Source organism: Solea solea, chromosome 18 (genome assembly GCF_958295425.1).
Source record: "Solea solea chromosome 18, fSolSol10.1, whole genome shotgun sequence".
NCBI classification, from domain to species: domain Eukaryota; kingdom Metazoa; phylum Chordata; class Actinopteri; order Pleuronectiformes; family Soleidae; genus Solea; species Solea solea.
Genome location: NC_081151.1, coordinates 18,569,235 through 18,846,113, shown reverse-complemented (window position 1 = coordinate 18,846,113; position 276,879 = coordinate 18,569,235). Strand labels below are relative to the sequence as shown.

The 276,879-nt window shown below is 42.3% G+C and overlaps 8 protein-coding genes and 3 long non-coding RNA genes across 23 annotated transcripts in view; 5 read left to right on the top strand and 6 right to left on the bottom strand.

Annotated features, from left to right (window-relative positions):
- Nucleotides 1-37,709: 37,709 nt before the first annotated feature.
- Nucleotides 37,710-79,181, bottom strand: LOC131445225 (uncharacterized). The gene is made up of 3 exons (XR_009233823.1): nt 79,103-79,181; nt 42,479-42,712; nt 37,710-37,844 (listed from the first exon to the last, which is right to left on the bottom strand). It is a non-coding gene; the product is annotated as an uncharacterized LOC131445225 (long non-coding RNA).
- On the bottom strand, nt 79,173-109,534 carry LOC131445224 (uncharacterized). The gene is made up of 5 exons (XR_009233822.1): nt 109,421-109,534; nt 105,952-106,092; nt 80,204-80,303; nt 79,951-80,019; nt 79,173-79,213 (listed from the first exon to the last, which is right to left on the bottom strand). It is a non-coding gene; the product is annotated as an uncharacterized LOC131445224 (long non-coding RNA).
- A 491-nt stretch (nt 109,535-110,025) lies between these two features.
- On the bottom strand, nt 110,026-178,074 carry kif26ab (kinesin family member 26Ab). Of its 5 annotated transcripts, none has more exons than XM_058614916.1 (16): nt 177,578-178,074; nt 175,618-175,836; nt 149,673-150,143; nt 143,257-143,465; nt 126,429-126,612; nt 123,511-123,723; nt 122,537-122,630; nt 121,652-121,914; nt 120,634-120,817; nt 119,966-120,125; nt 118,708-118,870; nt 114,610-117,862; nt 113,718-113,911; nt 112,412-112,435; nt 112,154-112,304; nt 110,026-112,073 (listed from the first exon to the last, which is right to left on the bottom strand). In XM_058614916.1, exons 1-16 carry the CDS (start codon nt 177,710-177,712, stop codon nt 111,892-111,894), a joined length of 6,099 nt encoding a protein of 2,032 aa, XP_058470899.1. In that variant the 5' UTR covers nt 177,713-178,074; the 3' UTR covers nt 110,026-111,891. The 5 variants fall into 5 exon arrangements, with proteins under 5 accessions (XP_058470899.1, XP_058470900.1, XP_058470901.1 ...); XM_058614917.1 differs by lacking the exon at nt 177,578-178,074 and adding an exon at nt 176,079-176,377; XM_058614918.1 differs by lacking the exons at nt 175,618-175,836; nt 177,578-178,074 and adding an exon at nt 162,222-162,309.
- Nucleotides 178,075-182,617: 4,543 nt separating this feature from the next.
- On the bottom strand, nt 182,618-183,283 carry LOC131445002 (uncharacterized). Its single transcript, XR_009233787.1, has 2 exons — nt 183,242-183,283; nt 182,618-183,063 (listed from the first exon to the last, which is right to left on the bottom strand). It is a non-coding gene; the product is annotated as an uncharacterized LOC131445002 (long non-coding RNA).
- Nucleotides 183,284-183,883: 600 nt separating this feature from the next.
- On the bottom strand, nt 183,884-201,298 carry aspg (asparaginase homolog (S. cerevisiae)). 5 transcript variants are annotated; one of them, XM_058614673.1, is made up of 19 exons: nt 200,760-201,298; nt 198,730-198,856; nt 198,166-198,201; nt 195,158-195,269; nt 194,923-195,048; nt 194,759-194,842; nt 194,375-194,501; nt 194,177-194,289; nt 190,965-191,150; nt 190,756-190,869; nt 190,325-190,444; nt 190,075-190,170; nt 189,441-189,604; nt 187,070-187,156; nt 186,565-186,664; nt 186,396-186,461; nt 186,238-186,285; nt 185,759-185,814; nt 183,884-184,912 (listed from the first exon to the last, which is right to left on the bottom strand). In XM_058614673.1, exons 1-19 carry the CDS (start codon nt 201,004-201,006, stop codon nt 184,900-184,902), a joined length of 2,022 nt encoding a protein of 673 aa, XP_058470656.1. In that variant the 5' UTR covers nt 201,007-201,298; the 3' UTR covers nt 183,884-184,899. The 5 variants fall into 5 exon arrangements, with proteins under 5 accessions (XP_058470656.1, XP_058470657.1, XP_058470659.1 ...); XM_058614674.1 differs by lacking the exon at nt 185,759-185,814; XM_058614676.1 differs by lacking the exon at nt 186,238-186,285.
- Nucleotides 201,299-202,303: 1,005 nt separating this feature from the next.
- Nucleotides 202,304-204,984, top strand: arf6b (ADP-ribosylation factor 6b). Its single transcript, XM_058614678.1, has 2 exons — nt 202,304-202,474; nt 202,717-204,984. The coding sequence occupies exon 2, from the start codon at nt 203,405-203,407 to the stop codon at nt 203,930-203,932; it is 528 nt and encodes a 175-aa protein (XP_058470661.1). The 5' UTR covers nt 202,304-202,474; nt 202,717-203,404; the 3' UTR covers nt 203,933-204,984.
- A 7,486-nt stretch (nt 204,985-212,470) lies between these two features.
- vcpkmt (valosin containing protein lysine (K) methyltransferase) lies at nt 212,471-213,899 on the bottom strand. Its single transcript, XM_058615639.1, has 5 exons — nt 213,617-213,899; nt 213,197-213,310; nt 213,027-213,099; nt 212,811-212,930; nt 212,471-212,727 (listed from the first exon to the last, which is right to left on the bottom strand). Exons 1-5 carry the CDS (start codon nt 213,871-213,873, stop codon nt 212,623-212,625), a joined length of 669 nt encoding a protein of 222 aa, XP_058471622.1. The 5' UTR covers nt 213,874-213,899; the 3' UTR covers nt 212,471-212,622.
- A 1,297-nt stretch (nt 213,900-215,196) lies between these two features.
- Nucleotides 215,197-222,616, top strand: msh4 (mutS homolog 4). Of its 3 annotated transcripts, none has more exons than XM_058614970.1 (20): nt 215,197-215,466; nt 215,673-215,846; nt 215,931-216,094; nt 216,186-216,296; nt 216,440-216,555; nt 216,644-216,817; nt 216,913-217,085; nt 217,193-217,260; nt 217,412-217,486; nt 217,608-217,672; nt 217,756-217,925; nt 218,207-218,343; nt 218,496-218,599; nt 219,057-219,181; nt 219,900-220,100; nt 220,182-220,300; nt 220,383-220,511; nt 221,425-221,599; nt 221,690-221,778; nt 221,931-222,616. In XM_058614970.1, exons 1-20 carry the CDS (start codon nt 215,289-215,291, stop codon nt 222,123-222,125), a joined length of 2,742 nt encoding a protein of 913 aa, XP_058470953.1. In that variant the 5' UTR covers nt 215,197-215,288; the 3' UTR covers nt 222,126-222,616. The 3 variants fall into 3 exon arrangements, with proteins under 3 accessions (XP_058470953.1, XP_058470955.1, XP_058470956.1); XM_058614973.1 differs by having other exon boundaries at nt 215,338-215,471; XM_058614972.1 differs by lacking the exon at nt 216,186-216,296.
- A 198-nt stretch (nt 222,617-222,814) lies between these two features.
- ktn1 (kinectin 1) lies at nt 222,815-240,737 on the top strand. 3 transcript variants are annotated; one of them, XM_058614967.1, is made up of 36 exons: nt 222,815-222,964; nt 227,292-227,992; nt 228,208-228,366; nt 228,472-228,588; nt 228,705-228,835; nt 228,941-229,045; nt 229,174-229,314; nt 229,447-229,553; nt 229,753-229,897; nt 230,557-230,653; nt 230,757-230,941; nt 231,164-231,253; nt 231,345-231,382; nt 231,509-231,599; nt 231,899-231,967; nt 232,059-232,096; nt 232,210-232,300; nt 232,452-232,520; nt 232,606-232,643; nt 233,612-233,702; nt 233,812-233,921; nt 234,008-234,104; nt 234,241-234,281; nt 234,369-234,459; nt 235,145-235,231; nt 236,659-236,748; nt 236,856-236,933; nt 237,020-237,109; nt 237,201-237,293; nt 237,383-237,457; nt 237,540-237,623; nt 238,043-238,126; nt 239,098-239,181; nt 239,284-239,379; nt 239,490-239,600; nt 239,714-240,737. In XM_058614967.1, exons 2-36 carry the CDS (start codon nt 227,293-227,295, stop codon nt 239,741-239,743), a joined length of 3,843 nt encoding a protein of 1,280 aa, XP_058470950.1. In that variant the 5' UTR covers nt 222,815-222,964; nt 227,292; the 3' UTR covers nt 239,744-240,737. The 3 variants fall into 3 exon arrangements, with proteins under 3 accessions (XP_058470950.1, XP_058470952.1, XP_058470951.1); XM_058614969.1 differs by lacking the exon at nt 235,145-235,231; XM_058614968.1 differs by lacking the exon at nt 238,043-238,126.
- A 3,030-nt stretch (nt 240,738-243,767) lies between these two features.
- peli2 (pellino E3 ubiquitin protein ligase family member 2) lies at nt 243,768-256,585 on the top strand. The gene is made up of 6 exons (XM_058615353.1): nt 243,768-244,086; nt 248,977-249,106; nt 251,648-251,749; nt 252,177-252,374; nt 252,481-252,669; nt 253,452-256,585. Exons 1-6 carry the CDS (start codon nt 244,010-244,012, stop codon nt 254,028-254,030), a joined length of 1,275 nt encoding a protein of 424 aa, XP_058471336.1. The 5' UTR covers nt 243,768-244,009; the 3' UTR covers nt 254,031-256,585.
- Nucleotides 256,586-263,462: 6,877 nt separating this feature from the next.
- The window catches only part of tmem260 (transmembrane protein 260), a 24,139-nt gene continuing 10,722 nt past the window's right edge, over nt 263,463-276,879 (top strand). Inside the window, exons 1-3 of the mRNA XM_058616256.1 lie at nt 263,463-264,049; nt 267,888-267,919; nt 269,360-269,511. Coding sequence (XP_058472239.1) covers nt 263,941-264,049; nt 267,888-267,919; nt 269,360-269,511 — 293 coding nt within the window. The 5' untranslated portion in view covers nt 263,463-263,940. The remainder of the gene's footprint in view (nt 264,050-267,887; nt 267,920-269,359; nt 269,512-276,879) is intronic.

The following is a 276,879-nucleotide window of genomic DNA, read 5'->3' as shown; positions in this document are numbered from 1 at the left end:
AATCAAACCTGACAGCTGACGTAAAAACACAGTGATTATGGGACACTTTTGGAAACACAGACAACAAATATTTATTCGCAAAGGAGTGCCCCTCTGTGAATGTTTGCGCTCCCTCTTCCCTTCACACTCTGCTAATCAACATTAATGTGAGGCCATTGTGAGCCTGAGGAAAGCCAGAGGAGAACAGAGGAGAAGAGGAAATGTGGCCACAGCACAGATGATCTAGAGCATGGTGAATGCTTCTTGACTTTGAGAGCAGCACTCCTCCCCTGCCCCCCCCCCCCCCCCCCCCGCTTGCTCCATTTGGACACAAGTGTAGTAGCTGGAGGAAATGAATGTGGCAACACAAAGCAAATGGGGAGAGTCAGTCTCCATTAATGTCTCTCGCACCTAGCTAAGCTAAATGGGAATTTAATGGTTGTGAGCACCAGTGAGTGGAGGAACGGAGTATTAGACTTGGGGCTGGTGGGTCAGACCCCGGGATCTGTGAGCGGCGCTCGTTTTGGGACTAACAGCGTCTAGAGCAGCCGAGGGGACTTGAGGCCACATTATCTCCTCCACCCACAGGGCGTAAGGGCACTGACAAGTCGTAGTGCACGTTTTCACTGTGGCGTCGACAGCGTTGAGTGAGCCTGATGTGATTGAGTTGGAAGGACGAAGGCTTGATTCTCAGTTTTAGGTCTTAATTGAAGAACAGTGGGCTCCATCTCCATCTCGTGGTTACGGGCCAGTCGGACTGATCAGACACGCGGCAACTGCGAGGAGTCGGGCACTGGATGTTCTCGTCTTCATGTTAACAACATCTGACAACAACCACGCGACAGCGGGAAATCCACTCGTGCAAGACCACAGTCTTGTGTTTATCATACTGCATAATGAAGCTTAATGTGATGTCTGATACGATGACATTATGACAATATGGAATACATTAACTGCACTCGACACATTTGGTTACGAGGGGGATTTTTTATGAATGTGTTTGCTGCTTTGAAGATGACATGAAGAGTCTTTCAGTTTTTTTTGTGTATGCACACAAGAAAACTCAGGGGGGTGACCCTCAAAACTTTCAATCGTTAATGGATTTTCCCCTCAATCCATCTTCTACCGCTTTATCCTCCACATGAGGGTCACGGGGGGGGGGCTGTGCCAATCTCAGCTGACAGGGCGATAGGCCATTTTCTCTTTATCATAAATGGAAATCTCTTACAAAAAGATTAATAACCTGTGAATTTACTCTCTTTTTGTCGTTTCAGCTATTTTGGAATCAACCAGTGATAAGGATGAGTGGGTGTTTTGGACTAATTTGATATGTAAAACTATATTACATCAACACAGAACACTAGTATTTAGAGGCCAATGAAGACACAGTATAAAACATATAAATGACAGTGACATTAGGCACAACAATACCTTTGTAAGTCATTGGTTTTGGTCATATTGAATTAAAGAACTAATAAACGAACACATGAATAAATAATATTCATGTAATCTTTAGCAATTTTTTTTATAATTTTATTGTATGACTTGTTCATTTATGTTGTATTTATACTTTCTACAGTATTTTATTGTTTTATTGTTTGTGGTTAGGTCTATTATGTTCATTTTTTATATTTGATTTGTCTTATTTATCTCTGATATACAGCACTTTGTTTCAGCTGTTGTTTTTTTTAAAGTGCTTTATAAATAAAGTTGGATTGGATTGATATGAAAACAATACACTTATTTCCAGGATCTTAAAGCTAACATTTATTAATGTGGTTGGTAAAACGTGTGTTTTCCTATAAGACAAATTTGCATGTTAAATGTCCTCTTTTCTTATCTAATATTATACTATAGATATATAGGATTGACTTATTGGACTTATATAGATCCTTTCCTTACACCCTCATGCACATATAGTGGCCGTCGCTTTGACAAAGATACTGACTGATGTACAATCGTCTGCAGTTTAAGAATGGAAATCTACCTTTAGTTGGAATATTGATTGCCCGTCTTGTGGAGTTGGCAGACAAGTACATCAGTATGATCAGTAAACGCTGTCCACGGACACCACTCCCAGGGAAGCCGATACACCAGACTAATGGGAATGAATGGAACCTACAACAGAATGCAAAGGAGACCAGTTATTTTCACAGATATAAATCCAACATCAGCTGGCTAATTATGCAGTAAACCCCACTTTATTAAATTAGGATTATTGTTTTATTGTGTTCTTCAATGAGAAGGTGTGAGTATATCACAACATACCAAATCTGAAAGTGAATCTCCACATATGATAATTACAATAACTTTCTGCTTTTCATTTAATCTGAAAAGCTGCATATTTATAGTTTGTGGATATTTGCATGTGCCACGTCTTGACTTATTTCTAGGATCGTGGATGATTCAGAGAAGCGTTTGTTAGAAGGATGCATTTTGCAGATTTGCAGAGGTACATTGCCTCTCTCTGTATGTCCTCGTGCAATCTCACTACACTGCGCATGGCCCTAAATCAGCATAAACTATTTATATTTCTTGCATCGTGCACATACAGCCACTCAATGGCAGTGCCCCTGTGGCCTAGAGGTGTCTGGTATGGAACATTTCACTCCGTGTGAGTGACGGCGGCGATTGTCCCTCTCTTGCATCAACGATGTGAGGAGAAATTCAAGTATTCTGCTTGGTACAAAACGCCATAGAGCTCAGCAGCTACATACATGTATACTGATGGAGAACAGCGCTCACATCTACAGACTGGACTTACTTAAGTTTGTATAGTTTATAGTTGAAGCCCATCCACGCTCCTGCTGGCGCAGCTGCAGCCTTCTCCAAGATTCAGGCTCTGTCAGTTTAATACGCTTGGACCTCACACCCGCAGCTACTGAGAGGCGGTTTATGACCTCCATGTAATCAGCAGTAAATGCTGCCACCATCTGTCTCCTTTTACTCAATTATCTGACCCACTGACTTTTACTGAACACTGTCCAAGTAAACAGAGAAATGCAAATCTCCCAGCTTATACTATGACACACCTATACATCATCCCGGACTGTTTAGGATTTCTAAACATTGGCATTCCATAGGTTGTCATTCCAGGAAAAGTAAACAATTTTTCTTCGATATATATATATATAGATATATATATATATATATATATATATATATAAAAAACACCTTACCGCCACCATAGATTCTGTACAATTACAGCTGCGGGAGTGTTTTAGTGTCATCTAATTGTGAAAGGGTCACATGCAGTATACACACTCAGCAAATGTGAAGCTCCTTGAAGTCCTTGATTTGTTAGTGACAAATAAAGTCTCTCACAGTGTGTGAAATTCAATTCATTAAGAATAGCTTATTATGGGGAAGGCCGCATGTGCAGCATCTATGGACGGTTTAGAATCTTATACTCCACTCTGGCACCCCCTAATGGACAACACGTGGACATGAACATTCTCAGACACTTGTTTCAGTAAACCAGGGCAAAATCACTACTTACACTTTCCAGTAATCACACGTGAAACAAGACTGATTAGGATGTGACACAGTTGATAGGTCGTTCAGAAAATGAACATTAGAGCATTTAGTCTGGGTTGATTGATGCTGATATATCAAATCATGTCAAATCATAACAGAGATTATCTCCATGCACTTGAAGCCTGGACCTTAATATACTCTAAGACCTTAGAAATAAGGCAGACACTCTATGCCTTTAAGAATCTCTCTGAATTAAAATCTTACTGTTAAATTACTGTAATAATATTATAGTAATAACGCAAGTCACCAGTGACAGCCAGTCAGACATAACTGCTGGTTATAGAACCGTCATCCGCTCACTACGCATTCTCCAATTCTCCGTGATCTATTAGAGATTTAAACACACTTGTTCTCTGCTCTGATCCTGCCTCTGGCTGGGTCATTTTAAATTCTTATGAGCCATAATGGCGGAGGACACTAGCAGCTGATTGCTGATTCTGAAGCGAGATATCCTAATGTATCCTCGTATCATAACACATCCTTTTATAGACGCCACTTTACACTCACAATGCACACAGGATCATTATCAACAAGCATCTTTTTTTTTTTTTTTCCATTTCTCAATAGGGAGGGGAGAAATTTAACTCACCACATTTACTCTGTCCTAATGTCTCGCTAACAATGTGCTCAGTTAAAATTCAAAATCCAAATGTCTTGACCGCACGGCATTCACCTTACATGAGGTTGCCATGCCAACTGCTATCAGTCTAGTCAAGTGGAGCAGGTTAATGTCACAAAGGAATTCAAAATGGACCACGTGTCATCTGTGAGTAAAGTGGCCTCACAGGCCGTGTTGCTGCTCATCATTTCATGCGTGACTCATGCAGGTGTGTGTGTGTGTGTGTTTGTGGGTCACTCCACCTAAACGACTGCATTTCAGACGTTCAATCCCCTTCAGGGTGACTGACTGAGAAAATAATAAGGTTGAGACGCTTCCAACACAAAAGGGCAGCAGCTATTGCTTCAGTATGAGTCAAGGACAAATGAGCAGCTTCAGACAGCAGAACCACAGCAACCTCGCCGGTTATCAGTTTTCTCCACTAGGAGTCAAAACTGAGCCACAAAAAAAACTACTACGGCTACAACTGTGTGATACCACTGAATTTGTATGATGAAAAGGATGCTTATGTTCTTAACATCACACTTTGGCTGTTTTCTCATTAGAAGTGCAAACAACATGAGAAATGTGGACGGCATCTCAAAAGAAAAATAACTCTTTTTTTTCTGTTTTATATCATTGGAAATGGACACAAACATTGCATTAACTAATACTTTAGCTCAATACTGTCAAATTATTTGCAATAAAATACACTCAATATTGCATATCACACAGAAATGAATACAAAAAGAATAACCTATAACAAAAACAGCTTCAGCACTGACACATAAAAGTGAAATGCTTTCACACCTCACTGAAACAGGCACCTGGTTTTATTCTTGTAGGTGATCCTTGTACGTGTGAGAGCTGTGGGTGTACAATTTTTCACTTGTGTGAGAGTGTGTTTCGGGGTTGAATGTGGTTTTCTGGAGCCTGCAGTTTTCAATTTTGATTTAAATTTCACATGTGTATGTGAGAGGTCATTTAAATATACCCTCAGAATTCATCGAGGCATACGAGTACAGTCTCTCACTATTGTGGAAGGATGAAATCCGTCCTCGACTAACTTGTGACAGGCCGTAACATGTGTTGACACTAACAGTCGCTGAGATTTAAAGAAACGCAGATGATACAATTACAGGCCCATGGTGTTCCCACATTCACAGACATGACCGTGACCGAGTGGTGCTGCTTCCTCAGGAGCAGCTCTGGTTAGTGTCACGGTCAATCTACGTGTGGAGGGGTGGATGACTGCAGAAGAGCAGAGCGGGCCGGTGTGTCCAGCAGGGACCGACTCCACAGAGTAAATGTTTATGTGTCGTTATTCATCCTCCAAGAGACGCTCTCCACTTTCTACCCTCGCATTCCTTTTTTATTTATTTATTTTTTTTTACCTTAGCTCATTCAAAAGTGGAATGAGAGGCTTTTAAAATTAATTGGCTGGAAAATTTGGTCGTTTTGATTTTGGCGGCTCTACTGTACGCGCTTTTCCAGTCGTTTTACATGCGAGTGGTTTGGAGAGAGTCAGGAAAATTGGCTCATCGCTCAATAGAGCTGTGAGACTTCTGCTGATGACATTTCCATTAACAACAGGCCATAATATGTTTATAGATCTGTGTTTGCTTGGCCCTTAATTTGTCCCTTTGCAACACCGTTTCTAACAGATGTGCGTGCATGAGCAGGGCAGACTTTATGGATTGTCCATAGTGGATCCATAGGGTGTAAATTGTGCTGACAAAGCATGGCAAGGTGGCGTGAAGTAGAAAACAGAACATATAGTGCTTAATTAAGACAGTAGTCTACATTATGACCGTGGTACAGTCAGGTACTGATCATTTTACATAATATACATAATATACATACAGAATTAAATTATTGCACACCGTGCACTCTTGAACCCTACATTTAATGTACTTATGACAACATTTTCAGATAATGATAATGGCATGTTGATGTCACTGTAAAAATGGATTTTCTAAATCTATGAAGGAACAAGAAAAAAAGAAAAAAAAATCACTAATGAAAGCTGTTGCAGCCAGACATCCTGCTTCTGTTACATCCCCGTTTTCCGCTGTTCTGGTGTTAACAGAGAGCAGCGGCTACACAATGTCCATTAATTGTCAGTAAATGACATTACATTCTGCACGAGCAGGTCTGCTTACTAAGCGTAACTGGATTTGTGAGGCCCTGGTGATGCGTGCTCTCGTCGCGGTAGATATTTGAATTTCTGATGTGTGCCTTGTAGCTGTTGAGTCAGGACTGTATATAAAACTGATAAATTGTGTGCGGCATCAAAGAGAAGCCTAAGCAGCATCATATTTTACCTGAGGAGAGGGAACGAGGGCGTAGATCAGATTTCAGGGAGAGGTGACAATGAAGATCCTACCCGATATCTTTAATTTAAGACAATGCAGATGAACTGTTTATGGTGTAAGGGGTTATGAGCAGTGAAATGGAAATATTACTCCTCATTCCCATGGGGGAGAAAACAACGGAGGTGGTGTTCTTAGTCCTCTCTGAAGTGTTACGATAGAAAAGGAGCAGACCTAGGCAGCCGTATCTGCACGGCGATGATTACACAACAATAATGACGTCGGTCACCAGAAGCCAACGGCTACTGAACTGTTTATTTATAAAGTCATCAACCTCTGGACTATTTCATCATGGGAAATAAACAACCAGGGTCACGTCCTTCACGAGTGAAATATGTCAACTCGTCTGTGAGGCGCCATGCTAATAAAACATTCTGGCATGGAGACATAAAACTTAAATATTAGGTGCAGACTCATACACATTTGCACATGGTTCGGATTACATTCAGCTCCAGTTAAACCATCTCTTGAAATAAACACCTGTCAAGGCACAACCTCTGGATACCTGATGAGGTACTCGTAACTTTTGGCCGGGAGCAAGAGTAATACTGAAATGAGAAGCTCGTGCTGACATCGCAGCGCACTTAATTAACAAAATCCAGCTGGGGTGGCAACTCTTGGCATAATTTGACAATAAATAGTCATGATTACATGGTGTAAAGGTAAAACATCTACCTGCTCTTTGTGCATACTGGTTTCTGTCCCCACCGTGCAGTAGCTCCACCGCCTGCTTCTCTCTGTGGTCGGTTTTGATGCATGAATCTGGAGATGGATTAAAATACATTTCACAGTGCGATCGCTCGTCACACGAAATGAATCAGAACCTTTATTCAAAAGAACGACGGGCGTGATCGACACGCTGATTTACGGCACGGCCTTTGTTTTGTGCACATAACGGAGCGGAATCTAAGTCTCACTCAGCCCCATCCGTGCAAACACACCTCTTTAAGAATGGCGTTTTAACTGTTTTCATCTCTGTGACACCCATAAAGCATGTCCACTGAGGACGCTGTGTGTGGGGGGCCCGGGAGCCCTCATGGGAAATCTAGTAGTTTGTTTGGCGGGAAACAGGAGGCGTAAACAAATGGAAGGGCGGTGGAGGATTTACAGTTTCCTAATGCATACATCTTCATGGTGGGACAATCCCACCTGCTCAACCATGGCTCATTATGACAGGCTGCAAAGGGGCAGTCAAAGAATCTAACTGCTGCGAGTACTGCTGTGACACAGTGCTGAGGTGAAATGTACTAGGACTACTACGGCATTACCTTCCCCGCAGTAAATTCAACTGAGGCGAAACATGTTACTGGCTGTAAACAGCTGGTAGTGGATTTGTATCTGCTATAAAGGTTCAAATAAATAGCCACAACTGCCCCGTAGTTGGCTTAACGTGCGTTTTAGGGACATTCCTCAGGATAAGAAGTCTTTTTCATTCGGCTGAAAATGATGCATAGCAGTAATTCGGGTTTTAATGCAGCTCAGGAACCTTAATGTCTCAATCCCCCTGTTGCTCACATCATCGCCGTCACTCTCCAGTCACATATGAATAAAGTAAACAAGAATAACGCTCGTATATACAGTATATACGTGTCACGATGCGCTGTATTATGTCCTGAAGACAATCATATGTGACAGTTTGATAAAATTTATTTATTGCTGAAATTCACGAACAAATATTAGAGTTCTTTGACTAGATTTGGGTCTAATATCAGTTACATTGGTGACTATGTAGAGCTTAATGGAAAGAAAATGTATGAAATATTCAGTCACATTGCAACACACAATTCAAAATGACAGAACTTTAAGTTTAATTTATCTGCATGTCAGTTGTTAGCATATATATGGTGTCTATTTTTTACAAAGCAAGGGATTATTTGATTCGGTGCTGTCACAGGTCATCATAAAAACTGTGAGCCCATCTAGACATGGGTTATATCTCAAATATAAAATATCAACCAACATACTGCACAGTATGCATTATGTTGCACATTGCATTAGTATGCAATCAGTGATGCATTCATTTTTTTATTGCAGGTTCCCAAGACTATAAAGCTAGGCTATTGCATTACATCTAAAACAGTAAGGCAGTGTTTTACTGTGAGCTAATAAAAAAAAAAAAAAATTCATCTGCAAACACTCGACAGTTTCCCCCTGCAGGAGAAATGCAGCGAGCACATTGTAAAAATCCATGATAATTATCTTGCAATATTGGTTTTATTATGGAGGATGTATTCTTGCCACATGCTGCTTCCTGGTGTCATTTCAGTGCTTCACTACCTTATCATGAAAGTCCAATACAGACCATATTGAAGAAGAAGAAGGTATGAACTCATTAACAATGAAACCCATTTACTTGACTTTTATAGTTATTTGAGATGATGCATAAGGTAGTCTCTACCTTCCATTCTTGCGAGGACTTCATTTCCATAAAATGCCCATAGCTTTGGAAACTCATGGTGATTGCACTTTGAGATCATTGTTGGTTTGTAGCTGGGAGATTTTGCGCCGTACAGGTCGTCAGGCCACATCAGGGAGTTCAACATTAAACTATTTAACAAATATGTTGAGGTTGAACAGTCTGTCCAACTGAATTTTGAACCAGAGCACATGCAGTTTCCTGTGGGAACAAGCTCTCAAAAGCTTCCATCAACAGATTTAGTCACACACACAATTTCTTTCTGGATTGGAACATCGCGCACAATTTGTATCAAGTGTCTCATTTCTTCTGCGTTGCTGTAGCATGAGAAGGAATTCATCTCTGAGGCAGAACAGGGTTCGCCAAAGCCAACTATTCATCTTTCAAGTCTTTGTTGCATGCCTCCTGCCTGATTAACTTTTATCGGAGAACAGACCCTAAAAGGGAAAAAAAAGAAACCGCACCAGTCCTCAGTTAAACATGATCTACACTCCTAATACCATTCTGCTGCACCGTACCTTACATGATAACACAGCTTCATGTCTTGAGTCTAAGTTTGTATAATCCTGAATGACTTCTGTCATTTACCTCTTTTTGAAGATGGTTTCAAGAAATCATGGAAGTGTCGGCTTTTATATGTGTGACAGCCCTTTAGACTTGCAATGATGTCATTGTTAAAACTCAGCCAAGAAAGGATTGGAGAAGGGAGAACCTCATGGTGTTTATATATAGCACATCCCAGCGCTCAGTCTGGCTAAAAGCAGTTTGGCAGTGCAGTTGAGGAGGGCATTAGGCCTGTCATAATAGCATCCCCTGTCTGAGGTCGCAGAGGGCCAGTCTGAATGTGTCTTACTGATGGAACCTTGCGGAGTGAGATGAACCCATTACTGCAAGTCCCAGACAAGAGTGGGGGGAAAAAAATGAAATGGCTTTTCAGAAAACTGGGCTGCTGTAACATTTTCGGCGCGCTGTATAGTGGCAGAGTAAGTGTGTCAGCTGCAGCGGGGGGAGTGGGTGAGGAAGTGGGCAACTCAACAGGCTCCAGGAAGATGGAATGATGTGAGACCAAGGTGTAATTTCCTGGGAGTTCCCCAGAGAATGGCAGCCCCAGGATGAGAACGATCTCACACACACACATTTGTGTTATGCACCTTTTTATTGGGGGGGGGGGGGGGGGGGGGGGTAATTGGCTCCAGCAGCAGCTACAGATGCTGGTAGGAAGAAATGGTGCAAACAGCAAACAAAACAAATCTAATTGCAAATAAGTTAAATAGTGTGTTCAGTTATAGATATAGTCTTTTAGAGTCTCTGAGGGAGGACAAAACAAGACAAGAGGAAAAAACACACACTGCGATACACCCACTGCTGCATCTGCTGCACCTGTTGGGTTAATTGGATTTTCTGACATTTTAGAGAACATAGTGCTGAATATTATCAGGTACATTACAGTGGCACTTCTAATTTCAAAAATTATTGTCTAGGCAGCAGAGGGCAGACGAGTCTTCTTTTGAATACGGAGGGCGAGTCCTTGAAATCTACGAGTATTCAATCGCGAACGATATATAAAGGCATTTCAGCAAAACTCAAGAAAAGGGTTTTATTTTCTCCGATATCTCATACATCATAGATGACTTCACTTCAACACGTGCAGCTCTACGCCACAACTACATAAACCTACACATACCGGCATTGTATTCAGATGTATGGGGGCTTGGCAAACACACCATCAGGTCCATTAGTTCCACCAATGTAACAGTGACAATAGCGTGATAACTGCCCAGCAGGCAACAGCAATCACACGAAATAGAAGTGTATATCTCTGTGACACGGCCCATAAAAGGCATCCATTTAAAAAGGAGTGTGTCTATGTTCAGACAAAAGCCAACACGGTGGCACATGGCCTGACAGCAGAAGAAACACCCATGCTCTTATCTTTATGATTGTGCAGCGGTGGCGCTACTACGTCCACATCCTTTTGTTTTCTGTCCGGGAGAGTTAATGTCTGCGACGGTGTTATGGACTGCACGGAAACACCAGTATGAGAATAGAGAGCTTGACTGATGACTATACAGCAACCAACATCTTTTCAAATTCTGTATTTTTTTCCCCCTTTTATTGGTTGTTTTAAGAATCAAAATGTACTTTCTAACCGTAATCTCATCTCCCACTTCCAAGTGGCGTGACCAACGGCCTATGTACACAATTGGATAGACTTACAACCAACGATCCAGACGATCTGTACAGAAATGTCGTCAACAAACACGCTTGTTGTAGTTTTCTAGGATCGATGGCTTTCTTGTCGTGGTGTCTAACGACTTTTGCTCGGGGGAGCTCAGCCGAATCGTAAGACACCTGCTCTTTGGCGGCTACCGCGTTGGACGCATGTATATACAAAAGACGTTTGACGTCGCTTCTCAGTCATCATGGTGTTAAATCCACCTCCTGTGCTCCAGGTGAAAACACCCATTTGTGATTGGCTCCGTTTTTTTGCCAAAATGGCATCCTTGAAATCAAATCTCTGGAAGATTCAAGTGGGTTCGCCCAGGATATTCCATTATCGTTCTAATTTTTTAATGGTTAAGCACTCTGAGCTGCATTTTACAAGGCACAATGCAAATGATTTATTTTTATTATGGCAATGAAATGCCTCAAATAATACATTTGGATCTATAGTGTGGTCTATAGGAGGTTGCAGTCTTCACGTTCATAATATGCAAGTGGGAGCAGTAAAGTACAGATATTTCTAATGACAGAGAGTCTAATAAGACATTTAGACATCTCCAATAGTCACAGTTGCTCTTTCATTAAGAATAAAACAGCAAAGACAGGAAATGGCCATCTGAAGAAGAACGTCCTTTAAGTGAAGAAGACAAGCTACTCAGGAAAAAGAAAATGAGGTTATTACGGAAAACAATGAGGCGCAATTTCTGGTGCCATAATAAGACAGAAATGAACAGTTTTGGTCTGTAATCACATTTATGAATTGTTAAACCCGGTGGCTTGCGTTTCATGGACGTCATTACTATGTGGTCACCTGACTCATCGCTCTAACTGCAACAGTCCATAAAATTCGAGTGGAATCATCTCCTTTAGAAACAGTAATGTTGCGATGTCTCTGAGAAATAGAGGGACGACTCACGGGAGATGATACGTCTGCGGATTCCGCAGTGAGATTGGCTCGTCTTGGACAAAATAATGGCAGGGGATGCCGCTGCATCCTCCCTTTTCGCGGTAGGAAATGAAAATGAATCAGAGCAAAAGATAAAAGCTTGACAAGCAACAAGCAATCCTTCAGTTTAACAGCCAGAGGATTCACTACTGAACAAATGAAAGTGGGCTGCACTGAGAAGAGGGGAGTTGCACTATTGTGAGAGAGAATCACACTGTGAGAGCTGAGCGGTCTGATGTGCATGTGTCTTTGTTTCACTGTTCTCACTTACAGAGAGAGAAAAGAAGCGCGTGTGTGCATTTGTATTTGTCACCTCTTTCGTACCTGGTCCTACTGAACTGGTTAAATTTAATTTGAATTGTGATCCACACTTTGCTCAGACGGGGCAGATCTGTTCAAACAAACCTCCCCGGTTCTCTCAACATCTCCAAAGAGCGAGCGTGACATTGTTCACTGAAGCTTTGTGAACATGTGGAGCTTTGCCTGACACTGATTCAGTGGCTCATATTTTGTAAGTAACTCCAGCATCAGCATTTCGCAGCAGACGTCTTGGTGTCGCTTGTGCCGCTGACCTAATCACTGGAGCTAGCAATGAGTGAACTAATCTATCAATGTGACAACAGCGATCCCCTCATGCCCACTACCTTCACCACACACCTCTATATGCACGCCGAGTCTCACTTTTAAAGGTATAGAGGGCCAGAAACTCGGATAGCTGTTAAATGAGATGAAGGTCGCTGCTTATAGGCTTTGTGCATTGTGATAGAAGCAAAAAAAAAAAGAAAAATCAGCTTCCCTGGTGTGTTGAGAGTTTCCATAGTCACAGCCCTCTAAAAGTTACACTGTCGTCCTTGCTTAATCTGATCACCACATCTCGCATGAGGTCCTGCAGGCTTAACTAATCTCATTACAATCCCCCATGTGGAGGAGGTGCACAAGAGAACCTCCGATGCCACACCTGCTCACACAACAGAGCCCTGCACACTGATCTAATCAGGTGGTCTGCCTATCATTGATTTACAGCTATAACATTTTGAATAGGACTGAAGTGGATTGAGGCGTACTGAAAAGAAAAAGAAATGGAATCGAGAGAAACCGTCCGTGTGGATGATGTGCGTGACGATGCAAGACCCACGACTCACTCTGCCCGGTGCCATCCTCATATCCACATGTCCTCCCCTCGGTCTGAATGACCTAAAAGTGAATGACAAAATCTGCGTGACAGATTGTGAGACTTGCATATTAAATTGATAAAAATCTGGATTTCTTCACAATCTTTCACCTCATGATATGATGGGGAAAAAGTGGTCATGTCTTGTTCATAGGAGGGGTTACCACACAGCAGGCCTATTGGCCTATGGGAGCATTAGTGGGGAGTCCACAGGCTGTTTGTACGAGGCTCAAACAGACAGAGGACTCAATCCCTCTCCCAAGGGATGGTTTAATGACAGACATTAAATATAATTAGGAAAGACAACACAGTCCTGCTTGAAATTGACCCTCCTTAAATCCAAGACAGCCCCCTGTAAGCAGAGGTTAAGCTATACTGTATGATTATTAGATACATTACTTCAATTATTTAAAAAAAAAAGAAAAATGCATCAATTTTCACTCTTCAAAATTCAAGGTGGATATAAGGTAATTAGATTAGGTCTGTTTGCTTTTCAAACAGGATCAAACCTTGTCTGCAATTAAGCCAATAACCCATTAATGTTAAGTTATGGATATAAAACCATAGTGCGGCTACACAAAGTTATGGAGAACTAATAATATAATTGTGGTTTAAAGAAGGAGATAGCAGTTTCACCATACATGCATAACATTAATCTTAATCCAGGATATGCATCCATATTAAATATTCAGGTCACAGAGTTAAGCAGGATTTAATTTGCTGGAACTAATTGAATGAACAATGCTTATTATTTAGCATGCTTGTTATGTTTTATGTTTTTATTCTATAAGACTAAATGGCACCCTAAACTATATTACACTAAAGTATATAATTGTCAAATCCTACACAGGAGCTCTAGCCCCCAGAGGAAAGAAATGACAGATCCGTGGGCAGGAGATCAACCAGCCCCAGTCGTGGGCGAAGCCCTACACGTTTAATATGAACCGTGAATACTAAGGGAAGGAAAGTCATTAGCCTGTTGCTGAAATGAGACTTGCCTGATATTATCACAGTTCAGGACTGCATAAAAAAAGAAAAAGTAACTTGAGAGGATGGGCTCGAATAAATTATTTGTGTGACTCTCAAAAGATGTGATTTAAGTTAAAAATGACATGTCCAGTGGACAGCAGCTTCCTTTTTCCATTAAGACACTGGATGTTAAAGTCAGAGAACTCGGTCTGGTCTTCTCTGGCGAAGACAGACACTGCCAGAAGCGCAGTGGATCCCCATTGGAGGCCTGAGTCTGAGAGAATGGGTGGAATGGAAACCAGAGATGGCTCCTTTCCTCCTGCTTGGTCCCAAAAGAAGGGATGTATTGGCAGTGGCAAGCTGCAGACCCCCTCAGATAATTAAAAGTGAGGTATAAATCAGTGTGTAAGCAGTAATCACACAAGCTCCTGCCAGCTCCCCACAACAATCATAAATCTAGAGGAAAACAAAGCTTCAGCACCAACAAAGGCTGGCCGATCCCCACTGATCTGGGGCTGGGTGTGCATTTCATAGGCACCACATTGCTGAAATAATACATCTATAATCCAGTAGACACGGTTTTATGTTTAAATCGATTTAAATGAATCTGTGTGAGAGATGACTTCATACACCACTTTTCTCTTTGAATGTTCTGCATGCAATATAAAGCTCCGTGCGCCGTGTTTAATATTCTGTGCGGAAGGAAAACCTTCACAAAAGAGAGGATGATATCGCTTCACTTGACACCTAGATGGGAAAGAGTAAAGCTGAATGCAGCCTATGTCCTACACTGGTGCGGCAGTGGGGAAGTGGTAGCGGAAGAAAACATCATGCGACGTATTGATTTTTGAAGGGGAAAAAAAGTGAAAATGAAAAGTGTGAGACCTGAAAAAAACATTATTGATCCTTACTGAAATCATGCTGATTAAAGTCTCTGTGGAGATTGAGGTCAATAGTGGTTCACCGACGAATGCATCCTGATGAGGTCAGTGTGAGGTAAGACAATGCATTCATATGCAGAAAAAGAAAAGGAAAATATAAACAACTACCTTTTGATCCCCATTTCTTTGGTGCTAGTGATTCTGTTCTTTTTTTCCATAAAGGAAAAAGAACACAGTATCTACAAGATATAAACCCCTCCCTCCCTCCCTTCCTCCAAGGCTTGATTTGCCAAACATGAAAGATGATATCGAGATCACATGAGATGAGCCCACCGTTTCTTTTTGTTCTTTAATTTTACCTTGTTGCTGAAAGAGAGTCAGGGACGAGGACCTCCAGGGTCAGGATCAAAGCTAGTCTTGTGCACAGAGCAGTCAAGTGTATTACACTCTGCCTGAGGACTTATCCCGGCTCACAGTGAAGAAATGACTCCCCTCTTCCTTCTGCCATGCAATGAAATCAAGATAAAGAGGCTTTACTCTTCAAAATGTTATGGAATGGGATTCAGGACTCAGAGGGAAAACATTTAGTAAGAGTTACTAACTGGAAAACAAGGGCCATTATGAAGCAATTGTCTCTCAACCCACTGCAAAAATACAACTATAAATTTCTCTAAAGGCCTGTTTTAAAAGGGAGTCTATTTAATTGTATCCATTACTTTATAAACCACAGAGCCCCGACCTCTAGCATTAAGAAAAGTGGGGGTTTTATCAGCGCTAAACACAGAAAAACAGAGAATGAGAAACTCCACTTCTAAGACCACTGGGCAATGGAGTGAAGACGGATTATAGCTTGTCTTCGCTATCGAAACAAACATGTTGTGCACTTATCCCTCTGTTAATCGGCAGGAATCAAAGCTTGTTACTCAGATTACCAGCTAATCAGCACAAAAGCACAAGCGGGTCCAGTGGACAATGATATTACTCCGAGTGTCTGCGTATGTGTGTTCAAACCCCCGTGTGATCAATAAGGTTGTAAGCGTGTGCTTAAATCACGCTGCCCTCTGTTCTTGAGTAAACATCTGTGTGAATGGGCAAGTCAGCTATGGTATAGACAGTGTTTTTTTTTTTCAGTCCGGCCCCCGATTTTAAACAATAATGACTTTTTAATGTGGACCTGTGATTACATTGTCATGGTGAAATATGGGCGTTCTTGATCGCATTGGAAATGAGGGCCTAAACGTGAATTACTACACCGGCATAGATTACAGCAGTGTGCCAGGTGAGGCAATCTTCATAAATTCAAATCTAATCTTAACAGAGCCAGTAGTGTCAGGCCAGTGGAGAAGGACTTTACTGAGCGGAGGCCAAAACCAGAGGAGACAATGCCTAGCACCCAGGCTACATGCGAGAACATTAAGTTAAAATAAGACGGCAAACAACCAAAACCTTAAGGAGATAGGTCTACGGTTTAATAGGTTAGATAAGAAGCTCTTGTGTGTGAGAGAGATAAGAAAATTACAATAAATGCTGCATACAGGATGAAACAGGCTGTATTAATGGGGTCAGAGTGCACAAAGTTGCACAATTATTGTTATTATTAGGATTAGTAGTAGTGGTAATGTCATCATTATGCTATGATTTTCCCTCACCTCTCCTCTGTCCCCCATTTTTCCTTTCACCCCAACCGGCCGAGGCAGATGACTGCATATCCGCTGATGCCTATAGTGCATGCTCATTGTGTGAAATGTTGGGTTTCTCCTCTCTATAATATTATATTATATATTATAATATTATATATTATATAATATGTAATATATAATATATAATAAGGTTTCTGCCTTACTATGTACAGTGCCTTGAGATAATGTACTGTATGTTGTCGTTTGGAGGGAAATGGAATATTCTACACATAGTGTGAGTATGATTAAATAGGTGTATAATCACTTTAAAATACATTTTAAAAATGTGCTTTTTTGCTACAATCTGCAGTCTCACCTTTAGATGTTACTAATACGTACACATTGAACCTCTAAAATGTTATTTTAAAGGATAAAATTCACGATCCCACGTGTCAGCAGTTCAATTGCACTGTGGGAGATTAGGGCCCTTCTCACTTTCACTCATTCTCTTGCATTTTCACCCGCTGTGTCTTTGTCCAGGACACGTGTCAATCATACTTTGTTCCCTCGCGAAATGATGGCACAATGGTGTCAGTGAGGTGACAAATCACACGAACGTGGCGAGGGGCAAAGCAGGGTATCTGTCAGCACCTGGGGGGCCGCTGCCCTGATTCATCCATCCCCTGCCTGTGACTACAAGAGATCCCAGTTTGATGGCTCGAGCCACGCTCCTCACAAGGACATTTCTTATTCAAGTCACAATGCTGTCACTGAGGTTTTAGAGCCTGTGGGGCGCTACGGAGATGATAGCACAGTTCCTATTAGCAGCAGCCATTCTGACACGTTGACAGGATTCTTATCAATATGTCGACAGCATCAGTATCTCACACCTGCAAGTACAAATCACTTCTACGCCGTGAGAATATAACACGCTTTCCTGCTCTCATCTCGAAAGCTTTTCTTTAAAATATTAGGAGAAAATGGCACAGTCGTTTTTCGTTTGTGTGAGTTTCAGCTCTGCTTGTATACAGAAATGTTCAATTTCAAAGACAATGGCAACATCTTAGGAGGGTACTGTTTAAGACGGATAGTTTAACTTTTTTTTAAATCTACCATATTGCCTAATGTTGGGTATAAAGACGGATAAGACTGGCATGTTTGTATGTATTCGTGCTATAGTTTATAGCTTTTTCCATCGCTAACACAATGATAATATATGATAATAATAATATTATATCAGATTTGTTAAACTGGTACATTATAGCCAAGTGTAAAACTGACTGTGGGAGATCTGCAGGTAAAAAGGTTCAGTTGTGTCATTTGGGCCGATCCAATTACTTTACTGAAATAGTCATATGGTCCAGAAATGAGTCAATAACTTATTTTGTTTTTAATATTTTTGAAGTATTTTCTGATCTTCTCATGTTCTCTTAATTCTTGCCAAGTGAAGTCAAAAAGCACATTTGGCACTGGTTTGCAAAAGACCTGCAAACTGGAATCCAACTTTATCTGTATGAAAAGTGTTGTATACAGTAAATAAATAAAGATGGATTGAACGTTTATGCCACAACAGTTGGAATACTCAGCGAGTGCATGCAAGGTATTTGTATAATAAATGAGCCTTTGCTCCACAAATACATCATACGTTAACCTTTGCCAACTGACAAGCCATTAAATGACCTTGTTAACTGAGATGCATCGTCAGTCAGAGGTGCATATACCAACCTTTAACTTCACCCCCTTAACAGTTTGTTTCCATGTCTTTAACCAGGGGCTGGACACACACATTTTTTGTCCTGTGTCCAGTCGCTGGTGAAAACACTGAAATAGTTTTAAAATGTGCATGGGCCCCTGCACTATGAGAGACATTTCTTATGGCGGTGACACGGTAAAAGGTCAAAGCCCCTAAGCGAATCCCAAAGCTGGCAGAGGAATTCGAAGCCTGCTAAAAACCTGCACCACCAGCTTTCATGGCTCAGCGCTCTCTTTCCATGTTTTCCCCAAGCCAACAAATGCATTTGCATTTCGATCCCAACTCTGCTGATGTGCCCTGGACAGAACAAAGGAGATTGTACAAGGGCGAGATACGGTATTATCGACTGAACAAACGTGTGTACACATGAGACGAAAGAAAATATTGAAGAGACATTACAGACAACAGGTCTGAAATAAAGTAAACCCGGAAGGTTTAATATGTCCACCGCACAAAATCGCACATAAATTGCTGCTTTTGCCTTTTTCCCCCATGTTAAGACATTCCGGACAAAAGCATTTCGAGAACAGCGAATAGGAAATAAAGAGCAGTTGATTGAAAATGCATCTCATCTGAATCCCTGAAGCCCTCGCATGCAGCCATTATCCTTCTTGTGTATGATTCTCCGATGCCTCGTGTGCTATGCTAAAGTGCTCTTCTCATTAAAAAACAATGTGATATCTCCAATTTCTAATTAAATAGGACATTATCTCAAAGACAAGCTGGAGTGGAATGAGACCCTCAAACCAGTTATGAAAAAGACTGGCTGCTCATAGCCTAATCATGCTTAAGTTGATCTCAATGGTGTCTTTGCACTCAGCTGATACTCGGGGGTAAAGCGAGGTTATTACACAACTAATCTATCCAAGAGAATGGTTGTGCTTCTTTTTTCCAAATCCATCAGTAATTTGAGAAGTGCTACTATGCACAAGATGAAACCCATGTGGTTTGAGGCGTGTGATGGAGAATGAGCGTGAACTAAATAGGGCTTTGTTTCCTTCCTGCATTTCAAACAGTTTACATCTCGACACATTATCATGACATCACGGTCTGGGTATCAACAGATGATCCGTTTGTTCTCAGTAGCGACTGTTTACTGTTAAGTAGGTTGTGTCGTCTTTGCTCAGATCCTGATGAGGTTAAATAATAAGGAGGACAAATTATCTGCAGCAAAACAGAAAAGCATCATATACACGAAATCTTGTTGAACATTCAAAATACTTTGCAAAACTAGGCTTTAGTGCAGGACCACTTCTGCATTGTTTGCTCTTCTTATCTATTATTGATTTTAAACGGTGTGAATGTGTGTGTCAGTGTATTCACAAGGGACTGTAGATGATGTCATTTTTCCAGCAACACATCCTGCTCAACTCATCAAGAGTGAGCTGCAACCGCTAGTTTCCTTTCTCCTATTGGTATTTCAAAAGATGTGAGGTGACTTTGTTGTGGAGAACTGTTTTTGGCCACTGATACTGCGGGAAAGTTACAGATGTTATAGATGGATGTTATAGAAATGACATTAAGGGCACTAAAATGTCAATTCGACTTGGCATCTACATATATATATATATATTCGCAGCCTTTGAAAAAAACCAGGAACAAGTAGGAGAGGCATTTTTAGTTATTTACAGATTCCAAAAGTGTAGTTTCTAGCTTTCCAACAATGTCTAACACATGGAAATTTAAATTTAAATGTAGGCACATCTGACAGTATAAATTATATAGAACTATATATACTGCATATTTATATATAGATATAACACAACATGCTATATAAACTAGTGTATAACCTATAGTATCATTAAACCGTGCCATCTCTTATGCATCATTGATCTGACAGTCTATAAAACCCCCAAAAAAACCATTGCGGTGGTTGCAGTGCCATAGAGCTGGGCTGGCATGGCACTTCTGGACCAGTGTTCCCAGCAATGACAAGGACATAGCCCAGATGACTTTTTCAAAGCATCAGGGCTGCCTGGACCTGATAAAGACACATAATTACTGCTCAGTGTATCTCTCAGGGTCAATCCCATCTCGACCCGATGATAGTGGGAACTCTCATGCACCGAGCCTAAGTGCAATTTCAGATAACATTGTCTCAGCCATTTCATTTGGCAGCCCTTACTGTAGATGCGTACGGCAGTGAACCTCACAGTGATGATGACTGAGGGCTTTCAGACTGGCTAACCTCCTCGAGGAAGATCAGCAATGTCATTGACCAACCAGTCACTATTCCTTTGGGGCTCATTTCTTTCTAGTATAACACCCAGTTTACGGCTGTTACTGTTGTGTTGTATCACTAAAATGGCAAATAAATCTATATAAATATGTTTTTTTTTGTACATCAAACATAAATTGTAACAAAGTGCATTGGGATTAAAGTGATGTTGTTTTTAATATTAGCCTGTGAAGCCACATTTTTACATATTGTGGAGTCCACAAATGATTAAATGGGTGTCTTAAAACATTTATTGAGCTCTGTATAATAATTATTTATCCCATGCTTATTACACAACAGTAGTGAACACACACAAGGAGCCGTGAGCAGCACTTACAGTATCTGCACCCAGGGAATGGCAATGGCGACCAGGTGCCTTGCTCAGGGGCACCGCCAGGTCAGCAAACCTCCAACAAACACTGGCTGAAAACTACAACAACAACAAAAACCAACTAATTCCACCTTAAATATTTTCTCTGTCACTATGGATTTTAATGAGAAGTGATCTCAAGCCAAGAGGGAATTATTGATAGAGCTTAAATTGTTATTGACTGAATCCAGATGAGAGAGGAAATAAGGGCGACAGACCCTCTGCACACCATCACTGTGGAGAATGAACTGTCGAATCTCCTCTCGCTTCCACAAATGTCTGCTGGCGTTTCACGGTTGGTCCTGTAAATTTCAAAGATGTCTCTAAATGTCACGGCTTGAGCTGCGAATATACAATGACGACAGAAACCCAGACACTCGGTATATTAATCAGAGGTATGATTAACGCAACATATACAGGCTGCTGCACGTTCAAACTTTGTTAAAACAAGTCCTGGACTTTTATTTCATTGTTTAATTAAGAAATGGCAATTTCTTTCCCTCTAGCAAAGGAAATCTCACCTTTAAGGTAATATACGCCACATAAAAAGCAAGACACTGACATGCTCTTCATGAAGTTTTAGAACCATGACCACGACTGTAAATTTCACCTAAGCTGTAATTTATATTCATGGACCTTTAAAAAGCCCAGTGCACCACAAGAGGTGGGTATTCAAGTCTTGTGAACTCAGAGGTTCAAGATCCCCCCCCCCCCTTACAGATTTTTATCTGGGATATTATTTTATAAATATACCCAAGTAGCAATAGCTGACTAAATGTCAGATTTTTAAAGACACACGGCTGAAAGTGACAGTTTTATGTCCGAGTAAACTTCTGATGGTGTGGCAGTCAAAGTGCCAGTCACGGGCAGGCGTGTTTGCTGAGGGAGCATTTTTCAATCCAGCAACCGTAATGTAAATTTACCACCAGGATTCAGTCCCCCCCACCCCCTGCACAAACAGGAAGCTCATCCCACACCATCAATTATGCAACAAAGTTGCCTCCAAGATGCACATCCAGAGCACAGGAGTTTACGAATGCATCTGCGTCTTTGTGAACGCGCTTATTCAGATAATATATTCCACCAAAGACTACGAAAAACGGCCTTCGTTTTCATTCAGCGGCTGCCAATGTGTGCTGTGTACAAAACACCTTTTCATTAAGTTTCACCCCCCCCCCCCACAGCACAGGCATGCGTGTAACAAGGTGCCGTCTTGCTTCGAGAGTTTTGATTTGCAGTTCCAGAAGACAATAACAAAGTGTTGAATTCAATCTTTTGTTTTAGTGGATTCATGTAACACTTTGTATAAACATGTGAAAGCACGCCAGGCGCACAAAAAAAAGACATTACTGCAGTATCACAATACTGTACATCAGCGTACTTAGAGAAGAACGCCACATTCATCCCTCACAATACTACTCTTTTGTGTCCAAACGGAACCTTAGACACACTGTTGTCTCAGCGGTTGCGGTCATTATTGCCGTGACAGCATGTCCTGGATGAATCATATTGGATTGACAGTGTTTTTTTTCCGAGATGAAATGAAATGACGGTGAGTCACAGTGATGTCGGTGATAGATTAACAGGAAGTGGAGGTAGATCGCTGCGCTTGTGTGTTCTGGAGGTTGGGGACGCTCGGGTGTTAAATGAGACAGAAATCAGACATGGACAAAGACGGTGCAGGACAAAAAGATGGATCTGCTCAGATGCATATTTAACCCTTTAACACATTCGCCAAGCGCACTTTGCGTTACTGTAATTACGAGACGTTTTGTGCTATTGGAAAAATTCTGAAAGCCGAGAAGTTGCGCATCAAAGTCAAAGTGTGGTTTTTATGGTGGCTGTATGTTTTATACTGATCAAATTTAAAAATATAACACGTACAATCTGGTGTTCATGAACAACTGCAGTGGGTTTCTTTAAATGAAGTGGTTTTCTTCATTTGAAATTGTTAATACACTATTTTAACACGCAGTAAATTGTAAATAACTTCCAGATTTTGAAAGTTATTCTTGAAAAATGTGCAAAAGCACTTACTCACAGGACATTTTCAGGCACTTTTATGTTTAAAAGTCAATTTTGAGGCTTGGGTGTTAAAGGGTTAACTGATGAAAAGGTCTCTGGTGTGCAGTGCGTCATATTCAAGTGAATATGATGAATCAGTGATTATAAATTGAAGAGCGTCATCTAATGCCCTAGATGTGAATAGTGTACGAAAAAAAACGCTGTAAAGACAAAAGATGCGATGTATGTTTCCATATTCAAGTCAATTAGATCAACTCTCTAGTCCTTGCACTGGGGGAAAAAGAGAAATGGGATTTATGTGCTTACAGTTGCTGGTAGCCAGCACCCCAGCCTAGGGAGATAAAAAGGATAAAATCATGGAAAGGAAAGTAAATGTAATCGAAAACAAAATGCAGGGGCATATACAAGTCAGCTGTCAGAGGAAAAACACATTCCCCACAAGCAACAATCACAATCCATATATCACACAGCCGTGAACCCATCATGTGTGTTCATGTGTGCGCGGTGTGTGTGTCTGTTAATATGTGTGTTGGTAGCGAAGAGGAGGAAATGCAGAGCATACTGAATTATTGAGTTGAATTTTCACGGGCTGAAGGTCAGCGAGCGAGGGGGGAAAAAACAAGGATGATTAAAAATAGATGTTCGCTTATTGTCTGCCCAGCCAAGTGCTGAAATATCAAAAATTGCAGAGATGATTATATTCCCAGAGTCAACACTATCAAAATCATCTCCCATGGCAAGAATAAGCATGGACAAATATGAGCTATACAGAAGTGGAAGAAGAAACCCAAATCATGGAAGTCCATCGGAATAATACACGCGGGCGATATCGCTCAGTAAAAATCGATGATTATTAAGGAATAATTATGATTTCAGCCTCCATTTATACACCATAATTGATCTTTAAGAGCTTCTGAGATTTATTAATCCCCAGTGCAGTGAAACTTTACTCCAATAACAAAGATTCCTCGAGCAGAAGACATCCATTGTGGACTAATTGGATTATCACAAAATGATCTCATAGAGCTTCGCCAGTAGTCCTCTTAATGAGCTCTGTCCTCATAAATGTAGCATTGGCCTTCTCTTACAGCCTAATTGATATTTCATTAGAACCTCTCTATTTATGATTTTAATGGCTTGGCCTATCACAGTACAAGGCAGGGCTGTTAACGGGACTAGCCTGAGGTTCTTCTTGGATATACTGTCAGCTTCAATGTGGTTCAGATGACATCTAATAAAAAAAGAGAGAAAAAAAAAAAGCAGGATTTATGCTTTTACCCTTTGGATACTGGTTTACAAGAGCAAGGAGTCATTAAACACATCGAGATGCCACTGTTCTTCAAACACACGCACACAGATACATCCGTGTAAATGTGGACGATGTACCCTATTTCCTGGGTACAACACAGAACTATAATTCTACAATTATTGTAGGTCTGTGTGATGCTGACTTAGTATACTATATTAGTATGTTTACAAAGGAAAGATAGTGATTAAAAAAAATCTGTACACTTCTTCTCTTTTGGGTCTTTCTCACACATAAAACTTCGCAGAGTATGAAAACTTTATAATAAGTTGTGCTTTAGTGGATTTGCTCATTTCAAAGAAGAATTTCATTCACGGCTGGAGCCGCTGCTCTGCCTCAGTTCCAGGCATTCCCTTATGGTGAATCACAATAAATCTGCTCGTGGTTAATAATCATGGCATTGACAGTGTTAGAAATTGGTGATAGAATACATTATCAAACTCTTCGCCATGTTTAAGTGGTATACCAGCACATCTCTAATCTCAAGTACTTCCTTCTTGCCTCATTAAGTCTTAATTCACTGTAATGTATCTCCACCCTCATTAGTGGGTCCGGCCAGACAAGTGATTGCTCCCTCTCCCTCTCCTCCCTCCTGCCACACACACTACACCTCCAGCTGCAGGCCCTCATCGCTTCCTCTTTTCATCTTGATGAAAGTTGATGGCGGCTGTGGAGCTTGTACGCTGGAGCACAGTCGGAGATCACGGTTGAAGTTAGTGCTCAATGAAGGGTAACCGTTAAACTGGTTGATAGATTTATTCAGCCAAAGAGGAAAGAGAGCCTCCTCCTGCACCTGTCCAGAGCTCCTGGACGGCATCACAGTTCGTCACACTCCTCCTCCGACAACTAGATGAAGCAGCACAGTCATTTGAAGAGGCTGGAGGTGGTTGATGCTGCAGGCCTCATTAAGTGTTCGTCCATGCCCAAAAAAACCCCCACAGTATGGGAACCTCACAAATGTGGAAGAATATACGCCTGCTATATTCAACTGTAATTGTTGAATTGAGACACAGAGACGCAGTTCATCACCCAGTAACAAGCTCCTCACTGAAGAAGTATCGTTACAAGTGGACGCCGGTCTTGGAATTACTCGTGCATATAGAAAAACTCTTGTTTTGCATGAACATGAAGACTTAGGAGTGGGGTTGCTTACAGAGATCGCTCACAGTTACAGTAGCATGACTAGGCACGGTGGAGCTGCTCTGATCAAAGGGACGGGACTTTGATGAATGCTGTTCATCAGGCGCAGCCAAGGGAAAGGACAAAGGGAGGGACAACAAAGGAAGAGACTGGGAGAAAGAGAGGATGAGAAAATAACCTAGAGGAGTACATCATTTGGTTTGTCCAATCATTTGCAGTTCACCGAGCGGCCACTGGGTGGAGACAGCCGTCTTGTGAGTAACGCTCTGCTCCTGCTGCTGCTTCATTCACAACCACAGGAGTCCACACATCACCCTGACCTGTAGCATTTTCAATATTAATCTAAAACAAATGGGGTAGCGCGTGTGTGTCAGCACAGGGAATTATCTGTTAATCTGAGGGAATGAATAACGAGCAGCCATTAACCAGCACAGCCACTTTGAGTCCACCTGACGGATTGTTCGATGGATGGAGGCTGACGCTCTACAAAAATGGGGATCGTCCCCCGCTCATTAATATCTACAACTGGATTACGAGGTTAAAGCCTACTTCCACCGTGTACAGCCTACAAGTGCCATTGCGTCGGCTGCTGTGGCTTAATGGGGTTCAGGGGCAGCGTGCAGGTTGGTATGCTGTACACCTACACGTATATTTAAAAATACGGTGAGAGAGAAACAATGCTGTCACAAGAACCTTTTCTCAGACACCTGAGAATCAATTCTTTGGATCCACTGCTTGGAAATGAAATGGAGAGGCAGCAGCAGCAGCAAATGGGGAATCTGTGCTTTTGACTGTTATTTTGAAATTCTCTGCTCATGAGGGGCTGCTTCTTCATATCCAATTCATATCCAGTGCAATTCAATTTCACCAGGATAACACACTCTGTATCAGTATCTCTGTCTCGGGAGCCATGGGCACATTTATGGAAACAAAGGACATAGGGTCCCACAAATTTAAAAATACTGTATATATCAGGAGCAATAACGGACTGTATACTATTCCGAGACATATGATCAAATAAGCAGGTTTAAATGTAAAAAACTAAACAAAAACAACAACAGACGACCATTTCCTTTCTTTACAGGTTTGTGACACCGCGTTTGAAAGAAGCATTTAAGACAGCATTGCAGCTGAGTGGGTTTTCATTTAGTCGTGGTTTCATTTGTGAAAACAACAAAGCAGCAGGTCGCCAAACCGCTGCTGCATGAGCACACATCGAACCGTCGTGAGCCTCCTGTTGAGAGTCGATCGAGGGTCTTCAAGAGTGAAGGGCAGCGACAGAAGGGCGCAGACGTGAAATGTTTAATATCACGCTCTCGGTGGCATGTGCACTGGTCAGGTGATATTTTACCTCGTTATGCCACAATTTCATTAGCTTGGCGCCGCCTCAGTTGATTCGAATCAGAAGAGTGTTAAGCAAACGGAATGACAGGCAATTAGTTTCCCTTGACTTCATCTAAATTACGTATCAATTATGTGATGATGAGGAATAAGACACATTCACAGAGAAATTAATCTGGACGACAAAAACAGTATGTATTTCCAAAATGCAGTAAATGATTTAAAATGAATGATGGAGCCAAATCAAGGCAGAAAAGAAATAATCCTTTAATAAGGTAATTTTCCTCACTATGGCTGTCTTTGGCCCACATGCTGATAAAAAAAATATATGCACTCTTTTTGAAATGATGCTGTTCTATTAGGCATTTTATATGGGGTATCCTGAACTAAGAGATATGTTAAAACTGGTTAGTTTCCTCTATCATTTTCTACCGCCAGCTTTTGCTTGGTGCGATGGATCCTTTATGTGACAAAAAGGGAGGATGTGAGGCAACCTTCGAAGGATAACTCCGCACCTCTTCATTACTCTTTATACGCACAATTAATGGAGACTCTTTTTTTTCCCTTCCTCCTCTCCTCTCTCCTTAAAGGGCATCTCGTGAGTGATAAACTCCCGATACAAAACGGTTTTGAAATCTGCTGAAGAGGTTTGCGAGATGAAGGAGTCGTGGGGAGGGTGGGTCATAAACTTGCAGTGAACTAAACTTCAATGTGATACAAAGACGGGTAGAGGGGAGCGCGATACGGAGAAGTCAAAGGAAGGAGAAAAGAAGGAGGGACCCTCTCCAAAGTCCTTTCAAGTCCTGTGCGTTTGATCTGAGGGATCACATCAAATGAGCTACATCACCCTGGCATAAAATATAGTCACTGTATGATTTCAATGGCAGAATTCCACTTTACATTTTGTGTGTCTTACTCAGAGGTAGATGTGAGAATAAATATCACTTTACTGGCATTCGGTACAAAGAGAGGCGAGGGAAGTGTTTAGCTTAACACAAAGGTTGACACTTCAGTCTTTTATAATGCGCGTCACATTGTCGGATGGAATTTGACACCATTCAACCTCGGGGACATGGGACATTTCAGCATTATTTTGTCAAAGGTGACATGAACTACTTTGGGACCTGACAACTGGAAACATTTGTATTAAGCGCGGTGAAAACACAAGGTTTAAACCATGCGCACATGTTGTCACACATCGTCCTGAACTAATCAGTGAAGTTGAGATTATGGCAGGCAATAATCTCAATAAGAGAGTGTGATTGGTTTGTCGGCGTTCGAAACAAATACTAATCTTGAGAAAAACAAGTTCATACATGTTTGTTAAACACCAACTTAATATATTTAAAATGTCTTCCTGCATCCTTCCTTGATCCAGACACATGCCGCTATAAATGACATAATCAAGTCATCCTGCTCTGTGAAAAGTTCAAAAAACCAAATATATAGCTGTGTTTTAAACAACCTTGAGTCAAACGTCAGTGAAAGTGAGAAAGAACGACGTGAAGCAACACTGTAAGCTGTACGAGCGTTCTTCAATTATGAAAAGACAGACCTTAGATATTCGACACACAGCAGCTTCATGTGTCATTCACACTCATTCTGAAGTGTTATTACCAGAGGCTATAGATAAATAAAAGGAACATCTGGCATGAATTATTTTGGGAACCCCTGATCTTAATTTCTGAATAATTCAGAATGTTAATATTTTATTTTTGTTTTAAAGGAAAATAAAGGTGATCGATGATAGGCCGGGTAAGTAAGTAGGTAAAAACTTCAAAGTTGCCAAAGGGAAACAAACTATATATATATACACACATATACACAATACAGAAAATATACAGGATATCACTTGCTGTTTGAGTAGGGCAGAACAGCATGACGTTTGTGCTTATTAAGAGCAACAAAAGCAGATGGAACAAAAGAAACTCCTTAACTATGGTGCTGCATATGGGGAGGTTATGTCTTAGCCCTGACCGAAGCCACTGGAACTCAGCATATAACAAGTCAGAAACAAGGGTCTGTGCCTTAGTTTCTTTGTTTGTTTGTTCTGTAGAAAAAGCCAAATGATGCAAACGTATCCATGTTTTGACTCATCAAACCTTTCACAATCAACTATTCACACATGGGAGAGATTTAGACCAGAATAAGCCAAACGTTTTATACCACGATACAGTGTATGGGTTGTATCAACTCTATCATATCAAATGACTGCAGATAAAGTAATTAAAGCCATTTAGTGCAACCAGTCAGTGGAAATTGGCATCATCTACCATTTGCTGCGAATTAACGCACAGCTAAGGATTGACCTTACCTAGTTATAGCAATGATGGTTTATTGGTTGCGTTTTTTTAGCTTCAAATCTCAGTTCCTTTGCCTGGCTGTACACGGCTCTGGAGTGAGTGAAATGTAAAACCAGATAATTTATGCTTGTCAGTATTTCTATTCAATGTGATTTTGAAAGATTGTTTTTTAAAACGGCGGCAGATCATTTCACCAGAGATTGAGACTGTGAGAACACCTGTCAGTCAGTGTTATAAATCTTAAAGGAATTCTCATTAAGTAGTTATCGTTTGAAACCTCGATTAAAGCAAAATAGACAAGCGTGAATGGCAGCGAGCAGCACAGGTCTCCATCAATACTTGATCGGCAGATATTCCATTGCAGCTCTACGGCTAAATCTCTGTTGTATAGTTCAGAGCTGAGCTGCTGGTATTGTGTCTGCACTCATTCATTGGAGCGTAATCCCATATTGAGGAGTTATCCATGGGCTGAGCAATCAAAGACAGCTCTCCTTCTTTACTCAGTCAAGCCTTACTGAGGTGACTGAAGGGATTCCGTGCTCGCAGCTGCAGGGTCAATGAGAGGTGAAACTACACCGCGCGATCACAAGGTCTGTAAACTGGTTAAAATTCACACCCATGTGCAGCACAGTGTCACATTTCAGGGACGGACATTGCATAAAGTTGCATTAAGATGCTGCAGGAATTCTGATTCGCTGCCATATGTTTGCGTGCCACACTGGTTAAGATGCTCTACAGAATGAAGGGGCACAAATTCCTATAGAAACACTTCAAAATCTTGTGGAAAGTCTTACAAGAAGTGTGGAAGCGGTTACAGCTGCACAAGGGGCCCCAGCTCCATACTAAAGTACTGTATATGCCATTACAGTCCCTGTAGGTGTTGCATGTGATGCATGCAATCGCAGACATACTTATTTCAAGGCAACACAGTCATACATAACTCTCGCACATCCCGCACGTCAGCACTGCTGTAATTTCCTGAAACACTCAGGACATGCCACAGTTGACTGGCAAACTAAATTGCAGCAGGGAGCATTACCTATGAAAGGTGCCTCCTAGGGACTTTTAGCACTCGAGAGCCTGATAATATGGAGGGGCCCCCAGGGAGCAGGCATAAGGAGAGGCTCTAATGATTCCAGTCACCACTACTCTTCATCTATTTGTGCTTCTGCTCAGCTGAGCAGGTGATTGTAAGACACCAATCAAACCAAAAATTTGCATATTCCCACCATTTTTAATATTGTTTTATATCAAATAAACATGAAAGTATGCGCACATGCTATTATTGCCCACAACAGGTGCCATCACTATCTATCACATTTTATTTAATAAATGAAATGTGAAATTTATGTGCAAATACTTTGAAAAAGAAAAATCCGGAACAAGGCAGTGACATTATGGATGCCAACTGCAGTTAAATACCACTACCAATCAACCAGCCAACCAAAAATAATCACTTTATAGCAGCAATTATCAATGGATCATATAACCATGTCTTGCAGTGGCAATTTTAGCATCTTTTATCTCATTGTTTTGGCTCAGAGCTTTACTGTGGTAATTCATTTTCATTGCTTTGTCTTGTTACCAGATGCAGCAGGTGGTGTGTTTAGCAAAACTTAACAAACAAGCAAACTCTAATGTACAACTATAGTTGGTGACTTTATTGTAAACATAGTTTACACTGAGTGACTACACTAAATGGCTTTCATATAGGGTATTTACAGTCAGTATAAAGTATTAACTTTATTAAAATCCTACCCGAAAAAAGCTTATGCATAGCTCTGTCCATCAGATCTGTTACATTACTGCTGTAAAATGTAAAATGGAATTACAAATTAGCAAAGCTGAGGTTTGAGGTTGACAAAAAACATGACCTGGATGAATATTAGTGATGATCTGCATGTGTGTCATGTGAAAATAAGCAGCTGTTTAACAGTTAGCTATGACTTCATGAGGTCATATTAATTAGTTGTGTTTGTTTGTTATTGCCCCCTAGTGGCCAAAAGGGTGAAGTTTTAAAATATCACCGTGTCAATTACAGTTTAGTGCAACAACGTCATAATGCTGGGGGAAAAAAAACAGAACATTCTTTGAAAAATGTTAATTAGTGTTTCAAAAATATTGACAGATTACAACCTGTGGCACAATATGCCGCTTGTTCCCAGGCTTAGAAGCCTTTTCACCTTGTCTGGCAGTGTCTGGTACACCTGTGCAACACGCTCTGCCTTATCACCATTAACCAGACACCAACCGGAACAAACAACCTGTTATCCTCTTAGCGCTGCGGGAAAATACTGGCACTACAGACTTGTATCACCATTGAGAGAGTGAGACAAAAACTCTTAAGCGGCTAAATGTGCTACTTATTTTGCTTGTTAACAAATTACGACTTGTTTTCTTTTAAATTTCTGTTATCGTGGAAACAACATTAATGGAAATGAGTCCGCGGTCACTGAGGGATGTTTTCAGCTGCGACGCCGTGACACAGGGAAAGGATGATGGACTTTTCAGGACCTGTTTACTCTAAATTTAAAGTTAATTTCACGGTTTGAAAAAGTATCTTCAGAGAGCTTTTTCAAAGGCTTATGGGACAGCGCTGCAGACACAACACGCACATGTTGGCATTCACGGCTCTGAGAGTGTGTGTGTGTGTTTGTGCCACTAATGACCTTGAGTGTCTCCTGCATGCTTGCCACTGTCACCAGGCTGGCACAGTCTTTGATTAGGAGTAATTAATGCTCTCACATCTGGTGGGAGCTCCTCATCCCTTCTTAAACTTGGCACCATCTCAATTTTCCCTTGTGCTCTCCCACATACACCCGTTCTTAATTTCCCTATCTGCCTCTCTTTGCAAAAACCATACAGACGATCATTGATTGTATCTGATATTGTATGTGCGCTTGTTTCGGAGTGCTTGCTTCAGTCCCTCCGTTACCTCCCTAAGCTCGGCTTTCCTGGAGGTTTGTGTGTCGGTGTTCATATGAGCGAGTCTCTGTCACTGTCACCTTAGCTGTTGCCTGGCTCTTGATCCGCTTTCCATGCCTCCCCGCGCTGCTTCACTGTGCAAGAGATGAAAAGGTTGTTTTCTGGCAACCTGCGCAGAGCTGGTCCCCCGGCAGTGATCCTTAACCAGACTGGCCTCTCCCAGGAAATGCACATCACATGCTCACAGGAAAAATAAAACGCATGAAAATAAACGTTTGCTGGAAAAACGTCTTCTTTCAATTATCAACAACAGATGTCAGTTGTAGTAGACACATGGGGGGGGGGCAAAATGGAATGAGCGCTGCATACTAAGTTCACAATTTAAGAGGATGTATGATCTGCTTCGGTTTTAACTAACTGCATCTACAAATTGAAGGCAATTGATCAGTGACTTCCCGCCAGCATTATCTACTGTTGCTGCAAAATTAAAGATTTCTATCTTCACACTGCACATAAAAATCCAGCTTCCGTGTTTCTAGCTGGCAACTGGAATCAAACACCCTGTGGTATTTAACGGTGCCTCTTAATGCACTAGGTCGGGTTACATGAGATAAAGCATGCAGGGTTCTGTCTCTACACACTGACCAGCTCAGCTGTCGGCACCAGCCCATTGACCGCTGTCCGCACACAGCAACACACCCTGCCTTTGTCCCCTGGCCCCCTTCGTATTCCTGGCTCAGGATGGAGAGCAGCTGCCTGCCAGAGAGAGGGCCATGTCCAGCCATTATCACTCCCAGCGTGAGGCCACATGCAGACAGACAGGGCGGGGGAACTCCAGGCGTGTTTATCTGCTAAAAGCAGTCTTTTCTTTCTGTACTATAGATTTCCCTGCTCCTCCTCATTCACTAAAAAGAAAACAGTTATCTTTCCAAGGGGGATTATTTATAATTACCTAAGGCTACACATTGAAAATAAATGAAAACAGTCATTCTAAGTCTTTGTGTTATTGTAGTTATTAAAAGTCTTCAGATCTGACCATGTCCCTGTCAGGAGGACTAGTGCATGTGCACCGATAGGGAGCGTGGTTGTTGTGATACTGTAAGAGCCGAGCTGGGGATTCAGCAAAGCAATAAGTCTTGGTGCAGGTTTTTGCATATATTGAAAGATCATTGAAGCTGGTGGATGCACAGAGATAAATATTCAGCTGCAGCAATGCTCACAGGTGAAATGGCGGCAATGCATGACCACATGAATAAACATCGTCCCCCATCCTCTGCTGCAGTTACAGCCTGTGAACAAGTAACTCAAGTAATTGATGCACCAAAATACTCTGATTCACTGGACCTAACTGCAAATTAGGTGCCCACCGACATGATGACTAGTGATGGGGGCTTGACCACCGGGTTTATTCCCCCTGACTCTCTTGAATGGTCTGTTCCATTTGGGCTTTCATCCATGACGGTTGGCTAAGTGTGTGTGCAGCACCATTTGTGGATCCATTGAATCTTTTGGTGTGCGATCAGAGTTTACATTTTATCACGGGGTCGTGTGCAGCTGGCAAAACTGAACTCTGCTGGGTCTCCTGGAACCAGAACTGGGACCCAACACCCTAACCTGTGGCTTGCAGAGTCAACTCTTCATCGCGTTTCTATGGATTCACCGTCAACGATAAATCCCAATCATCACCCAGAAGGCAAATTGGACTTTAATGAAGTGAGTTAGCTTAGAAATGACTGAGGGGTATTCTTGCTGTTGCAAACAGCATTAATGTTTCACACAGAAGAGAGGTGATGAACTCCATTGAGAATCCAGTCTCTCCTCTATCACCAAATGGGAGCTAATACATCAGTAGCACGATGAGTTATTAGGGGTTGGAGGCCATCTTGAGATGGATCAAGACATTAGCAGCCACAGGCAAAGGAAATGAGCTGAGTCAAAATCATTTATATAGTTCAAACAAATTGAGACTGAAAGCAATCTTCCATAGTGCGGCTCTGCATTGTTCCGAATTCACACAGTCAAATGAGTAAAGACCTGCTTTCCCATTCAGAACAGTCCACCATGGCTGAAACTTCACATTCAAATAGAATAAATAAAACTGGGAAATTTAAACCTAATCAGGCGTGATGAATTATGCAGCGAGGTGTTCTGTGAGCTTGACGTGACCAGCTATTCCAAAAAGGGAAAAAATACTTTTTTCCTCCATTCACAGTGATTTAGTTGGTCATATTAAACGTGGGGCAAAGCAGGAGTGGACATGGGCAGCTGCGGTATAACCACACATCTAAAGCCCTGATGGTCCCCTATGGAGACAAAGATAAAACCAGAGCACGCATGAGAATGCCACATTAGTTATGTGGTCTCCTGCTTGCAGGGGCATTACACAGCCACAATCCCAGGGCTTGGAAGAGCACCAATCTACAGAAACATGCTCATGTACAAAAAATCTAATTATGTCAGATTTTTGTCCCTAAATTTCTTAAATACATGTGTAATAGTCCCATGTCCTGTCTTCTACACGCAGTTATAGGATGTTTCTATGTGCATAAACATGGTTTAGAGTGTCCCCGCCCCCCAACATGAAAAGCTAATATGCAATCTCAAGTTCACAACAATGAGCTCACATTACAATTTTGTTCAATCTACTCAACCGGCATGTCCACAAAGTAGACGCTAACAACTGATCAAAAGGGAAACACAAGGACGTAGCCATGCAAAAAATACTTTGGCACATACAGCGCACAAAAGCCAATGTGTATACATCACTGAACAAAGGAAAGACGTGTCCCTGAGAGATTTCATTTCCAATTCCCAGATTACAGCCCCCACTGGTTAAACGCTGATTGAAGATTATTTAATCATCTGTAAGAGAATGTCTGTGCATATCTTAGACCAGCAAAGATTGAAATAAGATTCTGGTCAGGGACTAATTATGATGATCCTGAGAAGAAATATTGAACTAATCACTAGTCATTTACATTTTCAGGGGGAATTACAAGTAACACCCACTTGATTGAACTGGAGCACTACGCGGAACATATTAACTGCCATATAAATAAAGTATTAACATTTTCTACAGGTAATGAGAAGTATTTTAAAATACAGGCATGACAGAAACACTGTTGAGTTTCTGCAGTGAGAAAAGTTGAGAAGTTGATGATGATTACATGAGCAGGTGTTAGATGCTCTATGCTAATAGTGTTGTTTATCTTAGACAGCAGGCAGCTCGGATGTTTTTCTGGCCAAATTGTTAAAACCACTTAAGCAACCGGAGCTAAATTTCTCCATATTTTTGCATTCCGTTGGTTTGCGTCTACAGAGAATGTTCTGTTTGTTTTTCTCTTCTCCTAACTCTGAGAATCCCAGACACACAAAAATGACTTGTACATGCTACGTGCTTAAGGATACAACATGACTAGGTCAGGGCCCACAGATGGATCAGTGGGAGATATTTTTTATGGGTTGCCAAATAAATTTGCGGATTTTTTTCCATGTATAAAAAACAATTTTGATTCAATAATCAAACTAAATCTCTTGTCTGTCTGGTCTATAAAATTATATTATTTTTTAACTGGGTCAGATGGTTTGTTATCTTAAAAAATTGATCAAGGCAGTTTCTCCTCATGGTAAATGAATCTTTAAGTGCTTTTACATCCTCAACTGTCAGAAGACGATAATTAAAACAATATGTTTTACACACAATCTCTTCAGTGACTGTAACTGTGGACATTATTTTGTTCTCTCTTAAAGCTTCTAAGACTGAGAAAATTGCCCTTGTGATGCAAGAACGACCGCACTTTTAGGTTGATGTGTAAAAATCTCAATGAAAGACAAGTGCACTGCCATTAACAGACTTTTCTTCACAATAACCTAAAGTATACCTTGATCTGTAATAATATAAAAATTGTATATGGCACACCTTCAAATTATCAAGTGTATTTTCCACAAATACAGGTAACATTCTTGATCTTAGTTGTGTTTGACTATGTGAATAAAAAAACGGACAAATGTTTAAACACAAAAAGCCTCAGAATAAAGTTTCAATTTCAATAATGTGATGAAAAATGAGAAATCAGCACAAAAATGATTTTGTGATTGTGTTCACAAGTTGCATTCCTGACCACAAACAGTGAATTGGTCCTTCATAACGACACACGAGGAGTTCAGAGACAAAGTTTAATATTTGAGGTCGCTCAGGTGAGGCGAGGGGATGAGCGTGCGCAGAGATGGACACATGCTATCACAACAAAGTTACCTAAACACACATATACTCACACCTGCTGTAACACAATCACTTACACCTGCTTCAAAACCATCGCTTTGAAGCAATGAAAGTCACAGTCTAAAGGGAGAGAAAAGTAATAGGATTGCTCAATTAGGTACCAAATGGCTTTCTGGGGGCCAGTATTTCATCTCCACTGCCACCGCACGCAAAATGGAAAGCGTAGCCTGGGCTTCTGAAAGGTGAGTGCAGACATAAGCTGCATATTGGAGTGATTTTATTGCCTTTAAAACACAAGCCTTTTCTGTTCTAGGGTATTGGGCTCTCAAGGTCTATCACCCAAATTACCTGAATAACATGTATACTAATGACATCCTGAAACAAGCAGAGCATCCGCTGATGGTTTAAAAGTAAGATTCCATTTTCATGCAATGCTGCACAACATGACTTTATCTGGATAAATGGACGAAGGGAAGATACTCATGTGCAGGGACATTAAAAAAAACACAAAACACAGAAAAGTCTGTGTAGACAAAGACCACTGATAATACTTTTATCAGTCTAATGTTTATATGGTGAATAAGATCCTACTGGAGCTGTTTACCTTAACTTAGCTTAGCCCAAAGCCTCGGGATCAAGGGTACACAGCATTTGGACAGATCCAGGTTTCAATGTCAGTTTCATGCTAAGCTCAGATAAGACTGTTCAGCTACTGGTTTAAATGTAACCCCGACATGGCAGCTGTAAAATATTTCATAGTATCAACTTATTTCATACTGATGCAGGCAAATACGAAGCCTGTTCAATTCTGAAAACCAAATTTCAAGAGAAACAACAGGTCAAGAAAGGCTGGAAATCCAGTAATCCATTCCTAAATCAATAACATTCACAACATGTTTGTTAGACCCTTCACATCCTACACCCAAACCTGAATATCTGTGACTTCAGGGCTTGAAATCTTGAAATATTGGGATTTCCATCCAACAAGAGTATTATTTACCATATGACTAATTCACTGTGGCCTTGTTATCCAGGTCCTCCGCGTGACCTGCTCCTCCTGGGAAAGCACTGCCCTAATTGCATTCAGCAGATCCGTGGTATAGAATTGCTGAAATCCCTGACGGGGCAGAAATGAGAATATCAATAAAAACAGACCCTGGATGATCTTTGCTTGTGGCAAAACAGTAACGCTGCACAGGGCTGGATGGTGAGCTTTGTAATTACATTCCCCTGAATAATTGAAATCATTGTCCTGCGGCTGTAAGTTCATCTATCTGAATGTTAAATATCCCATCATTTTATACGATATACAGTATTTTATATTTCTAGGAAACGCAGTGAGGATGCCTTGACAGCAGAGTCAACAGATGATGATGATGATGATGATGATGCCAGCTTGCTCACATACAGTATGTGTAGTTGTCAGTCCGCAGACCTCTGCGCTCCCGGCTGTCAAACAACACTGTTTCAACAGGCCATCCTCATGTTCGTCGACTCCACAGTCGTCATGTGCAAGGCTGTGGTAGTTATCTGTGGAAGGGGGAGGTGTACTGGTCACTCTGCACTCATAAATTGGCACTGGAGTTTATGGCAGTGCAGTAGCAGAGCGGGTCTTGTCAGTTCATTATCACAGTAGTATAGCTTTCCCTTTTCATGATGTCTGCTAGCTCAGCAAGGATTTATCTCCAGCACTGTGGATATATACGGTATATATATATCTATACATATACCGTATATATATATCTAGTGTGTGAGTATGTGTGACATCGAGTCTTTCCTATCCAGCAGAGAGTAAGACATGCTCTAAGCAGTGACTAAGTCACAGCTCAGCTTGAGTTGCTGATGGTGGTTTGATGACTGCATTAGCGGCGGTAAAACCGTTCCATTTACCAGTGTAATGAAAATCCAGCGACCCCCGCCACAATGCCAACAACATGCTTACATCAGTCGCGTCAGCCTCCGACCTTTTCTGAAAAGAGTGACTCTTATCTTGTTTAATTAACTCACCATGTGGTAACACCTTTACAAGACTTTAAATACACTTGTTGTCCGATGGGTTTAATGCCGGGGGTTAATATTGCTCTTAATTCTCCTTAGTATGTAACAGTGGGTAAACTACACTAGTGAGAGTCAAATCTATGCAGCCCATTTTTTAGGGTGCTTTCAAACCTGTATTTCATTCCGATTCAGGGAGTAATATGTTACACTGATGCATTTAACCTTAGTTCAATTTGTTTTTACACTGAATTCTAGACTTGACATGGCCTCACCGCTACGCGCTTATAAACCGTTTTGTACAAACTACAGTATTTTGTGGGAAATTTGGACTTTGGAGGAAATCCCTCAGAGTCCCGTAATCGAAAATGGATTACCACCAGCGAGTGTTGGCAACAGCATTTATTGCCGTTCTCTGGATGGCGATATACCAGTGTTCAGTATATAAACATTTCCACATTGAGTGAGCGACTAAGCTACGCCAAGAAAACACCACCATACTGTATACAGTGTATCTGATGATGATAAGCAGACGCACTGCTGCTGCATCAGACACCTCCGAAGAAGATGCACTCGAGTCGAATTGCAACCGAGCTCAGCCCGAGTGACTGGTGCTGGAACGGTCACACAAGCCCATTAGAACCAATTCGGAACAACAACACACGTAGGAAAGTATCATTTATAGTGTTTCATTACATGTAGATTGCATACTCGGTCAAAAGCTGATTAATGACCGACTTGATTCTTAGTCCAAACCTCAGTTTGTCTATAAAAGTTGAAAATCTACATGAAAACAGCATAAAGGCATTATGAGTGGCTTATTTATCACCTGCTTATTCAAAGCAAAAAGAAATCATAGCTTCACACAATGATTGAAGCAACATCAGGCAATCAATTACAGTCATTAGGAACCAGTGGAATCACAAATTCCAACCAAAATGTGTGTATTAGCTCTAGAAGAACAAGCAGAAACCTACATGACTTAATGATTAGTAGTGTCTATTGATTAAAATCATGCAACGCAACCTTGCAAGAAGTCAGAATGCTGAAAAAATACAATGATTATGTAGGCTGTGCTTTTCAGACATTTATAAATGTCTGTCTCTCCAGCGTCTTTTGTCCTTGTTCATCCAAAAGCAATTATGGACACTGTAGCTCGTATGAAGAGCTGATCTCCAAGCCAAATTATCCAGAATAATACTCTAATTCAATTGAAAGAAACTGCTCAGAGAAGACCCACAGCTCACTTAATGACCGGACCAATGATTTAGAGTCTGAATGTGATTCTAAGCCAAAGATTAAATCACACTCAGCAATAGTGAGAGCACATCAATTTCACATGCAGACCGCGTGCATGTGCAGCGTGTGTGACCTTGGTTAATACGCTCAGTCTCACACACATATGGTCTTTCTTTTCAATCACCTGCGGGATTGATTCCACGGTGACCCAGAGTTCAAAGGAGGGGATGATTGCTGTTTTAAATATGTCTCATTATATAGAGAGGAAGGTAATGTTCGTCTGTAGCATAACTCGGAGGGGCCAACACTTTCACCCCTGCGGAGGTGATTTCGGTTTTTTTACAACCCCATCAGTCATGAGGCTGAGTGGAGCCACATATCATCACCACCAAACGGCTCTGACATCAGATTGACAAAAACAACCAATGTCTACCTCGTGGCAATGACATTGTTGCCTCAGAGTTACCTAAATGCTCACATGCTGGAGGGTTTGGACGTTGCTTACAGTCGAACGAGTGTGGGAAGCTGTGAAGTCAATCCCCTCTCGCGGTCAAACAGCCACAACGGGCACCTCGGCAGGCGGTCTGTCCCTGTGGAGCTCCTCAGATGGAGACGACACACAGACATAGGCTGCAGCAGTGCATGCAAACAAATGATGGAGAGGCATACATCTACAAGAAAACTGCTGAATGTAAATATATCTTCAGCTTCCACTTCTCTCCAGAGATGCAGCAAGAACATACAGAGACTGTTCCTCACACACTATTGCTTTCAACTGGGGAGGGGATCGCTGGTCATATCCTATAAGTAAGTTGGCACAATATATTACAAAACCAATACTCATACATATTTTAAGTCTCTCCAGGTGCTTTATAGTGGGGCACTTATTTTGCTATTCACACCAGGGGGATAAAAGGCGGCAATCTCATGCATCAAGCTGCTCCCCTCAGCTTCCCGGTTTGTTTGCTGCCTCTTGCTTTGCTGATCAGTGGATGGGCTCCAGGGCTGGTCACAAAGCCCCTCAGATAAAAGAGAGAGAAAACAGGGGAGTGGGGATAACCTCCTTCAAGTGACCTTCCTTAGACACACAGTAAAAAAAGGGAGAGGCAGTGTGTAGAAACAGACTCTTAACGGCTAAGACACATAATCCTATTTCCTCTTATGGTGAGATTGGGACTTTTCTTGCATGGATATGGATGCTGAGGACATACAATGAATACAAATCTATATCTCAACTCAAAGATACTGCAGGATTGGTTTCTGCAAGATTCAATCAGACAGGGGGGGCAGAGGGAATCTCACACTGCTAATATTACAGGGAGGATACAGCAGTTCTCGGGTATAAAAACACAAGTGTATTGATTGTTTTGTTTTTTTTGGTCTGGCATGCCATAGTTGTGAATTCCCTCACACCATACTCTCCTACCTCAGCTGCATTCCTGAACCTAACATAAATACAATTCCAAAATAAGAATACATACAGACATCTGTGAGTCAGGGTAATTAAATGACATTAATTCAGGTTTACAAAGCTGGTTTATATTTCAGACAGTAGAAGGAAGAGTATCAGTGGGAGAAACCTCACAGAGTTATTTGCATTCAGACTGAGACGCTGTCTTCATTATCTAGGCCTAGCACTCCTGGCCTCCAACTCCCAGCTCAATATGAGAGAGGATTTATTGACAAAAGTTGCTGTATAAAGATGAGGTGCGGGAAAATAGCGCTGAAATGTTGCCGCTCTAAAATGGTTAGATGCCCTATTGATGATTTGTTGTGCCAAAACAGGTCTATAGCCCAAATATCCTGCTAATGCTGCTTTTATTACCTGCTTTTGTTTTTTTTTGCTTGCTCCCAACGCGAAACAGAGAGGCAACAAAACTAAAGCAGTTCTCTACAGCACAGTGAGTCGTATGGTGTGTGTGTGTGTGTGTGTGCGGGGACTCTGCTCCATCGTTCACATACATTTGTGGAGAGGGACAGCTAATGTAACTGTGCACCGGCCGTGATCAGAGCAGGTGGGTAATCTGAGCCAGGGTTCCATCCATCCAGCCTCGACTCAGTGGAGCAAGTCTCCTAACTTTGTTCATCAGGCCCAGGAATAGCTTTATTATGAGCAGTCCTGCGGGGCTCAAGATTAAAGTCTGGTGGCACCAGCGAGGGGACTGGAATGGACTTTTAACCCGACTTAAACACATCAATCTATCACAGACGGCATTAAAGAGGTTAGGTAGCAGTTACAGGACTGACACAGAGACCAAAGACAACTCTGCCGCGTTGCCCTATAAATCTCCATGGCTGACATCAGCCCAAAGCTTTTCCCCACTGGTTTCATTTGGTATGTACACAAAGTGCCCAGTGTGGTGCCAGACACACGGTGTTACTCTTCCATATATGGTACTGTAACTCACTGAAACTGGGTAAGAGCTTTGAGGCTGAATTTCCCTCTCAGCTTATTAAACTCAACTCATACACAGCTCTTATTACAACTACTTTCTGCATCAGATTTACCTCTATATTAGTATAATAGTCACTGAAAGAGCTCTTCAATCATGTCATATTTTCTTTGCCGATTATTTCATACGACACCCTCGGGAATTCACTCCCACCAGACATCCGAAACATCCACTCTCTCCCGCTGTTTGAATTCAAACTAAAAACTCTTCTTTTCTCCCGCTTTATCATCCACAGGAGGTGCTGTGCATATCTCAGCTGACAAAGGACACAAACAACCATTCACTCTCACATTCACACCTACGGTCAATTTACAGTGACCAATTTACCTAATCCCCATATTGCATGTTTTTGGACTGTGGGAGGAAGCCGGAGAAAACCTCAAATTAGCACACTCTCTGTAATTACATTGCCCTATTTTATTATGTTCTTTTTTCTTTTTTTTTACTTTGACCTCGTGCTTCGATGGCCATCCATACCTGACAGCATGTTATTCTTCCATCCATCCCGGACAGTGAAACCACTCTCCTCCTCCTCCTCCTCCTCGCCTGGAGCCTCCAATGAGTCTTTCATTAAAGCTACTGTCAGTTGTGCAGCCCATCTTTTCTTGCAGCTTTCTCAGGCTCTGAGGGCACTGCCAAATTGTTTAAGGATGGATGAACTGTCAGGACGGTCCAGAGGAAATAGAAACATCCTTATCCATCACCAGGGGCCTACGACAAAAACATGCGTGCACACACACACACACACACACAAATGGAGACATACATTACATTCAAAGAGAACACGTACATTCAAGCGTGCATCCTGTGTACAGCCAACGTCTCTTTGCCAGCTGAGGTTCACAGGCTCTGACCACAGTGACAGAAAGCTGGGTCTGTCGCTCTGTATTGATTAGCAGCAATTCAGTCTCTACAGGGACATCCATGGTCTTTCTGTAAAGGTTCTATAGTAAAAATCCTACTGCATCTGACAGCTACAATTGCACAACAAATGTATGACAGAAGAACCTCTAACCACCACCACTTATAACTGTGTTATAATAATAAAAAACAATAAATCTCAAAGTGGGTTTGAAGGCACAACAACCTCTAAAATTACTTGAGAAATGTCTCTTTTGATATTCTTAGGTCATATACAGGTGATTGTTCAAGCCGCATATACATGATTTAAGGACTAAATGTTGATTTAATGAATCAACATTAATCAGCATGTGTGTGTCGTATACAGTAATGGTTAACTAGAGAGATCCTGAGCTTAAATCTAAAGTGTAATTGATCCTTTTTTCTAAACATCCCCCATGCAGCAGGTTTCCATCACCTACTGGGCCTCTGTTCTCTTAAACCCCCCTCAGATTTCTAAAAAGAAATCAATCAAACTAATAATATCAGTCAGTGGTGAAATGTCTGGGTTTAAAAAAATAAATAAATGTTTAAATAGACGGATAACTTAAGTTTCAAATGCAAAACTGTAACAAGTCCAAGCTCTTTGTACTGTACGTCATGTGGCAGTGAGAAATGACTGGCAGGGAGACAGGCACACCTTACGATGGTCCCCAAAGACCAATGTTATGTCTAAGGCCCAATCCTCCATGACAGCTCAGGCATGGCCTTTGGACCTACAACACATTACTGGAGCATGTGAGCACAATATCAGCAAAGGAGGGTGGAGGTTACAGGGGGAATGGTTGGGGAGAAAGGAAGTAGGGTGATGCGAGGGGACAGTCAAGGCTGAGGTGGGGGATGGCTGGAGGGGGTGGTGTCTTTGGGGGGACTCACAGAGGTCAAGCAGTACTGGTGGTTATTAAAGAAGTCCCCATAAAATGCTCTCCTGGTCCATGATTACACTGTCAAGCTGCAAGAGAGTGGATGCATGGGGGAGGAGATGCGGAGGGACGTCTCCCAGATAAAAGCCACATTTTCTCTGAACAGGTCCTCTGAATAAGTGTAGAGAGAAATTTGTGAGTCAAGTCAAGCCCATAATTCACATACCCGACAGATATTTAAGGCGCTCTTAACAGTTTCTCGGTCATTCAATATCCAATATAGTGAAGCAGTGGAAGGGGAAGGGGAAGTACAACAGCAGCAGCAGCAGCTCTGGCCTGCAGACTTTATTTACTGTACGCTTCCACTTGAAACCTGAAACAGCATTCTTCTTGTCCATGTTGACAGATGAAAGTGTGCCACATTTCCTCTTCAGCAGTCGTGGAGGACGCTGACAGGCAAACCAAACCCTGAGGAAACAGACTGCTGATGTGTTTCTCTGCGAAATAGAAATGCATGCAATCTATTCTGCCGCTGTCAAAGGCCCATGATCCGCAGTACAGGCAGTTTGACACGGTCCCTGGCAAAGGGCTTTAGGCAAACGACCACAGAGAGCGACGCCATATGGACATGAAGTTCAAGAGTGACTTTACCCTGCAACAGTATGAGACAATGAACAACACAGTGGAGGTGACATTAAAACCAGCAACGCTGACAATTCAGACAGCCGCGCGTGTTAAACCATCAGAAATGATCGGGACAGCACATTAGACAGCTTGGTTATAATGACTTAAATACAATTAAAACTTCAATTTTAACTGCAACAGCTGAAACAACATGTGGCTAAATGTCCTGGTCTCCCTAAAAACCTCGTTAATTACAAGTGAATATCATATCGTCGTAGAAGTATACAATTTAATTGGCTTATAATAAAAGTTTTTTTAATTAACTTCCTTAAAAGTTATTTGGTGGTTTTCTCTAAAAGGGATTGTCTGACATGACCTAATGGACTTATTTGATTTCTCGTCAATTAGAAGAGCGATATACCTTTCTCATATTTGCCCATTATCATTCATTATTCAAAAGTGTGCTGTGCAGACATCTTGTTAGATTTCTGATCCAAGTGTCACAGAGTTCACAAAGGAGAATGTGATATTTCTGGGGTTTGGCTGTGTGATGGCACTGTGGAATAGGCTAGTGTTTCTGCAGAAGCGAAGGGCAGTTTGAGGACAGCTAGTTTTCTGGGCGCAAACAGGTTATAAATACAAAGCGAGCCCAGACCGAGTCCACTGGGAGAGTGACTGTATATGTGAGCACTTATAGAGACACCAAGGCCAGAAATACTTCGCCGTTTTACTCTGTCCTCAGAAAATTTAACATCATATCCTGCATCCTTTTACATCCTTTATGGACTCAGGTATTTTTGCAACTCAGACACTCTTTCCACAGCACATTCCGAGCTTTATTCAAGCACAGATTTAAGGTCCAGTACAATCAATTTTACACCGGAACAGATTCAGGAACATGGTGTAGGAGTGGCCGTGGGAGACTAATGGCAACACACACACACACACGGTTTTCAAACAACACGACTAAGAAATTACAATGAAGGCCAACCGCTGGTATATTTTAATGATTATGCATTTTGAACACCCCAGGGAGAGGTGCATTTAAGGCATGTGGGCCGGCATGTAAAGGCTGGGGCACAGAGGGGCGATGAATTGACTTTTCACATCACACTCTCACAGGTAATCAGTCATTTTGACTGGCAAGCGTTTGCGTTAATGTTTGTGAACGTTTTAATGGCCTTATGGCTCTTGGATGTTCCACCTATAGACTGTATTCCACCAGCATGTTCCTTCCTGCCTGGAGATTATATTGAGAGCTCTCACTGCCGACAGCAGACAGTGCCACTCAGTGATGTGCGTCACCGTCGAAGTACAAGTTGAACTAAATCCTCTAACCTGTGCCATAGTCAACAGTGCACACAAGCAGGATTGATTGTACCGACACGCACGTCAGCAATTTCCCAAAAATCACATCCTCAGTAGCTCAAGATAAGACAGTAATAGCAGAGTGAACGGTCAGTCGTTAGGGTGGAGTGTTTCAGTCGGATGAAAACATCTCTGTAAACATTATTAAAAAGGAAGCACATGGACAAGCAGTGGAAGGTTCTCAGCTCCCTCTTGGTTTCTCAGTGGCAGGTCACTCTATCTGCAGTGCCTGAACACTCTCGCTGACTCTTATCACGGCTCACTCCTCCCCTCACACGGGATCTGTCAACAAACAATCAGGCCAGGAAGAGAGAAGGTCACCTACAGCGACATACTGATGGCTCCCTGCTCCTCTGCCCCAGTAATGATATCCTAAAGAAAGAAATGGGCACTTAAAGAAGATAAAGCCACCATATCCCAGGCTCACACCGCTATATGTATGGCGCTGTAAAAACATTATGTGGGCTCAATGCGCCTATGAGATAAATAATAAAGTGGTAAAAAAGCATGTTGGTAGTAAAACAAAGGAGAGAATCGATGGAATTATTCTAGACATTTCTTTTTTTTTTATGATTCCATCATTTAAACCACAATTTTTTATTAGTTACTAATCTAATGCACATAAATAGTGACAATATGCTAGTGGCGCTGTAAAGCTCTACTAGGGACTGCAGTACATTGAGCCCAATTCGGATGACAGCCTGTTTCCATGCTCACAATGACGATACTGCAGTTTTCACCATGTTTGCTGCGTTAATAACTGGTGCTCTTATTCTATATCTGATAAAACTGTATCATTTGTATGCAATTTGTTTGCAATCCGTCCAATAGTCTGTCGCATTGCCTCAAACAATCAATTGCCCATCAACAGCTGAGATATGCCAGTCTCAGAAATGTGTACTGTCACCTAGAAAATGCTATGGCGACAGGCCATTACAATGGAGTCACTTTATTCCGACCGTGTCACTGGCTGATCTATCTCAGGGGTTGGATTGAGGTGCATGATTGACATGGCCAGGCTCAAGGCTGATCTCCACCACTTGGAGCAGCTCCCTCTCAGTCTGTCAAGGACAATTACAGTGCTCTGCAGCTGCCATCCAGCAAAAACGCTGCTACACGGGTCCAATACAAACAAGGCCAGCGCGGAGAGATGGCAAACCTCGAGAATAGAAAGAAGAATCTCCAACAACAAGGTGTCGCACAACACTCTGCCGATCGAATTATCATTTAGAGAAAAGGCTGTTGCTGCGCTGCAGGAGTAAACATTTTTGTTTTCTACCTTAAGTGAAGGTTGTCTGTTTTAAATGCCGTTTGTGTGTTTGCCCGAGTTAATTAAAAACAACACAATGCAGCATTTCAACCTTCACATAACTCCTCTAAGATTATTTTGATAGTACATCAACTTACAAACCCTGTCAAAGCCTGAGCAGGTTTGCATCGCCTGCTGTGGCGCTGTCCATGCCACAAAAAGAACTATATTCTACTTCTTTATCCGTATTCTTCTATTTTCTTTCTTTTCCTGCGAAACACTGATTTCATTCATTGTCTATGGATTTATCCTCCATGAGGGTCATGGAGAGCTGGAGCCAATCCCAGCTGACATAGGGCGAAAGGCAGGGTTCATTCTGGACGGGTCACCAGTCCATCACAGGGCCAGTTAATAAAAATGTATTATAATTACAATGTTGAGACCATAGTAAGTATCGATTGACAAAGAATAACACTACGGATAAGCATAACAAAAGTACAATGACTTTTCTCTGCAAAATTGTGTTTATATAGTTAATTGAAAGTCCTATCTAATGTTTGAAATAGCTTCATGTGAGAGATGAGGCTGGAGAATATTAGAACCCCTGGAGATTCCTCGACTCAGTGGCCATAAACCAAAAATTGATTTTCAATTTGTAGCCTCACTGTACAGTGGCCTTACAATATATGATGTGGTTTCTGACTGCCTTTACCACTTAACTTTCACATGTGTCCTTTCTGCTTTGTTACAGAACAACCCACAAAACAATACTACCAAATCTTTGTTATCAGTGGTGTGGTGTCACGAGGTTTCAGTGATATGTGATAAAGGGTGTGCAACATTTGAGCGCAAATATGCATTCACTTTTCTTTAATTAAAATCCCTAGAAGAATTTATGCATAAAGATGAACGATATCATATTGGAGGTGTACAAACATGACTACATTACAGAAAGCTTTACTTTTCATTAACAATTAAGTTAAAACAGACAGAAAGGGAAAAAGTGTATAAGCTCCAGTATATCTGCAGTTTATATCACTTATCTTTACTCCAGACACATCCCTCATAAAAGGATTGAGTGGTTTTACAAACTCAATTTACAAACCATTTGAGAGAGAAAATTCAAAAACTATGGACTGGCGATCTGTCCAGGGTGTGACCCCGCCTTTCGCCCTATGTCGGCTGAGATTGGCACAGCCCCCCGTGACCCTCATGTGGAGGATAAAGCGGTAGAAGATGGATGGATGGATGGATACCGGAAAGCAGAGAAATAGAGTTTTGTGTCCGTATTTTACGGTAGCCCAATCACAGACAGGATTCATCAGCACCAGTCAGCTTCTCAGAACCATAATTCCTTAATGGTTGAATAACTGCCAGATATAGAAAGTGAACATTATGAACAAGTGAACGCAATAAGCAATAATTTTTAAAACATTTTGACAATTCTACAGCCATAATATCTAAATAAATATCATGATGGTCATAAGAGGGTTATTATAGCTAAATTGCTACAATGCAATTTTTTTATGAATTTCTGTTCTACTATAGATTTGCTTCTGGTACAGTGACAAGTGAGCAAGTTCATCTGCAGATGGTTCAGCAGTGTAGTTTAACCCTCCATGCCCTTGAGGAAGATATAATCCCCTTTGTAAAAAAAACAACAAAAAAAAACAACGATGCCACATAAAAATACCTGCTGGGAAACAGAAAAGTGTGATGGTTTGTTTGAAAAGCAAGCTCATGCAATAGATAATGATAGTCATGAATGATAATTACAAATGTGCCATCTTGTTAAGTTGTCACTGCCTGTGCAGCTTGTAACCTCAGGTCGTGTTCCATCACGCAGCACCTCTCCCTTCCACAGTCAGAGATGTTTGTACGTGCCCTCTATGAGAGGATCCTTTCACGGCTTGACGGTACTTCCCTCCCCAACCTGTACCCAACCCAAACCCAGATCACTCAAAGCCAGGCCCTGTAATCAAAGTCCCTGCTGCGTTTATGGCCCAGTGAATCAGGAGCATGGACAGATTTACCCATGGGCTTCGGAGGGGCCTGTTCCCAGCATCTCTCTCTGACAAGAACAGACACAACCCCCCTGCTAATGACAGCTGAGGCAAGCATCAATGATGGATGGCTTTTGCAATCAGTAGCACCTTACCTAACCTGCTGCACGGTTGCCGAATCCTCCCCTGATTTTAGCAATTATTTAGAATTGGGGTTAACTTGGTATTAACCATGGCATCTTTGGAGCAGCAGAGCAGCCCACTTCTTGCCACCCGTTATGTGAGCAGTCCCACATGGTTCATTTTGGCGAGTTGATGTTCACACTTGTCACTAGTGAGACTCTCTGCTCAGAAGTAGTGGACACTGACGCACACTTAAACTGATCGATGCTCATTCTGTGTGTCATAAGGGAGTTGGAAGCACTTTCCCTGCTCTTCGCTCTCTTTTTTTTTTTGTTGCCATCTTCTATTTTTTCCTTCCTCCTCCCTTTATCTCAGACTTTGGTCTCAATGGACCTCTTCCCATTAGCCACTCTACTGGCTTTCCACTCGGCACAAGTCTCCTTTTTAAAATCATACTGCGGGGTGAATACAGCCCGAGGGCCTTGAGGGACTGCATTCTCACCGTATCCATCGTCCACCTGGAAAACGGGAATCAAATGTCCTTGGAAGAAACTCATTACTGTAGTATTCCTGAGCGACTCTGATTGGGAGGATTGCGAATTCCTTATCAAGTTTTCAGCAGGGCAAAGTGGCATGCAGAGATGCACATCATGTCGCCTAGATTAATCTGGGATAGGTTGATCTCCACTATGCAGACCGCTGTGCCTCAGAGGAATTGATAAACACAGAGTACAACATACAGACTCTCCAACTGAGCCACAATATGGCAATGTTTACAGTTGCTCCAAGCCATTTATTGGAAATCCTGCTTGGTATAATCAGTGCTTAATTTGATTCTCTGCTGTGTGTATCACATGACAAAATTGGAATTAGCAGAACAAACAAGTTGCTGAATATTGCTGATATATTTAAATGAATTCCAAATCAATTTAATCAAAATGACACGAATGGTTATTGTTTGTCGACATAAACATTAAAAGAGGTAAAAATGGAAGCAATGGATGAATGAGTTTTGTGATATGGGAACTTTTTGTGTCTAGCTGCTGGCTATTGTGAAGTAATGCATGCAGGAACTGTACACTTGGATAGTACACCTGTATTCCTGTGGACGTATGTGTGTCCCAGAGGAACCACTAAAGAATCCCACTAAGTGCTTACATGCAAACTGTAATCATAATGTCAGTCAGTGCAGCGGCGCTGCTTGTTTTTCCTCACTCTGTAACCGATGTAGTGTCCAGCTGAGGCAACTCAGCCTCATTTTCCAGCCAGTCCACTCCACTTCTCATTTACCTGACATTATTCGGCAGTTGAGGCCATTTCCTGTTCCTGCGACCCTTGAATGTCTTCAATTCTAAGTCATCTGACAGCACGGCTAGAATTCAATTTCGAGACAACAGAGCATCCTGGCATGTGTTCACAGATCCTATGATGTCATAGTGTGTGGAATTATTATGTTGTTTGGCTGCAGCTCGTCAAACTGTAAGTGCTCAGAATGTTAAAACTGACAGATTAGAAGTCATTGTGTGTATAAAAGCATTGTTGCCGTTTTATTGTGTATGTTATGTGGCAATATTAAAAGATCGAACAAAAGAGATGCTGAAGAGACACGATAGAATGCATACGCCCTTATTTTCTTTTCGTTTCCAAAGAGGAAAATAATTGTATTGGCACCAGAGAATCAATTAGTCATTCCACTGCAAGTAATTCAAAGGAAAATTAAGAATTTGATTTGTATGCAGACAAGCATAATTCAAATAAATTTGAACTTAAAAAAAAGTATTTAAATGAAGCAGTTTCTTGTGAAAAACACTGATTAATAACAATCACAACTTTATAATAAGCCACAAATTATAATTTTCTTTCACACAAAAAAAAAAGTGTTATTTGGCTCTGGTATGAATAATTGAAAAACAAAAGTATGCCTTTCAGCTGTCACTTGGATGAAGCCACATTTGGTTTGCAGTTTGATAAAAACACACCACAGCCAAAATAGAATAGACACAGCATTTTTCCCCTCATGCAGACTGTTGAACTCTCAAGGGAAATCAGCTGGGAGAAAACAAACAGAATAATCTGTCAATAATTGAGAATAATTTACAACTAAACTGTGGATGTTTCCAAACAATAAAACAATTTGCTTCTATCCATCGCACACTATTTGTTATGTGGACGCCGTCTCCTTAATTGCAGCCGGCGTCTAATCGATGCCATTTCTGACCAACTGCCCATGAGTCATCATACAACAACAGCACTGGTGATCACAAATTTACAGTAGTGTCAATACACTTTGCTAAAATGATATATTTACTGTATTTCCATACACATCAATTTTAAATCTGTTGTTACAGTGCATTGATCGGACTAAGCCCTGTGGGATATTAAAAGCCTCTTTGGGGGTAGGTTTATGCCGTCATTTGGAAAGAAGCTCAAACGCCGTGTGACATCTGCCCGAGGAAGATACTGTGGTTTGGGATTCGGGGGGGGGGAGAAGAATCTGCCAACACATTCATCTGCATTATAACACAGAAGTGTCCTTCCCATAACAACACTGTGCACACCGTCATCCAGGATGCTCAGGTGTTGCTCCACTATCATTAGCGGTCAGTGTTTCTGGGAAGAACAACCCAGGCAGCGGCAGGAGAATGCAGAGACAGCAGTGGAGGTGAAGTGAAGGGCTGCTGTTTAGAACGCCTCATGTTTTCCACCTCTTGGGTAATAGCTATGGATCGCTATGTAATCATCGCTCTTTGTTATGTGCTGCAACTTGGCTGTTGCGCTCTGATAGGGTGGGTGGGGGTTGGAGATGACATGAGGCTGCCAGTGCAAACCAAGACCATATAAAATATAAAACGCTGTGCACGTTTTGCAACGTGGTTCTCCCCTTCATGGTCACAAAACAGTTGTCGTCCTTTGAACAACAGAAGAAAGATTTTTAATTTGAAGAAAGAAAAATAAACACTGATTAAAAATTTGAAAGCGTTGAATTCAAGTTCCTGCACTTCTGTGAAGGCGTATTGGGTTTTAATGCGATTATTTTAAGACAGATTTATTTGAGGGCATGCACGGTAATGAAACAGAGAAGCTTGATTTTTTATCATCTTGCACTATGATTTACAACTTGGCAGATATTGTTTCCAGAAGTGCATCCAACACTTTCCCTTTTTTGTTCCTTTTTTTTTGGTAACCGGCCAATTCCACAACATGATGACTGATACGCCGTCACGTCAGTGTTACAAAGGCAAAAAATGCATTCACACATTCTTCTGGATATTTAAGTAATTTCTCTGGAATGAATTTTGCCATCGCAAAATAGAGCGAGCACCCCTGCTGCTCTGCTGAGACACAGAATGTTTTTTATGTGCGGCTGCTTTTGTCTGATGCGGAGGGAAAACTGCAGACACAATGACTGATTTTAAAGTGTGAGAGAATTGTACAGTGTGTTGTCTCATAAATCCATTTATTGAACATTTTAGTGTTTAGAGCCCAAGAAAGGGGGACAATAAAATGTCTTGCACAGAATGCAGATAACTAATAACCGAGCATGAGAGACTGAGATTCTGTGACTTGGAACATTCTCAGTTAGGCCATTTATACACTGATGACAGTCAGTTAAAATGTAGACCGGGGAGAGCGGAAGACTTTTACAGCTTTCACCGAGCACCTAATGACACACACCAAGAACAATGCACGCTTTACACCGACACTGATGTCATTCTCTCATCCAGCGTGGTCACGTGTGGTGGTTAGCTGTTGCTTTATGAAGGAACTGGAGAGCAGCTGTGCTTGTTTTGACAAAAACCTGATGTAGTTTTATACTCTATGCCTATATATGCAGCCTACACACACACAGCACACAGATGGTCTTGCTTGTGCACAAAGTGAAATTATTCCCTCTCTTACTTCCTGGCAAATCCACATTTATAATAGCAATTTGCCAAAGTGCAAGTGCACGTGGCTTTTAAATGTAATGAAAGTGACTCTTGTTTACTGCATGTTGCGCCTAAAGCACACCCTCAATTGTTTCAGATTACAACCCTTTTAAACCCGTGAGCCTGGCACAGCGACTTTGTTAAACAAGCAACACTAAATCTGGACACAACCGAGTGTCCTATAAACTAGTACTGCTCCATTTAGGTGAATCAGACTCCTAACTCCTAACAAAATTGACTTTTGATAATTGTGTTGTCATCTCAGACTCCCTCACTGTGCAGTCTGTGGTGGCGCAGAGAGCAGAAGTTCAGCACAAGACGTGTCCTGTATTCAAATGAAGAGTTTCATGCCCTCTCTCTGAACCTGATATTCATGATCCCATCATGTCCTCCTCCCACCTCGGAATCGGAAGAAGTTTAATGGAAACACAAACTGCAGAACTCAACATGCTAATGGATTTTTGGGATACTACTAAGTTATGAATTATATATAAACTCGAACATATTGTGTATCAGCAGACTTAAAAGTAAAATCTGAAACACCCACATCAACAAATATTCATATTAAGAAGAAAGCGCACACGCCATAATATAGTCACTAAGGTTTTCGAGCATGTAGCACGTAGTACTATGGCACACAGTGCATAAATGTCACAAGCAAATAAAGGAGCGTCACCACTTCCCCTGTAGGATTATGGAAAAACCTTTTTCAAATATCTAAATGTCAACTGCACATAAACACTTTCCAATTACTCTCCATGCAAGCACCAGCTGGGGGACGGGGGTCACACATGCTCCGTCAAGCCTTCAATCCCCATTGGGGTTTTTATTTTTCCAAACCACACAAAGAATTAACAACTCAATCTGAATAAAAACATCTCATAATGCAACAATTAATGACAGAGTGTCGGGGTGTTTTACTTTTAGATCCCAGTTTTGCAGCAAAGGGGCTTAAAAAAATCGATTTGAAATGTGTATCTGCAGATTAGGTAGTGACCCTGAAGATAAAAGCCCCAGCAGGATCAGTTCAACTACCTTGTGCCCCCATTATCATCTCATGGTGGTGGTGGTGATGGTGATGGTGATGATGATTGCCGGCTGCCTGTCAGCACTGTTTTACTAGCACACGTCATTATGGTCACAGCAGATGACGGGTCATGTGTGCCGCACTGGTGCAACCTGCATCACCAGGCCTTATCTGACCCGTCCACTAATTACACCCCAAGGACACGAGGAAAGATCAGTCCTGTCTGCAGAATCTCTTATCGGGTTGCCAATCATTTATGCGGCTGCAGTGGCACATGACCTCACATCTCAGGGAAGGGTTGAGAAGCACTCCCGCGGCTCAGAGACACACTTCAGGCCTGGAAGAAGCTTTGGTTCCTCGGAGCACCGGGCTTCTTACGAGGTCACTGTGTTTGGGACTTAATGTCTGCTGCTGAGGTGGCCGTGCGGCTAATGAAGATTAGGTCTTTTTAGTTGTATTTCCACAGCCTAATTGCCAAGGTTATTAGCATAAATGGCAACCCTTACGCCCCAGACTGTGAGGAACAAATCCCTGCCCAATTATTACTGCCACTGCTTAGTGGCAGCATGTACTCCCTGCAGCCTGGTTAACACTAGCGCCAGCTAACAGTGTAATAGTAAGCAACAGCTGATGGTCTTGTTCTTCATGCAGACTTGTGAAACTGCAGGGTGACATCTACAAATGTCAAGCAGTCCTTGAGCCGAGAATACATCAGTGATATATGACGTGTAATATGGCTCCTTTTTAGAAAACACAAAGCACTGCGGTTGCTCGTGAATGTCTCATGTTATATTTGAGTTCAGTTTCACCCCGTGTTATTTCTGTAAAACCAAAACATTGACTTCAGCGGCTACGGAGCAACCTTTGAGGCTGGGTGATATACGAGACATCGACTTGGATTATATGATATCACGGTTTCCTAAAATCCTCTAGTTCAAATATATGATTCCAAGCACACTGTAACTAATATCTGGCTAAATGAATTGTTAATGTGTCTGCACACCGCAGTCGTGTACTGATTCAGTCTGGCTTCTTCTTACACATGACTGCATCGTGAGCTAATTTTAATCTGAGACGGAGAGTAAGATGCAGCATCATTACTAAACAGATGGATCGCTGAGCTTGTTTTCAATGAAAAATAAGCAAAGCTAAAAGACTAAGAGACGAAAGTGATGTCTCTCAAAGAATATTTACAGCATGATCTTTGCAGACAATTGCCATAATGTGTACGGTTTCCTTCAGCAATATCACAACCCCAGAAATTAGTGACAAGACAGATAATCTGATTGTCAATTCTTCCGTTCATGTTACTACCTCATTCAAAATTTAATTTTAACTACAGTTGTAAGAAGCTTGCAAGTTGCAAGACAAAGCATTTTCACTGTTGGTGGAGATGAGTCACTAATGGCGTATTCCCATCGGCTCGACTTGCCTCGGCACGACACGGCACGGTTTAAGTTGCTTCTCCACTACAAAAAAAGTACCTACTCAACGTGGCGGAGTCATCGCTGCACGGCTGCGTGAAACTGCGGTGACTTAGTTTTTTTTTATTAAAAATACTTGTTCAGTACTTCCTCCATGACCGGAGCACAGACTCCGTCTGACACAGTCACTGGACTGAAACAAAGCGACAGGGTCCGTCATGCTGTTCGCCGGTCACGATCATCAGTGCCTTCCATAAATACACCAGACTCCTGGTAGTTGTTGGAGATTAACCCACGTTTTTAGGATTGTTAAGTAGTTTTAATTGATCTACAGTTCGGCTTCATTTCTGTGTCGGACGTTTCCGGAGCACAGACTCCTACTCTACAGACTACAGTGGCAGGGTTTATGACGGACGTCTCTTCCTGTGACGGCACTCTGGCCAGTGGCAGTCTGACCAATCATCACATAGTACCTACTCAGCACGCTTTTGGAACCTCGCGAGAGCAGGGACTAAAAACAGTACCTGGTAATATGCTAGTGGGAACGCTACTTAAACCATGCCGTGGCGAGGCGAGTAGAGCCGGTGGAAATATGCCAAAAAGGGATTTCTAGTCAACTTTGGGTCTAGTCCACTTTATTTACTATCTAAAAAACACTCCTAAATTTAAAAACTTAGGAAAGAGATAAACAAGCAGTGAAAATATATGTATGCTGTCCGATTAATGTGTTTTTCACAATATTTTTAAAAGACTAAAAAATAGAAAGAACATGAATAATGTACATAACCTTTTTTAGACACATAACGCATCACTCGGTATCGTCCCCTGGTGTCAGTGCATAAACATGTTTATATGTCCACAGTTATATTAACACAATAAGACTCTCCTAAGGTAAATTAGAAAACATTATATTGACAGATAATTAGTTTTTATTCCTTCACCACAGTAAATGTTGTATTTATTCGCAGTAATACCACAGCTAAGTGCAGATGCCTGCAGCAGCAGAATGTAATTCTGGCTTTAAAGACTCTGTAGGGGAAGATATTTCTGTGGCTTGAGCAGCAGAATAAACACTTAATTCTCAGCGACTCCAGGGTTCAGTTGGCTGCAAAGAGAGGAGATGGAGGACACGACAAGAGGTACTACTGAAATAAATTAAATTGAGTAAATGAGGTTAAATGAAAAAAACAAATTGTTTGTACAGGAGAGATGAGACATCAAACCTGAGGTTAAGTCATCTGCGAGTATTTATCCCCTTCACAGTTAATATACTCTATATAGCAACAGGGTCAACCAGGGTAGCAAGCGTGGAATAGAGAGATACCTGCTGTCATTATAGAAGAGGATGATCCAGGGGAAACTCTCAGACCTCTTGAGTATCTCTTCTTCGGTTTTTTTTTTTTTTTTCTTACTCCATTTACTCTCTGTCCTGAGATTCTGGCTTGGTGCCGCGCCAGATCAGATATGTGCAAATGTTTCTCATGTTTCCCCTGAAAACATGCTCAGTGTGCAAATTACTCAGCACCCTTGTCATCTTACTAACCCTTTCCAAAAGACTTTTGTCAGAAGGATCACTGGGCTGCAGAGTATGGGTAGTAATAATAATAATAACAATAATAATAATAAGGCTTAGTACAAAGATTCTTGAGAACCGACATGGGCCAAGAACAATAGGACAGACAGAACAGAGGAATATGTGACATCTCAATCTATGCTTTTCAGCAATTGTTCAGTGTATAGCATGGGAAAAAAATCATTTAATTGTTTTTGTGAGGTTTATACGGCACAACGCAAAATGTTAAAAGGCAAAAAAGGTTATTGCCGGAGACTTTCGATAGCCGAGCTGCAGTGTGTTTGCCTAAGCAGGCATGCTACACAGATATCGTGAATGCCATCTGACCTTTTTGGATTCATTACCTGTGACCTATGAAACAGTGTTCCATGCACACTCCTCTTCGTTTGCTGCAGGGCAGGAGCTACACAAAGATGGGAGATTCAAAAGTTAAAGTTAAGCTAATTAAAATGAATTATATCAAGTTGCCTGTAGTCATCGCTGAAGTCCCATGGACAATTACGATGAAGATTAAATATAAAGATTGTTTATATTTTCGTTTTAATAAGGATCGCAACTGGTCCTCTACTGCAGTTTATTACTTCAGACACAAGTCTCCGCGTAGGGATTTATTTGATATAATTAGCTGATGTTTATAGCAGTGCGATGAATAAATCTTGAATAAATCTAATGGTTATAGTGAATTTGTTTTCTTCCCAGGCTATGACAATGTGCATTATTCTGTGATGAAACAATAAGCCTGACATGCCATCTGTTCAACTATGTTATAGCTTAACCAGACATTTTGAAATCTCTTCTTCATGCTCCGGCAACAATACAATATAGAAGAGCCAGTGTAGCAGATAAGATCACTCATTCTCTCTCCTTTAGCCAATTGGTCAGAGGACAACGTGTGTATATATATATATATATATATATATAAATATATATATATATATATATCCATGTGTCTGTCTGGAATATTGCATTTGTAGGCTTGGACCTTTGTTTCTAACACAATCTCAAGCCTACACATCTCTCCATCCTTCAGCTCTTTTTCATCTATCTGTTTCAATATCCTGTATCCTGATGAGTCTGGGAACAGGGTGCTGACCTGACGTTTAAATCCCAGGCAAGTCCATTATAGTAAGACAGCACCAAATGCCGATAGAGGTGCAAGATACAGCTCAAAGGACAAAGAACACACATGGCCACCTGGCTTTACAGTCCAGTAGGACTAGCTTTGGGATTGTGTATACTATTTGTGACAGGCTTTGTGTTTATATGCCTCTGTGTGTGTGTGTTCTAGGGACTGTGCTGTGCTGTTTGAGCCATGGGAGTCACCAGAGTATACCATAAGAAGAGTTATGGTCAGCTCCACTGTGCTGCTTCCATTTCCCAATGCAGCCAAATCTCTCCCAGTGGACCAAATTCTGCCTGATAAGAGCAGACAGCTATCGCTCCATTTCATCCACACAGACATGCCAGCTCCACAGTAGAGGAGATTAGGCCAAAAAAAAAAAAGAGGGCGACAGCCCTATCTCTATAGGCTTTGGGGATCTTTGTGGCAGTGGCTGGCTTATCACACTTGCTCTGATGTCTTTTTACCATTGTATCAACTATGACAACAGACGTCTGAAGAATCATATTTATATCCAGTGAATTTTAATTTGTCAGCAGCATCCCTTTTAGTTTCAACACAGAATCAAACAGACATCCGTTACTGTTCTTTCTAAAGAAGTTACTCACAGTGTATCTTTGTATTACATCAAATATTCTTCATTTTAAATTGTTTTTTAACCTAAGACTACGGCTTTCCATGATATTCTTTACATATAAAACATTGTATACCAATCCATCGTTATCAATTCAAATATCAGAATGTACTTTACTAACCAAGGACTGAATGAAGCGGACATGTCAGTTTTAAATAATGAATTAAAGCCTTGTATTCACCCTCATTAAATCTGGGGTTGCTGGAGCTCATAAAAGGGCATACAGAGCAGAAGCCTTTTTACTCTGTTTCGCATATTCATTAGTTTCAATTTTCAACAATAAATCTGACCTTGGAGCCGCTGACCTATGTGATAGTAAACGTGAGGCAATTTTGAACATGCTCTTAAAATGAATAGCAAATCAGTAGTAAAAGGCACATTAGGCAATGAAAAACATCTACTGAATAGTTTGCTGTGAGCAGATCTATTTTAAAACGCTGCTACAAGGATTTTGCCATATTTTACTGCCTCATACAAAGGAACAGGAAATGAATGAAAACCATCGTAGAAACACATAAATGGACAAAAACAAGAGTCAACTTATAGTGACTTTTATACACACACAATGCCTCATTATTTTATATAAGTTACAGCTGCTACTACACGTATAGTTGTCAACATATTAGCTGTACTCGAGCAATTTAATCGACTCTAATACAACAGCCCTGAAACAACATCTTTCCTTTTGTAAGATTTATAATGTTCAGCTTTTTGTTTAAACTGTGTGAGGATTTCAAGCTGTGGACAATTCTGATTGTGGTTTCTGTTGTGGTGTTGCAAACAGCTGAATTATTAAAAAAAATAGTCACTGACCATTATGGGCTAGTTGACAGTAATATTATATAGCAGGGCCCTGTCCACGCAAATCTCAGTGCAAAAAAAAAAAACATGAAAATAATTGTAATGGATTACCAGTTTTAGACGTCAGGTATTTTTGCTGTCAACAACAAAAGCCTATGGCATATCCTTTAACAACCAGGACTGATAAATAATGCACTAAAACTCCATTTCCCAGTGGTTTCCAGTCAGACAGATTGGACAGGGTTCAGAAATAGGTAGTGATTATTTCAGCTCCTGATGGTACAGATGATTGGGACATTGATTTGTTGCCTCATTGTTCTCCTGGTTGTGTAAAATGTGACAGACAGAAGGGCCCAAACTCTGTAAAGAGCTTTGCAGCTTCTTTCTTGAAAAGCCATGCTCCAATGAACACCCATAACTGCACACAAACAGACTGTTCCACACGTCAGATGAGATTATCAAAACAACCTTCCATCCTCGAGTTGCTTTTGCACTAAAGCAAAATTCTCTATCATCATGCAGCTAATTCATCAGAAACCAAAGCAGTCAGCTCCCATTTGTATGACATTTTATTTCTAAGCAATGCCTGAGATTTTATTTAAAAACACTGCTCTCCACAGCTGAGCTGGTGACTGGGTTAAATGCACACGAGTCTCAGTCATTATCTTGTTTTGCATTGTCCATATTCCATTTACAGAGATAATGACATCTCACCGCCCCAAAAGGCACTGTAAAGTGGGCTTTAGATGAAATCTCTGCATCACACAGGTATAATTACAAGCTCTAATCCAACGTTTAACCACTCCAAATGTATAATGTAATTTGTCAATTTTCATCCAGATCCATTTTTCTAAAAGAGGTGCCATTAAAGCATGGTGCTACAGAGAATATATATATAGAGAGGCTACAAAATAAAAATGATTTCTCGAGAAAAATATGTTTGCTTATCCAAAAAGTGATGAAAGATGCAAAGCAAACAAAGATGTTAATTGATACCTGTGGAATATTCTATACATATAAAGTGCAATTTGCAACTCAAAAGTAATTCAGTAAGGAATTAAAAATGCAGCAGGTATTTAGGACATTACTCAAAAGGCAAAAAGATACACATGTGGTTCACCTGTTTACAGAAATCTACTAATAATTGAATCTAATTCCTCTAAATGAACAACCCCAAAAGTCTGGATGGCATTACTAGTGCCCTTATCTGCAATAATAAAATCTCACTAGCAAAGTTATAATAAAGTTTCTTAGTTTTGTATTGCAGTGAGGGGTGTACGGATAACGTGGCAGAAAGGTTTTTTGAGGGGCAAAAACATGTTCAATTGCCAGCTATGAATGATAAATATTACAATACATGTAATGCATACTTGGTTTACAAAGACACCTGTGACAATAATCCATTAGCTGTCATTCAGTGCTATGTGCTGCAACTGCAGCATTCATTTTCATTCAATGAAGATGCAAAAAAAAAGATGCAATTTTAAGAGCACATCATTTGCACATGCACACAAAATTCTGCTCCATTCCTCTGTTGCTTTATCTGCTTTATGTGTTGGTAGAAGTGAGTGATGGGTAATTAAGTGAGGGCCTTTGTTTTATCCTGTGAAGCACATTTAGTTACGCAAAGGTAACGGAACATTTCACATTTACTCGTAAGATGCTTCACGTGAAACTTAACATGGGGGTGTGGTGAGCTGTGTTAAACCTGCACGCTGCCTTCTTGGAGGCCAAGTCATCACCTCCAGTAAAGGTCATTGGCGACCATGATGGATGGGCACTGCTGGGAATTTAATTTAAAATAAAGAGCAATAAACACAGGGTTCATGCTAGTAGCACGGGGGATGATGAAGGACCCATTAGCTAAGCAAAGGTCACAGGCTCCTCCCCTGACTGTTGCTGTCACCATGGCATCACAAACAGTGACATGGGACCAGGGGCCAAAGAGGGTCGCAGGGTGACATCAAGTCCACAGAGGCTCCCTCTCTGTCACAGCCGTCCTGTTCATGAGCCATGTCAGTGATGTTCAAGCACATACCTATAGGGCGATGATGGGGGGGGGGGTGGGGGGATGACCTCAAGGAATCTCTGAGGCTGTTATGAGTGTCAGACATTGTGGTTAAGACTGTGAAATTTTTTTGGATGTACTGAGGGTAAAACCTGTTAGCACAGTCCCTCGTCCAAGGAGTGCGACTTCAAGTACACGTTATTTCTTGTATACACACTGAATAACTCACTTGATCCATGCCAAAAGCTAGAGATATACAGTTCTCATAATTCACAATCAATGTCAAAGTAAACATTTTGAAAATACTGACGCAGAATGTGTAGGACACGTCTAATTTGTTGGCTTCAACTGCTCCTCGCTAATGGTATTTAATAGGTTCTGTGGGCCAAAATTGTGACAACATGATGTATTTGGCCAACGAAGCAAGCTAATGACTGCCATCAAATGTGATTTGAGTTTTCAGGCATGTTTATCTTAGTGGAGCCCACTTTATTTAGTGTCACCTTTTAACTACAGCATTTGGCATAGACACATGGTCAATGAAAACACGCGTGAAGGCTATCTCCCATTAGCGGGTGCTGATTGGCTAGTGTCTGAGACATCCTCAGGATTGTCTCCACTTTACAACATGAAGTCTGATGCTGCTATTTGCCAAAAGGGCGGCGATGAAACAGCAGTTCATGGTCGACAATAATAAATAATATTAGCAAGATGCACTTCACACACTGTCTGGGAATGTTTGGCGTACACACTTCACTCAAATTCAGATTTTAAATTTCATGGGATGTAACCAAAACAACTCATTGTCTTCTCTTTGTAACCATCTAAGCAGGCAGACATTATCTTACTCTTGTCACATATTTAGTTTTGCTCTTTTTCCCATTTGACTTTCACTTATCAGACGGCTGTTTAAAAAGACCCTTTCTTTCAGCACGCACCAATTCGTGATCCTTTATCAGCATACCATTCATTTACATGTATAAATATTATAGGCGCTTCAGGAGCCATTTGCGGAAAAGGCTTTATGCAAAATGTAATTAACGGTAATTAAAACCCAGGCTGACTTGAATGGAAGCCACGGTACCAGTGCATCATTTACAAAACCAAATTGAATCTAATGACTTTGGTGTGTGAAATCAGCAGGGGGGGCTGCAACGGGGCTTAAAATGTCCTGTTTGACATTAAGACCAAAGAACACAGTGGTGGAGTAGCATGGCTGCTCATTTGGACATGAGCCAAGTGTTGATGCTAATCTTTAAATGCCATAATTATTCACGCAAAACAAAGATTCAACATGTGGAGATATGAAAACTGAACGCCCTGGAGTCATGGTTTAGACTTTCCCCTGTTGGAATAAGCCCTGAAACATTGAATTGATGAGGTAAGTAAACGATCTGCATGCAGGGCCGTGTTTATCTAGTAAATCCATGTGTTCACCAGCTTCATACTAAGGCACACCCTGTTTCACAACACTTCCTTCAGGAGAACTGAAAAACAAAACTAGGGAAAAAATGTTTGAATTAATGAAAGACAATTGATGGCGGTCAAAAACATTTTTGAGCTCAGTTGCAAACTGTTACCGACACAGCTGCAGATTAAGTGTTGGGAACGACACAGACATGAGGGAGGCTATTACAGCACAGTTGCATCTCATTGTGTCAGTGGTAAAATCGTGGACCTCATTCCAACACAAATTCCACATTCAAACCACATCAGAATAGTGCGGGTAAATAAAAAAAAATCTACGAATGAAAGAATGGAGTGGACTCCAGAAGTGTCCTAACCCATTTTGTGCATTTAAATTAAATATAAACAAAAACATACAATAGTCTGGGCGAAGCAGCAACAGAATGCCCTTACAAGTCACACTATATATTGTTTTCCCACAAGGATCAAAGAAACGAAGCTAGTTAAAAAGCTAATAAACTTCAAAAATAATTCTTGATATAAACAATGTGGGTTGTCTGTCAAGCTCAATGAGGAGGACATGCTTTTAAATTAGGAACAGATTTGCTGTAGATGAATTCCCTCAGGCAAAAGCACACACTGCACATTTGCACACTAATCTTGTAACACAAGATCGCAATAAATAAATGACATGGGCGCGAATGTACACAACGTATGGACGGAGTAGGGATAACAGGATGAAGTGATGGATCTCGGAGTCGTGGTGATGAGATCCACCTGTCAGTGCCTCTAGAGTGAGCTAACTGACACTTTATTATTCATTTGTTAAACAATGTCAAACCTTTTATTAGCGCAGAGGGTTATTTGTAAGACCCCATCTTGGGCTATACTTCTGTACATAGATAAGCACCTTCTGCTCAGATTTCTTTAAGCAAAGCAACTCGTATCTTGTAAATATATTTCCCAAATGTATCCTTAAATCAAATCTTTGAAATAGTGGGGAGTAGCCTTTCCCGAACTATGACAACACGCATCGCTGCCACATTTCAAGCAAAAGCATGTGGTGAGTATTTGTCTTTTTTTTTAATTCTCTGCCCTCTTTTCTTTGCCGCGTCCTGAACCGAACTTGGCTGCAGGCGTGTAGAAAAGAGTGACACAGACGTCTCCCATTCTTTTCAACTACTTTCAATTTCTCACCTGTCGGTCAGCTAGGTATAGGCATCAGCCCTCTCTCTCCATAGACTCGACACTCACATGTATTAGAAGCACAAAAAAAAACTGTCAGACATAATTTACTCGGGACGGGAGCAGTGAAAAGCCAAGAAATAAGCTCCTTTTGCACACGTTAGTGGACAAAGAGGGAGAAAAGGGAGGCACGAGTGTGAAAAAGTAATGCCTGAGAGTAAATAAAGTGTAAAGTACCATTTGGCAAGTGCCTCTTGATGGCTGTGCTCACTGCAGGGGATGATTACATAATTAAATTCAGCTACAAGGAACAGAAGCATCTTACAAAAGAGATGATGGCTCTTCATTGATCTCGTCATTCACAGACCCGTGTCCTTTGCAATTCCTGGAGCGAAAGTATGTTCTTTGAACATTATTTTTCAACAATGTGCAAAATATACAGCACTTCCCACTTAATGACCACATCTGTGTGAAACAATAAATATATTTGGACACAGACAAGCTTTGTAGGGAAAAAAAACCCTCAAAAATCACATACTCTGTCAATTTATTCATAATCTCATCTCTTACTAACACACACAAGCAGTGGAACAAGGTGTGATGGACTGAATGATGTGGATATTGATGGCTCTATTAGGATACTACTACTACTCACGAGGCATCATCTGCTCAGTTATGTGTGTGAAATACTGACAGCTAGAATAATCATGGCTGTCACGTCAGTGGCAGCGTACTTTCCTACCCCAGAGTGCATCGCACCCGATTACCACCTTGCATAATTTCTTGAAAATGGTGGGTCAGCAGAGCTCCGCTCACCCATCCATAATGGATACAGCCTCATAATGATGCTATGCAAATGCGGAAAATTCCACATTTGCCCAAATTTTTTTTACCTGCTGTTTTGTGGAAAGCTATCCACGATGGCAGAAAATTTAAATAACTGCTGGCGCTATTTTAGTCAACCAACTCCATAATAGGTTAAATCAAATCAATTTTGTCATTGTAAATGTCATTGACATACAAATATCTACTCATTAAAACATTAAAGCCGTGTTACCATCATGGTACACAATCAGAATCACACTTCATTGGCCAGGTTTGTGCACACAAACAAGGGATTTTTTTTGTTTTTGTTTTTTTTAACAGAAAATGTTAATATAAAAAGCTATTGCGATTGTGCATGTGGGACAGTGTAGAGATGTCCATTAATTGTTAATTTGAGAGACAGCCTGGGGGAAGGAACTGTCTCTGGCAGCAGTTTGAACAGTTTATGTCCAGGGTGTGAGGTGAGTACAGTCTGGTTCGGTATAGTATGGTACTGTTTGGAACACAAGCCTGTTTCGACTGAGAACAGTACCTTTACTTGGTAGGCGGGGTGTGCGCTGTGCACGGACAACGGACAACAGACAACAACAGAGGACATCCAGCAGCTTGTTTTTATAACTGTCTCAACAAGCTATGGAAAAACGCTGGTCGCAAAGGAGTAAAGCTTTTCTGTCACCCAATCAGCTGACCGCTGTGGGTCTAGCTCCAGCCGTACTGTACCATTACTGTGGTACACCAAGGGAAGGGCTGGTTATGTTATTACTATTCCTAATGGAAATGCAAAAAAACACCGCTCCACTCGTAGTGAGGATATTGGAAATATAGATTCATGTGAAAAGCTACACAGTTACTTCATAGTAGATTAGAAAACCAAATCCTGTGACCTGAACAATATTAGCACATTCTGCAGACCAAACTGGGTGTAATACCCGATATACACATTTCAAATTCACATCGTATGCGTTTTTGATGCAACCATTGTTGAAGTTTGGATTTGCATCCGACTGATAATGTTACTTTATTGTGCCGCACAGCTGCAGGTGTCTCTCCCATCTTCACCGCACTTGCAGTTATTAAATAACTGCTGAAAATGTGCCCTCGTTCTCCAGAGCTTGAAATAGGATGAACAGACACACCTTTAGGCTTCTGGTGTATTATGTGTTACAGCAGATTGTCAGCTTATCACGGGGAGAAGGATCGGTACGAATAGGCAGATTTAAGGAGATCAATCACTGAGGCAGTGCTCTTACATGAAAGGAATTATGAAAGTCTGTAATTGTTATTCATGAAAAACACAATCTGACAAAGAAGGAATTTCCTATCCACAATAGGCTCACCAGGAGATGGAGTAAGAGAACATGTGCAGCTTTTATTGACAGCTCAGGGGAACATGATTCCCTCCAATGAATATCATTTGCCATATCCCTTTCCAATGCCTTTCGATAATTTACAGTATTGATTCAAAAACACAGTCATACACTGTGAAGTGGAGGAGTACAGTGATTTCATTTAATGCTTTAGTGATCTGTGGCCTCTGATTTGGTACACAACGACCAACAACAACGAAACATATACGCGTGTGACGTGGGTCTGCAGGGAGCAGTGACAACAGGCATCTGTCAAGGTGAAATACAGACGAGAAGAGGTAAGATGATTTTCAGTGCTGATGCTTCACATGTGACACCCTGATGCCACCGAGCAGCGCGATGAAATGCATTATGGGGCAAATAAAACTCAATATAAAAAGAAATCACTTAATCCACTTTTTTTTTTGGAAACCCTTCTTTCGAGTTATTAATGACAGTCTCCCTCTTCTTTGACATTTCCAATCAATTACAGATTGTATCCAGGTGATTTAATTCAATTTCATGTTGCAGTGGAGCGTTTTTGGGACGCACAGCATTAATCAAAGAATTATGCGGAGTGAAACACAGGGGAGGCTTGTTGTCACTATTACAGCCAAATCAATCAGACTCTGCTGAGCCTCCCGTCTGAACACACAGGCCATTTTATTCTCCTGATATGTGCGTATCTCTATGATGCACCAGCAATAAAAGCCTTCTCATGTTGTGATGCTACATTTTTAAACACGGGGGATATATCTAAAAAAAAAAAACGGTATGAATTACATTTCTACATTTTAATACAAACTGCACAAGGTATTTTAGATGTAAAATGAATGCATACATTTTGTATTATAACATCATGAGTCCTTGCACTCCACAATAAAAAGCTTACAGCATTTGTTTCCCATTATTTGGAATAACAAACCTGTTACATCCTTTTCAATAAGTCTACCGGTGAATTAAAAATCCCTGCTCTCATCTTGACGAATCTCCTTCTTCCTTTTCCAGAGCGATTGTTGCTATTGCTCGGCAGGTTAAAGTCCCATTCTACCACCCACTTTGTGTGCGTGTGGCTCTTTTTATGTGTTTCTCTCTGTGTGTGTATGTGTGTGTGTGTTTTTATGCAAGAGGCAGGGCTCTGTTTAGGCAAAATATAAAACAGTTATTCCCCAGGTTGGACCGCCATGTGTTCAAAGTTTCAGGTAATAAAATCTGAGTGTGCTCATAATTCACGTGTCTGCTTTTCCAAGATGCTTATCTAACCACAGAGCAATTATCACAGCGCTTCCAGACTTCCTCACTGTACCGGCTTATCTGATCGCTCTGCAAATACAACCTAGAAAAGTTAAGCACAGCACAACAAAAGGTCACCAATGGCCAATTTCTTGCAGACACTGCACACGATGATCCAATATAAATGCCAGACTACCACACTGCACACAGTGTCTGAAACCGCTTCATGGCAAATCACGTGCAATCCCCCCCCAAGATCAGACTCAATTCACACCTCTGAATGACACACTTCACCCAACCTGGGATGAGGAATATAAATTATTAAATCCAAGTACCGTCTCTATCCTCGCCTCTTCATGAAATGCTGCACTTGGTTCACAAGACAAACCCCTGGTGACAAGAGATGCAGTCAACGTCAAAACCATCTTTGAATAAGTATCATATTGACAGCGATAATACCCTGACAAAGAGTCGGCTAATAACATGAAGCGATCCTTTTTTAATTCAACTGAATTGTCCCTCTTTATCAGCGGCGTCGTATGTTTCTGTGTGATGCTTCTCCAAGAACGGGGGGGGTCTCAGCGGGGGTGCGGGGGGATTAGAGACGGATTCCTCTGACATCTCTGGAAAACACACTAAACAGCCAGCTGTCTCCACTGGCGGAGGCTGCAGCCCATTCAGAACCAAAGCAGGCCGCAGAACCAGCTGCACAGTAATGAGCCTATTAAAATGGAGATCTATAGGCACAGATACAGTAGAGGAGCAATGTGACAACCAACGATGTTCATATGGTATCAGGCTTTGGCAACATGAAAACAGATTTGTGAGGAAGACCTTTTCTTCTTTTCACCTGGATAGTCATATTGTCCATCCCGGTCATTGTTTAGCTATGTGCAGCATGACATGGACATGCTTTTCAGGGCAGAGTGAGGCAAAACACTGAGATTACAATGTGGTTTGTAAACAAAGACAATCTGAGGGGAAGATTCAGATGTCAACCTTAGGAATATAATGGGTTTTTTTGCATTATTCATATATAGTCAATGTTTTAGCCATCTTAAGTCAGAAAAAAATAAATAAAATAGTCTTGGCCAGTTTTTTTAAATGAACACTACATCATAGGAATATGATGTAAAACAGAAACAATAGTCACAAAAGTCACACTGTCAAGCTTCTTGCTTTGGTGGACGAACGGTTACAAAAAAGGGAGTATTCATTTTACAAAGAGATAAAAAAAGAAACCTCAAACTAGCTTAATGAAAGTTGACGGTTGCAAATAGCAATTATATTCATTATGGAATGATCCAAAAGACAAATGAGATGGCTCAATCCCTTGTATAATAAAAACTCAAGACAGATTAATCAAGCCTGTAAATCAATTAATCAATAACCTATTTGAACACTGGTTCACAGTTTATACCATCTGAAACTCTTTTACATTACAAATATAACCAGGAAGCGTACCATGAAAAAAAAGAATGATCAACCGCCAGCATGACACCATTAACTCCTGCAGAGGAGACCATCCCTCTCCGTGAGGAATTGCTGGCCGTCTGCACATCACTTACAGAGGAGACATCAGTCTCTGGTATAACAATGCTGAATCACTGGCTGTATCAACTGCCTGGATCGACAAAATTAAGCTCCTAAATTTCCCTAACAGCGTCTGATGAGTGATGAATCCCCCCCCCCCCCCCCCCACTCTCTCTGGCTCCCGGGCCATCTCATCCTTTACCAAAGACATGTCGATTGTCTTGAGACGGTTCTCCGTTAGTAGGTCAAATCGGTTTATATGTAGGAAAGAAGCGTGCGAGACTACTGAGAATTATGAAATTGAAACATTTGTCACCAAGTGTAAGACAGTACAAATGATCCATCTTTATGAACGTCTCTTTGGCAGGTGAAAAGAATGTGCAATATGGTTTCAGTGATCTGAATAAATGGAATCACTTCAACCTGCAGCTGTTCACATTTGAGGAAACTAGATTGGTAGTGCTTTTCAATTTGAAAGTGCAAATTATCACAACGCATATATTAAAGGGCCACTTCACCCAAAAAAAATGTGCTGTTTTTTTTCTTTATTAATTTCCAGAGATAAAGACAGTGGGATTGAATATCCTGAATAAAATTAACGAAAAGTCGACGGCACAGTCACTTCCTTCAAATAAAATAAACGCCCAACACGGCTCTTTACTGTCAAGATGCTGTGTAAAAGATCTGGGAATTTTTTTTAAATAATTATTTACATAATATAAATAATAAAAATTTGATTAAATTAAACAGCATCATAATAATTGTAAGTTTATCCTTCATTTGACCAGGTGGAAAAATGGGTGAAACAGCCCTTTCAGTATAGATTAAATATAGAAAGTGTGGAGGAAATTTGTGCTTCTCAACCACTTACTTCAAAAATGATTGGACTTTTCTAAAATGGCAGCACGGGGGTAGGCGAGATCGTTTTTAATGAGCATCATACCAAAACATGGTGATGACAGGAGACAAATTTGCTGAGCTTCATTTTCTTAAGCACTGATCTCCTTTTGCTTTGGCTGGAATTTGAGTGAGGCGGTAAAAGAACACTAATGATGAACATTTAACACATGACCTGCAGAGACGAGCCAGTTTCTGTTTGACTTGCGAAAACTGGATGAAAAAGTTTCATTCTAGATCACCTCAATCAATACCCTCATTAAGCCCTAATCAATTGTCCATTAACAAGCGGTTTCTCAGCAAATCTCCAGCCAAAGATCTGTGTCTCAGAGTGGTTATATGGAGCAAAGTGCACACACTGTGAAACCATTAGTCAATTTTCCTGAGATCCAAAGCAGCATAGTGCACGTTAGTATTATGATAGGGCATATTCATTTTGATTGTTAAAGGTCATCATGTCATTTTTCTGTCTCAAACAACCACGTCAATCATACCATGAATATTTAATGACCTCAAGAAGACGTCTGAAATGGACCGAAATGACACAGACGTCTCGATATTGTCTCTCTTACTTTCTCCAAATGATGTACAAAAGCAGCATGAACAAAGACTTTTCCTGAGTGCACAACATAATTATTCATCTTGCTGCCAAACCACCTCCTAATATTCATTTCAGTAGTCGGAGCTCTGCAATTATTTACATTTTCTTTTGTAGAGTTTTCCAAATGTATAAAAAATAAAGTTCTACAAACCCAGCTACCTTGAATTGGTTGTCTAAGTCAAGTTGAGAGATTACAGCAAACATTAATAACAAAGGAGGGCAATCCTTTTTTCTTTTTTTTACAAGATGAATTACATGGTTCCACCAGCCCATACAGTAACTGTGGTGTCAAAGAACAATGCAGCAACACACGTACACACATGTAAATACACACACAGCCATACGTATGCACTGGGCGCCTAATCTCCATGCAGACGACGTGCACACCAATTGAACAGAGAGAGTTTTAACCATGGACGCACTCTTTCACTCACGGTGCACGCGTGTGTGGGTGCAGAGATAAACGAGGTAAGGGGGATTAAAATGTCCCAAACATTCAGGCGGTTTAATTGAAACCTCCCCAGGGAGACCGCGCGGGGGAGAAAGGGGCGGCAATGCTGTCAGGGGAGCGACCGCTGGAGACCCTCGTAAGGTGGATCCATTCCCTCATCAGCTCTCAATAGGAGATGATGAATAGTGTGACATCGGTATCCTGGAGGGGACAGGTGTGTCCACTGGGACACTATGGGAGTGCTATGTGGCCTTCGTGTCAAAGATGGAGCATGGGGGGGTTGGGGGTCCCGTGTGGATCAACAATTGTGATACAATCAATCAAAATATTAAAAGGTTCTCTCTTTTTTTTGGACAGGCCAATCTGACAAAAAGGAAAAAAAAGAAAGCAAGAAAGTTTCCATTTCAATTAAGATATATACAATATATTACATTTCCAAATACATTGATTAATGTAAATAATAGTTGAGGCTTTATTAATCAAATGTCAGTTTAACTTAACCAAGGATAAACCACTCTCCATTATCTTTTATATCGATGGACACTTTTGGTTGGCTTTTTTTTTAGCATACATACTAGCTGTTCTTTATTTTCCTCTACTCAAAACCCACTGATGCCATACAGACTTTTATATCATTATGCAAGGGAATAAAATAAATTCAGTTGTATTATAGGAAGCTTTGGAGCTACAAAAGACTAAAGTTCAACATTGATTTTAGACCATTATTTTGGTTATTTTGCCTGCAACACCCGTTTCATTGGAATGGTTACACTTGTGTAACCACAGATCTGAGTGAACAGACTATCCCTCGACCATCATTGATCAACCAGTTATAAGAATTACCTTAAATTACTGTCCGACTGACAATGCAACCAAAACAGCAGCCAAGTAATGCATTTTGAGAAGAAAATGATCATCTTTTATTAAATGTGTTTATTGTGGTCATTTGTTGTATTGGATTTTATTATTTTCTCTTGTTTTCTGACCATGAATCATTTTTCAGTGCATGGAGTTTTGGTCTTAAATAAAAAAGGCATTAGTTTTAAATCCCACCACTAAGACCAGTTCAGGATCCGGTCCTGTGTGCATGCCATCCCTGTTATAATGGAGCACTGAACAATGTGAGTGACACTGCTGACCGATGACTTTTTGTCAAATCAATGAGATGTGAACAAGTGCTGTGATAATGTTGTTAGCCGCATCATTTTCTCCTGTTCTTGGTTGAGTTGATGATGGATAGGAGGTGGTGGCCATTTTGTCCAAGGTCAAGAAATGATATTAGCAAAAAAAAAGAGAGGAAAAAAAAGACTATTGAGCAGTTATACTGGCTGACACATCACTCTTTTACAACATCTTCAAGATCACAACAGATGTACAGTGAGTTACTTAATCTGACACTGATGCAATCAGTGGATGCATTCAATAGTAACCGGTGCAAAGCAGGGGAACAATGTGGCCAAGGGCCTTCGAAAGGAAGCCATGAATGGTTTCACGATTCTATCCAATGCTGAATATGGAACTGTGCTGAGAAAAATGCAGCTTTGATTCACAGTAGACGGCGTGTCCATCATGCTGAGCATACCGCAAATTGCAGGAGGTTCTGACGTCGAATGGCACAACGTTACCTTCATGCCCAGTGTAAAATATGGCTTCTGTTTGATGTCTTTGTGAGTTGTTTGGAAGTCTGGAAATGATTTTTAAACACTAAATTCAAAAGACTTAAGCTGAAAAATGCAGGCAGGTTCATATTGCTTTGTTTTCCACATGGCTTTGGGTGGTGTGATAATGCGGGTGCTAAACTCCTGTCAGTCTTATTTCACACTAAACTCACTAGCGTGCAATCCTGCTTGGATATTTACTTAGCTTAACTAAGAATATTAATTAGCTGAGGAAATACAATTTTCTGTTTAACAGATTAGAAATGCTTACTTGATTCTCAATTAGCTGCTTAAATAAAGCTGTATGCATTTGTCTGTGTGAAGCCCAGTTCTGCTTCAAAGCTAATACCCAGTATGCAAATTCTGTTGAATGTGGCAGCGCGGGGTAATTCAACAGGAGACCGGAAACAAAACGGCCCGGTGTTAAGTTTCTTTGATCAACAGAGAGGAAAAGCATGGTGGTCATTTTCAAAAAGAAAGTTTGACGAACCGTGACTGTAGCATGAGGAAATCTGGTTTTCCATGGGGAGATCTTAAGCCAAACTACTGTATTAATATCACTTAAATGATGGACTTCGACTCAGGTGTGATGGATCATGACAACGGCACTACACAAAATCATGTTAAGAGTTGTTACAATAAAATTATTTTCAGGGTAGCATCCATGATCAAAATAGTTGGTGCGTGTTCTGTTTGACAGGTTGTTTTTTTATGTTTGGTACAATGAGATAAAGCATGGAGTAGAGGAAAATCACTTCTGCTCTTAACCATCTGGTGGCACTCTTCCAGCTGTTAAAGACCCAGGAGTGCACTACATATACTATAGTCCCACAGTGTGGCCAAAAGCTGCTGCGCCCACCAAACAAAGGCTTTTGTAAAGGGGGATTCGATTGAGTTTATATTTATAGTAACAAAATAACAATCAGATAAAGCGTCTATGTACTGTTGCCGCAGGTCTTTCTTTGCCGAGTTTGCATTGTGGAGTTCAAATGCAAACAAATCCAAAGACGTATAATCTGTGACAGATGATCATTAATGTGATGCATCATCTAATGACTATCAGTAAGAGGAGAGCAAATTATAATTCATGAAGCATAATTGGTGAGTTGGGTCATTTGAACGACTAAGATATTACAATCACTTTCGCTCAAATAATGTCTTTTTTATGACAATCATTAGAATAAGAACACTATTATTTTTTCCTAATGTGGTAAAAGATAAACATTGAGAGTATAAAATCTTCCATTATACTAGCCACATTGATGGGGCAATATTTTTGCCCTGGCGCTAATTCAGCGCATATGGCAGCCGTCCTTTGTGTGACACGGTTATTTAACAGCAGCGCGACGTGCGCCTCACAAGCCGACGTCTTCTGCAGAATCAGAATGGCCCTTGTTGTGAAAGGACTTAAGTCAAGCCCCTCTTCTTCCACGAGTGGCAGTGGCCCCCTCGCTCCACGCCCACTGTTGACTGGGCTCAGCCCCTCCTCTACACTCCTCCTCAGTCCTAATGAGCCTTCTCCTGGGGGCACGGCTTTACCCCCGCCAGGGGTAAAGAGGCCATCATGTTGCTCATCTAAAGACGACACATAGCCATGACTTCCCCCCCTAATTGCATGCCTGTGTTGGCTCATTTGTTTTCATCATTAAAAATTCACCCCCATTTTTTCCCCTTCCCCACTGATAGACCGCCTGTAAGCAATTTGGGGGAGCAGATCGTTTCTACTGGCTTGGGAGGGCTTTGAGGCCCCTTCCTCTGATGTATAGAAACGCCCACAGACACACAAGGACTTGAAAAAGTACAATAAAAATTTTAAACACATAAACACTCATCATTATGCATGCACTCACTCAAACACACACAAAGTAAAAACCCCTTGGGATTGTTTGCATCTGTGGCAAATTTTTCAAAGTAGTAAACATCAAACTCAGACTGACTGTGACCCATAGGAGAGCAGACCTTTAGCTGGCACATTAAATATTGATGCGGTAAAGTTATGCAGATTGTTTATTGACTTGCTTCACGGAAGATATGGGGTGGAGGTAAAAAATAAATAAATAATTAAATAAATCACGCCTGGTCAAGTCAATCCTAGAGTAATTAGTTTGATTTCTGAATACAAATTTAAATGGACTTCCTCTTCGTGACAGTTGGGTTATAATTCCAGTAACAAACAAGCACTTGAGAAATAAAAATATTGTGCCTTGCTTAAATGCTCCTCTGGAGTGCACATCCCCATGACTGTAGACACAATTAGTCTGTAATATCTCAATCACACACAATTACAGCTGATTCAGTGTAAACACGGCCCCCTCCCCCCTCTGTTACTTGACTTGGCTGTGACATTTGCCAGGTGGTGTTTGCCTTCACCATGCTTACGTTATTATGAGGCTAATGCCCTAGTAGCATCCTGTTTCCCATTTAAGGTAATTAACACAGAGGCACTGTTCCCTTTCAACAGTGTCTGCCCATATAGTTTCCACAGACTGCGTGTGATCTAATTATAGCAACATTTTCAAAGTTTTCATTGTAGTTTTCCAATTTTAGAGGGAAAGTTTTCAGACCTAATCATAAAAGAGAAACGCAAGCAGCAAACAATGACTAAAGAAAAGCTTGAAAAAGATAAAAATGATATGATTTGTCCAATTGTTTTCATAAGATTGATCATTCAATCCGACAGTGGTCCTCTGAATTCAACACAAACACATGCAGCCTTAAAGTGATAATTTGTCTTTCAATTGACTCCCCATCACAATTTGGCTTATTTATTTATGTTTCATACCACTGTTGTGAGTATATAGACATGACTTATTGTGTGAGGCTCAATTTCAACTTCCTTTACTTAAGTTCTATAAAGCAATGCATGGATCGAAAACATTTAATGTTACATTTAAGAATCTGCAGCCACATGCTGTCTCCTGTTCACAGTGAGTGTTTACGCATCATTATGTCACCATCTACTAAGAGATATATAGGAATTGTGATTGCATCATTAACTTTAATCATTCAGGGCATTTACCGTTCTTTGGCAGAGTTATGTTATTTTTCCTTTTTGATTGTTAAGACTATCTCCTAATGGATTACCCATCTGTTGCAGCCCCAAGCATTAGAGGTTATACAGTGCTCCCTATAACAATACATTTACAAATAAAACAATTACATAACACCTTTATTTTTGTTTGATTTTCCTCTGACATGCATTTTGAGTACTGTGTATATGAGCATGACTGGTAATGCCAGCTTCCTGTGACGGAAATTTCAATGCCAAACAGAAGAAAATGTAAACTGATTTCAGTGTTTGATCAAGAAAATAAGGCTCTTTAGAGTCACACTACATGTTTCAGAGATGTGTGTGTGTGTGTTTGTGTAAAGTATAAACAGAACAAAAGGAGAAATGTTTTTCAGTCGCGAACTATCGTCACAAATAATCCACAAGCGTGTTTCCTTGTCAACTCATTTTGAAGTTAATATCACCTCCTTCGATATAATTTACAGTCAATTGCAATCTCACATCTGCTGCACATATTATGCACAAGATCCAATTTGCAGTAAAGGTTTACACTGTGCCGCTTCATTATAAATCACTAAAAACACCCATGTGGACCAGCTACTGGCCTGATACTGGCACCTGATATGATCTCAGTGCCTGGCACTACCTGAATTGTCAGCCCATATTACCAAGTGTTATGGCATGTCCCGACCTTCTGTTCATCCAGCCTGCCCAGCATGGTTGTATTACTGGGAAAGTGACCAAGCCACGCAGGCAGCACCGTGCGGTAAATCCCTCGATGAAACTACAGTGCCAAAGATACAATACCTACAAGGTTGGCACAGTGGAGGAGTAGACATACAGCAGCATGGGTACCAAATTCACTCCGATGTTCCTGACTCATTCCAGAGTGTTAGAGCAGTAGATAAATAACGAGATAAAGAGGAAGACAGCGAAACTGTGTTTTTGCCTAAGGTAAGACACCCGTTACTGTCTCGACATGACAGGGAAAAGAGAGATCACAGGAGACGCTCAGGAGAATGGGCTTGTGCTTTGTATGTGCGTGGCAGAGCTCGTACTGCTGATGCAGTTGTTCATAACCCCCTTTTTTTTTTCCAAGCGTCTCACACAAACGCACACAGAAATGAGTCAGACGCATGTGAGCACAGACACACACTTTTACCCCTCCAGCAAGTACACCTACACACACCGCAGAGCACCACACACCATCATACGGCTGGATGGGCAAAGGTCCTTTTCACATCTTGCATTGTATGTAAATCAATAGCAGAGAATACACTTGTTTCCCCTCCTATTCCTTTCATTGATACACCAGTGTTTGTATGCATGTCAGCTACTGCATATAAGAGAAAAACTAATTCCTGCTGTCGACACACACACACAATTCAACAGGAGAAGATAAATCAATACTGGCATCTATGCTGGAGTAAGCAGAAAATAGCATCCGTGTTAAGGTAAGACGACACAGCTGAAAAAAAAAAAGCATGATATCTGCAGTATTCAATTCAAAGAAAATTTAATTACAGCCTGTTTTCAAGCTTCATCAGTGCATGAATGGATGTTATGATGGGCATGGGAGTTCTGCTTGAAAGAAACTCTGGAGGAGAGACTACGGGAGAGCAAGCGTATGTGTGTGTGACTGCATGTATGTGGAGGGGATTAAGGCTTCCAGCCTGATTGACATGCAGGTGCAGTAACTGCCTTCTCTGGGTGCAGAAATTGCAGAACCCCTCTGACAAGCAGGTGTCACTCAATCATGCGAGCGCCATTCAAATGTGTTTCTCAAAGCACAGATGCTGCAGAACTAAATAACGATTCTGCCGCTGTTATCCTTCCAAAAATCCACATAAACACGCACCACGATGAACACAAATTCACTTAATACAGAGCTCATAGCCAGCTTGGTAAAAACAGCATGCTGCTCTGGCTGACAATGACACTAAATGGAAAGCAAATGAGTCGACATGAAATGATGTGCGTGTGAAAACCTCTTATCAGCACTTCATGCTACCTTGACAGCTTACGCTGCGTTACACTATACACCAGCTGCTGAGCTCCAACGTTGCCGTCGCATTGTGCCTTCAGGGGAGGTTTCCACGAGGTGCTTTCCATTCCCACCCTGCACTAACACACAATAGGGTGACACTGAAGGTGTTGAAGTCAGGTTCTGCTATCACGCTGCAGATAATTGTGTGGCCTAATGGAGAGCCAGCGCACGGCGGTTGAAATTCGCCCTCGGCTATATTCAGCCCACAACATTGTCAAAACCAAAATGACTGATAGGAGTGAACTCGCCAAGTTTGCTCCCTCAAGGGAACGATATAACCCTTTCTAACAGGTCTACTAAAGAAAAGGTATTTGAGGGATTTCTGAAACCACACAGGTGCTTTAACATGAAGCATAGAGCAGGGAATTTAGTGAAAATAATCTCCTGTGCTTGGACAATAAATCGTGGAGCACAGGTCTGTAATGCACTTCAGTAATGGCTGAGCGTACAGAGAATTTAACAGCGATTTTCCATTCAAGATTTTCACTTTTCATTTGAAACAGGTCACAACCAATTCCAGTGAAACATTGTATGAAAAATGTCTTTCAGCAACCTGCCGTCAGTGCTACCTGGATTGCTAACTGACACCTCTCAAGCTGATCTGACAAGACCTAACACCCTGTGATGTCCTGTAATTCAGTTTATCATTATCACCCTCCTCCTCTCTCATCGGAGCACAGACTATAAAGTGACACCTGACCCCCATGGGTCACTGAGGTTAACGCAAAGCCAAATGACTGTGGATAACTGGGCAGTATTTGTATTTTCTAGGCTTTGGATTACATTAAAATGAGTCAAAATGGTAACAATTGATAGTGTGATTAATGTAACTGCATTTACCTCAATTATGTCAATAGTGATGTACCTGCAGAAAAGCAGAAAACACTACCTGATATTTTCCCATCCCTTCTTTATTTTCAGATATTTTTTTTTGCAATTGCTTCAGCATTTCAAATAAAATCTTTTTTGATGGGAAAAAGATTTGGTGTCTTGTCATGGAGTAACTGCTTTAGTTTATAGTCCCGCCAGTGATTTGCAGTAACATGCTGAGACCATTTTATCCATTTAGTTGAAAATTAGAGGAGAGGAGCGCCTTGCAGCTTTATGATCTTATGAAGTGTGTTACAGTTGCATAAGCCAACATGAAAACATTTTCAGCTCACTTAAATTCTTGTGCATGGGTGTTTGTAAACCCTGAGTGCTTAACAAAAATATTACAACTGCAGTGTGTCATCTCTAAGCCTCTCAGCAACCTGGTTTACCTGTTCCTGCAGCATCTCCATCCCGGACTGAACGGTCTACTATGTCCACAGTCGGTCAGCAAATCAGAGGAGACCGCAGGCTGAGCACTGGTTCTGTTTTCAGTCAAAGCTCTGTGATGAGAGGCCAGTAAAGAGGACAGGACACTCAGAAGCATGTATCACAAAGTTATAAGCCACAGACTGTCTGACACTGACTAACAGGCTGAAGCCTTTTTATGTGCTGTGGTTGGAGGCATTACGAGTTCTTCATCCAATTCTTGAGAACACAATATCTCAGGAACACCTTGGACTCAAGGATGAACGGATTAGATTTTGCTGATCAAAAAAGGTCAAAGATCATTGTCTCCTCACTGAACACATTTTCGGTCATAACTCAAGAATTCATTCACTTCTTAAAAAAGAATAAGAAAAAAATACTCAAGATGGCCTTGATCAAATGCCTTCACAGCCTTCAGTACAGGTAAATATGGATTTAAAAAAAGGGTGTATAAAAAAGGGTGCTATTTGACTGGGTACTGGAAACATAAAAGACATCGTTTCATATCTTTCATGTACCATCATGTTTTCATTTACAGTGAAGGCAGAAGACAAACCATATGTGTGACTATTAATAGGTGAAAAACACTACAAAATAATCTCGATTAAAAAACATTACAAAACAGGTATTACAAATCATATTACAACAATGATAATAACAACGATAATAATAATAATAATAATAATAATAATAATAATAATAATAAATAAATTATTAAAGGGAAATGGACAAACTGGATTACTGCTGCCCTGCAATTTTGAAAGTCACCATCTTGATTTTTATATCCACAGAGTTTGTGTGCTGCACTTACGATAGTAGGAGTGCTGCCTCTGGATTTTGTTGTAAAGATGTACATCTGTGTCCCCTTGGGTACCTCCATCTATACTACCACACATATAACAGCCACCATGCAAACCAGTTTAGGGCAGATTCATTTGGAGCACAGAACAAAAAAGACTCCAAAGAATCTGAATAAATATTGCAGGGTTTCAGGGAGGAGGTGCAGTGCAAAAAGAAAAATGCTGAGACACAAAGAAACAGAGCAATTACATGTCATAACACACCATAATGAAGACTGAAGGTGTCCTGGCAGAGTGTAAATCACTGTCTGATCTCCCAGTAGGTGTCAGGTCCAGACACTGTCTCGCCTACTCCACACACCGCCTGCACACAAAACACAAACACTGCATAAAACATACAGAGGTGGAATGACAGTATTGAAATGTACCTGTGCTGACATTTAATCAAAACTTCCAGCATTACAGTATGCCAGAGAAGAGAGTGTTAAAGGGGAACTCTTCAGTTGTAAGACATCATTCAAAAAAGGTAAAAAAAATGTAACTCATTAACTCTCATGAACTCTCAAAAGAAAAATTGTTGAGAAAACGAGGATATTATTAACTCCAGGTTTGTAATAAAATCATGCAATTTAGCTGAATGATTCACAAAGGTACCCTTACATACTGTACACTGATTACTCCTGGGACCCTAACTGATTATTCCTGGTGCTAGTACATATACTGTCTGCTAACACAGATATAATAAAAAAAAAAAGGGCCACAAAACACACAGGAGCGTGTGCTCAACACAACTGTAATAATCCCTTACTGCTACAAATGACAGTTCTGCCTTGCAACAGAAATGTATGCAGCCGTTTATCCTCCATCTGTGGTGACATCTGTTTCATATTGTGCTAGCTAGTGTTTGGCATCAGTAGTTTAAATGTTTTTATCCAAACACACAATGTAAATAAGGGAGGTAATCCATTAGTGAATACAAGCTTTGCTTGGTCGTATTTGCCAATTTAAATGATATGTATCTGAATACTCTAATTAATGCGTGTCTTTCTCACATTTCATTTGTCAGTGTTCGATGGAGGCGCATATCAACATCAATTTACTAAAAAGGCAGGGCCACTTTGAACCTTGTTCCATCTTCCATCATGTGGTCAGGATCCTGTCAAGTTCAATGATCCCAGTCAAGAGTCAAGCTTAGGGTCTAAGAGGACACGGGGTGTTTTGTAATAATCTCCATCTGTGATCTCACCATAAGGGTCACAGAAGATACACTTTAGATTTTATATGATAGCAACAGTGTGGTTTACTATGTGCAACTTTCACACAACTACTTTCCAGGTACTGAGATATATATATATATATAAAATACAGTCATAAACCTGTCCAACAAGACCACACAACTGCTATGTGGGTGTTTTTTCTGTTATTATGAATACATGTTTTATATGAAATAAACACATTTGGGTTTAAGCCACCAACGGCACTATGTACTCAAATATAACACTCAAACTATCCTATTCTCTAATATAGTGGCAGCCCTACATACATTTTGCCTTCAAGCACGGTCCAGATTGAAGAGTAATGGAGCCTATGAAATCAAAAGGGGAGCAAGGCATGCTAAAAGAATAAGAAGTCGGATTCACCACACATCATTTCACACATACTGGACTCAGAGTGTCAGGAGAATGTCACAGGTGTGCACCATTTAAGAAACCTATGCATTTGTATAGGCTCAGGCCTCACTCAATATAGCGGGGGATGGTGCACTGTGCCAACCATGAAATTAACCATTTCACAAACATGTGGGCTTGAATAAAGCAGCGCCACACACCTACAAGGCAACTAATTCTACTGTTCTAGTGCAATGTAAACATGGTTCATGGCAAAAGGAAAATCTATACTGTGCAAAAGATGCAGCAAAATACAGGAACCAGTCACTAACAGTGCAATTATCTAAAAAAAATGAAGCCTTATATGATGTAGACAATCTTAATTAATGACCAAAATCTTTCCTCATCCCTTTCTTATGACCAAATTCCATGAAAATAAACAGATCATTCATCAAAATGAACAAGCAAAAAAAATAAGAACATGTGGTAAAGTTGGAAACACATACCCTAACCCCCATCTACAGGCACCACCGTTTCTTAGCTTTTTATTGCAGAGTTGCAACTGTGTCTTTGAATTCTAAACCCAGCAGGAAGTCCAGAGAGTTGAAAGCTGCAGCCATTTTAAAACCGTGTGAGATTAACACGACACATGTCTATACCCTTTGCCTAATTAGGCTTTAAAATGTCCCAAGTTTTCAAAATTGCACCATTGTCATATTTGAAATAAAGCATTTGAAACATTAAGAAAGAAATACTCATTAATGTGTCAATAATCCGTTGAGTATAAAGACGCTGCTGCAACGGTGTTATTACTTAGAAACGGCCTAATGAGCATGAGGTGACAAGTGAAACGTGTCAGAGTGAAGAATACACAGGAGAGGGGGGCGAGCTCAGAGGGTCACGTCTTGTGTGAAAGGAAATGGGGAGTGTGATTGAAATGGCAGGGAAAAAACTTGAGCTATGAGGTTGTGATTAAACTGAGAGGACAGACACCGTGGCCCTTCTGTCATTTAACACTTTGATTGCATGTCTGCCATGTCCCCGTCAGACTGACTGCTTCATCAACATCTTTGTCTGGTACATATATCCATTTGGCCCGAGTTCCGTCCCAAGAGACTAAAGAGGACACGGGCAAAAAAACAGGTCAAGTAAAAATGACAAAACATCATGTCTGCGGTGCGTTTCATAATTGAAGCCCACGTATTTCATCAATTTTAGCCACACTAGCAGGATTTGTGGATGGCAGTGTAAGTTTGTCACTGCATCTTTGGTACAGACTGAAATATGATCACTCAGGCGATCATTATATTTCTCTACTGATGTCAGAACTACCAACATGTTGGTACCTGTGGTATTATCGCAACAGTTTTCCAAAACATTAGGTGAAAATGTTCTCCCTGAAAATAATCAGTTTTTAACCAGGATGATCCAGGCTGTCATTTACAGAATCCCTAACCCGACTACTAGTTAGAGAATGCTAATAGACTAAACTATGACAGTTAACACGTTAAACATGAGCAAATTAGAGCTGCAACTAACGATTAATTTCTCAATTAATCGTTCGGTCCATAAATTATCATAAAACCTTAAAAAATGTTGATCGGTGTTCGTCAAATCTGGAAATGTCTTGTTTTGTCTACAAACCAAAATGATTGACTTTTAATGATTTCTTTGTGATCCAGAGCAAAGAAAAGAAAATATTCAAATTTAAGAAGCTTAAACAATAGGAAATCTTGGTTTAATCATGAAAAAAGCTTTAAACCTATTAATCAATTATCAAAATACTTGTCGATTAATTTAGTAATAGATTAATAATCGATTCATCATAGACATTGTGAACATTAAAATAAAACTCTGTTAGTTGGCAATTAATCGTTACTCTAGTAAAGTGCATAGCTCACTCTTCAATTCTGCGGTTTGATAAGTTTCTAAAAATGTTAAATTCTTTTGCTTTCCATTTTGGAGGCTCTATTCTCTCTCAAGGTGCAGCAGCACAAATGTTTTCCCGCCAGCATTCAAGGTTTGAACAGACCTGTGGATGCATAGAAAAGATTCCTGTAAGATGAATAAAAGCCCATTTTGAATCAAGTCAGGGAGAAAATTATGTTCAAATCACTTCTCTTACTGCTTTCAATAAAATGCCTCACAAATTGGTTAAAGGTTATGAGGTGCCACATCAAAATGACAGAATAATTATGGCTCGGGCTATTTCATTGGCAGAAGACAAAAACGGTGAATAGAAACACGCGAGAGAAATGGAGGCAGTCGGAGCAGTTCTTTATTTTTTATGCTGAATTCTCCCAAAAATAATAGAGTAGGTAGCAGCTTGTTTGAGGATTTAAAAAAAAAATTAGGGCATAATTTATTGTGGTCTTCATCTTCATTCTCTTTATCATCGTAAACCTCAGATACCACATTCTGGTCTCACACAGGAGGTCTCGCCCTTCCCAGTGACCCCAGTGTTACCCTTCAGACTAAACAATGATGCCGGGTCAACTCCTCATGGCCAAAGACAGATGGTCCGGCTCCTCTCTGTGGTCACACCATGGCCAAGGTCACCTCCCATGCTTACGGTGCACCTGCACCCCAACACTCACATCATCATAATCTTAATTCCTGCTGCAGCTCGCACAAGTCAGCGCGTAAAGCCTCCTGCCGGCTCATGTTAACGGGGTTTGCTGGTGTGTGTCACATAACACTGATGACTACATCACACCTGCACAAGAGGACACCTGTAGTTAAACACAGTGTGTCATTGCTGCCTCTAAAGGTCTCAATAAATCAAAATAACAAGATCTCATTTGATGATGCAATGTGGGATCATGGGAAATCATTTCATTAAAAGGTGACCAAAATGAAACGGCCCATTACTTTTAATATAAATATGGATTTCTAAGAGTGAATATAAGTTCACTACTACACAAAATCTACAAATTGTTGTTGTTTTAGGTATTTTAATGCAGAAATGTTGTATAATATATATTAAATTGTGCAAATTCCACTCTACTTAAGTTTAATTTCTCTTGTCGACCCATAAGGATCAGTTGGTCATTGGTGAACAGCTGTTCTGCTTTAACTAATGAAGACATGATGTAATTTGCCGAAAAGGACAACAGAATGGAAAAAGCAATGAAAAGCAGTGGAATAATATGTTAAATTACAACACGTGCCTCCCTTGTATGTCCCTGAATCAATTGGAACTTGGTGTCATTCTTCAAAATGGTCCACAGCAGAACCCTGGAGAGAGGGAGAAGTATTGACAAGAGGCTGTGATCCATGGGACAGGCTACCTGTCACCGTCACAGGAGTTCCTCCCTCAACCATTCAATACAGCAAACCATCAGATCAATGTCCACAGACACAGTCCTCCCCCCTGCAAAACTAATTATGTGAGCATTTTACACTGCCAAGTCTCCTCCACGCTTTGTTTATGCAGGCTGCAATTAGTGGAATAGTCAATAAAAGACTAGGGGAGGCACCGTGAAGGAGGCACAATGGTGGAAAAAGGCAGACGTCTCAAACTCGGCTCTGCCTTCCGACTGCTGGTGTTGGGAATTCAACAGCAGGCGGAGGGCAGAGCCGAGTGTGTGATGGTACAACTGCACACTGGACTGGAAGGGTTTGATGCCAAGATCAGAGACGAACTGTTCCTGTGACTTTCTCATAAGTCCATGAGGCGTTGATGTAGTCGGTTCTGCAGCATAAATTCCACAAAAGTGTGATGCTGGTGGGTCTTTATACCACTTCAGCATGCACAATGAAGTTGCTGTGAATATTTATGATGGGTTTAAAGAAATTGTACTCGGTCCCCCAGGTGTCACAAAGTGGCTGTAATCAGAATTCAGCGGTGCCTCATGCAGTATGTCAATAGCCTGTGCTTGTCTACAGAGAGCTGTAAAATCCAGCGCTCCATGCTGCATCTAAAGGTGTGGTTAAGTAGCATAGCAGCAACTCACCATCTCATTCTTCTAACCGTTGCTGCATTTTTCTCCACACAAGTCACACAACAAATCTGCATAAAAAATAGGATACAAAAATATCCAGTATTAATATCCAGATATTAATCCAAATGACGAGGATATTACGTTTTGCCTCCAGAGTGTGCGCGTTTTGAGTGCAAGAGGGAAACAGCAAAACGTTTTAAATTAGACCGCTTTGCCACAGCGATATGATAGATGTATGGAGTACATGTAAGGGATACAAATAATTAAATGGTTTAGCTTTAAATCCTAATCACTGTGTTCATCTGATCATTTAAAGACAGTTATTTTGCCATTGAACACAATAACGGAGGGAAACGGTGACACTAACTTTACTCTGCGGCACAGCCCATAGATTTCCATGTTAACAGTAGTGCAGTCAGTCTTTTATTTTCCTCTAGAGAGCTGCCAGGACTGGGCTACCAGCTTGTAAAACCTAAAGACCTACACACTTGTGCTTTGTGTGCAGTCTTATCTTTAATTAAATTAAAACCTTGATTTCCCTCAGCTGAGAGTCGAACTCTCTTGGTATAATTATGACGGTCTAATGTGTGCACTAGTGTGTCTGTTCAATGGCAGTTGATCCACCCAGAAAGCATTGATCCCTGACTACTGTTGCAAGGAGCAGGCATTACTCATTGGTTTACATCAGATCAAGGGATGCCAGCCTCTCCAACACACAGTCACCTAATTTACACTTACAGACATCTGCAGTACAGATATATCTATGCTCATGCATATATGAGTTGCATATTTTTTTGTAATTTATATTATTGATAGTAGTAGTTTCCAACAGTTTCATAATTGTCATGAGATTTGGGCCTTATCCATACGGAAACAGAACTTTCCCCATATAATATTTGTCATTTTCCTTCAAGTAGTTTTTTCGTAAACACAGGTTACATACTGGTCGTATACACGAAAATGGAAGGGTAATGTTTTTGAGATGCATTCACTCCGAGAGCGTTTAAGGGCTACCAAAACACTGGTTCCCTGTGGATATAAAGCAGATACAAAAATTTTGCAGATTCTCCTAAACCTGGCCTTTAGAAATTTAAAAGTTTTCATTGATGTTGGCCAGTGTCTATGGAAATGATGAAATTGACGGATTGTATAAATCGGCCAAGACTCAAATAACAGTAGACGACAAACCAAAAGCTTCAAACTCCAACATTACGTCGCAATGAAATTTGGCACGTTGAATTCAGATGCTCATGCTCCCAAAGGGTAAAAACCACTGATGTAGGTAATGACATTTTCTTTTTTGTTTACCACTATCATCGAGTCAAATGGTCCCTTTCATGCAGTTTTGGTTTGAATGCATCTGTAATACCTCCCACCATCACCACTGCCGCCATCATCTGCTTTATTTTAACCACTAAGTATCGTATACATTCCTGCTTCGTCTTCTTTGACTAAAATATTTCTTCCTAATTGAGCCTCATCATAACATGTGGTCTGGTGAATATGCAGTAAGATAACACTGGTATAGCTGTATCAAACTCAAAATCATTGCAAGTATTTTTTATCTTCTTATGTCTTTAAAAAGGAAATTACCAGCAATTTATACATGAAATACACGAGTTTCCAGAAAGTTGGTAACTATGTGATACATACATTTATGTATATAAATAAAAAAGAAAATGCTGAATGCTGATCCTACATGGAGGACCATAACAGAATAGTTTGGATATTTTACTTTATAGCTTTTTAAATAGAGAGCTTATTTGTGCTTGCTATTAAAGCAGAAAGCTGCATGCTAATATGTAATAATACATTTCAAAGCAACCTGTTAATTTTCTTGTTGTTTTTAATTGTTTTTTTTTCCCCCATAAACAGCGAGTAAACAGCACATTGCTGACAAACTTACAGTGCCCTTAAGGTAAGCAGACAATTCAAGGGAAGCCTTCATGTTTGCTATTGTTCCCTGTAGCTGTTCTGCTGAGGGTTAGAAAATGTTTAATCAGTGCCAATGAAGGATGCTCCCATGTGTGACCAAAGCCCCCCAGAGAACCTCAAATGAGTCAAGAAGAAGAGGTGTTGCTTGCTTTTACCCGTATTTTCTCAAAAATCATTTTCCCATTTCCTTCCCCCATCTTTTAGCCTTTCTGCAATTGCTCTGTGACAAGTTCTGTGTTATCTCCAGGCAGCAGCCTTGACGGCAAGAGCCAAAGTGCATAAAACAAGATCCTGTCTAAAACACAACCTTGGAATGGGCCTTATCAAATGCCAGGTATGCCTCAAAAATGTCAGAAAACTGCCTTGTGAAGTGCTTTGGACCATGTGTGAGCAACCATCTCCTCATCAATCCATCCATTTACCCCCACTTGGTAGACTTGAAATGGGTAGTAAGATCTCCACAGGGAGCCAGGCCAAGCTCTTGGAAAGGTTTTAACAGGCAGGTCCTTAAAAGGGCTTATTTTGGATTTGGATCATCAGAGGGAGTCAGGGTTATTGCCCTCAGGTTTGCATTTCAGGGCTTCAGCTTGTTGGATGGTAAGTCTCTGTTTTTCTTTATCAATAAGGCAACAGATGCTAAACGGCAGACAGAATACTCCAGATGATCTCTTGCATTACCTTGTACATGTGCTCATTGGCATTATAATCATTTGCACATTGTATATTAGCACACCTACGCTTTTGGACATGACATAGAATTCCATTCCTTGTATTTGCAACAGAAATTGAGCAAATGGGAGAAAAACAAGCTGTACAGGTCATGGGATCGGGATAGCCAACACATTTTCTTTCTCTTTCAACCATTTCCTTTTTTGTCTACAAAGTGCAGAAGTGCTCGTTTGAAATGAGGTTTCCTAGACCTAGAACATATTACAATAACAGTCTGGGTATTTTCCCTTTCATTCGCTTTGGAAGCAAAACAAAGGTTTCCCAGCTCAAAAACATTCCTGACATCCACAGTGCAACAGAAGGAAACACCTTCCTTCCCTTATCTTAGAGGAAGACATGCTTTGTTCTGAACACAGCGGTGAGAATCTTTCACAACATCAAAGAGTTGCAAAGCATTTCTCCAAGCAGAGAGGCTAATGAGAGCCGACCATCCTGTATGAATGCGATTACAGCAGCTTCATTAAGGGGGTGAACTGATATCAAGCGCGCAACTCCGGAGCTGCTGCCTCTGGGAGCTACAGAGAACTCTCTTTCACTGAGGATCCACTCTGTCAGCGATGATTGACTGGGTTAAAACACTAATCTGAAGGCTGCTTTTTATTTTGATCTTTTGGTTTAGACATTTTCAACAGTTGATGTTAAAAGCACGTTGAAAGAAAATGACACTAAGGATGTAGGCTTGCGTATGGACGGTGGGGACAACATTTGGAGAAGGCCAGATTGTCCCGACCAATATTAGAGTGTACACGCTGTGAGAGGAGAGCAAGAGTGAGGGAGTGGATTTTACGAGCATCAGTGAAGGCATCACAGCCGAGCAGGAATATATCGCTGCGAGCCACAGGAGACGAGAGAGAGCGCGCAGGTTATGGGCTGTTCTGACAACACAGAAGTGATGGTTTAGGACCATACCTAAAGCACACAGGCAACTCTTTTCGTCTTCCCTGGCCAGCACTACTTGACACACATGTAGTTTTGTGCATGCCTCCTCGTTTTCTCTTTTGTAGATATCACACCACCAAAAGAGATCCAGTGTATGCTGCTGAGCCGTTTGACTGCCATCCACACTTCAGCAGCATTCTCTCAAAGGAAGCGCAAATAAGAACAGTTTGACCCTACGTCTGACTTATTCAGTGGGGGCACCAGCAGATGTTAATTTCCACCACAGATCTCAGCAGCTACACATCACAGCATTCAGCCTCTGTATTTACACCCAGCACTGGTATTGTTATGGATTATTCTATAAAACTGGTCTTTGTAATTTATGTTGGTTTATAGTTGGAATAATTGTTTGACCTTTGTGTGTGTGTGTGTGTGTGTGTGTGTGTGTGTGAGTGATTGATATATTTATAACACACAAATCTGATCACAACAAATTACATGATAACATTGCAATACAGTTAGTTACTCATCAGATGAGTAATCCCACTTACTGACCTGCATTTCCTGGCTTTCAGATGAATTAGTGACAATAGACATGACTCCACCTTTTCACCTCTGCCCCTTGCTCTCTTTAAATGAGGTCAACGTTCAAGCCTTCCTCCAGCTCTCCACTCTCATCCCCTCCTGCAATGATTATTTGAGTTGCATTAGATCTCCCATTAATATTGACAATATTTTATGTTAATTCCTATTGGGGGGAAAAAAAAACCCTGTTGCTGAGGGAGATAATTATCTCGATTATTCAGGATCTCATACCCGAGATGCATAGGGCACAGCCTCCCATTTGCTTGGGGCCATTCTTACCCACAAGTGGAAATGACTGAAATATGGCAGATGTTTAATTATTGCCATTTTTAAGAAAAAACAAAAAAACAACAGTAATGAGTGTGTTATTCCAACACCAAGTATGTAATCACAGATCAGACAAAGGACAGTAATCATTTTCTTTGTAATTTAAACAATTAACTAGTGAAATGTTTATCATGTTCAAGATTCATCACACTGAAGAAAAAACATCAGTAATTCCATCTTTCAGCGCCACTTTTAAGTTAATGTTTTATCAAAGACTCATGTAGGACTGACTGACAAAAACACAGTGAGGAATATGTCAAATTCTAACATTAAAGCAGAGAAGAGCAGAAAATACAGAATATCACATATGATGATGTATGATATGTGCAATATCAAGGCAACATGATAGATCGAGATAGTGATAGTGGCTAGTTTTGAAAAAGAGTTTCCAGCAGGACACCAAAGGAAGCATGCCGCCCTGATATGATCTGGAATTCTCTTAATAACAAGGGTAGGCACAAGGACACTGGTCTCAAAGGACATCTATTATCTGAAGATCTCATGAATTAACAAAAGGATAATCTCACCATATATGTTTTACACCATAAACAGGAAACACACTATTATGATTAATATTCTCCTTTAACTTGCAAAAAAAATGCAATATTAGTATTTGATTGAGATGGAAATAAAGGGATACTTAAGCTTAATCTAGACAGATCCAAGGCAGCAATTTTAAACTGGAGATAAATTGCGTAATTGGTTGTAACAGCAAGGGTTAGATTAACCGCACCAGATTCCCTGAACGCAATTTCAATGAAAAGACCGAACATAACAATTAATTGATTCTACATACAAGCATGTACAAATGACCTAATTCCTCTGCTATTGGCTTCTATCTGTGTCCATATACTATTGCTGTGTCCCAATTTAGCAGGGGACATCATGAGTTCATGGTCTACAAAAGTCCCCACCTGCACAGCCTGCACAGCCACAGCTTCACATACTGCAAAAACACAGTACACAAGACCATTATTCAAATGATGATTGTTCAAACACGGCCTTGAAAGGAAAGAAGGAGCCCCTGTATCGGGACGCAACTTTCAAAACAACCAGAACCCAGCTGCGGAAAATACTAAATATGTATTGATCAACTCCCGCACATAGTTCCAGACAAAAAGTATGTCCTTCATTTTAAATAACCTTTGCAGAAAGCTACAGACTCTCTTCTGGAAATGCTTCATTCTGAAAATGTATCTCCATACTGTCAATAATTGGAAGTTTTGCCATGATGTGTCTCCAATACCAATAAAACATCTTATTTTATATAAGAACTGGCCATCCCATACTTCAGGTCACTGATGAAACACTCATCCTCATATTAATTAGCATTAAAGGCCCCCCCAAAGTTGTCCATCTGTCTATGTGCCTGTGGGGGCAGGTGTCTCTCACCCGGTGGTCAACCTCTCACCCCTGGAACCTCCCTCCTCTGGAGCAGCTCCTTTAATTAAAACATTGTCCTAGGACTGTACCAATGCGAATCACACCACCTCTCTTCATTGGAGGAGCGGGTCAAGCCCAGCATCAAGCAGACGTGGAGGCACAGTCGGGACAGAGATAAGAATGATAAGAATAGACATGAGACGAGTACTTCACAGCGGGGTGGAGCGAGGACATGGAGACATGGCTGCAGTCCAGCTGCCCTTGTATTAATGCCAAAGAAAATCAACTCAGTACATGGATAAAAAAAATATTAAAAGTAAGAATTAATATGCATGATTTTATTTAGATAATATCTAGAGATTAGTAATATATTACAAGTGATATCAGTTGTCTCAACACAAAATAATGAACACTTTGAAAGTGGTGTTTGTGTTGTCAGGCACAAACACCTTCAGTGCATAACGCTTGTTGATGTAAATGTTTTTTTAATGAGCTATCTGTGTAGTTATATTATCAGATCATTATTTTGATTAATGACTTCCATCACGGCCTAATTAGAACAATGCAAGTCAGTTCCACCAGTTCCACTCTGTATCTCAGATTGTATCGAGACAAATGAAGACGAATTTATCCCAATGAAAACAGGCAGGTTTGACTGGATAACAGAAGAAATTAGAGCTTTCAGTTAATCCTTCACTGCAGGGATTTAACAAGGACTGGAAATGCTGCCAGACAACTGATTATTATTGTAAAAAAGGTCCAACAGGTAAGAATTAGTGACATCTAAAGGTGAGATGTAGACTGTATCAAACAGAGGACTAGCTAAAGGACACATAAAAGGCTTGTTTAATATTTTAAACCAATTACACAACTATAAAGCGGTAGACAATGTACAAATAAATGAATGAAAAACTAGGTGGGATGACACCAGACCAGTATTACCATGTGGCTGATGTCTATTGGAGGCAGATGTGTTTCTTCCCCAGTTCTAAACCATTTTCAACCACAAACTGTTTGGTAGGTGAAAAGACAAGCATCTGCATACAATTGCTCAAATGCAAATAACTTGCACGTATCCGAAGGTGTAACACAGCAAGTGCATATGGGACGAGGTTTGTGCACAGGTTTTTCCCTGAAGAATGCAATTATGAACCAATTTACACCCCGTCATCTTTCTATGCTGCATTTATCTTCAGCAAAGTGCACTTTGGTTGAAATGAAGCATGGCAATGGTCTCCGTTTATGAACACTATCAAAACACAGCTGAATTGTCTGCCATATGTTCCATCATTCTCAGGTAGCCCATCAAAATGACTTAAAATTAGAGAAAATTCTTCCTATTTGATTTGGGCTTTCATGCCAAGTCCACTTAGCTTGAACAGATGACTTATTATTGATGGTTTTGTGTGCGCGTGTGTGTGTGGAAGTGAAGCATCTCATGTTTTTTGTTTGTTTAAATGTTGACGAGATGTGCTTTTGTCTCCTATATGTAACATGGTGGCCCATGGAATTGCTTTGCACCAATAATTCTAAAAGGGTAAATGTCCCCAAGTGCTAATGTGTCTACAAACACCATTTAACAATACCTAATGAATATTCAGAGTTCTCTTGCCCAGGCAGGAAATCCCCATCAGCCATTTTACAAAGTATCGCACATAATTACGCCACCTCTAAAATGGAGATCTAACGCCCAGTCTTGTCTGATGCCCCCAGCTTTTAATTAACTAAATTACTGCATACTTCTCCTCCATTGATTACTGCTATGGGGATTGATAATTTACACACACACACAAACACACACACACAGAATCACAATTGCTGCAGGTGTGAAAATTCATTTTAATGAGACGCAGGGTTCATGAAACTTTGAACGAAAGTAAAATGTAGGGTTGACCACATATGCAAATGAAACCAAATGCAGTTTTTGCTCATGGGGGTATGAATGTCCTCTTAGTGCAGACAGAGGACAGATGCCTTTAGTTCTGGATCACAGTGGGATGACACCAATCGGACCACAGCTCATCAAATTATTACCAGTTTAACCCACAACATTTCCTCTAAAGGAGGAATTACTTTGTTTCAACCTCATCATGGTCATTTACCATTTAAACAAATGTTGGTATGAGCTGCATATGACCAAAAAATATGGACATTACATGTTTTTAAGTTCAAGCAGGGATTTAATTATGCAGGGCCCATCCTCTCTGACCTACTCAGAACCACACTGAATAATAAAATAACAATGCAAAACTTGTAGGCAAACATGTACATGTACAGGCTCTCCATCTGTGAACCTTCTGACTTTGCTTTGTCTTGCATTGGAGGACAGATCAGCTGGTGACACATCTGTCCAGACTCTTTTAGACCATTATATTTTCATGCAAGGGTGCAAACGTTGCAGCTGTAGGCATATGGCAGCAACTTTAGTGACATTCAGAAGAAGAGGTGATTTGCAGTCTCTCCACCACACTGAGATTCAACTACATGGTGCCCCATGTTATAATAGGATCTCTCTTTTTCCCCTCTCTCTGCCCCCCCCTTCTTGGGCTCTAAGTGCAGGCTGTGACTTCCGCAGCCCTGCTGTCAGACTGCCATGGCAGCATCCCTCTCCCTCTCCGCCATGGGGTACAGCTGACAGCACGTGATCCTAAGAGCCTGACATCGAGCTCAAGCAAAGCAAAGAGGGCCTTCAGCTAGTGCTGACATATTCCAGGGCCTATTTCAACAGATGGAGCTTTTACAGGTACCGTTTGGGGTAAAATACATCGCTTGAGGGTACGGCATCTGGTCCATCACATATTGGATTGTGTACCCCCCTCCTACATCTTACTGCCTCACATCCTCAGTCACTATCACCTTGCCCTTCCTTTGTTGCCTTTCTCTTCCTGCATGATTTAGCAGTAAGGAACTCTGGGTTAAAAAAATATATATTACTACTACCACCATGTTGATTAATTTCAGATAAAGTTACAGTTTGTAATTCATCCCAATATGAAGCACTAAACATCTCAAGCATCGCATCAACATATACAACTCTGTTTTTCCTTCCTCTGATTCAGTAAGGTCTATGAAATGACAGTGTTAAATCTAATTTCTGCAGCAACTTGAGCCTCATGGACCACTCAGAGTCACCATCACTCAAGCGGCGCTCAATAACCTTGGACTCATATTTCTCTGCCAGTGATTTAATGACTTGCAAGATTACATTGCGGTTGGTTGAGCCTGTGTTGATGTTGATATCTCTACTCTTTACTGTCCTGTGTCCTGTCTGCCCCTGTTATTTATCATGACTTATGCCATGACACACGAGAAGTGCCCAATCGGCCATTCATCTCCTCGTTAAATAATACGTGCCAGGCTGGGTACAGATCAGGGGAGCAAGGTGAACTATGAGGTTTTGAAAACTGCATTTAGTGAATTACAGCCATCAAGGAGTTCCTCTAAAGTTGTGCCACTGAGTCCTGCTTAAGCCTGACAAGCTGTGTAAGTAAAATGTACCCATGCAAGGCAGTTACTGTGTTCAGATTAGCGAGCTACTTAATCTGGCAAGATGGAATTTATGTCCTTTATTACAGAATGCAGCAAAAATAGCATCATGCTACGTGGGATAGAATGCAACTCCTGAACCAAAGCATAAGACAGCACGGGAGCAGGACTAGACGAAGAACAGACGAATGTAGCTTTCACACACGCTTTCGAGAAAAAAAAACTATAAATTGCTAACCTCTGCATAAAAACACGAGCAGAGTCGCAGATAAAATAAATATTTGAATAGTCTGTCTGTGCATCTTAAGTAGACAATGAGGTAAAAAAAAAGCATACATATTCTACCATGTCTGAATTATTAAAATGTCCCTTATTGTAAAAAGTGAGAATGTCATGTATTCTCTGATTATAAAACATGTCTAGGTGCTACATAAATACTGTAAAAGTATCACTAAGTGCAATTCAAAGAGGAAAGCGCATGGACCATAGTCAGAAAATGTACCTAGCAATGGTCCAGGCAAAGCACATTTCCACCATAATTACCTAAACACCAATGAAGATGTGGCCATTAAACCAACTCAATCTTTAATTGCTAGCACGCCAGAGAGAAAATAGCCAAGATTCCATTAAGATAATGTATGTTTTTAGAAAGTATTTGATTAAGTTACCTTTTATACAAAAACAAAAACACTTAACACAAAAGTATTCATTTTGTATGAATACAAAATACGATTGTGCATACTATGAGTAACTGTAATGTCCACATTTAAAAATGAAGCTTTATTCTTTTTATGTCTGGGGCCAACATACCAGTTTACTGTAAAAGTAGAAGTTATTCTGAAAGCTTTTCTTACAGTTAATGTCCCCAGTGCCTATTTATTTTTTCACACTAATTGTAATTCAGTCCACACCACTCCTCCATGGTAATTACTACATACGCCCATTTCCTATTCACTGATTCAGTGAAACGGTGGTGCAGCAGTCAGAAAACATGAACATAAACATGTTACATACATTTTTATATAAATGTCGCGTATTGATTTAAATAGTGATGATAAAATAGACATCATTTAATTTTAGAGAACATTCCTAAACAGTGTTCTACCATCAGTGTGAATGAAATTTTAGAGAGCGGACACAAGGTAGAGACGGTAGGCGGAGACATTCAAGTTCCTTGGTAGAATTTGTCTGTAAAAAGAATTATTAAATACAAACAAATGTCTAATACTTAAATACTGCAGCTCAATGCTTTTATTATTCCTTGATCGAATCTGATGATGGGACAATAGAGAGCACCCACATTAACACTGGAATGACAGCAAGACAATCAAGACAGACAAATGGCCAGTAACTCAATCACTGGCCCGGGACATGTCATGTCAGACAGTCTATTGGCTCTGACAGGCTGCACGAGGTGATGGCAGACTTATATTGACCCAGGGCACACAAAGTGCTGATGCATCATTGTGTGTAAATCAGAACGAGACTAGTTTCAAAATCACGTGTAAAGACCTCTGAGCACCGGCTTATTGGAAACTGCAATTTTCTAATAACTGGTGCAACGTCTACATCCAGCTGTATTATAACTAGCATCCTTTTGACAGTGAACAGAATAAATAAATAAAATGTCTTGCAAACATAATTACAGGGGGAAAAAAAATGCACAAGGACTGACATTCTTTGGACGCCAGAAGGAAAATTTAATTTAGAAATTAACATCTTCTCTAGGTTTCCTGGGCAACCAATGTTGGAGGTCTAATTCATCCAAAACAATACCACTGCCATGGCCATTTGCAGAAGTCAAATCCCTGTGCAAAGAGTATTAAGAAGAGGCATTAGCTTACAAATATGAGGGAGCAACATCCCATATCTCCTTAGTTCCCACCATAATAACAAGTTGGACGCATGCACCGCCACACCAGATCCAGATGCCGTTCATTAAATAATTAACATCCGGCTGAGATGACTTTGATTTAATTGATCTGGGCAAGCTTGGTGGAGACAAGAAATTGATGGGCTACAATGTTTAGATTTGCATCCAAACAGCAAGAGAGTCAGCGTGTCCAGAGGATTTATTGGACACATTACAGCAGGAAGCAGAACAAACATCTCTCTCCCGAATGACAAATACCACCACAAAATAAAAACCACAGTTTGCGTTTAGGTAGTTATTTAGACGCAGCGACGGACAGAGTAAACACTGATGATTAACGCCTACGTTCACCTGCCTAGATGTGGACAGAAAACACAGCATCATTCAAGCAATTCATTTTGTCGCCATCCAAGTCCTGTTAGTAATTAAAATATGTTTTGTTCAATTTCTCATCTTTTCTGAAAAAGAGCCCAGAAGGGATGCTCATCTGACATGGGACTATGTGTGGGTATGCAGGGGTAGGGGTGGAGCTAATTCAAGATCACTTAATCCGTTTTCTTTCCTTTGTTTAAAAAGGCACTTATACAAAAGCCTTACCAGAACGACAGAATGTAAAAACAACAAAGGAAAACACAGGCAACAGACTGCACAATAAGTGTGGACACATGAGGATGGGCGGAGGTGGGTGGCGACACCTGTCCTGCGACACCTCATCCACACAGCATATTTAAAGTGTCGCCTCCCTCAAGGGTTAGGGTGTGTTCCACTCTGTGCAAGAACACATGCACTGTGCACACAAACATACGCAAACAAGTGTGCGCACAAAGAACTGGGAGGTAGAGAGGTGGATGGGGGGTGGATAAACAGGCATGGCAAGCAAAAGAAGGCAAGGCACAAAAAAAACGCTGCGGCTGCTGCTTGTGTAAATTGGCTGATGCTCCCTCCTTTGCCAGATTAACTCCACAGGGCAGGGAAGGAAAAGAGAGAGGGAGGGAAAGAGTGTGAGTGGGGGGCTGGGTTCAGTCATTTCATCAAAGGGCCTTTATTTCCCCCTTCTCTTCTATTTTGTATGAGTGAGTGCCAACTCCAGAGTGGGCAATCCATCCTGTGATTGCAAGTCACAAAGTAAAAACGATTGTCTATGTTGAAAAATCACAGTCGGCACAAACAGCAAGCTTTACCCAAAGTCTTGCAAAACACTGTGCATCAATCACACACCTTCACATTCACAGTTTTAGTCTGATTCAGTGCAGAACGTGTCTTTAAGCATGCATGCGCTTCAAGCCGAGGCAGAGCACAGGAATAATAATGAATATAATATACATCATTTCCCCGTCGTATTCTAATGTCGGCTCCTGTGTCCTGTGTTTGGGTGCGCTGCTTCCAGGCCCCGCAGCCAGCATGTATTAATCTCTTGTGCCTGGCCTGGGGCCATGAGGATGACACCCAACCCTGAGAGATAGGTCTGTTGACACTCCTCTGCGCTCAGGTGTGGGGCTGTCACATCCCTCTCTTTAAAATCCCCAGCCCACCTCTGTCTCCTCTACTCCCCTGAGTGAGTGTAATTACATTAAGGAGTCATTCCATCGTCAAACCTCCTCTAACCACAACTCCATCTTGCCGAATATGTTAGCATTAGCTTTTCCATAATCCTAACCAAGGGCAAAAATAATGATCTGAGTTCAAGAGGCCACCAGCCAGCTCCAAAACCAGTCTTTGCTCCCTTAATTGAAATAATAATCTACTCCTGAGGACTTCAGATTACTTACCTTAACACACAAAATATTTAGATTTATTAAGTCTAGAATCCGTTTCAGTTTCAGACCCAGCCATACTGTATATATCCCCTAAAGTTACAACAATACTGGTGAATGAGAATTACATGTGTCTCTGAGAGTGTCTCATGTATATTTTAATATTAAAATGTGGAAACAAATTCAAAGTCAAATGAAGGTGTGGCTGTGCTCTTTTATGGATAAATTATGTCTTCTTTAATCCAGAGGGGTTGAAGTTCACCATCATAATCTGATTTGGGAACATACACTCAGCCAGATAATTGCTTTAGCACCCAACCTGTAGTTGTAATTACATCACTTGGTTAATATCAGCGTTCAGTAATCCAATTGTGTATAAAGTGGGCGAGTATTGCTCTAAAGTTGTCATAAGTGAATTACAGGCTATCGTTTTCAGCAGATTTGCACAGATTTCCGTGGCTTTAAGCGGAGGATTTTCTGCTGGGAGGAAATCAGAGCCTGATCAGACATGGAACTCAACTGACAAGAGTTGCTGCATCAAAATAAAACATGAATCACAATGGTTTGACAGCTGCTTTTCGATGGAGCCATGTAGCATACAAGAGCTTTTAAATCATCGCTACGTTACAGTGATGAAGGCAACAGAAATATCTAAAGGTAGTGTTAGTATTGCAACATATTATAACAAGGGGGGAAAAGATTCATACATTTTACAGTGCAGCAATACAATTTAGTCTTTTCCTACATTTAATATCCCCCTCTGATGTTTGCCATTTAAAAAGGCCACAATGGTTACTGCTTAGTTTGTTCAGACAGATGCAAGTCTAGTGTTTTCAAATAAAAGGTGGTTTATTTTCTTGGGTTTTAAATAAACAAATGAAACCACTTTGTGTGTTGAGTAAACTAGAACCATTACTACAGCTTAAAAACTGTTTGCCTCTCTTATCAGTCAGCAACAAAAGGTTGTCATTAACACCTGAGCTGTATCATTGTATGCTAATTGACAGCACATCCTTTCACTAAGTGGTGGGCGGGGCCCGAAAACAAATTCACAACAGAAATGGTTCCTACAACATTTAATATCCATCAGTGCTGAGATTTAATACCACTATTTCAATTGTTACTTGTACAATTCAGAACTGGAGGTGGGCAAGGTATATCATCCAAGATAATATCAAGATTGTTGTTTTAAAGATATAGAAATTGACATTACTGAGTATTTAAATTACCTCACAAAAAACAATGAAACAGGCACCAAAGCTCTCCTTGCTGGATTCAGTGTCATACAGGTTAGCCACAACTAAGTCTTTGAAACAGTTTTGCTCTTGCTTTTATGCAGCACAATTTATAATTATTTAAACACTTAAAATTTTAAAAGGATATCCTCTTATTATCATTTTCTAAACGCCCATATCACCCACCCATACTAAGAACAATTTATTTCAAGAAGCAAGAGTATAAGCTGAGGAAACACTGCAGTAACAGCTTCTGCTATATCTCGAGTTATATTTCTGTTGCAGCGTATGGGACATGCACAAATCCGTCTCCTTACACATAGAGCACGCTTCAAACATGTATCCATCCTCTGCCTTTGCCAATGAATTTTGCAGAGTGAATGAATTTTGCATGGCTTCTCTCCAAAGACAAAAGTGCCAGGTTTTGTGGAGAAGGCTGGCATTGTGGTGCCTCAAGAATCTACTCCAGACCCCCCGCAAGGAACCTCGTCTGAAGTTGCTCTAAGAAGTGTTGCCTGCCTCATCAAATCCCTGCTACGCCATATTCATGTGTGGTTTTGGGGTGTGGGCAAACAAACACACACCTCCTTTTTTGTATGTGGCGACCTTTTTGTTCACAGAGAACATACGAAAAACAAATTTGGCAAACATGAGACCGTTCAAAAAAAAAGAAAAGTGATTGACCTGTGATTTTGGTCAAACCTATATGCAAAGTTTAAAAAATAGCTGTATCCTTGTAGTGTGCATGTGGACAAACTGCAGTTTCTACTGGCACTGCATCAACATTAAATCTAGGGGCTGCATTGTCCTGCTACAGGTAGCAATTAGAAAGTATAAACCAAGAAGTGCTGCTCCAACACTGTTCAGATGCCAAGATACTTTGCATTAGTTTATACAAACCTACGGCAACATTTTACAACTGAGCTCTTATGAGAGACAGATGTCAAGTCACAAAACTCCCCTAAAGGCCTTCATTAAAAAAAAAAGGTGATTGGTACAATGCTAAAAAGTTTTTTGTCCACTCAGGTTGGATGAGGCTTCACTGCGGTGGGAAAATGCTGCGCCAGGAGCAACTTATTTCTGGAAAACCCTGAGAATGTTTGATGGCAAAGCAACAGCCCTGCTTCACCCATGCAACAGTCTCCTTGAAAGACAGAGAGCCTGTGTTTTTTGACACAATAGTAGGTCTGAATATGGCCCGGGGATAAACGTGGCATAGTCACGTGCATCGCACGCCAAAGTCATAAAAGGTTCCCGTCGAAAAACACTACAGATGGTTAGAAGATCTTTTTACAGTGAACAATTGGCACTAAGCATTTGTGTGCATTTCACGGCTATGCACGGCTGTGTCGGAGAGGATGAGAGGAGATGAGGCTCACTGCCAACAGATTGTAAAAATGCCCTCAGTGCTGAGTCCAGCTGCTGACTGTGCCATCGAAATGTATTTCACCCTAGAATTATTTCCACAAAGAGTTACAGAGAGGGGGGAGCACCATTAAAAACATATACTATATCCAATCATTTATTTGGAAATCAAATTTAGAAACTATCCATGCAACTGTCGTCCTCTTTTTATATTTTCATTAAATCCGGTTATTATTTCTGATCATTATATTCTTGTTGCTGCAAACTCTGCCATCCAAAAAGTGGTACGTGCACTCATTTTTCAAAGTAAAAGGATGTCACAGCTCCACCCCCCCGTGCTGTAGTCTTCTGAGGGTTTGCGTCTGCTGCAGCTGTGCAGGAGTGCCTGTCAACATTTCGGCCAAGATGAACCGCGTCTGTGTGTAACTGCATCCAGCCTTGTCACACGAGATGTCTGCGGGTGTTAACGCAACTGCACATGACCCAATCAAGGTCCGGTACGGGGAATTAATTAACAATCCACAGTGTTTCTCTTCTCAAGAATGTTTGTCTTCTTGACTCCTGCCAGTTATCGTGTTACCTACTTTATCAGAGCATTTGGAGGTTTTATGGTGATGTGATTTATATGGGCTTGTGGCATGTTAATGATGCCAGGGAGCCTTGCCTGCTATCCATATTCATGAACAACTGTGTTTGGGGAACTGTGGAGATGGAGGGAGGAGGAGGAGGAGGAGGAGGAGGAGGAGGGACCGCAACACGTCCGCCAAAAGTCTCGAGTACAAAGTCTGGATGACGGAACTGCAGAGGCCCTGTGTTGACATACCTTTAGGCAAGGACCCACCTGTTCAGGCGTGTCTCATTCCCAGAGAGAAGATCAATGACTACAAATAAACAAAGACACTACATGCAGAGATTTGCATATTAAATGTGCCACCGCCAACTCTAATCTCACATAGTGGCCACTGATTGACTACGGGTATGAAAGGGTATTTTTTTTTAAATCAAAAATAGGTTAAAACAAAGAAAATTCATTCCATTTTATAATATTACGATGGACTGCCTTCTCGTGCATATTTATTACATTTTTGTGTGCAGACAATCTTGTTAACTGTACACTGGGGTGCCTTGTGTTCTTATATCATAAAGAAAAACGGATGGAGGGGCTTTTAATCATCTATTTTCCAGAGATGATGGGCAGTACAACGTGGGATTACACAGACAGACTGTGGCACATGCAGAATGCTGCAGTGAAGTGGCGATGTGGAGAAACGCCTTACAAACATTCTCTTAATTTAGTCACTGCACGTCTCTCCAAAATGCAAAGCCAGATTAAAATATGCAACACTGCAGTTAGAGTAACTGCTTTTGGAAAACAAGACATGATATCAAGCCTGAATGATTTTCTCTGCCAACTGAGCCAATTAGGAGGATATCACCCACCTGCATTTCATGCTAACAGACTGGCCAAAAAGGAATTAAGTGTATTATCCCAGACTAAAAACAGCACGGATAACAAATCAGATATTCCCCCATCACCAAATTGAAATGAATGACTTAGAATCACACATTTTATACATTACAGAACAGGCAGTTGTAAAGTTGTTCGGACAAGGTATTAGAAAAAAAGATGTCCAGCAAAAATGTTCATAACTCCATGTCTATAAAACACTAATTATGCATTTGCCTATTCAGGTACTTACTGGCACAGATTTAAAACCTCCATTCATTGTCGTCAATATCAATAGAGAAGGCAGCAATTTCATGTCCTATTAGCGATCATGACCTAATCAATGAGCTGTGCCTTAAAACAGCTGACAGCTAATTAAGGGGGCAGCTCTCCGTGTGCCACGCCATTCAGGTAACCAGAGGTAATTAAAGAGGAGGAAGAAATATCTGCTGAAGGTTGTTCTTGGGCAGCAAAGGCAGCGCAGAATGAAATGCATGGATTCTTCTGGGTGAGGGCCTAATTTCCTCCTGAGCAAATCAATAAAACAATTTCATCACGGTTGCTATGGAACAACGTACTAAAAATCACAATGAACATTACCTTGGGGAAATTGGCACCAAAAATAATCTCACTGCTGGGTTTTTTTTTTTCTGAACAATGTGTTGTTGCTTCTTTATCGTCAGAACATTTTGTTTGGTTCCATCCTTTGTGGGATTCCTATTCAGTTTCAACTACGACAAAAGACGAGTCACTTTCTTGTACAAAACCCAAAGAAATTTGCATTTTCGCTATTGGACAGATTACCAAACAGAATGATACCAATAATAAAAAAAGGAGTAATTACAGGTCTTGGATTTTAATACCTTTGGGAATCCATAACCATATTTCATATGTAGCTCCTCAGAGAAATATAGTCATAAAACGGAACATAATTAGCACAACCCTCCTGTAGAATAAGAGCCTTCTATGAATCATCTGATATCCAAAGACGTTCCCATACACATATGCATCTAATAGGTAATTCATCACATTAGAACAAGATTCCAGTGTGGTACTTCAGAGAAAGTCACCGAGAGATGTGGACTTGGCTCATAATCTCGGTCCCCGTCACCCAAATCCAGTCCATACAGGGTTTCAGCAGCCGTGCTCATTACTACAGTGGTGAGAGGTCCTACAGTGAGGGTGTGACATGAATAAATGCGCGTGTCTACGACAGGTCGAATAGGTCATACTTCTAAGTGAGCTAGATGAAAGCTTGAGTTGTGAGTTCAGGCAACAGAGTGACGACAAGACCGACATGGAGCGACTGGTGGCAGCCACACATTTTGAGCTTCAAACGTGGGCGTCCGTGTTGTGAAGTGTCAGCACATGAGAGGAGGCAGACCACAACTTCAAAGTTTGTCACTCCAACTCAGTGTGATCAATTTAATGTCTCTACCTTAAGTGCAGTAGCTGTAAGTATAAGGTAAAGACCATTTTTAAAAAATATTTTTAAAGACATTTTCCAAAAAGTGTTTCTACAGATGCTTTTTTCCAAGGTGATTCATTTACAATTTGCTCATAGATAACATTGTTCTCCTGGCAACTGCTCAACCTGACGTTAAATAGTAAAATACTTCATGTAGGGCTTCCACGAATAATCGATTTAGCAATTATTAATTGACTACTAAATTAATCACCATCTATTTTGATAATGATTAATCAGTTCACACTGGATTCATTATGGCTGCGATCTCTATGAATTAATCTAATGACATAATAATCAGCCCTGCTTTAAAACAAATATGTATGAACACTAATATACCTTACACAGCTTTTTCTGAGGTATTAGAAAAACTAAATACTCTTTAATAAGTGTACTGCCCTATTGTTTATTTGTATCATTGAGAAATGGTTTTCTGATTACCAGCTTTAATGAAGCACAAGGAAGGATCCAGCCCTTCAGTAATTCAGAGGACGTTTATTCTGCACCTTATTTTTGGCTATGAATGAAAAGCAGCAAAAAGAGAGGGATTGCACCAGCCTGCCAACCAACTCAAATAGGCAAACAGCAGGACGCGCGCTCCCTGCCAGACAAGCCGCCATCGCGGCAACTGTTGCTACAGCACAAAGCTGCCAGCGCACGTTTGATTAGCGGGTGTCTCCGATGTGATTGGCTACAGTATGAATGGCGAAGTAAGGAAGAGCGGTCTGCAATGTGTGCAATTAACCTCTTGACTCGCATATTCCACTTTAGACAGCACACGTGACGGCCTCCTGTCAGCAACCTGCACAAATTCAGCTCTAATCTGAGACTAGAAAAGGAATACAAAGACGGCATCACGGCCATCAGCACAATGTAACAAAAATGTTGACAAAGAGGAGGCCCCCCTTACTGTGTGCAGAATAATCCTTACTATTATAATCATCATCATCTCCACGTGTAAATGAAAACGGCACATTATCAAAAGGTGTGAGTGAGGATCAGATGAAAGCTTGACGGTTAGAACAGGACTGTATGACAGTTTGATTATAATTTACTCGACGGGGTAAACAAAACAACAAACAAACTGATAATGCAATGGACTAAGCTAATGTAAAAACAGAATGGGTGAGCATAACAAGTCAGAATACAATAAATACTGGTAAATTATTAGATTTAAGACCCTCAGACAACACTGTTTTGCACAGTTGAAAAGTCACTCTGCACACGCCTCTTGATCCCATGTATAAGGTTTCTGAGAACGCAATCGAGGCTTTGAAGAAAATCAAATGCTCTTCAGCCAAGATGCAACAAATGATTCTCCCGAGTTAAAAGAAGGAAACCGCACAATTCCTCTATCCACGATGGAAGGGAAATTCAATTCATCTTATCAGTAGCCCTGAAACCCCATCAGCCTTTGCAGGAAAGGATGGAGTGCAATGTTCTTTAATTCAGACACACTGATCTACCTACATAAAAGGAGGATGGAAAGTACATAAGTTGAACATGAAAATGAGATCATCCGGGTTTAAGAATCATCTTGTATTATATATATATATATATATATATATATATATATATATATATATATATATATATATATATATATATATATATATATATATATATATATATATATCCTGCAATTTACTGATGCAAGTGTCTCACACATGAAGTCAAACAAAATTTTCAGTCAAACTATACAAAGTACACGCTTTTATAATTAAATGGTGTCTGAAAAACCATTTGGAAAGCATCCAAAGGGGGAATATCACTTAGTACGAGTCTTCTCCATGCTGAAAAGATTAAATTTAAACGTAATTGCAACAAGCATGACTTGCATTTAGGTTTTACAGTGCTTAAACCAACACGTTCTGTCCGGCCGCCCCTCTAACAATACATATCTTAAGAAGTATTTCACTAGTTTGACCCCTGATGCCCACACAGAGCACAACAATCTCAAGTGAATAGAGGAAAGACCTGTCAACATAAGGATTTCACCTGTGTCCTTGGGCTACGTGTCGGCTCAGTGGAGTGAGGAGCCACCCTGTCGTCCGGTTTCTGCTGTCCACCAGATGGTTGGTGCCGGGAGCCAGCGAAGAGCTTGTCTGACGGCCACTGAAACCTCCGCGTTGGAAAGGGCTGTGTCAATAAAGAAATACCTTTAGACAGAGTCATTTAAAAAGGTCTTCAACACACACATCCATCTACTTTAAGAGCCAAACCTGATGGGATGGCTGGTTGTTCAGTTGTTCATGAGCAAGTAGATTTTCTGAAATTAAATTATTGAGTTACTATTTAGATTTCTTTTTATGACCAATGACCTCTTTAAGTGCATTGTGTAGCTCTTAAAAAAACACATTAAAACAGATTTGAAAACCAAGTTATTAATGGCTCTACAGTGTGCAGCAACATTTGATGCAATTAAGGACGAAATATTTTTTCTGCTCAAATGTGTCAAACCTTTTTTAAAACTCATGAATATTCATTGCACATTAACTCTTCACATCAGCATTCTACGAGCATATTAAAACAGGGCATCTAAACAAGGCCTTTATGCAAATCAGTGGTTGTCGACAAGCGGCGGGGACCGCGGGACTACAAGACCATAGATAGCGCAAGGTCAGCTCAAGCAGTCAAGAAAGGTAGTCTTTGACAAGGTCAGTGCATCATGTACTCAGCAAACACTATTAAACAATGACTGCATCCAGAAGTAGCATTCAGAATCATAAACTGGGGTCAATGATGGAGAAAATGACATAAAAAGTATGGAACATCCACCTCTGCTGTGACCTGTACCTGTGCTGCTTACCATTTCATTCTCAGACTACATAATTAAGAGGATGACACTGGTGCCAACTCACTGTCAGACACCATCAGAGACTGTTTGGGAGTCTGCATCTTCTTCATCTCTGATGTGTTTATTTCCTTGCCAGCTCACAACAGACTGTTGACCCACATCCTGCACCTCATCAGTAAATAATCAGCAATACGACGGTGCCCTATATCCTCTCTACATCATTTCAACGCGTAATGGCAACGCTCTCTTGCCCATGATGCATTGCTACATAACCCGCCGTAAACAGGGTTAAGTCTTCAATGATAGATCTCCTTTAAAAGGTCTCTCTAAAAGGCTAATTCATTCTCCTTCACATTATGGATCGCTTTATTTTGATTTATTGCCTGTATTTACTTCATTATCTCTGCTTTGTGGCATATTGTTTCGAACCGTATGGAATTTGCAGTACAGCACATGCGGGTGAAAGCACTGAAGACGACTCCGTCTTGGTGGACACTCCCCACACACAAGCAATCTGTTTTGGGGATGGGGATGTCAATAGTTATGACCCCCTTGAAGCACAACCCCAGTCCGAGTGTGAGGCTTACATCTCGCTCGGTCTCTAATAATTTAAGGACTTTTTCTGCACGCCAGCTTGTTTTAATTACTTAGAATAAGTGGCAGCATTTGGTCAGGTTTATAGGTCTTCTTCAAAGAGCAAGCTTGGTTATGACGAGCCAAGCTGTTGGCCTGTAGGGTTGTAAATCCAAAACTGAGCAACTGCTACCACTAACAATGCCCCAGGGCAGATGCACGCCGCCTAACAGAGGTGGAGGGAGGGCAGCGGGAGGGTTCATGCAGCCTTCTTTTCCTTTGAACATGGTCAACATTCAGCCTAATTGGAAGACGCAAGGTCAACTAAAGTAACCAACTATCAAAGAAAGAAACAAAACAGACGCAACTGTTGTCCGGATATTTGAAAACAGTATTTGTAAGGTTTTTGAGAGGCTTTCTCTGACAACACTATGCTGTAGTTTGACGAGAGAATGCACTTTGAACGGCACTAACACGAGACATGTGACAAGGACGTAAGCGACAGGAAATGTCTCCCTGAGAGGAATAAAGAGAATTTCCGCAGAGGGTCAGTGATGGGTTGGAGTAAAGGAGGGGAGGGGCGGCAGCTCCTGACTTCTCAGTGAACTCATTGCTATTCTCACACAACACCCAGGACCCCACTAATGATGAGAGCCCCGAGGCAGAGTGGGCTGGGATGCATGTGGCCGACTGTTGAGCAGCCATCAGACGTCTGCGGCAGCTCTGACCAACTGTTTCCACTCACACAGCAGCTTCCTGAGAGCACAGGGCTTTAGAGAGATTTGTCACAAGACTTCCACAATACATCCTATTTCAACAGACAATCATATTGTTTTAAATTTGACAATTATATATATCATATGATTATACATACATATATTAACATTCATAGCAGCACTGCAGATTTGACTTCCGTACACTGGACGGTCCATACGGCGAATGCCAAAAACCACTGAGCCATTGAGCAAAAATCACCCCGAGAATTTGATTTGATGCACAGTGACCAGCTGCTCTTACCAGTCAGCCAAATTAACCTCTTATGCTTTTGATCAAAACAGAATTAGCAGGGAGGCAAGATGCTATTGCACAGCAGGTTTCGCTTTCTAGCTGAACAAATCCAAAACACATACAGTATAATTCTCAGCAGGATTTCATGTATCACGCTGACCACAGAGCCCTCCTGACAGAGAGAGTAATTACACCGGACCCCCCCATATCCTCCTCCTCCTCCTCATTTCCCTAATTTCCAATGAAGGCCAGAACAAAAATGTACTACTATTGTTGATTCACATGTCGAGAGACATGCGTTGATGAGCATGTCCCAAATCTGTGCTTTGAAAGTTTAATAAAAAAGAGTTAGTAAAATCATGTCTTGTCAGACATGGTTCAAGAAATTGAATATTAGCCCTGACCTAAAAATTAAATTTGAATTTATACCGCAGTAACTCTTTCCGCGCTAAGGTTAATAAGACTGGTGGAATTGTCTTCAACTGACAATTATTTTTTATTTTACCAAACTGAATGACTTTATTTTCAATTCAAACCAAGGACTCATTTAGTCAGATTATGTGAATATGTCCTTGCAGCCTGCCAGCTGCCTTCATGCTAGAATAAAAATGCAATAAGAGCCTTGATTTACTTTGTAATTTGACAAGATATGTTGTTGATGTGATGTTAACATGGTCGGTAATAAATAAATAAATCAACTTAGACTAAATTGGTGATGGTTGAGTTTCATTTAGCAGCCATTTTGATTGTTTGTAGCAGGAAGATGTGACTGGTCACATTAAAGATGGCTCAGTTCAAGTCAATCAGTTAAAATTAGGCATAATTAATTGAGTCATTTTACACCTGTGAACACAATGACTCACTGTCACATAAACTCAATGTAGCTGTTAAATAGCACTCAATTATTTTATCTGTTTAAGCAACATGTATAACTGTATAAACCTTTACTTAAAAGTGAACGTATTTGGTTTGCCGAGTTCAAATATCACCCACACAACGGCTTTCGCCGCCGTTAAAAGACCACAAACGTTCCCTAAGCCAATATAGTATGGACTAGGTTCATTTCCACTCTTTGCAGACTATTCCTACCTTTTGTTGTGAAGTTTTAGGCGAAATTCCGTCGACGTTTTTCTCTCTACTTTCCGTTTTCTGCTTGGAAATGCGTTGATAGTTGATTAGGGACACCTGCTGCAACAGTCACGCTCATTACAGGATCGAACCATTTCGCCTCATTCGAGGGGGGGGGTGCATTAACTACAATTCATTTAAAAGTAACGAAAAAAAAAATAATTTGTTGTATTAACCTATAAGTGGTGTTTTGGTGCTTAAACATCTTAGGTTTCTGCCACGTTTCCATTCAACCTACTGTATGTAAAGTCTGAACATTTTAAATACATTATAATTAGTATGCAGCTGCATTAGTCAACATTTACATCTGCTATTTTCTCAACATCTACCTACACATTGTGAAATGAGACAGTTGGCACATCAAGTGGCAGTGGTACAGCTTAGCAATTAATTTACCAATTAAAAATGTGCTTGTATTTCACATATATTGCTACGCTATAACTATTATACACACATATGTGCTATATGTCGTGCTTCTCTCTGAAGGTTAATTGGTTTATGCTGCTCACAAAAATACAAACAAACAAAGGTAAATAGGAAAAAAAACAATCAGATCTACGGAATCGTCAGTTTGTAGAACCATTTTATTCACAGGTACTGTAAAAGTAAAACACAAGCTGCCTTATCATACATTTATACATAGGGTCTGAAAGTCCCATAGAAAAGCAAAGCGATTCAAAAATATGGGTTTTGATATGAAATATGACCTTACATATTGTTTTTTTTTCTTCTTTTTTTTTGTGGAAAAAAAGGTCTTGGTTTGGTAACAGTTATTTAAATGATGAGCCTAAACCCACATCATTGAAAGTTATTGTTAAAAAAAACAACTATAATGGTAAAAATGGAGTAGAAATCATTCTTTAAAATGATTACAAAATCTCATGCAGCATCTTCAGAGAGGGCCTGAGAGAGTACATCTTGGAAAAGAAGGAAACAACGTAATTTTCTCATCGATATAGAAATCAAACACGCCAAAATACAACAAAGCCGGTATGTTTTTTTCTTGACAATCATTTCACCAATCACCTTTGCTCTCTATTTATCAGCCAACAAGCACATTGTAGCAGCTTTTTCAAAAAAAAAGCTGATATTGTGATTGATTGATCAACAGTGTCCCACTCATTTGCTCTTACTCACTGTATTATTTCACTGGACAATAAAAAAAATGATGCAGTCATTGTTTTGGACACTGTTCAACTCCTGCTTAGGGCCATACGTGACTGAAGCTGCGTTGTTGTTGCCCTTCAGTCAGTATTGAGGTTGTAACAGTAAGTTGCAGTAAATGTACTGGAATGCATAGAGCCAAGGATTGGCAGCAGTAGACCTGTGCTATCTCATCTGTGCCCCTTTGTCTTGCAGTGACTCTCTCCATCTGAAGAGAAACGACGCTCGCTGATGAGCACTGGCATCAGCGTAGCCATTCATTACGCTATCTTCGCGAGAAGACTGAGCCCCCCGCCCCCCCGGGTTTGCGTCACCACATAGTGAGGCACCAGAGAGAATGGCTGAGCTAAGAATAATCGCTCACTTTCCATCACAGTGGCCCTTTGATTGATATGTTTTGGCTTAATCTTTCATTTTTCGGTGAGATAAACACGGGCAGGCGCAGCTTGAATAAGCCTTCTATCTTCCTCTGTCTGCCAACGGAAGCGGTGCTCTACCTTAGAGCGTGCACTGAGACCCACTTTGATCAAGGCAACTGGAGTGAAAGAACATCCACTCAGCTCTGCAAGCTTTTTTAGAGACCAGCAGGCAGGTGATGAGTGACAACAGTAAATGCAGTCGTTGGTTGAGATAACATAGTCCAGTGTGAAAAATCTAGAAAATTACAGAACCAGAGATTTTTAACATAAGGCGCAAGAGGCTGAATGAAGATGGATAAAATGCTGACTTGAGGTTTGAAACAAGAGAAAAGGCAAAGTCTGGGAGCGCAATAACATTAGCTTATTGCTTTTTCCTTTTTTTATCTTTATTTTGTTTTTTTTCTCTCAAAAAAGATATTTGTACATACCACATAATCATATAAATACACTATACAATGCAATATAAAATATTTTTCATAAAAGCAATATGTTCAGGGTTTGCTTCGGTATGCTCGCGATACCTGCACCATATGAAAAATAAAGACTCAAAAGAAAACAATAAAAAAGGCACTTCCACATGTTGTTGACGCTTGAGTAAGTGATGGCCTCTGCCTTGCCATTAGGGCAACAACATTTGTGCTCACGTTTTATTCCTTTGTCTTTAAAACTATGTCCTGGATAACGAGGCACTGTAGTAGGTGGTAAAGATGTTCTCTGTTCTCACGCAAGGATCCACTCTCGTCTCATCTCCGTTTGATCTTCACTCCAGCGATAACTCTTAGCTGACAGCATCGCTTGTTTACCATCCTTCTCACTTCCTCGTAGCTCTGCCTCAACTTCCTTTTGTCCTCAGACTTCCACTTCACGCAGGCCCTCCTGTACGCCGGGTGTCGACATGCTGATGTCGAAGCAGGTCACCATCATGACATGGGACTTGCATAGGTTGACACAGAATTCCAGCTCTTCTGTGGCCTGTGCCAGGGCCTCCAGGTACTCCAGAGATTCTTTATCCAAATTCTGGTCCACCTCAACTGTCATAGAGTCAAATTAGAGTGTGGTTAGATGATTTGGCACAAAACACATTCAGGATTTTAGGTCATGGATCACTTACACTCTCCGTTCCACTTGCTGGGGTCCATCATCAACCTGGCCTTTGTGTCTTCCAGCTCCTCCAACAACATCTCATGCTTTGCTCTCAGTTCTCTCACTTGCTGTTGCCTTCTCTCCAGTATTTTCAGCTTACTGTTGAAATACAGCAGGCCCTGACAGACAAGGAAAGACAAACACCTTCAGCCACTTTCCATTGTATGATTGTACTTGTTCAACAAGTGTAATAAAATCTATTTCTCAAAGAGAAATCTTGGCTCACCTTGTCAACATCTTGGAATGATTGCTAAATACAAGAATAGAGAAGAGAAACACGTTAGAATGTTTAACAAGACAGATTATTATATGAACAGCAGATGTTCTCAGTATGAGATTCCAACTGCATTTCTCAAAGTTTTGGGAAAGTCAGAGACAATAAATGGCTGATGGAAAAAAAGCCATCGATGCCTGATCTTTTTTCCCCTAATTGAAAGTTAATCTAACCACCATGCAGTTGATTTAATATCTTCTCTTAACAAATCCCTGTCTGCCTGCACTGAACTTGTGGGAGCAGTTAATGATCCACAGAAGAGGAGCCAGCTATAAAAAGCGATCAGGCATTTGGGAATGAGCGCCGGCGATGAGTTGATTTGGGAGGGTGCTGGGTGCCGCTGAATCTATCGCACATTCCCTGACCAATCTACCTTTTCTATTCTTCCTCTCTCTCCCCCAACATCACCATCACGCTCGGCAGCAGTAAGTCGAGTCATCACTCATACACAACCTAATTAACCCTCGTCAGTAATTACCTCCCGAACTATTGACATTCCCGCGGAGCGCTGTCAAAATACCCAGTGCCGGGAATTAGATACAGACATTTTAACTCTGGGATTTGCCTCTTAGCCGACAGTGGGTCACACATCTGAGACGTATTATTCCTGTCCTGTTCTTTAAAAAGAAAGTGGGAAGGAACGAGCTCAGACGTTCCCACAACACAAGTCAATGTGGCACGTCTTGAGCGTGTAAGACACAAATGTCACACGTGTAAACACACCGACTGCGCCGACCTAGCAGGCGTGATTGACAGAATCTCGGGCCAGACATTAGCTCATGTAAAACAAGTCACGCGGGACAGCATGATACAAGCTTCTGATATCACACACTCGAGTATCTGCAGACACCGGTATCAGTCTGATGCAGTCATTTTAGACCGGGGGTCTCAAACCCAAACGTCCTAGGGGCCACGGAGTGTCTAGCAGGGGGCCGGTCAAGTGGAAAAAAGTCTAACTTTTTGTGAAAAAGGCATCGCAATAGTAATATTTATGACGATATTTCACATAATTTCAAAATAAAAGTGTCTGTTTTGATATGGAACGATAAATAGTTCACAATAGAAACGTATTTATGATACAAAATTAATCTATCAATAAATAAAAACATACAGAAATATCTCACTATAAAGTGGTGGGCCACAAAAAATTGGTTGGGGGGCCAAATGTGGATTTTTTTACAGAATTTTTATCAGTCCAATATAAAACCCAGTGATCTTGATCCATATAGTATTGTATCGGCTCATCCCTACTGCTCACCTCTGCGGTTTCCTCATGACGCCGCCTCTGAAGCCTTTCCACGTCATCGATCTCATACACCTTGATCTCAAACGGCTCCTTCAGTGGTCCAGACATAGGGGGCAGGTCCACCCACTGACCTGCTGTGCTGGCCTTCTTCCCCAGGGAAGAGGTGTCAGGCAGGGGCGCCGGGATCAGCCGTCTTCTCTGGAAACCTACAAAAGCCGCGCATACGATGCACACATTCATAAAAGGCACCAATTACGTTCCGTGACATACAGTGGCGCTATTTATTTCTCAGGTTCTCTGAGTAAATATGTATGAGTCTCACTCTGAGATGTAAAGTAATGCATGGCTTTACACGAGCCCGGACTTGCGATTGCATATTTATAAGGATTCATGAGTAAACATTCTGTATGTTCACTGCACAAATACATTCAAAAAGTTCTGTTGAACACACATGAATTCAAATGATTATATACCCTATACAGTTTTAAAAAAAACCAACAACCTTAACCTAGCCACTGACGCTCATGTTCAATTCATCTTAGTTGATCACCGCTGTTCAAAGTCGTCTCGTCTGAAACATTCATTGTTATTTTCCCCGTATAAAATATGTATGAATAATTTACACTGCTGATTCAGGCACAGAGAAAACCCAATGAAACACAAATTCATGAATGTAATAAGAATAGATTTGTAAAGTAAGAAACCCAGCATGGATAGTTTCCTAGGAGACAGCATTCATTGATTGCGAATACAGTCTCAATGTGCATAGTTTCACAAGAAGCTTTATCTCCTAGTCATCAGCATATCCTGTTATTATCAGGGGGATCTATTCCTAATATTTGAGTAAAGCATTTATACCTGCACTGCAATTTATAAAATCACATAACCCATAGTACACTCTTACCATTTGCTCTCTTCTTGGGATACTTGGAGCTTCTTATTCTGCCCGAAGACGACATGCCGCTCTCGCTCATGGAGTCGTGGGCGGAGGAAGCGCTTCCTGTGGCTTCGCTGTCACGGATCATGCTTTCATACCCACTGCTGCCACCGCTGTGGTAGAAGAGAGCCGTGCGGCCCATCGCTGGCGGCAGCTCCCCACTCAAGACACTGCTGTTGTCGCTGCCGTGGCCGCTGCTGTAGCGCTGAGGCCGCCTGGGTGCCGTGATTTTGCTGTACGGGGAGGGCAGGATGGCTGTGGGAGGTTTGTCGTCACTCGCGTTCACCCCGCTGTCATTGCCGCTATCCGAATCGCCCGAACCTCTCAAGTGTTTGCCTGATACGTTGCCCGTTGCCAGTTCGCTCACGCGGCTGTTGGCAGCCCTCATGGCCTGCTTTGTGCCCATGATAGTTCCTCTCCCTGGCTTATTACTGACCGCAGCAGGGGTCCGAGGAGCCGATGTCCGTCCTGACGGAGGGAGGTTGGCGTTGGTGTTTCTGGTCATGGGAGTGGACAGAGATTTGTTGGAAGAGCTTAGGCCCTTTGCGTTGTTGGCTGACAGTGAACGTGCCTTACTACCACTGACTGTTCCGACTGCTCTGGGATTTACGGAAGCTTTCACCTGTCCAGATTTGCTTGTATTTCCTCCACCTGGGGATGACAAACAGGTGGCTATAGGAGAGCTGGATGAATTAGGAATACCAAATCTTGGAATGGACTTGTTGGATTTGTTACTACCTAAACTTGTCCCACTGTTCTCCCGACTGAGCGCAGTCCTGGAACCCGATAAGGACAGACTTTCACACCTTTCCAGTGACATCTGACTGCCATAATGGTGGCCAGCCTCTCCTCTCGGCCCTCTAGCCTTTAGACTGGAGGTAACTTTGGCTATGTTGAGGCTGGAGGTTTTGTTACTGACAGAGTCCACTCTGTGACGCACATCAAGCTCTTCCTCTGATACGGCTGCCCTTACCCCAGAGGCCCTTCCTGTCTCCCCATATGCTGACTTTAAGGCACTTTGGGGAAAAAGGGTCTTAATCTTATGATCAAGACTGGACTTTCTCACTGGAGGGAGGGGAGGTGAGGTGCAACCAGGTCTAGGGATGTTACTTGCTTTCTGTGAGTTGGCCTTGTTGTTTTTCCCCAGAGATGAGAATTTAAGGCTTGTGGTAGATGTCATACTATCTTGGCTCCCCTTGTAGTCTATGGTGGAATGGATGACCGGCACTGTTCCCAGGGTGGTGGCACCTCGTCTGAGCTGAGGCATTCTGCTGGGAGGATTCTTACTGGCTGATTTCTCGCAGCCGTCGACCACCCTCTGGGATGAGGTAGACCCCTGCACCTTTGGTGGACGGGGTACACTGTTGCTGCTGTTGGATGTTTTGCTGTAAGGTATGCCACTAGGGGGATTTCTGGCAAATCTGCTGGTGTTGCTGGATTCAGAAAACTGAGGTTCTGAGTGGTTGTCAGTGCGCTGCCATGGATCCTCCTGTTTAGTCTCTTGTCTTGGAGGCTCCCTACTGCTGCTGCTGCTACTGCTACTACTATGAGAGATGGATGAGGTAGGTTTAATCTTCCTGGGAAGACTGGAATTGACTATGTTGGGGGTCTGTGGAAGTTGTGAGGAACTAAGGGAATGAGTTTTTGTTATTTTGGATGTGAATTTGAGGGAGCCTTTGGTTGATTCCGGAGATGGGGGGCACTTTGTCAGTGATAGTTTGCTTGAGGCAGCACTATCACTGTCTTGTTCCGAAAAACTAAACCCACTGTCATTTAAGGAGTTCTTGGCATCTCTAGGGGAAGATACACAATGGAGCATATCCAAGGAATCAAAGCAAAATGTGGCCGCGGATCCCGTCTGTTTGGACTGAGGAAGGAAGACATCATTAGAATGAGCCCCTTCATTCTCCAACGTGCAGACACTAACTTCGCTCAGCCAAGAGCTAATAGATGAACCTCTGCTGTCTACACAATCCTTCATTCCCTCCTGGTGGGGTGTGACCACTGCAGCGTTCCCCCCCATTCCTCCTACAGCTGATGTGTAGGCATCAAATTCATCATTAATGCTGCTAATGATGCTGACAGGTCGGGAGCCGGAGGCCAGAGCCTGAAGGGAGCAGTCACTGTTGAAGCTGATAATGCTGGAGGGACGGCCCGTATCGACAAGGCTGTCAATAGACAGCTCCTCCACCACGGTGAACACCAGTTCATCCTCTCCATTTAGCTCCACGGGCTGCTGCAAGGTAACCGTAGCTCTAAGGATGTCCCGATCCAGACACCTCTCCCTCAACGTAGAGCGCACCTGACACATCTCCATTGGAACTCTGAACAAGGGGGAAGTGCAGGGATCCCTTCTTTTCACAGCTTGGTGACTCATTCCCACAGGTGGCATTCTGGTGCTGGATCTTTCCTCATTATCTACATGCTGCGAAGGCGGAGGGGCCGGCTTTGGCAGGGCTTTCTTGTTGAAGTAAACCTTCTCCCGTACCACGGGCTCAGAGTTTGATACTGAAGGGTTTGCTAATGTATTTGTACTAACCTGGCTCTCAGGAGCCAAGGCCTTCTCACCATCAGCACTGGTCCTGCATACATTTTGGACACTCTCTGGTGTTGCGCTTTCTTCAAGTATGCATTGTATCTTGGCATTGTCCAGTTTAGACTTAGTACTGGGACTGCAGGACGGTGGCGTGGTGACAGATTTTGGAGATTGCTTGGGTGAGGTGCTCTCTTGGCTGCAAGAGATATTTGCTACAGTTTTTGGTGAAACACAGCCTTGGATCTCCTTTGATTTGTCACTCTTGGGACTAGCCTGACCTCGCTTGCCCTCTCCAACAAAAGCAGTGGGCTCTTCACTGCCATCTATACACTCTAACCTCTCCTGCAGCTCAGCAAATGTGTTGCATTTGAAAAACTGGTCTCTGTCCAGAGGGCCTTCCCTTACCGGCCTCTTCTTATTCAGAGAGGGGATGATGGGTACAAAGGCAGGCGGGCCTTCGTTGTCACTGAGCTCTCTGTCTGAGATTGCAGTTCCACCAGGCCCAACATAAATGACAGTATCACAGGACTGTTCACTACTGGAGGAGTAGTCTGGGTCACTTAGCAGGGAGGGCAGTTCAGGGTCCAGCGCTACTGTCCGAGGATGGAAGGGTCTGAGGTGTGGCGGCCGGCGGATCCTCCCTTCCTCACAGGAACTCTCCCCTCCGGATGAACTGGATGCATACTGCAACGCATAGTCAAAGAAGTCCTCAGTCTCATTAAGTGATGATGATTCTATCCGCTAAAAATATTAATATAATAATCCATTCAAATTTTAACCGCTATAATTTACAGGGACATTTTTTCTTAACAATTTCATTGTAAAACGAGTTATAGAGCCGTGAAATGACCAGTCGATATTTATCTTAAGGTTAAAAGTGCACATCGATAATCAGACAGATATTAATGTCAGTCATATGAATTGCTATATGTGGACTGCATTGTAATCATGCCAGGGACCAATACGGAAAAAAATACATGCTGTCCTTCTGGCTAATTATGTGGAGCATATATTTCCCTAATCCGAGGGAATGCATTACACACTTCCTTAGGCATTAGTATTGATTACATGATTATGTGTTGAAGAGCTGAGAAGAACGTGAGTTAGCCCACGAATAATCTTTCATCTGCAACAGCATTCACAGATTAATTTGCTCGATGGGAGCAGGAAAAATATAAAGGCGTTCAGTCACTGCATGAAATAAGATGAATGTAATAAAACTTGCACATGCATATTAGAAATGGAATTGCTATAACAGCAACCGTTAAAAAATAATGTTAGGCATCAGTTTCACTGCATTATCATATCATCTTTATCATAATGTAAGATGCAGCACAGTTCTTCTTGCATGAGCCATTATTTAGAGGTATTTAAATTCAAACATGTAACTGAACACTATGGTAAATTATAGAAATGAACCATCTGCATCAACGACCTTTGCACCCCCACTTTATTTCCGTACATTATTCTTTTGTCGGGTTTATAGCTGCACGTGTTTTTATCAGAGCTCATTCGGTTCATCGGCGTACCTTAGATTTCTTCTTTCTCATGCGGTGGATTCGAGACGCCAGCTGGATGGTGGTGAGCGAGTCAGTGTAGTTGGCAGGGGAGTCAGAAATGTGGGCGATCATGGTGGTTCTGCAGTTTATGTTGCCAAGGGATTCCCTCAACAGCATTGTCAGTTTGCTGTCCCTAAAGAACGCATTCATACTGTCATTAGCAAACAGCACAATGCAAATTGAAAATGACAACAAAGGTAGCTGATATGAGTCCAGGGGGAGACATTTTTGAATTGTCTGAACTGATAATCACGCTGGACTCATACAAATGTGTGGCATCAATGCTTTGACGGTGGGTTGGTCTGACACTGAAGGCAGCTATTGATGGGTGCACTTTGTCTGACACAAAATTGTCACAATGGGGAGAAGAACCTGTCCAAATGCTCCATTTGAGCCGTGTAGTGTTCGAGCGACACAGTTTAACATGATTTAACTGACTGGCACCTGTGTTGGCATGTTTGCATAATGCATTTTGATTGACCTGCGCTTGCACTGCCAGTTTAGCTTTATTTTTTCAATTTCTGTTGCATAGAATTCAAGAAATGCGAAGCAACTAGAGCTGCAACTAACGATTATTTTCATAATCGATTAATCTGTTGATTATTTTCTCAATAAATCGTTTGGTGTTATCAGAAAACCTTAAAAAATGTTGATCAGTGTTCGTCAAACCTGGACATGATGATGTTCTCAAATGTCATGTTTTGTCCACAAACCAAAATGGTTGACTTTTATTGATTTCTTATCCAGAGCAAAGAAATTAAGTAAATATTCACATTTAAAGAAGCTTAAACGATCGGAAATCTTGTTTTAATCATCAATCAATAGTTGTCGATTCATTTAGTAATCGATTAATAACCGATGAATCGTTTCAGTTCTAGAAGCAACAGACCTAAACATGCACTTGAAGCTCCTCTCTTCGAAGTGAATGGGAAGCCTTTCAGTTTTAGCCTTCACCACATACTGTATGTCTGAGTCCAGCATTATATGTGCACATGTAACGTCACAACACGTCATTAATCGTTCCATACCTGAGGGTTTACAATATCATTTTATAATTACATAAATATAAGTCTTCTGATAATCTATATAGAATCTATAAAAAACACCAGTTAAAGGTATTATATATGGGGCTAACTCAATAAAATCAGACCAGCAAGCCTCAAAGAAGAGAACAATAATTATTTCACAGAAGCTAAAATGAAAAGAGAATGTTAAATGGTTTACTTGCCTGTAAGGTACGTGTTTTGCTCCGTTTGTTAAAGCCATGATAACATTTCCCAGTGCATTCAGAGATAGACACATGCCTCCCCCTCCGTCTCTGCTTTTACTCAGAACCTTTTCACAACTTCCCAGGTCGATGAGATGCAGCCTGCTCCGTCCGCCTGACACTGGGCCAAAAACAGCAGAAGAACCAGATGAGAACAGGACAGACACTCCCTGTTTGAAGTCAGTTCCTTGCACGGCACACAAAGATGCCATAATGACAGGAGTGGCACGGCTCAAGCCTACAAGACGGGTGACTGTCAGAGCCGTCTGATTTATGAGCGTAAACTTTCCACAGTGAAACTATTTAAATTGCAGCCAGAGTGATGAACTCCCACCAGGTGTGCAACAAGGACATGCTAACAAGGAAGCTCCACTGAAGCCACATAGTCATCACCACCAACTTATGAATACAGAGCAGTTAGGGTGAGTTGTCATCCATAAACATTGCAAATAAGAGACTGCTTACGACGAAATTATTGTCCTCCAGCTCACAAAAAGCCACAATCAGTAAGAATGACAGCTCACTTTACATAACTATAATAGAAAAGGGGAAATATAATAGTGCTTCAAACTATATATCTGATTGCAATCTTAGATGAGAGTTGTAGATATGGTAATGCAACTACTAACTTCCGCCCTTGCCACTCTTCTCCATGCGATATTGGTAAATGTGCAGCGTGAACAGCATGTGGGAGTTGCGCCGGTCTTCCTCGTCTGCATTTGGCCTGCTGGTGCTGCGTGCGGTGATGGCTGCATCCAGGTAGAAGGCAGCCTTCTCTGCTGTCGGGGCACGCAGCTCACTCTGATTCTGGAGCTGGAGAGGGGGGGAGAGAGACAGTAAGACAGGGTTAGGGTGAGCAAAGGGGACCACACAGGGCTTGAGAAAAAGGCTAGATGTGGAGAGGTACGAGAATGAGAAGGGATCCAGCTAATTGGACCTCAGCACACATTTCTTGCCCATTAGATTGGGTCTCGGGGGCAATTAAAACTGCAGATATGCGCACACAGGGAGGAGGATTAGGTAAGGTAATTGTGCAGCAGGAGGCAAGGGCACTTGCTTCAACGTGGATGTGATGATGGTGAGGGTGAGATACAGAATGAGAGGAGGGGGAGCAAAAAAAAAAAAAAAAGACGGCGGGAGACATCATGAAGGAAGCCCGCGCATGGCTGCTGAGAGGAAGTACATGAAGGAGCTTCTCTGAAGAGCAGAGCCTTTGAAGTCAGAGTCCATATAGTGAAGATTCCCCAAAACAACATCTGTCAGCAACACCTGTGAGAGTCCCTTCCAACCTTCAGTCTTCCACCATCCCCCAATATTTCTATTGTGCTGTGGAGGACTCGCACTAACACACTGGTAATAGATGCTGACAGGAGAGTCAATACAAAGGGAAGAAAAAAGCCATCAATACCTCAGATGGCTTTGATGGAAATATAAAGAAGGGATTTTAGAGGCAGGCAAGATAGAGTGAGAGTCCAGGGAGAAAAATAACACACATGCACACACACAAGACAAAGTCAAACATCTTTGGGAGAGTAAGTGGGAGATCATATACAGGAACAATCAATACTGAGACAGCCTCATACTTTATAACCTGCAGGGGGACAGTGATAGGATCAGTGAATAAAGGAGACGTGGAATGCTTCTAACCTGAGTGCCACAGATGGGATCCTCTCTCAGGTGAATACCCGGGGACTGGCCCTCCTGCAGGCTGCCAGTTGACACGTCAGACAGCAAGTCTTTCAGCTCCTCGTCTTTCCCGAAGATTTCCACCGCAGACACTCGAACGGAGAAGCGCGTCCCTGTCTTCTCCTTGCGCTCATTGATGAGCTTGAAGAGCCAGGAAATGGCACAGGGCACAATGCCGAGGTTCTGAGTGGAGCTGTCTTTGCCAATCATGGTGTATGTCTTGCCTGAGGATGTGTGAAAAATAGAAAGGAATGAAAATGGAAGTACTGCTTTTTTTATCTGGGAGCCGGCTAATGCTGGCTACACTATACAGGGCGTTCAGACAATAATTACTTCTTTCATCAAGTGGTTTGGAAGAGGCGGGATGTTGACAAAGGCATAGATGCTGAAATTGGATATTTTCCAGTGAAGGGTTATTGTGTTTAACAACTGCTGATGGAAAAAAAATTAATAACGGCTGATGTGGTTTGGAGGTAATATCAAGTACGTGCCAAATAAATGTCAAACGTTTATAAAAGGACCCTTTCCAGGAGCAGTCATTTTGTGGAGAATTATAGCACGTGGACACTGCAGCATGAAGAGAGCAGGCCCTTCAGCCCAAGAACACTGGTCAAGCCAATTACTAGGATTTTAATTATACACTGAGCCCTGAAGCCTGGATGCAGCACTTTATCCCTCACTCCCACATCACTACCCATTGCTCCCCTGCAATATCCCATTCCTTGACTTACCCAAGTGCACCGCTAAGCCAATTGTGGAAATCAAGTGTAGCTAACAAAGAGCGATGTGAGTTGTCCCCGGCTAACAAAGGCTCTCCTCTAATCTCTTGCCAGTGGATGAGCTTACCGAGCTTCACTTGGCCAAAGCAGAAGATGCAGCCGTCTGCACCGTTCACCACCGACTGGATGATCTCAGCGACTGTCCCCGAGCACACCTCAGCCTGTGGAAAACACACAGAGACAAGAGTCAAATTTACAGCCTCGTCCGAGGAATAATGTACAACAGGTGCAATGAGCGATTATAAAATTGGTTACGCGGAATCCCATTAACGCTCTCCGTTTTTTTTCATCACCTTGGATTGTGTGTGTGTTTGTGCATGTTTGTGTGTGTTGCAGTGAGTTCCAGCATGGGTCCTCTGGGGCGCGGTTTCTGCAGGAGAGGCCCTCGCCCATACATCACGCCGCAAACAAGGCCTCTAACAGCAGAGCAGCTTGCTGTTACTGTTAGCCACCAACAGTGCTGTCCCAGTGGTACAATCTAGCAGCCGCGGCCTCAGCTCTGCAGTGGCAACATTCCACCTTAAGCCATCAGCAGATTACAGAGGGAAACGCTTGCTCCAAGTAGGTGGCATGATAGAAGAACTGAGAGCCTCAGAGACACTGTACCACATAGTGATGAAACATCTTCTCCACCGTTGATGACTGCACCATGGGGAAATGCACGGGAATTTTGCAGCGTCTGACAAATTTTCAAAAATATGTTGTTTGTTCAAAGCGGTGGTGAGGACACAACTAAGTCACCACATAAACATATATCTGACCTTTGACGCCTGCTGTGTGCTGCAGAGAGCTGAGGTTACATATAGCTGTTCTATGAAAGGGGAGGTTAGATATAACTGGAGTAAATTCAAATCATTCCCCAGGGGCTTTAAAGAGCCCAGCTGTTAGGCCCACACTGGTACAAATGCCCTCTGACCTAAGACAGGCATTTTACTCTAAGCCTCTGGCCACGCCCCTGCCAGCATAAACATGTCTGTTTGTCCTTGAGAGACTGAACTCACAAACAACAAGCACACAAAACACACACATGCTGGCCCTTACTTGTGAGGCATCCTGGGTGAAAACGGCATCAAAGGCGAATATCTTTGGGACGGCCACAGTGGCGGACCTCCTGTGTCCGGTACTGGAGTGTGGGCTGGACGCAGGGTCGTACAGGGTCAGCTGCTTCTTCCGACTGTCCACTTTCAAAAAAGACTGCGACTCTGAGGAGTCCACGGCCTCCAGAGATGGACAGATCCGCATCATCACCTTCACCTGGATTTTAAAAGTCACAGGATAAACAGGAGGTTTAAAAACGGTGGGGTGAGGAAAAAACATATCATGAATGTGGAAAATGGAGTGTGAGCAAAAAAAAAAAAAAAAGAGAAAGAGAAAACGCTCAGGTGTAGCACAGAGGGGAAAAGCATTAACATTCTGCACTTGTCGCCTCAGAACACTAACAGAGGAAAGAGGAGGAATGCACCATGGGTATACTGAATATAGGTTAGGATCCAAACTGAGAGCAAGGCTCAGCATTATGCATTAGCATCACGTCCACGGTGTCAGAGTTGATGGACATTGTAGGTTTCCATGGAAACTGGTGAACTCAGTGGGTCAACACATTGTCGAACAATGTCAGAAAGGCAGCTAAGTGCAAACTGAGAGTCATCGTAGAAAATAGGTGAACATTAAAGTGTTCGAAGCACCATGCTGCGGGATTATACCTCCAGTGGGTTGTTTCTTTGGACCAGGTGCAGCTCATCAGCATGGGAGCGCAGGAGCATATGGCTCCCTTCTCTTATCCTACGTATACACTCTTCCTCCTTCTTACTACAACTACCTAAACCTACCCCGTTGAATTCGGGAACTTAACATTCAAATAGCGAGCTTGCAGTCTTAACACATTCCGCAGGCCATGGTTGAGTACATCGTGCCCGCATTGCGGTGCCCCAAATAGGATAACAGCTTATATCTCCAGGTGTTGATTGGGCACATCTCTGACAGGCCTGCTCATGTCTGAAATCATTGCTGCGTTTGCAGGAGTGAAGTCAGCCTGCCGGCTGTGTACAGTGTGATGGCATCCCCGCACAAACAGCAGCACTGTGTGCGCTTGTGTAGGTGTGGTTGTGGTTATGTCTATACGACACTTCCTTTTACAATGACCTTATTTTGAATGTCTTGAAAATTCTATATTACTTTACAATATGATGGTCAGATATATGTACCCTAAGTGCCCTGACAGTGGAAACTGTAACTGCAACTGACTGTCCACATAATGGGCTCATGGGATATGTATAGCAGTGTTTAGAGTTCCTGTCAACTCCCCAAGTGTTTAGTGTTACACAGAGCATTGGATAAACAGAACAGGTTCTATATCCTACAGTGTATGTGATAGGGAACTCAATCCTGAACTATTTCAATGCCTTATGAAAAAGTACCTACGATGCCCCTTGGGCATTGAAATGAAAACCTTAAAACACAGCTAACTCCCTTCTCTTTTTGACAGATGACTGTTTTGTTCAGCTGGGGACCGTCTACTGTCTTAACCCCAACACAAAAAGTCTATTCTTCCCCTGACTAGTATATAAATATTGCTACAGATCTCAAGCCCCCCCCCCCCCACACACTCTGAGACATGTCACGGGAAATTCTTTTCTTTCAGTGGATGAATTTATCTTGGATTCCTAAGGCCAAGTGCAAACTCTCTTTGTACTCCACAGGGGGGCTGTTATCCTGACTGACATGTGCATATGCTGAGTAAATTACATTTGCTGTGATATTTAAACTGGGCTTCCACATTTGCCAAGACTGCGAGTACCAGACAAAGGCTACCACGCAAACTACTATATGTCTCAGTTTTATTTATGCTGGCAGAGATCAGATACTGGAGGCTGTGGAGGATTGGCTACAGTATTTTTCACACTTCAGACTGTGCGCTAATGGCCTCTGTTTTCCTGTCCCCATGATCCCCCCACAAAATCCATTAGCGTGGCTTAGCATTCCTCCCTCCGCTCAACAGCATGCCTGAAGAACTCGCTCTAGGTCAAAAGTGGAGAGGTGAGAGTGACCCACATATGAGTTGATGGAAACAAGACACTAACCCAAGTTGCATAGAATTTAATAACACGACTTAATATGAAACAGACACAGGAAAAGCTAAACGCATGCAGGCTACTGAGATATGACTGCAAATTTAATTCCATAAGGGAGAGAGACAGGGGGCAAGAAAAGTCGAGAAAGCACTCAGTTTTTGCACAAGTTTTTGCTTTAAAATAAAGAAAACTGAAACTCTGGCTTGAAAGACAACATTAAAATCCAGATTTACACAAGCTACAAAGTAACTAGCAGGTGTGGGCTTGAGTAGGGTTGTTAACAACCATTTTTTTTTAATGAAGTCAATGGGAGATTAACAGCATGTCGGAAAATCTCAACCGTCTGGATACCTGGCAACAGAACCAAGCACTTCCTATCCAGGTGGGTTCTAATCTTGTTAGGGGACTTCTGCTTTATAAATACAGGATGACCGCTCCAACAAACAATACCCAATAAACCACAAAGGAAGAGTGTTGTGTATAATACAGCTTTGTTTAATGACTGCCCTATTGCTGTCGGCCCGACTTTCACACATGCTACCTTAAATGGAATTTAAAAAATCCTGCCTCCTTACGGTGGCCGGCGTTTTGGAGAACTATAGTTTTTTAACATCTTTCTGGATTCAGTCGGAGGAAGCGAGTCTCACAAATCAAGTGAATTCATGACATTCCACCAGGCTTATCTGACTGCATCTGTGCAGCCTGTACCAGACGACACGCTGCCTCTGGGCCAGTGTGCCGCCACTCTGCATTCTCCCCTACAAATACGGGTCTGTCCATATCTGTATGTGTGGGGGGGGAGGGGGGAGCTGACTGTATATTATCTACTATGCATTATCTGTACTTTAGTGGCAGTTATTATATGTGCTGCCACGTGTCTGCTCTCACCTTTCCCATCCCTGGATTCTCTTTCACTTTGGACACGGCTCGAAGCAGGCATGGCGGGGCGGGGGGTGGCGAGACCTGCAGGATGCCGCTGAAGTTGGTCGGGTAGATGGAGGGCTCCTGTGAGTGGAGCAGCGAGGGCTGGTGCTTCTTCCGCTTTGAGGACAGGTTAAGCTTCTGAGCTGCCCTGGAAGACAAAAAAAAACACAGGAGGTTGACGCCAGACTCTGAAAACCACAGAGTCAGACAGTTCATATACAAGCAGGTTGTATTTTCCTTGACCGAAAAAGCTCATTGGTTTTAATTGTGTACTTTTTAAGGGTGCACTGCAACACCTTTAGAACACACACTGAAACGACAACCTAAAGGTCATAGAGCTCTTTTTAGTCAGCCAAAGCAAACAAAGAGAGCACAAGAGCTAAAATGTGCCACCACTCCCCACATTTTGCACTTTAATTTAGCTTTTTCTTCCAACTTCCCAATTCATTCCTTACTCATACATTTTTAAAACCATAAAATGAAGAAGAAAGACGACTACCATGGATATCATTTAGGCTTTAGGCTGCTGAAACACTGCCTTCTGGGATGCACTCATGTTTAGTAACAGCAAAGCATCCACTAGGTGTGTGGAGGTTTGACCTTTCACATGAGTCAGCACCGACAGATAAGAGGTACGCCGGAAAACCCGCCTCTTTCTTCTACTTTAATGGTATCTTCTAACAGATCCCTCTGTTGTAACTGAATCCAGCTTTCTAATTACAATCCACTGCCAGCCCAGCCTCACATCTAAAAAGTGACAACACAGAGAATACAGAGATTGGCCACAGAACCGATGGAGTCAGACAGACACTCCCTTCTGTCTGAACCCCTGCCACTGAAGGGGCAGAACCCATATGTCTGCCCGGCCTGCAGGGAATCTAGCCAGAGGCAGAGTGGCTCCAGGTATGGCATCGCCCCGGATCAGCTAACACTGCACCTCAGCTGGAAATTCAAGGTCAGAGGTAGAAAGTAATACTACAAGGACATTCAGTTTATTTTTTTTTTATTCACTCCAGCAGGAAAGGCACAGAGGTGACTGCCAACATGAAGGTAAAACGGGGCTTACTGTATATAGTAAAAGAAAATTGGAGTGTGAGATTAAAAGATCTGAAATTTGCAGAGCAAGGAATTTAAGGAAATGGGAAATAAGTAGAGCATGTAAAAAAGAGAGAGAGAGCAAAAGCAGATCCATCTGTGTCCTGGTTAGCAGTTTCCTGAGAGGCTAGTTCAAGCTCATTAGTCCTGCACTGGGTTCCTCTGGACAGGAATGGGTGGGCTACAACCCAAAACTCCACCTCCTCCACCTCCTCCTTCTCTCCCATCCCTGCTTCCTGGAGTGACAACCTGAACCCCTCCTATCCTCAGCAGTCCCCTCTCCGCCATACGCCCCCCCCTGCAGCGACAGCCCAAGAGCACAATCAGGGAACACACTGCCAACTGATGGAATAATTATTGCATCCAAGAAGGCTACAGGAGAAGGGTCTCCCCAGGGAGCCGCCTATGTGTGATAGCATGTGAGACGGATCGTGTGACGGGAGAAAAATTAGATGGAAGAGCTGAATGTGAGATGGAGAGGAAAGAAAGGGGGAAACCACACGTGGCTGAGAGCAGCCATGTGTGTGTATGTACATTTATGAGCGGTATCCACGGCACATTTACGTAAGATAGATGTATCCTGTCTCTGTCTCTCACTCCCACTCTCTCACCTCATTCCATCTCTGTACCTTTTTACAACAAAGAGATGAATTAGACCGATCAGAAGTCCCCATAAGACACCAAACAGAGACACAAGGCACTACTGTAGTGATTTATAATAGTCTTGGCCAGTAAGGAGTGCTCACCATCCAAAACTGTGCTTGTAACCTTGAGATTTAATTCTTGCTGCACAATGGTGCACACGTGTTCTTCAGAAGGTGAGGTTGAAAAAAAAAAAGATGGTTTTGCTTTTTCAACACAACCACATGTACACAGGGAAATTAATTGCTTGTCACACTCTCTCCCTCCCTCCCTCCCTCCCTCCCACCCTCTCGTCTATCGCTGTGTCTCCCAAATATGTGATCAGTCAAGGGAAAATAGGCGGCGAGGAGAAGCTCGGATTTCTCCAACAACAGCTTGTCCACCTGTTTACACCCCTTTCTTCATGCTAATGAAGCTGTTTACCTGCACAATTGAGTCTAAATGCTCAGGAGGATCTGGTCTACGTGTATGCACAAATACTCATTTTCTGCTTTTTCCTCCGTGGAGTGATTTAACAAACTGAAAGCACATTTTTGACTGAACATGCACCAGTAAGAAAATGCTGCAATGGTGTACTTACAGCTCTTTCCAATCCATTATCTAGTTTATGGTCATAGTCAAAAAAGAGACAACTGATGGAGTTCAACTTTGCGGTCCATGTCTGTGTTGTCACTGTTCTCCATTACTTGCCCATTAGACGCGCCGGCACAGTTGCCCGAAAACCCAGCGAGGCGGGGCTGCTCACTTGTTGGGGCACTGGAGTCCTTTTTGCCGCAATCACAATCATTGAGGTTCCACTTGATTTCACAGAGATTTGTAAGAAGCAGGAGGGGTGGAGGGAGGACAGGGAGGAGGGGGAGTGGGAGTCATAGTAACCGAATGGAACCAGCACCAGGTGGGGCAGGGTGGAGGTGGGCAGAGAAGGTGAGTATCCTGCAGGAAAAGCAGTAGGATCACAGTTGAGGGGAGGGGGGGGTTCAGGTAGTCCAGAGAGCTGGGAGGTGAGGCGGTCAGAATGAGAAACGGAACCTCCTCTGTTTGTGCGCCACTGAAGCACCCCTAACTCTTCCCATGTCTCTTCACCAGCAAAAGTTCATCATCAGCTCAGAGATGCAAAAAAAAATCAACAAGCAACAGCTTCCTCTCCAACTGAGTTTGTCACATCCAAACCACGCGCAGATTTCCCTCTCTCAGTTAATCCACTGTGGTGTGTCAGGTCCTGATGCTCCGGTCCTTCTCTGAGTCCACTCCACTACTCACAGCCAGTAGGAGGGGGAGAGAATCAGCACACCTCGCTAGCCTGGAGAATTTTCCTTGGGTGGCTGAGAATGAGGTGAATTCCTACTCTGGTTCCGCCTCTCTGTCCCTCTCCTGCTATCTGTGAAATGCTGGCAGCTGTCCTGCTGCGTTTCTCTCTCTCACTCTCTCTCTCCTTGCCTCTCTCTCCCTCCCTCTCACACACACACATACACGGTCTCTCACACACACTCCCTCCTCTGCCTCTCTCTCTTTCTTTCCTCCCTCAGCCCAGCCCCTTTTCCCTGCCAGACGAGGTGTCGGCGCTCGATTGCTGGCTGCTCGCGGCGCAATTCGCAAGTATTCTCTTTCTCTCTCAATGCACACACACACACACACACACACACATTGGTACCCCACCACACGTCACATGAATACTTAATGCATACAGGAGCCCTCTCTTCTTTTAGGGTCCCACACTTCAAACAGATTTAGTTAGTATGCCTACAGTGCATGCATGTGTGAGCTGCTGCGTTAGTCTGGATAGTGAGTGCACACTTGGGCACATTTGTGTTTTATGCCTTTGTTGAAGGATGTAATTAGCCAGATGAACGACGGCGTTATTAATCATAAGGCGTGAAGTGCAGATAAGGGAAGATATACTTAAGAGCAGAAAGAAGGATTGTCTGAATGACAGATGCTAGTTAGAAAGCAAATAAAGTATAAAAAAATATATATATATATGTATATATAAATAAATAAAAGACAGTGAGCGAGAGGCAGACGGTGGACAATAAACAAATGACATCTCAGAAAGGCAGATTGATGCTGGCTAGTGAGACAGAGTGCACTCAGTCAATGGTCAAGGGTAAAAAGGGGAATGAAAGCATGTGAGTGGGCGAACACTGGGGTGAGAGTAGCCTGTATTCCCAGGACTGCCAATTTACCAGTAAGCCCTCTCAGCCCCCGACCAGCCAGTCTTGTTTGAAAGGCTTCGGTTTTGGCTGCAGAGTGCCTCCTACAACATATCGGCAGACATAGAGGGTGTGAGACATGCCAGATGAAAGTACATTCAGCGCACGCACACACACACACTCACCATGCTCTCTTTGCCTCTCTCCTTCTGACATAGTGAACGTTCTCTGAACTCTGCTGAATTTCATTTGGAGTTAAAAAAAAAATAAATAAAAGAAAAATAAAAGCCACCTCTGCCTATCTATCTGCAGAGTATAGTAACAAAGCAGTCTGATATATCACATAACCTTTATCTTCCTCATTGCCACACCAGGCTTACCTTTTCTGCAGTGTGTCTAAATTAATTCGCCTGAGGTGAGCTTATTTTCAGGAGCGAGATCCATCTCCTGAGGCTTTACTGCATGTTTCTCTGACACAGAATCCATCTGAATCATGACTGGCAATAGCCAGCGAGACGGAGACAATACTAATGTGGACATTGGTCACCCTAACGGCGCAGCCAATCATTAGTCTTATGCCTACTGTTGCCTCCCTCAGTATGGTTTCAAGTGGTCTATTTCAAAACGACACAACAATGGGGAACAGCCACAGTTGGAAGTGTCCTGATAGCCTTTCAGCTCCATCACTGTCTACTTATGAACAGACCTCAGAGACAGATAATGACTGTAATATATATGAATGCGCCAAAGCAAGACAGATGGAAAATCAAAGACCGTTAGAAATTAAAGGTTTCCCGGTGTCTTTGTTTCCAGAAAGGACATCTGAAATTCAACCTCACCTATGGATGGGGTGACAGTGAGGGTGGATGCTTCCAGGTCTTCGCATAAGCCTGATTGTCAGTTATCAGAGTGGCTCTTCTTTTCAAGCTTTGTAAAAATTAACAAAAGAAGAGGAAAATAAATCCCCTCTGCCCCAGAGAATCATTAGGTGGTTCACCAATTAGCTTATTTGTCACCATTTATCTTTGTTCTTTTGGCCAGCTATACAGCTTTTTAAGTAGACACGTCCTGTGAATAATTACCACGTTGGCCACATTTACTATTTTTGACATTTCCTTTCTTGTTTTTTTTTTTTTTACCTCTGTAGACAAGATATAGGTACTCTGTCCATTCACACAGGGGTCAGATCACTGGGTCTGATATCAGACTGCTTGTCCCCCCCAGTGAGTCTACACCCACACTGTTGCTGATTAGCAGGGCAGCATAGCTCTTCATGAATGAGGATGGGAATTCTGGTCTCCGACCGTCCTCAACACCATGCAGTGATAATGACTTCAGCACAAAGAGTCAGGCGCGCTCGCCGCTGGAGACATCCTGAATTCACCCTGAGCTCAGAAGTGAAAGCATCTGAGTGAATTTTTCTTACTGGGGACGTGTGAGCATGAAACTGTGATGTTGCCGTGGATTTTGTGCGCCGGAGACAATGTCGAGCCATAAAAGTGGCATAAAAGCAGATGGACGTGATTGAATGTGTGTTGATCTATCAGGTGTGGTGCTATGTTTTTGAGTCAAAACCTAATCAATATGAAACCTCCCCAGAGTTAAAATCAGTACAGTGTCTTATTGATGGGCTGCCCTTGACACGATCAAACAGCCCTCTGCCCCAAAGGTGTGTGTGGGGGGGATAACATAAATCTTCTAACTGAGCTTAAATGTGGCAGAAATACAGACTTAGATCGGTTCAAGCGAGAGAACCAGGCTAATGGTCAGTTTCCAACATAACTGCCTCATTTTCTCTTTGCCAAATTGAAACAAATCTCCATTTCGGTGCTGATGGCTGTGTTCCCAGGTCGCTCACGTTCTGACCCAGCCACCGCTGAGCTTCAGTGGTGATTCAGCACCCATGACATCAGCCTATGAACACATACATTCATAGAGCGGAGGAGATGATGTCATCATACTCTGCCAACCAGCCCTGGCAGCCAGAAGCCCCACCCAAACAAGATTTACTGGCGAGGTCAGGATGCTGATCATTAAGTATGAGACAAATGCCTGCTCTCCATAAAACCCTTCTTCTCAGAAGCAACTGCTGCGGCTGTATCGGAGAAGACTGTTTGCTGTGGGTGTCAGCATCCTCCAGATGTATGGCCTTCCATGTGTAAATATATGCATTACCCCAACACTAAAAGCTGACAGGGTCACAGAGGGTGAGCTCTTAAAATAACCAATGGAATAACTAGATTCAGGTTACCTGACTGAGACATGGGTATTAGTCACATGGGGACTATAACAGAGGAACATGCTGTCAAATGCATGACAAAGATGATCCAAGCCTCCTGTGTGGCGCTAAGGATTAGTCAGGTAATGAGTCTGTCTCCGTTCCAAAGTCTCCCTGCAATCAAGGGACCACTGGCATAAACATCCATTTCGTTTTTCTCACTTCCTTTCCTTTATTCTAAATCACTCAAAACAACTAATGCCCAAGGCCAAAACATCCTGACTATGGGAATGTGGTTCAACAAATGTTTATCGGAACAAAAAATGTGCACTTTTACTTCACAAAGGAAACTAATAAGTTCCCACCTGGAGCATCAGACATTCTCCCTTGGTGCTGTCTGGTTATCGCCTCGACAAAATCCCAAATCTCAGTTATTTCAGAAGATCTTTCCTTTTTCTCCTTGTGCACCACAAGACGTGAGAACTAAGAGGCTTATCTAGCTGTCAGCTGAATCTTATCAATTCAAAGCTCTGAAGCTTTCGACTTGTTGCCAGCCGGCTTCCCCCTGCTTGGCTGTTTTAATGATAGTCTGAAGGTAGACTTCCTCTCTCGTGTCAGTTTACACAGTAGCAGTTTGCAGGAAGTGGCCAAACACCTCCAGGCTCGGATTTGTGCACTTTCCATAACTCCGAAATAGATCAACCGATCCCGGCGAAACAGACCGCAATGAATGTGATGTCCAGTTAGCTGAGCAATATCTCCCTTGGCACGTTCCAAACACATTCAACCAAGGCCTTTTTATAAAAGCTCTTTGTTCCAACAAGGTGTTCAACAAGCCTTTTGTTCCAGAGGTGTCTGGCCTTGGACACACAGAATACCAAATGGGGCATCATTTGTGCGCTGACTGCTGACAGCCCAAGGCTGCACACACATCGTCTCTGCACCAATCCCTGGAAAATTAGCTCCATGCATATATGTAACACCTGTGAAAATGGCGGGAATCATGGAAAAGCGAATATTCCAGGCAAAAATGGTGTTACATGCCCTTTTTATGTCATAAAATCTAGATTCCAACAGGTCATCTGTCAGCGCAAGAGAGAAACATGCAGCGTTCTGTAAATGCATACTAACTCCTCCTCAGGACTCTTCTCAGGTGGAAAAAGGAGCAATTTGGGCGCTGAAATAACAGGGGATCATCAAAAAGAGGAACAAAGGGGAAGCAATGCAGAGGTAAGAATGGTGATAAAAGAAAAAAATTTGAGATTACTGAGATGAAATAGGAGGGGGAAAAAAAATCTAAATTTTGGTGTGAAGAAGGTGCAGGTGATATAAAGAGAAAGAGGCAGTGAGAGAGGGAGCAGCAGGGTGTGCAGCTGAGCCGTCGCTTCGATCAGTGGTTCTGGCTCAGAGCCAGAGAGGCAATGTCCATGAGGAGGTAAATCATTTTCTGCCTGAGAAAGAAACAGGGGGAAAAAATGATCATTGGCGCTCTGTCACAGCAAGCTCGGAGTTACTTTATTCCCAAAGATGGGAATCCCCAGTCGACCAAAAATAAATGGAACAGTTGGTGCAGTGCAAAAAAAAAAAAAAGAAAGAAAGAAGAAAATCTCATCAATATTCAAGAAAACCTGTTTGGTGAAAGCATATCAGTGTAAGTAACAGTTGATTTAAGCCCTGGCTTTAATCAACAGAGGTAAAAGCAGCTCCTGTGGTTATTTTTCTCTGCTGAACAAGGAAACTGCTGTATATTAAACAGATTTTGTCTATTGTGTCTTTGGAGGAACAGACTTACGCCAACAAACTTCTCACTTCCCGACTGACTAAGAAAATATGATGCTCTGCGTCTATGCCAAGGTTAACCACCGTAATGATGGGGGGGAATATTTCTGGAACACTAACGACCCACAGAGTGTGTGACAAACCCTTCTTGTGGCTAAATCACCTTCCGGTGTTTTTGTGTTTTAAGGCCCTACCCATAAAGCTTTGCGGCTCCAGACGCCCTACACACATCGTCTGAGTCGCAGCGACTTCCCCGCACCCACAGTGAAAGACCACAAAGCAATCCTGCCAAGTTAGGGGCTTAAGGAATTTAGGGGCTTAAGAAAACAAAAGGAGGGGCATTTGGGGTAAAAGTTGGGGGCTATAGTTCTATTTACAGTTGACTTTATTGTTCTTCTTAGTATTCATGATCACTTGGTGCTAATATGGCCCTAACTAGCTCCAACATTAGGACATGTGGAGGTAAACAAAGCTCAGGGCTCCAGCTCTGCAGGACCTATTTGTCAGTAAATGAGATGAAGGGTCCAATTTAAGTCCCTTGGAGGAAAGAGCTGAAAAATACCTGCATTGGAAATCATGGGGAAAATCTCTAGCAATTTAGTTGAAGTGGTAAACAAGGGGTTTCCAGAAAACTACTGCGAGTGGGGGAAATGCTCAGCTATTGCATCAAAATTGGTTCAGACAGCAAAAAGTAAAACTATGGGAAGAAAATTTGCTTTTTTCAGCTGATGGGTGACAGATGATAATGAAGACGTGTTTTCCCCTCCTCTGCGGACTGCAGCCTCCCCACCTCTGGCATTGCTGACAAAGATTAACAGCTGCTTTCATCTCTTCTGGTGTATTTTCACTTTGCCTCCGCTGACGCTGCTCGAGGTATTCTGCTTTGCTTCCTCTCCAAGGCTGCAGAGAACCTGGAATAGCTTCACACTCTTGATACACATGTTGAACTCCGCTTCACCCACAAGACCTCACCCAGGCTGCTCTGCTCGGGGCAGACAGAGAAGAAGAAGTCTTGGCATTTTACATCAACTCATTGCCAGCTGAGTGACATTTCCTGTCTCATAAATTGATTCAGCACACAGTGGAGGCAGATTATTAGATATACAAGAGACAAACAAGGGCCATTATATCCTTGATCAGATATAATCAACACCCAATGAGAATGAGGACTAACTTGAGAGTGTGGGAGGGATAGACAGACAGCGGGAAAGACAGCCAACATACTTCTGCTCCACTTCTATCCTTCATTAATCATTTGCTGCCATGTTAAGACACCTAGCGATTATTTATTTGCACTTCTTCACACAGAGGCTATCACAACACGCAGGCCCGCAGGCTGGTGGGAACATTTGGGTGTGATTAATCAGTCGGCCATCCAGTGAGACAGAACCGAGGGGGGGAGGGGAGTTCCAACACGTGTTTCATAATCTTTCATCTATATTTGAGTCAATAGGCAACCTGACACAAACTGCAGGGGGTCCAATTCAGGTGAAATGAGCTGTACCGTCAACGAGGTGGTCACGATAGCAGATGTAGGAGCAGTGGACGTAGTGATCAATTAGATCGGGCAAATCAATAAAAGCATTGTGGATGTGTAGTATACAGAAAGCGTATACTGATCCAAACTAATGGGGAAATATGAGCCTGGGAACAAGCCACTAAGATGTTAGTGACTTTAACGGCATTATTCAGGCTAAGCAGTTTATCCTATATCACACACAAACAAAGTCAACCACAGAAACACACACGGCAACACTCGCGAAGGCCACATAAAGCGTATGGGGATAATGGGATTTTTTAGCACACTGCAGCTGGCTTTCACGTGCTGGGTCGTGAACCGATTACAGACTATAATCCGCTCTATTCAGAATAATGTGCATGCGGGAAAGCAGAAACACAGAGAGGATAAATCCTCCTTTTAGTTTGGTACAGCGGTTTTTCACGTGTCCTGCACAGGGCGCTGGCTTGTTTCATATGGAGTTGGACAAGAAGAAGTCAAGGGCACAATATCCTGCACATAAACTCTCTTAATCTTTCCTAACACTCCACTCAGATGTAGAATTTGGTTCAAACATCAGCAAATGTGCTAATGCACATTAAAACAGGCTGATGGAAACACTTGCTGTTTCATCAATCTTATCACTTCTTAAGAAGACATGTGATAAGCTATATCGGGGATATGGGTGATGAGCTGCACATTGAACCACCTGCCCTGACAAAGGCTTTATCCTCAGTGGTAATCAGAACTCAATTTGCACAAAGCGTGGCCCTCTGCACTCATAAACAGAATATGGAATATGATCTATGTGAGTGTTTCTAAGAATAAAAGAATGAGTAAAGCAATAGTGTTTGGGGAAATCAACCTTCTAGCACTGATTAGGCAGCTATTAGTTATTCTTGTTGAACAGAGGGCCACGGCTGAGGAGCAGCGATGCCTGAGAAGCTCCAGCAGGAGCCACCTTTGTTTCCCTGAATTGTTCGATATAAAAGCTCATGGGAGCAGAGGCCACAGGCTCTATTCTGCATGTGCACACACAATAGCCTATAAAATTCCTCAGCACATATTCCCTGCCACCAGCCATTTGCAAATTCACTCTTATTTCAGCACAACCACAGAGCAGAAGTCACTATGGTTGTAATGATAAAGATAATGGAGTCCATTTGCATGACTTTCAATGAAGGGCACTAAAGAGGTTTAGATAGCATCCCTCGGCCCCCACAGGCATGATGTATAACATCCATTCCATTCAACAGGCTAGGGGTGAGAGGATTTGCAGCGTCTGGAATGATATCTAAACATTAATGCACTGATCATGGAGCCCCCGTGGGGAACTTCGAGTCGTTATACTGTCGAATGGGGAATGCTCAACGTGGGCAGCCAAACAGAGTTAGAAATGGATTGATGCTGAGGTTATAACCTCTCCTGCCCACACGCAACAGTACAACTCAGACTTGGCTTCTTCTGATCATTCCTGCCAGCATAGCAAAAGAAAAAAGGCCGCACTGTGTTAGGGAACAAGTCTACAGGAGAGAGGTCTGTGATCCACATCCTCTCATTTCTCCATGCGTGAAAGGAATATGTCAGGACTGGGAAGTCTAGCCTTCCCCTCTCCCCTCAGGGCTTAACAAACGTGGACCCTGGGTGAGCACACAAGCTTGAGTCAGCACTTTAGCTCTTTGTTTGTCAGACGACTCTCCACTGGCCCCCTGTAGGCTACGTGAGTGGGCCAGACAGACTTCCTGACTCAGGGATTAATTTGGGGGAATGGGGGAAGAGGAGAATGGGTAATACATTATGTAGGAAGTGTCAAACCCCCCTGCTTGTCTTTTCCTTGTCACTGGAGCTGTTTGTCATTCATTACGACAGGCTTAAGTTACTCTAAACTCAACAGGGCCCATCACCCCTGGTGGTACTGTGGGCACAACACCCAGAAAGAGACCAAATTTACTACAGTGAGATAAGTAGCAGCAAATTCTGCTGAACACATCTAAAATGAGCTTTTTCATGCATATTAGAAGCATACTGTACTGCTTGCTGTCTAAGCATTGCCGCTCTGTGCCAATTTCTGATGCAGCAAAGACTAAATCAGTCTTTCAGATAGAATTATGAGTCAGAGAAAGGCAGCCTATTGCTGTCTGAGGGTGGATGCAAAGGTACACAAGGGTAGTGGAATGCATCTATCTGCTGTGGCTGCAAGGACAGGCCAGATCTCCATCAACATCCCAGCCTTGACGGTGCCTGACAGGCCTTGCATAGATATCACACCTGGGCTTATCTACAGACTGCGTTGCCTCCATGGCCTCAGCTGGGGCTGCTGCATGAGTTCCCCACTGCACAGAGGCAGCCATTAGTCCCATCAGTCTGATTATGGCAGCGAAATAGCAGCTGGTGTTTAATCCAACAGTAAACAAAGACAAATACCACAGAGCAGCTCAACCATCCTGACTACCACCCACTCAATGCTTCTGATGAACCAGTTGCTGCCCTGAGCATGTGTTGCTGGGGATTCAACAGATTGATATGAATCACTCTGACTTGTCAGGCTTTGGAGATACAGGCAGCATTAACATTTCAGCTCCCCTTTGGTCGTTTCCTGAAAATGAAGCCAGAATTTCTGCAGTGTTTCCCCGCCGTGCTATCCATTCTCCTCAGACTCCTGGTTGGAGGAATCCATCTCACTGAGGCTTCACAACAAAACCATTACCCTCTCACCTCCAGGGAGCAGACGGCCCAACTCCAACTAAGCAAAAACTGCACATTCCACACAGAGTAGGGGGAAAAAAAAGAGAGTGACAGAAGCTAAGATAGAGAGGAAACGAGAGAAAAGAATTACAATCCGCACCGCAGCTCAAATATCAGATGTGCATTACCTGACTCCCATGGCAGTGAATCCAATATTGTTGTGCACAGGCACAGACCTCCTGCTCCTGACACTGTCAGAAGTGAGCATCTGCACAAACACCGCAGTCTGAATGGCAACATTTACAAGCACATTCGACCCAGGCAGCAAACGTCCCTCTCTGTATCTTCATCCCCCTGCCATGTGGGCCAGATTCACTGTGCTCGGTCGACCCCACTGCTCCGCATAATCTGCCCTGCCTATTTGCCAGTGGCAAGGCTCTCTTCTGTCAATCACAGCACAGTCAACCACACAGCACTGTCCTGCTGCCTGCAGCCCCCCCCTCTCTCTCTCTCTCTCTCCCTCACTCTCTCTCTCTTCATGGACCACCCCATCATGAAAGAACAGATCAGTGCCTCCCCCATGCAGGAGCAACATGCTGGCATATCCTCAACCTCGACAAACAAATATGATGGAATTAGTTCCTCATGGAAACTTCATAACAAATCACACAGTTCTGTACACACGTTTTGACAGTGGACTCCAGCGAGCGCTCCAACATGTTACTCACAGCTGCGTGTGATCCTGTGGTGCTTCCACTTTGCAACACAGTCAACTCAGTATTGATAGACGCTTGTCAGTGCCGCTGACTAAATTATAGTCCAGTGGACCAGAGAGGGTTATTTCAACATCCTGTTTTCCAGTCACCAGGTTTTAAAGAAAAATCAGTCACATTTAATTTCTACACGCTAATGACTTGTTTCTATGGTTACTCAGTGCAGCCTGAGGAAAAAAAAGGGCAGAGTGAGTGTTGCTGACACAAAGGCAGGGACTTTGCAGGAGGACCTGTGCTGAATGGGCCCCGTTTCCACAATTACAGGAGGATTCCTTTTGCACAATCACAGTCATTACACTCACCTGGGCAGCAGCTGCAGGGCGGACGATGAATGACCATAAAACCACTTCCTCCTAATGCTCCTTCAGGGCCGCATTCCAGCAAACAGCTGTCCGTCCTACCCGCTGCAACAGACTGTCTGCCAGCCTGCGTGCCACCTCTGAAGTTCATAATGTGCCAGAAGCTTTCGACTAACTTCTTGCGCCTCCACGGTCTTCTGCACACATGTACAGTAGAGTGAGTGGGCAATTCAACCGTCTGTTGAGCAATATTAATGTGTGAGTCTGCAAAGCGACAAATGGACTCGCTCCGCTGTAAACAACCACAGATCAGGGACCAACAATTGGCCCATAGAAAATGTCTTATGCTTTGGTGCAGAAATGAGCACACTGAGAAAATAAGACTGCAGAGTGAGCAGTCAACTCCTTGCGTCTCCTACAGTACCGGTAGGTAATAAACACACCATCACAATCAGCAGGTGTTAATGGAACAGAAAGATGGGCAGAGGGATCCGCAGTTAGCCGCAGCGTCCAGCCCCCGCTGTGATCTTCGTCTGGTTTCATTACACAACGCTCTGTCAATACACTAATCATATGCTCGGTCACAAGGCAATCAGTGCTTAACGTGCCAGTCAGCTGAACACATGGCTCTAAAGTCATTAGCCCCACCCACAGTAATACACTGGTGTACACATACACACTTAATGACCTGCACACATGCATGCACACACCCACACACACAACATCCAGTCCAGAGTGTGACCCTTGACTCTTCCTGTCTCCTTGTGACTGTATAGTCACTCTAATTATCAATGAGTCATGATTGACCCCAGGGGTCATCTTTGTTTCAGCCTTCTTCCCACAATTACCACAGGCAGGTAGCTGGAGACAAGAAAAAGAAAGAAAGATATTCTCTAATTTCTGAGAACATCACAAGAAATTCACAGTTTCCAAGATAACCGAGGGAAAAATGTTCCCACAGGCAACAACGCAGAGATGAAAAGCAATTTTCAAAACGTTCATCCACACAGCCTACCAGCTATCAAAATTAACAATTCTGATTCTGGGAAAACCAAATATTAATTTGCTTCATACAACATAATTTGTTCACTTAAATTAATAACTACCACCTTCAAATGACTCATTTGCTCCTATTAATTATGAGTCCACACAAATTACATCAACATCATGTTTGAAGTTGCAAAGATGTCAAATGTACAAAGTCTTGTAGAGGACTACTTACATGTATAAAACCTTTAAAACCATCAATCACCATGTTACACCCCCATGTTCCTTCTTATCCCAGAGCTGACAACAAAACAATGGCACTATAGTGAAATGATCTTTATTGTCATGATACGACCGAAATTGCACAACGAAATTTCGAGGTCAGATTTCGAGGTTGATCAGAGCTGCTGACCGAATGTGTGTAACATTCTGACATGTTTTGTTAGTGGGTCTTTTGCATCATGACTTGAGGATACTGTCTCTTTGACGAGGGAGGGGTGACAGAAGAGACATTCAGTTGGTTGCAATCTGAAACCTCACCTCGAGCTACCAAACACTGGCTCTTTTAAACCATACAGACATTAATGAATGCTCAAATCTGAGGGTAAAAATAGTGATTTAAAAATCATTAAAAACTTTTAAACGTATAATTATTACTTTAGAGAGTCACTGATTTAATCTTCAGAAGTGTGATTCCGACCTTATGTATGCAAATTGACATTTGTATAAAGATTACTTTTCAAGTCACTACACATCTTAAATGAAACAAAATTGAATGCCTCGCTCACCGGTTGAATGGTTGACTTATTTTTCCAATGAAAAAACAGATCTTTTGTGAGAGGCACTATTCGTTACAGCAAACTAGCAAGAGCAGCTAGACTCAAGCTAATTGCATTCTAATTAAAATTTCATCTCAGAGTGAAACAGTGTAAGTGAATGTCAGACAAGTGTCTAAGGAGCCTACTCCACTCCACTGGGGTAGAAACTGCTATTTGGTTATTCTGCTCCTACATCCTGGGCTCTCAGGATTCATACATGCATCCCACTAATTGTATCTTTCAAGAACAAAAAGGAATACTAATCAGATAAGAGTTTTCAATCAAGTATCAGACATGAAGGGCACTAATTTCATCATTTCCTCTTTTCAACTCGAGCAGAAAGAAAACAAGGAAATGTTGTTGATTGATTCGGTTCTTTTTGATTTGTGGGGGGGATTATATTTCAATCAGCAGTGAGACACAAAATAATGAAACAAACAACACAACAGTATGAGGATGAGGATGATGAGGAGGATAAGTATGATGAGGCTCATGATATTCCTGTTGCAGGCAACAGCTGCAGAGGGTTAGGGATTGGGTGTGTCTTTAAATCAATCGTCCACCACCATCCACCTCGTTCCGTATCTGCAAATAGTGCGTAAAGCTGGCTCGTCATCCTTGCGTTTCTCTGGGCCAAGCAAAACACCACATTCTTGGCCGCAAAAAAAATCTTTAGGATGAAATTAAAGGTGGAACCCTTTATTGTACTTCCATGTACACACCCTCTGCCCCACCAGGACCTGCTTCAAGGGAAAAAACAAGTCCACCTCCCTGTTTTTCCCCTGGATTAGCCCACACTGACTGACTCATTTCAAGCTCAGGTCCAAAGAAAACATGAGAATTAATAAATCAGAGTCAGGACTAAAACCCTGTCTAGCAGACTGCTGCTCTTGCGACAGGAAGCAAGATGCACAGGATGTTGCATACTTAGTGAAAAGTCCCCGAAGCCAAAGGAGACGTCCCACTCATATATTCTGACCTTGTGAAAAGCTGGCAAGACCAACTCCATTTGGGGGGTGCTTGGAGAAAAAAAACCCTAAGCTCCACACCGATCCACCATGGGTTGCCTGTCACACTCTACAAGTTCTTTCACCTCCTGTGGTGCAGAGATTCAATGGCCCCATGCATCATTCTCAGTCATCTCCTCTTTCGCCAACATTCATTATGGCATAGCACTCCTTGGAGAAAAGAGACAGCAAATGTATGCACTGTCCAGCCTGCCAGGGAATCTATCAATGACAATATAGCTCATTGCACCAGCCATCCACCCGCCTGGAGAGGCTGAAGTATTCTCCAGGGCAACAACAACACCACGCAGTGCTGAAAAAGCCTCCCTCGTCCTGAGAAACACAAAAACACCAGGACAAAATGGTTTCACCTACACTGCAGCTGCAGGAGCAGCAAATACGCAGCAGTCGGAGGCTGGCGTTTGAAGTTAAAGAGGACAAAACAAGGACAAAATAACTACAACATGAAATACCTCTGCTTTAAACTAAACCCCTTATGAGACTCTCATTGTATTATGTACTTTTATTTTCCATTCATGGGCACTGGTGCCTGTAACTAAAGGTTCATTTAGTCCTATGATAATGTGTATCCCAAGGCATGCTACAGTATAATTCAACCATGGTAAGAACAACACCTCCATGGTATAAGTGCCCCACATGGATGTTAACACCGTGAACCTTGAGCAGACATTTGAAGGCGTGTCTGTACATATCTCCTCTCCAGGTATCTGTGTGTGCTGTACTCAAGTGAAAGCATGCAGGTGTGTATGCACGCAAGCTCACACGCAAACACTTCATTTGCCAGCCCAACAGCTTTGGCGATGTGGCGTGACTTGCTTACCTAATGAAAAAGGAGGCTGCTGCAGATGAGGAAGGAGTGGGGGAGGTGGAGGTACAGGTGACGGGTACTGGGAGTCCCGCTTGGATGGCGCTCCCCAGTCGGCAGGGCGTCAGGGTGCTGCTGCTGATGCTGGTCCTGGTGGTCATGGTGGTGAATGGGGCCTCTGAGGCTGTGATGAGCCTGTCCGCATCCCCCATCAAACCCTGGGCCTGTTGACACACAGATACAGAGATAAGACCAACCACAGCCAACACTTACAGGTTTTATCACTCCGACCCACCTTCCTTCCACTCCATTTACTTCCCCACTGCCACAGATGGACGGGCAGCTGCTGCAGCCAGCTCCTGTTAGTGGGAGTCAGCAATATCCACAGCAGAGAGCTCCCAGCAGAACAGTGAGGATTGCTGCACCATTTATTGATTCTGGCAACACTCTTGAGCTTGATCTGGTTATGGCCTACTGTAATTAAGTGATAACCCACATTTAATTAGCAATTAAATCTGTAGCCATTGACTTCACTCTGCTCTCGATTATACATATACCTCCATGGCTAATTTGGCAGTTTACTCATAAGGAATGAGTGTCACAATATCTAACTATCACGCGACCAAAGGGAGAACAGACAAACAACAATCATATGAAAGAGATTTGTTGCATAGCTAAAATGTTTACGAGGTATCTGTGTTGCGATTGTATGGGTACACCCTGATCTGGAAGCTTGGTAATTAAAATGTCACAGCAAAGCTGGGTAAACCGCTTTTGTTAAATGCAGGTGACACAGTTAAGTGCACGTGATAATGACAGTTTTTAACCATGCACCATCCAGAAAAACAGAGGACATTCACACACTATATTAAACTCTCTGTTCCTGATGAGCTTGCTGGACACTGAGTATCAGAGCTGAGGTGGAGCCAAGGAGGCTGCAGTGCATTACCGATTGTTTATAGTCCAGCACGGGCAGTGCAGAACACTAATTATCTGAGCCAAAAGCCAACTCTGAGACTACACTTTAGCTGGAGTCACCACATCGACAAAAGGTTAATCCCCACCGGAGCCGCTGGTTTATCCTGCAGGACAGTGATCAATAGCAGCTGACAAGAACCAGCACTGTGGGTTTTCAGCTTCATAAATAAATAAAGGTCAGAGGTGGTTTTCTCAAAAAAAAAAACATTCATAACACTGAAACGTTGTACAATCAGCAACATTCTTGGATTGAGCACACAGCGTTGCAGACTCACTTCTATTTGACTCGTGTATTATTTGCATTATAAAGGCAGCGCGAGTCTTCTGCATATTTACCACCTCAGTGTTTGCCCCAGATTCATGTACGGTAACTAAAATAACATCCTTTACCGTCTAAGCATCTTCTACTATCTGCCATTTGTCCACACAGGCTGACAGCTGGACTATTTATACGCTAAGCCTGTCATGCCAATGCTATATATCAGGATGTGAGGGCACACTTACATTCTGACATTCACATGAGAGGCTAGGCTATAGCTCTGCAGCATGCTGCAGTGCACTGTTAGATTTACTTGTAGTACCAGTGTGTTGCTATGTTCAATTTTAGGCGCTGTAATTTAAGTTTTTCCCCAGAAAGGCTTCACTGACCTTTTGTCAAACAGACGACCCGGCAGTGTGAGCGCATGTCATGAATTTTTTCTTTTTTACCCTTTTGAGCTTGTTATCAGAGTTAAGAATCGACATTCTTGCTTCAGAGGTCTGGTTTTGCTCTCCAGAGACTTCATCATGGAGGCTAAGTCAGATGTCAGGCCGTGGTGTGTGAAGTTATGACTTAAGAAGAACACCGTGGCAAACGTGGCTGCAAAATGAAATGAGCCAAGTACAGATCTTCATGCAGCTGCCAAAGCAGAAAGCCTCACACCATGCAGGTGTGGGTGACAGGTTAGGAAAGTGGCACATGCCAGGAAAGTGGAGCCATTACACTCTGGCATGAGAGACGAGTGCACCCGACACACTGTTGTACAGAAAGTTGACGCATACCACTCATTAGATCTGTCGCTGAGCCTGTGGAGTGTTTTAAATTGGAGTGGCAGCAGATTTTCTGGGGGTAAAGGGACAGCTGGTCACAGGTGGGGCTGCTTTTTATTCTCAGGATGATGCAACTACAGACTCTCAGACAAGCCCATAAACACACACACATACACACACTTGAGCTCATCACAGTGCCTATCAAAGTGTATTCCCTTGCTATTAAGACAGGGGATTCAAGCCCCTTAGCCAAGCTGCTCTCTGCAGCCTTGGACCTGCACTGGCCCTGATTCTGGCTGAAATGTACAATCTATCCCCCGGTCAGGTAATTAGGCCGTGTCAGTGGAGCCATGTGTGCTCAGCCATTTGCACTGAGAGCCAGTAATGAGCTTGCCATCCATCCTTTAACCCCAGTACTCCCTGATCCCTTCGCCTTGGTTCAGCACCATAAAGAAAAGGCAGGAGAGAGAGATCTGAGCAAAAAGTGGAAGGAGAGAAAGAGATTGGGATAGTTATTCCTGCTCCTGTGAAGTCTGAAGAGAACAGAGTGGGCGACCATCTTATCAGTTGACCCCCCTTAACCCCACCCCCTCCAGGATTCCCTTGTGACCTTTGATCCCCGTGGTCAACAGTCGATTACTGCTGAGGTGAAATAGGCCCAGTGTTAATCTGCCTGTCAGGCTTGACTGGCCTCTGTAGCCAACAGAAACCAAGTGAGGTGAGGAGAGACTTCAAATTGTACTCAAATCTAACGTGATGTGTGTTCGTGTTAAGCTCTCTTGACAGAAAGTCATCCATTTTCTTTCAGCGAATGTAAGACATAATTGCACCTTTTCTTAATTGTTTCCCAATTTGGCACGAGTGAGCATTGTCCTTCCCTTTCCTTCCTGCACTGTTTTATTCTCTGATCATCGTCACATTGTGTGGCCGGCAGCCACACAAGGCCAGCTGCATCAAAGCATCAGCAGCCAAAATCATCTGCTGGGCTTCCCTTTGGTGGCAAAGGAGCGGAGCACAGTAGCCTGAAATGAGCCGGCCAATAACGGAAACTCTCATGTGTTAAGGCCACTTGGTCTTTGTAGATTAATGGTTAATGCAGTTGGGGACTTCATGGAGCGAAAGCTACAAATTTGGGTGGATCAATTTTATGTTTTGAATAGCAGAAGAACACTCACTATAACATGTTTCAAGGTCTTTAATCTAAATCTAAATCTTTATTAATCCCCTTAGGGAAATTATTTTACCCATCCTAGAATTAGGATGGGGGTTGGGTACCTTGCTCAGGGGTACCCCAGCCCTTTTGACCTGGTGGGGACTTGAACCGGCAACCTTCCAGTTACAAGCCAAGTTCCCTTTCCACTTGGCCACGGGCTGCTTTTTTTATTTTTTTTAATAGTGAGAATATAAAAAAAAAAAACAGCAGTTTATAAAAGCTGGACTTCCCCATCAGGTTTCTGAGACTTTTGTTAAATAGGGTTGGCCAATTACAGAGAGGGATTTTCAATTCCAGTGACCACAAACATCATTCCAGATGTTACCCAGAGCCTTTTCCCAAATGGTAGATTCAAGGTGCCCTATATAATGGGGCTGTGTGTGGGAGCGCTGCAGGCTTCCTGGTTGACACACTCTGACGGATTTCTAGTTTACACATAGAGTTCAAAGCTTATCTTTCTGAACAACACTGCATGCTTTTCCCCACAAAGAAACCATGAGGGATACATGAATTAAAACGTGTGCCTTTTGGCACAGAGCGACTCCCTGTCCTCACGAGCTGGGCTCGGCTTTTGTCATTTGGAATGATAGGGTTTTTAATGAAAGACATAAGCCTGAGAAAAGAAAGTCAGTCTCTACTGTGTTTGTAGATCCGTGTCCTGAAGGGACATTTCTCACTGGCCAAGGCAGGCCCTCGCCTCAGCTGTGTGCCATTGAGCAACTCATCCCAGCTCCAAGGGCCACTAATTGCTTTTAGACACATAGATGGAGAACACAAGTCAGCCGCTCCCTTCTGTGCCAGGCTGTTTGATTTGCCCTAGCTTGCGTACACGCAGTTAAAAGCTTTTGATGGCCTCCCATAAACCATCTCTACAGGCAGTTGTTGACATTAAAGGGAGGAGTAAAAATCTGTCTTCAATTTTCACGCAGAAAGGACGGACGAACACAGCAGACTGCAGGGATCAACACTGTTAGAACAGCGGTGACAAAATGTACAGCTAATGCATCGGATGGGAACTATTACAGTGCAAGGACTGGATGATGTTAACTCAGGCTGTTTAGTCTCGACACTGTGTCTGTCTGTCTGTCAGTCAGGCAGGTCTGAAACCAGATGTTCACATCACTGTAGAAAGACACCACAGGGAAAGGAAGAGATTGTTGTGATTTCATTAGTTTTGTATTTTGGGGGAAATTCTTGTTAATCAATATAAAAAAAAATGTTTTATTGGCTTGTCGCTTGGTTGTGTTTCATCATTAACTACATGTGTTCTTTTAAATTGCCCTTTGTTATGAGTCACTTGCTGTCTTTGGTCTATACAGATCCTGTTTGCACCTCACTTCTGCTTTCTCAGCCTTACAAAGACCTAAGTTTGGCACAACATCGTTTTTAAACGTTGCCATGCATTATAAAGGCTTTTTTTAACAAGAGGGCCTTGGTTTTCCAATGTTTTTCTGTACAATCTGAGACAGGACTGGGGGGGAAAAAAGTGTCAATAAGCATCAATAATTACTGCGATAGAATGGGCAAACACCAATCCCAAATCTGGGACAAAACATTCATAGCAATTATGTGTTATGTTTCATAAATGTGTTTGCACAAAGCATGATATCAATATATAATGAAGTTTTGTTACAATGATATTAAAGAAAATGATTGCAATATATTCTGTTAATGAATTATTGCCCAGCTCTAAAAAAAAATGACTGTCAAACATTTACTGTTAAAAAAAAAACGCTGCATAAATGTGCAATTAAACTGTCCAAAGTCATAAATAAAGTACAGCATGACTAATCATTAGCTCACATGACACCAAGGGCAAAACTTGGGACCTCTCCAGGTCTCTTCGACATCAAACAAAGCACACACACTAATGCTTATCCAACATGAGAGAAGAGTTATGGTGGTGCTGTGGGGTGGTCATTTGAAATGCCCTTGAGGAGGAGGTCACCAGATTAGTGTTGCGATGACCTCTGACCTCAAATCACTCAGGCTCCTTGACTACTGAGGAATGAGGGGTCAGCACTCCTGCAGAGTTCTGACTCAAAAACTCTCTGCAGGGCTTCAGCTTTTCTAAAGGTCTAAAAATGTAACATTTGTAGTGACAAGACTTGACCTGATAAGAACTGCAAACACAGTCTGTCCAAAAAAGATGCAATCAAGCTGATTTATGCTGATTCACTCTTCTTCTTCTTCAACCAAATATTAACCAAATCCTGTGGAAATGTAAGCGCAATCTCCAGCTACTGTCAAATAAGTATTGGCTCCGTTCTGACCTGGAATTAACGTCGGTCCTCCAATATTACGTATTTGTGCTGATGACATTTGTCAACTGAGTCTCTGTTCATGACGCTCAGGAATGTGACGTTTTCTGTGATAGGATCTGAGGACACATTCAGGACACATTGGGACAGTTCAGACCAGAACTTAGCGTGATCTGGCCTTGACTGGGGTCACTGAGGACAAACGGTAATACCACGTCTGAATGAGGTCACTGAGCATTTCGCATTACTTCCAGTTCTCTCTCAGATTCTTCTCTTTGTCCTTTTAATTATTCATCTCAAATAACTAATCCTCTTAAAGTAGCGTTTGCAGCTTACCGGGTGTTACTGGAATCTATGAGAGGATCCTTATTTCATTTTATATGATTTCCATTCCTTTTGTTATATTTGCCTATTCCTTAAGTAAAGAGATATCCAACACCTCGATTTAAAATTGGTCAGAGAGAATAATTGGATGGATTCTACAGTCTTTTATCATGTGCATATATTTTGAAAGAATAAAAATATATATATATTTGGGAGTATGATTTATGAACCTAAAAAATAGAGTCTTTGATTTACTGAATAAATTTACGCCAACATCACATCAGCCCCTGAAGGATGTTTGGAGATGGGTTGAAGATTTGGAGCAGAGTCTTTTAGTCTGATTAGATTTATCTAAAATAGGATAGGTGTTAGAAGAGTACAATTGAAGTCCTCACCTATTCCTGCACACACTTTACAGTCTTCACTGAAAAGCAATATCATATCTTGACTTATTTGACGGTTCGTCTGAATTTGGAGCATAAGCAGTCGAGAATTTAATCCACGTCTGATTAATAATTGTGGAGATGAAGAGAAACCTGCCGTTTGAACGGTGGAGATTTGTTGCTGTTCCTCTGTGTGCGTGTAAAAATGTAATACACGTGCAACTGAAAAATCAAAAGATTTACCGGTTTGGGCTGAGGGATGAAGTTGTTGACCCTGGAGATGCTCCACATGCCCTCGAGGTACTGCTGTGCCTGGATGGTGACAGAGTTTAGGGATCCAGTGAGCTGCCCTCCTGCCACCGTCACCTGGACACTGGTCTTGGGTACTGAAGAGATTGCGGGGCTTTGTGACCAACCTGGCACCCTGTGTCGCTCACCCAAGGGCAGGACACCATGGGTGATGCCTTTGGACAGTTGTTTTGCATGGACGGCTGAGGATGACGCGGAAAATCTAGAGGGCTGCGGTAGCAAGGATCTCGTGGGCTGTGCTGCCATGTCTGAGCTGAAGGCGAGGACGGGCGCATGGAGCGTCTGCAAGGCCTCCTGCCTCAGTTGGTTCAGAGGCGTAGAACACACTTGGCAACAGCTGACACCAGCTTCATGGCTCCCGGGTGTCTGAAGCTGCTCAAATAAAAAAGTTGCATATGCCGGGTCCTGCAGAGAAACAAAAAAATAGAGAGCATTAAACTCCATATACATTATTGCCACACACTAGGACCATCACTTTTTATTAGAAATTTAGATGTGGGAGGTGGGGGTTCAAACTGAAAACCTTGAAAACCCATTCCAGTTCAAAATATACAGCTTAGAAGCTTGTAGTGAAGGCATTAACACTTGGTAATACAGCAGAGGGTACAGTGAGGGCGACTTGGTCTTAGATCTTCGTTGAATCCATCAGAAAAATAAGAAGAAGTAATGTATATTGTTCTCAGAACCGGGGACACAAGCAAACACATCTGTCTGACACCAAAGCATCTAATAAGCGACATGTGGAAGAAGTTAGCTGTTTAGCCCCCACCTGAGTGAAGTGGTAGAAGAGGCTCCACAGACAACACGTGATTAACCCGCGGTGACCAACGCCAAGTGAAATAATAAATATCACGTTTGCGTGTGTGCTGGCAGGTGGTGGGGAATATCCAAACATAGGAATAGGAATAACATGATATTTGTTCAAACCTGATTTCTGGAAAATTGACAGCCCTACCACACACACACACACAAACACACACACGTAACATGTGTACCATGTTCATCCCACAAGCATACCTCACTGTCTGTTCTTTTGAAATGATTTCCTGTGTGTTGTTCACATTTTCCATGTGCGTCAGTGGCCCGCTACCAGTGTGGTCTCTGGCAGTCCTCTGGGACCCTCACACTCTGACTTAACCACTTCCCTTTTTCAGGGTGGTTGTTTGTTTAGACCAAGATGCTTTGCCTGCATGCAACTTAAGACTGTCGATCCGGGTTAATTAGGCATGTGCTCATTTCACAGCATCTACTGGGCAACAAACAAGCCAAAACGTGAGGAGACAACTCAGAAATATGGCTCCGAGGGATTAGTTGAAGATCCCACAGAGGCATTCTTCACAGAATAACAAAGAAAATGTGTATTTCATTTATTCTGTGAAGCTTTAGGAATAAAAAAGACCAGCGAGTTGCTGCTTTTCAAGACGATGTCCAGTAGAGTTTTGTCCTTTTACTTCGTCTCATAGAAGACCCCCTGGGGTGTCCATCACTGCTTGGGAGAAAGGGGCAGGAGAAAACAACAGCTGAGGGGGCTCTGGTGCCTACAGCTATACAATTTACATAAGATAAGTGTCTCAGCATGAAAATATATCACGAGCCATCAAATGGAAAAATAACCACAGGAATCCATGCGGACTCGTAGCTATCAGTGAAGTTTTCTGATTTAAACCCGAAGCAAGAGTAAAACATATCCGTCTGTTTTTTGGGGAAACAAACAAACAATCAAACACACACAAACTCTCTGACAAGACAGTCACTTAAGAGGCATTAAGGGGCGCTGGGCTCCTGCCCAGTGGAGTTGTGGCCTAAGACGGGCGCCCACAGTCCATACATAAATGTTTATGAGGCCTTTGCTCCGTATAACCTCTGAGGTGATCGGGAGTGAAGCGGCGGGGAAACAACAACCCACTGCACTAATGCAATGCCACTTAATACAGCTAAACCCAGAGAGCTTAGAGGCAGGTCGAGGGACCCTAAAGCTTGATTTATACCTCGTCTTTTGACGCTGCATGGGATTTTTTAACTCATGCTCCAGCAGAAGGTTTGAGTCCTTCTTCCTTCTTTTTCTTTGTGTCGGACGGATGTGATGACGTATATGATATGATATATTTGAGGAGAAAGAGATTTTGATTTGGATAACTGGAGAACAAAGGAAGCGTGAGAAATGGAGATGGTCAGTGCTGTACTTGTTTGTTATTCCCATTAATGGACAAAAGCAGCATCTACTGAATTACACTCAATGTTCCCCTGAGGGATATGCATAATCTCCATATCCTCACTTTACGTAAAGGACAATCGTGCATTGGAGTGTGACTGCCTGGTCTGATGTTAACTGAGTGGTTCTGGTAAATGTTTTACAGCCCCGGCTACTTACTTTACACATGGTCAGGCACAGACAGGATGCAGGCACAACTGAGACCCTCGAAAATCCCATAAATCTCACTGGGAATGAGTACTGTAATGGACTGATGACTGAGCTAATGGTAGCTCAGGAGCAGCACAGCATCAAGTGTATGTTGATGCTGGAGTATTTATCCGACTCAGAATTGAAATGTAAGAAGCTTAAAATGGAAATATGATAGAGCTTTTAAGAATAATATCTAATCCCGCTTGATCCTGACATGAGAACTGTCTCTCCAGTTATTCACCAGCAGGATATTTATGCACAAGATAGGACAGTTCCGCTGAAATAAGACGAAACAGTCTATGACAAATTGCCGTGAAATGGGGAAACAGAGCTGGAGAAAAACACAGCTGGCTGATATTTTATGTATACTGTCTGGTCTGGATTCATGTGCACGCTTCCTAGACAGGAAATTAAAGCAAAGTCATAACCAGTCAACTCTGCCCTTCCATCACCCATCACCCTTTACCCTCTGACCATCTCTTACCCACCTCAGGGCACTGGTAGACGGAGGAAATCAATTCCCTTCTTTCTCTGCATGCATTGTTAGGTGTTGATTTAGGAGAGCTAATAAAAAGACACACAAAGCTGAGCCCATCTGCTATTCAGTTAGCATTCTGGAGGTTAGGGAGCGGGCTTCTCCTGTAAAACTGTCTGTAAGCTTTACGCCCAGTGGAGGGAATAAAGGTCCACGGCCACTGGGATTATGAAGATGATAGAAGTGATGATGAGGATGATGGCAGTGTTGCACTTGGGAAGGGAGAGTGATGGAGATAGGATGAAATGAAAGGCCACAGAATACATCAGTACATAAAAGTTGGAGAAGCAAAAGGGGGACATTAGGATTAGTAGACATTTCGCACATCGCTCGGAGAGTGCAGGTTTGGATATAAAATGAATACATTTGGCGCAATAAAGCCGAAAAGTCGCCATTAAACGGCTGACTCGCTGATGTCGGCGCCATCACGTGTGAACTAACTGTTTGAGAGCTTGTGCATAAGCACAGAGTGAAAAAAAAACATGAAACATATGATGCTTGAGTGCACCCAGCCTGGAAGCCATATTGTTTCTTTTATTATCCGTATGATCTACTACTGACGGGTGCAAGTGGGTGTGAAGAGTCGGACTGCTGCAGAGAAGAATGCAATCCGGGGCATCGACACAATTGAAATGCTCAAAGCATCCCCATTGGCCGAGAGGTAGCAAGGAGCTACTTCATGACTCTGACTGCTCGACTATTGTTCTGAACAAGTGGGAGATGGTTTTGGTTTTCAACCTGAGGTCTCTTCTTTTATAGAGGAAATCAAACTGCACAAGTGAAGATAAGAGGACGGATAGAGAGAGAAAGAGAGAGGTGGGAGGAGGTTGGCCGGGGTTGCGGCCCTTGCCTGCCGGCTGGTGGGTGGTGGAATTGGTTTACTGCCTGTCAGCGGTGATCTTTATTAAACTCTGGGGACAAAATGTAGTCAGATGCTGTGCCCTTATTATGGAAAGGAGGTCTTCACTGCCAGCACACTGGGGAGAGAAAGCCTGTGGAATGAGCCCTTCTCTGACCTCAGAGACCTAAGTTTGTCTATGTCCCTCGCACTAACTGTGATGAAAACCAGGGCAGCAGCAGCCGCAGCAGCAGCAGGAGAGAGTCACCCAGCTAACTGACTGTCTCTTTGGCTTGATGGAGAGTGTCATCACAGACAGCACATGCCCAGAGGCTGATGGAAACAAGCTCAGCCGTAACCACTTATGGATGAGGGGACAGGGAGGAAGCTGAGCATGATTTCTCCCCCATGAATCCTTAAGGTGTAAACCGAAGCGGGCAAAATCGTACATTGGATTTTCCCTGCAAATCATATGTCATTCATCTCATCCCGTCAATAATCCGCCTCTCTATCCAGACAAAGTGAAACTACCATCTGAATATTTCCACATTCAGCTTCTGGTGCACCTCTGATCTGGAGCAGCAGGCTGGATATAAATCAGGGTAAGGTCATTGTGATTTGAAATGCATGAGGCCCCTCGCTATAGCCGAGAGACTTTTAGGCACGCTCCATTGAAAGTAAAATACTCTGGGAAACCATATTTTCTATTCACGCTCAGCCCAACAGATATTTCCCAGACATAAAAGCTCCACATGACCCACTGCAGCTGTGGCAGAGAGAGAAATGAAGCAACGTTGTATCAATGTGCATCCATGATGAGCAGAAATAAAATGAAAAAGTTGTAGCCTGCAGCTTTTAAGCTACATATCTGAACTGTTTTACAGCTGCCAGTGCTCCGTGGCATTCTCCTGCACTCTCTTATTTCTAACATCCGTCATTGTGCAATTTGCCCAGAATCAGTCCACACATGGCATTGCCGCAATAAAACCTTGACTATTCCTCAATGCTCTCCGTTCAGCCTAACTGCTCAGTAAATTGAAGCACAAGCCAGTTGAACTCCTGAAAGTTGACTTTAAGATTAATTTCCTCAGTCAGTCTTCCTTCCTTGCCTTCCTCTTGCAGGGTTTTTCTTTTATTATTCTACCAGCACGGAAACATTCCTCAAAATGAGCCAGCATTATATCTGTCCTCTCTAAACTTTGTTCACACCAGCGACAGTCCTGTTTACACATAGACCACTCTTGAGTACTTCCTATGACCGTGTTTCTTGTAAAAATTGAAGACCACACAGCAGATGCTAAACCGAATGCCCTTTTAACTCCTTTCAACTGACCTTCCAACCTTCCTCTGCTTCACTTTAAGGAGCCATCTCTGTTTACTTGGCCTGAGACAGTGTTGACCCTAACCACACACCGTCTTCTTAAGTCTCAAGGGGATTGGCCCCCCATTAAACCACAGGAGCCCAGTCCAGATCCCGGGGTGAGGACGAGAGCTTCCAGCAGGCCTGCTTTCCCACAGGTAGCCCCGACACACTTTGACAGCCAAGTTAGAGAAAAACGAGCACAGCTGCTGGCCTTTCCCTGGGTGAGCACGGGGCATTAAGGCACATTACATTCCCAGGATAAAAGCAACACACCCAGCAGTGTAATCCCCCCTCTGCCTCCTGCTCCTTCTCTACAACTCCCACCAACTCCACCTCGCTGACTTGGAGAGCGAGTCAGAGACAGCAGACTCAGATCCCCTGAAGGAGCGAGGAGCCGGAAGGCCTGTGGCTCTGATTAGATATCAGGTGGAGCTTTTAGTGCTGCAGCAGATCTTGGATACAGACCATTAAATTTAACCACTGCCTGCTCTGAGGCGCAGAAGACAAAGACTCAGGATGTCACACGAGCATGCTATTTAACTCTGTGGGAACAAATTTGGTAGAACACATAACAGGACAGCGCACCAAATTACATCAAACAGATGTCTGCCCCAGTCTACTGACTTGACAGGATTAAACAAACCCTTACGAAGGACTTTCAGCAAACAAAGCAACAGCATCTGCAGTAACACACATGCACTCTGTCATTACCTAGCTGATAATATGTCCACTGACTAAAAGCACACACCGCTACAGTAATGAATTCATTTATTTTCCTTTGGGTGTGTGAAAAAACATGGCTTTTCATTTTCATCTGTCGCGCTTTGACTAATGGCGAGAATTCGTGCTGTGCTTTCTCCAGAAGTACTAATGTGAAATTTTACTTTGGTCTACATTTAGACTCTTGTCCCATTATCAGAGTTTACGCTTTGTGACAGAGACGCAGTTACAAAATCAATTCTGCTCCTGCTTTTCCTGGGCTGCTGTTTCACTGCCCCTCAGTCACTGACTCTCCTATGATTTCATATATTTTCAACTGACCACCACTTCAAAAATTAAGGCATCACCAAAAAAACGACCAATTAAACCTGGCCCTTCTATTTAATTGACTTAGAAAATCAACATTGTTCCTAGAGATAAGAAAACATTATGACTCCTGTAACTATCTTGTAGAGAAATTGCTTACTTACAATGTCAACAGTACATCGCTGCAAACAAACTTCCCTGTATTTTGATCAAACAGACGATTACCTTGTTTAAAGTAGTGCATCAGTATTCCCTTATGTGAGCAGCCCAGTCTCCTTGCATCAAGCATCTGGTAACAAGGAGCTCGCAGAGACAGATGTCCATGTGTCTGCCCTTGTGTGATTTAGCCCTTTCCTCTGTGAACCGCAGACAGAAAGTGCAAATAGGCCTTACCTCTCAACACATGACAGCACCACCTGTCCGGAATATCACCGTGACACATCCACTGATGAAAGATTACAGGGAGCAACAGACCTGCAATCAGGATTTACTTCAAAATACAATTCTGACACTTTTCATGATAACATCTGCTGTGGCACATCTCTGTTTTGAGCTCACAAGCCCTGTGACACTTGTAACTCACTGCAGGCAACGCTGCAGCCTACAGCTTCTCGTGTCATCCATAAAAACAGATGTCACTGTCCATTAAAAGTTTAAAAAAAAAAGGCCATAGATCTTGCTGACCCTCGGGTTAAACAGACAGACAGTCAGATGTTACCACTCGTGAGTCTCTGTCAGACCTGAAAGCATTAATGACCTCACATAATGATGTGTCACCACTCCGTATGGTCCGCCCCCATTCATGTGTGTATGAGTGCTTCTCTTACTACAGGCACAGAGACACAAGTGTTATGTTTTAACAAAAAAATGTAACAAACCAGTGGAGACCAAAACCTGGTCCTAAAGAGGCAGAACCTCATTTCTGGGGAACTGGTTAAGTGTAGGGCTAAGATTTGAATTGTGGTTAGAACTGGTTAGGGTTAAGGTATAGGATATCGGTTTGTTTAGGTTGTCCAAATAATGGAAGTCAATGCAGTGGCCAGAGAAGAATAGCTGCACAGACGTGTGTGCGTGCGCGTGTGTGTGTGGATGTCTCTTTACACCCCACCCATCCATCACTCCAGCTTTTCACCAGTTGGCCAGTTAATTTCCTTTTCCTGTTCACTCGCACACATAAAGAAAACAAGCCAAATTCAAACTGTTAGGACAGACTTCACTATCCCTCTAGCCCCTTCTTTCCAACATCTCTCTCTCTCTCCCTCTCCTATGTGGACCAAAAGCAGTCTCTCACACTCTCAGTCCCAGATTAGTCAATCTTTCATCGGCTTTCATCGGAGGTCCAGGCTGGACTGACCAGTAAGATACTGAGAGATTTCAGCTCTTAAGTGCCAGAGATACAAGACTAATCATTGCTTTATCTCAATAGGTCACCAACTTGAGAGATGAAACAATGCGCCATCCCTCCAAAGTTTTCTCATTAGTTAGAAGTCATGTTCAGTGCTGGATAAACTCAAGGGACGGAACTTTTCCTGCTCTTAAAATATTTTCCACTTCTCTGCCTATGGCTGTTTCGGAGCAAGTCAGGCAGCAGCGGGACTGCATGCTATGCTGTCCTCACTAGGGATGCAGTTTATGTACACTTGTGCCAGCGACTGTGCACCTCCTAATTAGAAAGGCTGATTTCTGGCTGTGGGATGCTCTCAAGGTAGTTTCTCTTCCCCAAACTTCACTGTGGAAACAAACCAAAAGTGAGTGCATAATGAAAAATTCAACAGGCAAGATGGAGAGGCAGGAGGCAGGTAGGTATTGCTGTTAAAGTGCAGGTGGAAACAAGGACAGAAGGTGGGAAGGAAAGGTTGAGTGGAAGGAGGAGAGACCCAATGAAAAGAGAATATTAGGTCATTTTATCTGAATCTGTTAATTTGCAAAAAAAAAAAAATATATAATCATGTACACGTGGACGCTAAAACTGGGCATGTGAGGTCAAAATTAAAAATGTCCACTCTGTTCCATCCATTTGCAGTCCTCATTAGTGTGAAGCTGAACAGTATTCGGTATCTCTGACTATCCACTGAAGCTTGTTGAGAGATCTATTTTTGTCCAAGAGCCCACTTTAAACACTCACAGCAGAGCAGCAACTCCTGATACAATAGTCACTACTTTGCTGGTATTCAAACCCTTTTTTTCGGCCTATGCTCAGTGATTTCAGCCACCTGCTTCTCTTCTGTCTGAACTGTCACACTGAGAGCACTGCATTCAGTGTACTTAATTCTGAGGGAGACTTTTTACTGAGAGACTCCATGTTCCCTGCACTTTATTTACAGAGAAAACAAACTGCTGCAGCTATTCTCCATCGCAGGACTCCCTCAGCCTACATGCAAGGCAAAGTGTGACATGCATGTGTACACATGTTTTTTTAATTAACAAAGAGGAAGTTACTCAAGCTCAAACAGAGGTAATTGCATGTGGCATCACCATCCCCTAGATCAACGAGTAGGAAAATAATCTCAGTCTATACATCTACAACATGATTAGAAATCATCATTTTTAGATCAGCGCATAAACTGTTTATCATGCGTTGCTACTGCGCTGCAGCTTTATAAAGTCCAGTGTGTGACACCTAATGGTAATATTGCAGATTGGAACAAACAAAGGACTCCTTTGCTTACCCCTCCTTCCCTTTTCCCAAGCATGTTAGGGAACTACAGTGGCAATCACATACCAAAAAGGGTGTCATTCTTCTCAGTTTGTGTAGCAGGCTTCCACTTCAAAACACAAAAGCCACGCTGTGACTGGTTCGTCTATACGGGCTGCTGGAGAGACTCCATTAAGCTCAGCCCTTCGCCAAGGCACATAAAAAGGTCTTATTCTGAGGCTGCAAAACCCAATACATTTTATTTTAAAGCAATTACACATATACAAACACATATGCCAAACACCCTCCCACATTATGACACACTGGACCTTTAATATCCATGCCCTACAAGGACCATATTTGCCTCATTTTGTGATTGTCGGTCAATAGTTCATGCTGGACACGTGCTGGTGCAAAAAAGACTCCCAGTCATAAAAAATAAAGTGGTAGGAAAGTGATGACAAGAGGAAATATCAAGTATCCTACAGCAATTATTCTCTCCACTTTTCCCTTCAAATGAACAGTGCAGTAATTATACTGGCGAGCTGCCATATAGATAAATATTCAAGTTTTCTGGGGGGTTTTTTGTTGCAGCTGGAGTCTCTCTCTTTCTCTTTTTCTGCAGTGACTCTATAGGTTCAGAGTGCGAGTGAGGAGAAGGTGCATAATGAGACACAGTAAGTGGTTATTGAGCACGGCACTTTTGCATTCGGCAGATGTCACATATCAGGTGCCATGGTGGATATGTGAGCAACAGGCTACATGATTAGCATCACAAAACTTCAGGGACTATAGAGCAAGCTAAAGGTTAGCTCCCCCCCCCATTTTGACTTCCATAGTATGTTCACAGGCTGCAGCACAAATCATCCCGAGCAGATGTGAGCTGAGCGGAGTCTGCCTGTCCCATCCACTTCCCAGTCTGCAGAGCATTATCTCCGAGAGTGACACGCTTTGTGTCGCACAAAGCTGCTGCGTGTCGACAGAACAATGGAGCGGCAGAGTTGCGAGTGGAGGAATCAGGCCGGTGCAGCAGCCTCGTGTAGGTACAGCAGAGAGAAAAGAGTGGGGAAGGGGGGGTGGTACTAATTTATCATGAAAAATGTCATTACCATGCCAATGACTTCTCAGAGAACACAATTATCACTAATAATAGACATTTAAACATCAACCTAGGGCTTTTAGCGAGGGAGCGTTGCATTAATGGAAAACAGTTGTCTGTTTATGAGAAGTACACATTGAAAGCGGATGAGCCTACTGAAAGACAATCACACAGAGATAACCAGTATCCACAATATGTTGGGGTTTTTTTTTTTCTTGCTAATTGAAATGTCTAGACACATTCAGTTGAATCTCAGTCAGATAAGGAAGGAAGCTGAACTTCTGTCTTGGTGGAGAATAGCGCATGATAATCCACTTACTGAGTCAGAGGATTTTCATTCACTGTCCTGGAAAATGCTTATGCTTATCAACATTTTCTCACATGCACATTTCGCCACTTTGTCTTTCAGGAACAATGGCGCGGTGGCCTCGGGGCCCTTCCAACAATTTCACTTATTTGAATGAAGTGATAAACACAGGTTGAGCTCAAAAGCTTGATTGTTTTGACCAAAATAGGGGTACGTCATCCCACATTTGACTCGGTCCCACAGTCTGCTCGTATGAAATGCCACAACATGGCAGAGCTCCGGCAGAGCTGAGCCGGAGAGAGGCGTGCATTTCGTGAGAGAAAGTGAAGGAAGCCGCACATTTCACAGCTGAATTCCATTGTCGGAGCCAAGGCAAAGACAGAACGTGTCAAATAAAGTGAAGCTAAAACGCTTGATTGGGTGTTTTCACTTTTGGCTCAAGGATATGATTGCATTCATCTGACTCTGTATGTCTGCTTAATCCGTCAGTGATGTGCTTCAGCTGCACTTAAGAGCATGAGAAACACACATTAAAGAGCAGTTAAACAGCAATATTCACTAAAGGAGTCAAGAGCTGTGCAGTCTACAGCAGACTGATGCAGAATAAATGGATCTTTTATATATTTATGAGTGCACAATGGAAAGCAGTCACATATACGCCATCGTTAAGCTGGGGAGTGTACATTTACATGCATGCTCCAGTTGTCTTTGTTGTGCTCATCTGAACCAAGATGTGGGTGTTTTTTCAAGCCACACACACACACACACACACACGCATACATACATACATAGAATGATATCTAAGAGGGTCTGGGGATGCAGAAGCATGCCCCGTACCACGCTCAATGTTGATTGTGGGACCGCAGGGTCAAAGGGTAACTAATTGCGCAACTCATGGAGGTCAGCATCAGTGTGGCCTTCTGCCACAGCACTGGAACACCACCTGAAATTCTGTCAGGAAAGACAAATGAACTCTGACCTCTCCTCTGATGACATCGACCCCACACGCTACATCTTAATCTGGGTCACGGATAAAGGAATGAGCCACTGCTGCCAGTTCAGCGGTACGTGCTGGCAGGGCTATTGCTGATATTTACCCGTCTGCTCTTATGTTCAGTGATAATCAAATCTTAGTTTAAGTTAACGTTACAGTGTTCACGGAATGGCTGCTTCTGCGCTTGGCACAATTGTGCGAGCGCCTATCAAACTCCTGGAATTCCACAGAAGCATCGCTCAGTTTTATAGAGTAACTCACTGAGCCTGACCAGACATTTTTCACCCAGTCAACAATTAGCTGACTCAGTAATCAGCTGTTTGTGCAGTGTGCCTCTCCGTGCCCTCTCATTTAGCTATATCACAGCAGATGCTGGGGCTTTTACCTGCCGTACCATCAGCAGGAATCCACAACTTGAACCACGCTGATAGCTGACTACTGTCTGGAATGTACTCACAAATTGCACCACCATAAAAGAACATTTACCATGTCTGTCTGTGTGTGTGTGTGTGTGTGTGTGTGTGTGTGTGTGTGTGTGTGTGTGTGTGTGTGTGTGTGTGTGTGTGTGTGTGAATTAACAAATAAGTGTGATGGATGGATAAAAGCACATGACAACTCCAGCCTGACGGAAAAGGTATTGTGATGGAGGTTGAGAGATCATCCAAAGAAAAGAAGTGTCTCACTTTCATGATTAACAAAATGTCAAAAGGATTTCCCTTCCTAAACAGAGACTACAGTCACGTGACGCTGCCAGCCAATGGGATGCAAGCAGATGGAACGTCTCCCACTCTCCTCTGCCGCACTGTTTTGGAGACAAAAATGACCCAGAGCTGTGTCAACAGCTGGGAAAAGCATCCCTTGCTGTGCTTTGTGAAAGTGATAAAAATAACACCATGCAGAATCCCGCTGTGGGTTACGCCCTGAACGGCCCTGTTTTTCCTGGCCGGGAGGGTCCCTATCAGGCGGAGCTGGACCTCCAGCCAACACACATGAAGGCAGCACTTTCCTAGCCTCCATTTTCGCCCCTGTCTTTTCCTGTTTTGACAGGAAACAGGAGATGATAACACAGTCGTGCAAACAAGCAGAGATTGCCTCCGACCTGTTGCCGGGCTGCCTTCATGTGGCAGAGGATGTCTGTTTTCTTTAGATGGCCTCATGGCCAAATGTTTTAAAAAAAACACACTAACTGTCCAGTACAAACACACACATCAGGCCACGGTGTCACGCTGGCATACACACAGAACCACCTGACACACTCTCGCATACAGCGTTGCATACACACCTGTCTTCGTGCCAGACTTGAACAACATCTCCAGCTCCTGGCACCGTCTTCTGTGTGACGAGCACATCCTCACAGGCTCCCAGCAGCGTGCCAGCACAGCGCCACACAAAGGAGTGCAATAAAACAGACCATGAAAGTCACGGACACAAGGCTAAATGGGAAGAGATGAAAGCAGCGTTGGTCACCATGGGGACCCAAACAGAGATGGTGGAGGTGAACGGAGGAGCAATGTCAATATCTATTTTGAGGGAGGAGGGGTCACTTTGAAGGCCAAGGGAGGTGTGGACGGGGTAGAGTCTCTCGTTCGAGGCTCTTTTTTTGGAATGTGAGCCTTTTATGTTGTCAGGAAGCACACCGCGGTGAGACACAACAAGTGGAGTGACGGGGGCTATTAGAGAGGCTTTGTTGATGGTGAGAGAAGCTCAAAGGAATGGGACACTTTGATTGCCCTCTGTGATTCCCCCACTGGCCTTTGTTTATGAGCTAATTAAGCATTGTTCGGCTGCAGCAGGAGCCTCAAGCTCTCCATCCCCACAGCGCCACCATGACTTTCAATGGCTACTGTAGAGTTTTGTTTTTTTTACAGCACCCACTATAACTCAACAACTTGAGCAGGAAACACTTCACTGCACTCTGGTGTGGCAACAAAGCTCAGGCAAAAACAGACGTCAGGTTTGTTGTGAGTAAACACGCTTATAAGTGGGTTTCGGAGGCAGAGAAAAGGAATAGAAGAGATGGAGAGACACAGAAATCAGACACACAGCAGTCATCTAGTTCAAATGTGCTTCTTTGGGTTTTCAAGTGTGCCCCAATTTCACCCCTCTATTGGACACTACAGTTCAAAACAGCCTCTCTCACACAAAGAGATGAAAGCATAAACACCCAGCATGGGATGAAGGGAGGCTACTGTAGGGCTTTTTACAGCACCCTCTGTAACTCCACAACTCAAGCAAGAGTCGCTTTGAGAATTGCCTTCTAGTGAGGGTAACAACATCAGACAGAAACTGAAAACAACGCCGCCTGTATGTATTCGCAAGCATTTCTGTGACTGTGTTTAAGAGGCAGAGAAAAAAATCACAAAAATACACGGACAAACACACAAATAAATCATCTTAAAAGTCGGACAGTTCAAATCCAGTTCAAATGTGCTTCTGTGGGAGTTCAAGTGTGCCCCAGTTTCTCCCCTCCGTTTGACACAGCAGCCAAAACAGCCTCTCGCTCACAAAGAGATGAAAGCATCAACACCCAGCGTGGGCCCGATAGGAGGCTCAGAGGTCAGCGGATGGACAGAATGGTGAGGAGGGGTCAATGTCTCGCTACATGGACGTGGACATGACTGTTGAGCAGGGGTGAAAACATTATTGTGCAGATATGCTCATAGGAAGACATGGAAAGGAAGAAAGAAATCCTTTACATGTGTGAAGAAATGTGTTTTGGGTCAGAAAGAGGTGTCAGGGACATCGAGAGACATTCATTTTTAGTCCATTTTCATTTTAAAACAGCATTTTCCGATAAAAAAAGGATCTCGCATTCATTCTGATGTGCCAAAAAATAGGGCTGAAAAATGAATCATTATTTTGTCGAAATTGCAATACAGCCTACTGCAGTTTTCAAATCGTGTTAAAATATAATTTTAGCTTAATTATTGTCTTGACCTGTACACATCTTAGGTAGCACAAATATCACACAGTAATCATTTTAAATAGGTTTTTCGAATAATGATGTGAAAATGAATCGTGAATCATATCACAATTGCAATTCCTGTCAAAATGCTCGAAATTAGATATTTATTCAAAATCTTTCAGCCCTACCAAAAAATTGATACCACATGACCATTCAGACGAGGTAAAATTGAAACAGAAATTAAGCGTTTCAACAGAGTTTTTTTTCATCTCTCACAACTGACAATCAACTGACAGCTCAAAGCCACCAATCAGGAAGTGAAAACGGGTAAAACTGCGTCATCGTTTCCAAACGTTTTTTGCCCAATCAATACCAAAACACGGCTCAGGAGCTTTCAAACAAAATCAGGTTTTCAAACTTCTCCGTTTTATGGCCGACAGGCGTACCCCGAGCAAAGTTTAAACATTTTTAAACTAAAACAGAGCAGTACGGATGTATCCAGACCCTGTGAATTATTTCTGCACAACTGAACTCCATCTAGAGGTCTATGGCCGCCCCTGGAAACCAATGTGTTGCTCCAACGTCAAACTAAAGCTGTCATCACCAATAAAACCTTGTGCGTAAATAAAACCCACACATTTAAGCTTGATTACAAAATTGTTTTACAGCTGGCGGCTGTCTGGACTTGCAATAGCTGTTGAAGTATGAGTTCTTAAGGGGACGTTGAGAGGGGGGGTGAGCTGGACATAGCAGAGGGCCACAGGACTGAACACAGCAGTTGCATCCACTAAAGCTATGCAGGAATTCACCAAGGCCAAAGACACAGGTGTGCTCTCCGAGAGCTTCCCTCCTTCTCAGCGGGCATCTGAGGCTGTTTTGTGTTGTCGTGTTGCACAGACACGTTCACAGGCATTCCAGCAATGTTTTTGTTTGATGCATAAATTTAGAGCAGTAAACAACAAAGACCACAATCTGCGAGAAGCACCCGTGGACTGCTGCCAAACGGCCCGCGGCAAACACCGAGCAGTCGGATCGCTACAACATACCACGCGCATGATGACAATTCCTGAGAAAACAACGAACTGAAAGTTGCTCTAAATGAAAGTGAAATGTCAAGGCAATCTAACCACAGTTAATTATGCCAGACAGTAGCAATTAGAGTGAGAGACTGGTGTTGACATTACAGAAAACTAAAAAGCCTCAGTGATAATGCAGCAAAGACACAAACGAGACATACACACACACACGCGCGCGGTCTCCCACAGGCTTTCTCGCACACAGCATGGGAGTCGGGCGCTTAGCTGGGGGTCTGCACTGTGAGGCCCAACAGTAAGTTCCCCCGGAACAGCGAGGTTGGTTCAGCTTTTATAGGGCGACGCTGAGCTGATACGGAGGAGCAAACGCAGAGGATGGAGAGGCAGTTTGGGACTCATAAACAGAGAGGTTTAAGTTTAAGTGCCCGACACACATGAAGGAGATAAAACAGCCCAGAGCTCTTCAGCAAGAGAGGGTGACATCATAAAAAAGAGCGGCAGTAACAAGTGGGGAAGCATAAAGGACGGATCTATTAATGGGAGACGGTTCATGAGCGAGAAACAGGGGAAGGTTTACCTCGTCCACTGGGAGTAATGACAAGTCCAAATTTCAAATTTCTGCTGATCTGAATATAAATGTCATTATGAGCACCTGTGTGACCTCCAACATATGTGTGTTTAATGCAAGCGTGCAGATGTGGACATTAATGTCAATTTGTTCAAATAACGGGGGGATTTTCATGCTGTCCGTATAAGTTCAAGACCCATTTTTATCAACTCTTCACAGGAAGTGAGTTGAAGCAGTTACGCTGCCTGTTCTGTTTTCATCTCTCCCACTCTTATCTGCTAATCTACAAAAATCCTGAGATGTAACAAAAATAAAAAGGGAAGCTGTCAGGGTTTATAAGCTTTTCCCGCTAAGATAGGATTGAAACACATCCAAGTTTTCATAGAAGTCAATAGGAAAGTGAAAAATAAACAAGCTATGGAAGCTAACCAAACATTTGCCCAAAAATTACAAAAGTTATAAGAGTAATCCAGTTTGTTGAGGGGGGGGGGAAACAGTCATAGATAAGCACCACTGCTGCTCGTGTTGTGATTGACTTTTTCTGGGGAAAATCCATCATGAAAATCCATACAGCTGAGGTTGACCTTTCCAGTGTTGCGCTTATAGAGAAATTCAGATACACACTTTTCCATGGTAATAAAAGCAACTTCACAGCAGTTTTGTAGAATGCATTGCGCTGCTATTTCCTTTCAAATGTCAGCAGGCAAATTGCTAAGTGAAATCACTCAATAATCAAAGGAAGGTGGGCACAAATACACACTCTCCTCTTCTTTCCTTGAGCTCCCCGTGTCAGCAGGAGCACATTTCATAAACTGTATTTACTTTTCGGTATACTGTACAGGAAGTGTAGTTTAGTAGTGTAATCAGACACGTTGGATCCTTATATGAGCACATGACATGCCAGCAGGGCTACAATCGGAGCTAAGGAGATCTTGTATTTTCATTATATTCACCCTCAAGCACAGCCCACCATAGTAATGGCACTGGCCAGTCACCTTCTCCATCACCTTCTCCATTAACCAGACCACCACTAGGCCTGTGTGCTGGAATGAAGATAAAACACTGACTATAATAATGCAATCATAAATTGGTAGCAGTTAAGTTCAGAAAGATGGATGACTTCTACGGCAAAGTAGAAAGGATGGAGGGACTCGGAATGTGCTTCATCTCTTTCTTTTCCTACAGTACTTACACGCACATTCACACATCATCAATACACACACACTCATCCTCGCTCGCCGAGCTGGACACTCAAGCATGAAATGAACATGAGCGGCGTGAACTTTGACTGGCATTTTCTCACTGCGCCAAGATTTATGGAGCACTATATACGTATCTGAATGAGCTCCTGACGATAAAAAATAGCCCAACACACAGCTGGGGAGCCCCAGTAAGACGAGTTAACGCAACCCATCTACCAATCACAACACAACCCATCACAATCCATATACTAGAACACAAACACAAATAGAATCACACAGCGATGCATGCATACTGTCACCCAGAGACACATATATAGAATTATGACATGAAAGCACAGCAGTGCACTCGCACAGCAGCTGTGCACCGCAACCACAGTTTTACGACTGTTGGCCCGCGAGAGTCTCCTGTGGGAATAACAGACAGATTTAAGTTTTAAGAAAATAATGAATTTGTAATTGCAGAAACGACAGTAACAAGTAGTTCTCACCACTTGCCACAGTGGAATACTATTAATTCAAATAAAGTATCTATCACTTGTCTTATTTCAGCAGTGAATTAAAGACTACAACTGAATACCGTTTCATTTAAAGAGTTGCTTGTGCATATACAGGGAATTTCTAAGTGACGTTTTGATATTGTTTGGATTTTGTTTTTGTCTCAGTTACATTTATACTCACTGTATGCGCCCTGACCAGCTGCACCAAACAACACATGGACAGAATAAACAATTAGCTAGTGGAGAGCGTATTTAGCCACTCTGGTCAGAGTGTGTGGACAGCATTTACAGTCCTATAAAAAGAGTGAGAGTGATTTGAAGATTTATTTGTGATGCAACAATAAATCATTAACCTATTAAATTGAATTATTTCACACAACGTACAGAAACATCTTGCTTACATTTAGAAAAATGAACCTCATAATCTCAAAAGCTACTGGCAATGTGACAATAGTTATTCAGAGACTGTGTTGCTCGGTCATGTAAATATAAAAGATTTTATATACAGGCTCGTCTAACATATGGGCCCAGCTGAATGCACTCTCTGAGGGTAAATATTGCCAAAGAAGCCAAACACTGGCAGCGTTCAGAAGTGGCAGGTGAGAGGTACGAGCTCCGTTTACATCTGCCAAAAAGGAAAACAAACAAGACAATGTCAAGTCCAAGCTGAACTCTACATATCTGCTGTTTGCTATGAGCAAGGGAGCCACGCCCAAACAGCCCGGAGTTTGCTGTCTGCATATCCATCTTGGCAAGGATACACAACGCTGGCATTCTCTTTCAGCACATTGCTATAAGCCGGGTGATTTGTCTGCTACCACAAGGCCTGCTGTCAATTGAACACATTTTATGAAGCCAGTCGGAGATTACCTCCAACTCAGCGACGTCCCCTAGCATCTTGAAAAATTTATCTCAACAATTACATTTTTCCCCCCCAACACCCTGAATCAGATTCAATAATGAACTGCAGTCTGCTCGGATCATGCACATCTCACTTCACAATGACATACGGAGCCAAGCCCAGAGAAAGAGAGCTCAGTCTAAATTAACAAGTCAAACTGATTCATTTGCTCTGGTTGCATTTCTTGTTGTATTAATGTTGTTTGCATGCTGACATTTCTGCCTTTGTTGTGCGGTTCTCATGCTCTGCAGACCTGTGCTGTGCCGTAACACATGGTCCTGTCAGCCTCGAACCGCAGATCCATTGTTTCATTTCAGTCTGGCTCATTGTAACCCGTGATCCTTCGCCAAACAGCAGCAAACCCATTCAGACATGCATGGCAATCACTCTTCAAACACAAAAGCGGTAAAACAGCTAAAGAACACAGGTGTTGTCCAAATCTCAGCATTACCTGCTGCTATATTTCAAAGAGCTCTGACAAAGTGCCCTCTAATCTAACAAAACCAGGCCATCAGTTTTGAGAGATTTAACAGGCAATGCTATTTCACTATAGTTCATAATGACTCACACTCAGCTTAATGCAATGCTAGCTGCCATGGGAAATAAATCAATGATCTCTCCTGCCAAGAGTTGGTGTAGATGAGAGTATCAGCAGCACCACTATGATAGGAAAAACTTTAGCTTAGTTCTGTCTGGAAACAGGAGGGACACTTTGCACACATATTGAGACCCTTAACTAAAATGAGACCATTAATAAACCATCACAAGTGTTCAAAACATCTCAAACCTGGTTTGAGATAAGTGATATGGAAATTCCATATCCATAGCAGGAGCTGACTGTAGTTCCAACTCCACATTTAGACTTCTCAATCTGGTATCAATCTTCTCGTCTTTCTCTTGAATGTGGAATATTTCCAAAAGCTTGAGGAAATAAAGATGTGATTACTGTTCATGAAAGGTCTACATTTTTGTTGTGGCTTCTTCAGGCCCACAAAGACACTCAGTGTGACGTGTGGCCAAAGCTTCACTTTCACATCAGCTCAGTATAACATAATGATGCCTTTGGTCTCAAAGGTGTCTAACTGTTTGACTGAACACCTTAACTCAATCACTGTTATTATGGACAGTGGGCTGATTTGTATATTAGACCTCTTTGAACGACAGAGGCAGAATAAATACCCAGGTTTTAGCGGCTCTGAGAAGCTCGGCTCAACACGACAGATAATTGAGGGAACATCTGGGTGGCTCTCTGTAGACGTACATTATATTTCAGTTGTGCATAGCTGCACCAGATGGCCAGAATAGGACACATTCAGGTGTAAGTGTGGATGTGTCCGGGGTGAAGCATGAGTTCACCTGTATGCACGTGCCTGTTTATGCACAGGGGTGTGTGTGTGCGTGCATTTGCCCGAGAGCTCCTGTTTAATCTTGCCCACTGTGGATCCACGCCTCTGTGCAGCCATAAGAGCAGTGCGGCCGCAAGGAATTGCAGTCTTTCCAGGTGCAGAATTCCCTCACACTCCTTAAAAATGGAAGCCAACAAATGCATGGGCATCGGTCTTCTCGCAGCTCAGTTTCTATCAGCCCCTCGCGTCTGCGCACCCTGAACCCATTTCCTGCACTCTGTCTCATAGCAATTTACCCTCACAGTTACGATAAATAGCAGACTGAGCGGCAGCAATTGGGGTCAATTCACTTGCAGCTCACCAAATTAAAGATGTAAAATGAAACAGGAGCAAGCATTGTGAAGATGTGGCCATTGTTACAGAGTCGCCTGTAAAAGGTTAGAGGGGGGAAAAAAGGCTTTTGGCCAGTGAAGCTTTCTTGAAATGCAGGACCAGCTGTGAAAACCTGGAGGCGGTAAAGTGAGTGAGAAACTATTTACACTGTAACTGCTGACACTGTTGTTCCAAGGACAGCATTTAAAGGACTGTAGCTACACTGTGCGGCTCACAGGAGGATATAAAGGCTGGAAATGACATTGAAGAAAATTAGGGAAAAAATCTCTTATTCCAAGTCAAATTTGAAGAGTAAAACGATCCACCAGTGATTTCTGCTCTGTGCCATATGAGTGCCCGTATGATATCCGAGTTTGGCAATATCAACATATTTTTGCATGTGTTCCTTCAAGACCATGTTTCACTATAATCCCATTTTTATTTAACAAACACTGCTAAAAGTCTCAAATGTGACATGTTATTTAAACACGAGATCTAAACGTCCAGCTCTTTAATAAAAAAAAGATTAGAATTCAATATGTCATTTAGTGCCAGCTTTATTTTCAATAATCTTTGCTACATGGCGCAAAGACTTAATGTAAAAAAACGTGAAATTCAGTACCCAGCTCCAACAGTAAAAGAACATAATGAGATGCAAATACAAAATAAATTTGGCACGTCAAAATGTGCCTGACAGCTGCTGAAAGAGTGACTGAATGAAGCTGTGACGACTCGAAGAGGTAAAGTGGCAGTGAGCAGCTGCACGCTGCTGAGGCTCACAGATACAGTACAGCGCGGTAGCACTATGACTGATGTCTGTGGTCTCTGCACCACTTGACACCAGATTATTGCTCCGTGGTTTAATACAGCCACATGCCATAAAGCAAAAGTCACACTGCATGCAGGGAGGAGACGAGGGGACGGCTCAGCCTGGAGTCTCCCTGTATTCTCCCGTCTCGTCTCTCATCTCCTCCCAGCCTCTCTGGAGTGCACGCGCTGCTGAGCAGACACACAGGCATGCAACACACACATATCGCACAAAGCCTCAGGGGCTCAGGTGCTTAGAGGTGAATAGAATAATATGGTCATGGACTGTTTTAACTTTACGTCAGCTCAAGTTTCACAACCAGAGGGTTCTTTTACACAGTCTCTTTTCTGTGCTTCCCTTCATTCGCCTGCCCGTCACTCTGTCCTGTCGTCCACCCTCCTGCAGCGAACCTGGCAGCGTACACCTGTTCCTGCCCAGGTCGGCCCCATGAAACCCTAACCCACCATCAAGGCAAGGAGAACTGACAGAAAGGTTAGAGGTCAGTTAACAAAGGAGAGGTAGGACACCCTCCGAATGGCCCGAGAAACAGTAGCCAGGTAGATTTGCACTGACAAGCACCCACTTCTTCCCCATCTCTGCTTGACCATTTTGTCCTCCAATGATATGTAAGCTCACACTCATCCATGGATGGTGCCGTTATCATTCATCAAAGCCATTTTCCTGCTGGGTAAAAGACCATGACAACCAAAACCTTTCCCCCGTTTCTTCTGTAACAAATAAGTTATTATAAAAATGAGTGTTGTTTCATACAGAACAACACAAACAAACAAAAAAACTCAGTCTAGAAGTATAAATTGCCTGATCTAGGGTTGATTAATTTCCTTTCTTTGGGGCTTTGTGAAATAAAACACTACTTTAAACACAGGCAGTGACAAATGCAGCGAGGGTCAAATGAGGAACAAAGCAGAAAAACAAATCAAACACACATCCAAATGCAGCATTTGAGAAAATTACTGCTCCTTTGATTTATGTATTCAGCACGAAAAACTGGCAAAAGGCCTGATGGTACGACAAACTAATTCCCGCAGCCACATTCACAGTCACACGCGTTCACATCATTCATAATAAGCTTGGACACATTGTGCACGCGTGTATCAGCAGTGCACTGTTTTCATGATTAGTTTGCTCACATACTACAAAAAAAAACTGAGATGTAACTTTACCTGAACGCCGTGGCGACCAGTTTTCCCATTTCCCAGGGGCAAAGGTCATCAGAAAGGTGAGATCTGGCTGCAACTGACCTCAGCCTCCAACAGCTCAACTTAATCCACATTTTCAAGCCCTCACAGCCCTGCAGGACATTCTCTGTTAATCAGTCAGTGTGCTATAGTGCTCACAAGGACTAACACTGCTTTTGTATTCATGAGCCTCAGCTTTTATGAGCAGGTGTTAACACGGCTGACTTTACCATTGACCATGCAGACTCTGTAATACACCAAACCCTAGATCACCAAGAGCTTTAAAAACTGAGGACATTTTAAAACCTTTCCAAGTTCTAACGTAGCTTTGTATTTACGCCTTTTGAAAGTAACACTGTCATTCTGAAAGAACAGGTTTTCATTTCCTTGTCCAGATTTACACAATGCTAAGTATGCTAACAAAGAAGAGATTAGTTCATTAGCCTAGCTTATCTTAATGTAGCATAACACAAAGATACAGCTTGCATGAGCCAGTGTTACACTTGACAAAAGACAATAGCTCTTTGAAACACGCTGTACTACCTTTGATACAAATTAAATTGAGGCATTTCCTAAAAATACTTTTTTTTTTCATAGCTACCTAGCATGCTAGCTGTTTTCCTCATCCACTGTTAAAGCTTGGCTACATATTCGCTGTAAAGAGGTAAAAGTGATATTGAACTAATGTATTTACCTAAAATGATGGGCCTCCATGAATATTTCATTAACATAATCCAGTCTTTTTGGGTGCCATTCCCAGGAAATGTTACCTCCTTCGTGGTTCAGGGAATAATGTACCTGATACACTGCACTACACTTTCATCTTCACAGTAAAAGATGCAGCTTCACTGTTTTGTTTGACTTTTTATGAACCACATATGAGTTTAAAAAATCATATGAATCAATTTTCAATACAGAACACTTCTTTTATCTTTCAAATACGGAACAAATCCTTATTTTACGGAACAGTTGGCAACCCTAGATGCCAATATACTTGTCAACAACCGTCCAATCACAGACGAGATTCACCAGCGAGTCACACATTTGTGACTCCAGCTTCTCAGTACCTACGGTAATTCCTAAACAGTTGAATAACTGCCAGATATCAACATTTTTTGACAATTGTACAGCCATAAAATCAAAATAAATCCAGACGGCCTGATTATCATGATGGTCATAAAAGGGTTAAGCTGCAACATTTCCCTATCTCTCCCTCTGCTCATCAGTGCTGCTGCTGCCCTGTGTCAGTGGCCATGCATTAAGCCCCAGCATCCACCTGCAGGCTCCACGGGGGGGTTTAAGATGTTTGTTCCTGGACACCAAACACAACCATCTGTATTCTGGTGCAATAAACAGTCTCACGTTCAAACGTGAGTTGTCTGACTGAAATGCAATTAACGTCACCTGCTAGACTGTGACTAAATGAACACTAAAGTGCTCCAGTCGGGCCACCGATGACAAATTACAGCCCTTGCCCATGTCACAAAACCATGAGGCGACTTTCTCTACAAACCTAGTAACCTACATTTGTCAGTGACACTTGTCAGTGATAATCTTTTCATGAAGCACAAACAACACTGTTTTCATCTCATCAGCACATAATGGCTGAAATCCGAACTCTATAGAGGTGTGAAAAAGGGGATGAGTGTGAATGTAATCCAGGTGCATCCATGCCCTGTCCGTCTGTGTTGACAAAGGATCCGATTACAGCCGGGCGCTAACTGGTTACTTTGAAGATGCCTTATCAAAACTCACCGCTGTGTCCAGCCACTATAAGCACAGTCTGCAGTTATTGAGCCCAGACGGTCTGCTATTCACCGCTAAAGCAATTTCCTACTGTACGGTTTTAAACTATGCAAATTCCGTATGTAAATTCCCTTGATTACACCAAGAGTGCAGAGTGCATTTTAATGACCTGCTCTCTGAATGACTGCGCCTCAGCAGCTGAAAGTTAGTGACGTTAGGCTCAAGGACATAGTTTCATAGGAAAGTTATTTTGCGGCTGATCCTTCAAAAAAAATGTCATAAAATATTTATAATTAGAAAACCATGAGAGGGAAGGGCAACATAATTTGTGGAGATTTCAAATGTCAAACTCCAATGTTGCTCTTAAAGTGAGGCAGACACAAAAGAGAGAAAGCATCAACATTTTTTTAATTACTGCCAGTGAATGTGGATGCATAAAGAAAAGAAAATTGAATCCCATTTTTTTTCTGAATTTTAACCAAATCATTTCTCAATTGAAGTCCTGAACACAGAGCTGTACTGAGCCACACTGTGGTGGGTTAAATCTACAACAGGACATCGTGTAAGTAGGTTCCTTTAGACCCAAACAGGAAAACACAAAAGCTGTCTGGGAGACTCCACTGTGTAGCCAGTGAACTTTCCCTCTATTAGGCTTCACATCTGAAAGCACATTCACTCTACTCAAACAGCCTTCCTTGAATTTTATCGACTCGCTACTACTACAGTATTCAAACAATAAGTCGACTGGCTGGGTGAGGGGGGGAGAGGGATGTCTGGGGACCAAGCAGACCAAGCCGACTTCCTCTTAAAAAAGGGGGGGGGGGGGGGGGGGGGGGGGGAGTGCAGCCACGGGTAAACAGTCTTCGCTCTCATTTTTTCCCATGACAACTGCAGACACAACACTGACTGAACCCTTGCAGGTAGTGTGGTCCCAGACACACCAGCTGGCCACCTGAGTCGCCCTGTTGACCTCAGTCCCCCCTATTGGAAGGAAGCAATTTGGAAACAATCATCCATAACGGCGTGCATCCTATATGAAGCCCAAAAGGTGAGCAGCTGAAACTCGCAAAGACAATGGGTATATTGTCCTTCAGCTGAAGTAGCCCATACCATAACCCTGGTACAATAACAGCACCCTGCCATCACTGTTTGTCACCCCAGAATTAAAGCCCAATTTAGCCATCAACAAGTACAAAATAGAGGGGGGGAAATGGGGGCAGCACTCATCTCTTTCTATAACTCTGAGCACCTGGAGAAGGCCACAAAGAACTGCTGGAGGGTCCCACACTAAAAAGGGGAGGTCAGTTCCCATAGCAGATAATAGCAGTTAATGGGAGGCTTAATGTGTTTTTACGGTATGGACTTACCTGATACCTGAATATAGATCTGATATGCTGAGGACAGACATTAGACCACACATACAGATGTCCTACACAGAGAGAGACCAGGTGCTTGTCCCTTGTATACCTGTCCGTATATGAATGTCAGGTGCTGTGGGATTTAGGGTGAACCTTGAAGAGCTGTAATCCAATCTGACATCGAGGCTCTTTAAAACAACAACAAAGGAGAAAACGACTCGAGGGCAAAAAAAAAAACCAGCCCACCACAACAGTGCTCTCTGCGTGGGCCTATATTTAACAGCGGTGGGAATTGTGGGAGCAGCCGTACAGGAACACTTTCAATGCCCAGCGAAGGTCGACTGGGACTTGACTTCCTCATCAGTCTCCAACATGAACAGCTTGCTCACTACAAAACCCTCGATCCCTCCTCCCCCCCCCTCAACACACACACACACACCCAACAGCAAAATAAAAAGATAAGCATTGTTGGGACAAACAATGGGCCACTTTCAAAGTCTCAAAAGCTTCCATTTTCATATTCAAGGGCATTATTTGAGGCCAACTGTAACAATAAAGAACTTAACATGCACATGATGAGAGCTTGAATGGTGAGAAACCATCAGGTGGATGGACTTCAGATGAACAGGACAGGTGCACATGTTCCAGCAGTTTCTCTTCACAGCAGAGACTGTGACTTATTCACTTGTAAACGAATTTGTTTTAGAAAGTAAAAGAGTGATAAAATAATCTCATCCCCAACCTTCAGTGAGTTTTGGTCAGCCAGTTTCAGCGCTTGCTTCCTCAGTTGGGACACTTTCTCGTGACATTGTTGGCAAAAGCCTCCCTTCTCCTCCGACTCGGAGATGGAGACAGACCCGGCGCCCTCGGGAGCAGGCCGGCTGCTGCAGCGCGCTTCCTCCACAGAATGAAGCCTTTTCCTGGGGGTTACTGGAGACTCTCCACTCGGACATCCCTCCACCTTCAGCAGAACGAAAGAAAAAAGTCTGGTTATTAAGTTGCTTCTTTAAGAACATGACCGTGTTAGTGTGCTACAAGTGTTATTTGTGCCAATTTACAATTTCCGTTGAAACGCAGATCACCTGCCCAAGCGCGCACCGCAGACACTGCGGCTTATTTTATAAGTGGCAACGTTGAAAAAGCAGCATGAGTAGAAACAATTCAGGCTTTTTAGACTTAACCATGTGTAGTTAAGAAACTTACAGTGAACATGCGGTTGCTAGTGTCCCTTCCACCAGGAGCTGAATTGCGCCCGAACGAGCTCATTCTCCCGGATTAAGGTCGCACCTCCAGGCGCACGTCTTCGTGAAACACCGCACTCAAAATTTGTGGAAAACGTGAGGTAGAGCCATCGGCTGGACTTAAGACTTGACTGGTGCTTACCAGTCATCTGTTACACTGTGTTAGACCCGTGCCTGCTGACCGAGGGTAACTGCGGAGTTTGTCCCCAAGTTTACGCGGTGCGCAAGAGGAGTTCTGGTACAGGAGGAGAGGAGTGCGCGGTGCGCAGGAGGAGGCGGTGTTACTAAAGGGACTGGGAGGACAGCTGTCCCTGCCTATATGAGGGTTCAGAGCTCCTATTGTGCCATGAATCAGTGTTTAATAGCACATAAAAATATTTTTTAAAGGGTTTTAAAAATATACATTATCCTACAAATCCCCTCTTCCAACAGAAATCATCTCATTCTACACTATTTGACAAAAAATTAACATATACTGTACATAAAGTGACATTGTATAACGTGTAACATTGATGCCCTTTGGCAAAACGATGCTTAAACGAAGATAAATTATATTAAAATCAAGGCTCAAATGTTATTATAGCTGGTACAATTCCATTAACAAAAAAGTAAAAATATTTAAATCTGGTGTAAATGTTCTTAAGTTTGGCTGCAAAACCTGAGGTTACATTGGGGTTAAAGGGTGAACAGACCTTTGGGTGACCATCACCATCAGAAAGGACCATAAGACAACTCAATAAAGACCAAACCAATTTCAGAATATACATTCTCCGACAACTGGGATGATATTTGAGTTAATCACAATGTTTTTACATATCTTTAAGGGATAATCTTTACAGAATATCTGTTGTTTCTTGTTGCAAAGAGCGCATCAGCAACTGTTGCCTCTCCTCCTCTCACAGGGGCTGCGTCTGCGTTGTCAATGGAAGTCTGGCGCCATCCTCTGGCGCAAACGCAGAGCAGCATCCGTCAGAGTGGCAGAGTGGCAGAGTGGGGGGTTTTCACTCAGATTAAATATTTCATTGGTAAACTTTAAATATTTCATGCGGGTGATGTCAGCGACAGTGAACACATGTGTTGTTGTTCTATGCATCACATTTGGTCTGTCTATTTGTTGTCCTCAAATGACACATTCAGGAGAAACCAACGGAGTTGTACTGGCACGAGTGAATAGAATTTCAATTTAAATCAAAACTCAGCACAATAAATAAAATGTTACAAAGTTAAGAGATTTCTGCAGCAGACGTGTTGAATTAGACAGAGTAATGATAAGTGAAGTTTTAGATAATCACAGAAGGACATGTTGCTGCTGATCAAGTCTCTGCACGTTACACCGGACAGGAGCCGACAAACGTGTCCATTTGGCACATTGCTGTTTCCCGCTTACTTAAGACGCAACAGTGATGCGCGACCATTGTCGGTTCTTGTGATAACACGTGCTTTAATAATCTCGACCCTTACCCTTGTTTTTCTCTTCAGCAGGTGACTTGTAAATCCAAATATGATGTCTGAGTCAACGATGATTGTCCCCAGGTCTATCACGCCGGGGTTGGGCTTTCCAGCTCCGGGAGACCCCGGTGAGTTTGGCAAAGCCATGAGGGCTGGAAGTGTAGCCTAGAAAATATTCCACCCCACAAGAAAAAACCTACTTGATTTGTATATCCATCTATTTCACATTTCTCGTGCCCTCCGAAAAGATCCACACTATTTTTTAATCCGGACATCCAGTGGCGCACGGTCAGGGGCTGGTGCGTGTGCGTAAAGGACCTCTCAGGTTTCCGTGCGCAGTCAAAGACACAATCAAGCAAAAATACAATCCACCGTCCGTCATGTAAAGAGCTTTACATCCTCTTAAACACTTTCTAAAACCATCCTGGGCCAGGTCATGCCTGCTCTGTGAGCGCTGCTGCTGCCGCTACTGCTGCTGCTGCTGCAGGTCTGGGACCGAAGGCGCACCTTGTGCATCTGCTGTTCTCTGTTCTCCAGCCTCCTTCTCTCTCTCTCCCCCTCGCAGCCTCCCTCTCTCCCTCACTCACTCCCTCCTTCAGACAGTGATGACCTACTCTCCCACCCGATTTGCTGGCGCACCTTTGACAGCCAGCCCCCACACGAAGACAGCGCAACACAAACCACAATGACAACAATAACCCCTGTAACTACAGCTTCCCCTGCAATGTACCATTATCACCCACGTGGAGTGTGCACAGTAATGACCTCATCACAGCTAAGGTGTCTTTGTACGTGTTTTAAATGACATATTGTATCATGCGTAAAATGAAACATTTATCTCATGGAAACAGTTTATTTACATTTTTTGAAATACAATTCACTGTTGTAATGGCGGGGGAAACTGGTGAGAAATGCTGTATTTTGCACAAATTTGTTCCAGTCACAATGTGTTTTTGTGAAATGGATCATAACAGTGTGTCATCTTTAAAAAAAAAATATACAGTATATTTATTTATTTTTGTCATTTTATTTGTATGTGCCCCACAGCATTAACATTCTAAAGTAATTGGGCTCTTAACTGGAAGGTTGTTGGTTCAATCCAGGGACAGGCCAAGGGTTGGGGTGCCCCTGAGCAAGGGCACCTAATCCCTGGGTGCAGATACAGTAGGTGCTGCGCACAGCACCTGTGTTACTAATTAGTGTGTGTGCAAAAATGTAGTAATTAGTAAACATCTGCATGAGTGCATTGAAATAAATACATGTGTAAGTAAGTACAAGATTTGCTCATGTAACATTACTTTTTTAAACTCATAAATATGAGAGGGTGCCCCCTATTTTCACTTGAGATCCTGCTCCCTAAAATGCCTTTTTGGGATTTGGCAATGATGGTGCATCCCATGGTGTGAGAGTCACGAACAGCATCGTAAATCAAAGTGGGAGAGTTTTTCTCTCTCTTACTTTTATGAAGCGAGCGCTCATGTTTTGAGGATGCAGCAGAATTATTTGACCCTCAGAATGAAAGAACCTGAAGAGTGGAGAGAGGTGTGAATATTGCCGCCTTTGGTTAATTTGTATGCAACAGCCAAGAAAAAGTGAACACATTGGGTTGTGATTGTTTCCGGTCCCTAAGTTATATCAAAACTTGCTGGTTCCCTGGCCTTTGACCTTTCCCCTATATAATTTTACCCCCACAGCCACTGGTCCCTTCTGAAAAAAGGGAAACACTGGCCACAGGGAGACACCATGTTTCATTAACTTTCACTCTGTTGATGAGCAGGCCTTTCAAATTGAATTAAACCTGATTTCATTTTGATTGATTTCATTATACTTTATTGCAGGATATATCAAAATGAGCAACTGGATAGTGTACGCGTAGCTGCTGCAGAATGATGCAAATGAGTGAGATTCAGTAACATCTCATGAGTGCTAATTCCCACTCATTGAGCGTTCAGCATTTCGAGCAGGCGGAGGCTAATTATCCCACAGATTGATTGGTTGAGACCTATTGGGGGGTGGTGGTTTGTGGTTGAGGGAATCATTAATGGTTTGATGTATAAGCTGACTGGACAGAACAGAAGACACATGTGAGCGCTGCTGTGTTTCAGTGGGAGTGTTAGTGTGAAGCAGTGTTTTGTCAGCTGAGGTTTTTTTTTTATTTATGAGTCTGGACCAGTTTCTTGTGAAGCTGAGCAGCTGAGTGTTTTGTGATGATGTCAGATGTGGACACATTTTGGAAACAATATCCATGAGACAGTTTAAACCAAAACACTATGAATCAAAGTCAAATGTAGTATTTTGAGATTCAACAAGAGTCCCACACAAAGTGGAGTCACAAACCAGTCACAAACTAAATGGGTTAAACCAAAGTTGCCGCCATAGTAACTCACAAAACCCAACAAAAGGGAACTGCTACTATCACAGCACAAAATGGACACTAGCCATCCAACACAAAGTTACAGAAATGCACCCAATCTTCGTAGTCTCTGCGAAGAGACTACACACAATACATACAATACAGCAGTAACTCACAAGTGACTGACATACAACGTGGACTGCATCAACCATAACACAAACAATTGTCACTGTCGTCAACCAATGAACACACACACCAATGTTGCTAACTTGCTAACACCCAAGCTGTGACTGAAAAGTGACCCAACGAACATGGAGCACAGTGACCACAAAACAAAGGTCACAAACCACAAACGTCACTGTTAACAAAGTATTTATTGTGACTAAATAAGAGGAAGGCACAAACAGAAATGCAGCACGCACAAAAAGATCCAAATTACTTGAAAAGGTGCAAAAAAGTAAGCTAGATAGATAGATAGATAGATAGATAGATAGCTAGCTTGCTTCATAAAGATACACATCTTTGTTTGTAGTCAGATTCCCCTTTAAAAATGATAAGTGTCAAGTTTAAATAGCTGAAATCACGTTAGTGATGTCACTCTGTCACCAAATCCACAGCAGACAACTGTTTTCCACAGACTGACCTGTAGCTCCTGTTAATGAGGAGCGAGCTGACCATAGCTGAAATCAATAAAATGGCCCTCTGGCTGAACAAAGAGTGGAGAAGATTCAACGTAAAAGGGTTGATTTTCATTTCACTCGTGTGGCAGTGCTGTTTTAGTCCACTGCTTCACTTCCAGATGGCTGTCAAAACAGCTCATCTGGAGTCACATTCATGTTCAGTCAGACATCACTCGCCTTTGGAACACAGCGATAAGTTATGTTTTTGTTTTTCTCGTCGGAGGTGAAAACAACACAGGGATTTCGACGCTCTCACGCAACAATGGCGTTCTGGTGGCTGAGCAGAGAGAGGGGATAAATATTCTGAGCATGAATTAATTATTTCTAATCCCACACACACCTCACGGAGCACACAAATCACTCCTCCCATCTCACTCATACACTGAAGGATAGACACTTGATAGACCTTTTTTTTTTGAGACAGGGTGGAGGGTGGAGGCCCGGGGTTGTCAGTAGACCAATGATTGCAATCCATAGTAAAGATGATTTACCACGTCACCTAACACTCCCCACTGGAGGAGGCTCTGGGTTGAGTCTCCCCCTGCAGCCGCCGATGAAATTCGGAGGACGTCGATCCTCCTGGGACCAAGAGTGCTGCTACATCTGCTGCCCTTGTACACGTACAGGGACATCGCTCAGGGCGTCTCATTAACGCTCCTCTTATGTCTTATCCCATGCTTGTGAGACCTTGGCAGCCTCTCCCCCTGCATGGACAGGGGTTTGTGAGGAGACGTTTAGCAAATATTGATAGTTCTTGGCACATTATAGAGATCAAAGGGGGAAAGGGAGGAGGGGGCTGTCTAAAAGGGAGAGGGGGGATAATGGGTCCTCAGTGCTTTCATGAATCATTTATGCAATATAAAGTAGTCTATTCCTTGGGAAAAAAGGACACTTTTTTTTTTAGTTGTCCCGCACTGAGTCTTTAGTCTTTAGCTTCCCCGTCATACTAATCCGTACAGTCAATAATACAGTCAGTCCCCGGTTCCTCTCTCACACACACATACATGCCTGAAAATTGTAAAATTAAAAGAAAGTGCAGGTTAGCTAACAACGTGTAGCACTAGTCATTTTGTAAACAACAATAAAAGAAAACACTGTCAACTTCCTATGACCGTTCGGGAGCTATATGCTTAAAAAAAATTACAACTTAAACCACCCCTTAGTATTAAAATTAACGTAATTAATATGAAACAATAGCGGAGCTCATAGTTCATGCACCTACCAGGGAAACAGCGAAGTCCGACTGCTGTTACCCCCCGGGGTGCACGACCCTAATCCACAGGGGTGCTGCATTTAATTACCATAGGACAAACAAGTTTCCGTGTTGTGAGATGAGTTTTCTCTTTTTATGGCAAGTGGAATCACACTACTTCTTAACTCCGTTACATATACAGAGGTTATAAGAATGCGCAATATAGAGTGTCTTATATCCTTTTTTTCAGCACAACCCAGGCCATCTGATTCACTTTCTTTTTCATTTTCAACAACTATATAAACACACCCGAGCAAAAAGTACTCAAAATCTGATTGAATTGTGTGTTCACATGGCTCATTTTTATGAACACAAATAAAAAGAAAAACGGTCTAATTTTGTGACTTCCGCAAAATTATTGCTACGTTATATCACTACTACTAAAAATGCGTTATAAAATGAATCATAACTTTGTCTCAGCAACAGCAAGAACACATTTTTTTAAAGCCTCACTATGTGACCTATAAACACCCCCCCCCCCCCCAGGATGTCCATATAAGGAGTTGTGTGTTATTAAGTTGAACTGTATCTACATTTAGATTTGTAAGTGGTTTAATTGATGTTACAGACAACAGAAGACACCAATATTTGTCATAAATCAAGTTAAAAGCAACGATAGGCGACCCATGTTTAATTAGTCATCATTTACACACCAGTCTGCACTGGTTTAAAGGTCTGGACGTTAAATGTTTTCAGTCCTCTGAGCAGCAACCGTCCCCGTACACTCGACGTCCCCAAGCCCACACAGACTCAACAGAGACAAATGGTTCTTTATTGACTTGTTTTAATCAGTACCTCTGAATAGCAGCAACAGTAAAACTGTGGAGGAAAAAAAAAAAGAAAAGAAAAAAAGACATTACGGCATCAGTGAGGCTGTTAAAAATCTCTGTGTGTGCCAGCAGAATGAAATTACTGGAGCCTGGTGATTTTTACAACCTCGCTGGTGCCTGGAATGCAGTTGTCAGTGTAACACAAGGGGGCACAGTGAGAGAGGAAGAAGAATAGCAGAGGGAATCACACACAGTTGTAGTAAAGATCACCAACAGGTCCGGCCTTCCGAGGACGTATTTTCCAACCGCAGCATTTGTCTGGCTGGTCAAGTGGTCCTAAACATTTCACAATTTTCTCTAAGAACTGTTGAACTGTTGAGAACCACTTAATCAGAGAGACTACACTCATCTTCGGGGGTAAAAGTCTGTCGTTTTTAAAAGTGCTGTTTCCATCAATCAGAGAGAAAAAAACAGAAGAAGCTGGGATTAGATTTCGGAGATCATGACACATCATTTCTACAGGTTTCAACAACACAGCAGATCTTACTTGCAACAGAATGTAGAGTCCAGAAAAAAACAAGCAGAGGCCACAGCCACGATGGCCTGCGTCCGAGTGCTCACCTGGAGAAGGTGACTTCTTTTTCCATTCCATAGTGTTTCCCCGATGTCATCCCTGCTCACACTGACTGAGTGTAGCTGTCACGGCTCTTTATATAGTGTTTCGGGGCTTGGTTCATACAAGCCTTTCATTCAGGCAGGAATGAGACCCATGCTGGTCTAACCGGACGAGCTGGGTTCCTCCAGCGAGGAGAGCGATGGGGCAGCCGCCCTCAAGACAGAGACAGCAAATACCTGCCTGTGCTGGATGATAAGTCACGTGGACAAAAGATGTTTTGCCATTTCTCTTCATTTCTAGGTTTAATCTTATGTTTATCTCACAGTCAAGAAAGAAGAATCTCACACAAGCTGCAGTTTAGGTCCTTTAAAGTGCAGCAAAGATGAATCTAATTATTAATCAGAACACCTTTCAAAGTCTCAAGCTGTCTTTTTAAAAATCCTAAATGGGCACTTTATTGTATAGCCAGCAGTAAATTCATACAGTTAAACACACTATTAAGAATACAAATTGTAACCAATCACAATGAGTGGTTACTTCTTAAATCATTTAAACAATTACGTGGACGTGCAACAATTCATATTAAGGTGTTATATGGTGTTTTGTGAGGATTTCATGTAAAAGTAGGAGTCAGAAGTGACACTGAATCGAAAGACAAAAAGATTTATTTCTGTTGGAAAAACACCTGCACACACCCTTCTCACTTTGATTGTTACATAGAGGTGAAACCGTAAATTTCAAGTGATCGTGATTGTATTTGGACCGGAAAGTCACACGTGAACACTTTTCAGATTAAACTTAAAGCATGGACACAAAAAGAAATACCTGGATTGGCTTCACAGCCTTGTTTCACACCACTTGCACATACAACAAACTATTTCTTTAAAAATACATGACAGAACACAGATATTGGCCGTTTTCTTCTTCCCACAGACTGAATGTCTTCCGTTCAGATTTCAAAGTGAGACGTGACTCCTCCAGCTCGACAATCAGCACGAGGAACAGGCCGGATGAGTCTGTATGGCAAGCGCAGGTTTTTGTAAAACCTGCTTGAGCAGAAGAGGATGGAAATGTGTGCTTCAGGGGCAGAGGAACACTTTCGTGACATTCCTGACAATAAACGTCAAAACCTAATTCTCATTAGACACTTTCCAGCATCCGATCGCTATAAAAATAAGCACAAAAATAAAATCTGAGAGTGAACCCTGTACTTCCAGATGTCGCGGACATGTTGCTGTGAATAAATTAACATACTCTGTTCAACCTTATTTAGTTTTTTTTGATTAAAAAACTACTTCGTGATCATAGTTCTCCTTTGAAGAACTAAATGGGACGTTAGTCTTTGTGACAAAACAACTCGCAGAACACTGCAATAACAATACATACATAGTAATAAAAGAGTTTGATTAAGTCTGAAATATACATGAAACATTCAAACGCACACTCAAAACTTTCTTTTTTTTTTTTTTTTTTTAATCTTTCTTGGACAATGTGCACTCAAAGTGCTGGACTAGTGCTAAAGACTAAATCGTGACGGCTCTTTAGGAGACAACTGTGCAGACTTTAAAAATAAAAAGGATCTCTTGGACGTCAACAGAGGACGGCGGCTGTCGGGTTGAGACGGCGTCAGCTCAGGGTCCCGATGGGGAGGCGGTGAACTCGATCACTCCACCGTTCTGCCACAGACACAAAAGGAAACCTTTGTTGATTAAGAAGCAGCACTGGAGAGATGCTCTGTTTGAGACCACAACTCATCTAGGAGCAAGCTTAATCAATGTCCCCCCCCCCCCCCCCCAAAACAAGCAACTTCCCAATTGAAGACATCCCCGCCCCCCACAAGACAAGCTTGTGACAAATGCACACGCATGCAGGTACGCAGCCTCTACATCATCCCAGACTACGGTCAGCTGCTTCAGCATCGATAAGCATTTTTGGGCAGGCATGAAATGTGTGACGAGATTTTATCTGACGAAAAACAGAAAATACAGAAGGTACTTTTACATTTACAGTGGTTATCAACCCGTCTATCGTCTGCTTCACAAAACAAAGGCTGCAAATATCAATTGCTTGTAGCTTTCAGTGTATGAAGCTTTGAAACAAAGGACATTTGAGATTAACAGATGATTTAAAAGACTCCTAGAATCAATCTTAAATGTAAAACTCCGACCAAGAGCTCTTTGTGAGTACAAATGAGGTTTTACTTGGAAAACTAGGCTTGTATCTCAGTTTTTCCAAGTAAAACCTCACATGACGTTTACACACAAACAACTCTTGGTCATCGGCTGTGACTCGTCTTCCTGCGTTTGTAGAGCAAACACGGGGGGGACAAAGTCCTCGATCTGTGTAAACGACCTCTCTGTTCTTCCACAACAGGACATTTGGTCCAGAAAAACCACAAAGATGCTCATTCAACTTTTAGGACAAATGTATGGAATGAAAAATGTATCATTTAAAGGTACAGCGTGTAAAAGCTGGCAACATTTACTGGTGACGTTGCGTGTTGTGGCCGAGTTTCCCCTCACCTCACTCTTCTCTTCCAAGTTTGTCGAAGAGGCGATGCTAGAATGTCCGTCGTGGGCTATTATAAAAAACATGGTAAAATTCTAGATATAATTGTGGAGCAAAAACAATTCATCCAATCAGGTGATTGTGCAATAATATTAAAAAAGAAAAAAATAGAATTATTTCAATTTCCCCAAATTAAAAACAATTTCACCTAAATTTGACACACTGCACCTTTAAAGCATTTTTTTTTTACTGGGTATTGATTATGCGTGACGATTCAGTGTGCAATTCATGCTTGGACGCACACACACAATAAAGACCGTAATAGGCAGTTTACACAGAATAGGGTTGGATGGATCAAAGGTAACAGGTGATGTGCACAGAGACGGAGGCGGACGAGCCACGGAAACCACGCTGTGTATGAGGACGGGCTCACTACGTGACAAACACTAACGGGGGGGTGGGGGAGCATGCAAACACACAGCATCTCGTTTACCTCATCATCATCATCATCATCACATGAATTAAATTCCCCAAATACTGTCTGAAATTGAACAAGAAATACGTCCATGCATATTAGTGAGGAGCAGGAAAATGTGACGAAGAGGAAACACTGTACTACTCTCAATAGTGTCGGGAAATGGGGTCGGTTACCTTGTAATTATTGCTCATGATCTGAACTAAAAAAGCCACTACTTCCTTTTTGCCAGAATCCTGAGCCTGTAACAGAAGGTACACGAGCAATAAGTGTTGTTTTTTTTTCAAATTATGAACGAGTTCAAGCGCTTATTCGTGTGGAACGCGTCGTCCCCGGAACACACACCACTTGGATTGCCGTCTGTCCGTCGTAGCCGGGTTTATACAGGTCGGCTCCGGCAAGGCTCCAGATCTCCAGGCCCTCCAGGTCACTGCTGGCTGCAAGACTGACACACAGGAAACGACTGGGTTACGACAGCAAAGGGTTGTGTTTTTTTTTTATTTATAAATATTATTTACACAATTAAAGAGGCACTGTGTGAAGGACAGCTTTTATAGATCGACTGATGATTGTATTGTCATTGTGACACCGATCGTAGCTTAAATAAGGCGTGTTCCTGAAACTGTTAATTGGAACGGTTCAGGCAGATAAATAAAAGGGTGCCAGCCAGCGTCGTCGTATGATTGGCGACACAGGAGATGCAGAGCAGAACCCAAAACTATGCTGCCTGGGAGCATTCCTACAGTTTGTGCAACAAGCGGGGCAACTGGTTGAACCCCTTTTGTCAGCTATGTAGGATGGGTCAAACGAGATATTTGGAACTGTATTTGTGTCCTCTTGTGTGTTTCACCTGCACAGCTCTGTTCCTGCTTCCTCCAGCTTGTCTCTGGAGAAGTGGGCCCCGGTCTGTCGCAGCAGCTTCACAACTTCTTTGTGCCTGCGTTGAGTTATCACAGGACATACAGCAGTGGAACACGGCTATATGTTAGTTATCGCAGCACGGAAACGGACGGATAATAGACAAGCGTCTGTCGCAGCAGCTCCCGACACATGATACGAGGGATTAAGAATACAAAAATGTCAGAGTAGGAAACGCAAAGGTGTAAATGATCAAATTAATGATGGCTGAGCTCCATTCCACAATAGAGACATCATTAATGTGATCAGTGACACCTTTTCCTGCTAAAATGTGTTTAAAAAAATCCTTTCACTGTATATTTGATCTTGACTTCAGTGCACACACGCGCACACACATGCACACAATTAGAATATCATCAAAAAGTTGATTTATGTCAGTACTTCCATTCAAAAAGTGAAACTTGTACATTATATTCATTAATTACACACAGACTGATATATTTCAAGTGTTTATTGCTTTTAATTTTGATGAAAGGAGCCCCAACTAAGAATTGAGTGCTGTACATGCTCATACTTTCCATGTTCATACTTTTCAGTTGGCCAACATTTCTAAAAAAAAACTTTTTTGTACTGGTCTTAAGTAATATTCTAATTTTCTGAATTACACTGAAATTGGGATTTTCATTAGTTGTCAGTTATAATCATCAAAATTAAAAGCAATAAACACTTGAAATATATCAGTATGTGTGTAATTAATGAATATAATATACAAGTTTCACTTTTTGAATGGAAGTACTGACATAAATCTACTTTTTGATGATATTCTAATTATAATTATATGACCTGCAAATTGTGAAAGAGTGGTTATGTATATGTATATGTATATATATATATATATATCTATATATATATATACATATATATACACACATATATACATATACTTGAACAATAAGACAACACTGGCTTTGTAAAACCTGGAGTGGAACCCTCCTATTTCATGTTGTGTCTATTACGCACGGGTTATTCAATACCTGCTTGAGCATTACAAACACACGCTGTATAAGATAAACACATATATACACACACAGTATATCTAAGATGTTGTTTTCATATGCTTTAAATTCAGGTTGTTTTTCTATTTTCACTTTAATTGACACTCAGTGGTGAGTTTGGCAAGTAGGAACAAGTTCCTTATCGGGCCACAATGATCCGCCCCCACACAGGAGTCACCTGCAGTGACATTTGTGCATGGTGACAGGAACACACAACACAATAAAAGGGCCCGAAAGTGCTGACCACTGACATGCTGAGTTTATAAATCAGAGCTGAGCTTGCTCTGCGGTAAAAAAAAGTAAACCAACAGGTCAATCTGACGCGTCGCTGGCACGCAGAGTTACAGTCAAAGAGACCTATTAAAATAAATAAGTTAAAAAGCCAGTATCTCTCATCTGTGAAACTGGGAGCAGGCTGGTAGGACTGGTTCAGACGACACTCCCCTCATTTGTTCTTTAAACCCTTCTTTTCCCTCTGCTGCTCTCTGCCACTCCTTATATGGACCTCTGACAGTCGTCAGTGAGTTGTAGGGTGGCATTCAAGGTGTGCCAGAAATGCCAACATCCTAGAAGCGACTCAAACATCGACTTCTCTCACTCGGTTTTAATTTCATTACATACATATATATACACATATACATATATATATAAATATATATATATACATATATACATATATATGAAGGTATGTGAACTGTTTCCTGAAGGACGTCCCTCTTCCATAACAAAGGGAAACAAGTCCACACTTGCAGTTAAGCCGACTGCTCAAATAGGACAAACAGCTATTCGGCACAACTCTTACGCCGCTTTCACCCCGGGGCGCCACATGGCACTATAGCAGAAACTTTAAAACATGGCTTTTTGTTCAATGTACTTTGGTAAAAAAATAAATAAAAATAAACACCGTCTAAATTGTAACGCGATAATTAGTCTAATTACTTTGTTGCCTGCCCTGTAAACTCCATTATGAGTTGCTTTCCCGGTTTCACCCCGCCTCCCCCTCCCCCCGCAGCTGCTGCTCCCTCCCCGCCATTTCAATAGAGCCAGATTCTCTACCTTGCAGCTCATTTAATGAAGTGTCCTCTATTGCAGCTATTAACACCATGTTTTGCAAGAAACACTCAAAAGGACTATGAAGAATAACAATGGTTGCTGACGGCAAAAAGGGGATTTTTTTTTTTTTGGTCCCCCTCCCCCTTCTTTTAAATGTCTCATTTGCAGCTCGTAAACGACGTTACTGCCACGGTAGACGGATAAAACCAGAAGAGCAGCATCAGCCCTTATCGTTTCAAATGCGGCGAGGTTTACCTGAAGCGTACTGCGTTGCATAGGGGCGTATCCCCAAAGCGGTCTTTAGCGTACACTGTGGCTCCGTGACGCAGAAGGTACTGCACCACCTTCAGGTGGCCCTCGCAGGCCGCGACGTGAAGGGGCGTGCGTCCATCGTAGTCACCGAGACACAAGTTAGTGCCCTGGGAAGAAAGAGAAACCGAACTTTTAGAGTTGTTTTTAACAGCAAGTGCAAAAAAAACAACATTTAAATAAAGTAACTGATAGTTTTGGCTTCAACAATCTGTTCCTTTAGTTCAATGATCACACAATAAACCCATTCTACACAACACTGAGAATCATCAAAGACTTGACACTGATTGACAAGATGCAACAGAAGCTTCATTTTATTGTCAGGATTCTAACTAAGCGTTAACTAATGTTTACATCCGTGTTTAGAATTCCAGTTCAACCACATGCGACAGGGCCTGCCTTACCAGTCAGGCCTCATGTTTTTGCTTCCTTACACCCATGTCGTTTTGGAGAGACTGACCGCGGAAACGTATTAATGTGACGCACAAGGGAACGTGTTATTCAAGCCAGTGTTGATTTCAGTTTTTGACGAGTAACAATAATTCCAAAAGTGTGTGTGTGGGACTGCAGTGTTTCTCACCATTTCTCTTAGTGCTTCTAAAGCCTCTACATCTCCAATCTTGGCAGCAGCACATGCCAGTGGAGGAGTCAGAGCATCGCGAATGGCTTGAAGCTCCTGTAGACAACACACAGTTTAATCATTTAAAGGCCAAACTGCATTTAAACAAAAGGAGTCTAACATGTATGAAGATTACAGGATTTTAACACAAGCCAGGTGCTTTATCTGCAGTTCAGCTTAAAGCTGCTGCTGCTGCTGCTGCTGCGCTCACCTCCTTGCAGCTGACGCTCAGAGACTTGGCGATGACCTGGATGAAGCGGCTGTTGCTCAGACACAGTTTGGCTCCTGCCAAGTCGACGTTCATTTCACCTCGCAGGTTCTGACTCATCAGCTTAAAAAAAGGACACACACATTTTTAATTACTCTAAAAAGGTACCACGTATTTGTTTGAATTATGTGAGAAGATGACAACTAGGAAGAATAAACACTTGACTGACCTAATCCCTGAACAGGGGCGTCCCTGTCTATCTTCAAGAAGCTCTTGAAGACCCAGCTTCTTCAAGAGCATCTTCTGTCCTGGCACTAACCTGCACTCTCACCCTCCGTCAGCACTGTTCTTATTCCTGTAGTTTATTCCTCTAATGTAAGTCGCTTTGGAGAAAAGTGTCTTCTAAATGCTTAAATGTAAAACGAGGCACCAACCTTTTTCTTGGCCTCGAGATCAATCTCCTTCTTGGCCAAGACGTAGGACAGCTTCGACAGGGCGGCCTCTGGAGTCATATCACCACCAGCTACCAGCCCGGCCTCTATCAGCACCTGAGAAGTCATGGGAATGAGCGACTCATGTCAGTACTTTATTCATTTTCTGGGCCGGTCTTCTCCATTTTTGACTCAACGTCGACAGGAGCTACCTTGCCAGTGGCGTAACTCGTGCACACGGTGCCCCGCAGACACTGCGTGCAGTTGACGATGATGACACCGGAGTCGGTCGCCTTCTTCAGCTCCTCCAGCAGGTCCGGGCGGTTATCGGGGGCATTTCCGCTGCCGTAGGTCTCCAGGACCACACCCTCCATGGGCGGCTGCAGGAAAGCCCTCACCTGGAAGCGGATGACTTTGAGGTTTGAGGTTTTAAAAACGCACCACAATTTATTGCAAACTAAACTTGCTTTGCTTTAACGGCGGAGAATCAAATTGAGAAATTAGTATTCCATGTTATTTTTTTCTTCCACTCCAATGCACGCAACCGACCGCGCTCCCAAAAAGCCCATCTGGCGCAATCTACGCAACCAGTATCCTCGCCACTGGTTGGCTGGCAATGGGGAGGCCCTATACCACATCATTAGCCATGGCAGATGACTGAGATGGCAGGAAGGAGAGCAATTAATCTGAAGGTGTTAGCAAGCATAAAGTCACTTGGCAAGACCGCGGCAGTTACCATAAAATGTGAGGGGAAGGTGACATTAAAAGTGCCGGGTTCAGTCGGTATTTTTTGATGTGATAAGCAGTTTGACAAGAAGTGGTTGCCGCAGATTACCAGTGAAGCGTTCGCACGCGGGAGACGTGTGGGGACACGAGAGTCTGGTGCCTAATCAAAACAGGGCCTCGCGAAAGGCAGTTAAAAGCTGCGAGGAAGTCTTGATCGCCGAGCTGGGCAGCAGGAGCAGATTGAGACAGTAAAGTCCTTCTCCTGGCAGCCGCTGCGGGGCGGGGGGGAGGTGCAGATAAATGTTACAGTATCCGTGCCAGTCCTCCCTCTTTACAGGGCGATTGGTCATGGCCCATAACTCGTTCTCATCTTTCTCTGGGCTGAGCTTTGATGGCGGGTTTACATGACTGGCAAAGTAACAGAAGATGGGTAATAGCACAATTAAATTAAAGTTAACTATGTTTTATTGCAGTTTGGAGCAGGCTGCTACCTTTGAAGAACATTTCCTTTATTACGTTTTAATACGCTGAGGAGGAAAACGAGGTCATTACAATATGCAAAGCTGAAATAATTGCCTGATACAGCTAACAGTTTTAATTTATGTCTATCTTTGTTGACTTAATATCATTTGGTGCTGAACTGTACTCTTTACACATAAAAGACAATTGAATGGCAACATTAGACTTCTTCATCTTCTGTTCTGTTTATCTGTTGAGTGTAATAACACACCCATGACAAAATCAACATTTACCTCAAATAAGTTGTTGAAAATCTGACTTTCACAAGCAGCATCCACTAAAAACATTCTCCAAACACAATAGGACTGCAACTAAATGATATTTCTTTAAGTAAGTGATTAATCTCTTTTGATCAAGTAGATGTTTGGTACATGAAATGCAGAAAATGGTGTAAAAAACGTGTCAATCTGTGTTTCTCGAGCCTTAAATTGATCAATGTAGTTCAGTGGTGCCGCACAAGTCTCCTCAGTGGCATTGAACTGGGTTGGTTTTACAGTGTCAGACAGAAATGGCTATTGTTAGTAAACACAGCAGACCGGTTGATGTTTGGTTACACTTCAATTGCCCTTTGTTATTTGTGTATGTTTTTTATCTTTAGGCTACATCGAGTGTGAGTCGACTTGTGTACCATGAGGCAACATTTATTTGATTCGTTCTATATTAAATCGATCGGATCATTCTGCTTTGGCGTCGTCTGGGTTGGCTCTTATGGAGAGAAGCAACAAAATCCTCCTTTGTCAAAACCTGACTGGCAGATGTTATTCTGATGTTATTTTTTGAGTGTCAAGTCAAATTGAACCCCACTTCCGACCAGCTTCTTGTTTGCCAACTCATGACTCTGGGTAGGTTTTCACCAACCTAGTAAATGACTGAATGATGTGTTCAATATTGAGAAACAAGGTGCGTTTTTTTGTGTGTTGTTGGTCTGGGTATTTTATGTTCCTTTGATATTGATATCAGATATCGGTCCGATATCAGCCAAAAAACGAGTATCGGATTAAATCGGACTGCCCCTAAAATCTCCGGTATAAGCACTCTGACACAAGCAGTCCATTCCGCTCTAGCACTTCTATCCAGTAGCGAATAATGAAATGAACATGGCAAAAAATCAAATATTCTTATGTTGAAGGTTAAAATATATGTAACCATTGGTTAATAATAAATGGGTCGGTTTTTCTCAAACCTACTGGATCAAGTAATATCACTTGATCAAGCTTATTCTAACACTCCACACTACAAAATAAGTAATTAAAGTATGTATGATTCGTGCTGATGTGTGTGAATGAGAGGAACCCAAGTGGAACCATGAGGCTACAGGGGGTGGAGATAAAGAAGGTGGAGGATTTTAAGTATTTAGGGTCAACAGTCCAGAGCAGTGGAGATCGTGGAAAAGAGGTGAAGAAACGTGTTCAAGCTGGTTGGAATGGGTGGAGAAAAGTGTCAGGGGTAATGTGTGATAAAAGAGTATCAGCCAGAATGAAAGGAAAGATATACAAGACAGTGGTGAGACCAGCGATGATGTATGGTCTAGAGACAGGAAGCAGAGCTGGAGGTAGCAGAGATGAAGATGTTGAGGTTCTCTTTGGGAGTGACGAAGATGGATAGGATCAGGAATGAGTCAATCAGAGGAACAGCACATGTTAGATGTTTTGGAGATTAGGTCAGAGAGGCCAGAATGAGATGGTTTGGTCATGTACAGAGGACGGATAGTGAGTATATTGGTAGAAGGATGCTGGGGTTGGAACTGCCAAAGAGAAGACCAAAGAGAAGGTTTATGGATGTAGTGAAAGAGTACATGAAGTTAGTTGGTGTGAGAGAGATGGATACAGAGAACAGGGTGAGATGGAGGAGGTTGATTCGCTGTGGCGACCCCTGAAGGGAGCAGCCGAAAGGAAAAGAAGAAGATGATTCATGCTGATATCGTATCGGATCGATATCGTATCGGATCGATATCGTATCGGCCAATACTCAAGGCTGCAATATCGATATCATATCGGGTGTGAAAAGGTTGTATCGGGACATGCCTACTTGACACTGATTATATTTGTTCTTTCAAATAAATACATCCAACTACTGTACGAACAGCTCACTACGAGTCCAAAGAGTGTGGTGTCCTTGGTGTCTGGTTGCTGGGAAACCACACTTTTAGGAAGGCGTTGGCGTGTGTAACCTGACTTACGGTGGCAGCAGTTATTCCTGGGAACAGCCTGATCAGGCCCACGTTCCGGTTCAGCTCCGTGCTGACTTGAAACTTCGCCGTGGTGTTCGACCGCCACACCGTATCCCAGTTGACTGTGGCAGAGACGAAGAAAACCACGTCAGAAAAAAAAACCCCACGGAGAAACGTGAAGACATGATCAGTGCAGCCGTGTCTTACTGGTGATGTCCACTTCAGCAGTGGCCAGCGGTTGCAGGTTAGGCGAGGAGAACGCATTAAAACTCCCAGCGTCCACTTTGGTCACACGGTTGCCTCTGTAGAGTTTGTTGTAGAAATACAGGCACACCTGAAGGGGATGACGCACACTTAATCAACACTTATAATTTACTCTTGGTGCTTTTAGACGCTACTGACTGCACTTGTAGACATAGTGGATAACACTACTTTACAATCTTCCTGGTCTGGCAATATTGCGAAACACGCGCCAGTCATTCTCATCAGACGAGTCCTTTAGAGGCTTTTGTCATCTTTGCATGCAAAGGAAATTGGCTAACTTTGTGTCACGTGTGTTTGAAAGCAAGAGTGTTTAAACCATTTCCTCACCTCAGGTATGACAAACAGTCCGGCAATCAGCAGCGCCCCCAACAGGTTGCCTCTGCCGTCATTCCTCATCTCATAGATTGGCACCTGAAAGACGTATGAAGTATGTCATCTTACACAAGACGGTACACCTCCTCAAAAAGTCTGCAGACACTTTCTTTTTTTACCTGTGAGCCGGTGAGGACGATGGGTTTGCCCAGATGCTCGCACATGAAGGACAGGGCGGAGGCCGTGTACGCCATCGTGTCTGTGCCGTGAAGGATCACGAAACCGTCATAGTTTTGGTAGTTTTTCTGGAGCAGGACGAGAACATAAACGCCACGTTGCTTTGTTTTATTCCACCGTGTGTGTGTGTGTGTGTGACACGAGTGTTTATCAATCAATGTCCAGCAGCAAAAATACCTCAATGTCCTTCCCGATCCTACCCCAGTCATCTGGGGTCATATTGGAGGAGTCCAGCAAAGGGCTGTACTCTAAGACAGTGTAGATTATTCTCTTACAGTCTTTACACATTCTGGAAAAGAGAGATGTTTATTTAGGAGTATGGTTATTGTGTTAAAAAAAACAAAACAAATATTAGTAATGTTAGTCGTTGCAACTACATGCAGTTCACTCACAGGACATGTGGTTAAACAAAGTATGATCAGCGACACTGTTAAGAGTTAATAATAATAATTGGTTCAGGTTAAGTCTATGAAGTAGGAGGGGAAATGGTGTAACAAGCTAAGTTTATGAAGTGACACAAGTGTCTATGAAGTCGGCCTTGTGTCTCAGCAGCAGGGTGTCAAAACCTGTTTCATACACACACTCACACACGTACAGGCATTTTTGGGAGTGTAGAAGGGAGGGGCATTACATAGGCCCTGATTACAATTTCAGAGAAATGCAAATAATCGCCAAAACACAACCAAATTAGAAAACGTGTGCTAATTGCCACCCAAAACATTGCAAGAAGCAATTTGGCTTCTGTCTCATGTTCATTTCATTTGATGCCGTCATTTTATTATGAGCAACACATCATTGAATATTTAAAAAAAAAAAGGAAATACAGCATTTCTGCTTCACCCAGCTGCTTTGATGAAGTTTAATGAACGCAATTATGCAAAAATAGTCGCAGTTAGAACAATAATTGTGACACCGGCCGAGCTGCAAATAGTAACATCCCAATCAAACAAATTATAAAACTATAAAAAAAAAAAAAAAGACTCAGTACAAACCTGGGCTTAAAATATAACATCACATTTAGAATCGCACTTACTAGTTTAAACCACCACGATTTTGTGTTGGTTCAAAAGGGACATTTGAGATGATAAGACAAATAAGATAAGATAAGACGTGGACACTTTATATACACGTGTACAGGTGAAGTTAACAGACACAAGAGAGTCCATTTAATGTGCGTTGAGGTTTACCCAGTGAGTCATTTCAAGTTAGTTTGCTTCCAGTCACAAGGAAGTGAGCCTCAGTCATATTAATATTTAGTATGTGGCCTCTAACAGGAGTTCACCTCGGGCTGGCCAACCCTGAATGAAGCAGTGTGACTGGCTTAACAACCATGGAAAGATTTTCGTTTTTAATCTCCCTTTTAAAGAAATAGGGTGGAACAACCCCCCCCGTACACATACATTACCATACGGCAGCCTGGAACCAGCAGGGGGAAGGACGAGCAGGCAAACACCAGTCCTCCTGACTAGGGGTTCTACTACAGACACTCTCCTAATTAGCTTTACGTCCAGACACAACCCAAGAACATATGCTGGTGATTTTATTGAAGCAAACGTGGCCCCCGAGAAAACACTATTCAAATGACCAATCATATCCTAAGGTGTATAGATTTATATAGTATGTGCTAAGATGCATCACAGAATAAGAATAATTATCGAGTGTGTGAGTGTAGTAGAGGGACTCAAGACGTGGAGGAAGACGTGGAGGAAGGGGGCAAACGACCTTGTGGCGTTCCCCCTTCGCATCACATGAATAAAGCTTTTCAATAAATCAATAAACCCATTCCCTATAAGTATTCAACAAATGCATATCATCAACAGTGCGCCCATTAGACTCGCACATGATACCAGTTGATATTATTAACACGGTCTAAACACAAAGGGTGAGTGACTATCAACACGTGCCGAACGTCTAAAAACAAAAACAAAAAAAATCATGCTCACGTCGTCATATTAAAACAGATTAGTTCATCTTTAATATTAGTCAGTTGTGTGAGCATGAAAGCAGCCACACTCTGTTAGTTAGGAAAAAAAACGTCCAGTGTGTTACATGTTAGTGTAAGTTTATAATGCCTTTAAAATAAAAAAATATTAGGTTTTTGTAGCCCTGGAATAAGCTTAATTATGTACTTGCCATGTTCCTTATACATACACATATATATAGATTGGTATCGGGTATCAGTCCAAGCACTCTTGATATATTGATATAGTAGCATATTGGCAAAAAAGTCCAATATAGTGCATCGATAGCGTTATTAAAATAAATACTAGGGTCACAAACAATGAATCCATTAGTCAATTACTAAATTAATCATGAGCTCTTGTGATAATGAGTTAATTGGTTTGTGGTTGTAAGCAGCTTCTTAAATGTAATCGACATATGAGAAAATCAGAATTTCAAGGTTCAACATTTTATGACATTTTATGAACCAAACAACTCATAATTTTAAATAAATAATATGCTATTCTATTCTATTCTATACACGTCTCATTCCCACAACAACAGAGGAAGTTGAGATTGAAAAAAATAAATAAAATTGACAAAAAGTCTACGTCAAAGTCACTTCCTTCAACCGATCTGAATAAATCGAATCCAACTCTGTAATCGAATGTGAATTAAACAAACCCAGCAGCCTCATAATGATTTGAAGTGTATTTTTCATTTGACTTGAAAAAAATGGGTGAAACAGCCCTTTAAGTGTTCAGCTCTACTCTCTCTACTCATCACAAACTGCTCGCAAAACCTCGACTTCCAGGTTCTGGGAGACCATTCTACGAACACAGCTGCTGTATGGCTTTCCTTATCGGCGCCACACAACCGGGGCACCCTGCTGCTCTCACTAATGAAGACTCCACGGAGGCTGTTGATCAGCTGGGAGCTCAGTCACGAGGGGGGGGGGCTCTCTACTCTCAGTGCAACAGAGCGGATCCACCTCACTTTACCAGCAGTTACAGCTTTTTTCTTTACCAGCTAAACTTCCCTAAAATCACATGGTTATCCCGGCTGAGTTAACCCCCCCTACTCCTCCTTCTCAGCTCTGTGCTCCTCTATCCTTCCTGCTATTTTCTCCTATTACCAAAGGCACGTATTTCCTGTCATGCAAGCACACCCATACATTCACTACTAAAAAAAAGGGACAACAGACACACAAACCATTCTCAAGCACAGTGCAATGGCAGCAGCACCTATTGAACTGAAGTTCAGAAACGGACGTCAATTTCCTGTAAATCAATAAAAGCAGTTCACAGACATGTGAGCGAAGTCGATCTTCCACTCTGAAATCTCACACACAACATCGATTGGTATAAAGCAATAATGAGGAAGATCATTTGTGGTCTCTGTCAATTCTAATAAGATTTCATCTGCACTAATTTGTTTTATATCTATAAAGAGGAAAAATAATAAAAACACACAATTGAATAGCAGTTAAAAACGTCACCGACAAGTAACGTTGCCGTTTAATCGGTGCAACCAGTAATACTTGATATACGCCAGCGTGATAAGCAGTGATCACGTAACGACCTTGCGGCTACATAACTTCAGTTTTCAGTATTAATAGACAACATCAATCGATTGCAAAGGGAAAAATATGACAGGTTAGGTTTTAATGTTTGTAAATAAAATTTTTTTTAAAAAAGGCCTTTAATTAAGAACAAAGGGCTTTAAGCATTTATAACAGAATCGACACAGTCAAAACATGATGACTTACACTGCACCATACAAGAGCCGACTGCGAGTGATAGACTTACGGCAGGACCAGCGTGCTCTCAGACGAATAGTAGTCATACAGGCAGGTCTGCTGAGCATATGCCTCATCGTGGAGAATGGGCAGCTTCCGCAAACTCTTCACAAACGCGTTGGCTTTTGGTGCGAGCACTGAAAGGAAAAAAAAAAACAATTAAAAAAGGGGGTTTATGTTGATATTTGTGTCATAATTCAACAATTTAGAACAGAGCAAAAACGGGGGGGCCATGATAACACCGCCACACAACAGTCTAATACTGACCCCTGGTGGTACATGTAAGAAATGGCATGTTACAGATGCATTAAACCGTGAATTTCACTATTACTGTAGAGATGGCAGACATTCACTCGAGCAAACGCGCGGCAGCTGACAACCACGTGTGTGAGCATTGAAGACAGCGGGGGGAAGCTGCCTCCAGACATCCTGACAGACAGAAGGGAGAATTGTAGGCATGTGTTGCCAAGAGTAACATGGGGAAATGGGCGGGAAATCACAAGGCTATTACACACAATGTAAACGCCGATCCACGTAGACTCCCTCAACTGATGAAATGTGTGACATAGCTGAGGTATGACCTCGGAAAAATCCCAATTTCACGACATTCAGTTATCACCGAGTGTGAAATATCGGACTATTGTAACAGTGTGAGACACACTGACGTGTCCAAATAGGCCAGCAGATCAAATTAAGACACAAATGAAGAGTGTGTGTGTCAGCCTCAAGTCATTTAGGAGTGTAATCAAGATTTTATAGTAAGATCACGCTGATTTATTTGTATGAATCAGGACATTTACAGTCAAAGTGACATTTGAGGTTGACAGCTGACAACTCTTCAGTTTCCAGTTTGCTATATGTTTGAAATGTTTTTCTTAATGCTATAGCTCAACATAGTCATTCAATACAAGGACTGTGTGTGTGTGTGTGTGTGTGTGTGTATTTTTTCTGTGAGTTTTATTACTGGATTCATTTTTGCATAATAAATAAGTTTACATTGTGAACTATTTATCATTCCATATCAAAACAAGGCACTTTTATTTTGAAATTATGTGAAATATCATCTTAAATATTATTTCCATGTCCCTTTCTCAAATTTTCCCCTCCCAATATTTTCACTATTATGTTATTCATCCTCAGTGACCGGCTGACCCTACTGACCAAACTAAACACTCAGTGGCCCCCAGGTTGTTTGAGTCAAGTCCCCATAAAGTTAATTACTACATTTTAAGATCAAGAAATGTTAGCCCGAGGTCAGGGTTAGGTTAATGTCAGGGTTTAGGATTAGACCAGTAGTAATTATGGTTCAGTCCAATCACGGCCCTCAGACAGATTTTACACAGCTCCCAACTTTGGATTTATAACGTATTCACCCACTTTAGCTCCTCTGGTCAGGAGTTGTGATTTGAAACCAGAGTTTCCGGTTTGAAACCCACCTGTGACATACAGATCACATGCCTCACATGATCAAATCTGGCCCTCGTTAAAACCCTTGATTAGCGTAAGTCTCCGGGGAATGAATGCAAAGTCAATGCAATGTCCTCTGACGTCACGGAAACCTGTATGTGTGTATGTGCGTGTTGGTCCCCGCTTGAACTGCACCTGACGCTGGACCTTTGAATGTTATTTTTGCACGGACGCTGCAGATGTTGCTCAACAGCCGCTCGTGTCAACGTGGAGTTATTTATTCTTGCTGCACATTGCATCATGTTGTTTTACTACTCACATATCCAGGTGGAAAAACAGGGCTGATACTGCTCTTTCTAATATTTACTGACATAATGTTTACATTTCAGTCCGTTCAATCTCACGCAAACAAACACACACACACACACACGTGTTGTCGGTTAGCATGCTAATTGTTGTCACCCTGCTAGCGTCAGCCGGTAGGACCAGAATAAGCTCGTGATATTTTAAGAAACACGTGTTGTTGTCACACACTTCTTATTTACACACACGAAACCTGACTTCGCTGTGCTGGCTAGCACCTTACCTGTCCACAGAGGACACACACACACACACACACTAGCATAGAATTACCGTTATCGTGTATCGTCATCCCGATGGTTCCTCCGGTGTTGATGACCAGGACTCGCGCCTCCTCGGACGGTGAGCCCAGCGGCTCATTGGTGGACTCGACCGAGTTGCAGCTCGATAGCAGTCTCCTCCGGTGCACCTGGACACCTGGACGCGTAGGGGACACCTCGTTGAGTTCAGGGAGCTCCAGCTTGGGCTGTGACAAAGCCCGCGCAAGGGAAGTCAGGTTGTTGAAACTGGACTCCGCCATGATGAAGTGAAGTTAGCCGCTAATAAGACGCTTAATTCGTCCTGAGTGTTGGACTGAATGGCGCGGTCCCCCCCCAGTGCTGTCGTCGTCAGCAGCAGCTGCCTGACACACGGTGCTCTTTCTCCAGGTTTAAGTGCAGGGAAGCAGCTTCCATTGTAATCACGACGTGAGAGCAGACGAGGGGTGGAACCACCCTGTTATTATGATTTCATGTTGCCAAAGCTGTACTTTGATATGACTCATCTCATTCTCACAGCAGGTTTGTCCTTGAAGCGCTGATGGACAGTGTGTGTGCGTATGTGTGTCCACTGTGACGTCGACCACCTCAACGTCACTTATGTGGGGCGGGGCCTTAAATAGTACTTGTGTACATGGTCTTTATTTATATTTTCTCTTGAAAACAACAGCATTTTATCCTGACATATATATTATTTTATTGTAATTGTTTTCATTTTGCCATGACACAATTTAGTTTTAGTTTTACACTCGCTTTGGCAATGTAAATGTATGTTTCCCATGGTAGATAGATATCTGTTCGGTTTTAATTATGTAGTGCATAATGAATTTCCTGTTTATCTCAACCCAACGCAACTTCACATTTAGATGCAATTAACAGTCTTACCACAAAAAGTCACTGTGGGACAACATCCCTATTAAATGCTTGCATTTTCCTTTGGATTCAACGTCCTTCTGAGTGATATTTTTTAAGGTAGTAATATAATAATCAAATAGATACGTTTGGAGGAATGGTGTGGTTTATTGGTTTTCCCAGAATACAAGAAAATATATTGATAACAATTTATATGTGTGTACGCTCATAAATCCACAGAGGCAATAGTTTCTCATAGACATTATGTTGTGGAGTAGACAAAAGGACAAAAGGTATGGAAGCGTTTAAAAAAAAAATCAAAAATAAATCAATGGGAATCATGGCGTTTCAGTAACTGGTAGCTGCCACAAGAGGGCGATGTTACCCTTTATAAGCACTCCAATGGTTAGCCTTATCAGATGACAAGAATAGATACTGAAACATAATCCGTACATTGCGTTATAATAGCAAAGGCATATTTATATCTTATCTTAAAATGCCATTGCTAAAACATGAAAAACAGCCTGCTGGAGAAGTTAGTGGGTGTAGTTTGTAATAATAACGCATTAGTTAACACTATCAATACTAGATACTGTTGTGCACAACGATTAACTAAAATGAGATATACGTTGTAAATGGACATGTATTTAATAAGAGTGGATGTTTTATTTGTGTAGTATAAGCACCGAGCGAGCAGAGCAGAGCAGTGAATGACTTGTGCTCGGCGGCGGCGGCGGCGGCTGAATAAAGTCGACGGGAGGAAGTGGCGATTAATGCAGCTCCACACCTTTCCGGTGTAGCAGCTCTGCGACCAGCTCGACTTAAAGGAGAAAAGACGAGAGCTGGTGCATTTGTCGAGGCAGGAGGGGGAGATAGGAGGTAAACCCCCTTGTATTTCCACTAAGCTGCTAATTCGCGAGTGTGTGAGATAAGCATTGAGCTATAACCGCTTATATGTTCACGTTTACATAGGATTCGCTAACTACCGCTAGCTGTGTTACTAGCTAGCTTTCTGAGGCAACTAGCTAGCTCGTGTTAGCCCGCTAACCGCCTTTAGCAGCCATGAGCTGTAGCTTGCTAATTTGGCATGTCTGACCCTCCCTCTAAAAATCTCTTTTCAGGGGGACAAGAAGTGGACTTCGTGTTTGGACACAGGTGTTGCTGAGTCACTGAGGATTTTCGTCGGTCTTGAAGTAGTCTCCTCTAGTGCGGCAGGAGTTAACCGGCGGGACGTTTAACGGAATAACCGCTGACAGCTGCTTTTCTGCTCGTCTGGTGGTGAAGAGAACAAGGGCGCACCCGGTGAGGAGGACCGCCAGTCACACACAAAAAAAACGCAGACGGACTTTACAAGCAGCGAGGCTTTTTCCGGGCCCTGTGTGTAACGGCGTGTCTGTAGCTATCTGCAGTTTTTGACATCGGCACGGCCGGTGTTTTGTCAACGTAGCTTCATCTGGGTCTGACCGAACACAATGAAAGGCAGTCAACAGCTGCTGCCATGCTCCTAGTTTAACACTGCCATGTTGTGTGTTGGCTCTGAAAACATTGTAGTACTCTGAACATAAAGGTCACTGCACCCCCACACAGGTTCTCTCCTCGTTAAAGTCGACCAGTGCTGACAGTTTTAATCATGAGTGTGCAATTTTGACTTTTCCACCCCCCCTACACATATGCCCTGCTCTTAAGTTATGTTCTCACAAGTAAGGCTATTTGCCAATCTGAAGCAAGAGTTACAGTGAACAATCGACACGGTATCTGACACTTTTTTTTCTCTTGAGGAGCAAACATATTTATGCACAAGAGTTCAAAATGGGGAAAGTGCTCTCAAAAATATTTGGGAACAAGGAGATGAGAATATTAATGCTGGGACTTGATGCTGCGGGGAAAACAACTATCCTTTACAAACTGAAACTGGGACAGTCTGTCACCACAATCCCCACAGTCGGCTTCAACGTGGAGACTGTCACCTATAAAAACGTCAAGTTCAACGTGTGGGATGTGGGGGGCCAGGATAAGATTCGTCCTCTGTGGCGACACTATTACACGGGCACCCAAGGGTTAATTTTCGTGGTCGACTGCGCCGACAGGGATCGTATCGACGAGGCGAGACAGGAGCTTCACCGCATCATTAATGACCGGGAAATGAGGGATGCCATCATCTTGATATTCGCCAATAAGCAAGACCTCCCTGATGCCATGAAGCCGCATGAGATCCAGGAGAAGCTGGGATTGACCCGCATCAGAGATAGGAATTGGTATGTTCAGCCCTCCTGTGCGACTACAGGTGATGGACTGTATGAGGGCCTGACATGGCTAACCTCAAACTACAAATCTTAATGATTGAGTGCTGACTGTTTTAGGTCAAAACTATAATAAAGTTGCAAGTAACAAATAACTTCTCAAAATGAGTATGGTTAAGAAAAAAAAAGTTGATTATTTCCCATTTATTTTTAATACCTTTACCCTGTGACTAATTTATCTTTAACTGGGTTTTCTGGCTTCAATTTTGCTTGTACTCTTGTAGCAAGCTTAAATCACATTCATTATGTTTGGGGCTTGCTTGATGAATATCTAAAGAAATTGGTTCAAATGCTAAAGCCACAGAGTTCACCGCCTTTGCCTAATTCCTTTTTCCTGTTTTGTATATTTTTTCTAACAAAGCTGAAGTTTTTATCTTTCTTGAACTACAGCTTATTTCAAGGTTCTTCAGTCTCTGTCGTAGTTGAACTTGGATCTTATGTTTCTTCCAAGGTGCGATCTTTCATGTCACGTAGCCTCCTTGGAAAGACTTGGATACAGTAATGTGATGAAAAGTGTTTCTTCTCAATGGTATTGACAGCAGCAAGGAAAAAAAAAAAAAACCACACCATTGCTTAGATTTCATTATCACCAGTCTTAATACCAATGAAAATGACTTCAGACATCTTTTGTTACCACTCCCAATCCCCTCATGTGGGCTATATAGTTAACTGATTGACCTTCTGTGTCATGTCTTGAATCCTAATTGTGCTGAATATTCAACAAATAGGCCTCCAGTAACTCATAAACATGCTTGTTGGGATGCATTTTTAATTTTGGGGTCACACGTCAAGTCGACCCAGTCTTTCCAAAGGAATGTCATACAGCTCTGAGTTCTCTCAATCTGATACCACAGTTGATTAGTCTCAGTATTGGGGACATTATATGATAGCCTATATCTGTAGCATGAGTACGAAAGTACAGTCACCCCACATCAGAGTCCATCTGTTATGCAGTCAGAGGGAGCTGTTTGCTGGTGAAATGTTGAAAGACACCTTGTGTTTGCAGCTCTTACTCCTATTTTGACTGGGGGAACCATGTACAGAACAATGTCATTGTAATGTCTTATTAAAAAAGTGATTTTAAATTTGTTATGTCTCTTGTTTCTTCCGGGGTTTAGTTTTCTGGGTGAAAGTTGTATTGTTTGGAAGTAGCTTAGCTTAATATATGGGAGGGGGAGAGGGGGGGGGGACTGAAATATGGAACTATAGTTCTTCATGGTTGTAGTTACTGTTGGACACATTCTTTGTCAAGGGTGTATGTCCTCCCTTGGTTCCCTTGACTGTAAATAGGAAAATGTACAAAACAGGAAGTACATCTGCTGGGCTTTCTGAAACAACAACAGAGCGACATAGTTTGCATGAGACTTTAATGGCCAGTGGAGAGATGTATACGGCTCAATTGAGAGTTCTTATTGAATGTTGCATGTTGGTTGTGAGCCATAGCTGAGCTGATGCTGAGCTGCTGGCTGTTGCTTTTAATAGTGATGGCATTAAAAAAACAACCCCCAGTTCTTTTCAATTTGACAACTGCAGGGCTGGTGAGGAGAGATTGATATAGATAAAGAAGCCTCTATGTTCAGTAAAAATGAATCAATTATCAATTGCATTTCGATTTACATCCCCACATGTTTTAAACAAGCCAAATCCATGATAATATGCAGAACAGATGTGTTATATACAGTACTTATCAGTCATATTTGTGTAGTAACAGCTGTTTCTCAAAATAGAGGGTGATGTCTTTGGGTGTTGCCTTGTTACCTTTTTTCTTTTTTTCATTGGCTGAAGAGCTATTTCTTCTCAGTTTGAGTTGTACAACCACATTTTGGTTACAAAAGGAGGGCCTTAATATCCATTATAGTAAAATAAGTTTCGTTTCCTGATTAACAAATGTTTTCACTTTTAAGAAAGACAATTGATGGTGACAAGGGGCCCTTCTGCTGCGTTTAGAGCTACAAAAGGTTAGTGCTATTACACAATTGTCGTAGCATTTTCCCATTGAGCATTCTGAACCGCACTGTGTTACACCCCAACAGAAAAAAAGCTCTTCAACCCCTTTTTTTTTTTTTTTTTTTACGAGAATGACATGCACTTCCTGTCTCTCGAGCATGCCAGCAGATCATTTGCAGCGCGCACTGGCAACCAGACACTGTATCCTTGTGCTGTGTATGAATGTGGCCGCATCCACAGATGTTTGGGCCGTTTAGTCACGGTGGCATTTGGTGTGTTGGAAAAAAGTCTGGTGCCTGAGCGCGTCTGCTGCAGAGGCCTCAGGATGTTTGCTCTATGGCACCGCAGAGGCTTTCCGTCAGACAGGTCAGGTGACATCGACGGATAGGACTCCACGGCTTCTCAAGACGGCTCTCACAACACACACATACACCTCATGCATTCCTGATAGAAGAGAGACGTTTAGTTAAAAAACAACCTTGCCAGGGATGCTGCAACTAGAGAGGGTATCCAAGCTTCACAGTGTGTTTGTAAATCATCACACTAAGCGAGGGCTTGGTCAAGGGTCTCAGTTTGACACTGATGGTAGTTTAATTGGCCCGTAATAGCCGCTTTGGATCCCAGCACTCCATTACAACCATATGATCGTCACAGCTTAATTGGTAACAGCGAGCCCCCCCGGGGCAAGGACAGAAACTGTAAGCATGACCTCTCGCCTGTGAAGATGAGACCCTCTTGCTCTCCTGTCAACTCCCTCTGTGCTCGCCTGGAATCCTTTACACTGCCTGAGGAGAGAGGTCAAGACAGGTTTTTGTGTCATAGAGAGAAAGCTTAGTAAAAAGGTAGTTTTGTTGCCAATTTGTTACTCATGTGATGTTAAAACTGAGGCCTGGGGGGGGTGAGATTTTAAATTCTCAGTGTGCACAATTTAAATGAACTTATCTTCATTTGGCAGAAATAAAACAATAAAAATAATTATACTTCATTTTGTGCAATCACCTTATTTACATTATTTCAAAATGGGCCTTTTTAGAATTGTACCTTTGAAGCAGCTCAGGATTAACTGGGGTGAGTTACAGCTGCACTCCTGACAGGCCTACAAACGTGGTGGTTTTTCAGGGGTGTGGTTTGTCTTCCTCACTTCGTCTTCATTTCCTCTTCACTGCAGTTTCACAGTTACATTTTCGCGCAGGTATAATACGCACTTCTCGTTGTGGGTTGTGAATACAGTCACCGCTGTGGCCCAGTGTCGGCCTGCACTTTGTGCAGCCACACCCAGCTTGATAATTACTGTGGGATTTGTGATGTTCAGTATGTAGACACAGATGCTTCGGTGCATGTAGGCAAACGCCGTTGTGAAAGGTAGTTTATTTATCTATTAGATGTCAGGAAAGCGACACCTACTCTGAGCAACAGTTCACAGTGGCTGCTTACCCTCCAATCGTGGTTACGGTTATGAAACCTGTCTGTGTGCCTGTCTGTAGTGGTCTGTTTCCTCTGGTAAAGTTATCTGCACCTTCAGTGGCCTCCTCGTGTGATCTGTTAATGATGAACTCCCGCAGAGCTCAGTTCAAAATGGATACGGAAGTGGCTGTATGTCGCTTCAGGTTTCCTGCTGAGATTTATGTGCCTTAAAAGCCACAGTAAAAAAAGCACACATGCACTTTTTTTGTCCGTCTAAACCGAAGGTGGGACTGGAGTTTGTTTTGCCCGCAGTTGTTTTAACACTGGCTTCACTGCAGTGTGGGGCAGCGGTGAAGTCCAGAAGGTGCACTCTGGGCACTGGTCCAAATTCCATTCCATTCATATCTGCAACAGAAGGCCACTTGCTGTGGTGGAGTTACACATTCAAAGAACCACAGACGTATTATTGAAGTGTGAGACGTTTACAGCACATTTTAATGGACATACAGAACAAAGTGCTCATGCAAGTTGATCACATTTGCTTCTTCAGGTCAAAGGATTTGAAAACCTGATACTAGTCCACATGGATCCACTCGAGAATTGCAGGGTGTTTAACACAACTGTGCGAGTGTGAACGTGTGACCCAGGTCTCACATGCCATGTGTTTTCCCAGCTGTAACTCACAGTGTAAAGAGCATCATGGCTGAGTAATAATAACCAAAGGGGAGGGGCTGGTGTTATCGCTAATGCTGCAGTTCGAGTCTCTTGGCTGCAAAAGGAACAGGGAATCTAAGTGTCTTCTGTTCCCGAAGCCAAATAAAATCAACTGGATTTGCCCGAGGCTTGTTCATACAGGACACAGATCAGTGGCATCATGGACTCCATCCAGGTATCTGACGAGATCACTGTAATTACTGAACAGTCAGTGTTTGGAGTAACAGTGCGCGTCTGGATTAGGCGATGGCTGGGGCTTGGGAGGAAATCTCAGCTGCATGTCAAGTGCTGTACACTCACACACATACAGAGAGAGAGAGTCCAGATTTAGACTACTGAGAGATAATGACTAAGGAAAAAGCTGTACTCATACACTCTTCTCACTCTTCTCACTATAAATCATGACAAAAGCAAATTTGAGCATAATATCACAATCAGTGCGAATGCCTTTCGTCTAACGCCTAATATTATTTGCAATCAGCAAACCAGACATTTCCAGGAGATGCATTTGGTAAGTGATTCACAGCTGAATTTTAAGCCCATAAATCATAACTGGAAACAATTCTGCAACTCCAGGAAAATCCCCAGCGACCCATCTGTGATCCTGACCCGGTCTCTGGAATACTGCAGTGTCAGAGGGGAAATTAATCCACGATCCCTCACTGACTGGCACACTGACCATAAAGCCTAGACACGCACACTGGGTTGTTTTATCCTCATATGTTATTACTTACTTCATTCATTACTTCAGCACTAAAACGTGTTATTTCATTAAGGGTAATCGAAGAAGTGGGCAAGTTCACACACAATCTCCTCACAGCGCTGGGTATGTGTGTGTGTCCACAGCTGTCTTAACAGCATCCCCGCCCTCCTCCTGTTCCCCCTGCGGGTGGGGAGGTCACTGTGAGTGGGAGAATAAGAGTGGATCCAGTCAAGTCAATCTTGGCTCCACCTCCTGCTATCAAGTCCACTGAACAAGAGATACTATTACAGTAATACCACGTAGTACGGTCCAGGTAACACCTTAAGAATGACTGTACAATTACACAATGTTGTTATTGTGTGCTAAGCGTGAGCGGAAGTAGAGAAATGAAAAACGTGAATCACATGCTGTTTTGGAATGCACCTCTGTGGCCTGTGTCACTGACGTTCGGTAGGCTCAGTTTGTCATGTATGTGGAAAGAGGATGTGGTGTGTGTGTGTGTGTGTGTTGGAGGGAGGGTGGGGGCATTTTTGCAGGATCACGCAGCTCTTTCTAAATTTAATTGGCCCAGTTTGAGGCCTATTCTTGAAGCCTCTCCCCGAATAGTGAGGAAATTAGTGCTCCAATCTGGAGCAGTGTCGTTTGGCTCCAGGCGGCGTGATGATGGTGATGACACAAAGGATCGCCTGTGTCATTGGGGTTGTGATGCAGTGGACACTGGAGTCACACACTCCTCCGCTCATCTGGGAGGGGGGACGGGGACGCTGCACTGCCAGTTTTGTCAGTGTTGGATTATGGAGATCTTTTATATACGAGTGCTTCTGGCTGACACTGTTTACCAAGCATCCTTAGGGTGGCCTGCTCTGGCCACCCTAAGGATCAGTCGTTGGTATGCTTTTCATATATAAGGCAATACTCAGACACCTGCCTACCTACATTTGTACCTTAAGGTGCTGATCTGTACTCTTTCTGTTCCATATGCCCGTACTGAACTGGGTAAAATGGCTTTTGTCCATTCTGCATGGAATATGTTGCAGAAAGACTGGAAACTAACTGAGTCAATGTTATTGAATGCTTTCAAATCCAAACTGGGAGTTCTTGCATGCACTTGTTTTTCATAATGTGCTTGAGAATTTCTTGGCCGGGCCTCCCTTGAAAAAGAGGCTCTTAATCTTAATGGGAGTTTCCCTGGTTAAATAAAGGTTAAATTAAAAAAAAGAAAAGACGGTTTTCACTATACTATGTTTCGTGTTCTTATAAACCATCAATCATCCATGCAATAATGGCCAGGTCGTGTTACTTTCTGAACTTTTTTCATTCCTATTATCACCGTCCATCCGTCCTCTACTGCTTTATCCTCCACATGAGGGTCCCTTTCACCCCCTATGTCAGCTGGAGGTCACGCCCTGGACAGGTCACCAGTCCATCACACGGGCCACATTCACTGTCACACTCACGCATATACGGTCAATTCAAACTCAAACGACCTGGGGGCCACGCCATCATCTTGTCTGGTCAGGAGGGGCCAGTGAAAGGGGGAGTGGACGAAACTAAGCCTAAAATGACATCACAATATTCCATAATTATGTCACAATAATGGTTTTTCGTGACAAGAAACCAGAGAACCCAGAGAAAACCTCCTATTATCACACAGGTAAGACTTTTATCTCACTAATTACACCATCTGTTGGCAGGAAATACCCCTATTCTGTCCACGCGTGTGCACAATGTGCAACATATGTTAAGTCGTGAATGTTTAAACTCATCAGAATCCAGGATAATGTGTATTGAAACAGTGCAGTGGCATCACTGCTTCACTGTGGGCCGTCCTCATTTGCTGTGAGCCTCCCTGTATTCCCCTGTAGTGCCAGCCTAATTAGACAACCACAGGACTATAACTACAAAACTTCAATTATTTTCAGTTAATGTTTAAGGAGGAGAAAATACCACAGAGACTTGGAAAATAGATTGCAGAGGATTTGGTGCTGGTGGAGCTGTAAGGGGATAGAATATAAATATGGAGTATAGTTGAGACAACCTCGACCCCTCTAATCTTAAACCCCTCTGGGTCCTGGCCCCACCTACTGGGGGACTTGGACTTAAAACCAGCTGTGAGGCAAATTAATTAGCTCTACATATTCTGGTCAAAGCAAAAGGGGAACTTAACCATCCAGCTGCCCCAGGCAGGCGTTAGAGGGCACAGTATGGCTACAGGGAGCGATTATCTTAAATGACCCGCTGTCGACATTTATAGTGTCTGTTAAAAACACCAATTCATCTCACTCTGCTCTTCTTGTGGGGGACATTATCACTGACCAAGCATCAGAAGTCTGTTTCAGCTGAACCACACTTTAATCTTTCTCCATCTGACATTTCTCAGCCACTTATGGAACACTGGTTACTGCTGAAGCTATTAATTGATGCAGGAAGTGCTGTGTTGTCACAAGAGTTAACAGTTCAGGAAAGCACCGACGTGCAGCTGCATGAAGGATGTCGTGTTCATTGACGTTGATGAAAACCAGATAAAGACATGCAGATTTCTGTTGAATTAAAAACCAGATAATCATAAATCCAAGGCACTATATCAACAAAGGTGTTCCAGAGTTATCTTAGCCCTCAGGGATCCCTGTAGAGAGACAGTTGGATTATTATGTGAAAGGCATGATTAAAACCTGGTTTTCATTATTGTTCTAAACAAGTATTTTCACTGGCACCTCCAGTGTTACACCCACCTCACCAGCTTCAGCATATTAACATTTTTGTTTGGTCTGAGCATTGGAGGCCACACTGCTCATTATACCCAAGCTCCATTCTGTAAACAGAGAGCAGCATGAAAGACTGTGAGGGGCCCCTGCATGCCTGTGGGAGTATGGGGCGTACTTCATGGTTTATGCTTGAAAAAGACCCAGAATCTTCCAGCTAATCTTCCAAGAGCTTGGGTTGGATTTCCCCTCGTATGGAGGACCGACGATGGCATACACAATGTGAGCTTGGATTTTAATAAGTAAGATACACGTGTGGACATGTGGATTGAGAATAGGAGTCGTAATTTATTCTTCCATTTCTCTCAAATACGTGAAGTTTAATGGGCCAATAATTGGAATGATTATCTCATCTACAGTTTTTACATAATAATCAGCCTGATACTCATAGTAATAATCTAACTGCAGTTTTATTTTTGGACAGACATTAGTAAATCAATTCTATTATTTTTTATTTTAATCACCTACTGCCCCCTACTGCCTCAAATGGGCAGTGTCACAATTAGACAAAATCCTGTGAAAAGCACCCAGACAGAAATCTGCAGGAGTCTGAGGGCGTCTCAAAAGAACAGATGTTCACATTTGTTATACATATTATACTAAAGTAATAACCTAAATAATAACTACACAGTGATGGAGTAGCTATCACTATTACCTCACCGCATAAAGGTTGCCAGTTCGGATCCCTGCTTCTGTGTGGGAATCAGGGTTTAGGTTAATAGGACACTGTGAATGTGAGAGTGAATGGTTCTGCGTCTCGACATGTTAGCCCTGCGATGGACTGGCGACCTGTTCGGGGCCTACCCCACCTTTGACCCTGTGACAACTCTATTGACTCCAGCTCCTCCTAAAGTGGAGGATGAAGGAGTAGAAAATGGATGGTTGTAAGTATGGAGGTGTAAAGTCTGGCTTGATCTTTGAGCATAAACATTCACATAAACACTAAGAAACACCGGCTCTGACTCTTCTATTTGTCTGTGACCACTCTATCATTAAATGACAGTCTGTCATATCTCTCAATCCACAATCACAATCAAACCAGGTCTTTGTTTACCAAAATATCAAAACACATTTATTAATTTTAAAAAGATAGACAAGACATTCTACCCATCCATTTACAGATGCATTTTCTCTTTCACAATCTGTTTATCATGGCAGAGCAATAATTACTGTTTGCACACATTTCCCCAGACAGACTTAGCCTTTTTTTTGTATGTGCAGAATGTGGATGTCTGGACTGCTGAATTCTGGGTCTTGTTCGATGGACGGGATCTCCTTGCAGCTGAAGTGCTGTTGCAGCAACTGGAATTTAACGCAACGGACCAAAATTACAAAAAGGCAAAGCTAAATATGTCACAATTTTTACAGAAGTACAGAACACACACCTCAAAAAACTGCCGTTCCACTTTTGGGTTGACACCCTCAGTGCGCTGCTCGTAGCAGCAGAGAATACAGGTCTCTGGTCCAGAGAGCAGCTTTAAGCTCTCCACCAGGGGAACAATTGACTGAGAGGAAAGAAGAGATGAGTCAAAACGACAATACAACACTCCGTTTTTTGTTGCTTTACTATGATCAGGATAATGGGAGCTCCAGTGAAATACCTGCTCATAGTAGATGCAATCTGCCATAAGAATATAACGCGGGGGAGGCAAGAACCCAGACACATCTTCACCCCTTAAAGAAGGGATGAAATAAAAACAGTTAGCATTAGAGTGCATCATACTGTGCGATGATGAACATGAAGTTTAGAATAGGAAACACAAGTACAAACCATTTCAGTACCTTGGCAGTTATGGATCCACTGCTGATAAGTGCCCGGTTTTCGTGGATGTTTATTCTCAGGAGGGGCTGCAAATCCTCCAGGTCTGTCACAGTTACATGAGCTCTGTGAGAATTAAGACACCGGTATATTAGGGACACCTGTTGAACTGCTTGCTGATGCAAATATCTACGCCATTCACAAGATAGCAACTCAATACAGTCAGGCGTGTAGCCATGGTGATGCATTTTTCAAAAGGAATAAAGGTCAATTCAACTACTTTCTCGTTGTAATAGACGGAAATTAAAATTAGTGTATTTTTTTTAATTCTTTCTATTTACGCTTAACCAGTACAAGAATACATTCAAAGCGGGGAGTAACGCAAACATGATGGTGATGTAAATATGTAGTTTAAACAGCACATAGTCTCACCCCAGTGTTGCTGCCATTAGACCGACAACTCCTGTCCCAGCTCCGAACTCCACCACACTCTTTCCGGCCCAGACATTGACACCTCTTTGTGGGTCATAAAATTGTCTCGTCTCTAAATATTTGGCCAGGACGATAGCTGCGTCCCAAACCACACAGCCAACGTCTCCCAAATAGCACTGCTTTAGTTTTAAGGCACAGCCGTCGTTTTTCTCGATTTCCCTTGTGAAATATTTACACTTGTCTATATCAGCCGCCATGTTGGTCGCGACAGGAACAAGAGAACACCATTTCCGGTTTGAGTTTGTCAGAATAAAAGCATGAGCCTTACATATCACAAAAGAAAGCTGGTGCACTCATTAAACAAACATTACACACAAAATAAAACGCTCCACATTTCACAAGAGAAATATCGATACAACATTTGAATTGTAAATACCTTTTCATTATTATTATTATTATTATTATTATTATTATTATTATTATTATTATATTTTACAAAAGTCCAGGCTGCCGAGTGTAAAATTGAAATGAAACTATTTTAATTTGGCAGAAATCACCAAATTGTATGAACTGTTGTTTTTCATTACCCCAGAATGAGCCTTTTATATCACTCCATGGTGTCAGGTCAGGTCTATAGAGGCTATCACTTTGGACCACCATGTTTAAACAAACACTCACAAGGACTATATATACATCCTTTTTGATGCTAACTAAAGGCTACATAGGTTCTCCAATGTAACTTGGAAGAGTGAGGTGAGATGATTATGATATGATTATTCAGCTGTAACATGGAACTTCACCAATAAATGCTGATACAGTTTACACACTGTACCTTTAAGAATGGATTCAGTTTATTTTTTATGAGGTAGCCCATGGTAGCTTCCATAGCATGGAAGCATAGAAAGTGAGTAATGCAGTATGCTTATAGTATTGTGTATAGTATCATGAAAATGTATTCTGTGTCATGTTGCTAAATCTGAATTTCAAAATGTTACCTCGGTTTAAATGGGATAGAAACAGGAAGGCCATTGTTTCTCCAAGCCTGACATTACATGACTTAATATTTATTTTACTAATTGTAATAAGTGTAATTTGTAATTTCAATTTAGAGTAACAGAGGAGTTTGAAGATTGGAAAATAGTAGCCAATTCTACATTAACTAGCAGCTTTATACATACTCCATAAATCAATGGACAGAGAAAAATGTAAAAGCCCATACAATCCAAAAATCATATATGCCGCAAGCTTCACTACGCACAGACTGTAAACATGTAAATACAAATCAGCAAAAGCATTTGAACTGAATCGTGTTTATTACAACAATATTTGTTACACAGTTGGAGAATGATGTCTTTGAAATGACTCAGCATAAATGTGTTGTTAAAAGCTTCATAGTTCATAAATGGTATGAAATGATTGTATCTGAATAATATCGGTATCGGTAGACACTCAAGTTTGTGATATCGGTATCGGACACAAAAAAGTGGTATCGTCCCATCCCGACCCATCCCACAGCCGTTAGTTGTGTGCGCACGCGCGGTTCCTATAACGTACTGACATCGGTAACAGTTTTTGCCAGCTAGCTGTCCGTAAACTAAACTGCGTGTTCACTGGGTTCCACACATGTACGAAGCAGTGGTAGGGAAGTACCTCCATTATATCGTCTTTTTAAATGTTTCATAGCAGCACTGAGGAGGTGTCAACCGGCGGAAACTACTCAAAATGTGGACACACTTTGGCGACGTCCCCGGTGGACAGAAGTGGACTCAACGAAACTACTTCGTACGGTCCCCCCTCAACCTCCTCAGACTTTTGCCACCAAAGTGCAGACGAAAGCAGTACGAACTCCGGTGAGGTAGCTAACAGTCCACTGTACTCTAACCTTATAGTCTATGCATAAAGAGACAGTCAAATACCATTAAATGGCTCTTAAATATCTGTATTTGTTTTATTGGTTCATAAATCAATGATGTGGACACATTTGTGAGACTAAACCTTGACTCTGGGCAGGGCACAGTATGATAAATGACACTCTCCTTATATTGTGATGACATAGGTCAAATTCATCACAGCTTCACGACGGGGAGAACGAATCCAATACTCCTTACAACTACTTCAGATAGCTCCTCCTTCCACAGCCATGGAGGGACACCCAGATTCAGGAGGACCCCGGTGTCTGCTGGGGCCACAGGCATACATTATGCACACACACCACTGACTGATCACACTGGTACTTAAATGATATATTCAGTGTTGTGTAAAAAATGACTGTGACAGAATTTCCTATTCACATTTCACTCTCTTTTATTCACAGTGACGAGCAGCTCCTCTGCAACTGCAACCTCGGCTGCCTCCGTGATAGTGGCAGTAGTTGAAGGCCGTGGTTTGGCCAGAGGAGAGATTGGCATGGCCAGTCTCAACCTGAAATGCCCAGACCTTGTGCTCTGTCAGTTTGCAGACACTGGGACCTATGCCAAGGTAACCCATGGCTAACATAAATCACTCGGCAACCAGAGATGACTGTGAAATAATAGGAAACTCATGCCAGAGTCATTTTTGTCTCTTAAAGGTCATAACCAAGCTTCACATCTTGGTGCCACTAGAAATACTGATGCCAGACACAGCTAGTGAAAAAGGAAAAGGGACCACACTGTTCAACCTTATCACTGAGAACCTTCCGGTACCATTCCAGAATTAGTGTCATTAGTAAAACACATCATACAATTACTGTTTGTGTGTGTCCTATCTGTTGACATACTGTAATATGACGACGTTAAATGTTAGTGTGAGTTCATATTTGCATGTCCTGTTTTCTCTTGGCAGGCTGTCGCTTTCACTGCAATCCAGAGGAAGTATTTTAATGAGCGAAAGGGACTGGAGTATATTCAGCAGCTGTGTGCACCAGAATTTGGCACTGTCCTCATGGAAGTGCAAGCAAAGTATGCCACTGAGTACAGTAATGCATATAAATGGTATAATGTAGAATTATACTGTTTTTTTTATTGTCTTGTGTCATGACTTTTCCAGATATTACTGCCTAGCAGCTGCAGCGGCTTTGCTAAAATACTTGGAGTTCATCCAGAACTCTGTGTATGCTGCCAAGTCTTTAAAAGTGAGCTTTAAAGGGAGTGAACAGACAACCATGATTGACTCAGCATCTGCCACTAACTTAGAGTTGGTGGTCAATAATAGAGACCACAGGTAAAAAGGTAATTTTTTTCTATAATGCCTGTATAGAAAAAAAAAATGCTTTTTTCAATTCACTCTTCCTCTGTCTTGTCTCTGCTTATTTGCAGGAGTGACCACTCTCTTTTAGGGGTACTTAATCACACAAAAACCCCTGGTGGTGCTCGAAGATTGCGCTCCAATATTCTGGAGCCTCTGGTTGACGTGGACACCATTAACATACGTCTTGACGCTGTACAAGAGTTATTGCAGGATGAAGAGCTCTTCTTTGGTTTAAGAAATGGTCAGGAACAAGTACAAACAGTTTTCATTCACATCTAAATTATCGTGCACGCTGGTGATAAACGCATGACTAAATGTTTTGAATATCTGTTCTATTGCGTGCCTTAGCCATAGGTCATTTCCTTGACATTGACCAGCTGCTCTCTGTGCTCGTCCAAGTCCAAAAGCAGGAAACGGTATGTACAGTAAACACTTGCAGTTGAATGTCCTAACATGAACAAGTGAATTCCTATGTGCATTTTAAATGTTTGAACTAACAACCACAAAGTGCACGCATGTTTTTCCCTTTTTTGAGCATTGCTCAGTATTGCTTCTGCATTTGTACAGGTTCAGGTGGCCGAAGCAAAGATCGCACATGTCATTCAGCTCAAACACACTCTGGATCTGGTGCCAAGGTTACGGGTCTGTGTCTGTTGATACTGTGTATACTGTACATAACATTAATCCATCATTCCCCAGCCATTAAAAAAAAATTATTGTTATAATGAAAATTGTAAACTATTGCATTACACCGGATGAACAGGTGGTGTTGAAGGACTGCAGCACAGCTCTACTGAAAGCTTACAGCACCTCATTGGAAGACAACAGGTACTATGCCTTCAGCCTAATGAGATATTTTGAAATGTCTACAGACTTCTTGCCCTCACAGTGTTTATTTGTGTCCACTTCAGGTTTGATCTGATCCTTGAGCAGATCAAGACCATAATTAATGATGATACGACCTACCTGAAGGGGAGTCTGAACATGCGCATCCAGAAGTGTTATGCTGTGCGCCCTAATGTTAACGAGTTCCTTGACATTGCCCGCAGAGCTTACACCGAGATAGTGGATGACATTGCAGGTGTTTGGTCTGGTTATTTAGTCAATTTGGAAAATGACACACACACCTGTTCACTTTCATATCCAAACAATGCCAAAGTCGACACTGCATACACTGGTGAAAGTCACCTGCCAAGTTTGAAGCCTGTCAATTGACCCATGGGACAGTTATGCCACGGATACACAGACGTTATTTTAATTAATAGAGAGATATCTAATAAATGTGTTTCAGTGTTTGTAAAAAAAAAAAAAAAAAAAGAAATTCATACTTCAAGGCTTATTTAAAGGCATATTATTGCACAGGGCTGGTCAACCAAATGGGAGAGAAATATGGCTTTCCAATGCGAACCAGCTTCAGCACAGCCCGAGGTTTCTTCATCCAGATGAAGCTTGAAGGCCTTGTTTTGCCTGAAGGAAAACTTCCCTCAGAGTTCATCAAGGTATGCTCCACACAGATTAATGCAGAAAGACTGAATTTGATCTTAAGTCTTGGATAAGTAGAGATACAACATTTCAAAAAGAATAAAGGTAAATATCCAAGGGTATAACACTTTGTTTCATGTAATGAACACTGTTTTAATTCCTACCTCAGGTAACCAAGCACAAGAACAACTATGGCTTCATCACAGCTGACCTGATGAAGATGAACGATCGCTGCAATGAGGCACTGAGGGAGATCTTTCACATATCCTATGTGTGAGGAAATAATGATCCTCTGACTTACAAACACGCAGTCATGAATTATTTGCAAATAATTACACTGCTGCTCCACCAGAGAATTTCCTATCTGCTTGAAAAACAGAGTTTCTTTAAATAATTGATCCGTTGGTATTATTTCCCACCTCTGATGGATATGACTATTCATTTTAAAGCATATGTGAATGTAATGCTGTGATAACCATTTCACTGGAGTAACATTTTTCTTAATTAAAACGCAATGATTTTGTTTGTTAACAAAGATCCTGAGAATCGAACAGTAAACTCACTCATGAAAATATTACAATTCTCATATTGAAAAGTGATTCAGATTAATTAAATTATTATTTATTTATTTAATAATTCCACTTTTTTTATCCACAAGAGGGTGCTCTATGTCAGCTATCATTTCACTCCAGTGTATATCACCTGCAGCATGTAATCTTTCTCCATGCAGGGTGATATGTCAACTGCTGAGCACCATCCATGAGCACATCCACTGCCTTTACAAGCTCTCTGATGCTGTGTCCATGCTGGACATGTTGCTGTCACTTGCAAACGCATGCACCATCTCGGACTACGGTAAGGCTCGCGCTCTGTTTCTGTCCGTCAACAGGTCGCCCAAAGTGTCAAATTCACCCTGAGGTGTGATCTGTTGACTGAGGGAGCGCTGTGTGCACATTAGGCAGCACCCGACGAACATCATACATCACAGCTAGAATGAGCTTTACAGATCTGACAGCTCTGCTTGTGTGTACGTGTTTGTGGGCCGTGGGCAGCATCAGGCCGATCAGCCAAGAGGGTGGGGATTGCTGGCCCTCAGCTGTCTGAAAGCATCTCTCCATAGACGCGTGCTGAATGCCTGCCCCTATCCATCCCTGCCAGCTTGTACTCAGATTACCCTTGTTGCATAAGTGTGCACTGCATTCACTGAGACAAATCTTCCTAGCAGAGGAGTTTGCGCCATTGAAGCACTGCACACTATTGTATTGTGACCCAACTTTCAGTAAACCTACCGGCTGCTGTTAACTCATTGGCTGCCAGCCATTTTCAGAGCAGTGGCCGAATTGATGTCTATAGCAGTCAATGGCAGCCAATTAATCAAATTAATTATGTAACTGAAAGCCCCTCCCGCGACCCTCATGTGGAGGATAAAGCGGTTGAAGATGAGTGAATGAGTAAGTGAAATTAGGTATTGTACATTTAGTGTGTAGCTGTACACTAGATTTATTACACTGAAATCCAATGAATGGAAAAAAAAAACCCTTACAAATCAATCTATTTTGCTTCTGTGTGCCAGTACGTCCAGAGTTCACAGACACACTGGCAATCAAGCAGGGCCGTCACCCCATACTTGAGCGAATTGCTGGTCAGCAGCCTGTATCGAACAACAGCTACATCTCCGAGGGCAGCAACTTTGTCATCATCACTGGACCCAACATGAGTGGGAAATCCACCTACCTCAAACAGGTGGCACTGTGTCAGATCATGGCTCAGATAGGTCAGCAGCAAACCTGTCAGCGTCATGATATGCAATGATGATTAAAGGTGTAAGTAAAAACTCCTTGCACCATCATTCCAGGCTCTTTTGTCCCCGCTGACTACGCCTCCTTTCGTGTTGCTGACCAGATTTTCACCAGGATTGGTGTGGATGATGACTTTGAAACTAACTCTTCCACGTTCATGTTGGAAATGAAGGAGGTGTGGTGGTTTACGTCTTTAATTGTATTCTTGAAGAGCTAAAACATTAACTTAACTTTGACTATGCACTTCTTTTCTCAAGATCTCTTACATAATCCACAATGTCAGCGACAGATCCCTGATCATCATAGATGAGCTGGGTCGTGGTACAAGTGCTGAGGAGGGTATTGGCATCTGCCACTCAGTCTGTGAGTTCCTCCTTGGCCTCAAGGTAGAGTACATGCACTTTGAATTAATTTGCAGCCACTACTCCGTTTAAAACTACAGGATAATCAAGTGACATCACCCATTAGAATTCCCTCTTTGAAGCATTGAGACGCACAAAGTTGCCAGGGCCATGACATTTTGAAAACCAAAGTTCACTGGAACTAGGCTCCCATTGTACAATACCAGCTGTCAGTCACACTGGTGCTCACTCACATTTGTCATGCTTTGTCATCCATCTCCCTTTAAACAGGAATGCTCATCATGTTCTGCTGAACAAGGCCTGCAGCTAGGTGTTGAAACATTCACTTCTCAGGAAATAGTTTACTGATGTTGCAAGTGAGAAGTTGAGTCTTTCCCCTATCAATTTCTAAATAGCCCCCTGGTGGTCATTTAATATAGTTTTACTTCTGGTTTAGCTGGCAAACCTGAAGACTACTTGCAAAAATGAGACCCCGTATCTCAATGCGATAACCTGTATAAATAAAGGTTCAATTAAAAAAAACAGCACACTACTATGACGACAACTAGACAAGTCAGACTATGGTCTGAGTTAATCATTTAAAGGGTCAAAGGTTTTTCTGCATGGAGTTGGCATGTTTTCCCTGCGTGTTCATGGTTTCCTCCCACAGTCCAAAAACATGGAGGGTAATTGAACACTTGAATTACCTGTAGATGTCAGAGTGAACGGATGTTCATCTCTGTGTATTGGACCTGCGACTGGTACTCTGCCCCTGCCCTGTGTCAGCTGAGATTAGCTCCAGTGACACTCAGGTGGAGGATAAAGCGGTAAACAATGGATGGATGGATATTTGGTGTGGTATACCACCTTAAATCCACAGTGAAGTAGAAACACAGGAATGGTGCATGTGATGATGAATTAACCTTTAAGATTTGTGCCGTTTTGCTGCTGTTTGTAGGCATTCACCCTGTTTGCCACACACTTTCTGGAGCTGTGTCAATTGGAGTCTCTTTATCCCAATGTGGAGAACCAGCACATGGAGGTGCAGCACACACGCAGTAGTGGCACTGGTGCTGAATGTGTGGTGTACACATACTTGCTCACTAGAGGATGCTCTGAGGAGAGACACTATGGTACAGAGTTGGTGAAATCAAAGGGCAATTCTGCAGTAAATTCTGTTATTGCAATTCTGTTGAAATGAATATAATTTGTTTTCCTTTCAGGTTTGAGAGCAGCAGAAATGACCGCTCTTCCTTCAGGTTTAATCCAAGAGGCAAAGATAATTGCATCTCATGTTAGCCAGCAGCTTTTGGTATGCTTCTTAAAAATGTCTCTTCAGTTCACCTTTATTTACATTCATTTTGCACATCAGTAAAACAAGCTTTAATTTAAAAGAATAAATAATACTATTTTATCAGAGACATGCAGGACATGGTGTGAGGTGTGTTTTTATTAATCTTTCAGGCCAAACATCGCAGTGATCCTGAAGCCCAGAGGCAGAGAGCTGTGTACCACCTGGCTACCCGCCTGCTGCAGGCTGCCAGGAACTCCAAACTAGACCCAGACAGTCTGCGTATGTATCTGAAAGGCCTGAAGAAGCAGTATGAGGCAGAGCTACAGGCTGCAGGACAGGCAGCCTCCATGGACACCACTGACTGACTCAGTCTCACAGTGCGAAACAGAAAAAAACAAAAACATACAAAACTTACAACTAAAAAACTTAAATATCCTTGTGTGGTTACCATTACTCAGCACACTGTGCTTACAATCTGGCTTGATTCGATATTAAATGGAATTCTTTAAAATCTTTCCCCAGGATTTCAATAAAACATAGAGATAAAACAAGGGAGATTGTTGTAATGGTTCAAAAACTGGGATGGAGAAATCATCTACACAAAAAATAATAATCTACAATTTTATTGTTTTATTTTATTATTTATCTATCTTGTAATTCATGGTTTTCTTAAGAGAATATATTTTGGACTGCCGTTATACTTTGAGCGTCATAGTGAATTTTGAGGGATATTAGTGATTCATTTCGTGATTCTAATATAAGCAGTTTGTTATTAACCAATATAACTATATAAAGACACTGGTGCAGTTAGCTCATAACACCGCAGATACTGTTGTCCTCATTGAAATAGTAAATCTCTACGTGTTCACGTGTGTAAGTACTTTGGGGAAGTGCAACGACCACTCCTCCGCTTGGTTTTGTCTGTTATGGGATTTATAAATCGAGGGCGTCTCGAAGGGGCGGGATTACCTTGTATCATTTAGCACGGCTCCGCTCGGTGTGTCTCGAGGTACAAAACAAGTGTTCCCTGGCCGTCTACCATTGACCCGCCCCCGCAAACCAGAAACAGCAGATACCGAGGAGTAGCTCAGAAGAAAGCCAGGCAGGAGCTGCCCCGTGAAGTCAGTCAGGCTGCCGGCACTGTCCACACAGAACATCGCCATTTCACCACCACTGGCCACGGGAACAACACTCCGAAATACAGGTACATTTCGCTTCCTAGATACGAATATCGCCGACATTATATTTGTTCCTCATTCAACAGCTGCCAGTCCAGGTCATAGCGTAGCTAAGCTTGTTAACCAGGCCTGGGAACGGCCCTCTGAACTGACACAGAAGAACGGAGCCGCGGAGCAGGTCAGAGATTTTAGGAGAGAGGGAGGCTGGGTCACCAGCGAAACGAGGCCCGTTGGGGCAGATCAGATGTCCACGCCTCCCGACGGCCTAGGAGTTCGTGACAGAGAAGCAAACTCGGGTGTAGCTGTGAACACATTTGTCTTGTCACTTTAACCACTGAAGACGTACTCTGCACTATTAATACTTGGATTCACCGGCTCACGTTATTCGGCTAGCCGTACTGTTAGCTAGCTCATTCATAGTGCTGTGGCAGTAGCTGCTCAGAACTTGAAAGTATTTCCCTGTCCCGTTTTATGGTAGAAACTACACGTGGACATGCCCACGGCGGTATTGAGACCCCACGGCTCAACGTTTTTCTGTCAGTCGAGCTCCCTGTCGACGTGCGACTCTCCCCTTTCGTGGTTGGTTTGGTTGTAACGTGTCAATCCGGAGCTAGGCTACTAGCTAGGAACATCAGCTCTTCCTTTCGAATGCCGTATCCACAAGCAAGCGACCAGCTGCTGAGGAGTTTGGTCGTCTTTACTAGGCCTAATATCTGACATGACCAATATGTTGCTGGGACATTTAGTCCTTAGCCTCCTTTTAATGAATGATAACTACATAGAACCATCTCAGATTTGTATTTAATGCGTCTTAAACGTTTAAAAGTTCAATAAGGATGTTTATATAACTTTCACTGAAGAGGAACATTCTGTCCTTAATTGTCCAACATATATGGAGACTATCCTTGTTATGGACTCGTTTGAAAGTTCTTATCGCGATAACTTTTAAGACCATGTCACCCTGCCCCGTTCCCATTTCCTTGAATTGTACTTGTCTTGGGATATTTAGTCCGTAACTCCTTGTAATGAATGATGACTACATACCACTTAAATATTGTGATTTTTGTATCTCAGATTTGTGCTGTTTGTGTTTATGTTGTCTATGTTGTTTTTTTTTGTCCGTTAAATGTTTAAAAGTACAATTTAGTGTTTTATTTAACTTTCACTCGAGACAAAAAAAATCTGTCTTTAATCATTTCAACATTTATGAAAACGATCCTCAACGTGGACTCGTTTGAAAGGGCTGGCCATATTGTCCACCCCATCAGTCTTGTTGATGTTGCTCATTTCCTCGAATTTTACATGTAGATGTGTGCTTATCTAGTGTACTGATTGTACTTTTAGTATCAGCTCATGTTCTTGTGCTAGCTTTCCTGAACCCTGCTGTGCACTTTGCCATCGTCTGCTTAGTTTATTACCCACATGTTGATAAGGTTGAGGCATCATCTTATTATAAGAGTTTAACTGTTCATTCTTAAGTTGATAATTGTTGTTCATCATTAAACGCTGGGATAAAAGGTGCTGCTGGAGAGGTTGTCTTAATTGAAGTGACTATTAAATTCTGCAACATTATAGATGCCAACTGCTGTATAACACCACAGAAGAAAAACAATCAAACGTATCAACTGTCGGGGGAGAGAAGATATCAGAATAGTTTACTTTGTACAAAAATAATAAAAGTATATAGTATAATTATAGTATAAATTAAAGATGACTAATCGATTAATTCAATAATTGTTGCAGGTACACGCCTGTCGCTGTCATAGCATTGTTTTTGATGTGAACTTTTATGTCCTGGCCTAGTTTTCAAGTGCTGTTATGTGCAGATTTTTGTGCCTGATAATTATCAGGAGTTCCCTCTGTCCACGTCTGCCAAATCAGGAGGCCTGATCAGCCTAGTGTCTAGAGATTCTTGGGAGCCAACAGCCCGAGAGATCTTTGTCCTCTGGGCTCATTTTGCTGCTGGGACAGGACAAGGCTCAGTCAGACTGCATAATGAAACGTGCACACCTTCAACTCTGAGGACAGAGAGTGAAAGAACGCAAGCAGGCTTCAATTTATGACACTCCACCCATACTTGTTTGCCAAGAGTCACTCGTTGCTTTAGGAGTTTTTTCACAGCTTCATATTGTCTGACATTGACTTTTCCTTGAAAACACCCCAACTGTAACAAGAATTTTGTAAGTTCGCTGCAAGTTAGAAAAGTCTTCATGCTGTGCAATTTGTGCGTTCTACCTGCTAGTCATCATAAGCCCCATTCACGGTCTTAGATATTTTAACCCTTCAACAGCAAGCATATCACAGACAACACGTTTGCGCAAGCACACTTTGTGTTACTGCAATTACACGATGGTTTGTGCTTTTGGGAAAAAAAAGTTTCTCAGTTTCTTGAAGCTGAGAAGTTGCAGTCAAAGACAGCATGTGATTTATTACTATAATGTTACTTGCGCTGTTTCAGGAAGCCGGCATATCAGCATCTTTGTCACCAGAGAGGAGAGTGTTGGAAAAATGCCTGTACATAGTTTTTTGGACATTGAGACAAAGACTAAAACAAATGTTATTTTAAATATGTTTTATACTGTTCAAATTTAACATGCCAAATCTGGTGTCCGTGTACAACTACACAACTAAACACTTTTTGGTTTTCTTTATTTTAAATTGATAATACACTATTTAAACATGCAGTACATTGTAACTAACTGCCAGATATTTAAAGTTATTCTGGAAAAATGGGAAAAAGCAGGTGTTAAAGGGTTAATGAGTTTTATTAAGCTGTATAATATGAGAGACTCATCTTCTAATGAGGTCACGGTTTAAAAATAATGTTTTCACCATGTCTGAAAGCAATGGCTAGTTATGTGTTCACAGTTCATATAATTATCATTGTTTCTGAATAATTTGCAGCCGATCGAGTGTAAAGGAATGCAAGGAATGCGCCCGAGAACATCATGTTCATAATGTATGAGGCATAGATTTCTAATCTCCTTCTACACTGTACTGTATTTGTCGAGGGTCAAAGCTCTTTAGAAAATGTTATCTAGAAAGAGTTGTTTCAAAAATGTTAGTCTGACCTTTTGGTTTATGCTCAGACTAAACACAACAATACAACAATATTTGACTTTAAAATAAGCCAAATATTGAATGTTATAATTAGCTGATTAAATTGTTTGTGTCTTCTGGAAAATGTAATGAGAGGTTTTTCAAAGTGGGAGTAGAATAGATTAAATCCTCAGGAAGCCTGCAATAGAAAGTTATTCTTAAATCTATTATCATGGGTAATCTCCTTACTCCGAATGAGTAAAGAGGCCTGCTTTACGACAGTGACTCCTTTGCTATTGGCATGTTTCTTGGGTATTAGATTGGACTGTGCAGCACTCGCTGCTGCTGCCAGTCTGTACTGTTAACAACACAATGGTGTCTTCATCATCCAGTGCTTAAATTGTCCCCATTTCACAAGGCAGTGATTTTATTTTGTTTATTTATGCGTGTGCTTTTGCACAGAGCCGTGCTAGGTGCAATAAATTCTTTCCTGGTGAACTATTTTTGATTCTGCAAAAAATATTTAATTTGCCCTACCAGATTACTTGGCTCAGAAATTCTGTCAGATCGCATACAATTTATAAATTACTGTTGCTATGATAAATAAGTCCATCTCCAAGTAAAGTAAAATCACCAAGTAAATTGGAAATCATTCCAGATTTATAAAGCTAACGGTTTGTATGGAATTATATTGGCAACCAGTGAACTGAAAGACATTTAGACCTAAATTGTTTTTACCTTTTGGCAGTGATTTTCCCCACAGTTCATTCTCACTCTGAAACAATTGCTTGGTTATGGCTCAAAGATACAAGAACATGAACTATCTTATACCAGATGCTAAATTGATGAACTCTCTGGACCTCTTTTTTTGACTGTACATTTTTGTAGATAGTGGAAAAACCTCTTTTCCCTTGGCTTGAAGTAGACACAGGCCGAATTGCAGCTGCGTTGGCCCTCAGTGGTTGACACTTGCATGTGGGTGTATTTTTACCTTGTGCAGATCATCCTGATATGACTTTAGAATACCACTGTGTCGTCCTTGTTGGGCTAAAGGAGGCAAGTGACTATATGGGGCTGTATGCCATGTTCTTTTTAGCCTAGTTGTGTCCTGCTGATGTTTTTGACCTAATTTGTTCCCTTCAAGCTAAGTGAGTGAAGTCCATAGCTTTTACAGTCATTTTTTTCTCTTTTATATCACTATATGAGGACATGGTGTCAAATGAGTCTTCTCTCTCATGTGCAAACTACATCTGTGTAGTTATTATTGGCGTTGACTGTGTGTTAAATGGCTGTTTTTCCCCTCCTTTTATTCAGAATGGCGGTGGATATCTATGACTCTCAGTACCTCCTCATTCTCGCCCCTTCTCTGGTCATCGCCCTCATGTTCCTCTTCTTCTGGCTCTTCATGAAGGAGACATCCTACGATGAGGTTCTGGCCAGGCAGAAACGCGACCTCAAGCTACCACCGTCCAAGCCAGACACCCGTAAGAAGAATGACAAGAAGAAGAGCAAGAAGAAGGAGAGTACCAGTGGTGGAGGCAGTGGAGGTGGTGGAGGAGAGTCAGAAGAGGATCTGCGGGACTTTGATATTGTTGATGGAGCCAACAGTTCCACTCCGGAAGTAGAGGAGGAACCGGCACCTGTGATTATACCAGAGCCTGCTCCACCAACACCTACTCATGTCCCTGTTCTGGTGTCAACTGAGCCTCCTGCAGGTCTGAGGGAGAGAAAGAAGAAGGAGAAAAAGGCTGCCCGGCTTGCAGCAGCCACAGCTACAGCCACAGCTACAGCCATTGCTGCAGCTACAGCTCCTCCCTCAGAGGAGCCAGAGGTAAATGGCTCCAAGCTGGTTAGCTGCAAAGCAGAGCCTCCTCTGGCTGCAAGCAAACAGTCAGGCCCACCCTCTCCCCAAATTGAGGTCCAGATCCAACCTGCCCAAGCGCCTGTTCAGGCTCAGACACCTCCCCAGACCTCTGGGAAGAAAAAGGACAAGAAGAAGCAAAAAGCAGAAACTGGTAAGTCGTAATGCTGGGTTTACTTGGGAAACATTCATATTTTTTGAAAGAGATGTCACATTCAGTGAATATTTGTGAGGGAGTTTAGCCAGGAAATATGCGGTGAAAAATCTGGTTTAAAAGTTTAGCCCAATAGTTTTGATTTATGCTGAATGTTTTTGGGACAAACAGGCTCACACTGACTGTACACTCACACTTGTTTGTCACTTTTCCAGTGGATGACCGGCAGCCAGAAGTGAAAGCAGAGCAGGCTCCAGCACCAGTCAAAAAGGATGCTCCTGTTGTGACTGAAACCAAAGTTTTGGACAGTGTAGCCCCAAGTGTTACTGCTGGCAAGAAAAAGAACTCTGCCAAAAAGCAAAAGACAGAGCCTGGTAATGATGAGACAATGGTCCCACATTCTAAATTCTGTATATGTTTCTGTAAAATATGTGCATATTTACCAACTGCTCAATTTGTCACTTTTTTCTCAAATACAGTAGAGGAACCTCGCGTTGTGGCTGACACAGCACCCTCAGCCAACCACCAGGCGACTCAGAATGACAATGTACCAGCTAAAGGGTCTGGCAAGAAGCAGAAGAATGTGACTGACAAGGGTAAGAGGAAAAGAACCGGTCACATACTTGGCTCTACTTACTATAACATGCATATCTGCTGTTCAGCTGCATAGTAATCTGCTCAACTCTCTCTTGTGGCTTTTGTGTTTTGACAGAGAACACGGAGGTGAAGCTGAAGGGACTGCTGTCTAGTCTGTCCAGCCTGGCTCTGACGGAAGCTGAGGCTGTCAGTGTGATGACCCTCCTGCGAGAGAAGAGTCCCAGTGCGTTGGATGCCTGGCAAAAGGTGAGAGATGAAGAAAATGGCACTATTTGCATTTGACAGGAGACAGGATAATTGTAATTGAATGAATCATGGCCACTTATTTAATTTTTTTCCTTTCATCACCAGGCTGCTGCCAGGCCTGATCCTGCTGCCCAGGAAAGAGAACGTCTCTTTACAACTCTTCAGGAGGAGGCCTCTATTGCCAAGGACAAAGTGAAACAGCTCAGCCAGGTCTACATTCCCATGCTCTACCACAAAAAAGATGCTGCATTATAATTTTTTTTTTTTTAGCTATTTCTTCAAGATCATTCTCTTGTTTAAAGCAACATGTTGTATGTCTTACACCTTTTGTGCTGCAGGAGCTTCAGGTGGAGAAGCAAAAGACGGGGAGGGTGGAGGCCATGATGAGGGAGCAACGTGCAGCCATGGAGAAGGAACTGGGGAGCATGCAGGGCAAGGCACAGGGCAGCTACCAGGAGCTCCAGACCATGCAGATGAAGGTGAGGGTGTGATTTCAGTTATTTATGTATGACTAATTTGTTTGTTTGCCTTTTTGCATAACAAAGGATTAAGCAGGCCCTTTGGTGTTTGCCTCAAGACTGCATGGAGACTTAATCCTATGGTTTGTGCAGTTCCAGCAGATGAGGGAGCAGATGGAAAGCCAGCTCAATCGACTGCAGCAGGAGAACGGCATCCTGAGGGACGCGGTCAGCTCTGCCACCAACCAGATGGAAAGCAAGTCAGTGCAACTCTACTGGTCACACTGTGTGGTCCATTACAATTTAAGCTCATTGTCTTTGTATTTTATTTCAGACTTCCTAGTGTAACATTACAAACCCTAATTGTATTTCAATTCATCAACAGCGTCTCTCTACAAAGCCCCATCAAATGTTGTCACAATAGTTCCTATTATAATGTTTGTGTGTTTTGCATGTTAGGAATTCAGCCGAGTTGAACAAGCTACGTTCCGAATACACCGGTCTGATGAAAGAGTTGGCAGATGGCAACAGCAAGCTGCAGCAAGAGGAGCACCAGAGGAAGTCACTGGAGGTCAGCTACAAGCAGAATGTGTCCCAGCTGGAGGTACGCTAATCCAGATGTACTGTGTGTTTGTTTAGCCTCTGCTTCAGTTTCCCCAGTCCGGACGAAAATGAACCAAGCTGCACTAAAACCCGAGTGTATGGCACAGCATTAAGTATGATTGGTGGGTGTGGCAGTTTTACCAGGGAAATGGGCGGAGGGTATAGTGGAAATCCTGGGGAGGGTTATGGGAAATGGAACCTTGGAAGATTCTGTTGGCTTTGGAAGCAGGAATGTTTGAGGCTTTGTGCTGTGGGTAAACAACACTTTCCTGTCCAGATCAGGCTTTCTTGCCTTTTACAACCATGATAGAAGTTGCCTACTCAACATTGACAGGTCTCCGCAAAGATCATGAGATTCTAAGAGAAGAATCAAAGTCCAGAAGATGTTTAGTATTTTAGAATGACTTTATTATTATTATTATTATTATTAAGAAGTAGAGATCTGATGATTCTAGCTCCATCATTCAACTGACATTACTTCTAGTGAAAGAGAAGACAACGGAACATTGTCACTGTTTATCTTAGTAGTTCAACAAGTCCAATGTAGGTTCAGATCCCTCAGGGTTACAGTTTAAATTGCCTTCAAATCATAAACGTCAAAGGCACTTGTGTGCTGTGGTGAGAGCTGTCATTAAATTGAATATTAATCTCAACCCCAAGGCCCAACTGCAGGATGCAAAGCGACGCTGGGAAGAACTGCAGAACTTCCTCCACAGTGTCAATGCTGAGAGAGAGAAGCTTCAGGCCTCTAAACAAGGTGTTATGACATTTGATGACATTTGAAATTCTATCGTAAGAATTCAAATTAAATTATATAAAGAATCGGGGTTCATTCAGCTTCTTGATGTCCATGGGTGCAGAGCTCCACAGCCAGCTTCTGGCAGCCGAGACAGAGATGAACAACAAGAACAAGGAGTTGCAGACCCTCCACAGCAGCCTAACAGAAGCCATGGTCTCCAAGGAGCGCCTGGAGCAGAGAGTGATGGAGCTGATGGAGATGTCACAGCACAGTCGGCCAGACGAGTCACTGCAGGCTCAGGTTCAGGTGAGTCACCAAAACACTGTATACAAAAATTATCATCACACAGGCCCCACTTTTTTTCTTTTTTCTTTTTCTTTTTTGAACATGAAATTATTGTCATCGGCTCATGTTTAATTTTATCAAATGACTTTTTATTGACAGCCAAACTATTTTAAACTGACATTCTTAAAGTGCATTTTCGTACAACACTCACTTCTTGTATACAACAACATTTATTTTTTAAAGGAACTTGTTAAAGAAAACAAAGGTCTTCAGGTCCACAACGAGACACTCAAAGTCCAGAATGAGAGTATGCAAGCCCAAGTCTCTTCACAGGTGTGTGGGTCAACCTCATTTACCCATCTTAAGTCGAAATAAAAAGTTTTTAGTCCGCTCATGAAATATCTTTTATTTCCTTCTCATTTAGGTCACCCATGTCTCCCATATTGAGGAGCTACAGAAACTGTAAGAGGAAAAAGTGTTTCTTTTTATTTTTTAGATATAGCGACTGTATTGGAAGTGCTTTATTTATTTATTTATTTATTTATTTATTTATTTATTTATTTTTCTACTCTTTCCTGCACTAACCAGATTATCTGAGAAGGAGTTGCAGAGGAAAAGTTTGGAGGATTCCCTGAATGCAGAGAGGAGCAGTGGGGCCAGTAGAGAATCTGACATGCAGGTATAGTCATGAAATTGCTTGTTCTAGAGTTTCAAATGTCAACATTGCATAGGTACATTTGTCTGCAGGAATTTGGTGAACATTCCATGTGCAGAGAGGGTATATGCATTGAAACCATTTGCACTGCCCTTCAAAAAAAACACGCGTTCATTAACATTTACAGCTGCCAGCTTACAATTTATACAACTCATTCAGTGCTTTTATAAATGTTTGACAGAATTGAGTGTAGTTCGTCAGTTCTGGTGTTGTAAATATCCTTAAAAAAAAAAGGTTGACCCTCTGTGTTCTCTGCTCTGCAGGCTTTGCACAATGACAACATGTCACTAAAGGCAGAGATTCAGAATCTGCAGGCACAGATTTCAGATCAGGTTAGTAGTGCACCTTAAGTTTCTTTTTGTCTGAAAAGCTGCCTTCTCTTTGACACACCCTCTTTCTCTGACTTTGACACTCCCCTTACAGACTGCCTCTCAGCTGGCTTTGGATCAGTTCCAAAAGAGGTGTGTGTGAAAACTGAAATACATTTTTTATGTTTTGTTTTAAACACACCAACTGGTTAGGCTTGTTACTCAAATGTTCATTAAAAATAATGACACCAATGCTTCCTATCCAGTGTCCGGGAAAAGGAAGAGAACATGAAAACTGTAGAGGGCCTGTTGGAGAAGGGGCTGATTGAAGTGGCCAACAAGGAGGAAGAGCTCAAGGTATCTGTTGTCTCTTGGCTACAAAATGTAACAAGTGATTCATACTAGATCCTGAAAACCTGTTGCCTCGCATACATTTCACCCTGCATTTTGCTGCTTGTCTTGTAATCACAATCCCTAATGGCCGAATGTCATCATTTCCCTGATGCAGGTTGTAAGACAAGAGAATGAGGCAATAAAACAAGAAGTAGAGGAACTTAAGAGAAAGACGGCAGAACAGGTGAGTTGTATTAGAATGGATTATACTGAGTGTTGCACCTTATTCTGTATTCATTTGTGTATAATTGTATTTTCCCGGATTGCAGGCATCATCACAGACAATAGTGGAGGAACTCCAGAGCAAGTAAGATCATTTAAGGTGGCAATTACTGTATGTACACACATCACATATATACAATATGGGGATCATGACATTGTCCAAAGGTCATAGAAATCCGTAGCAAGTGGACTTGGAAGATTTCTTGAAGATGTTTCAGCTTTCATCAAAAGGTTTCCTTAGTTGTGAAAGCTGGGCCACTGAAGAAGCTTCTTGGATTAGAGGTTTCAAAACTTCATTTGCCACTGATTCAGTGAAATTTGACGTGGGTGAATGAGCATGAGTATTTAGACATAATGTTGCTTTATTGCAGTTTGTTCTGACCTGTCACTGTCCATAATACACAGAGAGACAGGTGTATAACTATCAGTGTAGTTTCTAGTGAAAAATCTTTCAGTGGAAGCAGGTTTGCCAACCAGCCAGGATTAAAAGTGCCTAATTCAAGTCATAATTACATGTTTTGAAGCCACATTGTGAACAAATCAAGACTAATTCCTCTTGGCACTGAAGGACTCCCCAAACACACTCATGACAGTAATCGCTCAATTATTATTAAGAGATGCCTGTCTGTTAATCACATAATTGTCCAATGGTTCTACCGGTATGTCTCGCTTTTCTCGTCCAAACAAAGCCAGATATAACGAAATAAATGGAGACCGTCCTCTGATCTGTATGTGGGTTATCACGGCAACCATGGTAGTAAATGACACACTTGAACGTTCTTTGTTAAAAGAACACATTAGTGTGGATAGGAAATGCAAGAGCTGTCGGTCTGTTTGACCATTAAACGCACCACTTTTAAGTGCTGACCTGGATGTTGTTAGGATAAAGAACAGGCACATGAATTGCACAAGTGTCTATTAATTGAGGGAAGTCTGTGTCCATCTAACAGTGAGGATACACAATGAGCCATGCAGGCCCATCATTATGATTGCAAATAATAAGCTGATTGGGCAGTTCTGTATAATGAATCAATGTCTCTCTGTTCATTGTAGGATTCAAGAGAAAGACGTCAAGCTAAAGTCAATGGAGGAGAGTCTACAGACGGCACAAGGCAGCATCTCTGCCAGAGAAGAGACAGTTGGGGTGTGGACTTTTTTTTTTTTTGTTAAAATACAGTTTATCAGGAAACCACACATACCCGGCATTCAGTTGTTGGTGTTGTCTCTTGTCTGAAGCCGTGTTTATCTCGCAGGCTCTGGAGCAGCAGTTGGCCCTGCAGGCGAACGTGGAGCAGCTGAGACAGAAGGAGATGTCAGAAGAGCTGAGCGGCTCTGCTTCTCGCCTTCAAGAGCTCCAGGCTCAGTGAGTGCACACAACAGGTTGCCCGTGCAGTGCTTCTGTGTAGTTCTTACAAATGATGACTTCTGATTAACTCATTTCACCTACAGACTTGCAGAGAAGGACCAGGGGATCCAGACGCTGCAGGCTGAGTTGGAGGCACGGACTAAGGAGTTGACTGAGAAAATGGAGCAGGTGCTACAACAGGTTAGGGAAAAGTGACACATTTCATGGGTTTAATTAAATTAGATTTGCACTCTTGGCACGAAAGCAATGGATTTGTATTTTTAAGATCGAACATTTGATTTTAAATTTTTTATATTTTTCCTCCTCCTTCAATTAGCAATCGCACACAGTGGTTCCAAACCCAGAGTTTCTTGCAGTGTAAGTAATATGCCATGCCGTATCATAATAATTAACACTCATAGTTTTTTAGAAGCCTCCTTATCACACATTTACTTTGTCTCTTAGGCTGTCTGAGAAGGAGAAGCAGGCGGTGGATCTACGAGCTGAGGTGGCTGAGCTGAGGGACTCCGTGGAGCTCCATAGGAAAAAGAATAATGTATGTTTTGTACAGCGATCACCTGAACTGAATGAGACTAATGATCGCGCTGGTCTAGCCCTGCAAGACATCACTCCCTTGTGTGGTACCCCAAAACACGATGCACTTTATCCTGCATCCATAGTCCCCCTGTTGTTGTCCACCACCACTTAGTCTCACTTCCTTGGCTTTATGTTCTTTTAAAGCAGACATTAATACAAAATGGAATGATTTCTTTGCAACACGATTGCACACATCAGTGCAAATGTCTATTTTGATTTGGTTTGTTTAAGGTTGAGCGTTGCATAACAGGGCTTCCAGCCTACTCCTGTTACACTTGCCGTTGGCCATGACCGTTTCAGCAAGCTCGTCTGTGCTTGTGGGTGATTCAGAGCATTAGAAACTTGCCATAGTTGTGAGATGGGGATATTATTATGTGGGCAGATTTAGCCTAATTTCAAGAGAAACTGCTCACAGAACATGGTAATATACATGTCAGGGATACCTTGCATGAGGCGTGAGACTGGGACTCTTGATGCGATTTGCTTACACTTATTTATAGCGTTTGGAGTGCAGGTGAAAAACCAAATATAGTCATTTTGTGAGAAATGCATTCGAATTGTTTTGTTATTCTACCAGTCTCACTGAATGCATTTTCCCCGAGGCTGAACTGAAAGTAGTATCTCTCTGGAACTGACCAAAACAGGAGCTTCGGGAGAAAAACTGGAGTGCAATGGAAGCTCTGTCAGCCACCGAGTCCATGCTACAAGGAAAACTCAGCAAAGCTGTCAAGGTCTGACCCCACCCCACCCCCCTGCCCCCAGTCCACTTCACTCTAGCTCCAAACCGATGCACCTCCCCTAAATACTGTTTTTTTTGTCATTATTGATTGCGTGAAATTTATTTTCCACCATTATGTGTACCCATAGCAAAGCTGCATACTCATTTACCACATTCTCCATACGCTCCCCAGTTTTTTGTTTTGTCCTCAAATTTTTAATTGGCTGTGTGGTGAGTAACTGAATCCCATTGGGAATCTGAGACGGTACTTTTTTTTTTTTTATATATATACAAAAGATTTGTCCTTCCTCAAAGAACGGGCGGATGGCATGGAAATGAGTGTGCAGTCACCTTGAAATTATTTCATTAGATTCATTTTACCTTTTCCTGTCTTTCTGTCATGTGACTCATCTCTAGCATGATGCAACCATTCTGCTTTGTGACATTCATTTCGTCAAGATCACCAGTTGATTACTCAATGAAAGTGGTGAATGTCCTTTTGATTTCATTTCAAATTTCAAACGCCTCCGTTTCTCAATGCTCTGTATTCACAACTGAAACTAAATGTCAAACAAACTCTTAGTGCATTTCATTTATCTGCAGGTCCCTCAGTGTAGAGCGAGTTGCCAGATAGCGCTTCTATTAATAGTTGCAATTACGTGTGTATATTTTTGCTGTCATCCCCCTACATTAGTGAAGGGTACATGCTGAACCTCTAATGCCACCTGAGTACAGTAGAAATCACCTTCTCAGAGCTTAGTCCGGGTTTTCTTTGGCAGTGTGTGTACTGTCAGTGCATGCTGCATGGTTGTATTCAGCTCCACACTCTTCCCTGAGCTGCCTTGTGACTCAGCACGTTAATGTGAATAGTGGTGCGAGTGCCAGCTGGCTAGTGCCTGGCATACCTTCTCCCTGCAGGCCTCAGAGTGACAGTGCATGATGTTGGTCTATTGTGGCAGAAGTGATAGCTACTCTTTTATTTATTGAAGGGGTTTTAAGTTACTTTGTACCGCTTCATGAAAAGCAGATTGTTGCACTTGTTGGACATGATTTTCTCTGAATCTGACATCGCAGACTCTGTGTGTAGGCGTGGCCTATTTAAAGATGCTGATGCTTGCTTTGGCTAATTGGATGAGGGAGTAAGACAGGGTTTATCCCAGTGCCCTGCAGTTATACATTAAAAAGCTAACTTAATCTCTCCTGTGTCACTGACTGGAGCAGCATGATGGATGAACTAATAATGATCGGATTATTTAGATTAGAATCAGAAGAAGATGTCTATTACAAAGCAGGGAAAGGTTGTGGTTACATCTGCTCACATAACTGTACCTCGTCTTAGAAGCACTGATGTGACCATTCGAATGTTCCATCTCCTCCATCTGTATGTGTATATGTATTTTAAGAGCATCCTCCTTTCTCCCCCCTCCCGTCGACTTGCAGGAGAACCAGGCAGCACTGGCAGTGACTCAGGCTGAGTGTCGAGATGTTCTGCACAGACTTCTGCCCCATGTGCCTCTGCCCACTGAACAGGTTTGCATAGAATTAGATAATTAACTACTCCACCCAAGTAGTTATTGAATTACGTCGCGCTGCTCTAGCTTTGTGGTGACGTGTCTCTACTTCTCATGTCCTCGTAGAACCACCAGGAGTGGCTCCACAGGTTTGAAAGGGCAGTAGCTGAGAACCCCTCCACCCCTGCATCAGGGGACTCTGAGGTAATTGAATTACAAATATAAAGTTGAGCATAATTCATCTGTTTTTAAAACTCAAGAGTATCAACAAAATACTATTCTCTTACCAGGGACTGGCTGAGAAGCTAAAAGAAGCCGAAGAAACGCAAAAGATCTTACAGAAAGACTGTGAGACGTACAAGAAGGTTTTGGCAGAGACGGTGAGTTGAGGGTTTTTGTGTTGCACTCATGGTTGCACTGTGGTATCTGTTGCTTGCCAATACTGAGCTGTCATTCCTGCTGCGTCCACAGGAGGGCATCCTGCAGCGTCTGCAGAACAGTGTGGAGCAGGAGGAGTCTCGCTGGAGAGTGAAGCTGGAGGTGGCACAGGGAGAGCTCAAAGACGTACGTTATTCCTGGTTTAGCAGCACTGAAGTGATGTGTTATTGCCATTTTTCACTGCATCGTCATTCTTCTTTCTCTCTTCTGAATAGATGAGCCAGAAAGTCACAGCTCTGGAGCAGGAGATTGAGAGAATAAATGAAAGTGATGGAGCAGAGTTGGAAAATGTTCGTCTTCTTGAACCTCTCGCACATTTCTTTCAACGCATGATGTACATTCTGGCATAATGACCTTGTTTTTCCTCTTAAGTTGAGACGAGAAAAGCAGCATTTGGAGTCCGAGTTGGAGAGGGCAGAGCGTGAGAGCGCCACCTATGTGACAGAGGTCAGAGAGGTAAGCAAAACCTTTACTGGTTCAACTCTGTGGCCTGTTATCCTTAGTCATGTCACATCATTCATTCACATGAGCGGTGTCATGTGTCGGTTGCATATTCATGTGTTTTGTTTTGTTTTTATTTGGGGTTCATGCAATTCACAAAAACACAAACATTAAGCATGGTTGAATTGAAGGAACAGAATGTATGCTTCATAGTGAGCTCTAGTAATAACTTGGTTACTCCACTTATTTGGGGATGCAGTTGTGCAGGATCGTGTGCTCAGTTTGTCACTTCACAGCTCTCCCGAGTATTTGACAGAATTCACTTTGAGGAGATGCCACATGGCCTGAACAGATCTGATTACTTCAAACACTTGAGTGAGCAGTGTCACCCACAGACTCTCACATTAAGCGCTTCATCTTAAACTTAATTTCAGCTCAAAGATCTGTTGACTGAATTGCAGACCAGACTTGATGGCTCATATACAGAGGCTATGAGACAGAATGAGGAGCTGGATTTGGTAAGACGTGTTTCCCTTTAGAGCGAGAGCTCCTTTTAGACCTGTCCTTATTCCACTCAGCAGTGGCTCTGCACTGACTGCCACAGGATGGGCTTCTCTGTGGGTCATCATCTATATCCTCTGTATACATTGAGTCACGTGGAGAAGCCAATAACGTGACATTTTAAAGGCGCAAACATCAGAAGTTATGAATGATGACTCACCTTCACCCTTACTGATACTAAGACTAACTCTTCTCGCTCTGCACTGGCCCTCTGCTTTATCTCACTGCCATCAAACAAAATGGCTTATCAGTCACCTATTGCTTCCTCATACAGGGCCATTTATCTATCACTGGCTTTAATTTCACTCCACGCTGTTATTTCCTCCTGCTGTCTCATGTGCTTTGTTGGTGTAATTTGTCTCATTCATTGATTTTGTCTTGCTGTCATGACACTGTCTTTGAGTTGTCATTATTTGTCAATGTTTGCCTGCATTCAGACCCCACAATAGCACTGTCAATTTTCCTCATTCATTTCATTGTTACCTTCAACAATTGTTCAGCTATGAGTCACTGGCCAAAGTACACGCGTGTATATTCCCGGTAGGTTAATTTGTTAGGTGAGTTACTTGGCCACATAGTTTGTCTTGCAATAATGGATGAACTTATTGACTTGTAAAGTCTTGTTTTAAAATATCATGAACCATATGCGATGCCTAAGGGCTTTTGAAAATGTCAAACAAATTAATGTGCAACTGAAACTGGACTTCCTGGTTGATCATCTTCTCACCATTACCCGTTGCAGCCCCCTGCACTCTTTTACACAGTGCTACATGTGGTCTGATAATGTTCTAAACAGTACTACGAAAAACTATTGAATCTGTACTTTGTGGGGTTCAATGCAGGCAGTGTTGGCTGAAAGATGAATGAGTGTCCTGAAGAAGCTATAATGTACTGTAGAACCTGTGCTGAGCTTCTGCTTTAATTCCAGCTGAAAACCCAGCTCAGTGCGACTCTGTCCAAGCTGGAGGCAGACGAGCACGAGAGGCAAAACGTGGCTGGCGATTTGTACAAGGTAAGATAGATCATTTCTGTTTGATTTAATTTCAGATATACAGTAGGTCCAACTTGAGGTGAAATTGAATTGAAAGTGGATGGTTCTGTTTTCTTTACTCAGGCCCAACAGTCTCTTGACCTGATTCAGGGGGAACTCTCAAATGTGACGGACAATACTGCTGACCTGATTGAGAATAGCAGCCTGTCATCACAGAGTGTGAGAATCTGGGGCGGTTAGGGGTTCTGTAGTGGTGGTTTTGTCTTCACATGTATAATTATTATTAGTGTTTGAAATGAGCTCTAACACAGCCACGATGTGTCTGACAGGAGGAGACTGACAGGAAGGAGAAGATGACTGCAGGACTGAACCAAACAGTCAGAGAACTGCAGCAGCTGCTACAGGGTGTCAGCCAGAAACTCGCCAAGGGACAGGAAGGGGTAAAAGCATAAAGCATCCTACTGCCTTTACTGCAACATCATAGTATCAAAGTTCTTTCACCTCCTGTATCCAAGTTTGGAATATGAACATTGCAATTTGTGATTTATTCCAGAAGGCTGACAAAGATCTACCCATGGTATAGTGAGAGGAGGAGAGACTCCATGCAGCCACTCTGACTGCACTACAGCGACCACCTTTGACCTTTGGTCATATCACTACCACCATTACACCCTACGATCACACCCAGCCACCTCCTCCAACCAACCTCTGTCAATTCATCTGTACTGTAGGCAGCCTTCAACAGTCTCTGGTGGAAGTGCGGACGGCAAACCGGTCCCAGACTTACTGTTGGCTGAAAGGGAGCAGGCAGAGTTTACGGTTATTTCCAAACACTCCAGGCACTGTACCAAAACGCATACTACTCCTCTCCCACCACATTCCTCTTCTTCAGCACCATAGCCAGTTAATTTTTATTCTAAACTTAAAATGACATCCTGCATAATTAAGACTGCTTGGCAATCATTCCTGTTTAAAACACCTGTATTTTTCAATGAAATCGTTGTTGAATCCTGCAGTAGTTTTTGTTCGTCCCAAGACGACAGTGATACAAATTTCCAGCTTGACTTAAACTTTGGTTTTCAGTTCTTCTCATTTTTCTTTTTTTAACTTAAAGATATGTCTTGTTTAAATGTTCCGTTAGGACCTGCTGAAATACATGTAGTTGTTGATCCGTTTGCCTACTGATCAAAAACCTTCAAAACCTGTGCATCATCATCATGCATTCATAAATCCATCGCTCCATGCATAGTTTGGCTCAGTATTGGGTGGGAGAACAGTAGGTGTCTCGGCATATCAGATGGGTCACTACATGACTGTAACTGTGGAGATGCATGGACAAACTGTAGTCCAATCTGTACTGCAGTTCCATAACGACTGTAGTGTGGGGCCCTGGCTGTGAAAAGAGAAGTCCAGCGCAACAGTGTAGAAGTTTTTAAATCCGACTTCAACTACTATAATATGCATCCCATATCATCTGTAATCGACACTCACTATGTTATTACTCTGTGCATTAACACTGAAGATTTTGTTCTTTTTGTAACAGGTGATGTTAATAAAAGGGATGCTTGGTAAATCTCTCATGGTCCTGCGTTGACTTCTTCTTCCACTGCACTTCTTTTTTCCTACCACTGTGGGGCAGCACACAGATTTATTCAAAGATATTAAACTAATGGGATTCATGCACAGAGAAATGACTAAGCTTCTGCTCACGTAGCTTTTCCTGGTAGGTTTATTGTTGTTCACAGCACATTTTATTTGTTCCCTGTACATATAAATATGTTGATCATGCAGTGGCATCATTGAAATAATTTTGTATGACTATAAAGAAACAGACACTCTGCTGCCTTAAATCATGGAGTATTTTTGGTATGTCTAGTGTCCCACAATGCTATGACTGTGTTTAATTACCCAGAATATGCTCTGTTCTCTGCTCCCATATAAGGTTTTACAAAGTATTACAAAGCAAATGTGAAAACGACTGATCACTGGAGTGATCCAAAGCTTATTTTATCAAGGGCAACATCTTCCTTGGTTATGTTTGGGGCAGCAGCAGTCTGACGTGGGCACTTAAAACCAAGTATTAAACTGACTTGCTTTTGCATGTTAAAAGGTCTTAAAAACAACAGGACTGTTGTGCTGGTTGGGGATGTGGGGTGGGGTGGGGGGGTGTCAGGTCAGGGGCACGAGCAACATGGGATCAGCACATTCCTCACATTCTCCCACACTGTCATGCTACAGTCAGCTGATTGGCGCTCTAGCGTTTGCCTCCATGGAAAGCTCTCGACAAAACAGGTGCCACTGCGTCTGTGACATATTTGTCATTGGGTCACGCAGGGAGCGCCTTTCACAGCCTGCCAGAGGCTGTTGTGTACATGCAGTACCCTTCCTCCCTTCCTCCTGTGAAGGGATTGATTACTAATTTACAGTCAAACAACCGTTTACAAACAACTCGTTGCAGGAGGGTCTTTAAAGACATGAGATTACACTTGGTCAGACACTTCTGGACAGTCTCATGACTTCCATAGATAGTGTGATGTGTTCAGTTCACCAAAGAGCAGTGAGGAAGTAAATGGACGCTTTGTCTTTCCTATTTCCCCATTGCTCACACCATGTGCTTCAACTGCACAATTCAACTTGTTGCGATAGTTTTACTCTGCTCTGCAGGCTTTTTCCCCTCATGACATTTGGTACCTAAACTAAGATTTGTTACTCATTACATTGTTATTGTTAATATTACTACAAATGCGATTACATTAATATTACCACCACTACTGGCATAACATAACTTTACATCTCTGTGTGACAGGAACTAGTTTTGTGCTATGTTTTCCTTGATTTTGCAACTCCACTGGTCAAGGCAGAGGCTGCTCAGCCGGAGTCTGGTTCTGCTCAAGGTTCTTCCTGTTAAAAAAGAGGGTTTTTGTTCTTTTCCTGTGTTGGGTCTCGGAAGATAATATGATAAATAGACCTCTGCCTTGAGATCAAGTGAGTTCTGATTTGGCCATTTATAAAATAAAACTGACTTGACACTAGATTCAGCGCAACTTCAACAGAGCTGCCGACTCCCTGCATCTGCTCTCCATCAGTGTGGTATGTGCTAGAAAGTCTTTGATCCCCACCCCCAACTCCACTGTGTGTGTGTGTGTGTGTGTGTGTATGTATGTGCATACAGAAGGGTGAGTTAAACAGACAGAGAAGACTGCAGTACTTCCACGAACAATGCCCAGTGGATAAAAGCAAAGCGGAAAGAGACAATGACACAAAAGAGTCGTAAACATTCATTATACCCACACCTTTAAGGGCAGCCCCTGGGCCTGCAGTTAAAGGCCTAATGCAGCTTAATCCGTCTACATAACTGCTGAAGATGCTGTAGTTCATTCCTCTGTACTATTAATGGATGAGTATGTGCCGCTATTTATGAGCAGGACCAACAAATGCCATGGATTAATCTGAGTTGTATTGGTTGCTATTTGGGGGCAGTGTTTCCACTTATTGCCCTGCAGAGTTTACATTATGGTACCCTGGGCCCCAGCGACTCTACCACCTTTTGTTTTTATGTCAGGTCTTATTGCACTTTGAAACTGAACACCAGTTCAAACAGAGGGCCGTAATTGCAGAGGCAGCGGGACCACTGAAGGGGCCAGAGCCGGTGAGGGCACCTCCAGCTATGTAGACTCCTGTGAAAACAAGACAGAGGCAATAAAGTGTTGATGAGACTGCCAGACAAAAGCAGAGAAGTGGCACATTTACCAGAAAGGCGTGAGAACAACGGCACATGTGGGATACTTGGAGTTAAGAAGGTGTGGACATTTGGTTTCATTAGAAAGTCACTCCAAGAGGAAACTAAATAATTACTGGGAGTATTTATTATAATATTGTTTTTCTTTCACATTGTAATGCCACCATATCAACAATAAGATAATGCATCTGTAAGCTTGTAAACAACTTGATCATAAAAGGAAAGAAGAAAAACATGAGCAACTGCAGTGAAGTCATAATCAAATAAAACATTTAAAAGGGCTCAGGGAGGCACCAAGAAAATAAGCAAATCTCATTTTCCCCCATACTTTCACTCATCAAATTATCTCAGCCAGGAAATGTACAAGGATGGTTATTTTCACCATGTGTTTACCACCATTACTGCCACACCATCTGTGTAACTTTACAAAACTGTGCTTTTCTATTTTATGAAGTAGAGATTTTTTACCTTGTACATGTATGTATTTGGGGAGCATGCCACTGTGAAATGTTGTTATTGTTCCATTATTTGGTAAATGGAAGCTTTGAAAACATTTCAGGAAACGCATGATTCCTTTAAGAATTCCCAGATTGTACTCTTTGTTTACATAACACAAGGCGCGATCCATGTACTGCGTGAGGTGAGGCGGAGGCAAAGTTGTACTCGCACTTCGGCTAGTTTTCTTCACTAAGTAATAACGCACACACACAATATACAACGTATATGACTACGAACTACTTAATGTGACTATTAAAAAACAATTTAGTCCAAAACACAGATGTTAACGTTCGATTCGGAAAGACACTGCACCCCCCGCAGAAAGTAAAGAACGGGCACATGGTACATTCCAGCCCTGCTCCTTGCTGTTTTCGTATGTGCTTCAGAGCGGAGTTAACCGCCAAGTAAGTTACATTTTGCCATGTCATAACTGAGGAGTTGAAGCACAGTTTACGAGTAGAATAGTGGCATTTTTTTTAATTTTTAGATTCAAATGTCGTTGGATATGCGCTCTGAAATGAGAGCGTGTTGTGTTTTCGAAGGGAATTCCTTGTGACTTTTTTGAGCCGCTGTTATTATCACTGTAAAGCTAACGTTACACAGCGAAGCCTCATGTTTTCGTCAAGCCAGGAGGAGCACTGCGCCCCGTCCAAAGACCCAGTGAAATACGGAGAGCTCGTGGTGTTGGGGTAAGTACAACCGTTGTGGTATTGCGTTTTTTTTATGGCTGGGGGGGGTATTTGCTTTTACCGTGTGGACACCCCATCCACAGTGGACGGGAAAGCTAAGTGTGAATCATGAGGAAGTTTCTCAACAAGGCTCTCGCGTAGCTAACTTGGCCACGCCACTGCGACTTCTCAATTCAAAAATGTACACGTATATAAAGAGAACGTCGCACCGCTTTATTACGTAGATATACGTTGTGTGAAATGCACGTTACTCCACAAATCATACACGTGCTCATTCCGGGACTACGTACTTTTTCCGTGTTGATGGCGATGCTTCGTGACCTACCAACAACAGTCTCACTGTAGCTACGACACACGCACATTTGTCCATTTTAACATTCAGGGCAACTTTGTGAAATCGGTTGAAATAAACCTCATGCTCAACACAAACTCTGACCGGGGCGCTACCTCCCACATTAAAGTTGGATTGGTGGAGTTTGAGGAATTCGGAAGTGGTAAGGGTCCCCTCCCCCAGCCCCCGGCTTCTTCCCATTCTTTTTTAACACTACCTGTAGCTCAGCACACACGACTTTACATCTGCACACCATGACAACTATAACCTATGTTGTGGTGAAATCACAGTCTTAAATCTGCTGGTCACATGGACTTTTACTGTGTTGGAAAAAAATCCATTTAAATTATGTTTTTGTGATGTGATACACTAAATATTCTATAATAATTATTGAAACTATATGAAAGTGTTAATATGACTACTTTACAAATCTATCTGCACTGAAATGTACTGAAATTCTGTACCATCAACCTGCTTCAGGACAACAGATGTAAATTAGGTATTGTCAAAATTCTTGATGATGATAATGCTTATTATTGTGTAATGTCCCTGTTCTTACTCAGTCAATCTGTTATTGGTAGGGATGGGATTCGATATTGGTCAGTATCGGTCCGATACTGGTCAAAATCACTGGATTCAATATCGGACATATAAAAAAGTAAAATCCGATACAATTCAAAAAGCCATGTCATAAGAAAAGAATAATTATGTATTGTATGATGATAATGGGGGCGGGACTAGATAAGTTTTGCTTATCCCACTTTCCCTTTCGGTTATGTGTATTGTGTGAACTACACTGATGTGTGATGAGTGATCTAAATGTCATGACCTAAATAAGTAAATAAATAAAGCCTATGTGCTTCACCATGCACAGGCTGTAAAAAATGTAATAAATCTCGAAGAGCATTTTATTTGAGTCATGTTTGGGCTGTTTATTTCTTCTTTTTGTAGGAACAATATTCATTACACAGTTGGAGAATTGTGTCTTTGAAATGACTCAGCACAAAATGTGTTCATATACAGTCATATACAGTCTAAAATGACTGTATCAGACTAATAACAGTTGGTATAAATACTTGAATATCGGACACAAAAAGTGGTATCGTCCCATCCCTAGTTATTGGCTAATTAAGTTAAACCAAAGTTTAAATTCATCCCATAACACGTGATCATATGTTTATAGACCAAATGTAATAAGTTACATTATAAATTGTTTGATAAAGACTATCAAATCAATCCTGCAGCACAGTACACATTGGCTTAAAAGTTCTTTTGCGTGATTATTTTCTATTTATTTTTGACGTTGTATATGTGTGTTTGTTTAATGTTAAATTGCCTCCATCAAGTACTGTGCTCTCACTTATTATATATTGTTTATTGTCTGACAGTAGTGATGGCACTATACAACCTCTGTCTGAGACAGAAAGCTCTTTGTGGGTGAGATTTCTGTTTCAACTGACACTTATGGATAATTTATTTGTGGGGTTTCTTTTATCTTTGGATGGCCTTGTTTCTATCAGAAAAAAACTGTCTGTAGTTTTTGTCAGAACGATGACTTCATATCGCTTGTTGTGAGGGCTAAGAGTTTTTAACCACAAAAGAAAATCATATTCATAATTGATCATTCTCTGTTGTTTCCAGGGCTTCTTTAGACTGACCTCTTAAGTCTGTACAGGATGTTTTATATTATTTAGAATTTACAGCAGGGTTTCAGCAGTTTGGCCATTGGCACTTTCAACCAAACGGAACACAAAAAGCAAAAATGCAGTCTCACCCTGCCACTGAGAAAATACGGTGTGGCCTTTTCTTTGTTTATGTCAGACTCAGAATTATTCCCAAAATTCCCCACTATTGTGGTTTTCTCCTTCTGCTCAATAAACTGTTGCCAGTTATTATTGTAAACCGTCATGTTTTTATTGATAAACTGTCAAAGGCAGCAGCTGCAACACATCATTAAAAACACCTGCCGTGTCATCAGTGATTGCAGTTGAAATTGAAACTCCTTTGAAAGTTATGAGATCTTCAGATGAAATATTTCTTTTCGTGTTTGTTGAATGCATTTGAAATGGGATGCTTATGAAGATCATACATAGACCATAGTAGTATGTGGTTTTGTCCCTTGCCCTCCAACCATACTCATACACTCACTGCTTATGACGAAAGACAGAAAAGTGCTGACTGCTTATTACCCCAGGCTGAACATGTGGCATGTTTAAAGCTGATGCTTTTGTGTTCTCTCTCTCGGCATTAAAGCACATATTTGAATCAGATGTGATGGGTGTATAATCGCTGCCATGTCATCACAACCCATTGATAAAACTGATGGGAGACAAGATAGCTAACAGCTTGGAACAAAGCTTGTTTGAGCAGCAGTTTCCTCAGTGGTTTGTTGCCATGACCGAGGTGGCTCTTATTACTTGCATGGCTGCCCCCATCTCTCTCTCTCTCACTCTCTCTCTTTTTCTTTTTTTTTAATTGAGCATAACCAAACTGACATCCTTCATTTACAAATATCAAACATCATTAACAAATAGTGACGGAAATAATTAAATCCAATGACTTTTCTGATGAAAAAGAAAAATATATGTATGTAATGTGCTGCCCCCATGTCTGTCTGCCTGGATGGATTGGTTTGGTGCTGGGCAGTGAAGGGGGTTGGGGGGATGGGGGGATGGGGGATGTCTGTGTGGGTATCTTGGAAATGAAAGGATGGATTGATCAGGATCCAGCCTTTGCCTCTCTTAAGCTTTCTCTGTCCATTGTAGCTGGGAGACTGGGCCTATTGATATTGATCGTCTCCCTCAAGAAACACTCAGTAAAGGAAGTTTACAAATCAACTTTGGAAGGAACTTTGAAACGTTTAGTACAAGCTGGCACTGGTTTTTGAGATGTGTTGCCTCTTTTATTCTTGCCAGGACCCAAGAGAAGAGAGTTTAAATTGTGTATCACAAGGTCAAAATAGGTCAGATAGATACTTGGGGCTGTGGTAGCTTAAATCTGAGTCAGATTTGATCTTCACCATTCTCTGTGACCTCTGTCTACTCTTCCCTTTACATAATGCTAATAAGCATTGCAACAACTTCATATATCTCTTCCCCATTCATGTTAGCTTAGCATAAGAAATGGAAGGTGCTCTTGGCTTCATAATTACATGAGTCTTCTTATCCTTGGAGGAAATCTGCTGTCTTTCTGGTACAGGAGGTCAAACATGGAAAGTGGTCAGTTATTTGGAGTGCAGCATTACAGATGAAAGACCCTGTCCAATGCCTGAATATTGATCCTTAAAGTAATAATGAATACTGGTTGCTTTGCTTGGAGGTCCACAGTTATTTTCCTCCAGGACATAGTCATGAATACACCCCAGAGTAGATCCTATTTAAAAAAAAAAAAAAACACAAACAAGGCAACAATGTAAGATTTGTAGGTGATGCTATAAAACATTGAAACAAAAGTTATCTTCCTCCCTCCTGCTGTCAGTATATTATTTGGAGTTCTGTCCAGCGTATCATCTAGAGCTTCTCCATCTCCCTGCGGGTGGCTTGTCCTACAGGCCAGCTTTGCACTGTGCTGACTGGGACCATGTGTTTTGATGCCTGGCCAGCCGTGTGGAGACATGGGACAGGTGGACGAGCTTGGGAGGGATGTAGGGAGGAGCAGGAGGAGACTCTTGTTCCATTTGGGTAGCAACAAGGAATAGAAATACCAGATTGAGTAGAGGTTAGTATAGCCGATTCCCATCATGAAATGCACTGGAATGAAAAGTTCAGCCTTTCAAAAGAGTTATTCCTGCTGCGTTAAGTGTCTGTTTAGCACACTGTGGTTTCATGTTAGTGTATGACAGAAGGTCTGTGTGTTGGATAAGAGTAGAGCATGGGGCGTCCCAGCTGGAGGAACCAGCCGGTGGAAGGGGAGAGGGCCAGTTCTACCGGAAGGGGCGGCTTCATTCACAAGGACCAGACTAGGCTTGGTGCCCCTCAGCAGACTGAAGGGGGAAAAACTAGAATCTAGCAGGGAGCCGGGTAAACAATTCATAGATGCTTCCCTGATTGTGCTGAGGCTTTGAAAGTGATATCTTGGAGCTTTCTGGATTGGCATAAAAAAATAATTTAAGGGAGAATGTGCTGTTCGCTGTGTGAGACGGTTCTCCACACGGACTATGCATAACCAAAGTGATGGAGGACCCGATGTGCATCTTAAAATCTGTTCCTGCCCGGGACAAAGAGCAGCAGAACAGCTGCAGTTTACACAAAGCTGGCTCACTGAAATCATAAGCACCAGAGCGCATTATGTAACTAGAGACATTACACAAGGTAACACTTAAATTGCTAATAGGGTGCGTTTGACTGCCAGTGATGTAATGTGTGGCAAAAGCTCCTTTTCAAAATGCAGTAATGTTTAGAATTCCCTGTGTTGACTGATTTTATTATTACAAGGCATTTACCTGTTAATCTCCTTAGACGCATCTTTTAAGATAACTGTCTTCATTTTCCTTAAAAAAAATAAAGTTAACCGTGGATTTTTGGTCTTTTCTTTCCTCCCCACCCCCCCTTCTGTGACAGGTACAATGGCTCTCTGCCCAATGGAGATCGGGGTAGACGGAAAAGCAGATTTGCGCTATACAGGAGGACCAAAGCCAATGGTGTTAAGCCGAGCACTGTGCACATCCTCAACACACCCCAGGCCAGCAAGGTACACAACAGATCAAAACTGAATGTCTGATATAATGAAGAGACTCTCATTAAGGGAATTTAACAGATTTCTGTTTTTCTTTAATGTAAAGTATATTTTATATAAACATAAGTACTCTCAATGGTCCAAGAAAGAAAGAAAAAAGGAATATACCCATAAAAGGGTTGGTATAAGTGTATTATCACTTAAAAAGTAAAAAAGTTTGTTTTTTGTAGCCTTAGCCCACGCCAGTTATTTATATTCAAGTCAAGGGCTTTGCTTTAGGGAAACCACCATCTTGTGCTGTGTTTCTACAGCAGCCTTAAACAAATGTCTTAGGAAATGGAGGGGTTTAGTGGAAGGGTCCTCTCTTAATGAGAGTCTCATTAAAAATCACTACTTCTCTTAAATGGAGAGCAATTTGTAATCTTGATAACTATGTGAATAAAAAACTATCTGTCTGGTTTTATATCTTGAAAAACAAAACGGCACCATGATGTATTCTTTGTAATAATGTCATGAGCGTATGGAAAATGCAGTAAGCCTCTTTGCATTGCTGTTGGCAGACCCTAATGTTGACATTTTCAGTACAATAACTGTAGATCCCAGCTGGGCCCCACAGTGCCTGGCTAAAACTGCCCTATCCAGTACAACATGTCTGCCTTCATGCATTCCTGCCTTTGGTTCTCATGCAAAACTGCTAAACAAGCATTAGGATTTGCTTACCTCTGCACCTCCAGGAGGCCAATGTTTCAGGCACCGGTTGGGAGTTTAGCTTGCTGGCCAAGGCCCTGTGGTTCAGGTTACTCTCACCTTGTGGAACTTGACTCCTGATATTTGCTTGGAGGTTGTTTTTTTTTTTTACCGGTGACTGGGGCTTTTACATTACGTTATAGTTAGAATGGAATGTCCCCGCGACACTTTATTACAACTCTGCTGAAGCGTAAACATTGCAGAGTTACTAACAGACTGTTGTTCAAAGATGATGGTAACCACCGTAACCGTCTTCTCTTTTCACCGCTCTTCCTCAACTGTCACGCTGCTGCCTGGGATTAGGAGGGTGAACTGAGGAGGACGTTGTTGCCGTTTGCTAGCTTTCCTCTCCCAGCTGTACACATGCTCAAAAATAGCCATTCCTTGAGAGGAGAGCCTTCTTTTTTATATCCCATTCTACGGCAGCCTCTCCAAACATTCTCCCGTTGGAGCAGTCTTATACAACTTCATTGTGAATACTCTGTGGCTAAGAAGCTGAGAGGGAAATCTCACATGTCTGTGCACACCCTAGTGTTCGTGGATGATAATGAGGAGCTCCCACGATGCCGCTGCCAACTTCCTTTTCAAATCCCGTCCCCGCTTTCTCATCTGCCCACTTGATCTTAATTACTCAAATTATGCATGTGATTTTTTTTTTTTGTACTGGCTTTGTTTTGGGGGATGGTTGTGATTTTATTTTTAACTTCTCCAGCTCAGTGAGAGTGTGTATGACATTGTGGGGGCGTGGTGCCCATAAACACGTATCGTTCTGTGGGTAGTGTGTGTACCGGCTCCTTTTGGCTGTTGGAACAGGTGCAGCACCGTGCACCATTTGTTATGTTGCAGTGCGCCTGAGACGAGACTCCCATGTGCTGATGACATTTGTCACTGTCTGTCTGTGATGCTACAGCAGAATGTGGCAGTGCCGGTGACCCACTTTCTCTGTCACTCGTTCCCTCTGCACGTGACAAAAAGATGGAGTGTGGGGGGGGGGGGGGAGGGGGGGCAGCTGGTGTTTTGGAAATGGAATTTCCAGATTACAGTGGGATGAGGGTGACATGTGGAAAAGTGGTGACAGGAGCCTGGCCTGGTGGCTTTAACCCACACTTTCTTACACCAGTGGCTGGTGCCGCTCAAGTGGCAGAGGAACTCGGAGTAAACTGAGGCCAGTGGGCTTAACACAATTTCTTTACTCTACCGGAAAGTGTTTGTCTTACGATGATATTCTTTAAGAGACAACATAATAAGTCACAGGAGGTGTTTTTGCTTATGCTGTAGAAAACAGAAAACAGTTTCAACTTCTTCTTAACCTGCTATTTCTCAGTTTCTACCACTGAGAAGAGTCTCACTGTACAGCTGTTCAGTGACAATATAGTAGACGTTCTATTTTTATATATTGTGTTTAACTTAAGATTTAGTTGTTCTTGCACAATTTAAGATTAACATGATTAAATATAGACGGATATCTTAATATAGGCTGTTGACTCTTAGGATGACTGCGAGGTGTTGATGACTCATCAAATGAGTGTCACGCACTTTAGTCGAGTTGGATTTTCCCTGATCTTTGCTTTAATGTCGGCAGTGATGCAGCGATTGCATAAGGCCCATTGGGTTGAGTAGTTTCTGTTTTCTGTTTCTGAACCTGTGACACATCCGCGTGTCAAAGCCACACACCAAGACATCAAAAGATTTTCTCCTGACTCCACTGTGACGCAGAACAAGAAAACACTCGCTAATACTTGAGTCATGGAAATGATATGATAGGTGTGTGTGTGTGTGTGTATAATATGTATGTTTGTTCTTTTGAAGGCTGTGAACTGTAAAGGCCAACACAGCATCTCCTACACACTGTCCAGGAACCAGACGGTCGTGGTGGAGTACAGCCATGATAAAGATACAGACATGTTTCAGGTAAGGTCTCCCTGCATTTGCAGTTTTTTTTTTATCTATTCCTGTCAAATATAGGCACACACATTTCCCTTAACACTTAGAAATATAAACAATACACAGTAAATGGCTCTGTTACATGTGAATTACATTAAAAAATTATGACTTTCAGTCAATATGAGATTAAACTTGTTTCCCCCTCAGAGATGTACTGATATTATAACATGTTGCTGTACAGAGCTTTGTATGCACCCCAGTGTTTGTGTCCCTGCACACGGCCTCCATTGTAGCTTCTTTCAAATGTCATAAGGCTTTAACTGCCTGTTGGCATACACCGGTAAGAGGTCAATGTGCAGGGAATTAAAGCGTCCACATTCATACTAGAATATATAATATAAGTGTTCGCGAGAAACCACATAACTGATAGTAATGATTGACGTTTTGTGTTTAGATTGGGCGTTCCACAGAGAGTCCCATAGACTTTGTGGTGACGGACACCGTAGCAGGAGGCCACGAGGGAGAGGAGACTCCCATCACGCAGAGCACCATCTCCCGCTTCGCCTGCCGAGTTGTCTGTGAGCGTAACCCCCCCTTCACCGCCCGCATCTATGCAGCTGGATTTGACTCCTCAAAAAACATCTTTCTTGGGGTAATTACTGGTTAGAATCTTTATGTGCGCTGCTGTTTTCTTTCTTGTATGCAGATAACACAAGTTTGCGTCCGCTTGCGTCGCCGTCTGCTGCTTTTTCCTACAGGAAAAAGCTGCGAAATGGAAAAACCCAGATGGTCACATGGACGGCCTGACGACAAATGGAGTCCTGGTCATGCACCCCCGGGGTGGATTCACAGAAGAGTCCAAGCCCGGCGTATGGAGAGAGATCTCCGTTTGTGGAGATGTTTACACACTGAGAGAGACCCGCTCTGCACAGACCCCAGGGAAACTGGTCAGTGTCTTCAATTATACACACTCGCATAAACAGCCGATTTAAGTGTCACTGTGATTTAGTGTAAATACCGTAAAAGGGGCTATATCTAAGATATGTAATTATGTTACTGTTTATCATGGGTCCTGCAGTGTGTTGCTCCATCCTCCCCAGACTCATGGGTTGCCAGGTAGTTACCAAAAGAAGGAAACACGTCGCTGTACTTGTAGTCTGTGTTATGTTGTGTTCCTGCACATATTTCTACGCACTTTTTTAAAATTTTTGTAAATTTAAATAGTGAATATACCGGCTTTACTCCTGTTATCAGTTTTCTTAATGTCTGATGCCATACCGTAGTCATTCATGACACAATTAGAGTTGCAACTAACGATTATTTTCATAATTGATTAATCTGTCGATTATTTTATAGCTTCACTCATGACACAGAACATTTATTTTCTCGATTAATCGTTTGGTGTTCGTCAAACCTGGAAATGATGATGTTCTCAAATGTCTTGTTTTGTCCACAAACCAAAATTATTGACTTTGAATGATTTCTTTGTTATCCAGAGCAAAGAAATGAAGAAAATAATCACATTTAAGAAGCGTAAACAAGAAAAAGTCTTCAAACCGATTATTCGATTATCAAAATAGCTGTCGATTAATTTAGTAATCGATTAATCGTTTCAGCTCTAGACACAATACAATACATTCCTTTAATGTACATTTAAGGTTGAATAAATGTGAGCGTTAGTCCTTTTTTTAAACTAAACTAAATGTGTCCGCTACATCACCCTCTGCAGGTGGACAATGAGAGTAATATACTGCAGGATGGCTCCCTGGTGGATCTTTGTGGAGCTACTTTGCTGTGGCGTACAGCAGAGGGCCTGTTCCACACTCCCACCCAAAAGCACCTGGAGGCTCTCAGGCAGGAGATCAACGCAGCACGGCCCCAGTGCCCGGTTGGTCTCAACACTCTGGCTTTCCCCAGCATGCAGCGCACCCGCGCCCTCTCCTCCCTGGAGGAAAAACAGCCTTGGGTCTACTTGGCATGTGGCCACGTGCACGGGTACCACAACTGGGGCCACCGTTCAGAGCAGGAGGCCAACCCGGAGCGAGAGTGTCCCATGTGCCGCATGGTGGGGCCCTATGTGCCACTGTGGCTGGGCTGTGAGCCGGCCTTCTACGTGGACGCGGGTGCACCCACGCACGCGTTTGTGCCATGTGGACACGTGTGTTCAGAGAAATCTGTGAAGTACTGGGCGGACATCCCTCTGCCACACGGCACCCACGCTTTCCACGCCGCCTGCCCCTTCTGCGCCTCGCAGCTCAGCCTCACTAAGGGCTGCGCCAAGCTAATCTTCCAGGGCCCGGTGGACTGAGCCGTAGGTGCTGCTTCAGCAGAGAAGATGACATTGGGAATGTCACCATGCTGTGAAACCGTTCCGATTATTTTGTGCTTTCTTTTGTTCGTGTCAGCCAGCGGTGGAAAGGAGTAAGTCTTCTAAACCTCTGGTAATATATTATGGATTCTGCACAACACAGAGCCATTACACATTGTTCATGGCCTCTTGTGGGTGGCCAGTGGCCACCGTGGGATACAGAGATGTGGTGCGAGTCGGACCACAGATCCCCGGACTGAAATACTGTTTCCAGCTGTCCTTCCAAAACGACTGCTTTTAAAATGGCCCGAGCACTGGGCTCTTGAAACTACAATAGGTTTTCCACCAGTGTGCAGCAGGAATAGGGTGGAATCAACTGTTATGAATGTGAGTGAACCTGATCATAGTGAGCAGAGGTAGATGGGCCAGTTGACAGAGAAAACGGGGGAAGGGTCTGAGACAAAGTTTTTACAAAGCCTGACAGCTGGACTGTTGGCTGGATGCAAGACCAGAACAAATCTGGAGTCTAATTTTAATGGCAAAACATGTTAAGTGCTGCCCTATGACCCCCCCCCCCCCCCCTCAGCCTTAACCCTTAATCTAGACCATGCAGCTCCCCAAGAGTGGCTTCCGTTTGCTGAACAATCTGTCAGAGGGGGTATTTTTTCTTAACAGTGGACATATTTTTTCATGAATAAGAGAGCTATTTTGTTGAAGACAAAGACGGAGGCAATTTTACACACAGAGGACGTAAAGACACGTCAGCCCGCGACGGATTCTTCGCCACATTTTTATCTTGACAGAAGAGGTATTTTACTACACTGAGGCCCTTGTACTGTTTCATAATGCAAATGTTAATATATTTTTCTCCTGCGTAAATAATATTTGCGAGAATGTTTGAGTGAATGTGTGACTGTTTGTGTGTGTGTGGGGTGGACCATGTGGGTGCCCGCAAGCTTTTTATTTGAAATGATCTGAATCGTTTCCTCCTCCCCCCCCGATCCCGTCTCTATGATCTTGCCCACCACTCAAAAGAGAGAACACAGGAATTAAACCAAGCTAGTAGTGTTTGACAATGAATGTACTGAAACACGTCGGCTCGCCTCACTGGTGCTGCTTCAATCAGACAACTTGCTTTCTTAATGGCTGCACTGTTTAAAGTACAGGTGAGGCCTGTTTGGCAACATCCAGCGGACATAATCACGCCTGCTTGCAAGGCTGCTTGCTTGCTATGTGCTCGCCCTACACGTACTTTGTTCAGACTAGAGCTGCGACTAACAGTTCTTTTCATAATCGACGAGTCTGTCGATTATTTTCTCGATAAATCGATCCATCAAATATCAGAAAATCGGTGTTCGTCAAACCTGGACATGATGATGTTCTCAAATGTCCAAAATGATTGACTTTTAATGATTTTCTTTTTTATCCGGAGCAAAGAAATGAAGAAAATATTCACATTTAAGAAGCTTAAACAATCAGAGATATTGTTTTAATCATGAAAACAGCTTCAAAATTGATAAATCGATGATCAAAATAGCTGTCGATTAATAATCGATTCATCGTTCCAGCTCTAGTTCAGACATCACTGTCTTTAGCTTTATCTCATGCTAGGTGTGATCCAATGACCTGTAACACTCTTAAACCCCTGAACACAGATTATACCAAATATAAGGAGAGCCTGTTTTCTCTCCACATGCAAGACGTTAAACCCAAATTGCTGCTACGGTTTCCGAGCGTCGGCAGTTATGTGTTCCCGTCGAGGCCTACGCGCAGCAGCTCCATGGAAATAATGATATTATTATCATACATGTCGTTGTGTGCGAGTGAGTCCAGTTGTCAAAAAAAAAACAAAGTAGCAGGTAAATTGAACGGAAAGGATTCGAGGACAAATCTATGCATTATTCTGCGACATAAGCTTTTCACACTGTGCCCATATGTCTCGTGTATATATATCGTCAAAGGCGTCAGATCCTGACTCTAGTTTATCAAATGCAATAGGTTTGAGTTTTGAGTACGGTCACGTTTCTTATTCTAGCATTACAGTGTTCTTCGTTGGAGGTATCGCTGAGGGACAGAGTCCACCATGATTAAAGGCTCCTGGGGCAAAAAAGAGACGACATCTCAGCTGCAGTAGTGGACTGAAGGATTTTTTTTTTTTTCCGGTTTCTCCCCCAAGAGGAACAAACTCGGCATTCTTAAATATAGTATCGGCCGCATTGTGCTTCGCTCATGACACGGAACATTTCCGAAGTTGCTCGATGTCACGTACGAAGCCACATTACTGTACAGTAGCATTCCTTTTTTAAGACTTCCAGCTCCAACACTGTGCCCGTCGTTGCTTCAGACTGTGTTCTGTAACAGCTGCAGAGTAGCTGCCTCAAACATTCCTCCTTGGTAAACATGGGTGGGGCCCTCGGTTCACCCAAGGGCTTGTTCTATGATTTATTCTCCAACAGGAACTCTGTACACAAGCCATAGAACGCACTGATGCTCCATATGCCTCCTTTTTTTTTTTTTTTTCTGTGCAAAGAATTAAAATATTTTTTAAAAATGTGGTCGAGGGAGTTGTCGTCTATTGATTATGATCCATCATTTGTGAGCGTTTGCTGTGAATCTTCTGCCTTTTTGAAGTGCAGATGTCTGTGGTTCTCACAGAACCCGGCATATTATGCTGAGACACAGTTACACGTGCGTTTCATCACTCTATCTCCGAATGTTGATTATCACCATCAAACAATATTTCTCTCGCGATAAGGACTAATCATTTTCTTCAAGTTCCCTTTCTTCACATTTAAAAATGCTGAAATCTTATCAACTTCCTCTTCATATTTACCAGAGGAAGTGATTGCATGAGGTAACACAGTTCCTGGTTTTCTGGGCAGGACGTAGTTCCCATGTAAAGCCACAGGAGGGCACTACTTCCTCATCAATGCAGATGTTGGCACCATGGCAACTAAACCACAGAGCCTGCGAAACACAGGGCAAAGAAATTTAAAGTTGGCTTTTTATTCAAAAAAAAGGCCCCGAATATAAATAAATAAATTTTAATCAACATACGTTGAGTGATGTTAGTTGGCATCTCTGTGTGTATGTGCCTGGAAATGTGCAATTAGCTCATCAGGGAATGTATGTGGGCTATATAGTTTAGGTTTACTGATTAATCTAGTTCCTTTTTTGTCAAATTAATTACTCTGTTCCAAGAATTATTTCAGATTTAAATCCTGAAAGATGTGCACAGTTGTGAGCAATGTTTTTAGCTTTTATTTTTTTTTCCCCCCGCGCGTGCACAAGAATGTATACGATGATGCCATTTTTTTTTTCCCGCATGTGACTTCATCTCCTCTATAATCAGGGCACATGAAAGGGATTTAAATACATAACATGTCAGTTAGGCGTTGGAGAGGAATGGAGCTGTGGGATGCCGCGCTTCCTAATTAACATTTCTGCAGTAGATGTGAGATGGGGTTCATGTGTCTGCACACTTGCCTGTTTTCCTGAATGACAGAAAAGACACTGAAGGTGACAGCATGCTAATTTCCAGTTCGCTCAGTGGCTCCCCTGCCTTAAGCATGGCAGGGTTTGCAAATAAAGTGCAATGATACTTTCTTTTTCTTTTTTTCTTCGTCTTGAACCAGTGTAGAAAGTAACATTCATAGTTCTACACTCATGTGAGCCACAGCCATAAAACTTCATTCCACAGACGCAGAAATACCTCAATTTAGGGCCTGAGTCAAAAAAAAACAAACAAACTACATCCCATAATGCAACTCCATTACACTGTTGTTTACCCTGGGTGAGAGTGAGACTTTCAATAATTACCAGCATAGATGTTCTGTTATATGCATAATTGTAAGGGTGTAATAATAATCCCGAATTATCTGCAAAACAACAGCGTAAAAGCTGTGTTGCTGTGTGATCCAATATTTGCTCAGCTACTGTTGGCTTCAGTCTGCCCAATGAAACAAACACGGATACAATTGCATCATGGAGCCATCATGGACACATTATATTGGACCACAATGTGCAGGAGTTGACTGTGACCCCAGCTGCCACATAGTGAACGCTACCTACACGCGGCTGCATTTAACTGGTTCATTCTCGTGAAGTACCACAGGTGGCTGTGGGCCACACGCCAAGCTATCCCAGGCTGGCAAGGTGATATTTACCCCAATTATCCAACGTTGTGCCACTGAGGCAAATTATTATGCAGATCGTCATCTGTAAGTGGCAGATAGTGCTCTGCTCTTCAACAGCGCACACGATCGGGACGGCTTTTTTAATTATCCATGCCGCCTAATATTCAGCCTCGCGTTGGCTCCACCTTACTTTACACAGGTCGAAGGTCAAACACCATTGGCCATCCATTTCTACTGCTTTATCCTGCACTGTGCCAGTCTCAGCTGACATAGGGCGATAGGCGGGGTACACCCTGGACAGATCGCCAGTCCATCACAGGGACACATATAGAGACAAAACAACCATCCAATGTCCAATTACCCTAATCCCATAATCTGCATGTTTTTCAAATGTGGGAGGAAACCGGAGAACCCATGCACGGAGAGAACATGCAAACTCCATGCAGAAAGGCCCACGTTCTAATCCAGGTCTCAAACCCGGGTTTTCCTGCTGCACAGGCAAGAGTGCTAACCACTGCACCACGCGTGTGGCTCCTCAGTTTACAACATCACACATTCAATGCGGTTTGAAGAGGCTTATGATTATATCAGGGCTATTTATAGTTCCATAAACTCCAGTTTATTGCTTTCTCAATGAATAACAATTGAGTTGGCAAATAAAACACAGGCTAAAGAGGAGGGGATACAAATATTTTATTATTATTATTATTATTAGAGTGTGCAGTATGTATGAGGGGGGGAAAATAAGTTTAAAGCGTTAAATTCAAACACCAAAGTGGAGCAGAGTTGAACCCTTTGAACCCGTCACGCCCTCGTTCTCTCATCTTCTCTTATGGAGGGCACATGTGGCGTGTTGCCTACTCATCCAAACAAGGGGGCAAATTACTTTAATTATGGAGTAATTGCAGTCTTGTGTTAATTAAATCTTTATCAGTTTGAGTAAGTGGATTGTTCCCACATGGAGACCATGGGGCGATGTGCAGTCTTCCTCTCCCTCCTCCTTGCTCGGGCTACATTTTACTCACCCGTCTCACCCGTGCGCTCTCACGCTGAAATGACTGGGATTAGCGTCATTTGGAGGAAGGGTTGTTGTCGGCGGCCATGCTGCTTCTTAAACACGCCACAACAAAGATGACAGCACTGCGGCGAAGGGCCGTCCTCCACTGGAAGATGAGACAGAAGATTTATCTCAGGTTCCTGGCGTTTGACAAAATTGAATCCTCTCGTTTTAATTGCTCTCGACGAGGTGTGTGCGGCTGCAGGCGACGGAAAGCAAGGCCTCTCACTGTGTGTGTGTGTGTGTGTGTGTGTGTGTTGTCCCTTGTTCTCGACAGACCATTTTGTTCCATTGTGCAAAACTAAGGGGGCTGATTATGATTTGCTTTATCCTTGCCTTTATCTATCTTATTTGGAATCATTTAGATAGTCACATGTTACAAAAGGAACATCAGTCAGCCTTGTTATTATGTGTGTTTGAGTCCTATAATGAGAACAGGCTCACAGAGGAGAATTAATCTCACTGGTCCAAAGCCTCACCACATGCACATTTAATTGAAGAGACTAGAAAATTGGCTTGTTTTGTTGATCTTTAATGACCTCGCTTTATTTATTTATTTTTTTTTTTTTAACCTGTAGATCAGGGGTGTCAAACTCAAATGACCTGGGGGCCAATGAGCATCTAGTCTGGTCAAGAGGGGGCCGGTCTAGAGAAAAAAAGTGGGATATTCATTATAATGTTAGACAGAATTGCAAAGTAAAACGTGCTTGTTTTGTTATAAAATGATGTATACTTCACAATAAAAACACCAAAATGGAGAAATAAATAGAAAACTTGGCAAATAATGACGAGGATAACTGTAATTAAAACAGCTTAAATATATGTAAATTATGTTGAGTGTAATACATTTAATAAAGCAATGATTACAAAATGATTTTTGGATTGGATTGGATTGGATTGTATAATTTACATTTTTATCTGTCCAATATCCAATCTAGTGATTTTGACCGATATTGGACCAATACCGATTCCCATCCCTCATATTTTTTACAGTAAGAAGACGAAGTGGCATTTCTGCACAATATAAAGTAGTGGCCTAATCATGAACGGTCAAATTATATTATATAGGTCACAATGTTATGATCATTTTCACTGCTGCAGGGGTGTAATTTTAGTTCAGGGGTCAAATACATCGCACAATTTGATCTCAAGTGGGCCGGACTAGTAAAATAATAGCATAATAACCTAAAAACAACAAGAACTCTGAATTCCTTTGTTCTACATTCAATGTATGAAGTATCTAACATTTCTTGAGGAAAATAAGTGCAAATTTAACAATATTATGCCCTAATTTACCATTTACACATGTGCATTACAAACTATAAAGGCACAAACATTTAGTCCCAGGTATCTATGATTAGATTCTAATCATAATGGGAAATTTTAACAAATTCATCCTGCAGGTCGGATTGGACCCTCTGATGGGCCAATTCTGGACCGCGGGCCTTATGTTTGACACCGTCGTCTACTGTATTCTACATATGCAGCCTTGTGTATTCACATATTACAGTACTTGTTGTTTAAACCCTAATTAATGCCACTAATCAACCAGTCACCGCTTCACAAATAAACATAGACCGTTTATCTCTTAGCATTTACAGATAGTGAGTTTCAGCTCGTGGACGCTGTTTAGTGGGAGAAAAAAGAAATGTTTTTGGTAAAGATGAACGGGCGTAATATGGCTGTGAAGCAGATTCAAAAGGGCTTAAGTGGATTACACCTCATTTCAAGGATGTTTAAGGTAAGATTAAAACAGATATGCGGTATAAGAGAGGGGGGGGGGGGGAATACAAAATCAAATAGATTGAATTTCACTCGGTCGCATAAGCCACTTGTACATCACGCCCGGATATGTTTGTGTTTCTGAACAGGAAATCAGCAAATAATGTGAAACAATACGTACATTGTTCACGTCGGGGGGAAAAAAGGGAACTCAGCAAAGCAACCGTACTGTTGGACCGTCACAAAAACCGTTAATGCCCTTTCTTATCACAGGCAACAAATCCCCAGAGCTGGAACATTAGAACTCTCTAATCACACACACAATGGCACATATTGTGAGTACACACACACACACACCTAACTCACACATAATCTGAAAAGATAATGAATTTAATACCACTGCTGTTACAGTCAACTAATGTTTGTTAATAGCCCGGTGCCATATGGAACGAGGGCCTCAGCCATGTGGGTAATTCCTCTTTTTGGACAAGCTGTCAATAATAAAAAAAAAATGGATGCATGGGATAGAGAGGGAAGCCTGGGAGGATGTGGCTTAATCAGATTTCGCTAATGATCCCTGTGCCTCAAACAGGAGCCACGGGTCTCTGTGAAGAAGACTTCAGCTGTGGTTTTTTATCTGTCTTATCAGAGCTAGAGGATGTGTTCCTGTTCACAGTCCACTGAGCAGTTTGGTATGAGGGCAAGAGTTTTTGTGTGGCAAGGCGGGAAAATGGAAGTGGTAGTGGTAGTTTTGGGGGGGGGGGGGGAATACTTTATGACGTGCCTGATTACCCCCACCTTCCAAAAGATTCCACTACATCTCCACCCCACATCCCTATATGCCAGCATTGAAGCCCAGCGGATAACCCAGCATGGATTAGCAGTGACATCACACTGAAGAGATGGAGGAGCCTTGAATGTGAGGAAACTTGTGCACTTTGTGTGTGTGTGTGTGTTCAAGACTGATTAGACAGTGAGGGTGGTGGTGAGCGGGAAGCACGGATTAGAGAGCCATCTGAGAGTTGGCTAGGTGCTGACACCACTCCACCTCACCAAGGGCTCAATTTACTGAGGGATCAGACGCATTTATGGTGGGCTGGGATTATTATCAGCTCAATAGGGCAATTTCTTTATTACAGTCACCCTTCAACCCGTGAAATATGGACACGTGTGACGCACTTATGAGCGCGTGTATCTTGTGTTTCACTTGTAATCTATTGGGTTGATTATGTTTTCTGTGGAAGTTGGTTGTTGCTCAAAGGAAATGATTCAGCTGCATTAGTCTGTGCTTGCTGACTGCTTTCTATATTTGAGAGGTGTCAAACTGGTGGCCCGCGGGCAACATGCCCCCCCCCCCAATCGCTTACATGTGGCCCCTCCACTGACCTCCTCTTTGTTTTACCCTTTAAAACTGAGTCAAAGTCAACATGTGGTTATTACGGAGATTTCACTTGCTCTGTTTCAGGGACCCGGTGAATCAGGGTCTTTGTTGCCAGAGAGGAGAGAGTGGGAAGAACACCTGTACATAGTTTCCATTTTTTGGCCTGTTTTTGCACATTGAGAGACACAGAAACATTGAGAGACTATTGTAAATATGCTATATACTGTTCAGATTTCAAATTCAACATTCAAAATCTGTTATTCGTGTACACCTGCAGTTCTTTTCTAAATAAACCTTTTTGTTTTTCTTCATTTAAATTGTTAAAACAGTTTTTTTAACATGCAGTATATTGTCAGTAACTGCCAGATATTGGAGGTTATACTGGAAAAATGGCCAAAAGCACTTAGTTACAGGACATTCTCTGGTCCTTTTAGGGTTAAAATAACAAACAAAAAAAAGTCCAGACGGACTTAGGTATTAAAGGGTTAAACATGGCACTGTGGGGAGGCACAGTTGCCAATGAAGCGATGGAATATAGACAGAATATTATACTAAATATATTTGCTAGCAATATGTTTTATAATAGTATTAATAAGACATTATCACATTATATATGTATATATATATAAATAAAAAAAAGATATAAATATATATGTACTCTATATACATACATATATATATACATATATATATATATATATATAAGCTTGTCAGGTGTTTTAATTACATTATTATTTATATATTATTTCTGTTTTTTGCAATTAATAGATTAATTTTGCATCATACACGTTTTAACTATAAAGTATACGTCATTCCATACCAAAACAACAGCACTTTTACTTTGAAATATGTTATATTGTTGATAATATGTTGAAATATGAATATTCTGTGATACTCTTCGGCTGTATGATTTTAGATTTCGGTACATCATTATTTTCATGGCCATATTGTTTAAAAAAAAAACGAAAGACACAATGTGTAAACAAATATATATATATATATATATATTATTTATCGTTGATTTCACTCAAAGAGTAGTCGTTGTGTCCTGACATCAGGTGTCTGGAGTCTGTCATGAGAAAATAAGTGATGAAATCACAACAACTCGCTCTTCTTCTTTTCGTTCTACCGCGGGTGGCAACTCCTCATTCCTCATGGAAATCACCGCGGCTGCACGTTTTTCGTGGGAGTAAAACTCGTCAGAGTGTTAAAAACAATCGCCGTTCACTGGCTATAAATCGCATAAATGTATATTTTAAGAAGAGTGACAGACAAATATAGCAGTACTTCCGTGTAACTTTGAGAAACAGCGCTCTCGGTAGTATCGCGATATTAGATTGTTGGCGCGAATCTCGCTACTATTTAACCGGAAACGAGCGCGTTAATTTAGCTTACTGTCAAGCCTGCACCAGTGAAATTGCAATATACTCTTCATTTACTGTCGCGTTAACACAGTTTAATCTACAGTCTGGCGTCGTTTTGTGCAGCTATCTCGTTTCTAAACCCCGGCTAATGTCTGAAGCCCACACTGTGTGAACGCTAGCAACGTTAGCTTGCTAGTTTGTCAACGTAAGGTAGCTTAGGTTGTTTTTGTTTTAGTCGTAAATAAAAAAAATGTCCGCGGAGCACACGACAAGCTGGATACTGACGGGCGCTACAGTGGCATGTGTCACCGCTCTGTATGTGCCCTGCGTCCAGAGGACAGTCCCCGGTGGAGACTCAGGTTGGTGCTACTGCTAGACAGCTTGCTAACTAGCTCACATGCTCAATGCTTCACCTCTGGTCACATGGTTTTGTTGTGTTACCGAGCAGCCAATCATGTGGAGCTTTGTCAAAGAATAGAATAGAATAGATTTACTTTACTTTATGTATCCCAAACTGAGAAATTAGAGTCTAGCAGCAGCAAGACACACAATATACATAGAATAAATAAAAATATACAAAAGTAGAATATAGCTGAAAAACGTCTACTGAAGGTAGACAGCTAGTTTCCATCTGCAATATACAGGATTTTATACATTAGGGAGGCAGTTTTAATTTTTTTAGAATTCTCAAAGTTTCAGAGGTTATATAAAGGTAGAATATTATTATTTACTATTATTATTTAAAGTTATATGCTCACTACACAGGTTATATCCACTACTTTGATTCAAGTACATTTGTTTGAATGTTTCCAATTATGGTGCAACCAGAGAAAAAAACAACAACTGTTTTAGAGTTGCTTTTGTTCTTTGTTTGACTGTCAGTTAATCAGTGCAATCCTCCAAGGTTTCCTGCTTTCACTAGATGGTCTCTAGTAACTTTATAATGAGCTTTCAGATCTGCTAAAGTATCAGGCTATATTTTTTTGTGTGTTCACGATGCATTATAAGTCATCATGCTGATATTAAGTATCTCAACTTTCCCCACTCACTGCCACCAACTCCCTCGCTGATGTCACACTGACTATCCATATTTTATTTTGAAAATTATTTCTGGAAAAATGTCTTTCTGGTTCACACTGTGTGCATGGTGTGTGCATCGCTGCTGTGTTTTATGGAATATTGCTGGTAGATTGTCAAGATCATTCTCAACAGATATTTTTCTCTGTCTATTTTTGCTTGGAACCGCATGCGTAATATGTGTAAAAGCAGGCAAGATGCCAAAACTTAAAAATAGACGGAATATGAAGGAAGGCAGCAGCAATGCACGCTCCACACATCCAGTGTGAACCAGGCATAACAATGTAGGTTGATGGCACCCGACAGTCAGTCAGACAGACAGTGTGAATAATAATTATTATGTTTTTGCTTTATATAATATATGTTATATAATTTATGTAAACCAGATGTTTCTGTTAGGAAAATAATATAGTTTTACAGATTATTTAAGAGTGGATGCATCTGAAGTGGAAGGTTACCAAATATGTGAAAAATGGTACCTACAGCTTACTACTCAGCATCAAGGGGTGGACTATAGCATATTAAATACTCCTTACTTTTTGTTCTGGAAATGGGAGATAAGAGCTGGCTATGACCTTCTGAGGCACTAGTAATTATGTGAGAGGAATTTTACTGACCCAAATCAAAGACATACTAGATCTACTTGAAACGTTTTTTTGTTTTACTTCTTTAATAAGTGGCAGAACATAGGAATTATTTTTTACTTGCTACACCAAAGTCCCTGACTTACACAATTATTGAGCTTGTTTGTTAAATTTCTAAATAATGTACCAAGGCTTCACAGTGGACACAAATGCATTTCGCTCAAAGTACCTTTCTGTGTGGTAGGCCAACGTGTTTTCCAACATTCTTGTAATGCACTTTATGAAGTAAGGCAATGCACAATTACAGACTGTTTAGAAGTGATAGCAAGGTTACAAACTTGTAAATGTGGACTTGAGGGCATGAAGGCTGTGCTTGTTAGGTTTGCACTGCTCTGGCACACAAGATGCTGCGGAAGGGAATGCAAAATTTGCAGAATGAAAGCATATGAAAAGCTCGGCCAGATATGGGTGAGCAGAAATGAGGAGCAAGCAAGCAATTGGAGCGCTGAGTCGCTCTGCCGGTTGTGCTGCTGTCTAGCGAGTGGGGCCTTTGAAAAAATGGCCAGCCCCTTCACCACAGTGTTTAGGGACGGTGCAGGATGCCCGCTCTGATAGTGCCAGCTGAACACCTTTCAGAATTCTCCAGGTCTCCGTCTCTGTGTCCTAATCTCTTTAGGTGTGATGTGCCCTGGAGAGGCTTGAGCACAGCCCCACGGGTACGCTGTTGTCTAGGAATGTGGAGTGTGGAAATGATGGGGATTATGGCAAGACTGGTGTGGGTGCCCATGCTCCACTATCACAAAGACTCTTGGCACCCGTGCTGCTACCCCGTTGAGTCAATATTTAGCTTTTTTAGTACAGGAGCTGCAGAACTTCATCTCTGTGGCTCTGAGATGGATGTTTTGGCTCCATTTTAGTTTGAGTTTCAGCATTGAATGCAGTGAAATTGTGCCACTAGTGAGGGGGAAAAAGAGTGGAATTGAGAAACTGATGTAGGATGAGGCAGTGTGATTTAAAATGATGGCAGGTAGCTGGTGGCTCATGCCAGGTGAAATGGAGCTGTGAAAAAACATTAAAGCTGTGCAGGTGGAGGAGTTCTGACTTCATGGTGCATTAGACTGATAAGAGTTAGGGCTCCCCGTGTAGTGGAAATGTAGCCATGCTAATTCACTGTATCTGCAAGGTTGCAAAATATCTGACGCAGCCAGTGCCATCTGAAATCCAGCCATTGTTCACAGGGCCAAGTTCTTACTCCTCAAAATGTATATTTAATTTATTTTGAATATGGAGAACTCTTGACAGTTGCTTTGATTTGTAATATTATGTAGCCAGTGTTGATAGTGTCTGATAAGTTGTGAGTCAGTTAAAAAAAATCGATTTATTTATTTATCAGTTCATAAAAAAAGGAAGAAGAAATGTAGCTTTTTCTCAGATTATGTGTAGCTTCTCCAGCTTCTTCATAGTTTATATGCTGCTCACCATAGTAATAGAGTGAGCCACAATTTCATTGGTTGCTGGAGATGAAGGAGGAGATTGCTCGTCTAGTACCAGTAGAGGGAGCTTTCTTGGATCTAAAGATTTATCACTGCCATTTAATCTGAACCAGATTTCAATTTTCATGAGTGGGAGATGGAAAACATTGGGTGAGAAATCAGAGTAATTTGAAACGCTCTGGATATACTCTGGCACAAATGGGTTTGTTCCCAAATATATTAAAGCCTCCTAAAATAGCTTTTTCGGGGTTTTGTCGTTTCACTTTGTGCTGTGCCTCACACAGAGCTTGTCAAAAAATTGTGCAGCTGGCGTCTTATTTTCGCAGCTTACCTCATTCTGTGACTGTGTCATCACCACCACTGTTCTGTTAGTGCCCAGTGGACTAAACAAGACACTGAGACACTGGGAGTGTGGGAGCAGGAGAGGGGCATGTAGAGCACTAGAAGAAAGAGCAAGGGAAAGGACCCCAATGCATGGGGAGGATGGGACTGCACACATTATTCTCAGTTCAGCATATGCATGTCTTTTGTGACAGAGCATTGGAGAGGGAATGTAATGGTGTGTGTGTGTGTGTGTGTGTGTGTGTGTGTGTGTGTGTGTGTGTGTGTGTGTGTGTGTGTGTGTGTGTGTGTGTGTGTGTGTGTGTGTGTGTGTGTGTGTGTGTGTGTGTGTGTGTGTGTGTGTGTGTGTGTGTGTGTGTGTGTGTGTGTGTGTGTGTGTGTGTGTGTGTGTGTGTGTGTGTGTGTGTGTGTGTGTGTGTGTGTGTGTGTGTGTGTGTGTGTGTGTGTGTGTGTGTGTGTGTGTGTGTGTGTGTGTGTGCTAGAAAAGGGGAGGGAGGCATCAGGGGAGAAGGGAGAGATGAGGAGAATGAGCGTGCCGCTTAGGAAATGTCACACTGGGAAGATTTGCAGGTTTTGATCCTGGCAAATTAATGCAAAACCCCAGTGCAAGTATTTGATTTGGGAAAACTTTGGGAGCAGACTTGTCTCTTAATAATAATTATTGGGTTTACATTAATTTCCTCCTCTATTCTCTTCCACAGGAGAGCTGATCACCGCTGCTTGTGAGCTGGGGGTAAGTATTAGCTGTATTGTTTAATCAATTCACTCATTAACTTTTATAAGCATTAAGGAAGTTTAATTAAGCATGGGCAGAAAGCAGATTAATTTACTTTCAGTCCACAGGTTTTTCCCCTTCTTTTCTATGCACTTATTTTACTAAGTTGCAAATAGAGAATGCTATAATTTGCAACCCGTTTTTCAAATCCAATTAAAGTCAATGGTAAGGCGATGGCTTTGTAGGCTTTGCCTTATGTATGGTACAAGGCTTATTATATCCACCCCTCTTTTTTGTGTGTGTGTGTAAGCCGCGAAGAATGAACTAAATCGGGTTAACAGTTATAATAAGTTTTATTATTTAATAAAGTTTATTACGCCGCTGTGATCCTTTTAGGGAGGCTGTGTCGGTGTCACTATGCCAGTAATCCTGCTGTTAGTGCTACAGTCCGTGTGGCCCATCTGTCTGCCGTTTAGGCTTCCCTAGGGCCTTGCAGGCCATCCCAAGGCCCCAGCCTGCCGGTTCCCCCTTCTGATCCCAAGAGTTCTGCTTCCCCTTCCTCCTGTGGCGTTTGTCCCCCAGCTGTCCTACAACTGCATATCTGTCCACTCCTGTCGACCACACAGTCCTTCGTCAACATGCCTGTGTTCCTCTCGTAGAGTCGCCCTAATTCACCAAACTCTCTGCTAGCTCTCCACGTCGCCTTTTTTGCTTCTCAACCTCTTCTTGCAATCTCAATCCCTCGGCGCCTGTGTCAGACTCTGGTGATGCTGTGTCTGAACTATCCAACAAACTAACAAACAAGCCGATGAGCCTTGCCGCATCCGGGGCGACTGACGTGGTAGTTGCCCTCTCACCTGTTCAGTGCATGTTCGTTTGAAGAACTGTCCCTTTTCCCTGCCCGCATGGCTCGTGTTATCAGTGCCATGGAATGAGTCTGTGTTTAATGACTGAGCCCTTATCTGGGTGGAGGAGACTTAGCAGCTAATTGCTGTGATTGCCGAGATCCCCCCGGCGAGGATGACTGCAGCTCAGAGGTGGTTTGGGGGCTGGAGCTGGCGAGCACCACGTGCTCTATCATGGACTCTAGGGAGCTGCGCTGTCCTTGGGAAGAGGCCAGAGGAAAGAAGTAAGAAGTGGGAGAAAGAGAGTGAGAGGAGTGCTCCGGTATTACCGCAGTCAGGCAAGACGGGATGTGTGTATCAGTCGTCTCTGTTACTGTGGCTCTACAGCGCATCACTATTGGCATCTATAGGAGGCAGAAGAGCTCATATATTTATAGCTTTCCATCAGAATTTGCTTCAGTCTTGCTCAGTAGTAGTCTTCAATATTCTTTCCCGGCTCTGTATTCTGCTATCAAAGACAATGTGCACCCTCACCATTTAAGTCTGCTGCCCACTTAAGTACATCTTCAATGAAACATTACCTGCTTTATGTCCTTTTGTCCACTGTTTGTAGGTGGCTCATCCTCCAGGATACCCTCTCTTTACCCTGTTAGCTCGCCTGGCCATGTTTTTTCTGCCGTCACTCTCTCCAGCCCACAGTGTCAACCTGATGGGGAGTTTACTGGGGGCTGCGGCTTGTGGTACCCTCTGCATTACAGTCTGCAGGTAGGCCCATTAATACATAAGAATACTCTGTGATTTTGCATTTGTGAGCTTCTTTCCAGCCTTTTGACTGAATGTATGAAGAACAAATTCATTCTCTAAGACAACATTTATTCATGATTCATGTCTCAAACTCGCACTAATGCACACTTCTGTCTGTACAATACATATTTGAGGGGTGTATCTAGGGGTTGGGGGGTCTTTAAACATCCCTTTAATGACTTTCTGCATCTTGATGCTGTCTGGGATAGAGAGAGGCATTTTTAGGTCCTGACTTCCTAGCAGTTGATCCGCTGTTCAGTATTCAGGAGCAGGGTCCAGCCGCCCTCCTCTCCTCCACCACCCTGCCCTGCCTGTTTACCCATCAGCCACCCGGTGTGAGCATGCGTGTGTGTGTGTATGTATATCACAATTATTGTACCCTCCAGCACCCACCCCAACATCCCTGTTCTCCTGTTCCCCACTGCCCAGCATGCTCTCAATCCTGACACGGCACGGTTTCTAATCTCCCCCTTCTTGCCTCCTGGGTCTTAGAGGAACTGGATCACTAACTCCTCCCTATCCCCTCTCTTTACCATATCTCCCCTGTCCACTTATAAACACAGTTTTCAGTCTCTTTATTGCCATCTACCACCCTGCAGTTTTGCCTGCTGCTGACCCCATCATGTAAGGAGTATTTTAGCCTTTCCCAGTTTGTGTATGTGTTTATCTTTCATGGTTGGTCGGACTACCTTACATCACCCACTTGCTGATCGTAGTGATTTTCCACATTGCATTGTTGGTGGCAGCTTAGTGTCAACATTTTTCCTCTTTGTCAGTGTTTATGCATACTGGGGCATTTCCAAGCATGTCATATACGTCTAATTTACTCTTTCAGAGTAGGAATTGTTGAATGTGATGTAATTTCCACTGTCTGTACACCAGGGCAGGCAAGAAGAAGGTGAAGAAAAAAGTGATGATGAGGGAAAAGCTAATGAAAATGGATGGTTGTGCTCATTCCTGAGCCTATTTCCTGTGTGTTGGCCAGTGCTTGGTGGCAGGTGGTCCAGAGTAAGTTAGGGTACAGGGTCAGCCGTGATGGAGAAGGGCAGTGGCTGAGGAGGAAGTGCTCCCCACGGGACTGGCAATAAGCCCAGACTGCATCAGTCTTGGACGCTCTCCTGTCTTACTTCTCCTCAGAGGTGACACAAGTCCTGCTGGATTCAACCATTCTGCCCCGAACAAGATGGGTAAGAGGAAAAGAGTAAGAATATAAAAATAAATGAACCAAAGGTGCAATTTTGGGGATTTTTGGGCTACTGTCTCCTCCCCTCCTAGTCTTCATACATTTGATACGTTTGCATTGCAATGGGGAATTGGACTTAGCACTTGGCCAGACATATACAGACAGTTATTTTGAGGCCAAAATGATTCAGGCTGTCTGGATGATATTAGGCTCCTGGTGTGCATGTTAACTGTAGCATTTTTTTGTAATCTCTGGGGATTTAGATCTAATTTTGGATTATGTTCAAGTGAAAAGTCATTATGAGGACCTCCAACTCAGCCCACCCCCCCAAAAGGTTGAGGTCTGGCTGAAGTCCTCACTACCCATCAGTCACACCACATAAGCTTTTAAGTATGGTCATATAAGCTATGCTTTCAATTTTAAAAAATAAAATAAAAAAATAAGCATCAAATGCTTTAATCATTATCTGTTTAGGACCTAGTTTGGGATGAGCTTGTGGCTGCGGATCAGCTGGCAGACTTTGAGTGGTGAGGGGTTACTGGAGACGGAAACAGGTCGGGGGTGGGGTTCCGGATGGTCAAGACCTCCCTCTCACTTCTGGCACTGAGGGCATTGGGTGCTTTGACCATACAGAGAAGATTGGCATGGATGTTTTGCCACAAACCTGCAGGGACTCTGTGGCCAGGCCTTTCCGTCAGATGAAATGCCAAACCTGACCAGTTTGACAACCAGTCTCACCTGCTCTACCCTTGCTTTGACACAAGTTTGCTCTATGTTTTCCCAACAAACTTTAATTCTTAAATGTCTCGTTTTTGTCTTTTTGAGGCCCTCATAAACTTTAACAGTATTTATTTTTGGGTTTGTGTCAGCTGAGCAGAAGCCCCCCCCCCCAAACAAATCATCACTTTGTGTAATTATATTCAGATAGCAAAATGTAGTAAAATAGGGGTACTTGAAGGCAGTTTTCTTCCAAATAGTAAATTGTAGACCTTGAAATTCATCTGGAATACACCCAACATGGGAAGCCTTTGATGTTTCAATTTAAATTAGTCGGCCAGATTGCTGTGTTTAATGTGGGGGAATGTAAGTTGATAGGCTTGGAAGCCACCTCTCTCTTGTGCAAGTTTAAATGTAGCACTTAGCCTCCCTTTGATTTGTCAATTACAGTTCTCTTGGTTTGATCATACAGTTTGATGGCCAAATTGCATGTCTTATTATGTTTCCACACCGCGGCCTGATGGGCCTTTGAGGACGGTGGTCGTAATGATAATTTCTATCGATTTGCACTTGGATGTTCACAGAAAGGAAATATTTGGCCCATGGAATGCTGAAGGCCTCAGCCGAGAGTCTGTTGAGGAACGCACCCTTCATAGCTGGATAATCCAGACTGCTTGGTATTCTGCTCTCTCTCATTTCACAGTTTATCTGCTAAAGCTGTTCTGAATCTCTGCTACCTGAGAGGAATATCTCTTCCGTTGCCGCTCTTATCCCGAGAATTCAGGAGCAGACGCGTTAATGTCTATCAGAGTAGACCGCTTCAGCATCCCTCAGTCATCAGCACTTTTTGTTCGATAAAATGATTACACACGTGTCTGTCAAGCACATCAAATGTGTCTGGCGACCACTGAAAGCACATGCACACCTGCGAGAGCCTCCCCTAACACTGAGAACTGGCTCATGTGGCACAGCTGATACCTCAGTGGACCGAGGAGTGGGCGTGATGCCATCCCCTGCCTTGTGCTGTGTCTTCATCTCCTTATAAGGACCTCCACCATATGGTACTGATGGCACTTTCCCCTCCTCGATCAGGTGGTTTGTTTTTCCACCGGAATGGAGTTGCGTGTATCTTGTTGGGATCATGAGTATGACTGCGGGGGGGGTTTTCTTTTATTGGTCATCTTGAATATGAATTGTGTTATTGTCGAAGCAGCTGAATAGAGTTGTTTTGTCGGATAATGTTCTTACTTTTCCCTGAAGGCGGCAAAACTGCCCTGGTAGGATATAATCTTTATTCCAAGTGGCAACACTGAACACACCTATTCCTGTTTTCTTCTGCAAACACAGAAGACAATTTTAGGTTTGTCTCTTTAAAAGGCCTCAATCTCTGGACCTTTTGTTCCAATTTTGCAGTATCTCATCCTTCACTTTGTAGTCCAACAGACCTCCTTTACTCCCCCCTTCCTCAGCATGACCAATGTTTCCCTCAGGACTTGTCTTTTAATACAGTTAAACAGATGTTTAATGAAGATGTTATTTCCTCATTACTGGCTACGGGATAGGGATAGAGAGGAGGAGGGAGGAGAGTTAGAAAGACAGCAGAATACAGTAGTGGTTTAATATTCCTTCCGCCCCTGGGCCTAAGATTGTGTCTGCTTCGGACGTCAATATTACATTCCTCTCCCACCACAGGCAGTCTTAATAAGGCACCAGGCACGAAGAGATCAGACTCGGCAATTACAATTCACCCAGAATTAGTTAATGGAATCTATACAGCAACATTTATATATCAGTGGTGTGTGCCTAATGAATTTGTTGGAAAAAGAAGCAATAAAAAAAAAATGGCATTCAGAGAATTGCATAAACACAGGATTTCTGAAAATAGTTTTTTCTTTTCCTGTAATTTTTTTTTGTGTTGGGTGGAGATTAAGATGGCATTCTGGGAGAAATTGTCATGTCAGTGGCTGCATTGTTTGAGCAGAATTGTGGTGATTAATTTTACACGCACTTGGAGCACTGGAGCTCTCTCCTGGAGGAGGGGAGTCTTAGCAGCAGAGCTGGGTCTCTTATTTACCCTCTGTGCAAACATTCTCCTCAACATTACTGCACGAGGCAGGAAAGAGAAGAGAGAAGTGCCTGTATAGCTTGTTTTAATAAGTCGGTTAGAAAAAAGGATTAGCCCCAGTCAATCCTGCAAAAACAAAATTTTCCGACTTACTTCTTACTTCAGTATTCATGATGGTATGACATTAATTCTTTTGGAAGATAATTTCATGACATGAATCATTGACTAACAAGTAAGAAATTTGCTGAATATATATTATGGTATGTGTATATATATATATATATATATATATATATATATATATATATATATATATATATATATATATATATACATATATATATATATGAGTAATAAAATGGCTGTATAATATAGAAGCAATATAAGTTTTATAAAAGTCTTCACAATATTGCAAATGCTAAATGACATATAAACATTAATAGGTACAAATAATTATGCTCCACTGTTGTGCTTCCTACACATAAAATAAAAAATGATTTACTATTGTTTTGTTGGTCATAATTACGGGTTCCTTTTAAAGGGAGTAATTGAAAAGCACTTGCAGGAGAAGGTAAACAATGATAGACAAAATCAAATCAGGAGATGCCAAGATAGCATGACTTTTAGTTTGCTGTTTTGGTTCAAGCCCTTATAATATTTAATCCTACATTTACTGTCAAACAATTTCGGTAGTGTCTTTCATTGAACACTCTGCTTAATAACTCCATGTCTTACTCAGTGCCTCCATTTTGTTACACAGGCTTAAAATGTTTCATGTGTCCGCTTTGAAAAACTATAACCCGATTCTATGATCTTGTCATGACCCTGAAACGCCGTAAACGATACCAAAATGCTGCTCAGCCCCTATCTGTACGCTAACTAGCTTTTTACACTTATTTTTGTGGCATATTCGATATCACTTAACACTGACTACTGTCATATAATAGCTACTAAGTGCCCTGCCTGGTGTCTTGGCCAAAGGATAACCCTGGGGTACCAGTGGAGGCCAACTGGAAACTGAAGCCTCAGCCAGAGCAGGCCACCTCCTCTCTTGGGCTCTCTACCCTCTTTAGGAATGTGTGATTCTTTTCCAGCTCTGCTTCCCCAAACCACCACTCAGTCAGAGAACAGTGCGGCGATGATCTGCAATGGCACAGCTGTGGTATTGTCTGTGCCCCTGGGTGGTGTACGACAGCGGCCCCCTTGGCCGTCTCCATTGTGAGGCATCATTCAGTGCAAAGTGCTAGTGCAGGATTTTTGTGTGCCGCTATGTCGCACAGACGACTACTGCTGGCACGTCACTCGCCCATTCTGTAGAACTGAGAGAGTAATTGAGGCAGGTCCCATTTTGACTCGCTCATTATACACGGCTTTTGTTGTGTCCTTGAAGGGGACATCGCTCACCAGAGCCAGTATCCGTGTCATTTATTTATTTATTTTTTTACCTTTTGATCTTTCCCCGAGCTCAGAATTTTCTATATCATCATTGTATATTATAACTTTTTCAAACGCATGCTTCTGTCCAGATTTAATGAGTAATGCGTGCCACTGAGTTAATTACCCAAATGATGACGCAGACATTTTGGCAGCATGGATCAGTTGAGAGTTGAATAGACTCCTTGTCAGCGGTGTTATTTTCCTGCCATGTCTTAACCAGGGCCACTGTCATTGAGCCACAACATTTCAACATAGTGGCATCCTGCACCGCATTGAGAAGTGATAACAGGGAACATGGCTTCACTGGTGTCTGAATGTACCCTGCTTTATCTCTGCACCCGGGGAGCAGCCAGCTTGGAGAATGAGCTGTGGAGAGGCTGAGCGGCTGACTGGGACTCAGGTGGTCCTGCGCAGACCGACAGGTCATTTACAGCCTGTACTGTACACACCGCTGGGCTCTTACAGACTCACAAGCTCTAACAGAGAGATTTGTCAGACACTCGGGGAGAATAAAGAAGTCGGAGAGCAGTAGTGTGTGAGTGTCTGAATATGTGATGACTGATGGGGCTTTCAAAGGCAGGAACAGACTTGGTGTAATAACCCAACGACAGACCCCCATGACTGTTCTGAACCCTATGCTACCCCTAAACCAGCCCCCCTGCTAGGTCTATGAGCTATGGTTAATTGTCATGCAGGGAGGTAAAATTAAGGTTGTGGAGGGTCTCTGCACCTCAACAAAAGTCCTCCCCCCCCTCCTTGCTGCACCCTTCTTCATCCTTCCTTCAAGTTATTACTAATTCCTGGAGCGGTGAAGTGAGAAAGGCACTGCTATCTCTTATTAAGACCCACTCTTAGACTCCCCATCAACACAGTTTGCCCCTCTCCCCAAGTGCGCACACACACACGCACGCATGCACGTCCTCATCTTCCAAGCTTGCCTTTGAGTGAAGACAGAGGGAAAATAGTGCAGTAGGAGAGAGAAACCCAAGAAAAAAAGGGGAAGTAGTCAGCAAGCAAGAGTTTTTTTCTTTTCTCCCTACCCTTCTTTCGCTCTCCCTCTCCTTTTTCTCCTGATTTACCGCGCTTTCCTCAGAAAGCTCCATTGTTCCCCTAGCCTAAGTCTCATCAGGCCTTTTGTGGCTGACTATCACAGCGGCAGGCAGAGAGCTGGAAATGTATAAATGGTATCATGCCTTGTGATTAATGGCGGTGCTTATGAGTCAGGTCTGATAACAGGCCTGCTCTCTACTCAATTTCAGATACCGTTAATGGAATCTGTCTTCTGCGATTGTAATGTGAGAGCGCCTAATTTGCTATGGAGCTTGAAGCTGTCACCGGCAAGGGATTGTGGGGTCATAAGGGACCTGGCAGCCGTTTGGCCTGCAGCTTGTATCTGCAGTGCTGAATAGAGCAGCTCTCTGCCTGTCAGTTAGCTGATAGGCTGATGAGGACTCTAAGCCACTCCACACAATGGTGGAAAGGGCCATACTGCCTGACTTCCCTAATTGTCGAGGCTGCTCATATTTCAGAGCCAGCATGCTGGGGACTGGGCTGCCTTTTTTTTTCCCTTTTCTCTTTTTTACCCTCTCTCCTCTTGAACTTTTTTCTTCCTTTTTCTATATTTCATACATCCCGCACACTGTCTCACCCCTGTAACACACTCTCACACTATTTTGCTTTTTCCTTTTCTACCATCATTTGTCACCCCCCCTTCTCTCGCTCTCTCTCACTCCCCTCCTCTGTCTCCTATTTTGTAAGTGGTGGGTCTTAGTGCATGACAGATTATACCAAGTTTGCTTCAATTACCGCAGAGGAGATAGAGTCAGTACAGGAGAGCAGAAGAGGGAAAACTTTTGTGCACACATTATATTTAAGAAGCGGAGGATAAAATGCTATCTCTGCCAGGGTGGTTTCAGTGCCGCTCTGC

Coding starts and splice junctions, on each gene's coding strand:
- kif26ab (XM_058614916.1), bottom strand. CDS start 177,712: ATGGCTTTGCCAAACTCACCGGGGTCTCCCGGAGCTGGAAAGCCCAAC. Junction 143,466..149,672: donor TCATCCCTCAGCCCAAACCG/GTAAATCTTTTG, acceptor GTGTGTCAACAG/GCCCAGGGTTTGATGGGGGA. Junction 120,126..120,633: donor GAAGAGTGGCAAGGGCGGAA/GTTAGTAGTTGC, acceptor TTTTTGGCCCAG/TGTCAGGCGGACGGAGCAGG.
- aspg (XM_058614673.1), bottom strand. CDS start 201,006: ATGGCGGAGTCCAGTTTCAACAACCTGACTTCCCTTGCGCGGGCTTTG. Junction 190,870..190,964: donor CGAGTTACGCCACTGGCAAG/GTAGCTCCTGTC, acceptor ATGACTTCTCAG/GTGCTGATAGAGGCCGGGCT. Junction 186,665..187,069: donor GCAGGAACAGAGCTGTGCAG/GTGAAACACACA, acceptor CCTGTGTGTCAG/TCTTGCAGCCAGCAGTGACC.
- arf6b (XM_058614678.1), top strand. CDS start 203,405: ATGGGGAAAGTGCTCTCAAAAATATTTGGGAACAAGGAGATGAGAATA.
- vcpkmt (XM_058615639.1), bottom strand. CDS start 213,873: ATGGCGGCTGATATAGACAAGTGTAAATATTTCACAAGGGAAATCGAG. Junction 213,311..213,616: donor CTAATGGCAGCAACACTGGG/GTGAGACTATGT, acceptor TAATTCTCACAG/AGCTCATGTAACTGTGACAG. Junction 212,931..213,026: donor ATTGCATCTACTATGAGCAG/GTATTTCACTGG, acceptor CTTTCCTCTCAG/TCAATTGTTCCCCTGGTGGA.
- msh4 (XM_058614970.1), top strand. CDS start 215,289: ATGTTTCATAGCAGCACTGAGGAGGTGTCAACCGGCGGAAACTACTCA. Junction 217,261..217,411: donor AAGTCCAAAAGCAGGAAACG/GTATGTACAGTA, acceptor GCATTTGTACAG/GTTCAGGTGGCCGAAGCAAA. Junction 221,779..221,930: donor ATGTTAGCCAGCAGCTTTTG/GTATGCTTCTTA, acceptor TTAATCTTTCAG/GCCAAACATCGCAGTGATCC.
- ktn1 (XM_058614967.1), top strand. CDS start 227,293: ATGGCGGTGGATATCTATGACTCTCAGTACCTCCTCATTCTCGCCCCT. Junction 228,836..228,940: donor CGTTGGATGCCTGGCAAAAG/GTGAGAGATGAA, acceptor TTTCATCACCAG/GCTGCTGCCAGGCCTGATCC. Junction 234,460..235,144: donor TCCATAGGAAAAAGAATAAT/GTATGTTTTGTA, acceptor TGACCAAAACAG/GAGCTTCGGGAGAAAAACTG.
- peli2 (XM_058615353.1), top strand. CDS start 244,010: ATGTTTTCGTCAAGCCAGGAGGAGCACTGCGCCCCGTCCAAAGACCCA. Junction 249,107..251,647: donor ACACACCCCAGGCCAGCAAG/GTACACAACAGA, acceptor GTTCTTTTGAAG/GCTGTGAACTGTAAAGGCCA. Junction 252,375..252,480: donor CAAAAAACATCTTTCTTGGG/GTAATTACTGGT, acceptor TTTTTCCTACAG/GAAAAAGCTGCGAAATGGAA.